This window comes from Microcaecilia unicolor, chromosome 6 (genome assembly GCF_901765095.1).
Source record: "Microcaecilia unicolor chromosome 6, aMicUni1.1, whole genome shotgun sequence".
Lineage (NCBI taxonomy): Eukaryota > Metazoa > Chordata > Amphibia > Gymnophiona > Siphonopidae > Microcaecilia > Microcaecilia unicolor.
The window spans coordinates 142,368,700-142,657,057 of NC_044036.1; the positions used below are offsets into that span (position 1 = coordinate 142,368,700).

Here is a 288,358-nt window from a genome sequence, read left to right on the forward strand (position 1 = left end):
AGTGATGACTTGCTGCCGCCATCTGTTGTTCTCAGAACCCCCCTCCCCCCACACACACTTGGTGCATTGGTATTTCAAAATGGTCCTCTTTAAAATCTTTATGGAATTTTTAAAAAGGGTACTATCTTCTCTCTCAGACCGAATTTCTGTTCCCCTAGACCCCATTCCAGCCACATGGCTAAAGTCACCAGAGTTAAATGCTCTTCCATCTTTTATTAAAGATTATTATCGCAGCTTAAATTCAGGCCAGGTGCCTTCTACATAGTAGATGGCGATTGTTCAGCCTATACTCAAAAAGAAGTCATTGGACCCAGCTGGTCCCTGCACACTATCGGCCTGTATTAAACCTTGGCTTTCTGTCCAAGATCTTTTGTTGAAAATCTGTGGCTTTACACCCAAGGCAGTCGGGTTTCCGGCAGAATTATAGTACTAAAACAGTCCTGGTAGCACTTCTTAGTGACATGCGCTCCCTTCTATACGGACCAACATAAGATGTTGCCGGCAGTCTCACTGGACTTAGTAGCCTTTGATTTGATTCGTCTGTCTTTGCTTCTTTCTCAGTGATCTTTATTGGAGCAACTTAAAAGACTCGACAGCTGCTGTGTTTCGGCGTAAAGACGCTGTGTCGAGTCTAAGTTGCTCCAATAAAATCATCTTTTTGAACCAACATCTCCCTTGGTCCTTTGGAAGAGCCTTTCTGTCCTACTCCTTGGACTCTCTCTTGCGGACTGACGAAGGGATCGCAAAACGTTAGCAGAATGGTCGAGGGTCTGGCAGTTAAAATTTAATGGCAAAAATTCACACAAGCTCAAAATTGTAAATCAGAAGATCAGTATCAAACAATTTTACTAAAGCCCGTGCATAGGGATTCTGTGATTAACAACACTCCAGCCAACAATAGTATAAGGCATGAGCCCGGCCAACCATCATATGAAAAACAACCTCCACTATATAATGTACAGGATGCCTTGTCCAAGTTATCAAACAGAGACACAACTGCAGGAGCACAAATCACAGGAAAAGCAATTTCAAACAGTCATCTGGTTAAGGCGTGATATATCCATAGATAATACCAGTCATCATCTTATAATTCTATCAAAAAGCGCACCGGCATGTCCATAAATCCAATACTGTAAGCAAGCATTAAAATATAAAACCTGCCCTGCACCGAACAATTTTCAGCTGGCAATAATTAAACTCAATAGTCTTACTCTCTTCACAATAAGGCCAACCCCTCCCCCCCATGCTAAAATAGAAACTTTGCAGTATGTGTGCGTGCAGTTCCAGCTGCAGGCGGTGATGATTTAACTGTTCATGTACCACCACTTGTAAATTCTCAGTGTTTACAATACACAAAGATGTCATAAAACATAAAGGCATTTAGAACAACACTAATCTAGTACAGCTGTTATTTGTGGGGAAAGTATACATAGCATAAGCCTCTTGGACACAAGAATTTTTAAGCATCTTTTGGAAAATTCTGTAGACTCACTTCCATTCTAAGTTCAACCAGAGCTAAAATCCTCAAATTCTCACAACGGCCATGGAAACAATGGCTCTGGTTTAGCTAAACAAAGTGGAGGAAGACTCAGGGGCCCTTTTGCTAAGCCACGTAAGGGTCTACGCGCGCCCAACATGCGCCAAAATGGAGTTACAACGTGTGCCAAAATGGAGTTACCGCCCAGCTACCGTGTGGCTCTTGCAATAATTTCATTTTGGTGCGCATTCGATATGCTAGTTCAAAAATAATTTTTATTTCTGATGTGTGTAATGACGCACGTAGGTCATTATCTCCTGGTTACCGCGTGAGACTTCACCGCTAGGTCAATGGCTGGCGGTAAGGTCTCAGACCCAAAATAGACGCGTGGCAATTTTCATTTTGCCGCACGTCCATTTTCGTCAAAAAATATTTTAAAAAGACATTTTTTTACAGGTGCGCTGAAAAATGGATCTTCGTGCACCCAAACGCGCGCCTACACTAGCGCAGCCCATTTTTCAACTGACCTTAGTAAAAGGACCCCTCAGTCCCTACGTCAGTCCGCAAGAAGAGTCCAAGGAGTAGGGTAGAAAGGCTCTTCCAAAGGGCCAAGGGAGACGTTAGTTCAAAAGATGATCTTATTGGAACAACTTAAAAGACTCGACACAGCATCCTTACGTCGAAACACAGCAGCTGTGTCGAGTCTTTAAGTTGTTCCAATAAAGATCATCTTTTTGAACTAACACCTACCTTGGCCCTTTGGAAGAGTCTTTCTACCCTACTCCTTGGACTCTCTCTGGTTTAGCTAATGCAGAACTGCAGTTCACTTTTCCAAGGGCAAGAATGTCTTTGCACTGCTTCCTCCACAGTTGCATATTTTGGTCTAACGAGTTCTTTCTTGTCTCATCTGTAACAGGAGTCCAGGAGTCTCTTGCAATACACTTGCTATGAAGCTGCCAAAGATTTTATACACACACATTTCTAGTGAAGTATAGGAAAGGAAATTCATAGGAAAGGTAAAATCAGAAAAGTCTAAATTCCATGTTTGTGCTGAAGGTGTGCTACCCATGCTAACAAAAAGGAATAAATAAATTAGAAATGTCTGAGAATGTTGGTATTCATAAATTTATTGTTAGTATCCAATAGGGCTGTATTAATATTCGTATTCGATTTGGCTCAGAATATATTATTTATATTTGGCCGAATAGTGAATTAAATTTGAATACGAATAATCCGGATCTCTGATTTCATGTTGCTTCTTTATTATGTTAAAGCTCAATGTCCATTATTTCCATTTGTATTTGGCTGAATATTAATTTTCATTATTCATAGCCAAATATTAAAGTATGCTATTTGATGCAGCTCTAGTTTCCGATGGACTCCATTCTGTAATAGAAATGATATGTAGAGGTTAGTTAATTTAGGGCTCTGTGCTGTAGGTGCGCTAATGAGACACCCATTATATTTCTAGCATTAGCGCGTGCTAAGTTTTAGTGCACGCTAAAAGGTTTGTGCACCTTCAGTGCGGCTTAGTAAATAGGGCCCCTAATTCCTTGGAATGTTATATCACCGCAGTATACTAGGAGGGAGGCAGAATGACATGAGGTAAAAAGAAGCTGTGTTCAAAAGGAAGTCAGTCTTGAGGGATCCCAGAACAGGTGAGCTGCTTGTCTGTAAAGCCAATTTCTTTTATTGCATAGCAATCTTGAGGGTTTTAAATTCCGACTAGTCTGGCACCACAAGGGGGAGTCCCTTTCTTGGAAATGGCAGCCTTGTTTGAGACCATGGGAGGTCCTTGTATTACATAGTAACATAGTTTATGACGGCAATAAAGACCTGTACGGTCCATCAGTTTCCCAACAAGGATAACATATACATGGTATTTTCAGGGTACAGACCGTTGAAGTCTGCCCAGCACTGTTCTTGTACTAAGGTTCTGAAGCTAAAGTCGAAGCCCCTTAAAATTTACACTCCAGCCCCATCCGTATCTATTCGGTCACGATCAGGGCACAGACCGTAGAAGTCTGCCCAACACTGGTTTTGCTTCCCAATTACAGTCTCCCCATCTCTCATGCCATCATTTATTTCTTAAATAGCAAGTAGAGGAAAATAGAGCTGTCTTTCAAAATAAATCATCAATCACAATAGGAAGGAGAAATAGAAAGGAAGGTATGTGCAAACAATACCTTAAAGTCAATAAAATACCCTAAAAGACTTCTTGTCAAAAATATATTAAATAAGGAGGAAATGACATCAGAATGATAGTTGACCAGTCATAGGATCTCTTCAGCCACAGCTGTTTCAAGTCTGAGACCTTACTTGAAAATTCAAACATTTGTCATGCCTCCACTTCCTAACAAAAAAATATATAACTTTTATTATAAACTATATAAAAACGTCATATAACCACAAAACATTTCTTTCAGAAGGGCCCCATCGTGTTGTCATGTGGATACAGGATTCCCGATGGAACTCTGCTGCAGGTTAATGGCCAAGGACTGTTGCTATGATTTGACTCAAGTAAAGCAGTTCAGTTTGAAAAGGAACTGCTTGTGGTCCTGGTTCTGACTGAACTGGAACCCAAAGGAGCAGCAAGAAACTGCAAGGTTAAAACAAGTGATCTAAGTGCAGTCTGATTATGGCTTCTATTCTTTGGTGTTTATAAATTGTATATTTGGCTGTTACTTTTCCCACTAATTAGGGGTTCTATGAGGGTATATAAAGTATCAGTGTGTTTTGTTCAACAAGTTCAATAGCTGGGTCCCTTTTCTGTTTGAATCTAATATGTACATGTGTGACATTAGGAGTCATCAGCACAGAAGAGGCAAGAACAAGACAAGCCAGGAAATGAGTGAGAGAGTACGAGGGGAAGTGGGGAATTTTCTGATGTTATCCAACAGGCAGCTGTTTACTTTTTGGCAGTTGAGATGTTTTATCTACGTTTTATTGGGTTAAATCAAAAATCAAGAACTCTTAAATATATGAAGAAAGCTTCAGTGTCTGCAAGCATTCACCTTTATTTTTTATGTGAAATCATAGCTGCCAAAATCATGTTTTTGGGGTGCAGAAATGTAAAGGAGCAATACATGATGGGGTGGGAGATATTGATGTTAAATGGTGCAATGCTTCCCAACCCAGTCACTTCAGTTTTCAAGATATCCACAATGAATATACATGAGACAGTTACATGCCTGTCATATCCCTTATATGCAAATCTATCTCATTAGGGACCCACTGAGCTGGTGGTCCCCCAGGACAGGTTTAAAAGTCACTGACCTTGTGTCCAGCTCTGCAGTCATGTCACCTCCTTGGGAGAATCTCTTCATAAAGGCGGTTAATAAAACCCAATAAAGTAAATAAAAATAAAAAAATGGTGGAATGGATTTAAATTTGAAGGGGGGTATAGAGAGAGGCTACCTAAATAGTGCAGTCCCTGTTAAATCATCGTTACAAAAAATGAGTTCTTTTTAATATAGTACATAGCTTAAACAAAACATCTCAGTGATCTTGGAAGCACCCAGAATGAATGCAGCTGGAGGCATCTTCAAAGTAACTCAGCAAGGACTTTGAATGTGTAATTTGTTTGTTGCTGCTGTTATGGAGGATATATGGAGGTTTTTTTTTTGTCTAATTGATGGGGATTCTTTTTTAACGAACTGATCTCTGTAAAGCGCTGTGTTTTTCAGTGAGGTCGTCTTTTCTCCGTATTGCTAGAGGAGACATCTTATTAATATTATTATAGTTTACAGACTGGGTATTCTTATGACCTGAATTTGACTTCCCCTTCTGTTTGTCATGATTCTTTTGTGTTAGTCTACTGCCATCTACCACGTTCACTGAGGGTCGGGTGTCTCTGGGGTCTTTTCCATTTTGGTTTGTTATGTTGGTTTCTTTTCAGGCTCATGGTATCTATTGCCCAGTTCTAGTTGCTTGTCTTCCTCTTTTTTTTTTTTTTTTAGCATTGTGTGTGATCATCTCTCCCCACTCCTAAAGGGCTCTTTTTATCAAGCTGCAGCAAAATGGGGTCTGCTCTGGCGTTGCTGCATATTTTTGATATGCTCAGAGGTCCCCTTTTACTGCAGCGGGTAAAAGTTGTCTTTTTTTTTTTTAAGAAATGACTGTGTGGCAAGTGAAGTACTTGGTACGTGGCCATTTGTTTTTTTTTTTTGGGGGGGGGGGGCTTACCGTCACCTATTGAGGTGGCGGTAAGGGCTCCAATTTTAACCCGGTGGTAACCAGGCAGCACACTGCCTGATTACTGCTGGGTACATACCAGCGCTATAAAAAATAATATATTTTTGTAGCACCGGATAAGTTGGTGTGCTGGGGGTGGGAAGTACCGTCGTGCTGCTGTGGTAGCCTGGTGGTACTTCCTTTTTAGTGAGGCTTACTGCTACTTTGTAAAGGGGCCCCATAGCGAAGGTCAAAGGGGGAATTCATTAAGCGGCACTATGGCCTTAGCATGCGCTAAATGCTAAAAAAGCCCAGTCTGTACCCGTGGGCTTTTAGCATTAGCTTGCGCTAATTCCCTTAACGTGTGTTAAGGTCATAATGTTGCTTGCTACTACTACTACTACTTAACATTTCTAGAGCGCTACTAGGGTTATGCAGCGCTGTACAAATTAATGACTAAGGGACAGTCCCTGCTCAGAAGAGCTTACAATCTATGTTTCAACAATTTTTTATTGATGAGGTCCCATGGTATACAATTCCATCTCAGTCAATATAAATCGTATAACAGCGAAGTCTAGTACATATTACTAAACCTGAAATGTCCATCATCAATGTTTTCCAAACTTTTCTCCCCTATCCCTTCCTTCTTGTCTACTCCTATATCTATAATGTGTACATGTATAATTACTGTGCAGTTGAGAAGAGCTTACAATCTAAAGGACGAAATGTCAAGTTGGGGTAATTGAGATTTCCTGAGAAGAGGTGTAGTGATTAGGTGCCGAAGGCGACATTGAAGAGGTGGGCTTTGAGCAATGATTTGAAGATGGGTAGGGAGGGGGCCCGGCGTATGGGCTCAGGGAGTTTGTTCCAAGCATGGGGTGAGGCGAGGCAGAAAGGGCGAAGCCTAGAGTTGGCGGTGGTGGAGAAGGGTACTGAAAGGAGGGATTTGTCTTGAGAGCGGAGGTTACGGGTAGGGACGTAAGGGGAGATGAGGGTAGAGAGGTAAGGAGGGGCTGCAGATTGAGTGCATTTGTAGGTGAGTAGGAGAAGCTTGAACTGTATGCGGTATCTGATCGGAAGCCAGTGAAGTGACTTGAGGAGAGGGGTGATATGAGTGTATCGGTTAAGGCGGAAGATAAGACGTGCGGCAGAGTTCTGAATGGACTGAAGGGGGGATAGATGGCTAAGTGGGAGGCCGGTGAGGAGTAGGTTGCAGTAGTCAAGGCGAGAGGTAATGAGAGAGTGGATGAGAGTTCGGGTGGTGTGCTCGGAGAGGAAGGGGCGAATTTTGCTAATGTTATAGAGGAAGAAGCGACAGGTCTTGGCTATCTGCTGGATATGTGCAGAGGAGTCGAAGATGACACCGAGGTTGCGGGCAGATGAGACGGAGACGATGAGGGTGTTATCAACTGAGATAGAGAGTGAAGGGAGAGGAGAAGTGGGTTTGGGTGGGAAAACAATAAGTTCAGTCTTGGCCATGTCAGTTTCAGGTGGCGGTTGGACATCCAGGCAGCAATGTCGGATAAGCAGGCCGATACCTTGGCCTGGGTTTCCGCAGTGATTTCTGGTGTGGAGAGATAAAGCTGGGTGTCGTCAGCATAAAGATGATAGTGGAAACCATGAGAAGAGATCAGGGAGTCTAAGGAAGAGGTGTAGATTGAAAAAAAGAAGGGGCCCAAGGACAGATCCCTGAGGAACTCCAACGGAGAGCGGGATAGGGGAGGAGGACGAACCATGAGAGTGTACTCTGAAGGTACGATGGGAGAGATAAGAGGAGAACCAGGAGAGGACAGAGCCCTGGAACCCAAAGGAGGACAGTGTGTCAAGAAGTAGGTTGTGATTGACAGTGTCAAAAGCGGCGGATAGGTCGAGGAGGATGAGGATGGAGTAGTGACCTTTGGATTTGGTGAGGAACAGGTCATTGCAGACCTTAGATAGTGCCGTTTCTGTCGAGTGTAGGGGGCGAAAGCCGGATTGAAGCGGATCGAGGATGGCATGAGTGGAGAGAAAATCAATGCAGCGGCTGTGGACTGCGCGTTCAAGTATCTTGGAGAGGAAGGGTAGGAGGGACAGGTAGGGTCAAGTGATGGTTTTTTGAGGAGTGGGGTGACCACAGCATGCTTGAAGGTGTCCGGGACAGTTGCAGTGGAGAGAGAGAGAGGTTGAGGATATGACAGATGGTGGGGGTGATAGTAGGAGTGATGGTGTGCTCTGGCCTGTTTTGTTTTTCTTTGTGTAGGTGTGTACAGTCAAAGTACATATCTGAACTTATGAAGGCTATTTTTTTTAATTGCATTACATTTCAACTGTTTTGGATCCAGTAATTTTTCCTATTCTTGTGGACTTCCAGCTCCATGTGAACCAGGGTCCCCCAGTAACTGCACCATAACGCTTTTGCTCACTTAATCTGGGCCTTTCCCCGGTCTATCCTTTGGAGTAGAGACAGCTCTCTTCAGACCCCAGTACAGGCAAAACTGGAGCCTGGCCAGTGTGATGTCTCTCCAGCGCATTCCCAGTTCCACGTGATGCTGGGGAACGGACGTCAGGCCTGGGAGTCTGTCGGACCCATATCATCTGCACAGCTGCTGAGCCACTGAACAGCCTCTGCTTAGTCTCTAAATGTGGCCTTTGTGGACATATTTCTAATTTGGAATTCTTTTTAGTAAATCTAGTGCTTGGGCTGGGGTTTTGTTTTCTCGACTTGCTCTCTGTGCTGCTCTGTACATCTGTCACTTTCGCTTTAGGTCGTTTCAGCCTCCCTCTGCTGCTAATTCTAAGGATTTCCCAGCCCCTGATGAGCTGCAGATGCGCTTGTGAATGAATCGCTGCTGTCCCGCCTCCTGCAGAAAGTTTAATTTTAGTTTCGTCCCGCCTCCCTGCCTCCCATTGGCTATTGGGCAGTGCAAAGTCCATCCCAGCGCTGATGTCACTACAGCTGGGGCAGTAGCAGTATGTGAGGTAGACATAGAGGCGCTGTCTACAGACCCTGGTGAGAGAAACAAAAGAGGCTGCCTTATGGGTTTCAGCAGATCCTGAGACGAGCTGGAGACTCTTCCACCCCCCGGAGAGAGGGGTAGCCAGAAAGGCAATCTTGCTTCAGGTAAGCCAACATTACATTTGTCAACTCTTCGTTAGTGGTGGTGGCCTCGGCTTTGGACTCACGTGCTTCAGCCCGATGGTGGCTTTTGCCAGGCTGTACGGGTGTCCCTTCTAGACCCACCCGAGAAGGCTGAAGACCCCCCCCCCCCCCCCCGTGCAGATGTGACACTTGCATCACTCACCTACCCTACTGGATCAACATCCTGGAGATGTTCCTGCTTCACGTGTGCAAGAGACCCCCCCCCCCCCTTGTCATGCAAGCCAAAGAGACCTGAGCTGGCCCGTACAGGTGAGGGAAGTGTCCTATACGGACAGATGTCCAGTGTAGGCTTCTCAGAGGATCCGGAGGAAGGAAAGGACATCGGTATCTGTAGGATCGGATCCTAACCAAGGTGCTCGTGAGCCCAGTGTGCGCTGCTTTCGCGCGTCATTTCTAATAATAGCAGAAACCGCTGACCTCCATACAGGTGTGATGCATGTGCTTCTGCAGAGCCAGAAAAGGCAGGTCGCTCGCCTCTAAGGCAGAGACAGCCTTGTGGGTACTGATTACTGTAATTGCTTTTGGAAGGATACTCTCCTAACCGTGCATGATTCATAGAAAGAGACATTCTGGAGTCTGCATGTTTAGAGAGCCCAGGAGAGATGCCCTTACTCCGCTCTTTGTACTTCAAATCATATCCCTGTGCTATTAGTAAACTTCCTGCTTTGTGGTTTGCTTGTTTCTTGGTTTGATACTGTACAGCTTGTATATATTAAAAGGCATGTTAGTTTAAAAAACTGCCCAGATGTGGGACCCTACCCTAAGGAATATGCAGTGGGGGGGGGGGGGGGGGGGGAGAGATAAGGATGGATACTGCCTGTACTATCAGTTTTTAGTAGCAACTGTAAAACGTGAAATCCTCTTTTTCAGCATTAATTTACCCTAAAGGGACTGTGGTCATTTACAGGGAGTCACTTTACCAGTCCTGTTAGTTTTTAGTACAGCTGCAGGGCAGCATCAAAGGAACAATGGCTTCTTGGGACAGAAAGTTTTATTATTACATGAGCTTGTATACTATTATTAGCATATGTACCTAGCATAGCACTACACAACACAAAATAAAGAAGGCAGAAAAACAAGAGGTGGGGAAAACCTGGGGGGTTGGAGGGAGGGCGGAAGGGGGAGAATGAGGAGGTGAGATTAGATATGGCAGCAAGCAAACAAGGGGAGCAGGGGAAAGTGAGCTACATTGATGCAGCTCCCCTATTCTTTGCAGTAGTACCCAAACCTTGTTTATCTGCATATCTATAAAGAGTCGGAGCTAGGCTTGCTGTTTGCGAAGATTTATACTTCAGTTTCATAGACTGACATAGAGAAGCTACAAATCTATGCTTTACAATGGGTCAGAAGGTTACTTTCACTTGTTGCTCATTGTCATTCATATCTCATAACAACTTCCTTTCATACTACGTGACTTAAGTTTTTCACTAAACATTTAATATCAACTTATCTGAAAAAGGCCTGGAATCACTTGCCACTGTGGGGCAGTTGGAAATGTCCAATAAAGTCCTTCAAACTTTTAGTAATCTTCAGACCTCAAACGGTTCATTTCAAGCATATTTTTATAGGAAATAGTCCTTGATTTCGGTCGGGAGCTGTTCTGAAACTGAAGCTATTGGATTTAGGGGTAGTGGTAATTCAAAGTAGCTTGCATAAACAGTGGTGAAACTATGGAGCGATCATGAGTAGAGGTTATTGAAACATAGTGTAAACCTGCAGACTAAGTTCCTCTTCTTGAGGGAGTAGCATGAAGGCACATCTAAAACTCATGGTTATGGGCTGTTTATGCAGCTGAGACAGCTGCTCAAATGCATAAGGATAATTATTAATAGTAAGAAAAGGAAAGATATCTGATAAAACTACCTTGAGATCTTTCTTCATTTCCACCTACTGCACTTAAATCTACTGGCAAGGTAAAAGCAGTTTAAAGGAAGGATGCCAAAAGGGTATACGAAGGAGCTTTTAAAAGCGGAAGCTGACATGATACAAAATGATGAGAACTAGGGATTAAAAAAAAATATTTTTTGTATTAAGCCTGCAACCTCAAAAGCTATTGAAGTGGTGTAAATTTTCAGGTAGAGGAGCTTTTTTTTTTTCTTCCCTGTCCCTGGAGGGCACGTAATCTGAGTTTGTACCTGATGCAACGGGAGGGTTAGTGGACTGCCCCAAGATCACAAGGAGCTGTGATGGGATTTGAACTGGGCTCCCCCTAGTTCTTAGCTCACTTCTCAAACCATTAGGCTAGTCTTCTGCTCCAGAAGGTAATATATTCTTACCTTGAGAAGCTGAAGGAAAAGGACTGATCACTTGAAGGGAGTAATGCACAAAAGGAATGTGAGAAGCTGTTCACTTGCAAAAGTGGTGGACATGTCAGTTGGACCTCCAGCAGAGGGGCAACGAAGCAAAGCAGTGGCAGAATTCAAACATGCCTGAGATAGACAGAAAGGGACTTCTGTAGCAGAGGGACAGAGAAGATAAGTAAGCCTATGAAAGCAAAGCAGGCAGACTACAGTGGGTTTTCTTTTTGTTTTGTTTTTTTGCAAACATTTTCTGTGTTACATTCCCAACGTTTCTTTTCTTACTGCGGGGTGAATCCATAGGGCCCATCTTGTGTTCTGTGTTAATTTGTGTTATGGAACAGAGGTTGTGTAGAAATGATGTAAACTTTGACAACATTAGAGGGGGTTTTAATGGTAGGTAGTGAGGTTTTTTTCTTTTTGTATGGCCTAGGATCAGTAGTGGGGAACCATTTATAATTGTTAGCATTACCCTGTCTGGAGCAGCAGTTCATTCTGGGAGGTGGAAAAGGGAAGTATATACAAAGGGCCTCTTCAGCTATGTTTGAGAGACAGACTGGCTGTTATCACAACTGTAATGGTATTGCATTGTTAAAAGCCTTCTCCCTCCAGCCACAGTAAATCCCATGATTACAGGGAACATTTCCAGCTATTAAATTTCTCTCCACTCACCTTACTGGAATTAGTCCTCTGCTATAAGCAGTGCTCGAAATACACTGTGGGTAGTTTTTGCTTCAAAGTAAGTGGTCACTGTCTGGTTCATCCTTTGCAATGGAAAAATATTGATTTTTTTTTTTTAATGCAAAGATTGTGATTCTTATAGTTGACCCAGAGTTGTAATGGGAATTTATTGCAGGACCTTCCTAATGAATTATTCCAATGAAGAGTTTATATAGGGATTGCTGACAGCACATTGTTTTATAGTTATTGGGTTTGTAGGTGGGGGAGGATTTACTTTCATTTGGAGCTTTTGTGTATTTTCATTAGCTTGTATTTTGCGTTATATCTTCAATAAAGTTGTTTTTACAGTTTGAAAAAAAAATCTCATTGGTGAATCCCATTGTCGCTGCAACTATCTGGTTTCAGTTCACCTTTCCTTAAACCATTATGGGTGTAATTCTCTGTAGATTGCTTAAATGTAGGTGCCAGAATGGTGTGCACTAAGCTTGAATTCTATGATGATAGTGGTATGCTAGAGGCCAACAGTGTAAGCTCCAATCTCAAAATGGCTTGCGAGACTCCCACTGAAGGCAGCCATTTTGATGGTGAAGATCGCTTCTGTTCCTGTTAAGCCACTAGACAGGTGATGCCTTTGGGAGGGAGACCATCAGGGTTCCCGGGGGGGGGGGGGGGGGGGGGGGGGGGGGAGAAGGCACATATCTCCAGCTCAATGACACCTAGGCGTGTAAATACTAGTATTTTATAACACATACATATAACTGAGTAATCCCGCGGGATCCGCCCAAGTCCCTCTGAAGTTGCACAGTCTAGAATTTTAGTGCACAATGTAAAGGCAGTTGTTCGTAATAGAGACCTGCAAGAGAACAGGGTTTGTGGGAATTCCCTTAAGGGCTGCAGGGTTCCCGTGAGGATGGAATCAGTTCATGTGGGGTTCCCATGGAAGTTTAAGCTGCACCAGCCTCTCACCTACCAAGTTCTAACCCTCTCTCTCTGCAAGAGAGACTTGGAGAGCGACCGTTTTTTTTAAAGGTACCATTAAACTGTTGGAATGGGTTACATTCCAGTGGGGATGGGCGGGGTGGGTTAGATTTCTGTCACCGTGCAACTCTGTAGTTTGTAACTAATTGCTGCTTATTAAGGCCAATTATAGCCTGTTGGTCTAACACTAATCACCTCATTATTAAATTAAGTTACATTATAGTTGATCTTATAACTTGTGCAAATTTGCATTCTAGTCCCATATTTGGGCTTGGGGCCTTGTGTCTGGTTCTAATCCATGAAGGGTTCCTACAGTAACACTTTGGACCTCCCACTGAACTTCTCTATTTGTCACTTGTCTTTCCTCATTTGCTGATCTAATTCTTTTTTTTAAACATGTTTTTTTTTTTCTCTCGTTTGTTGCATTCTTCCATATGCATACTCATGAATTCTTACTCATTCCTTCTAATCTTTGAAATGCTTATCCAACGGTTTTTATTCAGGATCAAGTAACCGTACTGCGAACAGCTGAACAATGTTTGTTTTTATTAAAATGTTTAATATACCGCCACTTCTGCAAAAAGATCGCAGCAGTTCACAATAAAAATGAAACAAAATAGAAACGGAAAAGAACTCCTTAATCTATAGGACAGAACATTTCATACGAGAACAAACTAGGCAAAGTCCAAAGCCTGTTATATGATAATAAGGAAACAATGAGAGAACAGTGAACAAAACACCAGAAGAAACTTAACGATCCCAATTTTGTGAATGCTTTTTAATGCTAGAGACACATTCTGCACATTTCCTCTGGATCTAATGATGCCGTTAAGTAGGCCTTTGAGAAAAGCTCTATAAGTATAATCTGTTTCTTTGGGACCATTTCTTCTTAAGCTCAGGAAATGAGTGTTATAAATTTACTTCATGGACAGGGAGAACTTTTCTTGAAAGTACATGCAGTTTTTCAAGATCTTTGAGGCATCTACGTTTCCAAAGCTGCATCTCAGTACAGGACATGCCAGCTGACTGGTTTGAATCTTATTTTATTTATTTATTACATTTATACCTCGCACTTTCCCACAAAAGCAGGTACAATGCGGCTTACATAGTAAACAGAATTACAATTGTTAGAGTCAGGAGAATATTACAACTGTAATGTAACATAGTAATAGAAGGCTTTGAGAATGTGTGAGTTGACATGGGAAGGAGTCATGGAGATGGGGATGAGTATGGCGTAGGAAGGATGGGGAAGGGAAGACTAGGAGAGTATGGAGTAGTTAGAGTGACGTGGTTAAGATATAGACATCGTCAGAACAAGAGTAATGTGTATGGGTTAGGTCGGGTAGTTTGGGTAAGCTTGCTTGATGAGATGGGTTTTCAACATTTTCCTAAAAGGTAGATAGTCATTAATTGCTCTGATGGATCTTAGTAATGCGTTCCAAAGCTGGATGCATAGATGGTACTGTATTTTGATTCCTTTGCAATTGGGAAGGTGTAAGTTAAGTACGTGAAGACACAGCTGTTTCTGATAGGGAGGTCAATAAGGTTATTCATGTAACTAGGGGATTCTCCGTGTATGATCCTATGAATCATAGTATGAAGGTTATTCTTTCCCTGATGGGAAGCCAGTGAAGCTTCTCTCGAAGAGGTGTTGCGCTATCGAATTTGGATTTGCCAAAGATAAGTCTGGCCGCAGTGTTCTGGGAAGTCTGAAGTTTCTTCAGGATTTGGGCCTTACATCCAGTGAAGTCACTGTTGCAATAGTCCACGTGGGTCAATATTGTGGACTGTACTAGGTTCCGGAAGGTATGACATTTAAAGCACTTTTCAGTATTTTAATTTTAAATGTCCTGACGTAGTAGTTGCTGATCTTTCTGTTAGTAATTTATGCATGATTGTCACTTCTATTCGTAGAAAATTGTATGCACCTTCCTGTTCATGTTCCATTATGTCCATCATCAGTCAGAGGTTTTCAGTTCTACTTAATTTACTTCTGAGGAAGGTGTTTTATCACAATGTCCAGGCAAAAGATTATCTTGATGTTATTGAAACTGTGGAGTTTCAAGCTATCTACAATCAGTAAGTGTGATGTTTCCTCTGGATTATTACCTTCTTTGGGATTGAGGCTAATTCCATAGCCTAGGGAGTCAAGAGTAGTTAGATTTAAGTGGTGTCATGGAGCCTCCATGGAATGGCCTAGTGGTTAAGGTAGTGGACTTTGGTCCTGGGGAACTGAGGAACTGAGTTCGATTCCCACTTTAGGCACAGGCAGCTCCTTGTGACTCTGGGCAAGTCACTTTAACCCTCCATTGCCCCATGTAAGTCACATTGAGCCTGCCATGAGTGGGAAAGAGCGGGGTACAAATGTAACAAAAATAAAAAATAATATTCCTCATTGGATCTTGATGTTGGGAATAACGATCTGCCCATTTTCCTACTTGGACTGTGGACGGTCACACTTTCATGGTCTTGATGTACTTGATCGGAGCAAAATTTTTGTACATTTTGTGGCATTTATTATCCGAATGTGGGATGCTTTCAAAGGTTTTCTTAGTTATTCTATGCTATACTGAGATTTCGGCTTTTCTTAATATTGGTCATGATGACTTTTTATTCAGCATTAACTGGTCTTTGATGCCATATTCTCCCCGCTATTGCTGTGTTGTTGTTGGAGTCAATATGATTATATACTCTATTGGCATTTATTGCTGTGAAGAGCTTATAGACTGTAGGAAGACAACTTAACACATCTATAATTCTTGGTAGCATTACTTCCTGTTAGCTACTGTAATGCTAAGCCTGGCTGCTTGACCAATTAATTTTTGCAATTGGCCAGGTCTTGGTGGAGTGATAGCATGACTTTTATTTTGGTTGAAACAGTTTTATCTGGGCCTGGGTCCTTCCAGTTTGTGGCTTAGCTCACTATCAAATTTCTCCAGTGAGCAAGGCATCCTCTTGTTTTTCGATTATAGCTCTTCAGGGTCCTTATATAAACTTTTCTCCAGAACCTGAGCAGCATTACTTTTTTTTTTTTTAGTCACAAATGTGGCGAGAGAAGGGTCCCAGTATTGAAGTGAGTGTATGGGTAGCAGAGAGAGCCAATGAACTGGGTACATAGTTGTGTAGAAGTTTGACCAGTAAACACCCGTAAAAATCTAATGGCATAATGGTTCTTGATAATATTGGAGTCTGTGCAGTTAGTGGATCTATAAGAAGTGTATTTATACTTGCCATTTGCTTTTCTCAACATTCAAGAGCCTGTTAACTTCTGATGAAGGCATTCTGTTGAAACTTGGCCAGCATTTGGCAAATTCATGGTTGTCTTCTCCTCTTCCTCTGCTCCACCCCACCTCTGCTGTTTGTTGCTGTCTGTGTCATTATTGTGGAGTGTCTTCTCCTGTTTTGTTCATTTGCAAATCTATCTGGTGCATATTCATGTGGATGGATACCTTGAAATCCTGACTGGGTTGAGAACCCCTGGTCTAAAACAATGCTTCTCAACCCCTTACTGGAAGTGTATCTAGCCAATCAGCTTTACAGGATCACAGTGAGTGTTTACATATATTGGAGACCCACTGTATGCAACTCTTTCTCTCATGCATATTCATCATGGCAGTCCTGAAAAATCTGATAGACTAAGGTTGAATTTCTGCTCTAGCGGCATTTTCGTTGATAGAAATGTTAATGGGCAGGACAAACGTGTTGTGTGGCAGGAAAGCTAATTGAGAAATGGAGTGAAGGAAAGAGGAATTTTTTTTTTGTTTGTTTCTAGCTCATAACTTTTCAGCAGTAGCTCAAGGTAAGTTGCATTCAGATACTGTAGGAATTTCTTGTCCTCCATTTTTGTACCTGGGGCAATGGAAGCCCTGAGCCCTGTCTTCCCTGGTTCAAAATCCACTGCTCTAATCACTAGACTACTAACAGGTCCCTAAAAGACTGACTTGTATATTGCAGGATAGTTACAGTGGTCTAGCGAACCAAAGGAAAATGCAGCAAACTGTGGAAGCTATAGGCTGAACCTCTGGCTCATGCTGCGGGGGTGTGGTGATGCTTCCCACCCCCCCCCCCTTTTTTTCTTGGTTCTTAAGAACACTAGCATTGAGACTTGTACAAAGCCCCTTACAGGATTCCAGGAGACAAAGGGTGCAGATATTTAGAAGGTGTGAAGTCACCAGCTAGAACTGGAGTCGGAGGGGATAAACAGGTTGCCAGATTAACATTAGTAGTTTGGTTGTCATGGCAACACAGAAAGATGGAGTTTAAATAAAAAGTAGTGATTAAATCTGTGTTGGGAAGACAGGAGTAGGCAGGCATGTGGAAATCCAAAGACCCAATTGAGCTGGGGAAGGCCACCCTGGGCCTGATTCATGGAGGCTTTTCTGCCCTTCTGTATTGATGGGATAATACTTAGTGAATCAGGTCCTATGTATTTTACCTCCCTCCGCTTCTCTTTTTTTTTCCTGCCCTCTGTACCTCTTCTCCCTCTCCCCCCCACCAAAAAAAAACTGGGGTGTGAGGTTAGAGGTGACTTATGTTCAGGGGTAGTAAAGACAAAGGCCTTTGTGTTCAGAAGTGGACACACTTCAATCTGGATAGGACATAAGACCCTTTACTGGGAGGAATCATGCGAGTGTATGTGGCAATGTAGAGGCAACATTATATGGAGTCTGTTAAAGATTGTTAAAATATGTTGGCAAAATAAGCCCCACTGAAATTAAGGGAATGGGATTTGATATACCGCCTTTTAGTGGTTTTTGCAACTACATTCAAAGCGGTGTACATGGTATATACAGGTCCTTATTTGTACCTGGAGCAATGGAGGGTTAAGTGACTTGGCCAGAGTTACAAGGAGCTGCAGTGGGAATTCTTCCCCAGGATCATAGTCTGCTGCACTAACCACTAGGCCAGTCCTCCACTAACAATATTCCATGTAGAATGTCAAATAGGGAAAGGGAAATGGGACTTGATATACAGCCTTTCTGTGGTTTTCGCAACTACATTCAAAGTAGGTTTACATGGTACTTATTTGTACCTGGGGCAATGGAGAGTTGACTGATTTGCACAGAATCACAAGGAGCTGCAGTAGGAATTGAACTCGGTGTCCCAGGATCAAAGTCCACTGCACTAACCATTAGGCTACTAAACACATTAAAATCAGCCTTGTGTGGATTTTACCATGGCTTAGCAAATTGGCTACAGAGTTTAAAATTTTGTGCACATCCTCAGCAAAACTGTCCTTTGCATAGGGAGACTTTCATTTATACTGCAAGAGTATCGTGTACAATTGGAGCAGGAATTCTGCTGTATTCTGGGATGTAACAGGAAGTAACATCTCAGAATAAGAGTACACCCACCCCACCACTGGCCAGTAATCAAATGCTGCTGCATGGCCCTGACTCTCTTCTAGGCAGGAAACTAATGTAGCATCCAGGAGGAGCCTTCTGGGCCTGCCAAAATTTGTGGTTTTGGAGGGGGGGGGGGACCACTTGCCCCACAGCTGGATGGCAATCACCAGCTGTCTTGATGCCTAGGGGGAGTGAATTTAAATCCATCACTAGATGTAATGTGTAGTGTCCCATTTTCTGTATTTGAACCAGTACATCAGTCCCTTGTGCTGGTTCTTGAGTAGCCCACGTCTTGGACTCTACCACTGGTTCTTTAGGCCAGTTTGTCGTATACTCTCTGTTATATCTCCACTGCCGTCTGAGAACTACATTGCCATGTAGGGTGGATTCAGAAACTTGGGGATGAGAGAGGTGGAAGTTTTTTTTAAATGTTTGAAAGCACCAGGACAGCAAAGCAGATACTTTAAGCAGGAGCTTTCTTGAGAGTTGAAAAATAGATCTCTTTTTTTTTTTTTTTTTTTTTATTATTAGGAAAGACCTAATAGTGATTAAGAGACAGAGACAAGCAAAAAAAAAAAAACAACAAAAAACAGGAAGGAAGTGTACAGGAACCAAGGCAGGATGTTTAGTTTACAGCCAGCATAGTATGAGAGAATAGCAGATTTGGGCTGAGTGAGAACTTTTATGCCAAAGAAAAATTGAGGTTGTTTCATCTTGGTTAGCATGAGAAATGTAAACCCATGAATCTGTCTTTCTGTCTTGTGGTGCCTTCTTACTAGTCTTCAGCTGTTTTAGTGCCGTTGGTAAATCCTACTTTCTGACGTCTCTTTCCTGAGGCAGAAGAAGTGATATTTTATGGATTTGAGCTACCACTGAAAGGACATGAACAGTTACATTTGGGTACAGTTGGCATTTCCTTGGCCCCAGAGGACTTAATCAGTCAGAGGTTTGAACCCTGGTTCCTAGCCTGCAGCTCAAACCATTAGGCAGCTACTACTACTACTTAACATTTCTAGAGCGCTACTAGGATTACGCAGCGCTGTACAATTTAACAAAGAGAGACAGCTACTCTGTTTGTCATATGGCACAAAGAAAACCTAGAAAAAACACTGTAGAGGTCTTTGCTGTAGAGTGTATTGGTTATATTTGTCCTGGTTTTTGGTCTTTTAAACCAGAAGAGCTACTACCGAGACCATGGTGGTTATGATGTAGTGACATCTCTGATCTAGTGAACTTTCTTTCTGTCACAAATGAAAAATAATGAAATATTTGTATATTTTATTCATGAGGCTTCTCAGGAGAATGACACTTCCAACTTGTATCACTGATGTAGCCTGGACAGATTTGCTGGGTGTGGGGGAATGGCTAAGAGGTTAACATGGGTAGGCACTAAGCAGTGTGGATTCTGACACCATCCCTCCAGTTCCTCTGGGGGGGGGGGGGGGGAGGAGAAGAGGGGGCCCAACTCTAAATTGGTGAGGCCTACACGGGGCTATGTCTGAGTTACATATAGTAATTGCAAAACTGATTCCCCTCTCACCCTCACTATGATGAGGTTGGTCAGGGGAAGGATTCAGAGTAGAACAGGAAGTTTCAGTGGATGTATGGCTTGGCCTTCCCAGTAGTAGAATTCCAGAAAACCTGGGATAAGCACAGATCGCTGAGGTATCAGCGCAAGATCAACTACAGTCTTCAGTATTACCCCCACACATGGCCTGTGGGCCTTGGGTCCTTCCTTAGCTCCCTGTGGTAGGTTGCCGAGCACAAATGGCTTAAGTGATGTCACTACGGTTGATGAACTCGCTAGCTTTTCACCAGTGCGAGTCTGGGTCCTGATCACAATGGAGTAACATAGATATGTCCTGGGGGGGGGGGGTTACCAGGTACTTCATTTTACCCATAGGGTGCTCCTCCTGTCCGGATTCTGTGTATGAACCTGCATTCCTGCTTTCTTTGTGGTATAACCAGGGAATGGATCAGCTTGTAACTTTAAGAGCTGGCTGGCAATCCTCTGTCTAAACTTCATGCTTAGTGGTATGATTGAAATTCTATATCCCTTGTGAGAGGCTTTTGCACCTCTCCCTGTGCTGGTGCTGACCTGCAGGGATGTCATGGATAGGGCGGAGAAGGAATTAAACTGCTTATCACACCAGCAAAGCAGCTACAAGCCAGTGCTGTGGGGGTTCACTGGCAGACTTGAATTTTTTTCCCCTTTGGACATTTTATATAAATACAAAATAATCAACAAAAGGAACACTTTTATTCAGAGACCCCGAATACACAGGATCCAACAAGACCCCACCTCCTATTTTTAATAAATAGGTCTTATGCGTATATAAGATCTTTACAGTTGCACACTTCTCCTGGTAACAGGATTCCATAGATCTGGAGAGCATCGCTTTTGAGTGTGTTAATATACCTCCCAACCCTTCCGTGGTGCTGTGGTTGGAGGGATGCGCCATCTCCCTGGCTTTATATTCCTTTATCACCTTTCACTAAATCCCCTCCCATCAATGCATTCCAATTATTGAAAATCGTCACAATATTTGTTCAATGGGTACCATGAAGGTCACACGTTGCTGGATGTGTATTAGGGATGGGCACCCCAAAACCTTTTTTTTTTTTAAATTTTGAAACGCATGTCATCAAGAGCGTTCACTGTGTGCAGGTCTCCATTGCCCATGCATGTGCTATCGGGGAAAGAGTATGAACTATGGGCTTGATTCAATAAATGGTTGCTCAAAATTCAGCGCCAGACAAAATTGGAGCTAAACGCAACAGCTTTTATAGAATTGCGTTTAGCACCGATTTCCTGTGCCAGATGTACGCTCTCTGAAACCTTGTATAAATGCTGGTAAACAACTAGGGGCTGAGGCCTTATTGTATAATTCCACATGTAACTTCTTGGAATGCCCCTGACGTGCCCATGACTACACCTCCCTCTTGAATTACGTGCTAGTAGAGTTGGATATCAATATGTTAGATTAGCGGGCAGCCAGATGTGTGGAAGCAAGTTTTAATGTGTGAATTAACAACAATAATTGGTTGTTAGCACCCAGTTATTGATAACGGGCCTGTTCAACTAATGTGCGTACAATTCTGGGTACCATATATAGAATCTAGGGATATATGTGTGCATATTGCACGCCCCTAACAGCAAAGAGTGTTCATTTTAAATGAATGCTCATCTAGAATGCATATGATTGCCTCATTTAGCACCAGTAATTATACTCGCTGACATATTCTCTGTAAAAGTTGGAGTTCTTCAGTTGATATTTAGTCAAACCCATATACAAGGTATTGAAATACATTTTGTCTGGAGAGGAATAATTGTTATCAGGCATGCTGGGATTTCTTCATCTGCGATCATCAGAAAAGTAAACTCTTTGAGGGTTTTTTTTTTTTCTCTCCCTTAGTAACAAGCTAAAAGACGGAAAGGCTTATGAGATCATTGTGTTTATTCCTCCCTCCACCCAGTAATTTTTCTGTTTGTCCAGTCCACACCAAATTTTCAGAACCTGTTTGGGGTGCAGGAGGGTCCCGATCTCGAGTGTTTTTTTTTGGGAGGGGGGGTGGGGGGTTAATGTATGTTTGTGGCTCCATGAGTTCTGTGTGGAACATCTTGTATAACTCTCCAATATAATTTCAGATTTTGATAAACTTCAAACCTCAAGAGACGAATCAGAAGGAGGAAGACTCCAAAATGCCTCTCGAAGAGGATGGACCAAGCTGGAAGAAACGAGCCGAGGATATTCGGGATATTTACGAGTTCCGTGAGGTTCTGGGAACGTAAGTACTGTTGTAACAAGATGCCTTGACAAAAGGGTTGGGAAAGGGTTTCTCAACAACTGAAGAGTTTCCTAATTTAATGTGATGTGACTTCTTTAACGTTTTTCTGTTTCGCCGTGGTACAGGCTTAGCCATATTTTTACCAACCTTATTTTATTAATTTTTTTGCATGTTTGCCACTGGTGAAGATTTCCTGCTTGGCTTAAAACTTTGTGGTGATTTTCTGCTTGATAATTTTACAAATTAGGAGCGTTGCCCTTTCCACTCCATTCCCAAAAAAAAACAAAAACACGCGGCTAGTTCTAGATTCTATAGGGGCATCATAGATTAGCTCAGCCTCTCCATTGTGCAATAAATAGAAATAAAACAAAAAATAATTTTTTATTGGACTAACTTTTAATACATTTTTGTTTGCCTTTTGACGGCAAGAACCACCTTCTTCTTAGTCCAAGGTATCGTGTTGTTTTCTTCTTGTTCTGTTTTATTTCTACTGGACTAACATGGCTACCACACCATTTTATCCAGTATGAAGTGCTCACGTCCACCGACTTCTGATTAACATGTGTGCTGAGCCCCCCACCTCTACTTCCTATACAGGCTAACTCTGGGAAGTTTGAGTGCACTCTAAACAGTCTCTACACATGGTAGCAAAAGGCCCATTTGTAACCGCTGAGAAAATCTATCTATAGGGACTAGACACAAGAAGAAGCACCTTCTTTTTACTTCATTTGTAAATAGTGATGCCTTATTTACCGTTGACCACACATATGCAAGGTGATCCGGCTGCTTCCAGGGAAGATGAAATACGTTCCTTTGCCCTTAGTCACGTGAAGAGTACATAGTTTGTTCAGGTCACAGTACAAGGCACTTTCTTGGTTATTTATGATCCGGTGGCATTCACGACTGTCTTGACAGGAGAAACTACCACTGCTAGATGTACGCAACGCTGTACACATTATACACAGGTGCACCTTTGCTGGCTCAAGAAAAGACCTGATGATCAGATGAGGGTTGCTTTGGAGCCATATGGAGGTTTGTGAAGTAGAAACAAAACAGTCACAACAAGGGCGACAGAAAAAAAAAGGGGGGGATGGGCCAGTAGAAGATGTAAAAAAAAAAATCCACTTTATTGAACATCCAGGACTCGATACGAGCCGTGTTTCGGCCCACAAGGGCCCTCCTCAGGAGTCAGTCAAATTGGATGTGTGCTGATACAACTAGAGAAATGTTCAATGTCTGAATAAGGGTTAATCCTTATGAACTGTCTGTAGAAGCACCTCCAAAATCGCTTGAACAAGGTTGAAGTGGAACAGGTGTATGTGAAGCGTCTGTTCACGCTTTCCAAAAATACTAGGACTAGGGGGCATGCAATGAAACTACAGTGTAGTAAATTTAAAATAAACCGGAGAAAATTTTTCTTCACCCAACGCGTAATTAAACTCTGGAATTCGTTGCCGGAGAACGTGGTGAAGGCAGTTAGCTTGGCAGAGTTTAAAAAGGGGTTAGACGGTTTCCTAAAGGACAAGTCCATAAACCACTACTAAATGGACTTGGGAAAAATCCACAATTCCAGAAATAACATGTATAGAATGTTTGTATGTTTGGGATGCCTGCCAGGTGCCCTTGGCCTGGATTGGCCGCTGTTGTGGACAGGATTCTGGGCTCGATGGACCCTTGGTCTTTTCCCAGTGTGACATTACTTACGTACTTATGAAGACGCACTGAGCTAGCAATTGGGGTCATGGTAAAAGGAATCAAAGAACCAGGGCCGATGGTAAGCTTGACTTCAGTGCCGGGCAAAATAGTGGAAACTATTATAAAGAATAAAATTATAGAACACATAGACAAACATGGTTTAATGGGACAGTCGGCACGGGTTCCGCCAAGGGAGGTCTTGCCTCACTAATTGCTTAATTTCTTTGAAGGTGTGAACGTGTCGATTAAAGGTGAGCTGGTGATGTAGTGTATCTAGATTTTCAGAAAGCTTTTGACAAAGTTCTTCATGAGAGACTCTTGAGAAAATTAAGGAGTCATGGGATAGGAAGCAATGTCCTTCTGTGGATCAAGAATTGGTTATTGGACAGAAAACAGAGGGTAGGGTTAAATGGCCATTTTTCTCAATGGTGGAGGGTGAATAGTGGAATGCCACAGGGGATCTGTACTGGGATCAGTGCTATTTAACATTTTATAAATGATCTGGAAATTGGAACGAGGAATGAGGTGACTTTAAATTTGCAGATGACATGAAACTATTCAAAGTTGTCAAAATGCATGCGGATTGTGAAAAATTTCAGGAAGACCTTGGGAAACTGGAAGACTGGGCATCCAAATGGCAGATGAAATTTTAATGTGGACAAATCTGAAGAGATGCACATTGAGAAGCATAATCCAAATTGTAGTTATCTGATGTTAGGGTCCACTTAAGGAGTCAGCACTCAAGAAAAAGACTTAGGTGTCATTGTGGACAGTACGCTGAAATCTTCTGCCCAGTGTGCGACGGCCAGAAAACTTGTGAATAATTTCTAAAGCTGCTTTTCCATTTGAGTTGGTAGGGTGGATTTCCTGGAAAATAGAATCTACATGCATCCTTTTCCAGCACTGTCCAAGCCAACTACAAATGTGCATTTTCTGAAAGCCCAGGGATACTTTGTCCCTGTTGCCATTTTTGGAAACTGCTGAACCCAATCTACTTGGATAAATCTCTTTAACCTGGCTAATGGTTCTGAAAACTTGCCCTCAGAACATATTTCCTTGGGGATTACCCTTTTGGGGAGGAATAAGGGGTTTGCTCCTTTTTCAAAAGCAATTGCAACTTGTATATTTTATCTTGCACTTTTGGAAGATGTTGATTCAAGAAGGTTTAAGCCGTTGGTATTGGGGTGGTTATGCCGAATGTCACTTTTGTGCATTTCTGTTGGACCACATGTTTGTTATTTATTTGGATTTTGCTCGCACCTTTTTTTTTCTGTAGTAGCTAGAAGAGTCTGGATATCAGTTGGGTCAATTAGCCCACAGGGGTCAGTGATCTTGAAGGTGGTGACTTCTACCGGTAGAATAGGCCAAGCTTTGAATATCTCATAATTTGTACCCTGATATTGAATCTTTGTATTTATTTTATTTTAGCACATTTATATCCCACATTTTTCCCCACATGTGAGCAGGCTCAAAGTGGCTTACAATGTACCGATTAGGCTATCACCAGACCAGTGGTGAAACAATTACAATTAAGTTAGATATGAAAGAATAGAAGAAACAGGGAAGAAGAAATAGGGAAAGGGTAAGAGAGTCCAAAATGGTCCCAGGAAATGTTGCTGGGAAGGGCTTCAGGTTGTAGATGGGATCCTTGAAGTAGGCTGAACCGTTTGGTTGGAAGAGATGAAAACCGTCTGAACAATCCAAGTTGACCATGCATGGTGAAAATGGAGTTGAAATCCGCTCCTTTAACCGACCACTCCAGCTCATGTGTACTACGTCGTCGACGAAAACAGCTGATTGAAAAATGGAGGCCGGCAAGCAGACAAAGCAAGCCGTTTACGCAGATGAGAGCAGCAAGACACCAGGAGACAAGGCACTTCACCAGAAGATATACTCTCCTTCACCTGCAGATCCTCAGACACCAAAATGCGTTGGCTGGCCACCATTACTTGTCTAGGTGCTGGCTAATATTTGGACTAGTGCCTGGATAAAGTTAAGATACCCTTTTTTGCTGACCCAAAATGTATCTGGGTACTTGCTCAGTTAGCAGTCTGAAAATTGCTGCCAACTCTGCCCCACATAATGCTGTATCAGTCTCCTGTATTTTCAGCAACACTGTTTTCATGCCACTGAAAATCCAACAATCACGTCACCAGTGCAATTTAGGGCCCTGTTTACTAAACTGCGCTGTAGGCGTGCTAGCTGTTTTAGCGTGTGCTAAAAATTAGCACGCACTAATCCTAGAGACACCCATATATTCCTGTGAATGTCTCTTGTATTAGCGCACGCTAAAAACGCTAGCACAGCTTAGTAAACAGGGCCCTCAGCCAGATCTGCCCAGTTAAATCATTTTAAAATATCAGTCCAAATCTTTTTTTTTTTTTTTCTTTTTCTTTGATACTGTACTGCAGTAAACTTCAGGACTAAAAATGGTGTCCTGGTTTCCATAGTGATACAATATCATTATGAATTGGATACAGTAGCACTATGAACATTGCCACAGATGTGAAAACTGGCGTTTTAGTTTGGTTTCCAGGCAACACCACTTCCAAGGTGCCTCCCAGTGGCTGGCCTGCAAATGTTCCCCCCCATGGGGATAATGGGGTCGCTGCTACAGCTCCCTTTGAGACCAGCTCTGATCTGTGCTGCTGCTTTGTTGATTTTAGTACATAAGTATTGCCGTACTGGGAAAGACCAAAGGTCCATCAAGCCCAGCATCCTGTTTCCAACAGTGGCCAATCCAGGTCACAAATACCTGGCAAGATCCCAAAAAAGTACAAAACATTTTATACTGCTTATTCCAGAAATAGTGGATTTTCCCCAAGTCCATTTAATAACGGTCTATGGACTTTTCCTTTAGAAAGCCGTCCAAACCTTTTAAAAACTCCGCTAAGCTAACCGCCTTTACCACATTCTCTGGCAACGAATTCCAGAGTTTAATTACACGTTGAGTAAATAAAAAGTTTCTCCGATTCGTTTTAAATTTACTACATTGTAGCTTTAGGGGTGGGTAGCGGGTAGATCTTTAATTTCATGTTATTTCTGAGGGGGGGGGGGGGGTTGTTTGTTTTGTCATTAAGGGAACAATTTCATAAAAGTGTTCACTATTTCCCACATTGTTGCAAATGACCAGCCTGTTTTTAGTTGATACCCATCATACATCATCTCGTAGCAGTGATCCAGTACTGAAGGTTCTTGGGTGGTGGAAATCGCTGCCACCTGATGCCAGGAGTTCCTACCTGAGCAGCTATATGGCATTTGTAACTGGAATAGGAAGAGAAATTGCTGTGAACTTAGCATTGTCTATCACTCTGCAGGTGAGGGGTCGAACGGCATCTCCGGGGCATCAATGTGTTGATTCTACTCCATGAAACTATGGCATTGCTTTGAATATTTATTTATAGCATTTACACTCCACATTATCCCAAACAAGATTTGGGTTCAATGTGGCTGACATCAAACTTTAAATCTAAGTACAATAAGGATACAAGTCAAAACCCTATTCATGTTGCACAGCTGTGAACATCTGCATTTCTGCTGTATGTCTCCAGAATATTTCTGTGTTTACACATAACCACATAGTTCAGAGTTAAGGTTAGTGACGACTTCTGGTCTTGACATTTTGGATGAAGGAATTTTTTTTCTTGATTTTCTTTGGTATAGAATTATTTGTATTTCTTGTTTTAATGTGGACTTGGTTTGTTGTGTACATTCTTTTTTTTTTTTTATCTTGGGTATTAATATGCAATTATTTTTTATAAGTTTTGCAGAAACTATTTTAAACGGGAATACAGAGAAAAACATACACCATATACATCATGCTGTGTAATATATTGAAATTTCAGGATCCTGAAGATTTAATCTGGGTTTTGTTTTGTTTGTGCATACACAGATGGTGTTGGGTTTTTAAACTTTTTTTACATTTATTTTTAAGCCTATTTTCCAAAGAAAGACAGGCTTATGAGATTGCTGTGTCTTTATTTTTGTATCACTCTTCCCCCCCCCCCCCCCCCCGTCCCCTCCCAATAAGAACAACTTGTTTATGTCCTGGCCACACCAGGTTTTCAGGATATGTCAGTTGGGTAGAGGATCTTTCTGGGGTAATTTATTTTTTCTTTGTGGGGGAACGAGATGCATGTACAGTATATGTGCATTCACTTGTGGTTATTCTGAAAAAGTAGGCTCCTTTTTAGTTTTGCATTGTTTGAAAGGCAGTATATATCAAGTTCTGAATAAAGAATCAACAATCAAAGTGGTTTTTTACATATAAAATCAAATTGCTGGAAAGAAACAGCAAAACTAAAAAACAAAAATAGGAAAGAAAAGCTGTGAACAAGAGTAAAGGAAATTGATCCCAATCTCTAAATTTATAGAGGTTCCAAAGAAAAGCAGGCACCTCCTTCAGCAGAGTCTTAATGCTTAATGTAATTTGGGCCAAAATGGTTATCTGAGTTGCTTTTGAAAAATGCCTCATAGTAAACTATGTAACTTTGTGCGGTAAGTCTATGTACTTTAAAAATGAGCCTCAGAATGTCTTAAGCATTGTGATTGGGTGGGCCACAGCATCAGCACTTGGATAAATTTGGGTTCCGCCAACAAAAAAATGTTGTACTGCCTTTAGCCCTGGATTTGGAATGCTACCTTACTGGTGGTCATGCGTTATGCCTGACAGCTGGAATGTATCATTGAGTGGACAGGAATAGCTGAGCTGGCTAACTCTGTGTCTGTGTCTATCTGCTGCTTTGTAGTGGCTGGATATCCTTCCCTGACAGGGCTATGTAACTGCTTTGGTAACATCCCCATTCCCAACTAACCTGAGGACCAGGAGAAGCCAGGGCTGAAAGTTAAACCCAGGATAATTTTGTTACAGCTGTGATCACCTGTCTTCAAGATACTGAAAACGGATAACTTGATTCTCTCTTTAATGTAGACTGCCTTCTGCTACCTGGTGACTTATGATGCTATAACATAGTAAGTTAAAGGCCCTAAACGGTCCATCCAGTCTGCCCAACAGTTGCATTCATTATCAATTCATGATTACATCGACAACACATATGATATTATATACTTGATCGTGGTCTGGCTTTGGTGTTTTGGGGACATAGACTATAGAAGTCCACCTGACTCTGTTCTTATATTCCAACTACTGGAAATGAGATTTGTCTCTAAGCTAAGTGGATTAAGGACATCGCTTTAATATGTCATTAGACTCCTGTAAGTTAAGAGCTAACTCGCTTGCCTCGTAACTTATTGTAGAGCCTCAAACATTTGCTGCGTGATAATCTGCGGAGTACAAGAAATTCACACAACTTTTAGGGCCCGATATATTCAGCTGGCTGCACTTGGCAGTTTTCTTACCGCTGCCAGCATTATGCCAGGCCATGTCCAGGCTCTGGCATTGAATTTCTGGGTTTTCGGAGCCGGCAAAAACCTAGCAGGTTAAAGTGCTGCTGACTATGACTGGCAAGCCCTGAGCAAGTGATTTAACCAGCCAGGAGTAGTTTTGGACCAGTTAAATCACTTTGACTGTCTCCACCATGAGCCAACAAAGCACGTAACAGCAATGTGTGGTGGTTGGGGGAGGGGCGGGGTTGTATTTCTCGCCTCTTATGGGGCCTTGCTCTTGGCTTATAAACTGGATCCTTATATTCATCATTGGAAACATGACCTAGGGGTCACGTATGAGGGGAAGAAAAAAATGAGTTTTAAATTTCTCCTTAAACCATCTGTTAGAAGTGCACTAATTGAGAATGGACACAAAATGTTGTACCTTTTTGGTATTATACATCACAATACCTGTTACAACTTCTTAAAATTCAGTATGGGACTTTGCTGGCAAAATTGTGGAATGGCAAGAGATATGTGCCATATTTGGTGGACTTGTCCCCTGGTCCAAACCATATTGGCACAATGCATTCTTTGGTGCAGCAGCTTTTACGGGACTCTTATCCCTTGAAGGTGGAACACTGTTTTTTTTTTTTTTTTTGCATCGTAGACCTTATGGCAGTGGTGGCACCCCAGCTAGTCAGGTTTTTAGGGTATCCATAATGAATATTCATGAGAGAAATTTGCATGCACTGCCTCTAAGCCCTACCCCCTAATTCTCTCTGTAGGAAGTTACATGTCAAAACAGGGGTGGTTGAGCACCTAAGTGTTTCAGAGCATAATATGCGAGAGGCATGGGCATTGCAACTATTTAAAACATTCACTGACTATCAGGTAGCTAAGTGTTGCATTTAGGGGCGTTTATTTAGCCCGCAAGTGGTTGCCGTTAAATTTTACACATCTAATTGCTAACTTTTATGCTAGTATTTTATAAGGGATTAGGCCCCCCCCCCCCATAAAAATGTAGGCACTAAGCTAGTATTCTATAATGATGAATTTGAGCTCCTAACTTAACACCACTGTGTAGCCAGATCTCAGATTTGGGGGGGGGGGGGGGGCGCTGAGCCAAAGTGGGGGCACAACATTTTTCCCCATCCCCGCAGCTCTCTGCTTTCCTTCCCCTACAACCCTCCCATATTTGAGCTGCAGGGGGGTCCCCAAGTCCTGTCAGCAGAAGTCTTCCTCGACCCGAACCCTGGCAGTTGGCAGTGCTTCTCTTGGACTGCTGCAAACAGCATGGGCGAGGGAGGTCTGCTCCCTTGTGCATGGTTGGAGGGGGGGGGGGACTTCAAGTATGCGCGGGGGCTGGAGGCCAGTGTGGCGGCACCCCCCCCCCCCCCCCCCAGGAACAATGCCGCCAACTGCCAGGCTTCACATGGAGGAGGGAATCCCTGCCAGCCAAAGTGGAGGACAGTGCCTCAATTTTGGAGGGGGTACTGTTATTTTATGATAGCAACCTGTGCATGCGGTAATAAGAACATCATTAAGAATAGCGATACTGGGTCAGACCAGTGGTCCATTTAGGCCCAGTAACCTGTTTCCAACAGTGGCCAATCCAGGTCACAAGTACCTGGCAGAAACCCAAATAGTTGCAACATTCCATGCTACCAATCCCAGAGCAAGCAGTGGCTTCCCCGTGTCTGCCTCAGTAGCAGACTATATTGGCTTTTCCTCCAGGAACTTGTCCAAACTTTTTTTTTTTTTTTTTAAACCCAGACAAGCTAACTGCTGTTACCATATCCTCAAGTAGGTGTATGTATGTATAGGAAGCACTTAAATTAGTAGAAATGAAGAGGACTGGGCTGGAGTTCCACCGTAATGTGGTAGAAAAAGACAACCAATCCATCTGCTTTGCTTAGTTTATTCCTGTCCATGCTGCTAAGGCTATATCCGGTGCCAGCCATAGTGTGTGACCACCTGTAAGAGGAATTTTTTTGTTGTTATATGTAGTGTAGTCTACCATCTTGAGCAAAGCATACAAGATTCTCCTTTCTCAGCCTGAACCATAAAGCTGTTGTAGTAATCTGGGTGCGACTGTTGTGGCTGTTGCACAGACCCCTGGCTCTCTAGGTCCCCCTGCCAGAGACTTGGTACCTGCATTTCCACTAGGACTGATAGCTATTACTAGAGTGTACCTAACTGATTTGGAAATGCAGTTCTGTTATCCATTTTAAGTGCATTTAGGAAGAATGGTTAGAGCAACTGGCCAAAAACCATAAAAATGGTATTCAAATCCCCCCCCCCCCCCGCTTGTGGCTTAAAGGGATGGAACTTGATATAACGCCTTTCTGTGGTTTTTGCAACTACATTCAAAGCGGTTTACATAGTATATAAGGGGTCCTTATTTGTACCTGGGACAGTGGAGGGTTAAGTGACTTGCCCACAGTCACAAGGAGCTGCAGTGGGAATCGAACCCAGTTCCCAAGGATCAACGTCCACTGCACTAACTACTAGGCTACTCCTCAACCAGCAACATTCCATGGAGAACCTCAAATAGGGAAATGGGACTTGATATACTGTTTTTCTGTGGTTTTTGCAACTACATTCAAATCAAAGTCCACTGCACTAACCACTAGGCTACTCTTCCACTTACAGGAGGAGAGGTACCCACTTACAACCTAAGCTCTTTTGGGCAGGGACATAATTGTGCTTGATTCACTATACAGCACTGCATACATCCACTGGTGCTATGACGTGAAAGGACTTGTAATCCCAGAATTAAAACTTGCAGCTGGGTTAGGTTGATAAGGCACCATAGGGTAATAACTCATGGAAATGCAGGTGCTGAAGGCTGGGTCTTTCTGGCAGGGGCCCTAGGTGGCCAGGTGTTTTTCAGCAGCCACAATAGCGCTGGGAGCTAGATTGAACCATAAAGCTTTTGTAATAGTCTGGGAAGGGAGGGCTCGGGTGAGCTAAGGTGAGCAACTTGTCTGCTTATCGGTTGGAGATGACGAACTATAAGAGCAGCCGTTCTCAAATCCCAGGTCAACTGGAGAAAAGAAAAAAAATCTTGCTGTTCTCTGAATTTCACCTCTCATCTGCTTCGAAGTATTATGTGGCATCTTCCTTCCCTTTAGCCCTGTGTTGGGGCAGATTTCTTTTGTTTTTTTGTTGCTGGTAACCAGGCGGCTTCAGCCTGTTATCACCAAGCAGTCGCTTTTCTCTGAGCAGTGGTGCATCTTGCTAGCTTGCAAAGGAGGTGCACTACGGCTGCCTCCACTGAGAAGCTTGCATGTACATCTTTGCAGCTTGAAAAAGATGCTAAACATTATTCATTTTCTCTTGTATGTGTGTTTTGAATCTGTACAGATTTGACACATATATCTGTTCTGAGAATTTTACAGAAAAGGGGTTTAAGTTCAGATTAGTGCATTAGAAATTGCTTAAACTAGGGCTGCATAGTGTCCCCCTCGCATTTCTTCCTGTACAGTGCAAGATGTAGATGACAGCCATAAAATCTCAAATAAACCTGAAAATCATTTTTCTTATGTTTGTTTTTTTATTTGTCTAATGGCCTCCTGTTCATTCACTCTTTTCCTCTCCTCTTTTCTTCTCTTCACTTCCTGCCCTATATCCATCTTTCATGTTCATCTTTCCAGTTTTCTGCCTTCTCAAATCTGTCTAGTTTCTATCTCTTCTGTACCTCATCCGTGGGCAGCATCTTCCTCCCTTTCTTTCCCCTCTCTTCCCTTCTCCTCCTGTTTATGTCCAGCATCTCCTTTCTGTTCTTCTTTCATCCCCTATTTCCATCCAGCATTCATTCTCACTCTCTCTTTCTTAGCCCTCAGCATGCGTGTGCAGCAGACCCAGCCATTTTCCTGCAATGATGCCTTCCCCCACTGCAGAACTATGACACCCAGGCAGCATTGCCCATCTGTACCCCTTTCCTCTCCTGCATTCAGTCCTGGCTCCTCATCTGGACTGCTGCTGCTTTGATTCTACATGCCAACCAGAGGGCATAGCAAGGGAAGCTGGCACTTGGCATTTCCCAACTGCACTCTTCCCCACCCCCCAATATCTCTTAAATGTTTCTATTCTTCACCAGCAGTGAGCAGGGTCTCCTACCCATTTGGTTACATCAGCTTGAGCCTTCCCTCTGATGTAACGTCCTGGTCCCGTGAACAGGAGGTTATGTTAGAGGGAGGACTTTGGGCTAGCCTGAGGAGCAAGTAGCAGTCCGTGTTCACTGCCGTGGAAGAATAGAAGCATTTAAGAGGGTGTATGTGTGTGGGGGAGGGGGCTGGAGAGGAGAGAGGCTGGCTACTGAGGCAGTGACAACAGGAAATAGATGGCAGGCCCGTGTGATACTGCTTTACATGTTCCACTGTAAGCTCTTCTGGTCCCACCCCCCTCTGATGTAACTTCCTGTTATAGAGGTGGAACTGTCAGAGCTAGCAGTGGCATGCATAGAGCAGTGCTCTCTAGCCTGCCTTCTATTTGTTGGTGTTGCTGCCTGCCTGAAGACCAGTAGCAGTGGAAGAGGAGGAAGAACCAGGATAAAGTAAACTCAGGAAAGGGAGAGAGACCTGCAGTACTGGATGGCTGTGGAAGGGGGGGGGGGGGGAAGACGGGCAATGCTGGATGGTTGGGAGGGGCAGGAAGGCTACACAGGAAAAAGAAATGATGCAAACCCGATGAGACAGTGGGCCTAGCAATTGCCTTAAATATTTTTAACCACAGCTAAACTTTTAACGTGTTAAATGTGCAACCTTAATCCCACAACACATAAACCAGCCATTCCCCACCCAATCCTCGGGGCACACCTAGTCCCATTGGATTTTCAGGCTATCCACAATGAATATGCATGAGATGGGATTTGCTTTCACTGCCTTAATTGCATACAAATCTAACTCGTGAATATTGAGAATTCCAAGGTTATCTTGTGAACCTTGTCATGGAAGTACCAGGCCATAGTCTGGGGAGAAAATGAGGGGGTGGGGGGTTGGAGGTTAAGGCACTTTGAGTATAGAACTCAGTGTGGTATAGAGACATTAAGGATTTGAACCAAGAGAGTTTGTTAAATGTAGTAGTCTTGTCTGGCAAGTGAAAGAGCAGACTGGAAGGAGGTCAGCAAGAATTTGAAAAGCATGAAGTCAGCATGGGATTTTAGCCAAAGGTGTTCAGCAGATTGAGCACAGGAATGTAGATGGTGGATTCTAGAGGTCAGCCAAGGCTGGGGTTTGGAAGGAGCGAGAGTACAGAGAGTAGAGGAGAGAATAGTATTATAGGCAGAGACAGCCTCATTGACAGATATGGGATATATAGCATAGTAGTTGAGAAGAGGGATGAAATACTGGTGGAGAGAGTTCAAGGGGCAATAGCCTGAAGATTCCTAAATGTATTGGTGGTGATTGGATGGGTCTGGGGAGGGGGGGGAGGATGACTTAAGTTTGGAAGTTTATCAGATGAGGGGCAGAGAGGGGAAGAACTGAGGTGCAGAAATTGGAGAGTGAGCGGTTAGAGAAGACAAGATAAAGACAACGGCCATTCTGGTGAGTAGGGGTAGTGGAAGGCATCTGAATGAGGATGTTAAAATGAGAGAGGTATATGAGTCTGAGGGGTCATTAGCATGAATGCTAAAATCTCCAAGAATGAAGGAAGATAAAGGTTTGAGAGAGAAGGAAAGCCAGGAGTCGGTGAGAAAGGAAGAAAGGGACACTTTAGGGGGTTGATAAATGACTGCTACTCAGGAGTCATGGGGTGGAGTTCAAAGGAAGAAAAGCAGTGAGAGTGAGGTGGAAGAAGAGGTTGAAATCTACAAGAAGGTGAGAGTAGCAGCCCAACACCACCTCCGTGGGCAATTGGGTGAGGTGTATAGGAGAAAAGGTAACTGCCGTGACACAGGGCAGCAGCTGAAGCAGAGTCTACAGGGCAAAGCCAAGTCTGTTAGTGCAAGCAGATAGTATGAGAAAGAAAGAGATTATATATGTAGGCAAGCTTGTTGGAGACAGAGCAGGCATTCTACAAGGCATATGAGAGAGGCAGAGAAGAGGAAAGGAGAGGAACAGAAATAAGATTGGAGACGTTGTGGTGTGACCTGTGCGAGTAGGGTGAGAGCTGATTAGGAGGACCGGTATTGAGATTGATAATTTGCAGGAAGAAAATGTTGAAGCTTGAGAAGACAAAAGGAATGATGAGGTGAGACAAGCAGAAGGTAGGCAATGTGGTCCTGAGAGATATGCAGTTGGTTCAGATGGAGAAAGAGATTAGGGAACAGTCAGTGTCAAGAAGATAAATTTGTATTGGAGCCATTGAGAATAGGAGAAATAAAAACCTTTAGAGAAAATGTTTTGCAAGCCTGACAGCACAAGGCACCTGGAGCAGAAGTCCTAAGTGGACCTGGGAGTCTCCCTACAGCATACTAGGAGGAATATGTAGATTGACTGCAAGACGTCCATAACACCAGGTATGCAGCCGATTGGAGTGCTGGGCACGTGGCCCTGAGTGGATCAGGGTGACCTGAGAGTCACCCTGGAGAATGCTGGGAGGAATATGCAGATATACTGCAAGTCCTCCACAGCACCTTCCTTTCTGAACACCCTACTATAGCCCTTTATGCATACTCTTCACTGCCCTGCTAGACTACTGCAATGTAGTCATGGTCTGCTGCTGAACCACCTGCCATCTGTTCAGAATTCAGCAGCACAACTCTTCTTTAGTGTCCTGTAAGATTATTTAACTCCTCAGGTTACTACATGACTCCCCATTCATTTCTTCATACGTTTGGGTTTTTTTTTTTTAAATTCTCTTTATTGGGGAGCAGAACCGAACACAGCAGAAATGGACAATACAAGTGGCTAGAACATTATTTATAAACTACAATCTGCATGTGTATTCTATTCATTTTCAAACTTTACTTCCCTTTGCAGCTCCTTGTGACTCTGGGCAAGTCACTTAACCCTCCATTGCCCCTGGTACAAAATAAGTACCTGAATATATGTAAACCGCTTTGAATGTAGTTGCAAAAACCTCAGAAAGACGGTATATCAAGTCCCAGTTCCCCCCACACACAAGTCTGATGAAGCCCTAGAGGACCATATCTTTAAATCTCTGCCAAAAGGTACAATGAACTTGCTACATGAACTTCACCACAACATCACTTTGTATTTGTTCAAACCGGAGTCTGCAAACGTCCCTCCGGTACTATGTAAGCCACACTGAGCCTGCAAATAGGAGGGAAAATGTGGGATACAAATGTGACAAAAATAAATAAATAAAATAAATCTTGTTCTTAACCCTCTATTGGTGGAGCCTAGTGTAGACAAGCATCACATCTATCCAATAAGAATGTATTCACCCACTTATAAAACTGTACTTGTTTCCACTAATGTTATAAACTGCACTGAACCCTAAACAGGGGATATTAGCGGTATATAAGACCTGAATTGAATTGAACATAAGCAAGTTTCAGTGTTGAAGCGAAGGAAGGTTCTCGCCCACCCAGTGCTGTAGTATCTGCATATGTTCAAAACTTCACCCTCCTACACATGCATCTGCTCTGTAGCTTCTCACTGCCTCGCTACCTCTATCTCCTCCCAAACTTCATTCATCAGGTGAGATGCATTGTGTGTTCTTTTCTCCTCCCTTGCCAGATCTTGACAATATATTTTCCACCTTGCTGCACCAAATGCCTGGAAAAAACCTTCCTGAGTAGCTGTCGTGCTCCCTGTCTTCTCACTTACAAACCCACCTTTTTGAGAAATTCCTCCGTATTTGAGCCTTTCCATAATGTTATTCTTATGTATCTTGTCTGTGTGTCTTAATTGTCTCTCTCATGCGCCTGTACTGCATTCTGTATGTCTTCTAGTGTTTAGGAATAACCATTAGTAGGGTAGCATAGGCAGCTCCTTACACCAATGATGGTAATTAATTTTTAAATCGGGGCCACTTTTGATCGGTTGGGAATACTAGATGTTGTTCATTCAAAGATGGCCTGGAGTCATAAGAGTCCGGATACCGGGTCATCATAGAGTATGTTTAAGTTCTGGGTACAGTAGGGTTGGAGGGGGAGACGAGTGATCTTGTAGGCAATTGTTACTTTAATAAGGTCTAGAGTAATGAGGGGAGAGGACTCTTCTCACAAAGCAAAATGGGATCATGTGTTATCCAGCTTTTTGCTGTTTGATGTCTTTGATTATTATTCTGTTACGTTTGATTGATGCTCTTGTCTAGAATTGATACTTAGATGTTGGATATGTTTGATCCTGAATAAAAAAAACCATTCAAACTTAAATTGGGGCCACTTTGGATTCTAATGAGCTAAAGGGGAGCCACCAATTAGCTTCCCAAACCTGATGATCAGTGTGCATCATTGACATCCATACCCAGCAGTCTACCTTCAAGCTTTTCATTGGGGGCATCATTGAGGAGGTGGGCATTTCTCTTGGCTATTGAGAAATATCGTTCAAGCTTGTGGCTTTCTTCCCCTCCCCCCAATCCACTTTAAAGCACAAAGATGATGGGGGCCACCACTGGTCCCTGTATCTTTATATTGAATACAGCCTTCCTGACCTACCACAGAACAAGTGCAGCACAGGCAGTCGTAGTGACAGCTGTTAAGGATGGCTTGCTGCACTGCTTAATCCTTAACGATAAGCAGGTTGAGCCTCCTTTTCAGGATTTCGAGTGTTGGGGGGTGTCTGGATGTGTGCCATAGGATTTGACCAGTGTCGTAGTGAAAGGGTTAGAGGACTGGGATGAACCTGGCCTTGGTTGATGGAGATGAAGGCAGTGTAGGGGGAGGAGATCCGTGCAATTATGGAACGGGCTTACCCCATGCCAACGAAAGTAATTCCCCTTTGTGTGGAGTCTTGACAAAGGCTCTTATGGGATTAATGTGTTAATTAACAAGCAAGAATCAGGGAGCAGGTTTAATGAAAAATGTATCTAGTTTTCAACTTGCGCTTCAGGATGTGGCTACAGCCTGTACTGGTGAGGGGAGCAGTAACCTAATAGCTGACAACCAGGGAGCCCAGTTCAAATCCCACTACAGCTCTCCGATCTTGGGCAAGTCACTTAACCCTCTATTGCCTCAGGTACAAACCTAGAGTTTGAGCTCACTAGGGACATTGAAAATACCTAGTATACCTAAACACCAAAATGAAATGAAGTATTAATCTGAATATTGTACACGTACAATAAATTAGTTACAGATATACTGTATTTGAGGTTAATAACTGTTGCATAAAAGCTTTGTCTGAGTACAGCCATTTAAATTATACACAGAACTGTAAGCACAGCTCTGGAGTGAGAGTAATGGTGACAGATCATGATACCTGATGTTTTCACAGTAACTTGACTTTTTTTTTTTTTTAAATTCAAATCTCATTCATATTTGAGATAACCCAGTGCATGTCAACTACTGGTCTGAGTTTTCTTTGGATTAAGTGATACCTATGCTTCTGAAGTTTACCAGGAATCGGTATTCTTCGAACAGAGGGAACAATAAGGTGTTCCCCCCCCCCCCCCCCCCCCCCCCCCCTCTTCCTTAGTTCTACCTCTGCCAGGCCCTTATGTTGGGGCTATTTTATTAGGAGCCAAATCATGGGCAGGTGTTTTTGTCGAGGCTATAATGCCAGGGCTATTTTAACCTAGTACCAAGTGTGTTATGATTGTGCTCTGGGTAGGTGTCGGTGGAGTATATTAAAAACAAACAAAAATAACAGATGAATTCTTGCTCTGACAATGGTCATAAACCAGGGCACGGAAATCCCAGGTACCAGATAGAAATTTCTAGTCACCATGGTGATCAGGGACATGTTGAGCCCTGTTTGTGTAGTTGCATTGGTCTTGGAGAAAAGTCACATTCTAGGTTGTGACTAGGTCAAGAGAATGATCTTGAAGCCTATACATTTTGGTTTAATCTACAGATATAGACATCCTGTTTCTTTCAGCAGTGCAGATATGTTAAATTTCATTCTAGGTTTAATTCCACCTGTCTTGAAGCACTGCAATGTCCGTTCCTAGGCGAGATGGTCATTCATCAGTTGGGAAATCAAATGTCTAGGGAGTTGGATAAAAATACATGTCTGAACCTCTAATGTTTTGGGATTCTGAGTGAAAGGCAGACAAGCGCCTAAACCAGAAACCACTCCTCCCTCCTTGCACACAGTGCAGCAGTGAGTGGGGCCGACCTGTATATTGCTAATACACATTAACTGAGAAAAGTAGGCAGAGAAAAAAAGCATAACCGGGCCTTCAAGACTGATACAACAGGAGTCCTTTATTAAAAAGAGACCCGACACGGGCTGTGTTTCGGCGTCGGCAATGCCTGCCTCAGGGGTCTAACAATAAAACACATAAAATATAGAATAACTTAAACATGAAAGTAAAAGAATAAAATTAAAATTGAATTATACATAAAGATAATAAAAAAACATCACCATAGGTAAATTATATAAAGAATCATTGTATCATGATAAAAAACTTAACAAAAACGAACATAAAACTTAATGGTAAATACTAGTGTTTAATAATTTGAAATAACCAATCAAAACAGTAATCAACATGGGCAAACTACATAAATAATAAAATAAACATCCATATTCTATTAAAATAAACGTCCGTATTCAATTAAAATAAATTATAATTCACATTAACAAATATAAGTATAGATTTACATGTATATTAACCTAAATGGACAATACTCAATTATGTGTCATTTTTGATCTTTGAAGAAATTTTTGCAGGTAATTGTTTAGAGACATCTGTATGTCATATTAAGGATGTTTTATGGAAGATCCTTAATGAATTTTATTTATTTATTTATTTATTGCATTTGTATCCCACATTTTCCCACCTTTTTGCGGGCTCAGTGTGGCTTACAATAAGATATGAATAATGGAAATACATTTGTTACAACTTGGTTATGGATTACATTGTACAGAGTTATGCGAGACATTCGAATACCATTAGGAATATAACAATGGGACATTAACATAGAAACATTGGAATTAACAAATTGTTTTTGCAACCATCCTTTTAAATTTGAACAAACCAGTGGTAATATGACTAAATGGAAGAAAAAAATCTCTTACCCAAGTCTAATTGCGATGTGTGCAAAGTGGGGAATTCAGTTCCTATAGAGAGAGGGAAAATATCAGCAGGATCTAAAAATGGAGAATGCACAGTGTGACATCCTTTAGCCCAGAGTGCCGAGCATAGATGTGAGGTGGTCCTATTGTTAGTGATGCCATATTCATCATATTTTCTATCGCAAGTCGCTATCTAAAATCTCCATTTTTTTAATTAATTAATTTAATAAAGGACTCCTGTTGTCTCAGTCTTGAAGTCCCAGTTGTTCTTTTTTCTCTGTAGACTCTCTGTGTATGCTGTATTACCCTCTCTGTTTGCTTTCTGAGAAAAGTAGGGAAATGCATTCTAGGTAAGAGCTACCAGTCACAGTCGGACAAATTATGGTGATGAGGAAAAGGTATAGGAGAGTGCCCTGGTGGGCATTTCTAGTGAAGGACACACAGTTGGTGGTACAAGTTACCCACTGCCTGAAATGGATGTTCCACTGCAGCGCCTCAGAAAATGAGACTCGTGGTTAAGGTCCACTTTTACTAAAGCATAACATGTGCACCAAGCTTTAAGAAAAGGGCCCCTGAATGTTGGTTTCTGGTATAAGGTAATGCAGCAAGGTGAGCTGTGTCGATTTGGAATGCCTGAGTGTTTAAGGGGTTTGAGTATATTGAACTGGCTATAGAGCAGAGCTCCATTTTCTGCTGTTGAAATACTTATTCTGGGTTTTTACTCGGACAAGGCATGCTGCAGCAAGACTAATAGAAGGTTGTAAGCAACGTGACTGCATCACACCATTTTTTTTTTCAAAATCTTCACTGGCTACCAGTACAATCCAGGGCCAAATTTAAAACTATGTTTAAACTTCAAGGCTCTTAAAGGAAGCAGCCCAGAGTACTTGAAGGACAGGATCTCCCTCTACACACCTCCAAGATCATTAAGGTCCTCCCAAGGAGTATCCCTAGCCACACCCTCTACAAAGGACAGCACAGGATGGGATACCCTCAAGAGGATAGACTGTTCCAAGTAGTATTGAGCAAGGGTAGCACCCAGCTTGTTGGATTTTCGGGATATCCACAATGATCCATCCTAAATACCAGACAACAAAACCCATACCAGCATTGGACAAAACCGAACTCTCTATACCTGACTGGTAAAATTACTCTGTCACTAATGAGCTTTAACGCAATTACCACTTTATCTCTCACTACGAAAATGAATTCTGTCACTTATGAACTTTAATGCAATACCACTTTGTATTTCTCATTCCAGAATTGGTGATCGCCATTACGAAACAATGTAAGCCACATTGAGCCTGCAAATAGGTGGGAAAATGTGGGATACAAATGCTACAAATAATAAATAAGATGCATGAGAGAGACTTTCATACAGTGCCTTCTTGGTATACAGACTTATCTTGTGCATCGTCATTGTAGAGTCGCCGTACAAATAAAAACCCATGTACCTTAAGCAAATTATCTGGCAGTGGAAGGAGCGTGTGCTGTTCCTGAGTTGATTGTCATAATTTGATTATTTTTTTTGTGTGGCCAGTTGTAAGGTGGTAGCTTCATTGCTGGGGAATGTGATATAGAACTGGAGCTTCAAGGTTTATATTGAGATTCTGACCAATCCTGTAGAGAATCCAAACTGCACGCCCATATCGAAGAATTTGTTTGAACGATGCTATCAGTTACATAATGATGTACCTGGTTAAACCCTCACCCCCCCATCATTATATAATTGATAGCATCATTCAAACAAATTCTTCGATATGGGCGTGAAGTTTAACTGGCTGTGGTGCACTGCATAATAGGACTGACTTTTATGTGGTGACCTTGACCGGTTAAGTGCTGAATATCGCATATAACCAGTCAAGTGCTGACTTTGACCCTGGAACGCCACCAAACTAGCTGGTTTTGCTTTAGGCACTAACGACTAACCGGATATTTTCAGTAGCACTAACCAGTTAATTGCTACGGAAAATGAGCAATTAGCCCCGAATAGGCGATTTAACTGGCCAGGCTTTGAATATCAACCTGTATCAGTGGCACAGCCAAAAGGGAGGGCGGTTGGGGGCCTGGCCCCCGCACCTTCGGCTCGGGCCCCCTCTGCTTTAATTGCTGGTGGGGATGCCAAACTCCAAGAGATCTGCTCTGCGAGTCCCACCTGTGTTGCCAAAGCAGCACTTAAGTCAGCAGGCACACCTCAGCCTCCAATGCCGGCTCGCTTATGCATGCTCAGTTCAATGACTGAACTGAGCATGTGCAGGAATGCCGATGTCAACTGAAGTGTGCTGCCGACTTGAGCGCTGCTCTGGCAGCACAGGCAGGACGCGTTGAGATCTCTTTGGCTGGCAGGGCTTGGCATCCCAACCAGCAAAGTTATGCCTCAATGTTTCGGTTGAGGTGGGGGGGGGGGGGAAGGGAGAGAATACCTGGCCCCCTTAGTCCACTTTTGGATCTCCGCAAACGCACTTCTATTCTGTAAGCTTCCTCCATCAGGTCAGTACAGAAGGAAGATTAAACCTTAGCTCATGCCACACTAAACCTGCTGAAGAGAACAGAGTCCTTGAAATCAATCACAAACAAGAAACATTCTGATCAATTTGTTGGTCAATGTTTACTAATGCATAATAGGACTGGTTCCAAAATCTGATTCTGGAGGCACCCCAGCCAGTCAGGTTTTCAGGATATTCACATTGAATATTCATGAGAGCGCTCTGCATGCACACTGCCTCCACTGCATGCAAATCTCTGTAATGAATATTCATTGTAGATATAAGTACATAAGTATTGCCATACTGGGACAGACCAAAGGTCCATCAAACCCAGCATCCTGTTTCCAACAGTGGCCAATCCAGGTCACAAATACCTGGCAAGATCCCCAAAAAGTACAAAACATTTTATACTGCTTATCCCAGAAATAGTGGATTTTCCCCAAGTTCAATTTAATAGTGGTCTATGGACTTTTCCTTTAGGAAACTGTCCAAACCTTTTTTTAAACTCCGCTAAGCTAACTGCTTTTACCACAATCTCTTGCAATGAATTTCAGAGTTTAATTACATGTTGAATGAAGAAATATTTTCTCTGATTCGTTTTAAATTTACTACTTTGTAACTTCATTGCATGCCCCCTAGTCCTAGTATTTTTGGAAAGCGTGTACAGACGCTTCACGTCTACCCGTTCAACTCCACTCATTATTTTATACAGGCTGGAGGAGGGAGGGTTTATTTTTATGTATAGAAGATTGCTTTTTTAAAAATGGAGGGGGAAATGGGGTTACGTATGGAAATGTCGCTTTGACCCCCCCCCCCACACACACACATATACCTAGTCACTGACCAAACCCCTAACCCCCAAAATTTTACATGTCATTTTTAATCAATGTGCTGTACCAATTTAAAAAGAATACAGCAAATGATTCCAAGAACAATTTAGCAGAGGAAGGATGAGGTGGGGGAGTAAAGAAAACAAAGAAACAAGTGGACTTTTAAGTGGTATTTTCCTGGATTCTGAATGAACTAAGTTCCAGCAAAAGCCAACTTTAATCTGCTTGGATCTTTGAGTGACAAAAACAGGGAAGGTAGGTTGCCGTGTCCTCAAGTTTTGGATGGATGAATGGATAGTCTCGTTTTTGAAAGCTGAATTATTTTATTTCAACATCGGTCACATGGTGTCTGTTTGGAGACGGGATCTTCTCTGCAGTCTCTGAATAATTAATGCACGATATGGTAATCGGGTGGGTTCAGGAGTCCTGTTTATAAAAGGATGTCACACTGTTCTGAGCTTAGAAACAGAAGCAGTAAGACATGCCCGAATCACTCTGTACTTCAGGCTGGCTGCATAAGGATGGAAAAAATTGAAAGCTGCTTATAACATTTCAGCATTTTAGTACTAAACGTGTAGATCTGCTCATTTCCCTGCATGTGTTGGATGCTGTTAAGCGGCTTGTGTGTAAACAAATTATATATGTCTGGATTTGGAGTAATGAAATGCAAATGTTTGATGCTTCCTGCTATTGTTCTGTCCTCCCTTCCCTCACTTCAGAGCCATCAAACCTAATCCTCCATTTCTGTCATCACCCTGTTGCTATGGGAATGTCGGGGATGTCGCAAAGCTAGGGTTATGACCTCATTTGTGGAGGTGGAAGGGGGTGAAGGAGTCGGGTTTAAAAAATAAATTAGAGATGTTACTACTTTCAGGGAATAAGGGGGGAAACTCCTGAAAAATAAGCCAGGGATAGTTTTTAGAAAATCCTCTTCATGGAGGGTTTGGGAGTATCTGAGGATACATTTTGAGGAGATTAATGTTACATAAAGAGACAGTGTGATCTTGTTTTTAATATCTTGATTCTATTTAAAATGAAAATAGGCTGCTGTCAGGGGGTGGGACTATTCCCTCATCTATGTGCGTACATTACATTTGCTGACCGAAGGGATGTTTGCTCAAAGAAGATTGCTCAGACCACTGCAGTGGCATTGGGTGTCTTCCTGGGACTGCAATTGTGTCCTCAGATGGGAGGCTTGAACCCACACCTGATGTGCTGTGACCTGAGTGTACAGGGGACCCATCATCTGAGGTCTGTTCAGAGCAAAGTTTCAAATTGATTGGGGGGGTGGTATTAGAACAACTGACTCCTCTCTTACAGTGAAGGCATTTGCTTGAACCCTTCCAGTGCAGGACAGCTGGTCCCTGTGTGTACGGCCTCGTTTCCTTGTGGAGGAGAAGAGGGGTTTGGAGCCTGAGTGCAGGCTTTTCCATTGTTGGGATTTCCTTCTGTATGAGTAGCAAGCGAAAAGGCTGTGATGTGGAGAGTGCTGGGGGATGTTTTGCTTTTTAGCAAAACTAAAAATATACATATTTCTGCTCTGACATCTGGTTGAGGCTGACCTTTTATTTAGGAGGCTACAACCTTTTTAGTAAGAAAATAAGTCTGGAAATCTGTTTATGGAAACATGGCAAAAGCCCCACTGCGCTGAAGAGAAGGGAGGGAAAGAGCAGGGCCTGGTTGCCATGGCAACTTCTGGTGACTGCTTCCATATACACACTTCTCCTGCTGAGGAAAGAATTTGCTTACCACTAGGCCAAGATGGCCGGCCTCCAGAAAAGACATCATTTTGGCTTCCTCTAGTTCTGCTGCTCCCTGGGCTGGACATTGGTATGTGTCCACTGTACACCCCAGTCTCTGCACTTCCCTCCTCCCTCACTCAGCGCCGCCTCCTCTACCTACTCAGTATGCTCAGACTCCCACACCCAAGCTTAAAAGGGCTTAAGCCGAGGACATCGCAGGCATCCAATTTTTGAAGGTTATTCCAAAGTTTTAGCTCTTGGGGCACTTGCCCCCCCCCCCCCCCCCCCCCCATCCTTGGAGCTTCATATTTAGCTCACTGGTTAAACACTTGAGCTGGCCTGCTGCCGATTTTATTTAGCAGCACTTAATCAGGTAGTGCCATTAAATATCTCCACTAACTGGCTGTTTCTTAGCCGGTTAGAATTTTTTTATGGAGGGGGGAGGGGGAAGAAGAGCCTGAACGGAGTCTAACTTTTATTCACTAAGTTAACTAGGCAGTGGCCTGAATATTGGCTGGTGCCTGTTAACTTCCAGGTCAGCAAACACACCCAGCTATTCAATGCCAGGAGCCAGAGCCTTGGCACTGAATGTCCAGGGTTAGTCCAGTTTGCAGCTGGGAGCAGCTTACCACCACAGGTTGAATATTACCCTCATTATTAATACCTTTTTGGTATTTAATGTCATGATTAGACTACTGTAATGCCTGTATACTGGTCAAATCAAAAAAGGAGCTTGCATCAACTCCCAACTAATTCAGTATGCAGCAGTTCGACTGATAGAAGGCTGCAAGTGGCGTGACCACATCACACCCTTCCTTCAAAAAGTACACTGGCTACCAGTACCTTACAGGGCTAAGTTTAAAACTCTGTTTGATTCTCAAGGTCCTCAGACAAAATGGACCAGAGTACCTAGTCCTCCATACATGTTTGAGACATCTAAGGTCCTCTCAAGTGGCATCACCATCAAAAGAAACTGTATGATGTGATACCCACCAGTGAATCTTCTCAGGAGTAGCCCCTACACTCTGGAACTTACTCATAGAGGGGCTACGTCTAACTTGAGACTACCTCTACTTCGGGAAGCAGGTGAAAGCCTGGCTCTTCTCACAAGCCTTTTACATGTGGTGACTGACTATAAACTTGGTCCACAGCTGGACTAGCTTGCTAAACGCCCTGTAACGTACACCAGTTCCTCATATCTTGTTTAATTGTACAAAGATTTTTGCCTTCAGTTTAGCCACCCATCTAGTTATCCCAATTGACTATCTATTACCCATCTTGACCCCTCAGCTACATTAAAAAGCATTGGCATCAGATTTATACTATCTGAATGCTCTATTGCGTTGCTTATTGGGTGTTTCATTGGTTTTGTGCTGACATCATATTATATCTGTTATTTGAATATTCTTCCATGCTGTCTATCTTGGTATTGTTTGTATTATAGTGACATCATTTTTCCAAGTTTACCTCATTTATTGTATTTGTTTATATGTGGTCATTTTACCATTGTTATGTTGAACATAATTGTAAATTTTTTTTTTTTTTTTTTTTTTTTAATGTAACTGAATGTGCTGTACACTACCTTGGGTGAATCTGTTCATAAAGGCAGTTAATAAATCCCAATAAATAATTTTAAATGTCTCTGACTTATCCCCCTCTCTCTCCTGTAGGGCTGAACTTCCTATCATAGGGACCCTGCAACCAGGGGCATGGGCCCCCGCCCCACTGACGCTTCAGGTACCTTGTTTGCCGGCGGGGGTCCCCAGTCCCCGCCAGCCAAAGAGTCTTCTTCAGCGCTGGTCGACTCCGGCGCCTTTGTGGTGTGATCTGTTTCTGACGCCTTATGTCCTGCACCGTGCCCTGTGCAGGACGTAAGGCGTCAGAAACAGATGATCACACCACAAAGGTGCTGAAGACGACTCTTCGGCTGGCGGGGATTGGGGACCCCCGCCAGCAAACAAGGTACCTGATGTGGCGGCGGGGCAGGGGGGAGGTGGCTAAACAGTGCCCCCCCCACCTCGGGCTCTGGCCCTCCCCTCGCGCCAAGGTCTGGCTACGCCCCTGCCTGCAACCAATTGGGTTTTCATTAAGCGCACAATGATCAGTTTGCACATATGGGGAGGGAGGAGGAGGAACCTAATTCCCACTGCAGCTCCTCGTGACTCTGGGCAAGTCACTTAACCCTCTGTTTCCCCAGCTACAAACTTAAACTGTGAGCCCACCAGGGACAGAAAGTACCTGTAAACCGCTTTGGCTGTAACCACGGAAAGGTAGTATATCAAGTCCATGCAAATTGATGTTATGCATGTGCTTATTTCAGTGTGCTCTGGTGCACAACAGAAGAATGAAAAACACGTACAGGAGAGTCTCGATTATCTGACATAAATGGGACCAGCAGGTGGTTGGATATTCTGTAAAGTTGGATAATACAAAAAAAGTGGATGAGGGATGAGAGGGGCATACTGAATGCATATTTCAAACGTGGAAGCAGCAACATGAGTTTACAGACTTACTGTGTCTAAGAATCTTACCTAGCACTGCTGCTTTTTAACTAAACACGGTGCCAGGAAAAAGAGAGAAACCCACGCACACTTTTTATTTATTATTTATTTATTTGTTACATTTGTATCCCACCTTTTCCCACTTATTAGTAGGCTCAAAGTGGCTTACATAGTTCCAGAGAGGTGGTTACAGACTCCGGTGTGAACAAATACAGTAAGGGGGACTATTACAGTGACAAGTACAGTAAAGAAGTATCGGTAAATAGGTTGAGGTGATTCAGACAAAATGTTAGGGTGTGATCATGCGACGGGGTTGAAAACTGTTTCCTGATTAAAATGCCATATTTCATTATTCGGTGTTTGTCAGATACTGTGGGTTTGCCTTCTTGAGCAGGTGCGTTTTTTTTAAGGTTTTTTTTCGGATTTCTAGATGATGATTTGTAGACTTCAGGCATTTTGGTAGAGAATTCCAGAGCTGTGTGCATATGTAAGAGAAACTTGACGTGTGTTGATTTATACATATCATTAATGACACTGTGATATCGCCTAGGTATGTTGCCTAAGGGAGACTCTACTGTACATCCCTAAAGGAAATACCTTCTACTTCTCATATTTTGTTTTTGATATGAGATGGCTATTATTTTAAACCTGGCTAATGAGACTATTGTGGGGGGGGGGGGGGGTAAGAGAGATTTGATCTATGGCCCAGAGGATGCTTTGCATCAAAAGGACAGTTCCATAACTGGGTGCTTTTATCTTTCTTTCAACAATTTTTATTGGTAATCTAGCATGTTCAACACAATCAACAAGTTCTGTATATAATGACTTAAATTTGACAACATACATAATAAAGTGAGAAATTCCATCCTCAAAGTTTTTTCCCCCCTCCCCTCTAAACCTTTTACCGCCCCTTCCTCCCAGGTTTTATACACACATCTATTTAAAGGGAAGCCTTTTTATTGCTGTCAAGGTGATCTTCACTGCCCTAGCTGCAAGGGACTCAAGTACAAATCAATTTACGGATCCAGCTTCTCCTATATAAGCACGCAACTATGGAACGCATTACCGAAAGCCATAAAGACAACGCAGGATCACCTCAATTTCCGGAAATCACTAAAGACCGATCTGTTCGAAAAGGCATACACTACTGATCCAACTTAAGTAACTGAACTCAGCAACACAACGAAGCCATAACCTTCAATGAACAATATATCACTCTTCTTCTCTGGATTCTCTAATGTTCTGTAACAACATCACTCTGTATTTGTTTCATCACCGGAGGTGGCTAACACCACACGGTACTATGTAAGCCACATTGAGCCTGCAAAGATGTGGGAAAACGTGGGGTACAAGTGCAACAAATAAATAAATAAGAAACGAGATTTACCCCCCAACTTATCAGTAAAAATAAAAAAAAAACACACACCCCCAGCTTGCTCATTAGCAAATATTTAGACCCAATAAATTGTCTCAGATACTATTATCCCCCCCCCCCCCCATGCCTATTAAACTGGTATTTCCCCCCAAAAAACCACTTCAACTTTTGCAATACAACCAAAAACTGTAAGGGAAGCCACTACTCTTGGGTCTTCCCCTACACATTACACTAACCATTATGCCCCCCCCCCCCCCCCCAAACAACCCTTCCTCCCCTCAGCGGTGCAGTTCCTCAATCCCACCCTCTTGGGTGCTTATATTTATGTACGTCTAGCTCCATCTCTACCTGTTTTCAAATCTATGCTGAAAACCCACCGTTTCACTGCTGCTTTTGGCTCCTAACCACTACTCATTTGCCTCCCCCCCCCCCTGTTCCTTCTCACCCAGTACTTCCCTCGCCCTTAATTGTCTTGTCTGTGTGTGTTATTTTAGATTGTAAGCTGTATTGAGCAGGGGCTGTCTCTCTGTGTCAGGTGTTCAGCGCTGCGTGCGTCTTGTAGCGCTATACAAATGCTAATGATAATAATAATAATGCACATGAGCTATGAAAGTGACTAAGTGCTATTTTGTAAGGGTGCATTTAATTGGCATAGCACCTAGTGCAAGGGAGTGTTCACGTGGGAGGGGGGTGAGCGTGTTGCCACTGACAGTTACATGCGTGTGGTAACTTCAATGAGGTTGGGCCTGGAATCCAGGTAAGACGGAGCCGCACAGCTGTTGCAGCTGAAAGAAAATACTTCAGTATCAGGTAGGGGAAAGAAAATGGACACACAACTGTTCCTTAGATGTGACGAGGTTCTCCAGTGACCTGCTCCTTTCAGGGCCACGGCATACATTACATGGCAGTACACGTGTCTCTAGCGGTTACTCGGCTCAGGATCCAAAGTTGCAAAGTCCCAAGTGGAACTCGCAGTTGCAGCTCACAGGTGTGTAACGGAGACAAATGCATTTGGGCATTGCTTCTTCCCCTCTGGGCCTCCTTAACCTTGTTGTGCCCCAGGCTTTCAAATTTCCTGGACTGTGCCCTCCTGGCTCCACTCCTCCCGTGTCACTTCCTCCTTGGGTGGAACTATGGATTTTAAGGTGGCTCTGACACTGAGTGTGGCAGCATCCTGTAGCCCTTGCTGCATTTAGCAGCCTGGAGATATACCATATCTAAGGGTGGTATAACCGTGGGCATGTAAATAGAAAGTGTTCTGACGCTGGGTTGTACTAGTATAGAATAGGATCTTACTGATTGGCATCGGGGCACTTAAAAGGACGCCCTCTTAAGGAAATGCCCCTGAAATGAAGATGAAAGGCTTTCCACCTCTTACAGTTGTACCTGCAGCACTTGACAGGTCGGTAAGAACCTCAGTAAGTAGCTGTGGACCTGTTTAATGTGGATAATATTGCCGATTGGTGGGTGTTTTCTTCCCCCCCCCCCCCCTTAAGCCTCTGTCTCTTTCGAAACAGCTGGAGCTGGTTATCAGGCACCTGGCACTGCTGCCTTACTGGGGGAATGTTTGGCTGAAAAGGAGACACATTTAATAAACTGCAGATTAATTTTTAGATTAGTGGTTGTGGGGAAAAGTCTGCATTTGAGTTTACTTTGACATTCGTATACTTTCATGCCCACTTCTTGTGTGGGTACATTTTACAAAGAAATAGTGAGGATGGGCAATTCTTATACTTGCAAATGTAATTTACTAAGATAAACAGTGGGGTGGGGGGGGGGGGAGCAGTTTTCAAAGCCATCCCCGCCTATTTTTACCACTGGCTGCTGTCTCTTTTGATCCCTTTCACTCTTTAGTACATAAGTATTGCCATACTGAGAAAGACCAAAGGTCCATCAAGCCCAGCATCCTGTTTCCAACAGTGGCCAATCCAGATCACAAATACCTGGCAAGATCCCAAAAAAGTACAAACATTCTATACTGCCTATCCCAGAAATAGTGGATTTTCCCCCAAGTCCATTTAATAGGTCCATTTTATAGGTACCAAGGGCCCAATATAATCCTGCTGTGATCTGCTGGTCATTGGCCATGCTTAAAACACTACTTATCTCCTATTGAGCTCAACGGAATAAATGCATAAAAGAAATACCGTCCACATACTTTCAGTATTTCTGTAATATCCTAAACCAGAGCACTGTCTCAGAAAAAAAATTATACCTGAACTGAATAATTAGGGGATGTTAAAGGAGAGAGAGATCAGTACAGGATCTTTGCCAGCTGGAAACCTGAAGCAGTGATCTGGGAGCACATATATAATACTTTAGCAGCCTATGCTGTGCATTTTATAAATGTTCTTGTGCTCATTGAGGAGTTTCCAATGTGCTCTAATGAAGGGATAGTCGAACGCTGGTATGAACTTGTAGGAAAATGTAGTATGTCTGATCTAAACGGGAGATTCTGAATTCAAGAAAGCTTGGGACAAGTACATAGGATTCTCTAAGGGAGAGGGATAGGGAGAGTAGATGGCATGGATGGGCCGACTGGATAGGCCATATGGTCTTTATCTGCCTTTGTTTTTCTGTGTGACTACTATTTACTAATACTATTTAGCATTTCTATACAGCTACAAGGCGTACAAATCAAGGATGCAACCTTTTATTGTGCATGATCTGCACATCCATCCAGTCGATGCAAGCAATTGATACAAAATAAATGTTCATCTGAAATAGAGAACAAGAACCCGAACCAATACCTAGTTCCTCTGCTTTTCTTTTGTCTCCCCTCCTCCACCTTTCCATCTCCTACCACAGTGGAGAGTAAACAGTTAAGTTTATGAAGAGCTTGAGAAAGGATGACTGATGCCACACTGGTCCATGGTTCTAACATTGGGTCCTATTACAGTCTGGGTCATACCTGTCTGTATCCCTGCTGCCTGCCCAGGGTCAGGCCTGTTTCTGTAGCTGAGACCAGGGAGAATGCTTTGGGGTGAAGACAAAAATAAAGTAGAACAGGATCCTTCATCTCACGCCCTCTGCTGCTAAAAACACACTGCTGAAGGAATTCGAAACTTGGGTATAATGACCAAACTGGCTTGACACAGTATTCAGGTTCTTCCCCCCCCACTGTTGACTCTGGCAGCAAGGGAACGTGCCGCCACTTCTGGCAGCGGTATAAGTTTTTGCGTTCAGTTATGCCTAATGATTTCATTTTTACACCAGATTTTTTGAGAGACAATCTGTTTTTTTTTCTCACTTGGCTGTTGTAGTTTTTTTTTTTTTTTTTTTTAATTATTATACAGTATTCAAGGTCTGGCATAGCAGCAGAATGGGAAAAAATTAGGCTTTGCTTTAATGGATTAGTTTGTACATAGTGTACAGGAAGCCTATGGTTTATTTTCCACAGTAAAAGACAAATGTATCCATTACAATGGACTTGCTTCTCTTCCTTCCTACCATTGCGGTGTTGTCTGAGGGACTGGGTTCTCAGTGAGTGCATTGAATGCTTAATGTTACCCAGGACCTGGACATCACCATTTGAGCACAAGAATTATTCTGGGATTAAGGTTATTTTTAAATGCAAAATTTCCCCTATAAACCATATTGTTCAATATGAGACTTGTTCCTTCCCCTTACGCTCAAGTTTTTCACTGGATTTATTGACCTACTTGTTCAGGTGTCCTGAAACCACCCTCTAGAGGGAACTTCTTGCTGATTTGCTTTTTCTTTGTCCTTCCTGCCTTTCAATGTGGAGGTATTCATAGCTCCTGGCTTGGGAGGAAGGGGGATTGAACCAGGGACCATGTTCCACCCTTCAGTAGCACTATAATATGTATACAGTTCATGAATGTACATGAAAGTACAGGGGATCTAAGACCCAGACTCCACAGCTCTGAGTGCCTTGGTTTCTATACTAGAATTATCGCCTACTTTACAGCTAGGCCATTGCATTGCCCTGGTGTTTGGCTAGGGTCAGAATCATAAATATTAAAAATGTATATACCCTGCCTAACAGCTAGGCAGTTTTCAAGTATACAATAAAAACAAATAAAATGTGCATCACACAAATACCTGTACATTTAACAATTGTGCTCTGCTATCTGCATCTCTTAACCCACAATATAATTTATTCAAAAGAATGCTGGAACAAAAAGTGCATATTCAATCATTTTTTTTATCTGCATCATTTGGCCAGGGAGTGCATTCCATATCAAAACTCCTGCTATGGCAAATGCAGAAGCCCTTATGATGGCATCGTGTGCTGTAGCCACTGTATCAGAGGATAACCGCATAGCATGTTCCGATTTCAAAGTTCTATTTGGACAATACACAACGTCCTTAAAGTACAATGGTGTAGATGAATTCACAGGCTGGTGTATCAATAACACTTTGGACTGCATCCTATAAACGCACCGGCAACCACTGAAGCTGCATTAGGACTGGAGAGATAAGAGCAGTTCCTGGAACTCCAGCAACCAGTCTGGCTGCAGCATCTGAATAATCTGCAGTGCCTTGCAACAAGTCATTGCAGTAATCCAATTTACAGTGGAAACTTTCAAGCTCCTGGGTCTTTTGAATCCACAGCAGAGCTGCATTTCACACTGTTGCTGTAGTCCATCTTTCAGAGCTCAGAACTCTTACAGCAACAAATGTCCATACCACACCCGGCCACTAGAGCGGTATCTGAGCAGTAGCTTGGTGGTGCTTAAGAGGTCAGTCGGTTGCTCTAAAGCTACTGCCTGGTATAACTCCACTGAAAACCAGCTGCTGGAGCTGTGAAAGAAGGAATCCTAGCTCCTCTTCCTTGGATTTAGGGGACATAGGTGCAGTCATCTCCTGGTCCTTCCCTAGTCAATAGGGAGAAGAGGACAGTTGGGTTTTATGTATCTACCAACCATTGCTGCCCTCCATACCCCCAAGGATCCTTCCATCTTGCAGGAGTGGATAGATTTTCTGTCCTTTCACTGATATGCTTAATGTGGAGGAGTGGTCTAGTGGTTAGGGTGGTGGACTTTGGTCCTGAGGAACTGAGTTTGATTCCTGGCACAGGCAGCTCCTTGTGACTCTGAGCAAGTCACTTAACCCTCCATTGCTTGCCGCATTGAGCCTGCCATGAGTGGGAAAGCGCGGGGTACAAATGTAACAAAAAATAAAATTATGTTTAGCTCAGGCTTTTTCAGTGGTAGCTCAAAGCGAGTTATATGGTGCAGTGGTCTTCAGAGAATTGAAAGTTAATCAAATGAAAGAGGAAGACTTGTATTTCAATTTAGAAAGCAAAACTGTATTAAAACTTCATGGGTTTATAAAGAATTCGTAGCAGATTATATACAGTATACACAATAAAAACTGATAGTAATTGTACGTTTGAGACAGGCAGCAAGTGTGGGTTTTTTTTAATGTTCCTGTCCTTTTTCAGCAAAACCCGAAGGGCATATACTTAATGGAAATGTGCCAGATTGCAATCATGCCAAAGTAAGGATGAGAAATCTCTGTATTACATTTACTGGGTGCTGTACCTGCCTTTCCAGTATGAAAATGCTGTCTGAAGTGGACTACAACAAGAAATAATACATACAAATTCAGTAAACAATTTACAAGTTCAAGTACATAAGTAAATAACATAAAAACAAGTAAGGGAAGTAGGCAGAATGCATGTTCATATCTTTTTTTTTTGTGTGTGTGTGTGTGTGTGTGTGTGTGTGTGTGTGTGTGTGTGCGTGCGTGCGTGTGCGTGTGTGTGTGTGTGTGCGCGCGCGCCTAGGAAGGGACAGGTGGTCTGAATGGAACTGTACTTGCACATTTCATTGGTTCAGAAAGAATAATAAAGTGAGCAAAACTGAAAATGCGTGGATGCCAGCAGCAGCAATACAGGGGCACACCATGTTTTAAGAGTCCATTCAGCAAGGAGGAGGTCTTTGATTGGCAGGGCTTGCAGATCATAAGTATTGCCATACTGGGAAAGACCAAAGGTCCATCAAACCCAGCATCCTGTTTCCAACAGTGGCCAATCCAGGTAACAAATACCTGGCAAGGTCCCAAAAAAGTACAAAACATTCTACACTGCTTATCCCAGAAATAGTGGATTTTCCCCAAGTCCATTTAATAATGATCTATGGACTTTTTTTCTTTAGGAAGCCATCCAAACCTTTTTTAAACTCCGCTAAGCTAACCGCCTTTACCACATTCTCTGGCAACGACTTCCAGAGTTTAATTACACGTTGACCCCGCCAGCTCAGGTATTTTTATGAGTTGGGAGGGGAGGGGTACCATGGAGGAGGTGGCAGTGAAGAAATTTTGGGCCCACCAAGTTTACTTTCAGGCCCACCCTAAATTGGTCATCTGGCTACGCCACTGAGCAGCAGAGAGAGGGAGAGATGCAAGATACCTCTGAATGACTTCCAACTCCCTTGTGTGTGTCTGTTTTATGAGTGTAGTATGTTTCCCTTTTATTTGCATCTATGTTAGCTTCCTGTGACTATAAAGGAGATGAGAGGCGAAGATAGTTTGAAAGGTGCAATTCCCTTACTACTCTGTTTCAGTAAAAGAAAGTATGCTGCAGGAATTTGAACTGGTTTCCTAATAGAAATGTATTGGGCCATCTTTAGGGATGAGGACTTTATTTCTCTGGAACCCCAAATCCAGAGTGTTCCATTTTTGAATGCGATGTGGTTTTTCACTGGGTTTTTTTTCTTCATCTAAAATTTGGTCCAATTCTGTGAAATTTTCAGAGAATTATTTGCTGTCAGATGGATTTCTTTTCTGAACCCCTTATGCATCATTTCTTTCCAACATTCATGGCCATCTCATCCCAAAACTAAAGTAGGAATATAAAAAAAAATGTAAAAATCCTATTGGATATCATTTGAAATCTGAGACCACAACTTATACTCAAAAAGAAAAAACTCACCAAAAAACTTTCTATCTGGATATATATAACTTCAAAATTTCATCCAAAAATCTATCTATCGTGATTTTTGCCCATGCATTCTCACGGAAGGGCAATGCGTATGATGTTTTGTTTATCTTGATGTTGGCTTATCTTTGAATTTCACAACGCTCTTTCTTCTTCATACTCAATGTTAAAACAATCCAAGTAAAATCCAGATTTCCAGTAATCTTTAGGGCTGGTGTGAACAGTGTGCGAGTCGCTTCTGGTGAAGAATTGAAGTGTTTAAAAGGTGCATGGGAGGAGTGGGGGGTTGAGATGTGCCGGGTTACCTGCAGGGGAGAGGAGGGAGTAGGGCAGAGTTCTTATACCCACCTCTTTTGGACTTAGGCCCACCCAAAATTGGGTGTCTGGGTACATCACTCTCCAATACTGTTTGAATTATAGTGCTGAAGAATACTACATCTACCATGGACTATCCGAACAAGAAATCAAAGGCCGTAAGATATTATTGAGAATACCATGCCATGGACAAAGTGAATCTTTGTATGCTTGAAGATCTGGTGTTGATTGCTTGTTGATTAAAATGAATTCTTACTGGACAGCTGCAAAATTGGTTCAGTTTGCTGCTGCCTGTGTGTGGGTGAATGTGTGTGTATATAAAATGTATATGAGTATGTGTTTCTAAGAGAAGCAGAGTCACAGAAGCGTGCTCTGCTGCTCAGCTATGATCAGATAATTCATCAGAATGTTCAAATAGTGATCTGGTGTGGTTTTGCTTCTGCTTTCTGTACTTGGGCGGAAGTTTGGGGTATCATAGTGCAGGCTTTCAATTTTAGGTTTTGGAAACTGGGGAAGTGGGTGGAGAACAGGATCCCTTTCTTGGAGTTTCCTCTCTTTTTAAGTTTTTAATGCCTTGAATACAGATTTGCTGTTGAGAGGTGATGCCAACTGAATCTTGGGGAGGGCAGTTCCAGATGCAGAGTGCAAGGGATAAGAGTTTCACAATTAGTAGGATTTTCCTAGATCTGTTAATAAAAGGCTACACACAGAGCATTGGCTAAACCCAAGATTCCACAGTGGTATCAACTTGTTTGTCGCTCATGCTCAGTTTTCTTGCTTCAAGTTGGCCGAGTCCTTGGCATTTATAAAAATGTATCAATATTTTTTTGCTCTTGTTCTACTACCTCATGTGTTTCAGTGAGACTTCAAGCCACATCCTTCTTCTCATTGTATCTGTCCTATGATAGCCCCCAAACTTACATTTAAATGCTGGCCACAATTCATTTCTTACAGTTCCTCTGGGTTTTTTTCCCTATTTTATATCTTATCAACATCATTCAATGTAATCATTGTAGTTAGCCCTCAGCCGGGGGCCGTGCACCAGCTCTTTCAGAACCCTGCAGTCAAGGCTTCTGAATCTGGCCATTAGGTGCCACTATTGTACAATGATTGTACCTCCCTCACCCCCAGAGGCTGTGAATGCTGCGGTATTGTTATGTGGTCCAGCTGATCTAACTTTGGGATTGACTGGTGGACCTCACAAATTTATAATGAAAAGCACCTGACTCATTGGGCTAGCCTCAATATGTTGCAGACCTCGAGGTTGCCGTATATCAAAAAAGATATATTGGAATTAGAAAAGGTACAAAGAAGGGCAACGAAAATGATAAAGGGGATGGGAAGATTTCCATATGTGGAAAGGCTGAAACGGCTAGGTCTCTTCAGCTTGTAGAAAAGACGGCTGAGGGGGAGATATGATAGAGGTCTATAAAATAATGAGTGGAGTGGAATGGGTAGATGTGAATTGCTTGTTTACTCTTAAAAAAAAAATACTAGGACTAGGGAGCACGTGATGAAGCTACAAGGTAGTAAATTTAAAACAAATGTAGTGAAAGCAGTTAGCGGGGTTTAAAAAAGGTTTGGATGGTTTCCTAAAGGAAAAGTCCATAGACCATTATTAAATTGGGGAAAATATTTCTGGGATAAGCAGCATAAAATGTTTTGTATTTTTGGGGAGATCATGCCAGGCATTTGTGACCTGGATTGGCCAGTTAGAAACAGTATTCTGGGCTTGATGGACCTTCAGTCTGTCCCAGTATGGCAATACTTATGTACTTGTGACTGAAATTGAGTACCCCTGTCTTAGGATAACACCTTCAAATCAGCTAAAGGCACCCCCAACCCTCATCGTCGCATCATCCTTATCTTGCATTTTCTTTTTCTTGTATCATGTCTTGCCTTGGGTTTCAGTGGTATCATCAATCATGCTCAGAATAAGCTAATTATTGCTATAAGTTTTTGGTATTTTTTAATTTCCTAACTGCTCTCTGGCACATTGGATGACCAGAAGGCATGCTTGGGACTGATGAGCTAACATGACCTGGTTCACGGTAGGTGCTGGTCTGATTCTGGCAGCTAAAGCTTCACATGATTGCAGAAATGTGTTAAAGCAGAGAGTGGTCTGGCCGTAGCCTTTGGTACTTACAGGAAGAGGCGGGTGAGCAGAACTGTGAAACTGCTTTGAGGTTGCGCCATCTCATCTGGCTGTTTGCTTTTGGAGCAGCCCTTATCTGGTTTCCTGCACTGCTGCCTGATAATTGATTTTGGCCCTGAAGTGTTTCAGAACCATGTGGGGCGTATTTATAGCTGCTTATCTGCCTCCCCATAGGATCTGAATGGGCTAAGTTTATCCACACAGGGCATTGCTTTTATACTTTTTCATCTTTTGGATTTTGTGAGAATGAGGCTCATTTTTTCAAAGCACATAGACTTACAAAGTTACATAGGTTACTATGTAACTTTGTAAGTGTGCTTTGAAAATGAGCATCTAAACATCTTGCATATTTGACTGTATTCTCCTTAATCCATGGTTTTGTTTTGTTGGGTGGCCATTGTTGCTTTTGAATGGTGTTCATATTAGATTAGTAGAGAAAGTTCTTTAACTATTTGTGATCCAGACCAGATGGGAGAGGACACAGGACTCAGCACAGTTATGTACAGTCCAGGAAGGAGGTCATTAAATTACTTGATCATTTACAGCAATGGTTACAAAAATCTGACCTTTAAGACATTTTGTGGTCAGTTATTCAAAGCAATTTAACTGGCCAGAAATAGTTCCTGGACCGTTAAATCATTTTTAGCAGCACTTAACTGGTTTGTTGGCTGAAAATGTATAGTTCATTGGCATAGCTACTGGGGGGCCATGGGGGCCCCCCCCAATTGGCTCTGGGGCCCCCGGTTTGACTGGCGGGGGTCTCCATCCCCCGCCAGCTGAAGCGTTTGTCCTGCGCTGGTCTCGCATTGCCTGTCCTGTTTTCAGTCGACTGAAAACAGGACAGGCAATGCGAGACCAGCGCAGGACAAATGCTTCAGCTGGCGGGGGATGGGGACCCTCGCCAGCTAAGGTACCTTTGCAGCGGCGCAGTGACAGGTGGGGGAGGTGGGCCAAAATGTGCCCCTCCCCCCTTTGGGCTGTGACCCCCCCTCCCATCGAGGTCTGGCTACGCCCCTGGTATAGTTAGTACCCAGTTCAAAACTGACGGTTTTGGGAGTGTTTCGGGGTGGTTTTAATACTTGACCAGTTAAGTGCTAGTATTCAACGCTTAACTAGCCGAGGTAACCACATGAATAGGACCGACTTATGCGGTTCTCTTGTTGTGGTTCACCAGGGCCGATTAAGTGCTGACTATTGCACTTAACCAGCTATGTTTTCTGCCAGCTTTGTAAACCTGGAAATTCAAGGCTGGAAACTGGACACGGCCCAACGTTTTATTTCTGAGTGTAATTCTGGCAGCTGTCAGCAAAATGCTGAGCATGAAACCCTCTTTTTGGTTTTAGCTCATCTATAATGAATATTTGTTGAACTGTTTCCATTCATTTCCTCTAATTATAGTGACTTATCCTGAATATTAAACCTCTTAGTGACTGTATCGAGGAACCACTGGTTTGGAGGGTAATTTTATTTATTTATTGAGATTTATTAACTGCCTTTATGAAGAGATTTCATCCAAAGCGGGATACAGCAGATGCAGTTAACATAAAACTTACGATTTTGTTAACGGTATAACAATAGTAAAATAACCATGAATAAACAAATGCAATAAATAAAGTAAACTTGAAAACAGTAAGTTGAAACCTAATAATAGAACTACCACGAAACAGTATCTAAAATCTACACATTTAACAGCACTGGAATTCAAATAACAGAGATATAATACATGATAGCATAATACTAATGATCCATCTAATAATGCATTAGAACATTCAACTAACATAGGTATGATGCTAAAGATTTTCTACAATACAGCTTACCATATAGCTGAGGGATCAAGGGCAGATATATGATGGGAACAAGATGTGTGGTACAGAGTCAGTTGGGATAATTTAATGGTTGGTAAACTAATCTAAGTTACAGTGTGTGTAGCAAGCTAGTCCAGGTGCAGAATGAGGGTATAGTCTGTCGCCCCATATATTAATTATTTGGGACAACAGCCAGGCTTTCACCTTCTTCCTGAAGTAGAGTTAGTCTTGAGTTATACGTAGCCCCTCTGGGAGTAAATTCCAGAGCGTGGGAGCTACTCTTGAGAAGGCTCGCTGGCGGATATCACATCATAAGCCTCTTTGCAGTATTTAATCTTTTGTTGACTTTTGATCCATAGTTTTAATCTTGTTTTAGGAAAAAGGAAGGAAGGATACAAGGACCTCCTACCGCCGCAGAAGTTACCCCTTCCAAGGGTGATATGGATGGATGCAGGACCATGAGTAGAGAGTCCGTGTCTCAAAAAACGCCCAAATCAATATTTTTGAAACCTATTTTTGAGGTGTTTTTCTATGCTGTTCATCTGCAGTGTGTCCAAATCTGAAGGGCGGGATTTGGGCATTTCTGAGACTTAAAACATTTTTCAGCTATAATGGAACCAGGGGCATAGCCAGACAGCAGATTTTGGGTGGGCCTAGACAAGAAGTGGGTAGGCATGTGTTCTCCCCCCTCCCCCACCAACTTAAAAAAATATCTCAGCTGGCAGGAAAACACTGCTCTCTACCTTGGCAGCCTGCAGCAGGCATGCGCTGAAAACTGAGCATGCGCAGTTGCCAGTATCGGCAGCTTAGGAAGCTCAGACTTCTGAAGTGGAGAGCAATGTTTTCAGCACCATCAGGAGGAGGTCTTCAGCTGGCAGAGCTTGGGATCCCCACCAGCTACCACTAAATGTGTGCTGCTGTTAGGTGGGCCTGAGCCCTAAGTGGGTGGGCCCCGGCCCACCCAAGCCCACCTGTGGCTACGCCACTGAATGGAACAAAACTAAAACTGACGTTTTGAACTAGACCTGTTTTTATAACGAATAAGGCAAAAAAGGTACCCTAAATGACCAGATGACCACTGGTGGGAATCGGGGATGACTCCTCCATACCCCCCCCCCCACCCCGTGGTCACTGACCCCTTCCCACTCCCCCAAAATCTGAATAAAGATATGACATATCAGCTTCTATGACTGCCTCAGATGTTATAGCCAGGTCTATTAGAGCAGCATGCAGGTCCCTGGAGTAGTGTTGTGGTCAGTGCAGTGTACTATGGAGTTTGGGACTCGGGTTCCTATGTTTCTCTACCTGTTAAACTTGTAGTGGAAACTGTGACCCCTCCAAAAGTCACCAAAACCCTACTGTACCCACATATAGGTGCCCCCCTTCATCCATAAGGGCTACTGTAGTGGTGTACACTAGGGGGCAGTAGGTTTTGGAGAATTTGGTCCAAGGTAAGGGAGCAGAGGTGAGATATGCACCTGGGAGCATTTACATAAAGTGCCCGATTGCTCTCCTGAGATATCTGGGGGACCAGTCTACTGAAAATTCTTTGGCTCCTGCATCCCAATGGCTTGATTTTCTACATTTTGTACTCATTCAGGTTTTTTTTTGTTTTCATTTTTTTCAAAAATGGACCAAAAAACAAAACGTCCAAAGCACAAAACCTTGTTTGAAACAATATTTTTGGAAAAAGGGAAATGGGACTTGATATACCGCCTTTCTGAGGTTTTTGCAACTACATTCAAAGCGGTTTACATATATTCAGGTACTTATTTTGTACCTGGGGCAATGGAGGGTTAAGTGACTTGCCCACAGTCACAAGGAGCTGCAGTGGGAATTGAACTCAGTTCCCCAGGATCAAAGTCCACTGCACTAACCACTAGGCTACTCGTCCCTTCAAAAAAAGTTTTTATTTTTCAAAATTGACCTTATTTCCTGTTTGGATTGTGGACATTTTGTGCAAAAACCTCTTGATTTTATTTATACTCTCATTCAGTTTTATTGAGTAACAAAGTCACCAAAGCCAATATAGTACGACCCAACAAGTTAGAGAACAGGACTGTCATCTACTAATTTTTTAGTTTAGCTTCTACTGGAGGCCCCTTCCAAATGTTATCATTAATGATACACTTACTGCCCCCTCGGCTTGACAGGAACGTAGGCTCGAGTCAGTGGTATTTATCTTCCATCTCTCACCCTTCCTCTGGTTTCTTCTGATCTCAGTGATAGGAGGTGTGTGGTTTCCACAGGAAGCTGAGCACAGGCTGAGGGTTTCTCTGAGCTTACCAACATCAGCAGGCAGGTGCTTCTAGGGAGGTCTAGTTGCTGCATTGACTAGGAAGCCCCATCCATTTTGACGAGGAGAGGGACAGGTATGGACTGACGGGGTCGATGTCTCACCCCAGATACCTGAACAAGCCGATCAAATCCTAGTTTTGTTTTTAGACTTCTGCAGCTGGTGTCGTGGTTCTTGCAGCTGTCTGGGTGGTGCAGTATCCAAATTAGCTTGACCAACATTTTAGCCATCTTCCATCACCCTGAAGACAGCACCATCAAGATGGCTGAAACGTTAGTTAAGCAAACTCAAGACGTGACCCCCATGCAAATGGCTGCAAGCACCACATGCTGATTTTTTGCCTCATTGAGTACATGAATTTGTAGTTTTGATTTCTCTAGAAACTGGTGTGAAGCAGAGGTTATAGCCCTAAACAGCAGTGATACAGTTGAAGGCAAGTCTAGATAACTTGAAGGTTTGGAGGTTAGATTTTTACACTAGCTTCAGTTAACATTGGTAGCAGTGAGAATTAATACTAAAATTAATAATAATACTAAAAACCCATCTGTTCAAGCAAGCCTACCCAAATGACCCAAACTAATCCTAGGAACCCATTTACCCAACACTTGCACAGCACATCTCTACCCACCTATATCTTTTATTATTCTGCTATACTTAACTTATATTTTCTCTATCAAGTTTCACTATCAATAATCTGTAATCCCTATTACTATGTAAGCTGCATTGAACCTGCTTTGAGTGGGAAAGCGCGGGGTACAAATGTAATAATAAATAAATACAAAACTCTTAAGACAGAGAAAGATGGCTGGGTGTTCGCATAATAATACACATTCAGGATACAACCATCAAATCTTGTAAGAAGAAATTAAAAAATACCAAGACCTGAAGTGGCCTGCTAGCAGAGGTTGAGGAACCAATAACTGAAACAGATTTTGGACATACATTGGACATAGACGCAAGGATGGGGCTCAGAGGTTAGATAAGAGATGGGAGAGGCGGAGTGGGTGTTGGGTTGTATATGGGAGTTCATATGTCCACCTACCTAAACTGGATGGGCCATTTTTGGCTTGATCATTTTATTTACGGGGTTTAACCATGTAATCAAAACTACAAATCAGGTCATGTAATGGACCAGGACCAGGGTTGAGGTGGCAGTCGTAAGTGACAAAGGATGTCTCATTGCATGCCAGCATGTTTTCTTTAATAAGTATCTTGAGAGGCACCAACACAATTGCAGTTTAAAGAGAAAAGACCTTCTGTTCAGGCTGTAATTATGGGTTGTAAAAGGTATAAGCAAACTAACTAAATATACTTCCTTTTTGTGTCATGTGGCTTTACATAGTAATACAGCTGACAAAAGTGAAACAAGCCATTTTGTTTACAAGGGCTGATGAGTTATTATAAGCCCAAGGAAACTGCTTCATTTGACTTTTGCCATCTGCTTATGTGAAGCATAGAGGCAGTAATACAAACGAGGATGAAGACTAAAGCCTTTGAGATATCGGTAATTATGCTAAAAAACCCAAAATGGCTCCCTCCAGGTCAGGTGAACTGAATAATGTTGTTACTACCGGAAAACCCATTAATCACACTGAGGCGAAGGCAGTTCTGCTCTAAGCACTGAGAAAGCATAAGGTAGACATCGGGACATATCTGAAAAGAAGAAGCACAGAAGAGTGTTGTAACCGTCTAGGTACCCCCTAAGCTACGGTGCAGACTGCATATTTATGTCCAGTTTAAAGATAACCGGCTCAGTCAGTATTTAGGCTTAACCAGTTATCTTTAAACCGGCCAAAGATATCCCACGTTTTCACGCGACGAAATATGGCCACTAATCCAGGTTTGCAAATAGCCGGTTACATCGGGTGATATAGCTGGCTAGCTGCTGACTGGGAATTTTCAGTGGGGGGGGTAGCCAGTTATCCACCACTGAATATCGCTGTATAGCCAGTTGAGCACTATGTAACCACAGAGTAGCTGTTCTGGCTGGTTAAATAATGCTGACTATCAAGGGGGATAGAATCTGGTCCTAACTGGAGAAGAGAACCACATAACTAGGACTACATAAAACAGTCCTATATCGTTGTGGTTCATCGTAGCTGGTTAAGTGCTGAGTATTGCACTTAACCGGCTCTATTTTAGCCAGCCACATATGCTTGGTTGTTCAGTGCTGGTACCCAGACATGGTCCACAATTGAATAACTGGGAATAAATCCGGAGGTGGTCAGCAAAATGCTGATCACCGCCGACTGAATATCGACTCTGAAGTTTTTAACACTGTATGTTTAGTGGTTTCTGCATCAGTGGATAGGGATATTGGCCGTAGAGATGAAAGGTAGATGACTTACCCTATCTTTGTGATAGCCAATGTTTTTGGATACTGACCTCGAGCATTTTATGATTTTCTGTAATTGTCATGTCAGACATCTAGAAGTTAAGAGGATGGTGCCACATCAGCCTAGGATTCTGCAGAATTTAAAGGAACAGAGCTCACATGTATTCTAGTCACAGGTGATAAAAGTGTGTCCTATCCGTAGCAGGCTTAACTCTGATGGGCCCAAGGCAAAGAAGCACAATAGATTGCCCATCATTATCGAGTTTGCTATCGTGCTTCTCATGAACCCAAGTCGAAACGGTTTACATTGCTATAAAAATAAAACAAAACTAAAATTGGAAAACGAACGCCATAAAATAAATAGGAAAGCTCAGAAAAACGATTAACAAACCATAATTCAAGCCAAAGTACAACTTGCAGGAAACAAGAATTGAGTTTCTTCCCTTCGCTGTAGGAACGCCAGCCAGAAAGAACATCAAAGTCCAAAGGCCATTTTATTTCAGTGAGGTTCAGAAGGAGGTATAGGAGTCATCAACTCGCACATATTGAGGGAGCGAGTTCTAGAGGATGGTTGCAAGAAAGAAGAAGGCAGATGACCGGGTGGATTCCCATTGTGCCTTTGACGTGGGAGGTAAAACAAGCCTATTATCAGTAAGTGAACGAAGGGTACAAGAGGGGTATATAAGGGTTGATCAGAGAGGCCAAATAGGAAGGAGTAGCAGTATTTTATTCGAAACTCGATAGGTAGCCAGTGACGACATCGTAGAGGCGGAGAAACATGATCATAACTTTTGCATGATTATACGGGCAGCAGTTTTTGGAGTGTTTGAATACTTCTTGAAGTTAGCTTTAGTAGTACCTGAATAGGAAGGCATTGTAATAATCATAATGAGAATTGATGTATGCAGTGCTTTTTTTGTGCCGGTACGCGACGGTACGGCGTACCGGCACCTTTTTTTCTGGGGCTCCCCTGCTCGCTCCCTGCTGTTTGCACCGATCCCTGCCTCGTAAAACTTATTTTTTCGCGTACCGGCAGACTGAAGAAATAAAACAAACAGCTGACAGGCTTGCCTCCTTCGATCGCGTCGGCCGCTTCCTTTCCCTGCATTCTCAGCGCATCCCGCCCTCGAGGAAAGGAAATGACATCAGAGGAGGGCGGGACGCGCTCAGAATGCAGGGAAAGGAAGCGGCCGACGTGATCGAAGGAGGCAAGCCTTTCAGCTGTTTGTTTTATTTCTTCAGTCTGCCGGTTTGCGAAAAAATAAGTTTTACGAGGCAGGGATCGGTGCAAACAGCAGGGAGCGAGCAGAGGTGTGTGAGCAAGTGGGGCTCGGGGGGGTGTGGGCAAGTGGGGCTGGGAGGGGGGTAGTGTGGCCAATTGGGGCTGGGGGGGGGTGTGTGTGTGTGGCCAGTTGGGGCTGGGGGGGGTTGTGTGGCCAATTGGGGCTGGGGGTGTGTGTGTGTGTGGGCAAGGGGGGCTGGGCAAATGGGGCTGGGGTTTGAATGATCTCAGGGGCAGGTGGAGGCTGGGGCGAGTCACTGGACATTGAAGGGAGGGAGAGGATAGGGGGCAAAAGAGAATCGCTGGACATGGAGGGGATGGGATAGTAGGGCAGGGGAGAGAGGAGAATGGAGAATTGCTGGACATGGATGGAAGGGGAAGGCAGGGAAGAGAGAATTGCTGGACTTGGATAGGAGAGGAGGGCAGGGGAGAGAGGAGAATCACTGGATATGGGAGGGGAGGGGAGAGGAGACATGCTGGACATGGATGGAGGGGAGGGAAGATAGGAAGGAGATGCACATGGATGGGATGGCAGGAGAGGAAGGAGAAATGCTGGAAATGGATGGAGAGGAGAGCAGAGCAGAAGATAGAGGAGAATTGCTGGACATGGATGGATGGAGGGGTTGACGGGGAGAGAGGAGAAATGCTGGACATGGAAGAAGAAAGGAGGAAAGTAAAGAAATAAATGGAAAGGAAGCCCTGGAAACGGAGTTAAGAGAACAGATAGAGAGCAGCAGAATCAGACACTTGGACCAGTATGAATAGAAAACAGTCACCAGACAACAAAGGTAGAAAAAATTATTTTATTTTCATTTTAGTGTTTGGAATTTGTCCAATTTGAGAATTTACATCTGTTGTCTTATTTTGCACTGGGTATACTGGAGCTGTAACATCTTACAGAAATGATTTATAATGAAAATAAAATCACAAGTTATTGTTTTTCTCCTATACTAGTATATTTTCAATGATGTCTGTTTATATGCGCCATGGCTGATATAAGGGGTGTGGCTAATGTGGGTGTGGCTATCATAGAGGTGGAGCCGTATGCGGTGACCCTGCTCATAATGAGTACCGGCACCTTTTTTTCTACAAAAAATGCACTGGATGTATGTATAAAACAGAGAACAAAGGTGAAGCTGAATCTCTACCAAGCTGCGAACAAATCTGAGATGACGAAGAGAGTAGAAACAGGTTTTCATGACCTGTGATATTTGAGGTGTAAAAGCTAAAGCCGAGTCGAGAATTATCCCAAGGTATCTGAGGGAAGTGACAGGGGTGATCTGTCTACGCATGGGCATCATAGAAGGAATAGAAGAGGAACCCATGATCCAGCTGGCTACTGTCTTCTCAGGATTAAGAACTAGGTGACGTTCCTCCAGCCCATTTTGTAAAACTCCCACAAATGGGTTCCATGTGTCTTTGACCCTAGACTAAAATAAGCAGAGGACGATTCCTACCAACTGAAGAACCATGCGCAGTGGGTAAGGAGAAAGAGACCTGACAGCTGTAACTCTGCCCCTCCTTTCTGCCAGGGCAAAAAATCTGCTTTGAGACCTACTGAAGTAGCACATCTGAGAGGGCCTCTCCACACCTGGCTATTAACGTGCTACATTGGGGAACTGGCTAGGATTTTACAGCTTCACAGGAGGTGCCAGCCCTGTATAGTTCAAATTGTAAGGTGGCTGGAGTGCACCCTGTGGTTGGCAGTTCCACACATCGCGGGAACATTTGCCTATTCCTTGGTTACTATCTCTATTTATATGTATTTAACTGGACTAACATGGCAACCACACTTCTTTAATCAAGCATATGAAGATGGATGTTTGATTGTCTTTTGAAGGAGAGATTCAGCTTACAGTGAGAGAGAGAATTATGAATTTGCCAGAGTCCAGCCGGACAGCTGTACTGACCCCTCAGCTTTCTCCCACAGTTGCAGAAGGTGGGGCTTGCTGCCCTCTGACTATACTTGATAATTTAGATAGAAATTTCCCATGAAAGTGAATTCTTCAGGATAGGAGACATCTCCAAACAAAGCACTAGACCTGGCTGACTTACAGAAAAATTATTTTATTTTGTCAGATTTATCCCAAATGTTACAAAACTCCTCAGTGATCCTATGTACATCTACCTTTCAACATTCAATACCAAAAAATGCAAGTTTTGTAAAAGTGACATGTTTTTCTCTAATAGCATACCACGGACAGATTTATTCTTAATGTTATACCACCACTTGCATAAATCATGCTCCAAGAGATTAAGGGTAAAATCGATTTCAAAACAGAGATGAAAATCAAAAGATAAAAAAAATCAAAACAGTCATGTGTTCAGGGATTACAAAACTGTCATCTGGCTGGTTATAGAGAGTACTGTTCCCTCTAAGCCAGGGGGGTTCTCAGCTCAGTCCTCAGGACTCACTTAGCCAGTCAGTTTTCAGGATACTCACAATGAATATGCATGAGATAAATTTGCATGCACTGCCTCCCTGGAATGCAAATCTACCTCATGCATATTCATTTTGGGTAGCTTGAAAACCTGACTGGCTAGATGTGTCCTGAGGACTGGGTTGAGAACATCTGCTCTAAGTTGGGTGGGAGTCCTCTGCCTACAGTCCTGCCAGTGGGTGGCGCTGTTTCACTTTCACATTTTCAATAGTGAAAGACAGGCAAACTCTGCAGGACTCCAGGGAACCCGCCTGCCCTTAGCGATTGAAAACACAATAGGGAAGCACTATCCCCCACTGACAGCAATGCAGTTGGAGGACTGCTGCTCACTTTAGAGAGAACAGTAGTAGAGAGCACTGTTAATCTACACAGATTGCTCCAGGATATAATCCTTACCAATCTCGGCATGAGCTACCTCAAATTCATCCATGGGTCTGGAAAACCTGCACAAACTTTCACCACTGACAACTGGGGCACATCCTTAGCTGTGTGCGTGGAATAACTGGGCAGACAGGGGGTGCTAATTAGTCTTTTCTGTAGCCCTCCACTGTGTTACTTACTCCTTTTGATTTTTCTTAAAAGGACCCTCATGCTCACATTGGCTAAAGTCAGATCTGGAGTGCCAGTCTTGCAGTCCAGGCAGGGGTGGCCGGTTCAGATCCCACTGCTGCTCCTTGTGATCTTGGGCAAGTCACTTAAACCTCTGTTGCCTCAGGTACAAACTTAGTTTGTGAGCCCTCCAAGGACAGAGAAATATCCAGTGTACCTGAATGTAACTCACCTTGAGCTACTACTGAAAAAGGTGTGAGCAAAATCTAAATAAAATAAGCTAAGATTGTTTTCCTATTGCTGGTAACTTCTATGGTATAGTTAACTGGTGACTTTCTCTGTTTAACCCATTAAACTCCACACAGAGTGGAGGTGACAGGGTTACATGAGGTGGGGTGGGGGTGGGGGTCCAGTATGTGGATAGTCATCTTGGGGTACAGTTTCTTGCTTAGAAAGTCTCTGGAATATGAGCGCTCTTTCTGTTCCTGTTGTCTGGTGCACAGCTGCCAATCCTCCCATTAACATGAGAAAACAGACAGCCTAAGTAGGGCATGAGAAAGATGGTTGTGTGGATGGACCCCTAGAAGTCTGCATTCAGCAGTGGTCTTCTGGGGAATTTCTGGGAGCTGTATGTTGGAAAACAAGAAGCAAAGTTCAGGAGGAAAGCAGGTGGTACTGCAGGGCATACCTGGCACCACCCCAGCTAGCTACTGCTTGATTAGAGAGCACGAGTTCTGTTATCAGACATCCAGTATCTGCTCCTGTTCTTCACAGATACTGTAGAATGAGAAGGGTTTCTAGAATATACCGACTGAAACACATTGTTCTCTTTCTTATAAATATTCACAGCTTTTAGTTCAAGACAGCCGTCTGTGCTGGATTTGACTGGTACCTTTCATGTGGCTGATTTCGATTCAATGAAGCACAAAATCATTTATTTATTATTACATTTATACCCCACATTTTCCCACCTGTTTGCAGGCTCAATGTGGCTTACAAAGTACCGTAACAGCGTTTGCCATTTTGGTTGATAATAAATACAAGATTATGTTGTGGTCAAAAGAGTTAGAAGTGAATCGGAGGTTAGGGGTCGAGAGGAAGGAGGATAGTAAATTGCCCAGTATGATCATCGATTATGTTGTGTTGCTGGGTGTGGGGGTTTATGTTGGATCGGTGGGATATGCTTTTAACTTGAATTGGCCTCTTGCTCAGGATAAACGAGCTTCTCTGTTAGACAGGGTCCCCAAATAACCATAGAATGTGATTAGGCATGTAGCATGTCCATGTATATAAATGCTTTCAACTTCACGCATGTGTCTGAAAACCTCTGCTTTAAATATGTGCACATGCTAAGGGAAAACGTGTACATGGCATGTGTTAATGTGTGCTGTAGGGCTTTGCATGTGTGCCTTTTGGTCGGCTAATGCTTCATGTAAGTACATGCTTCAGAAAGGTGAACATACAGAATTGTGGGATTGTTTTTTTTTTTCCCCTCTACATAAATGTTCAGAATCCTAGAGAGAGTTCCTTTGTTACACCTTCCCATAAGTCAGTTAATTTGCTTCCAGCTGCGCTACCTTTGCTGTTGTTATTAACCCCTCTGCATGACACTGGATTTGCCTCCCAACATTGGGGTCATAAAAGAGTGGATGTGATAAGGAGTTTATTGGCAATTCCGGTATCCTGGTTAAGAGAGATTGTCTAGGGCTAATTTAAAAGTGGGCAGGAGCATCAGAACCAAGAACTCCTGTTTACACTGTGGGAGGGAGCAGAAGAGGAGGTTCAGTTACCCATTAGGCAGCTGGCGACTGGGTCCCGGTGCAGCTGATGAGCAGAATGTTTCCAGGGTGGTGCCCCCAGCTGTGAAGGGTGGAAGGGTGGTGCTGTTTGAGTGGTTCCGGTACTTGCAGCAGGGTTTCAAGTCTAAAGAGATTTTCACTGACAAGCAGAGAGGTGGCTTCTTTTTTTTTAACTGATAACCTAACTTTTTTAGAACTGACAGCTAGGAAAATGTCACTGGAACGGGAGTGGGAAAATCCGCTGTGGATCTACACACAACACTTTCCATCGTTCCTTTTGGTTGCCACTGATCTTTTCCCTGGACTGTAGTCTAGGGTTGTACATAGAAGAATGTTTAATTTTCAATTTTGTTTCTCTAACATTTCAGTGGTTTTTGGCTAGCTTTCATGCATTCATTTTAAATAGACAATTTTTAATGTAACACACACTAGCCAGCGAATTAAGGCATGCTAAGTTGATTAGTGGACACTAAGAGGCCAATATTAAATGCATTTATCCAGTCAGTAGGTGCTGCATACGGGATAAGTTCTGAGGAGGGGGATATTCAGTGGCTCTAACTGAAAATTTCCAGCCTGCCACAGGATATGTCTTCCAGTTGCCTTGGCACTGTGACCCTGGGCAGGTCTTTAACCTTCTATTTCCCCTTGCACAAAAATTTAGATTGTTGAAGAAGTGACGTCGGCGAGGTGAACGGAGCTTGAACGAGAAGCTCTGTCACAGCGGAGAATAGAGCATATCTTCCCTCCTGATTAACCGTTGCTCCTGTGGTGAATGCGTGGCGACCCGAAAACGGCTGTAGAAATTCAAATATACATCAGAGCGCAAGCCTTTGGAGAAGTTCTTGGGTGCAGCGGAGCATGTAGTTAAGATGGCGGCGCACCCTGTTCATGTTCTGGAGCAGCCCTATGCCTTGCCTTTCCTTTCCATCTTGTGTAGATTTCTGACATGTGTGTCGCTCAAAATCTTGTAGCTGTAGTGCCTTACACCTGCTGACAGGAATTTGCAAGCTGTGCTTCTCTTGAGTCCATATTTCATCATGTGAAGAAGTTGCTGAAAAGGCCAAGCTCCTTAGGCCCCAGCCAGGATTATATGATCAGTAAAGCTCTCGGCCTTTAAATCCAAACCTCTTCCTTCCATTGCTCGGTGAGTTGTGTCATTACGGTAATTCTCTGTGTTCTCGCTCTTTTTATTTTTGTTTGAATGGCCTTTGTTTCTCTGCTGCTGCTCCTCCTCTGCAGGTCGACTTCTAGCCAATCAGGCTTTGGACTGATGGAAATGAGCTGGTTGCTAGGCAATCCTGTCTCCGCAGCTGCTACATTGAGTATAGGACATAAAATTCCTCTATACCGAGCAGAACGATCAATGGATTCTTCCCTCTGTTCTATTGCTATGTCCTTAACTCTTTCAGGCTTTCCCCTTAATTTATGCCATTTCTACCACGTCTTCTCCAAGCTCAGAGACTAAATATAGATAAATGTCAGCATCCTGGACTCATTCATGATGAAGACGACAATTCCTTTTAAAAATGGAAGCTTGCAAAGAAGGCCTGTATCCCCAATCCAACTTGGTATTAGCACAGTGACATTGACCCGGCTTTACTTAGTGGGATGGAAAGAGGAGAAGCTTGTGAGACATGGCTACCTCCTTCTCCATTTCATCCTTTTATCTTTCATTACAACTCATTCTTTTTGCCCAATTTTCCATTCCCTATTTTCATGCTCCTCGAACTTCTATGTCTCTTGTATCACTTCCCGATATAATTTCTAAATTGTCTGTCTTACTACAGCTTGAGATTAGTCTGCTTACTATATGAACTCCCCTCTGTCGCTTTCCTGCATTCTCTTTATCATTATGCCCAAGTTAGACTCTCTTGAACATTGTTGGACATCTTGTAGGTTAAGAAGAAGAGGTTCTTCTACCAAGCGACTCCTTTGTTTACTGGTTCATACTCGCTCTTTTTGTATGTCCATCCCCTTACCCTATCTTTGATCCAGTTTTTATTCTTTCTTTATCCCTCATTCTTATTCTCATTCACTTTGTCATCTCTTCTGATGCATTGCCTCTGTTTTCTCTTTCTTCTAACCTTCCATCACTTTCACATTGTTAGTCCAGAGTTTACTGCTGTCCTGTCTTTGTGATACATCTTCACCAAGGAAGATTTAGGAGAGATACCAGTGCCAGAAATAGTATTCAGAGCTGACAAGTCAGAGAAACTGAATGAAATTTCTATAAACCTGGAGGATGTAATGGCACAATTTGACAAATTAAAGAGCAGCAAATCTGGACCGGATGGTATTCATCCCAGAGTACTGATAGAATTGAAAAATGAACTTGCGGAACTATTGTTAGTAATATGTAATTTATCTTTAAAATCAAGCATGGTACCGGAAGATTGGAGGGTGGCCAATGCAACGCCAATATTTAAAAAAAAAGGTTCCAGAGGAGATCTGGGAAATTATAGACTGGTGAGCCTGACGTTTGTGCTGGGCAGAATGATAGAGACTATTATCAAGAACAAAATTAGAGCACATTCAATAGCATGGGTTAATGAGACAAAGCCAACATGGATTTAGTGAAGGGAAATCTTGCCTTACCAATCTATTACATTTCTTGGAAGGGGTGAACAAACATGTGGATAAAGGTGAGCCGGTCGATATTGTGTATCTGGATTTTCAAAAAGCGTTTGACAGAGTACCTCATGAAAGACTCTAGAGGAAATTGGAGAGTCATGGGATAGGAGGTAGTGTCCTATCGTGGATTAAAAACTGGTTAAAAGATAGAAAACAGAGAGTAGGGTTAAAATGGTCAGTATTCTCAATGGAGAAGGGTAGATAGTGGGGTTCTCCAGGGGTCTGTGCTGGGACTGCTGCTTTTTAACATATTTAAAATGATCTAGAGATGAGAGTAACTAGTGAGGTAATTAGATTTGCTAACAACACAAAAGTTATTCAAAGTTGTTAAATCGCAAGAGGATTGTGAAAAATTAGAAGAGGACCTTACGAGACTGGGAGACTGGGCATCTTAATGGCAGATGACGTTTAATGTGAGCAAGTGCAAAGTGATGCATGTGGGAAAGAGGAACCCGAATTATAGCTACGTCATGCAAGGTTCCACGCTAGGAGTCACGGACCAAGAAAGGGATCTAGATGTCGTCGTTGATGATACGTTGAAACCTTCTGCTCAGTGTGCTGCTGCGGCTAAGAAAGCAAATAGAATGTTAGGTATTATTAGGAAAGGAATGGAAAACAAAAATGAGGATGTTATAATGCCTTTGTATCGCTCCATGGTGCATCTGCACCTCGGATATTGTGTTCAATTCTGGTTGCCACATTTCAAAAAAGATATATTGGAATTAGAAAAGGTGCAGGGAAGGGCAACGAAAATGATAAAGGGGATGGGACGACTTCCCTTTAAGGAAAGACTAAAGTGGCTAGGGCTCTTCAGCTTGGAGAAAAGGCGGCTGAGGGGAGACTTGATAGAGGTCTATAAAATAATGAGTGGACTGGAACAGGTAGACTTGAATCGCGTATTTACTCTTTCCAAAAATACTAGGGCTAGGGGAGTAGTAAGTTTAAAATGAATCTGAGAAAATATTTCTTCACTCAATGTGTAATTAAACTCTGGAATTTGTTGCCAGAGAATGTAGTAAAAGCAGTTAGCTTAGCAGGGTTTAAAAAAGGTTTAGATGGCTTCCTAAAGGAAAAGTCCATAGACCATTATTAAAATGGACTTGGGGAAAATCCACTGCTTATTTCTAGAATAAGCAGCATAAAATATATTTGTATGTTTTGGGATCTTACCAGGTATGTGTGACCTGGATTGGCCACTGTTGGAAACAGGATGCTGGGCTTTGGACCTTCGGTCTGTCCCAGTATGGCAATACTTATGTATGTGATCAAGAGCTTCCATGGCACCTCCACTGGGGCTGGGCAAATGTGCACTCTGATCGCTCTGATTTTCTCCTAAAAATAGTTGAAAATTATGCCTTGTTGCCATAGTGACAGATGGCTTTGTCAGGCTCCTGGGGCTGATTGTGTCTACTGGATCTGGGAATGAGGCAGAGAAAGAAAGTGCAGAGGAGGAAGGTGGAGAGACGGAGAGAAAACGTGTTAGTGATATAGAAATCGAGAGAGACAACAGTGGAAGGGAGACTGTGAAAGAGAGAGTGATTCATGAGGGGATCCAAAGAGAACATCACAACAGTGTGACATGAGTATTTTGGAAACATCAGGTCCCCATCTTTGTCTCTCCAAGCTGTACACCATGGGACAGAGAGATCGAGGTTGAACTCGGGGCCCCCAGCCTCCCCTGACCTGGCACCAATCTTAATCGCATGGAGCAACAACTCTGCTTAGGAGCTGAAAGGCTATTTGTTTCCTGTAGCATGAGGATATGTACTTAAACCAGGATGGAAGGGGTATTTTTCACAGCATGGACAACATTTGTGGGTGAGGGGGCGAGTACAGAAGCCCTATCATAAGTGTTCAGTTGCACAGGAGATGTTTGTATATGGGATGGACAGTAAAGAATGGTGGGAAGAGATGGATGTTAGGGACATGAAGGAGAGAAGACTGTTGCAAGGATGGAGGGGGGGAGGTAGGTCCTAACCAGTCTGCATTGATTCCCCCGTAGCCTCTAGACATTGGGAGTAAAATGAGGTGGAGGACTTGTCTTTAAAGACACAATTATAAACTTTGCTCTTGCATCCAAGAACATCTGCATCCATGTCCCTGGTTGCATCGTCAGTGCTAGGCCTGTTGCTCCTCACAGAGCATCTTCAGGAACTGCTTCTCTCAGGGCAGAGACACTCAGCAGTGATCCAGAGAGACTTGGCTGGGCAAGAACTCGGAAAGGAGACAGAGCAAGAAACTGGTTCACCCTCTTCTGCCACTTAACTACTGGGCTTTGTGGCATATATGGCTTTCCATCTTTATATCTAACCCTGACTACCTCCAGATTTCCTCTTTATGCTGCTGTGTTTTTCCTGTTTATCAAAAACTTCCTGTAAAGGATTGTCCAGGGCTTCTCAAGTTGAAAGAATTCCGGGAGAGGAAAGGCTTTCATGCTTGTTTATACCCCTGCACATGCAGGACAGATTTAGAAGGAACTCGCTTCCCTTGGGAGTCATCCTGCTTGAAAGATAGTAACCTGTGGCATTCCACAGAACAGTGCCCGACTGCTGCTGCTTTGGACGAGGTTTGCTTTCTGGTGATGCACTTGTTACAGGTCAAATGGACCCAGAATGGTGGAGGTCATTTGCAGCACATTTTCAAATATGGCTTCTACTAATATTCAGGGAAATTTTACAAAGGAAGCTAGCACTAGAATGGGATGTTTCAGCATCAGGGGTATGGCCACTAGTCGCTGCTCCGTATGGCCCTCCCTGAAGCCAATTTTTAAAATATCTGGGGGAAAAGGCCTTCGTAACATTGCCCTAGTTCTGGCTCCAAGGGAGGCAGTTTGAGCATAAAATAACACCTTAAAACTGAAACCATCACTAGAGAGTTTAGTGCCCTCAGCATCCTACATCCTCTCATCCAGCTGGCTGTGCGGTTGTTGGTCCACTGTTGGGTATCTTGGAACGCATATGAGTGGGGGAAGAGTGTACCGAATGGCTCCAATAGAGCACAGTTCAGCCCACTTTCTTCCAACATCACCTCTCCTCAAGGCCACAGGCAGGTGTCTGTCTTGCTAACCCGTGGCAGTGGCCTTGGTTAGAACTATATTAGCATATATTTCCTGTTATTTGGGGTGATGTGTTTGCACTGGGGTCAAAGGGGGGGAGTCAATGGGAGTATATTTCACAACATTTGTTTATTTTCATTTTATTACATACACCATGCAAAGTACAGTAGTTGAGTTTGTACCTGAGGTAATGGAGAGTTAAGTGACTTACCCAAGATCACCAGGAGCTGCGGTGGGATTTGAACCTGTCTTCTCATGTTCTCAGCTTAGAGTTGCTGCTCCATTCCCATGTTGGTGGGTAAGGTCTGAGCCTGTAATAGACCTTTGAATATACGGGAGATGTTTGTGTATGGCACAGGTGGTTGACAGATGGAAAACATGACCTTCTAACCTGTGATCTCTATATCAGCTATTTTTCATGGAATTTGGAAGGGGGAGAGGGAGGTGTTAGATTTCCACTGTCCTCACCACAGTGCACATTATGTTTCAATGATAGGGGTTGCATTTCTCATTTTCATAGAGGGAATAGAAACTATAATTCCATGCATGAGGGAAGGGAGACAAGGCCAGCACTAGCTATCTCTGAGGCATCTGCTAACCCTACGCAAGTGTATTTCCGGATGGGCAAGATGTTTGCTTGCAGTGTTGGCTGTGAAGCTAGGGATGGGTATACTATTTATTTATTTGGCTTAACTCACATGTTATTCAGTAGTAACTCAAAGTGAGTTACATTCAGATATACTAGGTAGTTCCCTGTCCCTGGTGGGCTCACAATTTAACCTTGTACCTGAGACCCAAGATCCCAAGAAGCAGCAATGGGATTTGAACCTGGTGCTGTAACTATTAAGCTACTCGTCCGCCAAGGACACTTAAGGTCCTCTCAAGGACTATCACTAACCACACCCTCTCCAAAAGACATTGCACAATGTGATACCCGCAAGCGAGCCTTCTCTGGAGTAGCCCCACACTCTGGAATGCACTGCCTGAAAGGCTGCGCTTAACACAAGACTATCTCTACTTCAGGAAGCAGGTGAAACTATCTCTACTTCAGGAAGCAGGTGAAAGCTTGGCTCTTCAACCAAGCCTTTAGTGTAAGAAGTAACTAACTTGCTAGTCTCACACACACACACACAAGGAGTGACACAGGCTGCACATACTGCAGCAGGACATGTTTATCCACTTCTACCCTAGCTGAGATAATATTTAACCATCTCTCTGACCTCATGTGTACCTTTCGTTAAATTAGTCACCTTGCTTTCTAACTGTTCTTACTCTCTTACCTATCTGTATGTTCCATCTTTGCTTATACCCTATGCAGTCTATTCAAATGTTCTATTACCTATTGTGTTGATGTTGTAAGTAGTTTACTGTGCCATTCTTTTGTATTGTTATTTGAATATTTTTAGTGCTGTAATTGTCTATTGCTCATGTTTGATTTATTCTTACTGTACACTGCCTTGAGTGAATTCCTTCAAAAAGGCGGTAAATAAATCCTAATAAATAATAACATGAAAGTATTGCTGGTTTTAAACTAGCACTTTTGTTAGATAGGATGTCTGCATACTGAACGGGACAGGTGTGAGAGAGGATGTTTCATAGGCATAGGGCTAACAGCAGGATATATCAACCCGATGCGAGCCTAAGTAGCGTTGCGTCTCTTCTCCACCCATGAAGCGATGCAGATTCTGCAGCTTGCTAATCTGGTTTCTTCCTAGGAGACCATGATGTATCTTGGTGACGGCTCTGGTTTCCCGGCTTCCACAGATGCTATTCTTGGCAGCCTGGTGCCATATTTTTCTCAGGTGCATCCTGAACTGTATCCTGAGGGGGAGAGGAGGCTCTGCTCTTTTGGGTCAGTGGGAATTCAGCTGCTGAAGATTCTCCACATGAAGCTGTTAACTGCTATGTTCTGCCCAGTTCTCATCTGCTTCTGAGAAAGAAATGTAGCTTTGATCCCAGTGCCTTAACTCTTCTAAGCTTTGCAGATGTGGACAGTGGTAGACCCCAGTGCTTTTTCCTAGTCAAACAAAGATGGCGGCACTCACGAGGAGTAGGATTACCACTGAGGAATCCATCCCATAGTAGTCGCAGACTCGCACCTCCCTGCCATAGACCACAGAGTCTATGAAAAAGCAGCATTGCAAATATTACACTGTCCCTAACACACCATTCCTTGGGAAAAGAGAATAAACCCAGCTGCCAGAAATCTCCTCCACAAACACTCCAAACTCCCAAAAGAAATCACCTTGATCACATATGCATGTTTTTGTGTTTTTGTTTTTTGTAAGCCACCTAGAATCGTAGATAGTGTGGGGTATAAATGTTTTAAATATGCAAAATAAAGATAGATCCTCAGAAAATAAAGAATAAATTGCCATATGTTAGAAATAGAAACATGCAGACAAAAACTGAACTTGGAACCACAAGAAGCTGGACTCTGCCTGCAGTACAACAGTGGAGAAATAATAACAGAAATTAATTTCCTCTTGTACTGAGCAAAATACAAAGATATCAGGTGCTGTGCATTCAGATTCCCAAAGCGTGCTTTAGTGATGACAAACTTACCTGAATTGTGTGGACAGCTCAGCCTTTCTCTCCCACACTTTGCAGGGGCTGAGCTGTTTATGTACTGAGTGCGCTGCACCTCTGCATTCTCCCATGGGGCTGCAGGGACTGAATGAAGATGCTGTTTCTCCGGAGGGAACACACACACACACACTCTCTTTCTCACTCTCTCTCCATTTATGAGTTAAATAAGTTAACTCAGCATTATTGGGCTCATTTTCAAAAGTGGCATAAGTCTGCATTTGGACGTTTTTCTCACAAAAAAAAGTCCAAATTGGTATTTTCAAAACAAATTTTTACACATTTTTCTATCGGGTCCGTCAGAATTGCATTCAGATCACAAGGGGGCATGTCGGGGGTGTTCCTAACACTTGGACATTTTTCAGCCATAATGGAACGGAACAAAACCGTCCAAGACTAACACTAAGACGTTTTGAGCTAGACCTGTTTTTATAACGAATAAGGCACAAAAAAAGGTGCCTAAATGACCAGATGACCACTGGAGGGAATCGGGGTGACTTCCCCTTTCTCCCCCAGTGGTCACTAACTCCCGCCCACCCCCAAAAAATGTGATTAAAAACATTGCTTGCCAACCTCAGATGTTATACTCAGGTCTATTAGAACAGCATGCAGGTCTCTGGAGTAGTTCAGTGGTGGGTGCAGTGCACTGCAGACAGGTGGACACAGGCCCATACCTCCCCCTATCTGTTACACTTGTGGAGGAAACTGTGAGCCTTCCAAAACTCACCAGAAACCCACTGTACCAATATATAGGTGCCCCCTTCACCTGTAAGGTTTATGGTAGTGCTGTAAAGTTGAGGGTAGTGGGTTTTGGGTCAGTTTGTCTTTTTTTGTGCATGGTGTACAGCGCTGCGTATGCCTTGTAGCACTATAGAAATGATAAGTAGTAGTAGTAGCTTAGCAGTCAAGATGGAGAAATGGTGAGATGTGTACCTGGATGCATTTTATGAAGTCCGCTTTCAGGGCCCCCTAGGGTGCCCTATTGCTTTCCTGGGATGTCAGGGGGACAAGTGTACTAAAAATGCTGGCTTCTCCTACATCCTAGTGGCTTGATTTTGTGCGTTTTGCACGTGAACATTTTTTGTTTGAAAATGGACCAAAAAAACAAAACGTTCAAATCACAAAACCTATTTTTGAAAACAAAAGAGAGACGTTTTTCTTTTTTGAAAATGACCTTCTTTCCTATTCAGATTCTGAACATTTTTTTGCAAAACGTCCAAAGTCGAACTTAGACGTCATATCGAAATTGCCCCTCCATTATTGTCAGTTGGGCATGTTTACTAAGCAAGTGCGTAGCCCATATTGACAACACTAAGCATTTTACCTTTTCTTTTTACGATGCAGAGCAAAAACATATATATTTTCTATAGTTGATTAACTTATTTTATAATTCACTCTATCATTCAGGAACTTCAGTGCAATACCACTTTGTGTTCTACTTTACCATTTATGCGCCTTAATGCAACACCACTTGTAATTCTCTATCCGGAAATGGCGATCGCCATTACGGCATAATGTAAGCCACATTGAGCCTGCAAATTGGTGGGAAAATGTGGGATACAAATGCAACAAACAAATAAATAAATAAGCATCCAGCTTTATTCACAATATAATGGACTCGACACAAAATCGTGTTTCGGCCACAGTGCTCCTGCGTTTGTTTCACGTTTTATAGGCTTTTTAGCTTTGATACTGAAGAGAGTGCTGTTTAGCTACATAATCACAACATACAGGGATTCCTGAAGCAGGCCTTTGTGGTCAAAACACAATTTCGTGTCAAGTTCATTTTATTGTGAATAAAGCTTCTGATGTGAACTTTCTGAGTCCATTGGATGTTTTTGCTCTGCATTATCCTGCATGTCAGCCCCGCCTCGCTGGTTTGCCTGTGGGGAGGATTCTTCTTGTTCTGTGTTTGTTGTTTTGTTTTTATGACCCATGATCTAATTTTTTTTTTAGAGGGGGGGGGCGTGTCATGGGCAGAGAATGAGCATGGAAATATTTTGAATCAACCTCCATTGGATCTCAAATCTGAGCCAAATTGTCTTCTATTTAGAAAGAAATGAAAGTGCTTTGAGGAGTTATTGATGAGAGACTAATGTCCCCAGGAAGGAGTGGTGTGAATTGTGATGTTAGAACATAAGAGTAGCCATACTGGGTCAGACCAGTGGTCCATCTAGCCCAGTATCCTGTTTTCCAAACAGTGGCCAAGCCAGGTCACAAGTACCTGGCAGAAACCCAAATTGTGGCAACGCTCCATACTACAAATCCCAGGGCAAGCAGTTGCTTCCCATGTCTGCCTCAGTAGCAGACTATGGACTTTTCCTCCAGAAATTTGTCCAAACTAGTTTTTTTTAAACCCAGATACGCTAACCGCTATTACCACCTCTTCCGGCAAAGAGTTCCAGAGCTTAACTATTCATTGAGTGGAAAAAATATTTTCTCCTATTTGTTGTTGGGTAGCTGAGAGTGATGTTTATTGAGATTGCTTTGTAGTTTGATTTTGGCTGTTTTTCTCTGTTTTAAAATGAGAGTTTGTAATCTTATTGTATTTTATTTATTTAATTATTGTGACTTGACTAGATCTTGATTAAGGTATAGAGAGGAATATAAGTCTCCATATTTAAATTGCTGTAATTTTTTAAATAAATAACTTGAAAACTCATAACAGATTGCTTACTATCCTATATAATAAAGCGCACTGCCAACATTCTGAAGCTGACTGCATGGCTGAGGCATTCCTGCTCTCTGTATCCATCTCCTGAATTGACATCACGTACTTCCGGGTTCTTCACAAGCAGAAGTGACCAACCACACAAGGTTTCTCGGCTTCAGAATGTTGGAGGTGCATTCTATTAAATATGATTGGTCAGTTCCTTGAAGCACAGCCAGAGCTCAGCGTCCTGCACAGTAACGCTCAGACACCAGAGAGAGAGAGGGGGGGGTGGGCTGACACCAGAGAGAGGGGGGGGAGGTATCTCTGTCACACTCTCTCTCTCTCTCTCTCTCTCTCTCTCAATATCTTTCTCTCTCACTCTCTCACTCTCTCTCTCACAGTCAATGTCTTTCTCTCACAGTCAATGTCTCACACTGTATCACATTCACTCTCTATGTGTCACACAGTCACTCACACACTCTCTTGGTCTCATACACTCAGTCTCACAGAGAGTCTGTGTCTCACACACACACTCTCTCTCTCGCACACACTGTATCTGTGTGAAACACACACTCTCTCTCTCTCTCTCTCTCTCTCTCTCTCTGACTGTCTCACATACGCACTTGCACACACTCGCACATTCACTCTCTCTCTCACACAAAGTCACTCTCACGTACACTCTCTCAAACATACACACTCGGAGGAAAACCTTGCTAGTGCCCGTTTCATTTGTGTCAGAAACGGGCCTTTTTTACTAGTATAAAATTAATGAATGGAGTGGAATGGGTAGACATGAGTCGCTTGTTTACTCTTACCAAAAATACTAGGACTAGGGGGCATGCGATGGAGCTACAAAGTAATAAATTTAAAACGAATTGGAGAAAATATTTCTTCACTCTACTCAACTTGTAATTAAGTCTGGAATCTATTGGCAGAGAATGTTGTAAAAGCAGTTAGCTTAGCAAGGTTATAAAAAGGTTTGGATGGTTTCCTAAAAGAAAAGTCCATAAGCCATTATTAAGATGGACTTGGGGAAAATCCACTGCTCATTTCTGGGATAAGCAGCATAAAAAGTATTGTACTGTTTTGGGATCTTGCCAGGTACTTATGACCTGGATTGGCCACTGTTGGAAACAGGATACTGGGCTTGATGGACCTTCGGTCTGTCCCAATATGGCAACACTTGTGTACTTATGTATACTGAGACTAGACCCCTTTACACTTTAGTCTCTTCCCCCCTACTTGGTTTCTTGTCCTTTCCCTCCTGGACGCCCCCCTTCTCTCCACTGCTATTCCATAGCCTCTTCCCTTTCTCATCCTCCCCTGCCTCCTACCTCCAATTTTGCCAACTTGCCTGGTCACCTTCCCTTCTGTGAACTGTGTAACACTCCTCCATCCCTTTCGCTGTTCCCCTTAACTCTCCAGCACACCTGCTTCACCTTACTGCCTTCCTCCTTACCTGCATCTCTAGAAGACCAGGACTTGGCCTACCTGGTTTCTAGAATACAGATCAGCGCTGTTCACAGTTAACCCACCTCCAGAGGTGCAGGGGAGGGGCTGAGCTAATTTGCCTTATTTATTGAGCTGTGGATTCTTAAAACATGTGGGCCTTTCAATGTAAGTAGTGGTTGGTGAGTGACCTTACTCTTTTTCCTTTCATAGAGGAGCTTTTTCCGAAGTGGTCCTTGCCGAGGAAAAGAAGACGCAAAAGCTTGTGGCCATCAAATGCATTCCAAAGAAGGCACTGGAGGGAAAGGAGACCAGCATTGAGAATGAGATTGCGGTTCTGAGGAAGTAAGTTTCTGGGTGCTTCTGTTTCTCTGTGCTATTTCATACTCCTTTCTTCTTTTCCCAGTGGAAGTTGCATTTTATTTTCTGTTTGGCAAGTAGGGCATGTGACGTAATGGGATCAGGATATGTATATACAGACAGTTGTGAATATTTACTTAGAGGGAGGATGTCCCATTTCACACATAACACAACTGTGAACTGATGAATAAACTCATATTCATGCAAAGAAACAGCCACACTTTTTTTACAAATTGAAATCCCTGGGCTTGGATTTTAATGGCTGCCGGTGGTGTGGGGGCTCTGAGTTTTCTAATGATGCACATTTTGGGGACAGTATAATGTGCAAAAATGCCTAAATACCAAGGGTCACTAGTTCAGTGCCAGAATCAGGTCCTCTGCATCTTGTGGTGTTCATGGCTGGGGATTCTGCAACGACAGTGTTAAAAGGTCCTGGGAGGGTGACCTGGTGATCATTAAGGACAGCTCCTAGTGGCTGGATGTAGCGTCTGGAAGGAGCTCTGGTGCATGGTTTACAGGCTACAAACAGAGGGGAGGTTTATTAAAATAGGGGAACAAACAGTCCCCAAGTAATTGTGCATGAAATGTCAAGAAGCCGAAATAAGGACCGGTTATGATTATTTCAAGGGACACACCTCCCACCTCTTGAGGACACACCAGTGTGTCCCGAAAACCACTGCTATAAGGAATGTAGGTGCTGGCTTTCCTTGATAGAATAGGCTCAGACATTTTCCTCTCTACACAATTTGCTTTCCATGTGCCCAGAAAGAAAGGCGGGAGAGGGGATATAAATACATCCATTGCATAAATGCACAGGAGTCGAGTTGAAAGGAAGCTCTGGAACAAGGGTTCGTAGGATGAAGGTGGAAGGGGATAGACTCTGAACAGCGGCGTAGCCAGACTTCAGTGGGAGGGGGAGTCCAGAGCCCGAGGTGAGGGGGCACATTTTAGCCCCCCCCAGCGGCACACTGCAGACCCCCCCCCCCCCCCCCCCGCTGCTGCAGCCACCCCCCCCCCCCACCGCCACCACCAACAACAACTTTGGCGACCCCTGCTGACGACCATCTCAACCCCCCCTCCCGCCGCCAACCCTCCCCCGCCGCCGCCTACCTTTGCTGGCGGGGGACCCCAATCCCCGCCAGCTGAGGTCCTCTTCTTCCTGCGAAGGCTTCGTTCTGTTTCTGACGTCCTGCACGTTGTAAGTGCAGGATGTCAGAAACAGAACGAAGCCTTCGCGGGAAAAAGAGAACCTTGGCTGGCGGGGATTGGGGTCCCCTGCCAGCAAAGGTAGCCCGCGGCGGTGGGGAAAGGTTGGTAGCGGGAGGGGGGGGTCGAGAGGGTCGTCGGCAGGGGGGTCCAGGGCCAAATCTATGGGGGCCCAGTCCCCTGTGGCCCCACGTAGCTACGCCACTGACTCAGAAGTAGCCTGAGGAAATATTTCTTCAAGGAAAGGGTGGTGAATTTGTGAAACGGCCTCCTGGTGGAAGTGGTGGAGACGAAAACAGTATCTGAATTCAAGAGAGCTTGGGACAAGTATATTGGATCTCTAAGGGAGTGATAGGGAGAGTAGATAGCACGGATGGGCAGACTGGATAGGGCAGGGTAAGGCAATCTTTGTACGCACAGGGCTGCATGAATGTCGGCGCTACCCGTAATGGGCCGCAGCGTTACATAATGTTGTAACCGGAAATGCACAGAACTCCATAGACCTTTGACAAATTTTTACTTATTTATTTAACTAAAAATGAAGGAAACAAACTGCTACAGTGACTATTCTGAAAATATTTGCAAAATACAGTATTTAAAGTCACCAAAACTCTGGTTTTCTGTGGTATACTTCCCATGGTCTCGGGAGTGGGGTGTGGGGGTGGGGCTGCATAAAATTCAGTGGTGCATAAGTACATAAGTACATAAGTAGTGCCATACTGGGAAAGACCAAAGGTCCATCTAGCCCAGCATCCTGTCACCGACAGTGGCCAATCCAGGTCAAGGGCACCTGGCACGCTCCACAAACGTAAAAACATTCCAGACAAGTTATACCTAAAAATGCGGAATTTTTCCAAGTCCATTTAATAGCGGTCTATGGACTTGTCCTTTAGGAATCTATCTAACCCCTTTTTAAACTCCGTCAAGCTAACCGCCCGTACCACGTTCTCCGGCAACGAATTCCAGAGTCTAATTACACGTTGGGTGAAGAAAAATTTTCTCCGATTCGTTTTAAATTTACCACACTGTAGCTTCAACTCATGCCCTCTAGTCCTATTATTTTTGGATAGCGTGAACAGTCGCTTCACATCCACCCGATCCATTCCACTCATTATTTTATACACTTCTATCATATCTCCCCTCAGCCGTCTCTTCTCCAAGCTGAAAAGCCCTAGCCTTCTCAGCCTCTCTTCATAGGAAAGTCGTCCCATCCCCACTATCATTTTCGTCGCCCTTCGCTGTACCTTTTCCAATTCTACTATATCTTTTTTGAGATACGGAGACCAGTACTGAACACAATACTCCAGGTGCGGTCGCACCATCGAGCGATACAACGGCATTATAACATCCGCACACCTGGACTCCATACCCTTCCTAATAACACCCAACATTCTATTCGCTTTCCTAGCCGCAGCAGCACACTGAGCAGAAGGTTTCAGCGTATCATCGACGACGACACCCAGATCCCTTTCTTGATCCGTAACTCCTAACGCGGAACCTTGCAAGACGTAGCTATAATTCGGGTTCCTCTTACCCACATGCATCACTTTGCACTTGTCAACATTGAACTTCATCTGCCACTTGCACGCCCATTCTCCCAGTCTCGCAAGGTCCTCCTGTAATCGTTCACATTCCTCCTGCGACTTGACGACCCTGAATAATTTTGTGTCATCGGCGAATTTAATTACCTCACTAGTTATTCCCATCTCTAGGTCATTTATAAATACATTAAAAAGCAACGGACCCAGCACAGACCCCTGCGGGACCCCACTAACTACCCTCCTCCACTGAGAATACTGGCCACGCAATCCTACTCTCTGCTTCCTATCTTTCAACCAGTTCTTAATCCATAATAATACCCTACCTCCGATTCCATGACTCTGCAATTTCTTCAGGAGTCTTTCGTGCGGCACTTTGTCAAACGCCTTCTGAAAATCCAGATATACAATATCAACCGGCTCCCCATTGTCCACATGTTTGCTTACCCCCTCAAAAAAATGCATTAGATTGGTGAGGCAAGACTTCCCTTCACTAAATCCGTGCTGACTTTGTCTCATCAGTCCATGTTTTTGTATATGCTCTGCAATTTATTCTTAATAATAGCCTCCACCATCTTGCCCGGCACCGACGTCAGACTCACCGGTCTATAATTTCCAGGATCTCCTCTGGAACCCTTCTTAAAAATCGGAGTAACATTGGCTACCCTCCAGTCTTCCGGTACTACACTCGATTTTAGGGACAGATTGCATATTTCTAACAGTAGCTCCGCAAGTTCATTTTTTAGTTCTATTAATACTCTGGGATGAATACCATCAGGTCCCGGTGATTTACTACTCTTCAGCTTGCTGAACTGACCCATTACATCCTCCAAGGTTACAGAGAATTTGTTTAGTTTCTCCGACTCCCCCGCTTCAAATATTCTTTCCGGCACCGGTGTCCCCCCCAAATCCTCCTCGGTGAAGACCGAAGCAAAGAATTCATTTAATTTCTCCGCTACGGCTTTGTCCTCCTTGATCGCCCCTTTAACACCATTTTCGTCCAGCGGCCCAACTGACTCTTTGGCCGGTTTCCTGCTTTTAATGTATCTAAAAAAATTTTTACTATGTATTTTTGCTTCCAACGCTAATTTCTTCTCAAAGTCCTTTTTTGCCCTCCTTATCTCCGCTTTGCATTTGGCTTGGCAGTTTGCCCACCCCTGCCATATAATCTTTATCTGCCTTCATTTTTCTATGTTGCAGAACCCAGGTACTGATCTCTGTCTGAGTATCAGCGGTGGTGATGTTTTTCATGGGACATGTGATCAGATTTGAGGACATACTGGTATGGGCTTATTGTCTCCTGAGGCAAACATCCCCGCTGTGCCAGTCCTGGGCATTCTTCTCTACCTACGGTCATGCTGGGAGAGGAGAGTTATGTCAGATAAAGAAGGGGTAGGGAGAGGATTGGAAATAGAAAAAAGGCTGGTCTGGGTGTATGTCTCAAAAAGGCTGGTCTGGGTGCATGTCTCAAAAATCCTTTTCTCTGCTCTTGCCTTCCTCCTGCGGATCTGTCTTTTTTTTTTTCTTTTTTCTATTTTTATGAATTGGTTTCATTTCTGCATTTGTGCGAGATGTACTGAGAGCACCACGAGGTGATGCTTCTAGAGTTCATTTGCGTTTGACAATTGCCTATTTAAAAACAAAGGAACCCAAGTCTCCCCACAATTTTTCCTTCATTCACTCACAGTGAAGAATGGATTGTCACCACCCACGTGAAGCCAGCGACTCTCGGTGCTGCCTCATCCTTTCTTCGTTTCTTCCTGCAGCAGTGCAACTGCGGTTGCCTACATGTGCTCATTCCTCCCCTCCTGTCTTGCCCCTCACCTCCGAAAGAGGAATATGACCAGTGGGGAGGGCATGCATTGTACTGGAGGTTTCCCAATGCCTTCCCACCCTCTACCTTTTTAGATTCTGGAAAACCAGCTGGTAATGTCATTAGGAAGTGAGACCCTGCCAATCTGATCCTTCCACCCAGAACTTTTTACCCAATTCCCCCCCCCCCCCCCCAATGGCAATCTTTTTTAATCCCCTTGCTTTATCCACCTCTGCCCCTGTCTCTTGTCATTTTCTTCACTTTGTTTTCTTTTTCCATGCCCTCCTCCTCAAGTCTTCATCTTCTTTCCACGCTTTCAAAATATTTGAAATTTGTAGGAACTTATTATTCCCCCGGTTTATTTATTCATTGCACTTTCCAGTTCATCATCCAAAATGCCCAAGGTCTCTTACATCCCTTATAAAATATAAATGCAGTATGATCATCCTTAAATCCTTTGGTCCTGGGGAACTGGGTTTGATTCCCACTGCAGGCACAGGCAGCTCCTTGTGACCCTAGGCAAGTCACTTAACCCTCCATTGCCCCAGGTACAAATGAGTACCTGTATATAATATGTAAGCTGCATTGAACCTGCTATGAGTGGGAAAGCGCGGGGTACAAATGTAAGAAAAATACAAAAAAAAATTAAATATGTGTGGACATAACTAAGAAACAATTGCGTGACACAACTCATTTAAAACGGAGGCCGAATTTGGGTGTGGTGAGTAAACCCTTCACCATCTCTCCACACTTGCAAAACTGGAAACACCTGTTGCAGTTTCTACCTCTTCTTTTCATTCTTGCTTTTTGCTTTTCTCCCACATTTGTATCATTTGTTTTACTCTCTTCGGTTCCCCCTTCTCTGGCTTTGTTTATTCTCTTTGTCTTTAGTTTCTCACATGTCGGTAAAGCATTAGAAATCGCTGCTACAAATGCAGGTATAAAACAAAACAAAGTGCACAGACGCATGAAGGAGAAATCCACTCAGATCTGCAGTGACTCAGAAATGCAGTGAATTCTACTTCCCAGCTCTCTTTAATAAACATCAGGTAATGGAACCTGAAACGTCTCTTGAAGAAGAAAAGAACCTTTATTTTTATCCTCATCTGGGATGAAAGAGACTGCAGAGAACATTTTACTCTGAAAGAGCAGTTTCCCTCCCCCAAGCAAGGAAATGCCCAGTATGTTTTGACACTGGGGGAAGAGTCAGGCAAACATGAGGACAGCAAGTAGTGGTGTATTGAATTCAATAAACATAAACAAAGTACTAAGTAGTAAATTTAATACGAATCAGAGAAACTTTTTCTTTCCTTCAACATGTAATTAAACTCTGGAATTCGTTGCTAGAGAATTTGGTAAAGACAGTTAGCTTAGCGGGGTTTTAAAAGAAGTCCATAGACTGCTATTAAATTGATTTGGGGAAAATCCACTGCTTATTTCTGGGATGAGCAGCATAAAATGTATTCAACTTTTTTGGGATCTTGCCAGGTATTTGTGACCTGGATTGGCCACTGTTGGAAACAGGATGCTGGGCTTGATGGACCTTTGGACTGTTCCACTATGGCAATACCTATGTACTTATAGGAACTTTTTTTAATGGAGTACTGTGGAAGGGAAGAGCCTTAAAACCACATGACTTGGGAAAGTAAAAGTCTCCTTTTATCCAGCAGGAGGTGGTACTGGGACTGGATGTAGTGGGGAAGCAGTGCTTATGAGTTCCCCTATTCCCCCTCCGTTCTACTCTTCCCCGTCATGTAGCTGAAGAAATGCACCATCTGTCCGTGTCCATAGCCCAGCTGTATTGAGAATTTCTCTTTTATATATTTATACTTTTAATTTAATTGATAACTTTGTCACCGAACATTCATAGAGAGGTACAACACTTAAATATAATACCTTCCCCTTTCCCTTTTCTATAGGGACAATGGGCATCTCAGCTGTACTGCAGTCAGGGTGGCCAGAGCACATTGTGACATCACAGAGCATTTTTAAAGCTGTTCTATGATTGGTCACCAACTGACTCGATTTCTTAACTAGTTTAATGCCAAGAAGTGCAGAGTGATGCTCTTGGGGTGCAGAAACCCAAAAGAGAGATACTGGATAGGAGGGGAGAGATTAGCTGGTGTCTGAGGATCTAAAGGTGAAGAAACAATGTGACAAGGCAATAACCGTGGCCAGAAGGATGCAAGGATGCATAAAGAGGGGTATAATCAGCAGAAGAAAGGAGGTGTTGATGCCCCTCTACAAATCGTTGGGGAGGTCCCACTTGGAGTATTGTGTTCAGTTTTGGATGCCGTATCTTGCTAAAGATATAAAAAGACTGGAAGCGGTGCAAAGAAAAGCTAAAAAAAATGGTATGGGATTTGCATTGCAAACCATACGAGGAGAGACTTGCTGACCTGAACGGAAAATAATACCCCAGTAGGAGTATCACTATTAAATTTTAACTGCCAGACCCTCGACCATTCGACCATCCTTCTCATTGTTTCTACTCCCTCCAGAGTACCCACTCTATTGGCTATTTTCGTGTCATCCGCAAAAAGGCACATCTTTCCTTCCAACCCTTCAGCAATATCTCCCACAAATATATTAAACAGAATAGGCCCCAGCACCGACTCCTGAGGAGCTCCACTGGAACCCTGCAAATTGGGGCCTTGAATCCAGCCAGTAGGTATCGCGCTTGCATGATGCCTGTTTGAGCCCTTCTGAATTCTGGGACAGTTTTTCCCATCCCCTGAGGATATGAGTGTTGTCTCTTCTGCACCTCGAGACCTGGAGAATGGAAAGAGCAGAAGATCTAAGTCAAGAATTGAATCTGGCTCATCTTCATGAGAGTCCAGTGAGCCTCTGGCCCACCCCTCCGTGTGGAAATTTTCAGTACCAAGGAAGTAAATGAGGGATTGTGAAGCATTCACCTGTCTCCCTGTTCTGTTTCTTTGTTTTATAGACGTATGGTTCTTACTGGTGCAAATGGCAGATGTGTCCTGTATTTCTGGAACACTGTATCAGATGAGTTCTCAGCGTGCTGTAGTGAGCAGTGAAAACATGGAGCAACACTCCAAAAACAAGCAGATATCTGTACGTTTTTAATATAGCTTGACAAGGAAAAACATTAAAAGTAATAAGCCAGGTTTTTCTTCCATTTTTCTTTGAAAGTTTGGTCCAGCTATGCATGTTAAAACTACCTCTGTAATATGCAGTTACATGTGCTGTTAGAAAAATTGCACCTAGAAATGTCATTCCCCTTAACCGTCCTCTATGTGTTTATTTCACAGATGTGTATTTAATAAGCCCACATAGAGTGGGACACACAAAAGGCTAACAGCACCCACAACTGTGATGTGCCTAGAGGTGGTGAGGGGAAGGTATGCAAAGTAGGATACCTACATACTGTTTTCCCTCCCAAGCTTATTGTTATCGGGTCAGGGTTATGGATTTGATATACCCCCTTTCTGCGGTACAGTCAGAGCGGTTTACATGTTACATAGTGGTATTTTCTCTGTCCCTAGTGGGCTCATGGTCTTGTACCTGGGGCAATGGAGGGCTAAGTGACTTGCCCCGGGTCACAAGGAGCCACAGTGGGAATCGAACCTGGTTGACCTGGTTCTCGGCCCACTGCACTAACCATTAGGCTACTCCTCCACCAAGCATGTGCATACCATAATTCCTGAGTGGACGTTTATCTGCATTTCAGGAGGGCAGTTTTCTGTCAGGACATTTTTGCCTCGGTAAATTCCTTTTGAATGTTGCACATTTTATTCCTGGAATGGAATATTCCTTTAAGATTTTCTTTAACCTGGACTTGATGCCTTTTCTGTGTGTGGCGAGTCCCTAAGGCCAAAGCAGAGGCTCAACTGCCCTAGGAAATCCATCTAGAGAGGAAGAGAAGCATTGATTCTAGGTTAATTCTGTTTCTGACCCAGCTTGCTTCTCTTCTCTCCCTCTTTCACTTGCTCGGAGATGCTCACCGGAGAGAAGCATTTACCAGCTGTCGAAAACCCACAATGGCGCCTGGCAGCAAAAGCCGCATACTTCTTACCCACAGTCTCTCTTTTCTGACATTTCTCATACCTTGTTATCCATCCTGTGCCAGTGCAGATAATTAGAGATAAAAGTAAAGCAGAACTGGATATTGGAAAAGAAAGATACAAACATTGAATTTCCTGCCTGGTCTAGAGCTCTTCTGCCTGCCCAGATGATTCAAGGATGATTTATCTCCTGTGTGTACATCTGTGCACCCCGTCTCAATCTTATCTTCCATTCTCCTGCCTCTGACCCTCTCGGCTTAAGCACAGCAACGCAGCGCTGCATGGATTTCACGGTTTAGCATGCTCTTGTCTGGCGACCGATTTGAGATTTTGGATCATTTGATAGTAGCAGCATATTAAGGAATACACGGCCAATCAAACTTGGATGTCTAAAGGAGGAGGAGAAAGTGGCTGGGGCCAGTAAAAAAAAAATGTTCTGGCCCCTGCTTTGCCTGTGGTCCCATGGCTTTAATTTGCAGCTACTTGGAATTTTTCTTCATTTTTATTTCTGTTTCCAGTAGCCCAGCCAATGAAGCTACTGAGGTTCCCTTTATTTTCAAAGCAGTTTATCTAGCTAGGTTGTCCTGGATGAAAATTAACCCACTCATGGTAGCTTGCTACTCAAAATAACTTATCCGTTGGCAGCTTGCCAGTGAAGGACAAAAACGAGAAAGAACAGACCGCTGCACTTACAAGGTGATGGAACAAAAATTAGGGCAAGATCAAGGTGTAGCACAGATTTTATTAGCTGGCAAAGAACAAGACTCGACGCGAATTGTGTTTTGGCCGCAAGGTCTTCATCAGGAGTCTGGGTGAAACCAACTGGCTGATAGCGCCTCTCCAGCCAATGACACTTCCGGACTAAATATGAACATGCAGTAGTCAGCTTTACGTAAAATATGCGTTAGTGTCGAGTTAACAGCACTCTGTGAAATGCTGCGCTACACCTCGATTTTGTCTTAGTTTTTGTTCAGCACCTTGCCGGTGCCACTCATTGGATTTTCAGCAGTATTTTCCAGATAAATCTGATGACAATCATTGCAGATCACCCCGGAGCTATCGAGATAGTGCCAGAGTGATTATGGGTTGAGTGAGAAATATGCAGTTAGAGACAGTATTCCTTCCACTAACTTAGATAACTGTACCAATTTAATTTAAGAGAACAAAAGGCTTTTCTGATTTATCTGGATAGCATCAGCTCTGACTGCACTATCTAGACATTCGATGCTTGGGTATCAGCCATAGCTCTCCACTTGATCTGTATCTATATAGCTGGATTAAAAGGAGGTTGTTCCTGGGGGCTGGGAGTGGGTGGGGTTTTTGTGTTGGTTTTCCTATCTCTCTCATCACACGTTTAGGGTATGCTCTGGTGGATCCTCTTTTACTGCTATCCCAATGTCAGTTGGTGTACCTCAGGGCCATGTCTTGGGATCTCTTCTTTTCTCCATCTATACTTCTTGCTCTGATCTCCTTCCATGGTTTTCAGTATCATCTCAATGCTGATGACTCCTAGATCCACCTCTCCACTCCATAAATTAGGCCCAGGTCTCCGCCTGCCTGAATGTCTCGCCATTATATGGACCAGAACAAGGCCAAGGCCGAACTTCTTATCTTTCCTCTCAAATCCACCACCTTCTTCCCTCATTCTCTTTCTGTGGATAATACTGTCATTCTCCCCGTTTCCTTAGCTTGTAACCATGGGTTCATCTTTGACATCTCTCTCTTTCTTTGCACATATCCTGTCATGTCTTTCTGGGCATGAGTATGAGTCATGCATTTGATATACCCAAAGCAGCTTAAATATACAGGCACTTTCTCTGTCCCTAGCGGGCTCACAATCTAAGTACTGTTTTAAATACATTTTACAGCAATTTTCTCCTATTTGCTTCGGAAGGGATTTTTAAAAATGTCTTTCAGTTCTTATGGGAAGCAATAACCAGTCCTATAAACCAGCAATGCAGTAATATCTTTCTGTATAATATCACCAAACACTATGAAAATCCTTATCCACACTTTTATCACCTCCCACCTAGATTACTGCAACCTGCTACTCTCGGGTCTCTCACTGAACCATCTCTGTCCTTCATTCGCTTCCACCAGTGTCATTACACTCGCACATACGCTTCTCAAGTCACTTTATTGGCTCCTTGTCCTCTTCCTTATATTGTTCAAACTTCATTTACTGACCACCAAGGTCCATTCATTCTGCAGCTCCTGGGCATTTCTCCCTACAACCCTCCCCAGGAATCCTGTTCATCAGGTAAGTTACTCTTAGCTGTATTCAGAGGCAACAGAACATCCTTTTGTTGGAGGGGCTAAACAGACCAGTCTCCAGCTCCCCCCCCCCCCAAGGATCTTTAGCTGCTGAATGCTGATACTGTATTGGTGGGGCAATGGCCCCTGTGCCCCTTCTCTTTCCGCTGCCTGTGTCCCCCTTATCTACGACCACCTCCAGACTCCGTTCCTTCTATCTTGCTATGCTGTATCCTTAGAATAGTCTTCCTGAGTTGGTATGTCATGCTCGTCTGTGGTAAAGAGTTGCAACGGGGACAGAAGTCTAACCCATCCCCACAAGAATTTAATGGTATCTAAAATTTCCAGGCAGCTCTCTGTCTCTCTTTGGGTTTGAGCCGCAGCACTGCAGCCAAGGAAGGAACAGAAGCTGCAGCTTGGAACACTGTGGTGCACACACGTAAGACTTGTCTCTGGTTCGCTCACACTGTGTGCTGAGAGGTAGCCACATGCATGCGCCAGTAAGTCAGGTGACCTCTGATGCTCGTGCCTGTGTCGGAGCTGAGGCCTGCGCATCAGCCCGGGAGCAGAGAGGATTAATGGAAGACTTTACGCATCTGCACTGTTAAAGCAAGGAGGAGAAAGAGGTGGCACTCAAAGAACTTGGTAGGTGAGAGGCTGGCACATGTGCAGCTTACATTTCCGGGGGAACACTGCGGGAACTGCTTCCATCCCATGGGAACTCTGCAGAACTATTTCCGTCCCTGCAGGGATACCGCAGCCCCGGAGGAGTTTCCCCGCAAACCCTGTGTTCCCGTGCAGGTCTCTAGTCTGTGGCCCCATTTGAATTCAGGATAAAAGCCCTTCTTTGTCAGGCTGGTTTGAAATCTTAACCCCTTATTCACCTGTTCAGTACCCATGTTGTTTTCATCATTCCTGTTTGTCTTGAATGGATTGTAAGCTCTGTAAAGCAGGGTCTTTCTTATGTGGTGCTGTGTACTTTTAGTAGCGCTGTAGAAATAATTAGCAGTAGTATTAGTAATGGGGAAAGGGTATTTTATTTAAGTTGAGGCAGGAAAAGAGGACATGTAGGTTTGATTTTCAAAACTACACATAGTGTTTCCTCTGATTAGCCACCTGTGGTGGTAGATGAAAAATACACAGGTACTTTTATATATGAATTATCTTTGTATCAATTTTCAAAGTACCCAAATGGTCCCTTTTCAAAATAGGTTACAAGGTAAGTGTGTACCTCACAGTCCTGCAGATTGAAAGCGCCCCCCTCCCCCCTTGTGAGATTATGAACGTACTTCATTTAAGCTGGTCTCTAGTTGTATCGAGATTGTCTGTCCGTACTGTATCTGTAGTGCTGAAGCCTGACTCTGTGTCATGTGCTCTAACTTGGCATATCTAAAGGCAGAAACCATGTCAGTGACTGACCAGGCGCCTTTTTCTCTCCCATTTTAGGATCAAGCATGCAAACATCGTGTCCCTGGAGGATATTTACGAGAGCCGAAGCCATCTCTACCTCATTATGCAGCTGTAAGAGACTGAGGGAGCCTGCCTTTTAACACAGAAACCTGTGTAACCCGCTTCCAGGAGGGTAGTTTAAGGCCAGTCCTGGATTTCTAACAACCCTATCCTGATGCAGAAATTTCAGGGGGCAGAATTTGGGTCTACAGTGCCACACTGCTTTAGGGTGTACGTTCAAAAGCAGGACTGGCCAAAACAAATCTTCCCCCCCCCCCTCCCCCGGAAACGGGAACCTTAACAGCTCAGTCATACGCCGTGATGGCTTTGGGGATCCTTCATTTTGGTGTTACTCCCTTTAGTTTTCCTGCTTAGTTCATCTGATTAAAAAAAAAAAAAACCAAAACTCAGCTTATTGATTCACTGTGACCAGGAATAAATATATGGGGAATTTCCACTCGATGAAATAAAACAGTAAGTTGCATAAATGACCAGATTTTGCCGAGAGACTGCATCTTGGTAAGCCTTTGTAAGGGAGGGGGCCTCACGGAAACTCAACCTGGACAGGGGTCCTTTACTTTTATAATGAAATCTCTGCTTTTTTACTAAGCCAGGCTGTAGGCGTGCTAACTTCCATAGACCGTTATTAAATGGAGTTAGGGAAAATCCACTATTTCTGGGATAAGCAGTATAAAATGTTTTGTACATTTTTGGGATCTTGCCGGGTATTTGTGACCTGGATTGGCTACTGTTGGAAACAGGATGCTGGGCTTGATGGACCTTTGGTCTTTCCCAGTATGGCAATACTTATGTACCCCCTCCCGCTTTCTTCCCTTCAGCAGCACTTCCTATCTGCTGTGTCCATCTACTATATAGGTCTGTCCCAAGCCAGAAGTTTGCTGTATTGATTTTGAGTGTATTTATGCAGGGCGTTGGGTCATTTTGCATAGTGTCTAACATCTGAAAGCAGACCCTTGTGTACTAGGTTGCACGTTTGGTCATGCTATTCTTATAAAAAAAAAAACTCTAGTTAGAAAAAGAAAAGGAATCTTTGTTTCTCATTAGCAACAGCACAAGAAATATTATTGGCTCTAGGCATTAATAGTTTTACAGTACAGAGTCTAACAATAGGAAGGAAAGTTTATTCCTCACTGTCATACAAAGGTCACAGAACAGAGAGAAAGAAAGGAAAGAAATATTCTTAGCTATAGAGAATTAGTTTGTACAAGCCTGAAATAGGCTGTGGCAAGGATATGAAACTCTCCTGCCATCCGGACCAGGCTAACCAGAAACAAACGAGGAGACTTCCATCGACGGTAGAAAGTTTATTGGTGAAGACGCGACACAGTACCATGTTTCGGCTTCTGGCCTGCTTCAGGAACCTTTATATAAAATACTTGAAAACATCAAATGGTCAATAAACGTTGATACAAGAAGATGGAGAAAATATTTTATATAAAGACTCCTGAAGCAGGCCAGCAGCCGAAACATGGTAGGGTGTCGAGTCTTCACCAGTAAAATTTCTACCGTCGATCGAAGTCTCCTCGTTTGTTTCTGGTTAGCCTGGTCTATTCCCCACTCCTTGTGTACTTCACTTGGATAAAAATATAGTCAGTTTCCCATTTTAAATTTCAACACCTACACCTCATCCTTCACTGCCCTCCCTGACTCCCAGGCCAGTAAGATGAAGGCTTTTTATTTTGTTCTAGTTTCGATTTTCAGCCGAACCTACGTGCCTGGTTTCGGTTATGGCCGAAACAAACAACAACAACAAAACCAACAGATTTGGTCGGCCTCTAGTCCTCCCCACTTGCCACATAGTTTGTTACTGCTCTGCTCCTTTGTTAGCTACAGTCTGAAGTTTGAGTTTGCATTACCTACAGGACTTCACAACACTATGGAACCCCTTGTAGTTCAGATTGAAGCCAACTGAAAAGGGGCTAGACACAACTAAAAAACACCTGCTCTCCTGCCCATGGGAGGGAAGAAGGAAGGAGATGATTGTACAGGTGGCACTGAGTTGCGTGCTAGCGTGTAGGGCCTGCGATAGTCATCTGTGGCCCACATTGCAACCCAGGCTTATCTGCTCCAAAGCAGGGAAAAGATGGTTGGCCAAGACAGGACAGCATACGTTGGGAAACCAAAGATCCCAGCCCAAACAGTGGGATTTTTTTCTGTGGTTGAAATGGATGTAACTGACTGTTTTGAACTGCCTGGCTTTCTGTTTTCTGCTGTCAAGGAGGTTCTCTTGCTTACCCTGACTGCTGTCAACAAACATTGGAAGGTTTCTGTAAAGTTACTTATTTGCCTCAGAATTTGATCTCTTTTAAAACTACACAGGATAATCCCAACATTGGGTTAACGACTGATAGACTTTTTTTTTTTTTTTGCTGCTGTATGCTGCATTGAATTTTAATGGGTCTTCAAGACATGTTCACCCCATTCACCAGATTTGACCCTAGATTTGGGAAGTGAGCCAAGCCTGCAGCTGCCAAGAACTTTCCTTCGGTCTTGAAAATAAGTCGTCCCTTCAGTCAGTCACTAGTGGATGAGGGATGCTGGATGCAGAAAGTTACAGCCATAGGCTCTCTGAATTCTTTTTATTGTAATGACATTGACATGCAAAGAGATCTTTTCTTTACTATATGTCCTTTCCCTAACAAATGTGCCAAGGAACATTTTGGTGTTTGAATCTGGGACTTTGACCTGCACTGCCATCTATTGGCGGTAGGCTATCATGGTGGTTTAACTGCATGTTTCCTTGGACCCATGGAAAAGTGTTTTCCAATCCAATGGTGTGTCATTTGACACTTTCTTTTCTAAGCCCTGTCTCCAGACCTGAATTTAGTCAGATAGGCAACTGCCTAGAAAACTAGTTTTCAACTCTGTCCTTAGAGTATACCCAGCTCATCTTCAGGATATCCACAATGAATATACATGAAAGAGACTTATATACAAAGGAGTCAATGCATTCAAGTCTTAAGTCTATCATCCTGAAACCTCATGCACTGGATGTGCTCCAAGGACGGGGGTGAGAACCACTGGCCCAGGCTGCCAACTATTAAAAGCGTCAACTACCCATGCCATAAAGGACCCTTCTCCCACTTACTTCAGGACCATTCATCTCCATGGCACTCTGGCTCAACGCCTCCACCCCTGCTTTCTAGTCTTCAGGCAGCCCCTCTTGGCTTTCTGTATGCCAAGAGAGATCACTGCCTTCACCTTCTGGTCCCGTGAATGGATGCTGAAATCTTAAATCCAGCCCTGCCTTTCTCAGGGATTCTCCATAATAATTAGCACCAAATGGCACACACAATGGTAGGAGTTAGAGAAGTCAGTATGTAGGATGGGATTAGCAGCCTCTGATAACACAAAGCTAGGTTGGCAGCAGTCATTCTCCTTTTTTAAATGATTTTCACATCTTTTCGTTTGAATTTTTTTTTATTTGCATGAAGTCTTTATGAATCATGAAAACATACAAGAAAGCTCACTGAGCTCAACTAACAGCGCATTATATCATGAGCTAAACAAGCAAACAAAGGCGCCATAAGCACCGCTAACAAACGTTTTCAACATCTATTAAATTGCCACAAAAAACTTCAACTTTTTTTTTTTTGTAAAAGTTTTTTCTTAGAACATGTCCCCCCCCCCCCCCCCCCCGTTTGAATTTTTATTTAATATTAGTATATTTAGACTGGACCTTAATGTAGGGTCTGAGAACAACAGGGAAAATACATGAGTACCTAAGGGAAATCTCTCGTTACCTCAAGCGGGGTTTATGGGTTTTTGGCTGTTGCTCGGTTGAGGTAATGTAGTGGTCTCTCAGAGGTGGGGGTTTTGGCTGCAGTCTCCCAGTGTTCTGGGGTGGGGTTTCTGGGTTTTTGGCTGTTGCTCGGTTGAGGTAATGCAGTGGTTTCTCAATGTTCTGAGGTGGGGTTTTTGGCTGTGGTCTCTCTTCTGGAATGGTACTTCTAGATTACTTCTACAGAGTAACAGCAGAGAAATGTCATGGTCTCACTGAGTTACTTCTTTGTGCTGTACTGTAATGGGATGGTTGGTTATAGAGCAGACACTGCAGCCGTATCTAAATACTGGAAGTAAGCATTGGGCCATTTTATAGCGAAGAGCTTTCACTAACCCTTGCTTTTTCTTTTCTTGTGCTCCGGCAGGGTCTCGGGAGGGGAACTCTTTGACCGCATTGTGGAGAAGGGATTTTATACAGAGAAAGATGCCAGCCAACTCATCAAACAGATTCTGGATGCAGTGAAATACCTTCATGATATGGGCATTGTCCATCGAGACCTAAAGGTGAGGTTCTAACTGCATCTCCTGTTAAATGTTTACCTTCCCCTAGTCACACGTGTGGTACAAGATCAAATGACGTCCCTCTCCTGGTGATGCATGTAGCACTTGTGGATAAGGAGGTAGACTTGCTGGCCAGAATGTTGAAATGAAAATTGTTCTGGAATCACTCAGGCAGGTTACATAAAAATATGCATCAAATACAGAAAAGAGTATCATTTATAAATGGAACGTGTTGAAAGGAAGAGAGACTTTGTTCTGTCATGCCATACGTATTTATTTTACTTACTTAGAGCGGCATCTTAGAAATGGTATACAGATTGGAATTGGGATATTCAGCTCAAAACACATCAAGTTCCGCTAGTATTTCTGTTCCCTCTAAGCTGAGTGGCAGTCCTTCAACTTCATTTCTGCCAGTAGGGGGCGATGCTTCAATATTTTGATTTCAGTTGCTAAGGACGTACAGGTTCCCTGGAGTCCTGCAGAGCTTGCCTGCCTGCTTTCATAAAATTTAAAAACCTCACATTCCAAAAATAATAAAATAGTCATATGTAAAAATCACTTGAAAACCTGTTGGAAAAAAATAGGCTTTAAACAACTTACAGTATTTAGGTAACTGGACTTGCATCTAATTTTCTGAGGCTATAGATTCCATAAATTAGCTCATATTAATTAAAAGCCAATTTCCTTGTATGAACCTGCAATAACATCCACTGTGAGGAGCATAAGACTCTAACCAGCTCGTACAACCTCAACGACTTCACCAAATACCCAGTCTGGCCAAACACAATGATCAGCATCTTAAATTGAATTCTGGCCACAATAGGCAACCACTGTAAAGATTCCAGTAATGGGGTTACATGATTCATACTTCGCCTTTCCCACATGTCAATATAGCGGCAGTATTTTGCACTAATTGCAAATAAACTCAAATCCTGGAGGACCATGGTAAAAACCACATTAACAGTAATTTGTTCTACTTATCGCCATAGAATGAGCCGAGGTTGCCACATCTTTACCTTACAGAAAAGATCTACCCTTTCCTATCATACATTATATAGATTCAAAAATGCTGCCTTCACCACTGCAGATATGAAATTTTTAATCATTCTTAACTATGGTTGCCAGCTGGCTGGTTCTGAGCTGGCCTGGCCTGTTTTCCAGTGAGAAAAGTCCAGTGAGAATCCACGTGTGTGGAGAACTCAAAAGGTCCCACGGAGTAACTCAAAAAGAGAAGAAAAATGGAAACAAAGAACCATGGATTCCAGAGACTGGAGCACACAATATCTTGGTTAAAACAAAGTTTATTAAGAAATCAAAAATGACTCATACATAGTAACATAGTAGATGACGGCAGAAAAAGACCTGCATGGTCCATCCAGTCTGCCCAAGACAAACTCATATGTGTATACCTTACCTTGAATTTGTACCTGTCCTTTTCAGGGCACAGACCATATAAGTCTGCCCAGCAGTATTTCCCGCCTCCCAACCACCAGTCCCGCCTCCCATCACCGGCTCTGGTACAGACCGTATAAGTCTGCCCTCCCCTATCCTCGCCTCCCAACCACCACCCCCTCTTCCCCCCAACTGCTCCGCCACCCAATTTCAGCTAAGCTTCTGAGGATCCATTCCTTCTGCACAGGATTCCTCTATGCATATCCCACGCATGTTTGAACTCGGTTACCGTTTTCATCTCCACCACCTCCCGCGGGAGGGCATTCCAAGCGTCCACCTCCCTCTCTACGTGAAAAAATACTTCCTGACGTCTTTCCTGAGTCTGCCCCCCTTCAATCTCATTTCATGTCCTCTCGTTCTACCGCCTTCCCATCTCCGGAAAAGATTTGTTTGCGGATTAATACCTTTCAAATATTTGAACGTCTGTATCATATCACCCCTGTTCCTCCTTTCCTCCAGGGTGTACATGTTCAGGTCAGCAAGCCTCTCTTCATACGTCTTGGAACGTAAATCCTATACCATCCTCGTAGCTTTTCTTTGCACCGCTTCCATTTTTTTAACATCCTTCGCAAGATACGGCCTCCAAAACTGAACACAATACTCCAGGTGGGGCCTCACCAACGTCTTATACAGGGGCATTAAAACCTCCTTTCTTCTGCTGGTCACTCCTCTCTCTATACAGCCTAGCAATCTTCTAGCTACTGCCACCGCCTTGTCGCACTGTTTCGTCGCCTTCAGGTCCTCAGATACTATCACCCCAAGATCCCTCTCCCCGTCCATGCCTATCAGACTCTCCCCACCTAACACACACGTCTCCCTTGGATTTCTACTCCCTAAGTGCATCACTTTGCATTTCTTCGCATTGAATTTTAATTGCCAAATGTTAGACCATTCTTCTAGCTTCTTCAGATCTTTTTTCATGTTTTCTACACCCTCCGGGGTGTCCACTCTGTTGGAAATCTTGGTGTCATCTGCAAAAAGGCAAACTTTACCGTGTAACCCTTCGGCAATGTCACTCACAAATATATTGAACAGAATCAGCCCCAGCACCGATCCCTGAGGCACTCCACTACTCACCTTTCCCTCCTCCGAGCGAACTCCATTCACCAGCACCCTCTTACGTCTGTCCGTCAACCAGTTCCTAATCCAGTTCACCACTTCGGGTCCTATCTTCAGGCCGTCTAGTTTATTTAAGAGTCTCCTGTGGGGAACCGTGTCGAAAGCCTTGCTGAAATCTAAGTAGATGACGTCCATAGCACGTCCTTGATTTAATTCTCCTGTCACCCAGTCAAAGAATTCAATGAGATTCGTTTGGCACGATTTCCCTTTGGTGAAACCATGTTTTCTCGGATCTTGCAACTTATTGGCTTCCAGGAAATTCACTATCCTTTCCTTCAGCATGGCTTCCATTACTTTTCCAATAACCGAAGTGAGGCTTACCAGCCTGTAGTTTCCAGCTTCTTCCCTATCACCACTTTTGTGAAGAGGGACCACCTCCGCCGTTCTCCAATCCCTCGGAACCTCTCCCGTCTCCAAGGATTTATTAAACAAGTCTTTAAGAGGACCCGCCAGAACCTCTCTGAGCTCCCTCAGTATTCTGGGGTGGATCCCGTCCGGCCCCATGGCTTTGTCCACCTTTAGCTTTCCAAGTTGTTGATACACACTCTCTTCTGTGAACGGCGCTCTATCCACCTCATTTTCAGGTGTACTTTTGCCAGTCCCTCTCGGTCCTTCCCCAGGGTTTTCTTCAGTGAAAACAGAACAAAAGTATCTATTTAGCAAATTGGCTTTTTCTTCATCATTTTCTACATAGCGTTTTGTTGTATCTTTTAGTCTCACAATTCCCTTTATAGTCTTTCTCCTTTCACTAATATACCTGAAGAAGTTTTTGTCTCCTCTCCTTACATTTCTAGCCATTTGTTCTTCCGCTTGCGCCTTCGCCAGACGTACCTCTCTCTTGGCTTCTTTCAGTTTCATCCGGTATTCCTCCCCGTGTTCCTCCTCTTGAGATTTTCTATATTTCTGGAACGCTAACTCTTTAATCTTTATTTTCTCAACCACTTGCTTTGAGAACCATATCGGTTTCCTTTTTCTCTTGCTTTTATTTACTCTCCTTACATAAAGGTCCGTGGCCCTGTTTATTACTTCTTTTAGCCTGGACCACTGTCCTTCCACTTCTCGTATGTTCTCCCAGCCCATCAGCTCCTTCCTCAGGTATTCTCCCATTTTGTTAGTCAGCTCGCTTGAAATCCAGGACTTTGAGTTTAGAGTGGCCGCCATCCACATGATCCGTTACATCAAAACAAACCGTTTAATGGTCACTGTTTCCCAGGTGTGCAGCCACTCGGACATTTGACACACTATCCCCATTCGTGAGCACCAGATCCAACGTGGCTCCCTCCCTCGTGGGTTCGTTCACCATTTGTCTGAGCAGAGCACTTTGGAAAGCATCCACAATCTCTCTACTTCTTTCCGATTTTGCAGACGGAACCTTCCAATCTACATCTGGCAGATTAAAATCTCCCAACAACAGCACCTCTCTTTTCTTCCCCAACTTTTGAATATCAGCGATCAGATCTTTATCTAGTTCTTCCAATTGTGTCGGGGGTCTATAGACAACACCCACGTGGACCAAGGTTCTATTCTCTCTTTTTAAGGTGATCCATATCGCTTCTTCCTTTTCCCAGTTCCCTGTCATTTCAGTCTCAACATAACGCTGTGTTTCGGCTGGAGGAGGGCCTGTATCAGGAGTCTGAAACAATATATATATATATATATATATATATATATATATATATATATATATGAAAAATATGCATTAAAACTTTTATGACTTATGAGCATGATGAGAAATGATAGTTAAAACTATTGAAAAGATGATAAAATGATTTCCAGTGGACAGACCAGCTGCTGGCAGACCCCAAAAACTGGCACTACAAAAGCCGTATTTTTTCAAATCATTGACCTCTCTCTCCCTCCCCATGCATCAGTAGCAGGGCAGCGATTAAAGCACCCTGCCTCCAGCCGGGTCAGGCCCATTCCTGTTCCTCTCCAATGTCCCGCCCCCTGGAAACAGGAAATTGCATCAGAGGAGGCGGGACATTGTAGAGGAACAGGAATTAGCCTGACCCAGCCAGAGGCAAAGCGCTTTAAGCGCTGCCGCTGATGCACTCAATTTGGATAACCGAGGGGGGGGGGAGGTAGAGTGCGAGAGAAATGCTGGATCCGGAGGGGGAGGGAAAGGGAGCTGGATATATGCTGACTCGGGTGGGGGGAGAGAAGGAGAAGTAGCTACGCTGTATGGAGGGGTAGAGAGGTTGGAAGATGACATGCTGGACCCGGGTTTGGGGTGGGGAGAAATGGATATATGCTGGTCCTGGGATGAGGGGTGGCATGAAGATATGCTGGACCCAGTTTTGGGTGGAAAGAGATGGAGGTATGCTGGACCTAGGATTTTTATTTTTTTTTTTTTGGGGGGGGGGGGGGGAGAGATGGATATATGCAGGACCTGGGATGGGGGAGGGTGGAATGAAGATATGCTGGAACTGGAATTGGGGGGATGAAGATATGCTGGACTCAGTTTTGGGTGGGGAGAGATGGAGATGGGCAGGACCTAGGATTGGGGGGGGGGAGAGGTGGAGATATGCTTGACCTGGGATGGGGGACGATGGATATATGTTAGACCTGGGATGGGGGACGATGGATATATGTTAGACCTGGGATTGGAGGGTGGTGGAATAAAGATATGCTGGAACTGGGATTGGGGGGGAAGGGATGGAGATATGCTGGATCCAGTTTTGGGTGAAGAGAGATGGAGATATGCTGGACCTGGCATTGTTGGGAGGGGGATTAGAGATGTGCTGGGCCCACTGGGAAGAGGGGGGAAAGAGAGACCATATTATACTAGCATAGAAAGAGGGACACAGAGGAGACACCTGAATATAAGAGGAGGATAGGGACATTAAGAAGAAAGATGCTAAACATGTAGGAAGGATAGGAACAGGGGCACAGAGGAGATATGCTGGATAGGACAAAGAAGGACATAGAAAGAAGATGGATGGTGGACAGGAGACAGAAGAAATGTCAAGTGGACAGGTCACCCTGGAAAGTCAGGAAAAACAGAAATCACAAGAGATGCTTGGACCAAATCAAATGAAAAAATAAAATACTCGGACTATAAAGGTAGAAAAAAGTATTTGATTTTATATTTATTAATTGGAATGCATCACCTTTTGGAAATTTGCATCTCTGATATCTTCCACTTCAGTTTCTCCGTCTCTAGTATTGCTGTATATGAAAGTCTGATTTCTTGAGGTTTACAGTTGTTTTGCCTTTGTATCTCTATTATTAATGTGTAGTCCCTTGTTTCATAATTGTTGTGGGTCTGTCTGTGTTTTGCATGTGTGATTCAGGGTGTGGTATTCTGCTAGCATGTACTTTCTATGCAGAGATCTACAACAGTCCTGTTCTGTTTTTTTCACTAGAGGCTGTATTGGTGTTTTAGGGCCTGTTGTAATATTTATAGTGCTGCCTTTTCACTGATAAAGTAATTGGTTTCTGAGTCCTGGAGGATAGTACTATTATGGTATATTAAGGTGTTTCTCCATAGTGTTTTTCAGCGGAGGATTTGTGAGTTGGCTTTACTTAGGGAACATCAAAACTGTAACATAATTTTAGTTTGTCATAATGTCAGAGTTTGCAAAATCAGAGAATATTGTATGTGTCACCTTTTTCTTCTGAGAAGTCAACCCTGATGCGGACGGTTGGATATAGAAGAGGGGAGGGCGGGATAAGGTGCAACAGTAGGTGAGGCAAGAGACGGGGGCCGGAGGAGGGAGGGGCATGGAGCATGGCTTGTGTCGGGTTTTTCTCTGTTGAAAAGTTTGCAGCCCTATTCATAACTCCCCAAATTATGACCATAACTGCCGGTTTAATTTCTTGATTCATAACCGACGGCCATACAGTCAATTCCCTTCCTCTGAGTCCTCAACTAAACCAGATAATCTCACTTTTACGGAAATGTGGTGGTATTAAATAGTGACTCCAGTGCCGTGAGGATCTGGGTAGACAGAGCAGCTGGATTTGTAATATAAGTAGATATTTCCAGACACTCAAAATCTTGGGGGAGGGGGGCATAGAGTAGGAACTTGTCCATTCTCTTTCCCCTCTTTTAAGTTTCAACAATTTTTATTGATGTCTTCATATATACAACATATGTCTTCATCGCCTTACAGATTACATCTCAAATTGCATATCACAATTAACAGTCTTTAATACATCAATTTTTTATATCATTAATCAATTAACCTCCCCTCTGCCCCCCTTATCCCCTCCAATGCTCCAATCAAGATCTCTTCCCCCATCCCACGCCATTCCTTATGTCTCCCAACCGCCCTTCCCGCTTCCTCTATACCCCCCCTTCCACCCCATCTCCTCTCCCTCCCCCCTACCCCCATTCCAGGCTACTTCTAATCACTCTGCTAATTAAGTTGGAAACTACCTCTCTTGTGTACCCAACCCCTCCAGATTACATCCCCAAGTCCATCCCCAGCTGATTGATATCTCTTTCCCCTCTTTAATATGTTTGGATGACAGTGGCTTTTCACGAGGAGGATTCTGGGATCTGCTATTTACACTTTCATTTTTGTCTCTGTCACGGCGTGGGGTGTCAGCCAGAGAACCTGCTCTATTACAGCCTAGATGAAGACTCCACCATTATGATCAGTGATTTTGGATTGTCGAAAATCGAAGGCTCTGGAAGTGTGATGTCAACTGCATGTGGAACCCCAGGATATGTTGGTAATTATCAAAATGTGAAGTACTATGCTTTCTACCGGTCTACACAATGGACTGCTTACCTCCAGGATATTTGGGGGGGGGGAGGGGATGGAGGAATTGCAGCTATGGACTCTAACAACAGCTGGTAACTTCCCTCCCATCAGACTACTGGTTCATGAGTTCTGTTCTGGCAGGGAAGTGATCATCCAGCTGTGACTCATAGGTGGCTGCAGAGTTGGAAGGAGAAGGGGTCAAAAAGGTAGCTACATCATGCAGTGGTTTCTAGCCTGCAGCCGGGAAGGTGACTGCACAGTGTGAAGGAGAGGTTTTTATTTTTGCATGACACTGGAGAGCTATACGCAAATCGCTTTTTACACTAGCATTAGTTTTGAGCATCAGCCTCCTTGGAGAGATTGATACCTCGGGCTGGCTTCAACGTCCTTGAATCCCTGTGTTGGGATTGGAGGGAAGGGTGCAGGACCCGGTCCTTGACAATCTCTTAAGGAGAGAGCTCCTGTCCCTTTCCAAGCTGCTTGCATGTGTCCCGTAAAGGGTGTCTCCAAGACTCCAAGACTCCTGTATTCCATTCGTTTATACGTGCACAGTACACTCCCACAGTCACTGCCGTGGAATATGTAAATGACCTGTTGGTATTTTGAAAAAGGATTTTCCCTTTTAACCACTTTGAATATAATTTCTTAAAGCATATTCTCTGTGTCATGTTCTACAGGTGCAAATGGAAGAGTGTGTGAATGTATCTGCATGTGTAAATACATATCAATGTTCCTCTAAGCTGTTTGTTACCGTAATGGATTAAGACTGCAACCACACTCTTTTGTCTAGGACTGTTAAGAAAATTACTTCTGCTATGGGATGTGCATGAGACTGAGGATCAGTACACTTTTAAGTTTGTACAAATGAATATTTGTACAAATGAATGCCTATGTTCTATTATTACATCCCTTAACGACACCTCAATTGTTTCGCTTAACCCTGCATAATATAATCCCTAACTATCTGTAACAAATTGTATTTCCAACATTCAACTCATATTGTAAGCCACACTGAACCCGCAAAAAGGTGGGAAAATGTGGGATACAAATGCAATAAATAAATAAATATGCTTATTCCCTCCGTCTCGCAGCTCCTGAAGTTTTAGCGCAGAAGCCTTACAGTAAAGCTGTGGACTGCTGGTCCATTGGAGTCATTGCCTATATCTTGTAAGTATGACGGTACTTACAAGACCACACGATGGAGCCAGCATGCTGTAGTTTTCATAATATCAGGCAGATGTGCTGGGATCATCTGAAAGTACAGCTTCGGTGTCTCGCTAAAAGTCTTTGAACTGCTGTTCAAGGTCACAGCACCTGGTTTGACTGCTGTAATGGAAGAGGGAGTGTGGTATGTGCCAAGTACTGGGGCATCTCTCCAGAGTTCTGCACCTCCTGCCAAGGCCTCTGGCATTTTGCCAGCACATTGCCTTTCGCAGCAGATCTTCAGTGTGGCTGTATTTTGGGTGGTGCCATGAAGTTGTTGGGTACTGAGAGGAGGGTGAGACAGAGACGATGAACTCACTGATGTACACTGGTGTGCTTTGTTTGAAAAAAGAAATGTTAATAAAGGGGTTGCTATTCAGAAGAATTTTCTGAGTAATTCAGGTGATACCAGGACAGATCTGGGGTTTTTGGTGGCGTCTGTCCCCCCCCCTCCCCCCCCCCCCCCCCCCCCCCGGGGTGCATTCTTACCTGCTGGGAGCAGCCGCACGGCTGTCGGATCCGCTGATTCCCTGCTCCCTGGAACAGGAAGTAACCAGAGGGCGCAGGGAACCAGCGGAGCCGACAGCCGCATGGATGCTTTCTGCACCCCTCCAGCGGCGTGCACCGGAGGCAGACCGCCCCCACCGCCCTGCCTTCGGTACGCCACTGGCACTGACTATCAATACTATTTAATTAACCTTAACCTGATAACTTTTCCAGCTAGGGCTGTCCTAGTGTTTACTGGATAAGTGTCATTGAGAGGCTGATGCACAGCTTCTGCTGCAAAATTAATGAGAAAATATACTGCAGCTATGCAGTAATCGGTGAGCATGCGAGTTACTGCTGTGGTAAAAATATCAGCAGTAATCCACAGCGCATTGCAAAATGACACTCTTCCTGTCAGTTCATGAGCAATGATTGGCTCACATACTGCCAGGTAGGGTTACATTTAAAAACCTGGTGGTGTAGCACCCTCCCCCCTTCCCAAACTGATGCACTTGATGGCATCTACCGCACCCTGACCCAACCATCCCTCCTTCCCCCACCTATAAAAAAGCCCTAGTGTCCAGTGACACCTCCAACACCAATCTTTAGCAAAAACATGTGTAGTACTGTAAACATGGTGGTTTTGCTCTGGTGCTGCCCTATCTCCTGACCTGGGATGTTAAAATTCGGTGAGGAAGGCTCCTCCCAAGCCACTCTGTCACATCTGTACTTTTGCACACCATCTTCTGAATGTGCGTCTCCTGTCCACGCACCTGTCTTCCACTTCTGCTGCTGCTCTTTCCCATCGCCACGTTTTGCGTCTTAAACTCTTTCTCTTCTCTCCAGGTTGTGTGGCTATCCTCCCTTCTACGATGAAAATGACGCCAAATTGTTTGAGCAGATCCTGAAGGCAGAGTATGAGTTTGACTCCCCGTACTGGGACGACATCTCAGAGTCAGGTAATTGACCAGGAAAGCTCCCCGGAGAGATTGAGGCTGCCGCAAGAAACCTTTACGAATACTCACCTGTGGGCCAAGCATGATTGGGAAGTGTGGTGTGATTATCGGGGTGTTTGCTCAAGAATAATCGCCCATAAACTTTATAAGCAGACTCGGTGGGAACAGAGTTTCCATAGGGGTAATGCAGAATTTCTGTGTTTAATTGGGTAGCTGTCCTGGGTGTACTTTGTCGCTCATCTGCTACTGATGTTTAAGACTTCTGAGTAACAGAAATAGATGATTTTCTACACAAGAACTTCAGATTTCTTTTTCTACACGTCTAATGTACTAAGAGGCGTATTTTCAAAGCACTTAGACTTATAAAGTTTCATGGTAACCTGTGGAATTTTGTAAGTCTAGGTGCTTTGAAAATGAGCCCCTAAGTATTCTATCCAATTTTCTGCTAACGGAGAAAATGCTTAGTAAATGAAGCCCTTTATTTTTAATTCCTCTTTGCCTTCATTGCCCTTCCAGCACTTTCCTCACTTCACCGAAAAGGACTAAAGGTGATATGTAGGCGATAACCTTATCGCAGACTGATCTGCACAAATAAATTATATCAGAAGACGCGACTTAATGCTGCTCTGGGAGTGTTCAATTGTTGTGGAAAAGGAGGATGAATCTTGTGTGATACAGCTCCTCGCTCGTGATGTGCAGGTTTTGATTTAATTCATGTATTTATAACCCATTTTCAAAGAGAATCATCCATACTCTGTGAAGAACAGCAAAATAATACAGTACAAACTGAATAAACCAAGCGAGCAAAATAAATTAGCAAACAATATCATGCAAAATAAACACAGGCCTAACATTTATGCAGACCTCTGAGGCCGTTGGGAGTCTTCGGGGCATCCCAGAGCCTGTGAGAGCAAGCTCTGTTTTGCTGGAGGTCCATGGCTGTGGTTCACCTGTCCGTCTGTCCACCCACACCAACCAGCCTTGTTTTCCTTCAGCTAAGGGCCTTGTTGCCCAGGACCTGCCACACGCCCTCCATTCTCAAGTACTTGCTGCAAATGCCGAATGATTCTGGGACCTGAACAGGGCCAGCCCAGCCATTGGGCAGGACTAGGCAGTCAGCTATGGCAGCAGCTTTGGGGGGAGGGAGGGGGATGGCAAATAGCAGTTCCAGGCAAGGCAAAACAATAGTCAGCCCCACAAAGAAGCATCAAGAGTTCTTGCTAGCAGCAGGGAGGGTGGACAGTTCTCCAGTAGCTCATTTATTCTAGGAGGGATGGTGTTGGGATGATTGCGCTTGTTGAGGTGTCCAAGGAGCCTAAAAGTTAATTTGAGTGTGGGGGTGTGAGTGCAGGACTGGAGATTTGCCCAGGGTGCCTTGTACTGGCCCTGAACTGAAATTTGTAGTGGGAAAAGTAAAAGGAATCCACAGCCTGTTCTAGTATCTCTGCCATCAAGCTCTAGAAAGAAGAGGTTCTTGAGGTCAGGACCAGGCACCACAGACCTGATTTGGAAAGGGTCTTCTCTAGTCGACGTCTATGAGAAAACTGTTTGATAACTTGTCTTGTGCTGAAGCTGCATTGTCCCTAATACTATATTTGATCATTGCAATAAAATTTTTAATTTTCTTCATCTGGAGTGATGGAGTAGAGTTATTCAGGAGAACGAGAGGCAGACGGGGCAATGAAGAGGAATTGAGAGGTCACTGGTACTTGGGAACTGGAGCTGTTGAGGTGCAACAACCATGTGGGAGGGTCAGGATGAGCTGCTGAGAAGAAATGGGTTTGGTTTTGAAAAGTTTCTCTTGTTGACGACTTCATCACTCTTTCATCCCCAGCCAAGGACTTTATCCAACACTTAATGGAGAAAGATCCCAATAAACGGTACACGTGTGACCAGGCCCTTCAGCATCCATGGTAAGAGGAAAAGATCGGACATCAAAATGACAACTGTGGGAAGAACACTTAGGATTCTAGCATGCGTTAACCAATTAACATGCATTAATGCACAGCATTGAGCTTTATTTTGAGTTAAGTGTGCTGCGCAGTTATTTAACAGGACAAATTGAGAATAATGGGGCTTGCATTATTTAACATGCATTAAATGGCCTTTATGCACATTAAATATTTATTTGTTGGGATTTATTATCTGCCTTTATAAAGAGATTCACCCAAGGCGGTGTACAGCAGGTACAGTTTAATATAAAACTTACAGTTTTGTTAATAGCATAACAATAGCAAAATGACCAACTGTAAACATAAAAGTAAGGTTGGAAAAGATTCAATCCTAGTAATAGGAGTAACATGAAACAGTGTGAGAAATCTAAACGTTTAACAGCACTGTAGAACAATCACATAACATAAAGCCGCTTAGTTTTTAGGCAGGGTATATGTTTTAAAAAAATGATGATAAATAAATAATAAATGTCAGCATAATACAAGCTGAGGAAGGATTATTACCATCAGTATATAAGCTGAAGAAGGATTATTGGTCCCCTCTTTCACAGCAATGGTTTACAGCGGGGCAGCCTCGGAACTTTCCATCTCTATCAGCTAAGTGCTTACTAGCTTTGTAGATGGTTTGGGGGTTTATAGCAAGGGCTATATTTTTTGCAATAGGGGTTATCCGTTCAGTCAGCTACCTATAACCGGGCTGGGTTTAGTCTGGTTTAGTTTGGTGGTTGGTGTCTCTCACCAGGTGATAGTCAAGGAGGAAAAGTTTTTTTCAATTCACTCGTTTTTCTCATGTACTATGAGTTTTTACGTTTCATGTTTTTTTTTCTCTTTTACTCCTTGTCGGAACCAGTGATAGTAATGGACTCCTGAGTTGATAGGGATTGTTTCAATCCATCTGTATTTTCCCTACGAGGAGCTTTGAGGTTCTAATTTAAATAATTGATAACTTTAGATTTCCAAGTTGGAATCTACACCACATTATTGGGAGACACCCGCAAACTAACTCTTTATGTTCAAACTTCCCAGTAGGTTGGAATGTTTATCTATTCGGTTTGATTTTCCCTGTTTTGAGATGGAGTTTTTCCATAAATAGAATGAAAGAAGATTCAAATAACATAGATACGATACGATACGATGTTAGCGTAATACCAATGAAACACCTAATAAGAAGGCATCGCAACATTCGGATACCAGATGTGATACTAATGCTGTTCCTACAATACAATGAAACATCTTAAACTATGCGTCAGTGTGTATTGATCAGTTAGTGTGTGTTAGCAAAAATTGAGACCCTTTTGCAAAAGAGTTGCCGCGTGGCAACCCGGAACTACTGCTGGCCGAAATGCGACCACCGGCGGTGGTTCCAGCTCGGTGACGCCATTTCTGGTGCACTGGAAAATATTTTTGGAATTTTTTTTACTACGGTGCTAACCTAGCAGGCTTACCACGGGAGCCCTTACCACCACCTCAGTGGGGTGCTGGTAAGCGCCCCCCGCCGCATGATTATTTTTGGGGGGAGGCTTATTAGCTGCTGCAGTGAAAAGGCCCTGGCGCACCAGGAAAAATGTCCCCTGCTGCTACTGCAGGGCCGTTTTTTACCGCAGCTTGGTAAAAGGACCCCAAAGCTTTTTTTAAGTTGGTGCCTAACAGCAGATTTTAGTGTCCCCCAGTAGAGCAGGTAGGGGATTATTGTGTAAGTTGTTTCTCTGTGTGAAACAGCATGTGGAGGGTAATTTATTTATTATATTTATTTAATACATTCATACCCCACATTTTCCCACTAGTTGTAGGCTCAATATGGCTTACATAGAACCGTAGGGAAGACTACAGTACAGAAAAGTACAATTAAACAATGTAAGAGTAAGGTAATAGACAACTAGGTATCATTTAAACAAGTAAGGTAGCAAAAGATAATACAAAGTTACATGTTAATAAGGTCGATGAATCTTGCTGAAAACCAGAAATGGGTGGGTTAGGTTGTTTCAGGAAAGTAAGCCTTCTTGAACAGGATGGTCTTCAATAATTTTCTAAAATTTAGATAGTTCTGGGTTGATTTTACGGATTTGGGTAAGGCATTCCATAGTTGTGTGCCTATGTAGGAGAAGTTGGAGGCGTAGGTAGATTTATATTTAAGGCCATTACAATCAGGGTAATGTAAATTTAGGTAGGATCGGGTAAAACTGGAACTGTGTCTGGGTGTCACCAGACGCCTGGTAGGGGCCTAAATCTATAAAGAAAAGTTGGTGCCCACTTTCTTGTACAGAATAATAGTTTGACAGGTAATACATGTGTGTGTGAAAATTTAGGCTGAACCACTTACGCCAGCCATAGAGATAATGTAACCGTGGGCGCTTAAATACGCGCACATTCTTACAGCATAGCATTTAGGCAGAAATTTACTGTATGTACACATGCACATACATACGAAGGGAACCCTCCCCCCCACCTCAACAAAAAAAGGGGGTCCACGCACCTTCCACAGGGAAAGAGCAAGAACCACACAGCAAGGTGGAAGTGGGACTTTACCAAGTAACCGAGGCAGACCACGGGTAAAAAAAAAAAAAAGGTTCACGCTAGCAGGAGCGCTCATCCTAAAGTGATTTCATCACTACAGGAGTATGTTGTTCTAAGTGTTTATTCAACTCTGTGGAGTTATTGATTTGAAGGATTTGACCCCTGAAGAAGGCTCTCCAGCCAAAACACGGGCCAGTTTTGGGCCCTTTTTATTGGGTCAGATTTACCACTGGCAAATAAACTTTTGAATACCTTTTTTTTTTTTTTTTTTACCCGTGGTCTGCCTTGGTTATTTGGTACAGTCCCCACTTCCACCTTGCTGTGTGGTTCTCCCATGCACATACATGCCAGAGTCCCAGAGGCTCCTGGCCATTTGAAATCGCCTGTCTGGGGCTAACCACATAGTACCACTGAAATGCCCAGTTAGCACCCAAGCTGAAACCCGCTACTTTGGGGGGAGTTCCAGGGGCGGAGTCAGCTCTTAACCAGTTAAGTTTAACTGCATAAATAGGACCGTATAAAATGCAGTCCTAACTTTATAACTGGCTAATTCTATATTTTGGCTGGATCCATTAAATCTAGAAATTCAATTTTGGAACTCAGACAGCCTGGCATTAAATTTCTGGGTATAATGCCAGCAGGGGTCAGCAAAACGCTAACCGCTGCCAGATTCTATATATGGCGCTTCAGAAATACACGTGGAACACAGTTTCAACTAAGCGTATTCTATAAGATTTAGGCGTGGGTTATAGAATACGCTTAGTTGATATCATAGCGCCTAACTCTACACACACCCGTTTATACCAACGAAAACCTGGGGTAAATCCTGGCGCGTAGATTTGAGGGCACTGGCCCATATTCTATAACAACGCACGTAAATTTTGGAATGCCCATTTTCCCCGCCTATAACTGCGCTCCTTTTGAACTGTGCGCATTCATTTTGAACTGCGCGCTTTGGAATTTAGGCGCAGTTCATTACAGAGTGCGCTTAGTGAGTTGTGCACATAAATTGTAATTATTGTCAATTAGTGCTCATTGCTTAAGTGCTGTTAAGCCAATTAAGTTACGCGCCTAGTTATAGAATGCACCTGGATTTCGGCATGGATCTCTAGGCATGCTATATAGAATCCCCCCTTATGTGATAAATGTTGCCTTCCGGTTCCAGGAATTGGCCCCATGTGCCTGGGGGGAAGGTTATACACAATAAAGATTTAGCATTTGTAATTTACATATTGACTTCTCCAGTACACAGACTGCTTTAGCAATTCTGTGACTATTGCAGTGAATCCCAGGTATATATGTTGCTGTACAGTTAATGCTAGTGTGCGTTGCATTGTATGTACCTATTCGCTACGGTTTGTGATGTATTTGTCTTGACTTTTGCCTCGTTACATTTTGTCTCAGGATTGCTGGAGACACAGCCCTAGACAAGAACATCCATGAATCTGTCAGTGAGCAGATGAAGAAAAATTTCGCTAAAAGCAAATGGAAAGTGAGTCTGCCAAGGGATCCAGTTGTACCTCTTCATGAATATAATTCCTTCCCTCATTCCCCCCCCAGGCCTTTTGAATCTCCTGCCCCTGCACACCAGCGTGGCAGCTAGGCAGACCTAGTCCATGTTTAGGAAATAGGGGCAGATATTTAACCTGAGACCACCTACAAGTTTCCAAGTCAGCCTCCTCCTTTTTAGCTTCACTGCCTAGAAGGAAGCTGGCATTGTAAAATCATCACGTCTGTCTCTGTGTATCCCTCCCTAATAGCTTTTGAACTATTTGTTCATCCACTTTTCCTAGTTCATATGCCCTTGATGTCCTGTCAGCACTTACAAGTCCCTTCCTCTCTTTATTTCCTGGGGGGAAACAGGCCACTTCAGCTTATTTGAATTCTCAGGGGAGATCAGAGCACATTGTGATGTCATCAAGCATTTTGAAAGCTACCCTACCATTGGTTGGTAAAGGTTGAAAGCTATCCTTTCATTGGTTGGAAAAGGTAACTACATACACATTTATGTACCAGAAAAGGAAATGAGATGGCATTAAGGAGCCCTTTTTACTAAGCCGCGTAGGCGTCTACGTGGGTCAGTTTTGAGTTACTGCCCAGCTACCGCATGGCCCTTATGGTAATTTTATTTTTGACATGCGTCCGCTATGTGTGCTGGAAATTGGCGTTTTACACGCTTAAACCATTACTGCCTGGTTACTGCGTTTGACCTTACCGCTAGGTCAATGGCTGGTGGTAAGGTCTCGGACCCAAAATAGACACACGGCAATTTTCATTTTGCCGTATGTCCATTTTCGGCAAAAATTTTAAAAAGGCATTTTTTTTTTTTTTACAGGTGCGCTGAAAAATGATTCTGCGAGCGGCCAAACCACACGTCTACACTACCGCAGGCCATTTTTTCAGCGTGCCTTTGTAAAAGAGCCTCTAAGTGTTCACATATCTCCTTTGGGATTTTTAGCATTGGTCTCAGCATTCTGGGGTTTGTAGTCTCACTATCTCTATGTAAAAAGAATATAAAAGCTATAAAATATAGACTGGCCCAAAATTACCCCAGCAATCTAGGGTCTAGTTGCCATGTATGAAGGACATTGGACTAGTGGAAGAATTCCATGTAATGGCAGTTTATTTGTAAAATATATAAGGAACCCAAAGAAAATGTCATTGGGGGTGGGGGGAGGGTTTGCATTACTTTACAGGAGAGGAGCTGGGAATATAGTCCCTTGCCATGGGGACACTTAGAACGAGGGATCATCCTGTTACTTATTTATATAGTGGTGGTAAAGAAGCTTACAATTTAGTAAGGAGAGAATATCAAGGAGTAATGCAGGCACAGTTTTAGGGTCTTGAAAGGGGGTGGAGATGTATAAAACATTTAAAAGCTAGGGTGAATCCCCGGTTGTTTGTCCACCTCTTCCCTCCCCCACCCCCCTTCCAATCTCTGTCTTTTTGTCACCTGTGTGTTTTATTATTATTATTTTTTTTTTTTTTTTAATGTTGAATTTGGTATCCATATATTGTACTTTAATTTTTAAGTAGTTCAGATTGTACCTGCTCCTGACCTTGTAGGGCATTAGGTTTATAAGTCACTTTAATTGGAAGCGTTCTAGGCTTGCATTAATGAAAACTGTAGGATTTGAAATACCAGTGCTGACTGCTCTTCTCTTTGCTTATGGCTGGGACTTCTGATGTCCTCTCTCAACAGTTTATGTTGTTCTTATCATAACGCATCCTTCCTCTCCTGCAGCAAGCTTTCAATGCCACAGCTGTGGTACGACATATGAGGAAACTGCAACTTGGGACAAGCCAAGAAGGCCCTGGGCAGACAACCCCCACTAGCCCATGTCATGGTCCCCTTCTGGTGCCTGGGGACAATCATGGTGAGAGAAAATCCCCAGCATTGCCCTTTCTTTCTCAATAGGTTTTTTGGTGCTATTTAATGCCATGCATATTGCACTCATTCCATATTATTCACTCTCAGAAAATTGTTTCACTACCTTCCTGTGTGTGACTCTCTCTCCATTACTTATTAGAAATCAGAACATTCTGTTGATTAGTGAACATGTATGTTCAGGAAACCTAAGTGATTATAAACAGGTTGAACCTGAGTATAAAGAAATTTAATCCGGGTTATCCCTGACATACTCGGCTCCACAGTAAGTCCAGCCTGCTGGTGATAATCTCTGGGACTGATTTCAGGAATGAAGCTTCTCTCTGTGCAGCCCTCTGTGCTTTGTCTGCCAGGGACTGACCCCAAAATCCCAGCTAAAACGGAGCTGAAATGCATCCTGAACAGTCCAGGGTGTTATTGGATAATGATTGAACTCCATTGCCCTGGGTGATGTTCTATCGTTGATTCATAACTGTAGTCATACGTCAAATACTGCTAGATTATGTAGATAGCATCCCTCCCCCCCCCAAAAAAAAAAAAAAAAAATTAAGGTCTGGCTACATGACTGGTGTAAGCTGTCAGAAACCCTGCTTTGGGGGTGGGGGGTGGAGGGGATGTTTCGTAGTCTGGACAGCACCATCTGACTTCCCTCAGCTTGCTCCAGGAAGTAAGAGATGTTCCAATGATGTCTTGTAGTATAAAAGGATGGATCCAATTCAGTGAGCAAATTCAGATGCCTAAAAAAGACCTAGGTTTCTTGACCAAAATTCAGCTATAGAGGGAAAAGTTAAGGAAAAGGAGCCAAAGATTTTCCAGACTGCTACACATAAAACAGGGTCAGGCATCATTTTGCCACAGTTTCAGTCTGGGCTCAGACTGTATTCCCTCAGCTGCAAATCTTTTCATAGGCTTAGACCCGGCCTTCTATTTTCTCACACACCAAAAAATATCTCTGAGATGCTGTTAAAAGCATAATATTCAATTAATCTTTTTGGTTGTTTTATTATTTATTATTATTTTTAACATTTATTTTGTTCTCCTCAGGTTCTCACAAAGACAGCTGTCAGGACTGTTGCTCCCGGAAATCTCCGGAAAAGACAAACAACTCATTGGCTGCTTATTGCTGCCATCACTCAAACCGGGTCTGAGGCCTGCCAAAGTGCTCATAACCATCAATGACACAGGAAGGACCAGGCCATCGCGTTGGGTATGGATACTACCGTGCTCTTTAAGGCGAGCAAACCTTCAAGGAAGGGCAGGCCAAATCTAAAGACTGCTGGGGGGAGGGAAGGAAAGATCGGGGTGGGAGGGAACTCTGGGAAATCTGATGGTGGAAGCGATGAGCTGGACAATGAGGCCTACATCTGGAAACCAGGCCTGTTTCTACACCTGTGCTAGAAACAGACCCTTGGGATAGAAGCAAGACAAGTTGAAAGCAGTTTAAAGATGGAGAATGGGCCATTGTTTGTGTTTCCTTGTGATACTGTTGCCTGATGATTGTCTAATGTGTAGGGAAAGGTGTTTTTATTATAACTGTACTAGTGAAGATTCAGGGGTTTCAGGGATCTTGCTGCTGTTTTATTCTGACTACCTAATAGAGAAGGAACTATGAAAGTTGGTCGATGCTTGCAGTGAGCAAAGAGTTTTACAGAAAACACACATACATGCACACACCCCTAAGTGCAAGTTTCTTGTTAATTTTGAGGCCTAGTAGCACTTGCAGGGCATCAGAGCTTAGGGTCCTTCTGAGAAGTTAAGCACCCACCTAAGTGTCATGCCACTGTCTAAATCAGGTCTCTTCAGTGCTCTTGAAAATTTCCATCTGACATGTTTGCGTGAGGATTCCAGGTTCTAGGATGGTATAAGGGTCCTACCTGAGTTTGGAACTAAATAACTTACTTGAAATGTGGCTTCCTACAGAGACGAGGAAGTGAACAAATTCAAAACATTCCTTGGGAGAAGCTGAAGTCTCAGCTCAGCAGTGCGCTTGCTGTCAAGTGTTTTGTTTCAGGAGCTGGGAAACTACAGTGGAGACGCAAGGCCTCCCTGACTATTGCTTCCCTTTTAATTCAGCTTTCCATGATGCAATCTCAGGAAATGAAAGTCCTTGCAGCATGGAAAAACTTTATTTTGCACAACATTAAAACAGAATTAACATTGTGAATGCTGGAGGCCAGTGATGCATTGTTTGACCACTAGGGGGTGGTGGTTTCAGGGGAAGGTGGAAAGGGTAAGGAGGATGTGGTCAGTCATCTTGATACCCAGCACAGAAACAACTATGTAGATCTGGAAAAATACAGCACCCACGCCCCCCGCACCACACACGCACACGCGCACGCCATGGTGAAAGGAGGTTAGCAGAGTGAAAGAATACAGGGAAAGAGATTGGAATTTAAAACGGAACAAGGTAATGACATGAGAAACCAAAGAAGAATGACAGAAAGATGGTATTGAAGAACAGAGAGAGTAAACTAAACAGTTTTCAAAGTCCTATTTACTAAGCATAAAATGAGAAAATTCCTTTTAGTAAATAGGCCCCTTAATTTGTAACGTACTTCTGTATCATTGTCCAATATCCAAGGGTTCTATCAAAAGGAGTATACAGAGAGATCAGAAAAGGGCTAAGCTGTTTGATATGCACCTGAAACAAATCTCTGGGATTAATATATATGTTTTATCCTTCTCTAGCCCGTAGGATAAGTAGATACTGATTTTTCTATTCCTCTATCCAACAAAGTCTATTATCTGTAGTTCCAGGTTCTGCATTCTCAAGCAGTTCTAGATGTCTCATCTAAACATTAACTTTCAGAAGATAACAGGCTCTGGATTCAGAGTTTAAAAATAAACATGGGCTCCAGAGTGATATGGCCAGTAGAAGTAATCTGCAGAACCTACTGCAAAGACACTTGGATGTTGTGTAGAAAATCTAGGATCCTTCATGCCAGTGGCATTCACTCCCAGTCCTTGTGGGCCTCCTACAGGTCAGGTTTTCAGGCTATCCCTAATGAAATGTGCATGAGAGAGATCTTTGTACAATTGAGGTAGTAGGTATGCAACTTCTCTGTTGCATATTCGTTAACAAACATCAAGTAACTACTTCACTATGTATAAAAAAAATGAATATAGTTCTTTATTGAAAACTTTCCACTTTAAAATAATCAAATTATTTTAGTTCTCACATATATTACCTGACTAATATTAACCTATCACACCAACCCATTCACATCATTAATACTCTAAAACGTGTGGGTACATGCATCTTTACTTATAAAACCTACATTTCTTTCAATATCTTTTTCTGAGAAAAGTGTTCATTTATCTAGTTCATATGTTGTTGCTTTACTCAGTTCTTAACAATAACACCAGAACACTTCCATCAATAAGTGTCCATCTCATTTCAAGGTGTATATATCCATGTCCACTTATCTCCAAGATTCTTATTGTGATATTTGTACTTCCCATATGTATTTCCAAACGTTGGTATTCAAATCTTATAAACTGCATATTAAAAATTATATATATATATATATATATATATATTTTAAACATTTTTTTGCATACTTGTTAGGGATAACCTGAAAATCTGACCCATTGGCAGCTCTCAAAGACTAGGAACAAATACCAAAGGCTTTATGTTGATGAGCCAAATGGGTTCTACGTGGACTGCCTGGAACCTATATTTCCAGAGAGCAGAATGTCTGCTGACCTTTGATTAGATAGCTGTTTTTCCATTCTTCCTTCTTCTCTTCTATCCACTGGGAGGCCGGCTGGATGTGAGCTATCCTGTATACATAGCTTCTTAGCCTGATGATTCCTACTCTTAACAGCTTTTTCAGGTAATAACATTTGAGTCTAACATGGAGGCTTCTAAAGTCAGTGTTTTCCATACTGAAATGTTGTATACAGAGTGCGCTAGGTTTGTCTGGTTAAACTCGGAAAGCAAACCCAGGTTTTAGTGGTGTATATGGGAACTTATATCCCATCTACATTTCAGCTGACCTTCAAAACAACACCCATTTTGCTTCCCTTTTCTGCAAAGTACAGTGAGTATTGACTAAACAGCATTAGTGGTTTAACTTGGGATTTAAAGTATGTTAAAGCAAAAGCCCAGGCTTTATGAGGTTTTCATGTTGTTAAACATGGTTGAGGGTACGACTCCTGAGGAAGCAAATAGAGAAACGGAGGCTCTCTGTTGAGCATTCCCGTCTGCATATGCCACAACTCAGATAAGTGTAAAAGTGTAAAAAAAAACGTGATGATTAAATGAAAAACAATTTATACAGTATATCTTTAAAATTACAAGGAGGTTTTTTAGACTGATGACGACTCTGCACCTTATCCTAAGTAGAGTGGTCAATCACTGGCAAAGGAAAGGAAGCAGTCTGCAAATAGAAATAGTGCGAGAGCACTGTGCAGAATTTCTGAAGTCTTTCCCTCCGTTAGAAAGTGAAAGTTTCCAAAGAGAGTATAACTTGCATTCCAGAGTACTATTTGTTAAAATACACATGAAATTTCAAATGTGGAATTTAATTTAAATGGGGGAGGGAAGGGCTTGGAAAAGGGACAGGTATGAAAGCTGAGGCACACCTAACACATTGACGTGTTACTGATTTGTTTTCCACAGTAAAAACCTGCATTAATCATATCTCTGTGATAGAAATCATGATGGTGGCAGTTTGCCACTGCCTGCCAGGTACACCCCTCCCCCGTTTACTTCAAACCATTATGGCATGTTTCTCCATTACTGCGTGCTAAAGGTGAAGCATTAGCACGGTTTAGTAAATATAAATATAAAACCAGGAGGCAGATCATATAAAAAGGTAGTCTTTAATGAAGTGAAAATGTTCCCAGGTCAATACACATCTGTGCCCAACATGGCCGTGTTTCGCCAACAAATACTGGCTGCACCAGGGGCAGCATGAACTAATAATATTAAGTACAAACATAAATATAAAATCATGGATGTCAGTATTTTTACATGTCTTGTTTTTTATTCATGTGTTTGAGAAAACAGCTTTTAATGATTTGTATATTTATGCATATATTTATGTTTTTAGTTAATACTGGCTGTTTGCGCTGGCTCTGAGCCTTCCCTCTGCACATTCTTGGTTCTGCGAACAGGAAGTTGTGCCAGAGGGGAAGGCTCGAGGTCGACACGAGTATCTGGTATGAGTTGCCGCTCTCTGCTGTTGGGAGAGGAAGTTAAGACACTGGGTTGGCAGGAGTCTTCAGCTGGCGGGGCTTGGGGATCCCTGTAAGCCACAAACCAGTTGTGCTTCTCGTGGGTGGGCCTAATCTCAAAGTGAGTGGGCCTAGGTCCACCTGTGGCTGTGTCACTGCCATGTAGAATAGGATCTTTCAACATCAGACACCAAAATGTTGTTTGATTTTCTTGCACATGGCACCTTCTCTCTAGGATACTACAATCCAGTTGAGTTTTGAGAGGGATAATGCTAAAGCAATTTGAATTAGTGCAGGGTGTGCAAATCTGTGCCTCTAGTGGGCCAAATATACATTCAACATCAGAATAAAAGGAATATTCAGCCAGCTATGTTTGTAGTATCTTGGAACGGTAATAAGAGTATGAAAAGCAAGGTAGCGATCGTTCCCTGCTCCTTTCCTTTGTGAGTCCATGTCATGTCTTGGAAGGAAATAAATCACCATTAGACCGCTTGAATAGTGAGGTAATTATGTGTTTATACCAATTTCAGTCTTACTCGGACCTCAGTATGGGTGCTACGGCGGTTAGTTCAAATGCCGCCTGCAGCCTTCCCAATATCGTCACTGGCTCTTTTGAAGATTTTATAGTTTTTATAGTTTTTAAATGGATCAACTCCTAATTACTGAAATTTTAAATAGAATATTTATTTATTTAGAACATTTATATCCCACAGATTCCCACCATGGCAGGCTCTATGTGGCTAACAACATTAGGAAATGAACATCAAACTAATTTGACAGAGAATAAGGTACATCTTAGGTGGGGGCAAACAACAGGGGGGTACAAAAAAAAAACAAATATGAAAGTGCGAAACCTTTTAAGAGAGAAACTTCACTGGCTCCCACTCAAGGAACGCATTGAGTTCAAGATCTGCACGACCATACACAAAATTATTCATGCAGATGCCCCGCTATACATGCTAAACCTAGTGGACCTACCTCCTAGAAACGCCAAAAGATCAGTCCGCACATTCCTCAACTTGCACTTCCCCAGCTGTAAAGGAATTAAATACAAGCAGGCATACGCCACGTGCTTCTCGTACAGGAGCACACAGCTATGGAACGCACTACCCACAGCCCTGAAAACCATGGATGATCTAAGTAACTTTTGCAAATCTTTGAAGACTCATCTCTTCAACAAAGCCTACAAAGAGAACCCTTAACGACACAAAATCACCACACCAACCCTCCCAGATACCAAAATACACCTTTGACACTACCCTATCTATCACCTTCTTCTCTAATTCCTCATCCAATCTCTGCTTATCACTGATTGTATCTAAGATCCTGTCATGACTATGTCATAACAACACTCTGTAAGCCACATTGAGCCTGCAAATAGGTGGGATAATGTGGGTTACAAATGCAATAAATAATAATAATAAGTAACAGAGGAGTATGTTCTACCACATAGATAAGTCTTAAGGGACTTCTTGAACAGAATAATAGTTATAATATAATAATAGTTATGTATCCTTAAAGCTATTGTTATTCTATTTAAATTTCCGTGATTAGGAGTTGAGCCATTGAAAAACTATAAAAAATATATAAAATGTTCAAAAGGGCCAGTGACGATATTGGGAAGGCTGCAGGCGGCATTTGAACTGACTGACTGCCGTAGCACTCATACTGAGGTCCGATTATACCAATTTCAGTCTTAAAACACATAACTACCTCACTATTCAAGTAGGCTAATGGTGATTTATTTAGTGGCACATACACTGCTTGTAAAATACACACTTAATCCATTTTAACTGTTGGACTATGTCTTGGAAGGAGACATTTATCAATAAAATTGAAATCCTTGGCTGGGATATCACCTATCCTGCCTCTCTATGTAATGCAGTACGGGTTGTTGCCAGATAGCTGTGTTCCATTCTGTTTCTTTTGTGTTATTTTTCTCAAATCAAGGCTGCTAAGGGTAGGAAGTAGACTAGACAAATCATCTTTTGGTGCCTGAATATTTCATAGAGATGGTATTTTGCAACATCGTCTTGCTCTTGTGATGTGTGGTGTATGTCACGCTCTTTGATCAGAGAGAAGCCATCCCATAGTATAACGTGATCATCAAAGATGTAATTCACATTCAAAATAAAATATAAAATAATGATATGAATCATTTAAAATCATATTTCATGACTATTAGAAATCTAACTGAATATCTTTAACTGAGTCAGATATTATGATACAGACTAAATGGATGACCTAGTGTATCTGGCCCCCCTGTCCTTGAACAGTGCTTTCCAAGCCTGTCCTGATGACCCCACAACCAATTGGATTTTCACGATAAATTTGCATACATTGGAGACCCAGTATATGCGAATTTTTAGTTTTCATATCTCTAAGGTACCCTTTTTCAAAAGTGACCCAGAACAGTGTGCAACATCAAAACAAAAAATACAAACACAATTGCAATGAATAAATAATAATTAAAAAAAAACAATAAAAACATAATAGTATAACAAAAAATATATATTTAATTCTAGTGTTTCAACATTTTTTATTGATGACAGTGCAACTTAAACACAATTACAAAGATGAGAATTTATATAATTCTAAATTACAGTAAAACATTAACATTTTAAAAAATCTTCACAAATCTTAATCACTACATAGAAAAAAATAATAAACTTACAGGCTCTTTTTACTAAGCTGTTAAGCACTAATGTATGCTTAATGCAGCAAAAATGACCCAATGTAGGATGCACTAAAGTGTTCTACATTAGTTTTGCTATCTGCATACGCTGAGCGTGCTATATTTATTTATTTTTGTATTTTTTTTTTAGAAGGGGTGTGTAGGGGTAGAGAAATGGGCCTGGATGTGCTTACAGTGCATTCGTAACATGGGAGCCCTTAGTGCCTCCTAAGCAGGAGGCGGGAAGTGCTCCTGCAGTAGTAATTTAAGATGACCACGCACCAGTGGCGTAGCTACGGGGGCCTGGGCCCTCCAAAATGTCCTCTGGGCCCCTTGTTTTGCTGGCGAGGGTTCCCAACCCCCACCAGCTGAAGTCTTGTCCAGCGCTGCTCTCCTACGCTGCTGCGTTGCCTGCCCTGCTCTATCTTCCCCCCCTCACGTCCTGCACGCTCCTTTTAGTGAAATTGAGCATGCTTAGTTTCACTAAAAGGAGCATGGAGGACGTGAGGGGGACGAGAGAGCAGGGCAGGCAACGTGGCGGCGCTGAAGACCAGTGCTGGAGAAAACTTTAGCTGGTGGGGGTTGGGGACCTCCGCCAGCCAAGGTATTTGCTGCAGCAGTAGGTGGGGAGGGGCAGGGCAGCAGGGGCAGGGGAAGAGGCGGCGGTGGGGCAGCAGACCAAAATGTGCCCCCCCACCTCGGGCTCTGGCCCCCTCCCACCGCGAGATCTGGCTACACCCCTGCCCTGCACTAATGCAACAAATAGAAAAAGCCCTTTTTGATGGAAGGAATCATAAGCCTATTTACTAGCGCAATCTATTAAAAGGGCCCCTTAAGCAGTGCTTACCATATCTCCATACACAATAAACAAGGCCCCTAGATTTCTCTCAGGCATATTCATTGTGGATATCCTGAAAACACAACTGGCTGTGGAGATCCCAGGACAGGTTTGGCAAGCCTCGTTCTAGAATGAGGCTGAGTGATGCCTCACTGAAGTTCTGCTGTTAACTTTTAGTGAATCATGAAGTTGACTCAAAGGTATAGTAGAATTAGAAAAGGTACAGAGAAGGGCAACTAAAATGATAAAGGGGATGGGACTATTTCCCAATGAGGAAAGGCTAAAGTGGCTACAGCTCTTCAGCTTGGAGAAGAGACAGCTGAGGGTAGATATGATGGAGGTTATATAAAATGAGTAGAGTGGAACGAGTAGACGTGAATTGCTTGTTTACTCTTTCCAAAAATACTAGGCCTAGGGGGCACACAAGAAGATACAAAGTAGTAAATTTAAAACGAATCGGAGAAAATATTTCTTCACTCAATGTGTAATTAAACTTTGGAATTCATTACTGAAGAATGTAGTAAAAGCAATTAGCTTAGTGGTGTTTTAAAAAATGTTTGGATAGCTTTCTAAAAGAAAAGTCCATAAACCAATATTAAAATGTCTTGGGGAAAATCCACTGCTTTTTTCTAGGATAAGCAGCATAAAATGTATTGTATTGTTTTGGTATCTTGCCAGGTACTTGTGACCTGGATTGGCCACTGTTGGAAACAGGCTGCTGGGCTTGATGGACTGGTCTGTCCCAGTACACTTCCTGGGGGAGTGTAGTCAAAAATCTCTGGTGACACCAGAGTAAGGCTTGGAACACACTGAGAAAGGCAATTAGAGCACCAAAATGAGGCCTGGAATGCCCAAAACAGCCAGCCTGAGGTTTTGAACACTCATTGGTTGAATTGTGAATACCCCTCAATAAAACCTTGGACGTTGTTTCCAAGAAGAAGACAGGAGGATGTTGGGGTTGGGAGGAAACGGGGTACAGGAATTTGGATGGGCTATTGAAGGAAGTACCTGTTCAGATGGAATGGATCTTAGCAGGAACCAGGTGGGGATGGGTTAGATTTCAGTGGCGAGGTGCGGGGATGGGTGGACTTTCTGACCCTTCTGCAACTCCCTATCTTGAGGTGGTTGATAGAGTTCAAAAGTTATGTTAACTGTTTCTGCTCTAATAACACCACTTGTATGTTCTTCATGTCTTTCGATTTACTTAGTGCTGTTGCAAGCTGTGAGAGCGGATAGAAACGTGCGGATCTGTCCTCCATCTGGGAGCACCATCATTGCTTTTGCAATGAGGGTGGCTCCAGCCAATGCCGAGCGAGTGAGCGTTTTCTCCAAGGTCAAGCGAGTTGTTGAGAAACTTTGACTTGTTCTTTCCTTTATCTCACTTGATATATGGGTTCTGAGGAAGTCAACTGTTCAGGCCTATTCTCTCTGTGACAGTAGCTAGACTCCAGGAGGCTGGAAGGGAGGGACAGTGCTGCAAAAATATTGTATCTCTGTTCAACACCAAGTGCTTTCCATGTAAAATAATCTTTGCCAAAATAGAGCTTACGATGGATGTAGTTAAATTTGAATTCACTAGCACTGTTTTGGTACCAGCAAACCTCTCATCGGTGCAGGTCTCGCATGTCCACTGTTCATACTTGGTGGGCCCAGTGTTCTGCACTGTGTGACGTGTCAAATTAAGATCTACAAATGTTGGGGGTGCCTGGTTCTGTATCCTAGTTTATTTTGGCATGTTTAATGAGAATTTTTCAGAAAACAAAAGTTTCTATTTTATTGCTTGTTATTGTATTAAAGGAAAGAGGCAATTGCTGATCATTAGGTTCCGCATTTCTTTCTTTGTACATGTACATATATATAAATATATATAAAAGTTTTGATGGTTTTACTGGAAATTCTGTCCTCTTTGCTTCCTTACTATGACATTAGGGTGATTATTTTAGAAGTTCTATTTGTGATCTGGATGCACAAACCAGCATTTAGATGTGTATAAACATCTAAATCATGACTATGCACATGTTGAAAGGCAGTGTGGTCTGGGCAGGACAGAAACATGCATGTGTATTCCCTGTTTCAGAATGGAAATGTACATTTATGTCCATCAAAATCAACATTGGGATTTACATTTGTTCCCAGGGACTTCTAGGCCAGTGCTTCTCAATCCAGTCTTCGGGTCCCACCCAGCCAGTTGGGTTTTCAAGATATCCACAATGAATATGTACGAGAGAGATTTGCGTACAACACCTCCATGGTATGGAAATCTATCTCATGCATATTCATCATGGATATCCTGAAAACCAGACTGTCTGGGTGTGCCCCGAGGACTGGGTTGAGAAGCACTGGTCTAAGCTAATGCTCCACTGGAAGGATTAGGGATGGTTGCTCCCTTACTCCCCTACAGGCTTATTTTCAAAAGAGAAGGGCGGCCATATTCCGACCCAAATCGGGAGATGGCCGCCCTTCTCCCGTAGGTGCCCAAATCAGTATAATCGAAAGCCAATTTTGGGCGCCCCCAACTGCAGTCCGCCGCGGAGACAAAGTTCCCGGGGGTGTGTCGGAAGAGTAGCGAAGGCGGGACAGGGGCGTGCTTAAGAGATGGTCGCCCTCGGCCGATAATTTGAAAAAAGAAGGGCGGCCGTAGTGAAAATTTGGTCCGCTTTTTTTGGACCCTTTTTTTTTCACGACCAAGTCCCAAAAAATTGCCCTAACTGCCCAGATGACCACTGGAGGGAATCGGGGATGACCTCCCCTGACTCCCCCAGTGGTCACCAACCCCCTCCCACCAAAAAAAAAACAACTTTAAAAACGTTTTTGCCAGCCTGTATGCCAGCCTGAAATATCATACCCAGCTCCATCACAGCAGTATGCAGGTCCCTGGAGCAGTTTTTAGTGGGTGCAGTGCACTTCAGGCAGGTGGACCCAGGCCCAACCCCCCCCCCCCCCACCTGTTACACTTGTGGTGGTAAATGGGAGCCCTCCAACCCCCCCCCCCAAACACACTGTACCCACATGTAGGTGCCCCCCTTCATCCATAAGTGCTATGGTAATGGTGTAGACTTGTGGGGAGTGGGTTTTGGGGAGGATTTGGGGGGCTTAGCACCCAAGGTAAGGGAGCTATGCACCTGGGAGGTATTTTAATGTTTTTTATTTTTAAAAGTGCCCCCTAGGGTGCCCGGTTGGTGTCCTGGTATGTGAGGGGGACCAGTGCATTACAAATCCTGGCACCTCCCACAACCAAATGCCTTGGATGTGTTTGTTTTTGAGATGGCCGCCTTCAGTTTTCATTATTGCCAAAAACCGAGGCCGGCCATCTCAAATCCGCCCAAATCCTAGGCATTTGGCCTTCCCCAACCATATTATCGAAAGAAAAGATGGCCGCCCATCTTTTTCGATAATATGGTTGGGACCGGCCTTTCTCGTAGCCATTCCCGGAGATGGGTGCCCTTAGCGATGGGCGGCCCCTTTCGATTATGCCCCTCCTAGTGGTTTGGTTTTTTTAAATCCCTTCCCACTTGTCTGTTATTTCATGTAGGCCTTATCCCAGACTCATGCCTGTATTTTAGTTGGCTAGGTGCCAACAAGTCTAAAATTGCACCAATCTAATTGCAGAAATTTCTGGTGTTCTTTGCTTTGTCCTAGAGGCAGGTCTGTTTTTCAAAAGTTCAGTTTCTTCAGAAAGTATTTGTTTAGCATACATTTAAAAAAACCCATCAATGCGCAGGCAGTTATTATTCAGCGTCAAACATCAATGCCCAACACAAGTCAATACCAGCACTCTGTTTTATTTCTAATGCATGCAAAACCTTTTAAAGGAAAGTCAAGTAAAACTAAAAATGAGCATTCACTTTCTAAGCATATGTGGGTCAAAAATAATATCGGATAACTTGTTGGGTTTCTCCCTTAAGCTAATCTCCCTTCGAAAGCTAATCAAGAAATGTATTAAGTTATGTCCAATAAAAAAGGTATCATCTTATTTGCTTTTCCATGTTTTATTTTGTTTGATTTCTATTGATAACCTTAAGAGTGGACTAACACGGCTACCATACCTCTCCCTTAAGCTAGAAATCATTGGTGAGCTATGACTACTGCCCTTCATAAACTTTTGGTCTGGAACCAGATCTCCACAGCCTCCTTGCCCATGTCCTGCAGCAGCTGCTAGAGGTACTTCCACTTCCTGTCAACTGATCCCATCAAGTATTCTTTCATTTTTGGGATACAACTGGAAGGGGTAAGTGTTCAAAAGCAGAGAAAATCTGCAGTTCAGAAGAATTAAGACATCTTTCAATTTCTGTCAGTGGAATGACACTTTCAAATCCTGCAAGAAATGCTCACCCACTTGTCTGCCATCCTGTACATGGCTGCTATGGGCTACTTCAAATATATAGCATCCATAGCAAATGTTCTCTCATTTTTGCTGGCCCATGTTTGCATGAAAAACATGTTATGTGCAAGTTTTCAGCCTCGACTTGAGTGCGGTATAGTCTATGTTCACAATTATAGAATATGCTTAGTGTTGCTTTTGTAAGCCCCTTATATAGAATCACTCCCTATGTGACAGAACAAGTATGGAAGATTTTTTTTGTAGCAAATTAAAATGAAAACAAACCTCAGCACGTTTAGGAATGCACTTGCCTGTTTTCCAACGTTTCCTATAATTTACTAAATGGTTGGGCTTTTGACCAGTATTCACATCTGCCAGTGTGAAGCTCAGCATTGCTATGTTTTATTCTTTCCCTAACGGGAACAGCTTCTGAAACACCTAAGAAGTTTAAATTTTGTGTGTGTGATTTTATGTAGAAAGTATATTAGCCATGAAACCATTTCAACCATATAATCCATGTAGGCTTACTTGCATTGCAACAAAGCAAAATCTGCAAGGACTTTTATTGTAGTAGTCATATAAAGGGACCTGACACAGCCGTGTTTCGGCACATGGGCCTGCCTAGGGGTCAAACAAGCCTGTTAGATTGAAGTAAAAAAAAGGAACCTTGAGTCCAAGACATGTCAAAGTCCTTAGTTATGTAAATTTTGCAATCCTGGTATTTACCTCACTTTTTTGCTTTGCTGCTCAGGATTGCATGAGGTTTTTGTTTTCCTCCTTTTTTTTGTCGGCTTGCTTGCATTATTCATGAATAAAGGTTCAGTTAACACTGTAGCTTTGCGTTGGGAGCCACATCTCCTCCTGTTAAATTTTCCTTTTGTGTTCACTTAGCTTTCATTTGTCATCTCATGTTTACCAAACAATAAGATTTAATCTAGATTTTCATGTGATTGGAATTTGAGGGCCATCTCATGCATCATAAATCAGGACTGGGGCTTTTGAACTTGCATTAAATGTTTATGGCTTTTATTGTTGGTAATTACTTGGCTGGAAATGCTTCAGTTTTGGGGCCAAACTATCTTGGAAGAGCTGAATAACTTGTTCCACATCTGATGTTTCTTCTGCTCCAAGCCATGAAGGTATTTTGCCAGCAGAAGAAAATTTGCAGCGTTCCAAAAACACAAAAAACAAAAACTGCTTGTGATGCACGATTTTCATTATTGGATGCTGAAATTTCTGAGAAGGGATTTGGAAAAGAAACAGAGATGGTTTGTGCTTCTGCTAGGAATCGGGATCCTTGTTCATGGTTTGGGCTAAATCAGTTCTTCACAGTGTCCTAGATTTAAAGTAGTTAAGTCGGTGTGCTTTTTCTAGCAAAAAAAAGTGTTGGTACTCAAATGCCAGGCCACCCTTCAGGGGTGGGGTGATCACTGAGGGACCCACCCCACAATAGCCAGGCCCCCTGCAACCAGTCACAGAATCTATGACAAGGCAGAATTGGTGTGTAGAGCCTGAGCTCTTTCATTAAAACTTGGGGTCCATGGGTCAATTTTAGCAGATAATGGTAAAGGTGCTGATACTCAGTACCCCCTGAAAAAAAGCCCTGAGTTAAGTATTTATAATTCTGCCCAACTCTAAAGCTATCCATTTAAATCTTGAGCTGGGATAATGAATCCTTACTTCCAAGGAGGTTAGATTGAGACAGGAGACGGCATGAGACCTAGCTAACCCATTATGTGGGCTGAATCCAATAGGCAAAGCTTGCTGGCATTTTAGCTCACCCAAAACAATAGCAAATGCTATTGATAACACTAGCTAAAGATTATTAGAAATAACAGACTGCCTCTGTGTGGGTCATCTGTAAAAAGGCTAAAGCTGTTCCAGTTAGATAGGCAGTGCCTTAAAAAGGAAGGATGAGGGATTTTATTATTTATGTATGTATTTGGCAGCTTTGTGTTTGAAAACGTCCCATATTTAGATATATATTTCATATGAAATAAAATTGGATATCACAAAAACAGCTTAAAAATTATTGTAGCTGGTGGAAACAGCAGTAATAAAATCTGGTTGCTATGAGCACAGCCTGCAGACAGCTAAAGACAAGACCTGGCATGGAAGTAGTTAATGACAGGGGAACGGGGCGGGGACAGAACCTGAGGGGTTGGGGCAGGGATGGAGAAAGATCCCACAGCAACAGGGCAGGGATGGGGACTGAGCCTGTGGAGACAGGGGCAAACTTTGTCCCTGGGTCATTTTCTACTTTAAAGCCTGTTAATGAACTGGACTGTTATGTTTGAGTGATGCAGAAAATTATACTTTGATTTTTTGGAAAAACAAGCAAACATGCTGGCCACAACTAGCAAAATTTGCATGGGGGATCCTGTACATTCCTGCTACCTGCACATCTTCCAAGAAGACATCTTCTATTGCAGGAAGGACTGTGGAAGACAGGAGAGCTAGACTGAATCCTGAGATTGTTGATTACTTATTATTCATGCACAGATTAAAAAATCATAACAGTGCTTCATAGGGCATATTTAAGTACATAAGCATCTATCAAAAACTGGTGGATGCACTCTTGCTATACACTCTGTGGGAAATTGCACAATCCTGATATTATCATATATTTTATAAACTAGCCTCAATAGCCCAGGGAACCATTAATTAGGACTCCACTGAATTGGCCTGTATCATGGGCTCCTCCTCCTTCCGAAAAAACATCCACAAGTACCAAAAAAACTCCCTACATAGGGGAGAAAAAGATCTTGTGAATAAAAACGGATGAAGGGGTGTTTTAATGATCTAGTTCAAATATCAATATGGCTATAAATGCATTATACCACAGAGAGTATTAAATGGAAGTAAAGAAAATGTATGTATAGTCACTTCATAATCCTCTTAAAGCTATATACTGAAACGATATTCAAAGAAGAACCATTGTTTGGTTTAGAATCTTTTTTCAATGTTGGAATAAACCACTTATCTTAAAGCCTGGGAATGTTGTCACTTCCAAAACTCAAATTCGAGTCACCAAATTCACCAGAAACAATCCACCAGAAGCAATTGTAAACGGTTCTCAACTCTGGTTCATGTCCTTCAGTCACATATAGTTCCGGTTGTGAAGTGAAATATTTTAACATGGGTGCTGCTAGAGCGGTAAATCTGCTCAGCCGTGATGTCTTCTTAATTTTCTCGACAGCAAGGGTCCCCACTGTTTCGCGTTCTTCATCAGGAGAAATATCCAAAAACAATTAAATATGTTTCTTTTCTATCCATCGCGAACCCTGGTTCAGAACATGGCGACTATTAATATAGAACGCCAACATTAGTAGCTCCACCCAGTGGGAGTTCCGTAGTTATTTCAGGTAGCCAATCAATGAACTAACCTGCTTGTATCCTATTATCCAATCACTTCTATTGAAAGATTTAAAGCGATACGATCCTCTTTGAGGAAGGTTAATACAAATTTTATAATAAAAGGATGTTATGCTGTACAGTTTGAAATTACTTTAGAATAAGTCTTGAATTTCCTAGAGAAGTTACCACTCACTATGATTACTTCTATTGATAATCTTGAATGTTAACATGTTGATATAAAGAATTTATATACACACGTATAAAAGAAATCCTCTCTTCAGATGATAATTAATCCTGAGTGTGTACTCTTTTGAAATTAAAAAAATGCTTCCCATTCCATCGGTCCGTTTAAACCTTCTGGATAAACAGTTTGCAAATAATAAATCCATTTCTGCTCCTTTTGATGTAAAACACGAGAAACATCACCTCTTCTGTTGTTGTTATTAGTTGTTCAATAATTATACAACGTAGTTGTTCAAATTTATGATTGCTTTCTATACAGTGTTTAGCCAGAGGCATGTGTACTTTGCCCGATTGAATCGCATGTTTATGTTCCGAAAGTCTGATTTTAAACATGCGTTTAGTCTGACCTATATACCGTAAGCCACATGGGCATGTAATCATGTAAATTACTGCTTTTGATGTACATGAAGTCACTCCTTTTAGATATATCCAATTCTGTTTAGTTCTATCCCAGAATTTATTTGTTTCCTCCATAACTGTACACATAATACATTCTCCACATTTCTTATGGCCACATGTGTCATTGTCCTTGTGCCAAACATTTGTTCTAACATCTGAATGACATAAAACTTCTGCTAGATTTGCACGTCTGGAATATGATATCATGCATTTTTGTTTAGCAAACATTTGATGGGTAGATAGTATTTTCCAGTTCTTATATATAATATTAGCGACCCTAGGTGCCATTGATGTGTACTGCATAATGCAAACCGCTTTTTGATCTTTTGCAGTTTGATGTTCCTGAGATTTGGGTTCTAATAAATGTTCACGGTGATTGTAAAGAGCTCTTTTATAAGCTTGTTTCACAATTTTACTGGGATATCCTCTTTCCATGAGTTTATCTTTCAATTGGACAGCTGAATCTTTGTATTTCCGTGAATTATCACAGATGCGTCTATAACGTAAAAATTGTGCGAATGGAAGATTATTCCTAATATGAATTGGATGCATACTATCATAGGATAGTAATGAGTTACGATCAGTTGGTTTAGTAAAAACATCGGTTTCTAACTTATCTCTATTTTTATTGATCTTTACATCTAGAAAACTAATTTCATAATTATGAACCGTGTGTTGAAATTTGATCGTAGGATGGCATGCATTTAGATCAATCAGAAATAAATCTAACATTTCCAATGAAGAATCCCATAGAATAAAAACATCATCAATAAATCTCCACCAACATTTAGCATATTTGTACCTAGGGAGCTTATAAATGACATTTTCTTCCAGATGTGCCATAAATAAATTAGCAACTGCAGGAGCAAAAGCTGCTCCCATAGCAATTCCAGATAATTGCAAAAACAGTTCTCCATTGAACAAAAAATAGTTATTGAATAAGGACAACTTCAACAACCTCAACAAAAAGTCAGTGGGAACTGTCACAGGTTTGGGACGTTGTTCCAAAATCAATTCAATGACACTTAGTGCCTCTTGTTGGGGTATCGCGGTATAAAGAGATTGAACATCCAACGTGACTAAAAATACTGTGCTAGATTTGACTGGCAAAGTTTCTAATTTTGTCAGAAAGTGAGTCGTGTCTTTAATGTAAGATTTAGTATTAACCACTAAAGGAGCTAAGAATCCATCTATATATTTGCATGATCTTTCCAATAGGGAGTCTCGAGCTGACACTATAGGTCTACCTGGGGGTTCAACAAGAGTCTTGTGAATTTTGGGGAGAAGGTAGAAAATCGGGATTTTGGCTTTCTTATGATTTAAATATTTCATTTCATTTCTAGTCAGAAATCCAGTTTGGAATGCCTCGATGGTAATGGCTGACATTTCTTCTAGTAGGCTATCGGTAGGGTCTTTATCAATCCTTCGATACGTCTTAATGTCATTCAATTGTCTATACGCTTCTTTCAAATAATCATTAATATGAAGAATAACTATAGCGCCGCCCTTATCGGCACGGCGAATGACAATTTCTGTATCTTGAGCCAAAGATTGAATTGCTTCCCTTTCATCTTTAGAGACATTATGATTGAAATGAATATGTTGATGTTCCATTTGTTCTAAATCTTTCATAATGTGTCTATGAAAAGTGTCTATCACTGGATCTAACGTACCGGTAGGAATCCATGTACTTTTTTGATAGACTGTAGAATATCCCTTACGTTGTGTATCGTCTTGTCCGAAAAACATTTTCAAACGTAAGGTTCTAATAAATTTAGCAATGTCCACCCTAGTTTGAAAGGGATCATATATCGTAGTTGGAACAAACGATAAACCTTTACTGAGTATTTGTATTTGTATAGGAGAAAAATTTTTTGTAGTTAAATTAACTACAGGGAGTCTTCCCTTTTGCGTGATCTCACTCGTGGTCTGGATTGCTCGAATGGAAGGGCCACAGTAACATTCGAGCAATCCAGACCACGAGTGAGATCACGCAAAAGGGAAGACTCCCTGTAGTTAATTTAACTACAAAAAATTTTTCTCCTATACAAATACAAATACTCAGTAAAGGTTTATCGTTTGTTCCAACTACGATATATGATCCCTTTCAAACTAGGGTGGACATTGCTAAATTTATTAGAACCTTACGTTTGAAATGTTTTTCGGACAAGACGATACACAACGTAAGGGATATTCTACAGTCTATCAAAAAAGTACATGGATTCCTACCGGTACGTTAGATCCAGTGATAGACACTTTTCATAGACACATTATGAAAGATTTAGAACAAATGGAACATCAACATATTCATTTCAATCATAATGTCTCTAAAGATGAAAGGGAAGCAATTCAATCTTTGGCTCAAGATACAGAAATTGTCATTCGCCGTGCCGATAAGGGCGGCGCTATAGTTATTCTTCATATTAATGATTATTTGAAAGAAGCGTATAGACAATTGAATGACATTAAGACGTATCGAAGGATTGATAAAGACCCTACCGATAGCCTACTAGAAGAAATGTCAGCCATTACCATCGAGGCATTCCAAACTGGATTTCTGACTAGAAATGAAATGAAATATTTAAATCATAAGAAAGCCAAAATCCCGATTTTCTACCTTCTCCCCAAAATTCACAAGACTCTTGTTGAACCCCCAGGTAGACCTATAGTGTCAGCTCGAGACTCCCTATTGGAAAGATCATGCAAATATATAGATGGATTCTTAGCTCCTTTAGTGGTTAATACTAAATCTTACATTAAAGACACGACTCACTTTCTGACAAAATTAGAAACTTTGCCAGTCAAATCTAGCACAGTATTTTAGTCACGTTGGATGTTCAATCTCTTTATACCGCGATACCCCAACAAGAGGCACTAAGTGTCATTGAATTGATTTTGGAACAACGTCCCAAACCTGTGACAGTTCCCACTGACTTTTTGTTGAGGTTGTTGAAGTTGTCCTTATTCAATAACTATTTTTGTTCAATGGAGAACTGTTTTTGCAATTATCTGGAATTGCTATGGGAGCAGCTTTTGCTCCTGCAGTTGCTAATTTATTTATGGCACATCTGGAAGAAAATGTCATTTATAAGCTCCCTAGGTACAAATATGCTAAATGTTGGTGGAGATTTATTGATGATGTTTTTATTCTATGGGATTCTTCATTGGAAATGTTAGATTTATTTCTGATTGATCTAAATGCATGCCATCCTACGATCAAATTTCAACACACGGTTCATAATTATGAAATTAGTTTTCTAGATGTAAAGATCAATAAAAATAGAGATAAGTTAGAAACCGATGTTTTTACTAAACCAACTGATCGTAACTCATTACTATCCTATGATAGTATGCATCCAATTCATATTAGGAATAATCTTCCATTCGCACAATTTTTACGTTATAGACGCATCTGTGATAATTCACGGAAATACAAAGATTCAGCTGTCCAATTGAAAGATAAACTCATGGAAAGAGGATATCCCAGTAAAATTGTGAAACAAGCTTATAAAAGAGCTCTTTACAATCACCGTGAACATTTATTAGAACCCAAATCTCAGGAACATCAAACTGCAAAAGATCAAAAAGCGGTTTGCATTATGCAGTACACATCAATGGCACCTAGGGTCGCTAATATTATATATAAGAACTGGAAAATACTATCTACCCATCAAATGTTTGCTAAACAAAAATGCATGATATCATATTCCAGACGTGCAAATCTAGCAGAAGTTTTATGTCATTCAGATGTTAGAACAAATGTTTGGCACAAGGACAATGACACATGTGGCCATAAGAAATGTGGAGAATGTATTATGTGTACAGTTATGGAGGAAACAAATAAATTCTGGGATAGAACTAAACAGAATTGGATATATCTAAAAGGAGTGACTTCATGTACATCAAAAGCAGTAATTTACATGATTACATGCCCATGTGGCTTACGGTATATAGGTCAGACTAAACGCATGTTTAAAATCAGACTTTCGGAACATAAACATGCGATTCAATCGGGCAAAGTACACATGCCTCTGGCTAAACACTGTATAGAAAGCAATCATAAATTTGAACAACTACGTTGTATAATTATTGAACAACTAATAAACAACAACAGAAGAGGTGATGTTTCTCGTGTTTTACATCAAAAGGAGCAGAAATGGATTTATTATTTGCAAACTGTTTATCCAGAAGGTTTAAACGGACCGATGGAATGGGAAGCATTTTTTTAATTTCAAAAGAGTACACACTCAGGATTAATTATCATCTGAAGAGAGGATTTCTTTTATACGTGTGTATATAAATTCTTTATATCAACATGTTAACATTCAAGATTATCAATAGAAGTAATCATAGTGAGTGGTAACTTCTCTAGGAAATTCAAGACTTATTCTAAAGTAATTTCAAACTGTACAGCATAACATCCTTTTATTATAAAATTTGTATTAACCTTCCTCAAAGAGGATCGTATCGCTTTAAATCTTTCAATAGAAGTGATTGGATAATAGGATACAAGCAGGTTAGTTCATTGATTGGCTACCTGAAATAACTACGGAACTCCCACTGGGTGGAGCTACTAATGTTGGCGTTCTATATTAATAGTCGCCATGTTCTGAACCAGGGTTCGCGATGGATAGAAAAGAAACATATTTAATTGTTTTTGGATATTTCTCCTGATGAAGAACGCGAAACAGTGGGGACCCTTGCTGTCGAGAAAATTAAGAAGACATCACGGCTGAGCAGATTTACCGCTCTAGCAGCACCCACGTTAAAATATTTCACTTCACAACCGGAACTATATGTGACTGAAGGACATGAACCAGAGTTGAGAACCGTTTACAATTGCTTCTGGTGGATTGTTTCTGGTGAATTTGGTGACTCGAATTTGAGTTTTGGAAGTGACAACATTCCCAGGCTTTAAGATAAGTGGTTTATTCCAACATTGAAAAAAGATTCTAAACCAAACAATGGTTCTTCTTTGAATATCGTTTCAGTATATAGCTTTAAGAGGATTATGAAGTGACTATACATACATTTTCTTTACTTCCATTTAATACTCTCTGTGGTATAATGCATTTATAGCCATATTGATATTTGAACTAGATCATTAAAACACCCCTTCATCCATTTTTTATTCACAAGATCTTTTTCTCCCCTATGTAGGGAGTTTTTTTGGTACTTGTGGATGTTTTTTCGGAAGGAGGAGGAGCCCATGATACAGGCCAATTCAGTGGAGTCCTAATTAATGGTTCCCTGGGCTATTGAGGCTAGTTTATAAAATATATGATAAATATCAGGATTGTGCAATTTCCCACAGAGTGTATAGCAAGAGTGCATCCACCAGTTTTTGATATATGTTAGTGCACTCTAGACAATTCAAGATATTTCTATTTTAGTACATAAGCATCGCCATGCTGGGACAGACCAAGGGTCCATCGAGCCCAGCACCCTGTCGCTGATTTTTATAGGTGTGATATATAGAATCTAGCCCATTATCTTTACAACATAAGCATCGCAATGCTGGGACAGACCAAGGGTCCATCAAGCCCAGTACCCTGTCACCGACAGCAGCCAAAAGAACAAGCAATTTGTCCCGCCCATCCTAGAAATACTGTATTCCCTCGTCCATTCAATAACATTCTATGGCTTTTTCCTCCAGGAAGCCGTCCAACCCTTTTTTGAAGTCCGCTAAGTTAACCGCCTTAACCACCTTTTCTGGCAGTGAATTCGAGTTTAACTACGCGTTGAATGAAGAAAAATTTCCTCAATTCATTTTAAATTTACCACATTGCAGCTTCATCGCAATCCCCCTTGTCCTAGTATTTTTGGAAAGCGTAAACAGACGCACCACATCGACCCGTTCCATTCCACTCATTATCTTATAGACCTCTATCATATCTCCCCTCAGCCACCTTTTCTCCAAGCTGAAGAGCCCCAGCCTCTTCAACCTATCCTGATAGGGAAACCGACCCACCCCCTGTATCAACTTTGTCGCCCTTCTCTGCATCTTTTCCAATTCCACTATCCAGCTTATTTTCGAAAGAGAAAGACGCCCATATTTTGACCCAAATCGGGAGATGGGCGTTCCGTTTCCCGTGGGCGCCCAAACCGGTATAATCGAAACCCAATTTTTGGCATCCTCAACTGCAGTCCGTCACGGAGACGAACAAAGATCACGGGGGCGTGTCGGAGGCGTGGCGAAGGCGGGACTTGGGCTTGGTTATCGGCCGAGGAGAGATGGGCGTCTTTAGCTGATAATCGAAACAAGAAGGGAGATTTTGACGAGAATTTGGTCCGCTTTATTTGGACCCTTTTTTTCAGGTCCAAGTTCCAAAAAAGTGCCCCAACTGACCAGATGACCACCGGAGGGAATCGGGGATGACCTCCCCTGACTCCCCCAGTGGTCACTAACCCCCTCCCACCAAAACAAAACCCACTTTACAAACTTTTTTCCCAGCCTGTATGCCAGCCTCAAATGCCTTACCCACCTCCATGACAGCAGAATGTGTTCTATCCTCTGACAGGCTTTCCCTGGTTCTGATGTGGGTCTCGGGTGAATGTGACATCTTTTCTGTTAAGGGCACTGCAGAGTCACATCACCAGTGCATCGTGGTGGGTATAGGGTATTGGGCTCCGTGATTCCACTAGCTTGTGTTAAATGCTCACGATGTTGGTAGTTGGTAGGCTCTACTCCCATGGTGCTTTTCCCTCTGCTTACTGGGTCAGAGTGTGCCCTGTTGTGTTTCCGGTAGTCCATGAGGTAGTGGCCATTTGTGTAAGACACTTTTAGATCCCTTTCATGTGTTACCCACGATAGAGAACGTTAGTTATTACCTTGAATGTTGCTGAAAGAGGGCATTGTACACCATTCTGCCAGCTCGGACCTATTGCTAATCTCAGTACCACCGAGACTCTTTGCCAGTGGGGCACAACCTCTGATCTGCAGTTAACTGTAAGTAAAGGTGCTTATTCAAATAAAGGACGTTTTCAGCGAGATTAGTCTGCATGTGTGAACTGCTGTGCCAAGGTTATACACCAGCAACAAGTCCTGTCCCTGGAGCACTTTTAGTGGGTACTGCAGTGCACTTCAGGCAGGCAGACCCAGGCCCATCCTCCCCACCCGTAACACTTGTGGTGGTAAATGGGAGGCCTCTAAAACCCACTGTACCCACATGTAGTTGCCCCCTTCACCCCTAAGAGCTATGGTAGTGTTGTACATTTGTCCCTCCCACGACCAAATGGCTTGGATTGGGATGTTTCTGAGCGGGGCGTTTTTAGTTTCCATTATTGCTAAAAAAAACCCCGCCCATCTCAGAAGGGACCAAATCCATGGCATCTGGTCCGTCCAAACCGTATTTTCGAAACGAAAGATGGATGCCCATCTTTTTCGATAATATGGTCTGTCCCACCTCTTCACATACCCGTTTTCGGACATAGACGCCCATGGAGATGGGCATTCCCGTTCGATTATGCCCCTCTGTCTTTTTTGAGGTACGGCGACCAGAATGGAACACAATACTCGAGGTGTGGTCGCACCATGGAGCGATACAACGGCAGAATAATAGCCTTATTTTTGTTTTCCATCGCTTTCCTAATGATACCCAACATTCTATTTCTCCCCTCTAAGGGTTGTATTTTGTACCCATGGACATTTTAACAGGGTGGATTAGGATTCCTTGGGGTAGTAGAAGTCAGTTATTGTTAGGGTTGGAAGGGTAGAAGGTGGTGATGGCAGAAGGGTTATTATAGCTGGTTATTGTTATTATTGTTTTCTATTTGTAATTTATACACAACAATTGCACAGCATATTGTGCCTTTTTATACTGTAAAGCGAATGCTACATACCTGTAGAAGGTATTCTCCGAGGACAGCAGGCTGATTGTTCTCACTGATGGGTGACGTCCACGGCAGCCCCTCCAATCGGAAACTTCACTAGCAAAGTCCTTTGCTAGCCCTCGCGCGCCCGCGCGCACCGCGCATGCGCGGCCGTCTTCCCGCCCGAAACCGGCTCGAGCCGGCCAGTCCAGTATGTAGCAAGACAATACACTTCAAGGGAAGACACAACTCCAAAGGGGAGGCGGGCGGGTTTGTGAGAACAATCAGCCTGCTGTCCTCGGAGAATACCTTCTACAGGTATGTAGCATTCGCTTTCTCCGAGGACAAGCAGGCTGCTTGTTCTCACTGATGGGGTATCCCTAGCCCCCAGGCTCACTCAAAACAACAACCATGGTCAATTGGGCCTCGCAACGGCGAGGACATAACTGAGATTGACCTAAAAAATTTACCAACTAACTGAGAGTGTAGCCTGGAACAGAACAAACAGGGCCCTCGGGGGGTGGAGTTGGATCCTAAAGCCCAAACAGGTTCTGAAGAACTGACTGCCCGAACCGACTGTCGCGTCGGGTATCCTGCTGCAGGCAGTAATGAGATGTGAATGTGTGGACAGATGACCACGTCGCAGCTTTGCAAATTTCCTCCATGGTGGCTGACTTCAAGTGGGCTACCGACGCTGCCATGGCTCTAACATTATGAGCCGTGACATGACCCTCAAGAGCCAGCCCAGCCTGGGCGTAAGTGAAGGAAATGCAATCTGCTAGCCAATTGGATATGGTGCGTTTCCCTACAGCCACTCCCCTCTTGTTGGGATCAAAAGAAACAAACAATTGGGCGGACTGTCTGTGGGGCTGTGTCCGCTCCAGATAGAAGGCCAATGCTCTCTTGCAGTCCAATGTGTGCAGCTGACGTTCAGCAGGGCAGGAATGAGGACGGGGAAAGAATGTTGGCAAGACAATTGACTGGTTCAGATGGAACTCCGACACAACCTTTGGCAGAAACTTAGGGTGAGTGCGGAGGACTACTCTGTTGTGATGAAATTTGGTGTAAGGGGCCTGGGCTACCAGGGCCTGAAGCTCACTGACTCTACGAGCCGAGGTAACTGCCACCAAGAAAATGACCTTCCAGGTCAAGTACTTCGGATGGCAGGAATTCAGTGGCTCGAAAGGAGGTTTCATCAGCTGGGTGAGAACGACATTGAGATCCCATGACACTGTAGGAGGCTTGACAGGGGGCTTTGACAAAAGCAAACCTCTCATGAAGCGAACAACTAAAGGCTGTCCTGAGATCGGCTTACCTTCCACTTGGTAATGGTATGCACTGATTGCACTAAGGTGAACCCTTACGGAGTTGGTCTTCAGACCAGACTCCGACAAGTGGAGAAGGTATTCAAGCAGGGTCTGTGTAGGACAAGAGCGAGGATCTAGGGCCTTGCTGTCACACCAGACGGCAAACCTCCTCCAATGAAAGAAGTAACTTCTCTTAGTGGAGTCTTTCCTGGAAGCAAGCAAGATGCGGGAGACACCCTCTGGCAGACCCAAAGAGGCAAAGTCTACGCCCTCAACATCCAGGCCGTGAGAGCCAGGGACTGGAGGTTGGGATGCAGCAGAGCCCCTTCGTCCTGCGTGATGAGGGTCGGAAAACACTCCAATCTCCACGGTTCTTCGGAGGATAACTCCAGAAGAAGAGGGAACCAGATCTGACGCGGCCAAAAGGGAGCAATCAGAATCATGGTGCCTCGGTCTTGCTTGAGTTTCAACAAAGTCTTCCCCACCAGAGGAATGGGAGGATAAGCATACAGCAGACCTTCCCCCCAATCCAGGAGGAAGGCATCCGACGCCAGTCTGCCGTGGGCCTGGAGCCTGGAACAGAACTGAGGGACCTTGTGGTTCACTTGAGATGCGAAGAGATCTACCAGGGGGGTGCCCCACGCCCGGAAGATCTGTCGCACCACACGGGAATTGAGCGACCACTCGTGAGGTTGCATAATCCTGCTCAACCTGTCGGCCAGACTGTTGTTTACGCCTGCCAGATATGTGGCTTGGAGCACCATGCCTTGACGGCGAGCCCAGAGCCACATGCTGACGGCTTCCTGACACAGGGGGCGAGATCCGGTGCCCCCCTGCTTGTTGACATAGTACATGGCAACCTGATTGTCTGTCTGAATTTGGATAATTTGGTGGGACAGCCGATCTCTGAAAGCCTTCAGAGCGTTCCAGATCGCTCGCAACTCCAGAAGATTGATCTGTAGATCGCTTTCTTGGAGGGACCACCTTCCTTGGGTGTGAAGCCCATCGACATGAGCTCCCCATCCCAGGAGAGACGCATCCGTGGTCAGCACTTTTTGAGGCTGAGGAATTTGGAAGGGACGTCCCAGAGTCAAATTGGAGCAAATCGTCCACCAATACAGGGATTCGAGAAAAATCGTGGACAGGTGGATCACGTCCTCTAGACCCCCGGCGGCCTGATACCACTGGGAGGCTAGGGTCCATTGAGCAGATCTCATGTGAAGGCGGGCCATGGGAGTCACATGAACTGTGGAGGCCATGTGGCCCAGCAATCTCAACATCTGCCGAGCTGTGATCTGCTGGGACGCTCGCACCCGCGAGACGAGGGACAACAAGTTGTTGGCCCTCGCCTCTGGGAGATAGGCGCGAGCCGTCCGAGAATCCAGCAGGGCTCCGATGAATTCGAGTTTCTGCACTGGGAGAAGATGGGACTTTGGGTAATTTATCACAAACCCCAGTAGCTCCAGGAGGCGAATAGTCATCTGCATGGACTGCAGGGCTCCTGCCTCGGATGTGTTCTTCACCAGCCAATCGTCGAGATATGGGAACACGTGCACCCCCAGCCTGCGAAGCGCCGCTGCTACCACAGCTAGGCACTTTGTGAACACCCTGGGCGCAGAGGCGAGCCCAAAGGGTAGCACACAGTACTGGAAGTGGCGTGCGCCCAGCTGAAATCGCAGATACTGTCTGTGAGCTGGCAGTATCGGGATGTGTGTGTAGGCATCCTTCAAGTCCAGAGAGCATAGCCAATCGTTTTGCTGAATCATGGGGAGAAGGGTGCCCAGGGAAAGCATCCTGAACTTTTCTTTTACGAGATATTTGTTCAGGGCCCTTAGGTCTAGGATGGGACGCATCCCCCCTGTTTTCTTTTCCACAAGGAAGTACCTGGAATAGAACCCCAGCCCTTCTTGCCCGGATGGCACGGGCTCGACCGCATTGGCGCTGAGAAGGGCGGAGAGTTCCTCTGCAAGTACCTGCTTGTGCTGGAAGCTGTAGGACTGAGCTCCCGGTGGACAATTTGGAGGTTGAGAGGCCAAATTGAGGGTGTATCCTTGCCGGACTATTTGGAGAACCCACTGATCGGAGGTTATAAGAGGCCACCTTTGGTGAAAAGCTTTCAACCTCCCTCCGACAGGCAGGTCGCCCGGCACTGACACTTGGATGTCGGCTATGCTCTGCTGGAGCCAGTCAAAAGCTCGCCCCTTGCTTTTGCTGGGGAGCCGCGGGGCCTTGCTGATTCGCACGCTGCTGACGAGAGCGAGCGCGCTGGGGCTTAGCCTGGGCCGCAGGCTGTCGGGAAGGAGGATTGTACCTACGCTTGCCAGAAGTATAGGGAACAGTCTTCCTTCCCCCGAAAAATCGTCTACCTGTAGAGGTAGAAGCTGAAGGCTGCCGGCGGGCGAACTTGTCGAATGCGGTGTCCCGCTGGTGGAGAGACTCTACCACCTGCTCGACTTTTTCGCCAAAAATGTTATCCGCACGGCAAGGCAAGTCCGTAATCCGCTGCTGGACTCTATTCTCCAGGTCGGCGGCACGCAGCCATGAGAGCCTGCGCATCACCACACCTTGAGCAGCGGCCCTGGACGCAACATCAAAAGTGTCATAAACTCCTCTGGCCAGGAATTTTCTGCACGCCTTCAGCTGCCTGACCACCTCCTGAAAAGGCTTGGCTTGCTCAGGGGGAAGAGCATCAACCAAGCCCGCCAACTGCCGCACATTATTCCGCATGTGTATGCTCGTGTAGAGCTGGTAAGACTGGATCTTGGACACGAGCATAGAGGAATGGTAGGCCTTCCTCCCAAAGGAGTCTAAGGTTCTAGCGTCCTTGCCCGGGGGCGCCGAAGCATGTTCCCTAGAACTCTTAGCCTTCTTTAGGGCCAAATCCACAACTCCAGAGTCATGAGGCAACTGAGTGCGCATCAGCTCTGGGTCCCCATGGATCCGGTACTGGGACTCGATCTTCTTGGGAATGTGGGGATTAGTTAATGGTTTGGTCCAGTTCGCAAGCAATGTCTTCTTCAGGACATGGTGCAAGGGAACAGTGGACGCTTCCTTAGGTGGAGAAGGATAGTCCAGGAGCTCAAACATTTCAGCCCTGGGCTCGTCCTCCACAACCACCGGGAAGGGGATGGCCGTAGACATCTCCCGGACAAAGGAGGCAAAAGACAGACTCTCGGGAGGAGAAAGCTGTCTCTCAGGAGAGGGAGTGGGATCAGACGGAAGACCCCCAGACTCCTCGTCAGAGAAATATCTGGGATCTTCCTCTTCCTCCCACGAGGCCTCACCCTCGGTGTCAGACACAAGTTCACGGACCTGTGTCTGCAACCTCGCCCTGCTCGACTCCGTGGAACCCTGTCCACGATGGGGGCGTCGAGAGGTAGACTCCCTCGCCCGCATCGGCGAAGCTCCCTCCGCCGACGTAGTCGGGGAGCCTTCCTGGGAGGTGGCCGCGGTCGGTACCGCACGCGGGTACCGACGTCGGGGACCTCAACCTGGGCGATGGGCCAGCCGGCGCCACGCTCGACGGTACCGGTGGCGCAAGCACCGCCGGTACCGGAGGGGTAGGGCGCAACAGCTCTCCCAGAATCTCTGGGAGAACGGCCCGGAGGCTCTCGTTTAGAGCGGCTGCAGAGAAAGGCTGAGAGGTCGATGCAGGCGTCGACGTCAGTACCTGTTCCGGGCGTGGAGGCTGTTCCGGGCTGTCCAGAGCGGAGCGCATCGACACCTCCTGAACAGAGGGTGAGCGGTCCTCTCGGTGCCGATGCCTGCTGGGTGCCGAATCCCTCGGCGACCCAGAGCTCTCGGTGCCGACACGGGGAGGAGACCGGTGTCGATGCTTCTTCGATTTCTTCCGAAGCATGTCACCGGAGCTCCCCGGCACCGACGAGGAGGACGTCGAATCCACCCGTCGCTTCCTCGGGGCCGAGACTGAAGAAGGTCGATCTCGGGGGGGCTGTACCGCAGGAGCCCTCAGGGTAGGCGGAGACCCACCCGAGGGCTCACCGCCACCAGCAGGGGAATGGACAGCCCTCACCTGCACTCCACCCGATGCACCACCGTCCGACGACATCAGCAGACGAGGTCCTGGTACCACCGACGTCGATGCAGCTATCCGATGTCTCGGCGCCGATGCAGAGGCCCGATGCCTCGATGCACTCGATGCAGGGGCGGCCGAGGAAGATGGTCTGGACGCTGACGACGTCGATGCACTCGAAGATCCCGGTGCCGATGCCGACGAAGAGCCCGAGAACAACACGTTCCACTGGGCTAGTCTCGCTACCTGAGTCCGCCTTTGAAGCAGGGAACACAGACTGCAGTTCTGAGGGCGGTGCTCGGCCCCCAGACACTGAAGACACGACGAGTGTCGATCAGTGAGCGAGATAACCCGGGCGCACTGGGTGCACTTCTTGAAGCCGCTGGAAGGCTTCGATGTCATGGGCGGAAAAATCACGCCGGCGAAATCAAAAGCCGAAATGGCGAAATTCGAAGCACCAAATTTAGAGGGAGAAAAAATCTCGACCGAGGCCGAAAAAAGGCCTACCCCGACGACGAAAGAAAACTTACCGGGGCAAAAAAGCTGGAAGTACGGGGAGGATTTACACGAAACCCGGCGGGGGGTTTCCGGAGCACTTCCCGACTAGGACAAAGCTTTCCCGAAGGAAAAAAACACGTTCAAACAAATTGGACGCGCGAGGTCGACTTTCCGGGGCTCGACACGGCGAAAACACGACCGTACCGAGTGCGGACAAAAGAAGACTGGCCGGCTCGAGCCGGTTTCGGGCGGGAAGACGGCCGCGCATGCGCGGTGCGCGCGGGCGCGCGAGGGCTAGCAAAGGACTTTGCTAGTGAAGTTTCCGATTGGAGGGGCTGCCGTGGACGTCACCCATCAGTGAGAACAAGCAGCCTGCTTGTCCTCGGAGAATAAGATTTAAATATAAAATCATAAGTGTTCAAGGCTTCTGCAGATGAGAACAGAACCTACGGGGATGGAGTCGGAGCCCGCGGGGACAGGATGGGGATGGAGACAGAACCTGCAGCGATGGGATTAGGACGGAGACAGAACACCCACGGCACTGTCTAGTAAAAGATTCCACATTTGAGTTTTAACCTACTGTAAGAGGAAACTATTCTTGTATTTCTTGTATTGATGGAACCAGTTCTTTTACCCTATTGCTTCAAGAGATGCAATATTCCTTTCTTCTGTAAGGACTGGAGTTGGTGTAGGGAATCCAAATCCCTGACCCTACAAAAACGGCATGGCCCAAGTTTGCACTTCAGTTAGATTGGCCACTTGACTTTCCTCAGCGTTGATGATTTTAAGAACATTATCTGCACTGCACTGCTCTGATCGGCTGTTGCCCCACTTGCTACAGCCTGAATATGAAAACGCCATGAAGCTGGGCAGTGATTCAATCTTAGATGCCTTCAACCCAAACAGTATTGTAACTAGATCAAAGATTTGGATGGCGTTAAGATTGGGTTTTGTCCATATTGTTGAGATAGATCTTCCCTGTGAGCATTCTGGGTAAGAAACGAAAAAAGTCTCCTAGTATTTTGCCTTCCTGGTAACCTAGCCCAGTGTGTAGAAATTTAAAAATTTTTTTTTTGCCATACCAAATGATACATTACCTCACTGACTGATCAATAGATTTTCCTATCACTAGTTGACGAACATGAACAAATAAGAAAAGAATGTTTCCTTGTCTCTCTTGACAACTATCAGTACAAAGCAATTCACAATGGAGGATTTATAATCCGTCAATAGGCAAAATTATTTATAACAATAACAAATATGGAATAGCAAACATATCATATACAAATGCCATAACCTGATAATCACATTAGCTAGACACAGCAATTACAATAATCTCCTCATCCTCACATACTAACCAACAGTGCACACCAAGCAACATGTCCTCTGATCCACGGCCACAGTTCATACAGTTTTTTCCTAGAGAAAGTGGGAAAACTTAAACACTGCCTTAATTGTTACAAGTTTGCTTGAAATAAATTTCCTGATTTAGGAGGTGCTAAAGTTCAAATCTAATATTATACTAACAGGAAGCCTAAAAATAGATCAGAACAAGACAAGTCATCAAAATTAACATCTTCACATGTTCTTCTGAGTCTGAGATACATACGCACAGGCTTACACAAGTCATTCAAATCTTTTGTTTAAGATGCAACTCATTTGTCTTGTGCTGATGACAAAACGAAGATTTTTTAGTGCAACTTCTCTTGGAAACATGAAGCATTTGCACGTAGACCTACCTAATGGAGTGGTAGGAGTAGCCTAACAATTAGTAGAGCAGGCTTTGACCCTGGCAACTTTGGTTCAATTCCCTCTGCAGCTCCTTGGGCAAGTCACTTCAACCTCCATTGCCCTAGGTACAACAGCTTAGATTGTCAGCCTTCTAGAGACAGAGAAAGTATCTGCATATAATATGTACAGTACCACATGCATCCCCTAGTAGCACTTTAGATATGATTAATAGTAGTAGTAGACCTCACAGTTTTTACCGATGATGTTCAAACATTGACCTTTGTTAATCATTTCAGCCATCTTCTTATCCAGTTAATTGGAATTTAAACTTTAAATTATTAAAATTAATACATTATCTCTTTTTTTTCTATATTTTTTGCTTTTTCCACTCCATGATTGAGACTCTCTCTATCAGGAAAAGGATAATAAGGATTGCTAACATGCTGCATGATTATCAGTGTGGTTCTGGCCTAAAAACATGGATACTAAAAGATACATAGGTCTTTTGAGTTTATCTATCTATCTATCTGTCCCCTTTCCTTGGATTATCGTCAAGATGGTGTACAAATGATCAAAATCCTAAAAAGTACAAGACAGATAGAAAAAACAAGTCTCCAGTTTCTCGAATCCTTACTGCCAGCAGTAGGTTACGTTATTTTCTTCTTTCATCAAACTCCCTTTCTTTGTTTTGGGAGAATTCACATGTTGGCATGCAAAGTCATGCAGAGAGTGATGGTGGGATGTTAGATCTCAGCCATTTCAGATTAAGCAGAAAAGTTAGAATCCCTGATATTAAATGAGCACAGAAGACACGAGCAGTTGTTTTGCATGGGAGAGGTAGTGGGATTAATGCCCACATTCTCCCAGAAGACATGAAGAAAGGCGATGTTTCCTGTAACATATTAGTAATTACTTCAGGTATTGCTGGTGTTAGCCATCCATCCATTTTTCTCATGTAACAAAAACTAACACATTTGTCGACTATTTCAATAGTGAGTAAACTTAGTAGGTTCATGATTCTCAAAGAGAGTTTTGTAAACTTATAAACTGGTATAAAGTTCTAGCAGTTGGTCCACAGGTGTGACATTGGTATTTTCTCTTTGAGGGTCATACAACATTAAGTCTACTTTACATCAACTCTACTTCAGATGAACAGCTGTAGAAACTGCTTCTTGGTTGTACATCTGTTCTCTCACTGCAGTTTGTTTCCCGTGGCTTTCTTGGTGGGCTTTCCAAAGATCTGTTTGTTACTGTCCAGTTTTGGGTCCCCTCTTGGCAGGATCCTTTGCTTGTTCAACAGTTGCTTAGCCAGCATGACTTCCCTTTTACCCTCCATCTTTGCCTGACGCACTGAGCGTTTGAGCTTTTTCACTTTCTCTCGGAGGTGGCCATTGGCTTTCTCTAAGATTCGGACCTTCTGAGATAGTGTCTTGACAAGTTCTTCCTCATCCAATAAAGCCTTTTGCACTGTGGCACACAGGAGCTGTAAACAAACACACAAACACAAGACAACTCAAATCTAAAAACAGAGAAAATGACAGCAGATAAGATTCCTCCAGTCTGCCCAGTTTCATCCCTGGTACAATTATGGATAACAGAAAGCAATAGACACCCTTCTGATCTCTAGCTTCCCTCTCACTTCTTCACCACTGTGTTTGTCCCAGCTTTTTAAAATTCTGTTACCCTTTATCTCTGATACCTCCATTGAGAGGCCATTCCATGTATCAGCTAACCAATCTGTGAAGATCTCCTGATGTTACTCTCTACACCCTAATACCTTGACTTCTTGTCTAGAGCAGTTATTATTATTTATTTGGATTTAGTCAACACCTTTTCAGTTGTAGCTCAATGGTGAGTTATTTTCCTGTCCCTGGAGGGCTCACAATCCAATTAGCTCCAGGATTTGACTCTGACTTTCCTGGATATTAGCCTCCTTTTCTAACCACTAGCCTATTTGCTGCCTGAAGTCAACCAGATAGTTATATAGGCATCACCGCTAAATATCAGCAGTGCCCAGGTAACCACCCCTGGACCACTCCAACATGGTTCTGCCCAGATTTTCAGTGGCACTATATCTGGGTTTGATCTGGTCAATGTTACTTAATATATCAGCCATCAGCAGGGTCTTTTACCATAGCAGTGGTTCCCAAACCTGGTCCTGGAGGCACCCCAGTCAGTCAGGTTTTCAGGATATCCACAATGAATATTCATGAAAGAGATTTACATGCACTGCCTCCACTGCATACAGATCTCTCTCATGAATATTCATTGTGGGTACAAGAAAGCACAAAGGCAGACACTCTGCAAACTCCAAGATGGAAAATGAACAGAGCAGATCGTTAAAAGACAAACGTAATTTATTGTTAAGAACCAATTTATATATATATATATATATATATATATATATATATATATATATATATATATATATATATATATATATATACACACATAAACAGCCCGACACAGGCTGTGTTTCGCCCAACAGGGCTGCTTCAGGGGCTACAAAAGAGATAATAAAGTAATGTAAATAAAATAGACATATATATTGTTTATCATATACATATGCAGCTGATTTAAAATAATATTATCAAACAATCACATATAAACATGTATGTGTACATATCCTGCAGAGATTTCAACATAAAATATAAAATAACATTAATATAAAATCCGTGAGAGATAAAATATATTGTAATATAACACCAATATCCCAAACAAAAAGCTATGATATTAAAATAAAATATTAGACATCTGTACTGGACTGAAAACATATAGAAAGCATATCTCTCTATATAAAACACACCTCCAACGTTCTTTTGAAGCCTCAAGTTTCCCAACGTTCTAAAAATGAAGTGGTGTAGATCGATGCTCCTCCATGAGTGTATACCCCGCCCTCACGTCACAACATGATGACATGGAGGGCGGAGCACAATCACATCGCCCACCCAATCCGTGACGTCAAACACTTCGTGAACGCGAACGACCTGTAACAAAGGGAGGACTACCATCGCCCCACCCTCGCGTCACAACGGAGCACTGACACTTGGGAGGAAGCGAGGGAGCGAGCCAGCCTGAACGTGGGAGGGAGGGAGCCAACCAGCCAGCCAGAACGTGGGAGGGAGCGAGCCAGCCAGCCAGCCAGCCAGAACGTGGGAGGGAGCGAGCCAGCCAGCCAGCCAGCCAGAATGTGGGAGGGAGGGAGGCAGGCAGGCAGCCTGAACGTTCGAGGGAGGGAGGGAGCCAGCCAGCCAGCCTGCCTGCCTGAACGTGGGAAGGAGGGAGGGAGGGAGGGAGCCAGCTTGAACGTGACAGTGGGAGGGAGGGCCACGACCCTGAAAGGTGGAGGGAGGGGGGCCTACGACCCTGAAGCTGGGAGAGGAGAGGGGAGGGAAGACAGGGAGCAGGGGGAAAAAGGGCAGGAGACGGAGGGGGGCCCCTGCCGCACAATCTCATTCTCTCTCACACACATACTCTCATTCTCACACACATACACTCTCACACAGACAGCCTCACTCTATGTCACACACACACACACTCGCACATTCACTCTGTCTCTCGCTCTCTCACAGTCACTCTCACACACACTCTCTCAAACATACACACTAAGATGAAAACCTTGCTAGCGCCCATTTCATTGGTCTCAGAAACGGGCCTTTTTTAACTAGTAAAATATAATATAATGCAAAAGAGAAACCATAGCTAATATATCATTATTTAAAAACATTAGCATAGTAGAAGTTTAAGGCAAAAGACACCCACCTACACAACAATCCTTTTACTGTCAAGTTATGTATGTTTTTTCTTTTTTTAGTTTACTTCAGTGTAATGAATATATATTGAGTGCGCTGAAGTAAACTAAAAAAGAAAAAACATACATAAAATATGTATATATTGTCATATATGACTGAAAAATAAGCCATAACAACTAAAATAAAGTGAAAAAGATGACTTACATATAAAAAAGATCACCTTGATTTGAAAAAACAGCGCAGTCAGAGATGCCAAAAACAAATACTGACCTAAATATAAATATTTAAAAAATAGAAAAATATGAATTAAAACAAGTGTATTAGGCTAGTAGCATCATATGTATCTCTGTACATTTTTTAATGCTGTACATATACTGTAAAAGATAAACAGTCAAAGGCATGAATTGAATTAAGATAAAATAAAATAACAGCCTTCAGGTATTAAAACAACAGCCTTCACTAGGCTAGAATGAAAAAACAGCCTTCACTAAGCTAGAAAGAAAAATACTTACATGAAGTCAAACTGACAATCTCATATCTCTGAAAGTACTGAAAAAGTATAATGACTACCACAGGAAACTATATAGAGGAACTACGGATCAAGGGTCAAAGTGCATCAGTCAAAGGCATGAATTGAATTAAGATAAAATAAAATAACAGCCTTCAGGTATTAAAACAATGGCCTTCACTAAGCTAGAAAGAAGAAGAAGAAAAAAACAGCATAGAAATAAAAATACTTACATGAAGTCACTGACAATCTCATATCTCTGAAAGTGCTGAACCCTGAAACAGACCTCTCTGTTTTTCTTTGACCATTATGTTACAATATGCTATAATATGTCACACAATATTTGTCATTAATGATTTTATATAGGTATCTAAGACATCCGCCACACCAATCTTATTATTTTCAATTATTTTACCTTTGACTGTTTATCTTTTACAGTATATGTACAGCATAAAAAAATGTACAGAGATACATATGATGCTACTAGCCTAATACACTTGTTTCAATTCATATTTTTCTATTTTTAATAATATTTATATTTAGGTCAGTATTTGTTTTTGGCATCTCTGACTGTGCTGTTTTTTCAAATCAAGGTGATCTTTTTTACATGTAAGTCATCTTTTTCACTTTATTTCTAGTTGTTATGGCTTATTTTTCCGTCATATATGACAATATATACATATTTTATGTATGTTTTTTCTTTTTTAGTTTACTTCAGCACACTCAATATATATTCATTACACTTGACAGTAAAAGGATTGTTGTGTAGGTGGGTGTCTTTTGCCTTAAACTTCTATTATGCTAATGTTTTTTAATAATGATATATTAGCTATGGTTTCTCTTTTGCATTATATTATATTTTATATGCTTTCTATATGTTTTCAGTCCAGTACAGATGTCTTTTATTTTATTTTAATATCATAGCTTTTTGTTTGGGATATTGGTGTTATATTATAATATATTTTATCTCATGGATTTTATATTAATGTTATTTTATATTTTATGTTGAAATCTCTGCATGATACGTACACATACATGTTTATATGTGATTGATAATATTATTTTAAATCAGATGCATATGTATATGACAATATATATGTCTATTTTATTTACATTATGTTATTATCTCTTTTGTAGCCCCTGAAGCAGCCCTGTTGGGCGAAACACGGCCTGTGTCGGGCTGTTTATGTGTATATATATTTTAAATTGGTTCTTAACAATAAATTACGTTTGTCTTTTAACGATCTGCTCTGTTCATTTTCCAAATTCATTATGGGTATTCTGAAAACCTGACTGACTGGGGCACCTCCAGGACCAGGTTTGGGAACCACTGAAACATGGTACTATGCTATTTCTTCTAGCCACAAGCACCTTTAGGACGACACTGGGGATATAACTGATCTTCATTGAACAATGCTTTAACAGTTCATTGTATATACTGTGCCACAAAATTCTCATCTTAGCATGCCATATACCAAGCAATTGTAACAGTATGAGTAAAAAGATTTCTTTACAGAGTGGTAGGGAGGGTTCTTAGAACTTTGGACTTTGTCACAATGAGTATGTATATGAGCTCTGAGTCAATCAACATGCAGTTGTATGTATCAAGCCATGAGTGATGCTCTGCAGTCTAACGTGAGCTTTAGACTATATCTCACTTTAAACCTTGTTCATATTAGGTCTCTCCCCGATCTGTGCTCCTATTTTAGGGCTCAGAGATATACTTAAATACCCTGCTCTATTAATTGTTATTCTCAAGGTTCTATTTGAGCCTCTCCGTGAGGTATATAGGGACTTCCCCTACTTGGTTTCTGATTTGTGACCCTTCTATTTTGAAATATTCAGGCTGGTCTGGTTGGGTACATCCTATTTTCATTTTTCTCACGTAGTCATACGGTTTGGACTGTAAATGGGTGCCCAAAGGCCTCGCCATGAAAGCTTATTCTATGGATGCGCAGATTCCATTATAGAATACTGGCATAGCCTGGTATTAGTGTGTCTAACATTTACACACCTACAGTTATAGCTATAGACCTGGTATAACTACAGTCATGTAAATATGATTGGAACACACGTAACTGACAGTATTCTGCATAAGTGGGAGCCCTACCCACATCTCATCGTGCTCCGCTCATGTAATTACACACTACGCTGCTTATGTTCACTATTACAGAATACCCTGCTGACTCTTTCATGGGTTATTGTACATTATGCTCATAAGTGCTAGTATTTTATAGATTTATATGTGCAAGGGGTGTGCTAATAATTGCCTTATAAATCACCAAGCAATCAATATCACGACCATCGAGTTTTCTTTCAGTTATTCATTCTTACCCGATAATCTTCTTGGACGTCCCAGTCTGGAGTGTAAAGTTGTGGATCGGTACCAGAAGTGCAGTTTGAGAACTGAAAAAAACTCACAAACATCCGGTGGTTTTCAGGTGACTCGGGGAAGATGGCATCTTGAAAGTTCACCCCATGGGGAAGAAGATTGTAATTTTCGTCCATCCTGCAGATTAAAAAAAAAAAAAGAAGCTATTAGACGTCCTTACATAAAACAATGACACTAAAATAACAGAAGTGCAGGCAGGCACCTCATTGACTAACCAATTTATTCAATTCTTGTATACCACTGATATCTCCTTTTCAGGGTTTGCATTCTATTGAGACATCCTAGGTCTAGAATTCGCTTAGTCAGACACATCTCATATTATTGTTACAGGATACATCTCTGACAAAGTGGACTCTTGCCTAAGAAAGCTCATTCTTTGATTAAAGGTGCTACCAACCTCTGTTATTTTTGCTACTCCAGTCTAACATGGCTTCTCTTCTGAAAGTTTTCAGTCAAACACTAGTAACTACAAAACCATATTTTATGCCACTAATTTTTGTATTTAGCCCCTAAATGAAACAAAAAAAAAAAAGCATTAACCCCTTTACAGCGGGAGACTATTACATAAAGTTGGTGCTCATTTTCAAAGCACATCCATAGACTTAACAAAGTTGCATAGAGTAAGTCTATGTGATCAGTTTTTGAGGCCATACCTTGCTAAGGATGTAAAAAGAATTGAAGCGGTGCAAAGAAAAGCTACGAGAATGGTATGGGATTTGCGTTACAAGACATATGAGGAGAGACTTGCTGACCTGAACATGTATACCGTGGAGGAGAGGAGAAACGGGTGATATGATATAGTTCAAATATTTGAAAGGTATTAATCCGCAAACGAACATTTTCCGTAGATGGGAAGGTGATAGAACTAGAGGACATGAAATGAGATTGAAGGGGGGCAGACTCAAGAAAAATATCAGGAAGTATTTTTTCATGGAGAGAGTGGTAGATACTTGGAATGCCCTCCCGCGGGAGGTGGTGGAGATGAAAACGGTAGCGGAATTCAAGCATGCGTGGGATAAACATAAAGGAATCCTGTTCAGAAGGAATGGATCCTCAAAAGCTTAGCGGAGATTGGGTGGCAGAGCCGGTGGTGGGAGGCGGGGCAAGACTTCTACGGTCTGCGCCCTGAAAATGGCAGATACAAATCAAGGTAAGGTATACACAAAAAGTAGCACATATGAGTTTATCTTGTTGGGCAGACTGGATGGACCATGCAGGTCATTTTCTGCCGTCATCTACTATGTTACTAGCAGGCTTATTTTCGAAAGTGATCGCCGGCCATCTTCCGACATAATCGGGAGATGGCTGGTGATTTCGCAAAAGCGGCGAAATCGGTATAATCGAAAGCCACGGTTTTTTACACCATCGCCGCTTTCCCGTCGCCACACCAGCGAAAGTGCAAGGGGGTGTGTCAGCGGCGAAGCGAAGGCGGGACATGGGCAGGCATGGGCGTGGCTACCAGATGGCCGGCTTTCGCGGATAATAGAAAAAAAAGCGGCATTAGCAGTATTTCGCCGGGTTTACTTGGTCCTTTAATTTTCACGACCAAGCCTCAAAAAGGTGCCCCAATTGACCAGATGACCGCCGGAGGGAATGGGGGATGACCTCCCTATACTCCCCCAGTGGTCACCAACCTCCTCCCACACTAAAAAAATAAAAATAAAACAGTTTTTTGCCAGCCTCAAATGTCATACCCAGCTCCCTGGAGCAGTTTTTAATGGGTGCAGTGCACTTCAGGCAGGCAGACCCAGGTCCATCCCCCCCACTACCTGTTACACTTGTGGTGCTAAGTGTTGAGCCCTACAACCTCCCCCCCAAAACCCAATATACCCACATGTAGGTACCCCCCTTCGCCCATAAGGGCTATGGTAATGGTGTAGAGTTGTGGGGAGTGGGTTTGGGGGGGATTTGGGGGGCTCAGCACCCAAGGTAAGGGAGCTATGGACCTGGGAGCTATTTGTATATATATATTTTTTAATTTTTAGAAGTGCCCCCTAGGGTGCCCGGTTGGTGTCCTGACATGTCAGGGGGACCACTGCACTACAAATGCTGGCTCCTCCCATGAGCAAATGCCTTGGATTTCGCTGGGTTTGAGATGGCTGGCATTTTTTTCCATTATCGCTGAAAAACAAAACCGGCCATCTCAAACACGGCGAACTCTGCCACTTGACCGGGCTAAACCGTATTATCGAAAAAAAGATGGCCGGCCATCTTTTTCGAAAATACGGTTCTGGCCAGCTGTTGCGCCGCTGCCAAAATAGATCGCCGGCGACGTTCGATTATGCCCCTCCATGTTACTATTTGCTTTGAAAATGAGCTTCAAAATTTGTTCTCTTAGTTTTATTTTTGGACTTGCCTTTTGTTGTTTCTGTCATTGTTAATGTTTTATGTTCAACTGTAATCCACTTAGAAGTTGTAGATATAAATAGTTTACAATAATGTTATGGCTATCTGAAGTTTTCTGCTGGGAAAGTCTAGACTTTGCTAACCAAGAACTTACAGGGGCTTTTTTTTACTAAAGTCAGTTGGATTTGCTCTTCCCACACATTAACAGCAAGAATTCACAAACAATAAGTGGAAAACCTGTGTGGTAAATACAGGGGGGGGGGGTCCTGCATCTGCCTTGCATTTACCAAATAGAGAAGACAGTTAACGCATGGGGACCGCATTACATACCTGTGCTGATATGATGGACCCTCGGCACTATCAGGCCGGGCACGTAACACAATGCCCATGCATTAACTTTCATCAGTACAGATACCTGTGGAGGCACCAATCATCCCAGCACCTCCCTCTAATCACCACCTGATCAGCTCTTCCTCCCAATCCATCCACCCCCTGATCACGTCCCAATCCCCCCATTTTTCTCAAACATAAGCGATTTCCCCCATCTCTCCAATCACAAGTTGCAGTCCCCCTGCCTCTAAGTATTGTCCCTCCCATCGGCCCCCAACCCAATACTTCCCCATCCCCAGGCCCCCCATGGAACCCTCAACCACCTCCAGAACTTACCCTGTGGCAAGGCCTGGTGGTCCAATGACAAGGAACAAGAACAGTCCCCCTCTGCTCTTGCTCTATCTGGTTCTTGGTTCAAATTGGTTTTGCTGTCCCCTAGCAGTAGCAGCCAAGCACATTATCTAACCTTCTGGAAGAATCTTAAAACCTACTTATTTATAAGACATTTTTAATATATTGATGTAAGACTATGTTATTGTAATTGAAGGATAAGTGTTCCTGTTGTTTCTTTTGATTGATTATGTGATCTGCATAGATCTATTATTGGTTGTTGAGGAATAGAACTACATAACATAACATAACATACCTGAAGAGCACAGGTACAAATCAAAGTAGGGTATACAAAAAAAGTAGCACACATGAGTTGTCTTGTTGGGCAGACTGGATGGACCGTGCAGGTCTTTTTTCTGCCGTCATCTACTATGTTACTATGTATATGGAAGACTGGCCCTTGGTGGTGGTAGTGCGGTGAGGCTACCACTAGGGATCATTGCTGCCATTTTTGATTTTTGTGCTAAGGGGGCAGGAATGGAGAGGGACCACTTATTCCATCCCCTTTTACTACCAGGGAAGGCCTCTGGGTAAATCTCAGGTGTGGCAGAGGGGTCAATGGATGGGGGGAGGGAGAAGTGGTATTGGAAACCTAGTGGTAGCTGAAGTGGAGGGGGGGATTCGAATCTACTCTCGAGGGTAGATTGGTGGGACCAGAACCATTGGGGGGGGGGGGGGCATGGGTGAGGGTTTGTAGTAGGAGTGGGATTGGAAGTGGCAGCAACCTAGACATGCGGGTGCCAGCCGAGATTCAGTGCTGGCATCCAAAAAGTCAAGTGGTCGAAGTTAGGGCTGCCTTTTTTGTGATTGTATCTAGCCCCTCAGCTGTGCAGGCCCGGACACTGAATATGTCCTGTGCCTGCTTGATTGCCAGCTCCTCTCTGCCTCCACCCTCAGATGGATCTAGAGTGGCCTGCCCAGTTAGTGCCACTGAATGCCTCTCCTGCCCGCTTAAGCCAGGCTGAATATCAACCCTTTGAATTTCTTAGAGGCCATAACCCCAAGAATAGAGTTGAAGGAAGCTCTTCTTCCTTCCCTTGCAGCTTCAGGAACTCTGTTTCAGATCAACAGCTCTTGACTGCCGCAAGACTTGAATCTTCCATAAAATCATCAAGGAACATTCTGGCCTCAGTGACTTGACAGGCACCCCAGACAAAGGAAGTTTGAAATGTGTTTCCAATTGGCATCCAACTCAAAAGAAATCAACTTTCTGTCTCAATGGCTTTAGCTATAATAACAATCCAGAGCCCAAGGAAAACAGAAAGCAACTCATTCACTTCCCACTCAAGATAACACTTGGACCAAGGAGAGAGAAGAGGAAGGGGGGAGGGAGTAAGGAATGGAAAGGAAGCATGGTAGGGGTGTGCACAGCCTAAAAAGTTTGGTTTGTGCTTGTTCTAATCACATTTGTGTGCAATTTTCTGACAGTTTTTCCACGTTCCTTTCATCTATTTGTTCTTTGCATGCAGAAATGCATGCTAAAAGATTTTTAAGTGTGCAAATTGATTGTATGCAAGTTAATTCATAGGGGCACACCAGGGCCAGATTAAGTCCAACTGACATCCTAAGCACAGCCCAACACAGATGCCCCTCAGCCCTTCCATTGCTTAACTCAAAATTCATTAAGACTCAATAAGTGCTGAGAAATATCACTATTGCATGAAACAAAACATCATATATATCTATAACAATTAGAAAACTACTGAAATTCATATTGGATAATGAGTGTGGCTAATGGCAGTGAGTGAGGAGTGGCCTAGTGGTTAGAGTGGTGGACTTTGGTCCTGAGGAACTGAGTTCAATTCCCGGTACAGGCAGCTCCCTGTGACTCTGGGCAAGTCACTTAACCCTCCATTGCCTGCTGCATAGAGCCTGCCATGAGTGGGAAAGCACGGGGTACAAATGTAACAAAAAAAAAAAAGAGCATGATATCTAGGGAAAAAAACTCTCTGGCGCCCCCTTCCCTTGGTGATGTTTATTTTGCTTAATGCTTAATCCACTGTTGGTGTACACTTATACATGTGATTTGTGAATACTTTTAATTTTTAGATGCTCAAACCAACCGAATGCACATGCCTAAAACAAAGCTAATGTGCCAAAATACAGGAGAGGGACAAGTATTTCAAGGGTCTGCTGTAGCATGTGATCGGGATCTTTCATTACTGCTTGTGTGGCATCCTTTGGTGTGGTGCTTCCTGTCCACATCTTTCGCGTGGATAACAGTTCTATTTCTGGATTCCTGTGTTTCTTTTTGAGGTGTTCATACTCACTGGACTGACCACCCTTGGGCATTTCAGCAGGCTTTTGCCAGCTCAGTTGGAGCCAATTGGATTAGACATAGTTCAGTGGGATCTGCCATTGGTTGACATTGTTCAGTTGCTTTAGCCTTTGATCACAAATTTTGATTTGGAAAGCTGAAGCATTGTTCAGCTCTGTCTGGAATAGTTTTGGTGCTTGTCTTACCCCTCTCACTGTCCTTTCTGATATGCCTCTGGCTCTCTTGTTTGCCTTAATTTCTCCCTCTTTTTGTGTCTTTTCAAATAGAAAAACTAAAAACAGCAGCTCCAGAGAATTTTAGTAACAAACATAAAATGAAACACAAGTTAGGTCCTAAAATTAGTCCTAATTATAGATGACTCATTCTGTCACTGCTGGCAAACCACGTCTCCAGATGTGAGCGCTGACTGCAGAGCGCAGACAGCAGCCTGTGTCTAAGGCAGTACTGGAAGAACTTGGACTGAACTTCAGCTACAAAACTTTAAGTTTGGGAAATAATTTTCACAATTGTAAATTGTAAAAAAAAAAAAAACACTCAACAACTACAACATAAAAAAACCCAAACCTATAATCTCTCTATATAAAAGGCAACCCCAACGTTCTGAAGCCTCCACGGAAGTTGAGGCGCCCGAGATATCCGGTATGCCCTGGAGTGTCTGCACCGCCCTCGCGTCAAAACGTCATGACGTCGAGGGCGGAGCTATGACACTCGAGGGCCGAAACGGAAACACCAGCGAACAAGGCAAGTAGCTTGGAGGGGCGGAGGGAGGGGGCCCCTTGCTAGTGCCCGTTTCATTCCGCTCAGAAACGGGCATTTTTTCCTAGTATAGATATAAAAGAGACATGTTTTGTGTCAAATAACCTCACATTAGTCACCTTAAGAATCACCCAAAACACTGAAATGTTGGAATGGAGACCTTTCAACAAGAGACATTGAGAGTTCAAGATGCAGATTATATTGTTGTCTTTGTAACTTCTGGCCCTCTTATCCCAATTCTTCAGATTATATGAGGTTCAAAATACTTTTACCTGCCTTTGGTCAGAAAGCCACTTCTTTTGTATTGTTCCCATGAATCTTTATTCATAGAACAGCCTCCAGGTCCTTTCTGTGTACATTCCTTACCCCTCGCTGCGGTCCTACCCATGCTCTTTCCGCATTCGAAAACTTGCTAAAGGCTGTCCATTCATTCTCACAAGCAAACCAATTATTGAGGTTAATTAGCACCCATTAGAATTCGTGCGCACATATCTGGCTGTGCACTATTCTATAAGGCAGGGTGCTTAAGTCCCAGAGCGTGTATCTGAAAAGGGGGGGGGGGGGTGGCCAAGGGAGGGGCACGGGCTTGTCAGGAGTGTTCCAAACAATTGCATGCACTCTTATAGACACACGCTCAAGGACGGGCACCAGAAAAGATCAGCATTGAGCGCAATTCCATATAAAGCACGCACCCTTTATAGAATCAGGCTTTGTGCCAAATTCATGAATCCAAACTTAGGGTACCAGACTTACGTCTGCTGAAACCTGGTATAAGTGCTGGCACCCGAGTTTCCCCCTAAATGTAGATGTAAGTAATTGTCTGCCTTTCCAAATCCGAGCTCAAGGCAAGATACATACACAGGTACAGTTGGTGCTGAAGATGAGCTTTTAATCTTTAGAGTAAGTGAATGATACATACCTGTAGCAGGTGTTCTCCGAGGACAGCAGGCTGATTGTTCTCACGACTGGGTGACGTCCGCGGCAGCCCCCACCAAACGGAAAAAAGCTTTGCGGGACGGTCGGCACGCAGGGCACGCCCACCGCGCATGCGCGGCCGTCTTCCCGCCCGTGCGCGACCGCTCCCGCCAGTTGAATGACTAGCAAAAAGATGAAACACACAACTCCAAAGGGGAGGAGGGAGGGTAGGTGAGAACAATCAGCCTGCTGTCCTCGGAGAACACCTGCTACAGGTATGTATCATTCACTTTCTCCGAGGACAAGCAGGCTGCTTGTTCTCACGACTGGGGTATCCCTAGCTCTCAGGCTCACTCGAAACAAGAACCCAGGTCAATTGAACCTCGCAACGGCGAGGGTATAACAGAAATTGACCTACGAAGAACAACTAACAGAGTGCAGCCTGACCAGAATAAATTCGGGTCCTGGAGGGTGGAGTTGGATTTACACCCCAAACAGATTCTGCAGCACCGACTGCCCAAACCGACTGTCGCGTCGGGTATCCTGCTGGAGGCAGTAATGAGATGTGAATGTGTGGACAGATGACCACGTCGCAGCCTTGCAGATCTCTTCAATAGTGGCTGACTTCAAGTGGGCCACCGACGCTGCCATGGCTCTGACACTATGAGCCGTGACATGACCCTCAAGAGTCAGCCCAGCCTGGGCGTAAGTGAAGGAAATGCAATCTGCTAGCCAATTGGAGATGGTGCGTTTCCCGACAGCGACCCCTAGCCTGTTAGGGTCGAAAGAAATAAACAATTGGGCGGACTGTCTGTTGGGCTGTGTCCGCTCCAAGTAGAAGGCCAATGCTCTCTTGCAGTCCAATGTGTGCAACTGACGTTCAGCAGGGCGGGTATGCGGCCTGGGGAAGAATGTTGGCAAGACAATTGACTGGTTAAGATGGAACTCCGACACCACCTTCGGCAGGAACTTTGGGTGGGTGCGGAGCACTACTCTGTTGTGATGAAATTTGGTATATGGAGCATGAGCTACTAGGGCTTGAAGCTCACTGACCCTACGAGCTGAAGTAACTGCCACCAAGAAAATGACCTTCCAGGTCAAGTACTTCAGATGGCAGGTATTCAGTGGCTCAAAAGGAGGTTTCATCAGCTGGGTGAGAACGACGTTGAGATCCCATGACACAGTAGGAGGCTTGACAGGGGGCTTTGACAAAAGCAAGCCTCTCATGAATCGAACGACTAAAGGCTCTCCAGAGATGGCTTTACCTTCCACACGATAATGGTAAGCACTAATCGCACTAAGGTGATTCCTTACTGAGTTGGTCTTGAGGCCAGACTCTGATAAGTGCAGAAGGTATTCAAGCAGGTTCTGTGCAGGGCAAGAACGAGGTTCTAGGGCCTTGCTCTCACACCACACGACAAACCTCCTCCACTTGAAAAAGTAACTCTTTTTAGTGGAATCCTTCCTAGAGGCAAGCAAGACCCGGGAGACACCCTCAGACAGACCCAACGCAGCGAAGTCTACGCCCTCAACATCCAGGCCGTGAGAGCCAGGGATTGAAGGTTGGGGTGCAGCAACGCTCCGTCGTTCTGCGAAATGAGAGTCGGAAAACACTCCAATCTCCACGGTTCTTCGGAGGACAACTCCAGAAGAAGAGGGAACCAGATCTGACGGGGCCAAAAGGGCGCAATCAGAATCATGGTGCCGCGGTCTTGCTTGAGCTTCAGTAAGGTCTTCCCCACCAAAGGTATGGGAGGATAAGCATACAGGAGGCCGGTCCCCCAATGAAGGAGAAAGGCATCTGACGCTAGCCTGCCGTGTGTCTGAAGTCTGGAACAGAACAGAGGCAGCTTGTGGTTGGTCTGAGAGGCGAAAAGATCCACCGAGGGGGTGCCCCACTCTCGGAAGATCTTGCGTACCACTCTGGCATGGAGCGACCACTCGTGCGGTTGCATGACTCTGCTCAGTCTGTCGGCCAGACTGTTGTTTACGCCTGCCAGGTATGTGGCTTGGAGAAGCATGCTGTGTTGGCATGCCCAGCGCCACATCCCGACGGCTTCCTGACACAGGGGGCGAGATCCGGTGCCCCCCTGCTTGTTGACGTAATACATTGCAACCTGATTGTCTGTCCGAATTTGGATAATTTGGCAGGACAGCCGATCTCTGAAAGCCTTCAGTGCGTTCCAGATCGCTCGGAGCTCCAGGAGGTTGATCTGCAGATCCTTTTCCTGGAGGGACCACAGACCCTGGGTGTGCAGCCCATCGACATGAGCTCCCCACCCCAGGCGAGAGGCATCCGTCGTCAGCACTTTCGTGGGCTGTGGAATTTGAAATGGACGTCCCAGTGTCAAATTGGTCCGGATGGTCCACCAGAGCAGTGAAGTGCGGCAACTGGTGGAGAGGCGGATGACATCTTCTAGATTCCCGGTGGCTTGGAACCACTGGGAAGCTAGGGTCCATTGAGCAGATCTCATGTGAAGACGAGCCATGGGAGTCACATGAACTGTGGAGGCCATATGACCCAGAAGTCTCAACATCTGCCGAGCTGTGATCTGCTGGGACGCTCTGGTCTGCGAAGCCAGGGCCAGGAGATTGATGGCCCTCGCTTCGGGAAGGTAGGCCTGAGCCGTCTGGGTATTCAGCAGCGCTCCTATGAATTCCAGAGACTGGGATGGCTGGAGATGGGACTTTGGGTAATTTATCACAAACCCCAGCAGCTCCAGAAGTTGAATAGTGCACTGCATGGACCGGAGGGCTCCTGCCACCGAGGTGTTCTTGACCAGCCAATCGTCGAGATATGGGAACACGTGCACTCCCAGCTTGCGTAGGTAGGCCGCTACCACCACGAGGCACTTGGTAAATACTCGTGGGGCAGAGGCGAGCCCAAAGGGCAGCACACAATACTGAAAGTGGCGTGCGCCCAGGCGGAATCTGAGATACTGTCTGTGAGCTGGCAGTATCGGTATGTGAGTATATGCGTCCTTTAAATCCAGGGAACATAGCCAATCGTTTTTCTGAATCATTGGCAGAAGGGTGCCCAAGGAAAGCATCCTGAACTTTTCTTTGACCAGGAATTTGTTCAGGCCTCTCAGGTCTAGGATGGGACGCATCCCCCCTGTTTTCTTTTCCACAAGGAAGTACCTGGAATAGAATCCCTGCCCTTCCTGCCCGGGTGGTACGGGCTCGACCGCATTGGCGCTGAGAAGGGCGGAGAGTTCCTCTGCAAGTACCTGCTTGTGATGGGAGCTGAAAGACTGAGCTCCCGGAGGACAATTTGGAGGCAGGGAGGCCAAATTCAGGGCGTATCCGCACCGCACTATTTGGAGAACCCACTGGTCGGAGGTTATGAGAGGCCACCTTTGGTGAAAAAATTTTAACCTCCCTCCGACCGGCAGATCGTCCGGTACGGACACTTGTAGGGCGGCTATGTTCCCGTGGATCCAGTCAAAAGCCCGTCCCCGGCTTTTGCTGTGGAGGCGCAGGGGGCTGCTTAGGCGCACGCTGTTGACGAGAACGAGCGCGCTGGGGCTGTCCCTGTGCCTGACGAGGCCTTCGGGCCGGCTGGTTGTACCTACGCTTCGCAAAAGAATAGGGTGCAGCCTGCCGGGCCCGGGAAAAACGTCCACCTGTGGAGGTGGATGCTGAAGGCGCCCGGTGGGAGAGCTTGTCGAGAGCGGTTTCCCGCTGATGCAGTTGGTCCACCATCTGCTCGACCTTCTCACCAAAAATATTATCCCCCCGGCAAGGGACGTCGGCCAGTCTCTGCTGGGTGCGGTTGTCCAGGTCAGAGGCGCGCAGCCATGAGAGCCTGCGCATCACTATACCTTGGGCCGCAGCACGAGATGCCACGTCACAGGTGTCATAAATACCCCTGGACAGGAACTTTCTGCACGCCTTCAGCTGCCTGACCACCTCCTGATAAGGCCTGGACTGCTCCGGCGGGAGCTTCTCGACCAGGTCCGCCAGTTGTTGCACATAGGTCCGCATGTGGATGCTCATATAGAGCAGGTATGATTGGATGCGGGTCACGAGCATGGAGGATTGGTAGGCCTTCCTCCCAAACGAGTCCAGAGTGCGAGACTCCCGCCCCGGGGGCGCCGAGGCGGTATCCCTCGAACTCCGTGCCCTCTTGAGAGCAGAATCCACGACCGCAGAGTCATGGGGCAATTGGGGCCGCATTAACTCTGGGTCAGAGTGGATCCTGTACTGGGACTCTGCTTTCTTGGGAATGGTGGGGTTAGTTAATGGTCGCACCCAGTTCCGAAGCAGTGTCTCCTTGAGGACATTGTGCAGCGGTACCGTGGAGGACTCTCTAGGTGGTGATGGATAGTCGAGGACCTCGAGCATCTCGGCCCTCGGCTCTTCCACAGAGACCACGGGAAAGGGAATGCTGATAGACATATCCCGCACAAAGGAGGCAAAGGAGAGACTCTCAGGAGGTGAGAGCTTCCTCTCCGGTGAAGGCGTGGGGTCCGAGGGAAGGCCCGTAGACTCCTCTGAGGAGAAATATCTAGGGTCCTCCTCTTCCCCCCACGAGTCCTCATCCTCGGTATCGGACATGAGCTCATGTAGCTGAGTCCTGAACCGGGCCCGGCTCGACGTCGAGGCACCAGGGTCTCGGTGTCGTCGAGCGGTGGGCTCCCGCGTCGGCGGGGACGGAGCTCCCTCCATCGACGTCGACGGGGACTCCACCTGCGTGGCGGTCGAGACCGGCACCGCAAGCGGCGGCGGTGTCGACTGCCCCGGCGCCGGGCTAGAGCTCGCCGGCGCCACAGTCATCGGCGCCGAGGGCGCAAGCACCCCCGGCGCCGGCACAGCCTGGCGCATCAGCCCTTCCAGGATCCCCGGAAGGATGGCTCTGAGGCACTCGTCCAGGCCCGCTGCCGGGAAAGGCGGTGGGGCCGGTAGGGGTGTCGGTGCCAGAATCTGGTGGGAGCCAGGAGACGACACCAAGGTGCCGGAACCCTGTTGCGTCGGCACCTCTATCACCGACGGGGATCTCTCTTCTCGATGGAGACGCTTCGGCGTCGACTCCTCTCCGATGTGCATCGAGGGCGACCAGTGACGGCGCTTCTTATCCTTCTTCCGATGCCCGTCACCGGCGCCGGGAGGCATGGAGGAGGAGGATGACGATCCCCCTCGGTCTCGAGGAACCGGGTCAGACAGGGTTCGGTCCCGTGGGCCATGGGCTGAGGGAGTGACCGGGGCCGACTGCCCACGCGGCCTCTCACCTCTACCCTCACCGGCGGACCGGCGGGCCGACGGGACCTGTTCTCCTGGGGTCGATGCCATCGGTGCCGATATCTCGGGCATCGATACCGGTACCGAAGGGCCGGGCGTCGATACCGATGCCGTCGAGGTCGACGTCGAGGGGCCGGCGCAAGTTCCAAAAATACGGTCCCGTTGAACTTGCCTCGCAACCTGAGTCCGTTTCCGGAGACCGAGACACAGGGGACACGACTTGAAATTGTGCTCCGGCCCGAGGCACTGGAGGCACCAAGCGTGGGTGTCGGTCTGCGAGATGTGGCCGCACCGACCACACTTTTTAAATCCACTCGGGACCTTCGAGGACATCGACGGAAAAATCGCGTCGGCGAAATTAAAGTCGTCGATGGTGGCGGAAATCACACCTCGAAAAAGAAAACGACCGTGCGGCCACTAGGCCGCAACGCAACGTCCCCGCTGGAAGCGAGGGAAAATGGGAGCGCGTGCTCCTTTTTTTTTTTTTTTTTTTTGAAAAGAAAAAGTGGAGCGCGCGTCAATTAAATACAAAAATAAAGAAATAAAAGAAGTTCGCGTAAACGCGACGGTTTTACGGGGCTGAAACAGAGAGAGCGGCACAGGCACGACTCTCTCCAGGCGCGGAAAAAAAGGAACTGGCGGGAGCGGTCGCGCACGGGCGGGAAGACGGCCGCGCATGCACGGTGGGCGTGCCCTGCGTGCCGACCGTCCCGCGAAGCTTTTTTCCGGTTGGTGGGGGCTGCCGCGGACGTCACCCAGTCGTGAGAACAAGCAGCCTGCTTGTCCTCGGAGAATCACCATGCTTCACTCCAAGCAGCGGGTTAGCAGCAGAGCTTAAATTAAGCCTGACTTCCACCCTCACACCCTTTAGAGTTATTTCATACTGTATCTAAGATCATCAAAACCAAGAAGATTGTATTCACCCAATGTCTTACCAATAATATTGTACCAACCCTAATCCACCTATGATGTAAACCGCACTGAACCCTAAATAGGGGATATTAGCGGTATATAAGACCTGAATTGACTTATGTAGAACCATCTGTCTTTCATTGCTTTCCTTACATTAACTTTGGAAATACCTAAGGTATAATTTCATGACCTGGATTGACAACAGATGCAGCAAACAAAATATTCTCCTTTGAGAGAATTCTAATTGTATGGACTAAACAGGTCCCTCGTGGAGCTCAGAAAGCCAGCTGCGCAGGACCCTGGCCCAGAATGCCTAAGGCAAGGAATCAACCTGTTGTGGCAGTCGCTTTCTGACTTCTTCCTGTCCTCTCAGCTAGAGCTGCCTTCTACTGTCATCCTCAATTTTCTGCAGCCCTCACGTGAGGGTCTAATGAGAAACAGACAGAGGCTTAAACCATCCTGAGAGACATGTGCCGCAGCCAGGTAGAAATGAGTGGATCATGCAGAAGACAGGTTCTGATGACCAGACAGAATCTGTAATTTTTGGTTTGAAAAGGAGGAGGAGGCAGCGGCAGTGGCGTAGCCACAGGTGGGCCTGGGTGGGCCGGGGCCCACCCACTTAGAGCTCAGGCCCACCCAACAGTAGCACAGCTGAAGACTTCCCCCTGATGTTAACAAAAATGCTGCTCTCCATGATACCGGCACCTCAGTTTTCAGGGCATGCCTGCTGCAGACTGCCAAGGTGGAAAGAAGCACCTTCCTGCCAGCTGAGATATATTTTTGGTGGTGGTTGTGTGTGTGTGTGGGGGGGGGGGGGGGGGGGAGAACACTTGGTGCCCACCCACTTCTTGCTTAGGCCCACCCAAAATCTGTTGTCTGGCTACGCCCCTGGGCAGCGGAACATGGAACAAGAATGCAAGGTTTCCATTTTTGGACACCTACAACAGCAGTGAAAAACCAACATGCAGTTTGTTTTCAACCAAAAATGTTGCTCAGCATTTGTTTTTAAGGGCTTGATTTTCTGACAGTATCTCTCTGTGAGAAGTTTTAAAAGGTGCCTATTTTAAGCTTTTTTATAAAGACAATATAGGTGTCCATGTGTTAGTAATGACCAAGATATTTTAATGCCTCTGTATCACTCCATGGTTCAACCTCACCTTGAGTATTGTGTTCAGTTCTAGTCATCGTATCTCAAAAAGATAAAGCAGAATAAAAAAAGGTTCAAAGAAGAGCGACTAAAATGATAAATGGGATGGAACTCCTCTCATATGAGGAGAGGCTAAAGAGGTTGAGGCTCTTCGGCATTGGGAAAGAGATGGCTGAGGGGAATATGACTGAGGTCTACAAAATCCGGAGTGGAGTAAAACAGGTAAAAGTGAATTGATTTTTCACTCTTTCAAAAAAAGTACAAAGACTAGGGGACACTCAATGAAGTTATGTGGAAATACTTTTAAAACGAATAGGAGGAAATATTTTTTCAATCAACTAATAGTTAAGCTCTGGAACTCGTTGCTGGAGGATGTGATTAAAGCAGTTACTGTATCTGGGTTTGACAAAGGTTTGGACAAAATTCTTAAAGTCCATAGTCTGCTATTGAGACAGACACGGGGAAGTCACTGTTTGCTTAACTATTAGTTGATTGAAAAAATACTACCAATTCCAGGAAAAACAGTGGCTTCCCCATAAATATCTCAATAGCAGACTATAGACTTTTCCTCCAGGAATTTGTCTAAGGTTTGGACAAATTCCTGGAGAAAAAGTCCATAGTCTGCTATTGAGATAGTTATGGAGAAGCCACTGTTTTTCCTGGAATCGGTAGCATGGAATGTTGCTACTCTTTGGGATTCTGCCTGGTACTTGTGACCTAGATTGGCCACTGTTGGAAGCAGGATACTAGGTTAGATGGACCATTGGTCTGACTCAGTATGCCTATTCTTATGTTCTTTGTAAAATATACATCCAACCCCTACAGTGCACAAATGCCAATGCACACGTAAACACATCCACCAAAGGTGATGTAAATGTATGAGTGCTCCCTGTGGGTGTACACATGCATTTTATAAAATGCGCTCCTGCATCACAACTGTGTCACTGCTTTGCCCCAGCAATGCCTATGCACAGATCGTGTAAACGTAAGTGCACTTTTTCATGTCTACAATTTCCCCCAGATTGTGTGTATGCTCAAGATGTGCGTGCAAGTTAATTAACAAACCCTTAACTATCCATAGTTGTGTGCTATCAATTGTTAATTGAACTTAATTGACGTTCATTAAAATTTGCGTGTGCATCTGGCTGTATGCTATTCTATAAGGCATGGTACCTAACTATTAGCACATAGCTCAAAAGTGGGCATGACCATGGATGTGTCATGAGTGTTCTGAAAAGTTGCATGTGTAGTTATAGAATACGGTCTCAGTGTGCCTAACTCGGATGCCAGCATTTAACACCAGGTTTCAGCAAGTGTAAATCTGGCACCTAAAGTTAGGTTATCAATCAGTACTAAGCGTGAGTATAAAGGACATGCACCCTTTACAGAATTGCATTTAGCACTGATTTTTTTGCTGGGACTGAATTTTGAGCACAATAATACAATTCCCTCCTTCATAAGCTACGTGTTAGCAGAAATCATGCCTTGAATGAACATTTACAGCTGCTAGAGAGCAGCCGTAAATGTTCACAGGGAAGTTCACAAGTGCATGTGTAGAGTAAATGTTCACATGGAAAGTTCACAAGTGCATGTTTACAGTAAATGTTCACATGGAAAGTTCACAAGTACATGAGTTGAGTAAAAGTTCACAAGTGCATGTGTCAAGTAAATGTTCACAGGAAAGTTTACATGTATGTGTTGAAATTGTGAACTCTGCCCAGACCCTGCCCTGAGTAAGCCTACTGGCAAAATACATGACTTTTTGACAAGGTGTGTGTACAGCTCTGCTAGTTGGTATTTTATAAAAGACTCTTTTCAAGTGAATGTGGCTACATACAAGTGAAAAAGACAATAAGATTACCTCAGGGCGGAATTCAGTAAATGAGGCACTGGGATGATCTGCGCTAAGCTAGCAGTTTACAAGGGGCACTTAAGGCTGAAGCTCCCTTTAAAGAACACTAGCTTAGTGCAGATATTGTGCCTAACTTTGGGTGCCAACATTTATGCCAGGGGCTTCTGTTTCTGTGAGTCTGACATCCTGCACATACGTGCAGGACATCAGACTCACAGAAGCCTGCGCAGCCGCGTTGCTGATCTGCAAGGGCAGGACGTCAGACTCACAGAAACAGAAGCCTGCCCTTGCAGATCAGCAATGCGGCCGCACCGGAGAAGAGGACTTCGGCTGGTGGGGGTTGGGGACCACCGCCAGCAAAGGTACCCAACGGCGGGGGAGGGTTGGCGCTGGGGGGGGGGCAAAGGTGGTGGTGGCAGCGGGGAGGTCAAAAATGGTGGGGGGGGGGGGGGGGGGCGGCGGCACCTGGGTGGCTAAAATGTGCCCCCTCACCTCAGGCTCTGGACCCCCCTCCCGCCGAAGTCTGGCTATGCCCCTGATTTATGCCCGCCAAAACCTGGTGTAAATACCGATGTCCAATTTATGGTAGTGGGGCGCACACAATTGATAGTATTCTATAACATTGCGCCTAACTTCTGGGAACATCCCCTGATCTGCCCATGCCCCTCCCATGGAACAGCCCTTTGAAAGTTTGCCATGGATTTTACACAATAGTGTCAAGGGTCGATGCGCATATAACACCAATTAACATCGATTATTGACATCTCATTAGTTAATTAATTTTTGCACAGATCTTTGATCAGTGCCCAACTTTGGGTTCCCATCGTTGGATGACCTATATAGAATCTGAAGCTTAGTGCTATATTGACAACAAATCCAAGATTCCCCTTTTACCTTAAGAAGAAATAGTAGGAATTGTTCTCCAGGACGGTGTAGGAGTGACAGGGAAAGTAGCCCAGACCTGTGACATTAATTTTGGAACCAGCTGGAACTTCAAGCATACTGCCCCATGCCTGGTCACACAGTAGCTCAATCTCAGCCGAATAGAAAAGGTCCGATTCATATTGCCAGGGTAGGTAATTATAGACACTGTAGGTGTCTTTGTGGAGTGCCAGAACCTTGGCAAAGACAATGGTCTCCACAAGTTCAGCTCTGCAAGCTTCAGTCTGGGGTCTCCAGTCATGGGGCAGCTGACATCCCCAAAGCTGCCCAGCCAAAGAACCCAGCAAACAGAGGACAACCAGCTGCATCTTTCTGTGTCTTAGAAATGCAACCAAAAGGAAGGAAAAAATATACTCAGATATCTTTCAGAAAGAAACTTCCTGGAGATGTTTGGTCAGGTCCAGAGATCCTCACATTCTTGCTTTGGGAAAGTCTTAACAGGGTCTCTGTTGAAGACAATGGTGTCCTCTTCTAGATCTTTTACAGGTGATGGAAGAGGAGAGCTTCAGGCTTCAAAAATCCAGGGGATGCTAGCAATGAAGAGAACCTGCCCAGAACTTGATCCTCACTCTTTAAATCCTTAAAATATTTTCTTTAAAGTGTTTTCAAGGCTTGATCTGGTTTCAGCTTAAGTAGCCTTCTTCAGCTGTCACAGATGTGCTTCAGGGGTAGCAAAACTCCAACAACATTAAAAAAAAAAAGGTACCAACAGAAGAATATTTTATGATCTTGTTTGACAGGAGTGTTGACTGCAAGGGGCAAGAGAGCACTTTCTCTCCTTGGGGTCAGTATCCCTGCTCTCTTTTCCCATTACTTCTCTCCATCTTTCTGAGCTCAGGTGCTGTAGCGTTTTCCTTTGCGTCTCTACTGAGGAAACTGATGTGACTGATGATTGAGTCCTCCCCACTGGATGAGGTTTTGAGAGGGGGTTGTGGCTCTCAGCTGAGGCTGCTCCTTATTAAAAGCTTTCCAAACCACTGCAAATTCCTGACAAAACAACAAGGATCAGTTTTCAGAGTCTGGTCTGTGTATATAGGGAAAGAAGGGGGAAGGTTCTCCCTCTCTCAATTGCTTTTCTTCCTTCTGTTTTCCAGCTGTACCAAACCAGTATTAATGCAGAGTCAGTAGTTTATCCTGGAGTTGCCTAGAGTAGAAAGTGGTCTTCTCTTTATTTACCTGAAGGATGGGATGCAACAAAAAATCCCCCCCCCCTCCCAAAAAAAGGCCAACAATTGCCACATTGGTAAAACGTAAACAAAAAGGGGAGGGGGATTTTTGAAAGAACATCTCTCTTTTTCAGAAACTGCATGCCTAATAAGTTATTTTAGGTTTACACTTTTCTCCTGTCTCCCTTCTTTCCCTTGAAACTTGGACATGTTTTGGAGATACTCTGGCTAGAGCCTTTGTTAGAGACCTCAAGCTTTAAACGGTTTTCTGATGAGAGACAGAACATTTAGTAGGAAGCTTCCTAATAGAAACCATAATGCTGAGTGTCAGGGGGACCACGGGAAGGTTGGGGAGCTCCTACTTGATGGGCTTCAGGTGGTGGTCTCACAGAAGGTGGGTGAGCGGAAGAGGAGCATTGGGGAGGAACAGGACTCACATTTCCATCGTTTTTGTAGCAGATTTTTTTTTTCCATTTCAGAAGCTTTTCAATATTTTGTCTTCCCCTGATTCCAATACCTGCAGCCAGTGAAGGTCTCCTCGAGGTTTTAGAGACAGCAGGATACAGAGATGCGTATTGGTTAGCACACATTCAGTTCCTTAACACATCTTTAAAATGTTAGTGTGCGCAAAGTCAACCTAATTTGGGTTAACCTAGAAATATGAGGGGACACATAGAGCACCAAGATTCCAGAAACCCAAAGAACAGCAAGATTCCAGAATCCCAAAGAATAGCAAGATTCCATGCCACTTACCCCAGGAACAAGTAGTGGCTTCCCCATGCCTATCTCAATAGCAGGTTATGGTCTATTCCTCCAAGAACTTGTCCAAACCTTTTTGTAGACCTCTATCATATCCCCTCTCAGCCCTTTCTTCTCCAACTTCAGGAACATTCATTACTCAAGAAGAAGAGTAGCAAAACAAATGCTTGAAGTAGTTAAGTAGCTGCATATATAAAAGCTGTGCAAGTGTGAACCTCCATCTTAAGAGGGGCTTTTGCAGGACGATTTCTTTCTTTCTCTGCTTTCCTCTTGGGAAGCTGTCATGTGGGTTGCAAGCCTGAGTGTTTAGATTTTGTTGAATGAAAAGTGGCATAAATGTACAAATTATCCTTATCAGTTTTTATTTTATTTTTTAAATCTTTATTTTGCATTACAATTAGAACATTTTACTTTTTTGGCCTTAAGTTTTGTTTTCCTACTCTTCCCCCTTCCAGCCATCACAGTAGGGCGCATAAATGACACCCATAGGTGGCACTATTGTGCCACAGCTGGGACTCTGCCTGTGTCTGAGAACTGAACTGAGGTGCAGGACTGCTACAGGGCCATCAGGCCAGTACAATTCCAAAGCACTTCCATCTAACTTGCATGAGCAGAAAGGGATTTTGGGGCATCTATATGGATAGCTCATGCTAAAAACACGTATGTGCCATTGTAAACAGGGCCCTTAGCTATTTATAGAGTGACAGTTTTATACAAAATTGAAAAAAATCATAAATATATATTTTTGAAGAAATAAAGATGGAAATGATATAGAAGAAAGAAAATTGGTGATGGAGGGTTTTTGGCCAATGATGAAGTGAGGTTCTGCTGGTTACTGTATTCATTGAAGTAAGACAAAGTACCACAGACTGCAGAGGCATTTTTCCTCTATTTTTCATTTTCTGATATTAAGTAGCTGCAACACAGTGTGTTTAAACCACAATGTATGTTTTTTGAAAAGATTTTTCAATAAGTGTTGTGGAGTGTTCTTTGGCTTAGAAGCAAACCTTTTTTAAACCCAGCAATGAGTTCCAGAGCTTAACTATTCTTTGAGTGAAAAAATATTTCCTCCTATTTCCATGTAACTTCATTGTGTGTTGAATGAGGGGTGAATAAAAAACATGACAATAATCTTAAGTGACTCAAAATGCAAGATTTAACCTAAAATTGTAAAGTGTGTTCTATCAAAACAATGACAAATATGATGCAACTGACATAGCTTGAAAAAATTATTTGAGTTAGATTATTTACTTGTGATTCCAAAGAAAGAGTAATGTCTAATATATTCCAAGGTCGCCGCATCTCAAGAAAGATATAGTAGAATTGGAAAAGGTGCAGCAAAGGGCGACTAAAATGATAGCGGGGATGGGATGACTTCCCTATGAAGAAAGACTAAGGAGGCTAGCTAGGGCTTTTCAGCTTGGAGAAGAGACGGCTGAGGGGAGACACGATAGAGGTATATAAAATAATGAGTGGAGTGGAACAGGTGGATGTGAAGCGTCTGTTCACGCTTTCCAAAAATACTAGGACTAGGGGGCATGCGATGAAACTACAGTGTAGTAAATTTAAAACAAATTGGAGAAAATGTTTCTTCTCCCGACGCATAATTAAACTCTGGAATTCGTTGCCGGAGAACGTGGTGAAGGCGGTTAGCTTGGCGGAGTTTAAAAAGGGGTTAGACAGTTTCCTAAAGGACAAGTCCATAAACCACTACTCAATGGACTTGGGAAAAATCCACAATTCCAGGAATAACATGTATAGAATGTTTGTATGTTTGGGAAGCTTGCCAGGTGTTCTTGGCCTGGATTGGCCGCTGTCGTGGACAGGATGCTGGGCTCGATGGACCCTTGTTCTTTTCCCAGTGTGACATTACTTATATAAGGATCTTAGAAGATTGATCAATTTTAAGAGATAAATCACTAGACCCTGGGAATAAGGAATGGAAGTATCTTTTTGATCTAGCCAAAGCAATTTAGTTTTGTCATCATTTTTTAAATCCATGAATCGAGCTATATATAATGTTAACACATGTTTAGTGCGCAAAAACAGGGAAATTGTACACAACACTTTAATATGTTTTGCAGTAAACCGTATCTCATGCGCTATATATTAGGGCTTAATGCTGTTTGGTAAAAGGAGCCCCTAAGTTGCCCAGAAGGGGCTGAAGATTAATGAGCCATTCAGGTATGATTAGTGGGAAGAGGAAAGCTCCGAGCATACCTGAAATGAACGGGAGATGTTTTAATTAGCTCTTTTGAGTTTGAGGAAACTGGATCAGTGAGAGTTTGGATCCTCTCTCCACTTATTTATTTATTTTTTGGTGGTGGGAGGGGGGGGGGGGGATTTCGCTCACAACTTATGTAGTTGTATCTCAAGGCAAGTTAAATTGAAGTTCTGTCGTTCCTTGTCCCAGAGGGTTTGCTAAACCATATTAAGGGTTAGCAACTATATATAGCACCTAAAAAATTCTATAAGCCACGCCTAAAGTTCAGCTCAGTTTATAGAATAACCACTTAAGTGGAGAGGTCTGCATAAATTTTCCATTTGTACCAACGAAAATGTGGTGCAAATATCCATACCTAAATTTGCATGCAAAGCACCATTATTCTGCAATTACTCATGTAACTGAAAACCACACCCTTGATTCACCCTGAAACACCCATGACCCTCCCATTTCCACACCCCCTTTTTTAGACTGCATGCAAATTTTAGACACAGATCCCACGCAGGGGCGTAGGCAGGTCTGCCATTTTGGGTGGGCCCAGAGTTAATCTGGGTGGGCCCTTCCCACCCCCTAACCTTAACCATGTACATACATACAATATAGTGTTTTGTTTTGTTTTTTAAAGACTCAGCATCTGCCCATTTCTCTTTGAACCTCCTCCCCCGGTTCTGCCTCAGAGCTATTGCCCATCGCAATTCCTATAGGCAACCTACACCAGCTCTGCAGGCTTCTTCTACCATGTCCCCAGCAAAGAAACAAGAAGTGACATCATTGAGGGGAAGGACATGACAGAGATGCCTGCAGGGCTGGCACGGGATGCCTATAGGAATTGCTGCCGGCAGTAGCTCTGAGGTAGACCTGGGGGGGGGGGGGTTCTAGAGAGAGACAGGCAGATGCTAGGCCACGAGTGGGGAAGAGGGAAAGAGAGTAGTGAGGCCTCATGGGCTGCTGACTGGGTGGGCCTGAGGCAAGAATGGGTGGGCCTATGCCCACCCAGGCCCACCCTTAGCTACGCCACTGATCCCACGCCTAAATTTATATGCATTAGTCCCAATTTAATCTAATTAGTGCCAATAATTGCTTGTTAAAACCAATTATTGGCACTAATTGGCTCATTATTCTAATTGGGAATGCACCTAAATTTGTGTGCACACGTTTTGGCGACCTTTACAGAATCAGGGGGTAAGTGCTAAAACACGCTTAATGCAGGAAAGAAGGCTTAGTGCAAAGAGCATTAAAGTGTTTTGCAGTAGTTTGTCTGTCAGCACACCCTAACTCATGCATTAGCAATTTTTAAAAAATATTTTTTTGCTAGGGGTGTGAAATGGGCAAAGAATGGGCATGTAAGCGTTATCCAGCATTAGTGCATGTTAATTGGTGAACGTAGAGTTAATGCGGGAACACTTAGCACCTCCTAAATAGGAGGTTTAAATGCTCCTGTGTTAACTTTTTTTCAGGTCGCACACAACCTAAAGAAATTAATTGAAAAATGCTTACAATATTGCCAACTTAGCAATGCACTTAGTGTGCAGGAAAGGTAAAATTATGTATAATCATACCTGATAATTTTCTTTCCATTAATCATAGCTGATCAATCCATAGACTGGTGGGTTGTGTCCATCTACCAGCAGGTGGAGATAGAGAGCAAACTTTTGCCTCCCTATATGTGGTCATGTGCTGCCGGAAACTCCTCAGTATGTCGATATCAAAGCTCCATCCGCAGGACTCAGCACTTAGAGAATTACACCCACGAAGGGACACTCTGCCCAGCTCACCACCGCCGAAACGGGGGAGGGGAATTAACCCAGCTCATCCCCACACAAGTGGGGGAGGGGAATCCGTCCAGCTCATCCCCGCGGAGCGGGGGAGGGACACCACACCCGCCGATGCGGGGGGATCTGGCTTATCCTGCAACCGCAACCGCGGGAGGAGCTGACTGACCCTAACACCGCCGAAGCGGGAGGGGTACAAAGCTGCCCTACAGCCGCACGAAGCGGGAGGGAGTGCCGGCAGAATTTATGTCTCAATCCAGCCCCGTAAAACGGAGGGGAGAGGAATGCAGCAGCTCACTGTAACACAAACTCGTCTCAACTCTTGAAGAATCCAAGTGAAAGAACTTGAACACGAAGTCTTTCTGAAATAACTGAAGACTAAACTTGAACCTGAAATGCAACCAGAATAAAAACAGAACAGATATCTGGGAGGGGCTATGGATTGATCAGCTATGATTAATGGAAAGAAAATTATCAGGTATGATTATACATAATTTTACCTTCCATATCATCAAGCTGATCAATCCATAGACTGATGGGATGTACCGAAGCAGTACTCACCCAGGGCGGGACATTGAAATCCCTGACCTCAACACTGAAGCTCCAAACCGGGCCTCCGCCCGTGCAGCCACAGTCAAACGGTAATGCTTGGAGAATGTATGAGCCGAAGCCCAAGTTGCCGCCTTGCATATCTCTTCCAAGGAGACGGATCCGGCCTCTGCCATCGAGGCCGCCTGAGCTCTCGTGGAGTGAGCCTTCAGCTGGATAGGCGGCACCTTCCCCGCGGCCACATAAGCCGCTGCAATGGCTTCCTTGACCCATCTTGCCACTGTAGGCTTAGCAGCCTGCAGACCCTTACGAGGACCTGCAAACAGGACAAACAGATGATCCGATTTCCGGAAATCATTGGTCACTTCCAAGTATCTGAAGATGACTCGTCTCACATCCAGATATTTAAGAGCAGAGTACTCCTCTGGGTAGTCCTCCCTACGAAAGGAAGGGAGACAGAGCTGCTGATTCACATGGAAGCGAGAAACAATCTTGGGCAGGAAGGAAGGCACTGTGCGAATAGTCACTCCTGCCTCAGTGAACTGCAGAAAAGGCTCTCGACATGAGAGCGCCTGGAGCTCGGAAACTCTTCTGGCTGAAGTGATAGCCACCAAAAAGACTGCTTTCAACGTCAGGTCTTTCAGAGATGCCCTCGACAAGGGTTCAAAAGGCGGCTTCTGCAATGCTCTTAGCACCAGGTTGAGATTCCACGCAGGCACCACTGAGTGCAGAGGAGGGCGCAGGTGATTAACTCCCTTGAGAAAGCGCACCACATCTGGCTGCGAAGCCAGGGAAGCACCCTTCAGGCGGCCCCTGAAGCAAGCCAGAGCCGCTACCTGGACTTTAAGGGAACTGAGCGACAGGCCTTTCTCCAGACCTTCTTGCAGGAACGCCAACACTGAAGAAATTGGAGCAGTGAAGGGAGAAAGTGAGCCTGCTTCACACCATGCTGCAAAGATACGCCAAACCCTGGCGTAAGCAGTAGAAGTAGAGCGTTTCCTCGCTCTCAGCATAGTGGCGATGACCTTGTCTGAGAAGCCCTTCTTCCTCAGACGCTGCCGCTCAATAGCCAGGCCGTAAGACCAAAGGGAGAGGGATCCTCCATCACCACGGGACCCTGATGTAACCGGCCCTGCTCCACTGACAGCCGTAGAGGATCGTCGACTGAGAGCCTGATCAAGTCCGCATACCAGGGACGTCTGGGCCAATCCGGACCCACCAGGATTACCCTGCCGGGATGCTTTGCCACCCGGTCTAGCACCCTGCCCAACATGGGCCAGGGCGGGAACACATAGAGGAGCTCTTGTGTCGGCCACTGTTGGAGAAGAGCATCTACACCCAGGGATCGAGGGTCCCGTCCTCTGCTGAAAAAGCGCGGCACTTGGCAATTGGCCGATGACGCCATCAGATCTAGGCTCGGCTGGCCCCAGCGCTTCGTGATGTCCAAGAACGCCTGAGCAGATAGTTGCCACTCTCCGGGCTCCAAGGTATGGCGACTGAGAAAGTCCGCCTTGACATTCATGACTCCGGCAATGTGGGCCGCTGAAAGCTGCTCCAGGTTCGCTTCCGCCCACTGGCAAAGACTCATAGCCTCCTTGGCTAGAGGGGCGCTCTTGGTACCTCCCTGGCGGTTGATATAGGCCACAGCCGTGGCATTGTCTGACAGGACCCGTACAGGCTACAACACCAGTACCGGGATGAACTCCAATAACACCAACCGAATGGCTCTGAGTTCCAGGAGGTTGATAGACCACTTGCCTCTGCAGGAGACTAGAGCCCCTGCGCTGTCCTTCCCAAGCAGTGGGCTCCCCAGCCCATCAAAGAGGCGTCTGTCGTGACGACAATCCACTCCGGGGTCACCAGAGGCAATCCTGCAGACAACTTGTCTGTCTGCGTCCACCAGCTCAGCGCCTTGCGCACTGCTGGGTCCACGGGAAGGCGCACAGCATAATCCTCCGACATCGGAGTCCAGCGCAGCAGCAGAGATAGCTGTAGTGGTCTCATATGAGCCCTGGCCCAGGGCACTACTTCCATCGTGGCCGTCATAGAGCCCAACAGCTGCACGTAGTCCCAAGCCCGAATAGGAGAGGCTACTAGGAACTAGTCCACCTGAGCCTGAAGCTTGACAATCCGATTGTCTGGCAGGAACACTCTGCCCACTTGGGTGTCGAATCGAACTCCCAGATACTCCAGGGACTGAGTCGGGCGCAGCTGGCTCTTCTTCCAGTTGATGATCCATCCCAGGGAGCTCACAAGAGCAACTACCCGGTCCATAGCTTTGCCGCACTCTGCATAAGAGGGGGCTCGGATCAACCAGTCGTCCAGATAAGGATGGACTTGTACTCCTTCCTTTAGCAGGAAGGCCGCTATGACCCCCATTACTTTGGAAAAGGTCCGCGGAGCAGTAGCCAACCCGAAAGGGAGGGCTCTGAACTGGAAGTGTCGTCTCAGGACTGTAAAACGCAGAAAGCGTTGGAGAGGAGGCCAGATGGGAATATGCAGGTACGCTTCCTTGATGTCCAAGGAAGCCAAGAACTCTCCTGCCTTCACTGCCGCTATAACAGAGCGGAGAGTCTCCATGCGAAAGTGCCTCACTTTCCAGGCCCGATTGACCCCTTTGAGGTCGAGGATAGGCCGGACAGAACCTCCTTTCTTTGGAACCACAAAGTAAATGGAGTAACGTCCCTTGCCAATCTGATTTTTTGGCACCGGAACGACCGCACCCAGGCGGATCAGGTTGTCCAAGGTCTGCTGCACTGCCACAGCTTGACCGGAGACTTGCAGGGAGAGAGTACAAACCCGTCTCTTAAGGGTTGGCAGAACTCTAGCTTGTAGCCGTCTCTGATGACTTCCAGCACCCACGCGTCTGAAGTTATAGTGGTCCACTCGCCCAGAAACGAGGACAGCCGTCCTCCAATCTGCACTGGGGCGTGGACCAAGGCCCCGTCATTGGGTACGAGACCCTGGGGAGGACCGGAGGGAGCACCTCCGGGACGGCGGTCTCTGCGAAAGGAATGCTGCTTGGGGGAGAAATTCCTCTTGAAGGAAGAGGGGGCAGAGGAACCCGACTTGCCCGGGCGGTACCGACGGGCTTCCAGCAACCGTCCTCTGGAGGTACCGGGACGAGTACTAGCCCGAGCCCTGACCTCTGGTAATTTCTTGCCCTTAGACGTGCCGAGATCGGTCACGATTTTGTCCAGCTCGACCCCAAAGAGCAGCTTGCCTTTAAAAGGCAATCTAGCCAGGCGGGATTTAGAGGCGTGGTCAGCAGACCAATGTTTCAGCCAAAGCCACCGCCGCGCAGAGACTGTCTGAGCCATGCCTTTAGCTGAGGCTCTCAAGACATCATACAGCAAGTCTGCCAAATAGGCTAAGCCCGATTCCAGGGCCGGCCAATCAGCCCTCAAGGAAAGATCCGAGAGGGAAGCCCGCTGCACCATAGTCAGGCACGCCCTGGCCACATAGGAGCCGCAAACTGAGGCCTGCAAACTTAAAGCAGCTGCCTCAAAGGACGACCTTAAGGCCGCCTCCAATCTTCTGTCTTGGGCGTCCTTTAGGGCCGTGCCACCTTCCACCGGCAACGCCGTTTTCTTAGTCACCGCAGTGATTAAGAATCCACGGTAGGCCACAGATAGGCCTCACGTTCACTCACAGCCAAAGGATAGAGGCGGGACATAGCCCTAGCCACTTTAAGGCTCGTTTCCGGGACATCCCATTGAGCCGCAATTAAGGTGTGCATGGCATCATGCACGTGGAAGGATCTAGGCGGGCGCTTCGTCCCCAGCATAATGGCAGAGCCAACAGGGGCTGAGGGAGAGACGTCCTCCGGAGAGGAAATCTTCAAAGTGTCCATGGTCTGTAAAAACAGGTTGGGCAAATCCTCTGGGCTAAAAAGCCGCGCTGCAGAGGGGTCATCCGCTCCATCCGAGCGGGGATCTATCTCCTCCAAGGAATCCGCAAAGGACCGTTGGGAGACCTCAGACACGCTGCCCTCATCTACATCGGAGGAGACAAAGTCCTCCAAGGCCTGGAAATCAACCCGAGGGCGTTTACCTCTGGGAACCTCAACCTCTTTATCAGAAGAGGGAGCAGGGGCAGCGTTTTGCATGAGGAAAGCCTGATGCAGCAGCAAAACAAACTCGGGGGAGAAACCCCCCAGACTGTGCACTTCCGCAGCCTGGGCAACAGCCCTAGACGCACTCTCAACCGGCGCTCGCAATAGCGGGGGAGAGACATGCTGCGCATCCAAAATGGCGTCCGGCGCGAAACTCCGCGAAGGAGCCGCGCGGGAAGAATGGCGCTTAACTTTAGCCGCTTGTGCCGTCGCCCAAATTAAGGGCGTTCATGGCATTAATGTCTCCAACCTCAAGGGCGGCCCACGAAGAAGCCGTCCGAGCCGCGTGGCCGGCCAAGATGGCGGAGGCGAGGAGCGGGGGATGGGCGTTTATGGCGGGAAAAAAACCGCCACGCCGGAGGAACGACCGGGACATTCATCGGTCACTAAACTGTCACCCATCAAGGGCGAATCAGGTTGTAAAACCCCCGCATCCCCTCTAGAAGCGCTCCAGCGATCCGGGGAGCGACCCTTTGCGCCCTCGCCCTCCGACGCCATATGCCACGAGGAGAAGAATCGGGGAACCCCCTGCCCGCTATAAAAAGGTAAAATTACCTGCTTGCCGCTCCGAGCTGTAACGAACTGGTGTCCCAGTGAGTAGCTGCAATGAATGTTTAAAGAAACGTCGAATTAAACGCCTTTAAAGACGTTTAAAATTTTTTTTTTTTTTAAACGGAGCCAGCGGGAGGGGGGAGAAAAGGAGGGACCTGGCACCACCAGGTTTGCACTTGCTCAAAAGAGCCCTCAACCCCAGGCCTCAACAAAACCTAAGGATTAGGCTTGGAGGCCTAGCCAGAGCTGCTGCTGTGTGTGACCACCACCTGCTGAGATAGAGAACATACTGAGGAGTTTCCGGCAGCACATGACCACATATAGGGAGGCAAAAGTTTGCTCTCTATCTCCACCTGCTGGTAGATGGACACAACCCACCAGTCTATGGATTGATCAGCTTGATGATATGGAAGTTTTGCATTAAAATGCACTAAACCCCAGGTACTTGTGACCTGGATTGGCCACTGTTGGAAACAGGATACTGTGCTCGATGGCCCTTTGGTCTGTCCCAGTATGGCAACGCTTATGTTCTTATGGCCCCTACATTTGTACCTGAGGAAGGGTTGTAGATGCCCTCGGCGAATCTTCAGCCTTACCCCTCCCTTCAGTTAACTTTCCAATCTCTAGCTTACACCCCCTGCCCCAAGATTTTGATGATGAAACTCAACAATCACAATCAACGTGCAAAAAAAAAAATGCAGGTTAAAGTATTTGCTGATAGTTTTTTGAGTTTGAGTTTGGCTGTCAGGACGAACTGTTTTGTAGTTTATCTCTGCGGCCCCCAATAAGCTGCCACGCTAGGCAACTGCCTACTGTTGCCTAATGGTTGGGTCAGCCCTGGACAATGGGACAGAGTGTGTTAGGTAGCCAGTCTGAGAGCTTAGCATACAAATATGTTCCATCTTTGCTTATACCCTACATTGTCTATTAAAATGTTCTACATATTGTGTTGACGTTGTAAGTAGTATACTATACCATACTTTGTATTGCTATTTGAATACTTTTGCTTTAATTGTCTATTGCTTATGTTTGATTTATTCTTACTGGACACCACCTTGAGTGAATTCCTTCAAAAAGGCAGTAAATAAATCCTAATAAATAAATAAATAATAAAATAAAATAGGTTGGAGGTTAAAGAAAGTGTGACATTCTCCCCTTTGTGACATGGATGTTAAGTTTATTTGCATGGAATAATTTTGGAACTGTGCTTTATTTTTTTGTCATGGCCAGGTATGACGTTTGGATATACAGCAAACCCTATGGGAGCCCCCTTGTCACTCAGCCAAAGAAATGTGCCTAGTAGCAAAGAAATGAGGAAAATTCAAGGCAGATGCTCTCCCTTTCTCACAGCATATGTACCTAGTGGATTCTTCCAATGGTAACAGCACCGCACTAACGGCTGTGTGAGCAATACATCTGCACATGGCAGTGATATGGAAGGTTGCACAACTTGTTCGCAGCCCCCCTCCCTGTTTCCTCTCATTGGTGATGGTGACATAGGTGGGGCATGGGTACCCAGTGGGACAGTCACACAGGTTGCAGTCATAGCTCAGAACAGTCCTGAAAGTTAGCTCAGAGGTTCCCAAACTTTTTCGGTTCACGGCACCCTTAGTGTTCGAGCAATGTTTCGTGGCACACCCCCGGCCAGCCACATAGGTCTCCACCCCCCACAGTTCTCTGCTGCTGCTCCCCCCCCCCCCCCCCCCCCCCCCCCCCCCCCCCGCATTTTTCCACTGCCCACCTGGAGCAGCCCTGGGGGGCCTCCTCTGCCCCCCTGTGCCTCCATCTTCCCATTTTCCTGTACCAACGTTCCTCCCTGCCCAGCCTAGCCTCTTTTCTTTGTCCTTGTCTCTCCCCATATTCAGCTTCTTTCTTTTTTTCCTTCTTCCCATTCTATCCTGCCCTGCCCACCCTACCCCATGAGTGCCAAATCTCTTCCTCTCTCTTCCAGGCCTGGCCACCCCCTGAAGTCTGATTTCTCTCCCCTTCAACCTTCCTCCTCCAATCAAGTCTCTCTTCCCCACTCCCAGTGAGCCTTGCATCTCTCCCTCTCGCCAACTCTCCTCCATAGCCCCAGTCCCCTGTACCTCTCCAGCAGCAGCGATGATTAACAAAGTTTTCCGTCAGCATCGGGGCCTCTTCTCGGGCGCTTCCTGCCTATGCGGATAACAGGAAGTTGCATCAAAATAGGCGGGACGCTCCAGAGAAGAGAGCAGCTCCGACGTTGGTGGAAAGCTAGCTCAGTCGCCGCTACCAGAGAGGGTACAGGGGCCTTGGGCTACAGAGGAGAGCTGGCAGAAAGGAGAAGGAGAGATGCAGGACTCACAGGACACGGGGAAAGGGAAGAGAAAAAGAGACATAATGAGGGAGCAACAGCGGTTTGGATGGCAGTGGGAGTTCAAGATTTACCGTTGCACCCCTGCGAGTTCGCTGCGACACACTGGGGTGCACAGTTTGGGAACCACTGTGTTACCTCATTTATGTGGCTCTGCAGCTTGGAGAAATGAAGGCCATTGTGATTCTCCTGCCTCCTTCCCTTATGGGCAATTTGAATGTCCATTCTTATACTTGTGTTGTACTGTTTCCCTAGTAAGGCTGCAGTCCAAAAGTGAAAAGGCCAAACACTGCATTGGAGTTATAAATCAGACTGGATTTTAATGTTGTCCAGAGAATTTGAAGATTAGAAACTTAAGAAAACACTACAACAGTCGTGCAGATAATCACTGATTTCTAATTTATTTACAGTGATAATGTTATATTAAAAAAATCATCATATTTTACCTTCTGTAAATCAAAATCAATAGCACAGAGAAGCATCAGATACAGTAATAAATATGCATATATATCAATTTTAATTTAGTATCTATTTATAGGGTCCTTTTACTAAAGGTGTGCTAACAGATCGTGCACCTTAGTAAAAGATTCCAGCTAGTGAATGTAGAACCAAATCTAACAGACAGTTCAGGGTTTGCTTGTTCCATTCAGAACAGCCAGCATTGTTCATTTAATAAGTGAAATCAGGAAGTTAAAGACATTTTTCACCAGCGGTGAAACCGGTAGTTTTTGCTCAGCATGGATTTTTGTTTTTGTGATACTTAATTTATGGTGCCAATTTATAGAAAAGCCACCCTAGTGTGTAAGATGCCACCTACCTCTTGGCATTTCTGTTACCTCTCTTGGGTTGAAAGTTTGCTTTCTCTACTGCATCTAAATAGGAGAAATAGTCCTTGTCCTGTGATCAGATTTTCTCTCCAGGGGATGTTATACTTCTGTTTTATAAGAAGGATAGATACAATTTTAATGTGCTGCTTGTAACTCAGATGCCCAGTTCCCACTATCAGAATGCAGTGTCAAAATACAAATGAGATGACTTCTTTTAAGGTAGGTGTCATTTCTAAAATCAGACTCTGATTTCTTCCATTTTTTTTTTGCCTGTTACGTTTTCTCACTAATCTCCATTTTCCGAAATCAAGAAGCATCCAGCATTTTCTCTGTATGTTCAATAACCGTTAAAAATGACCTTACATTTACTGGATCAAGTTTGTTTTGAATATAAACGCCAGGCACTCACTCTGTCTCCTCCCCTCCCATGTTCTGACACGATCGGTGAATTTTCAGGAAAGTTATTCTGCATGCATACTGACGGAGGGATGGACGGAGTGAACTAGCCTCTGACTGCTTTTATTTACAACATTTCAAAAATGTTACAAAAGCTACATATGGTATAAAAGTCCCCTAGAAGGATTCAAATTCAAGGCATGTTTGATGTGCACAGTAACCCCGAAATTCTATAAATGGTGCTTAAAATTGCACATGCAAATTTGGGTGTGCACCCTATTTGCATGCACAATTTAATTGACTAACAAGCCAATTAGCGCTGATAATTGGCTGTTAATCAATTATTGGCACTAATTGGAATTAGTTAAAATTTACACATGCATTTTTAGTCATGGGGATCAGTGTATAAATGTTATGTCTGGCTCCAAAAAAGATGCATGGCCACAGGAGGATCATGAGTGGATCAGGGGTGTTCCTACAATTTACGCACGCTGTTGCAAAATAAGAGGGATCCGTGCTTAATTTACATGCAAGGATTTATTTATTTAAAAGATTTATATCCTGCTTTAAAATCAAAATTCACAATATCAAAATGGACTCAACAAACACTAACAACTACAAAAAATCATAATTCTAAATCATCATTAACATAATAGGAAAAACTGCCTAATAGACCCATTTTATCCATCAGTACAGGCTTTTTTACAAAATAAAATGTTTTCAACAATTTCTTAAATTGTTCATAATCAGTACAGAGCTTTAAATAACCCAGAAGATGGTTCACAAATTCCGTCCAGCTATTGAAAAAGTACAATTCCGTGTTTCCACTAAATAACATACAGACACCTTTAACTGTTTCATCGATATGAAACATAAATCCCGTTGTGGTTCAAACATATTCATAGAATCCATGAAATATTGAGGAATTTTACCATTAATACATTGATGGATCAATGCCAAAACTTTATATTGTATATGAACTTTTACTGGCACCCAATGTAAATATTTCAACTTAGGAGAAACATGCTCAAATCTCTTCATTCCCGCAAGCACACGACCTGCCGTGTTCTGAGCAATCTGTATTTACCTCAGGGCTTACTTGGTGTAAATCCTCATGTTTAAAGTTAAGCGCCAATCCGGGTCCTAAGCGTATTCTATAATGGCACCTAATTAGAATAGCGCTTAGCGTGGGGCTTTTTGGTGCTGACTTTTCAGTACTATTTATTGAATTTGGTCCTAGGTGCCCTCATGCCTCCACCTCCTTTTGAGAATTCATCGCTAGGATCATTATAGTGCTGGAAATATTGATTAGCACATCAAGTGACTGATTTAACTGGATGTGGCAAGCCAAGAATGGGCTTTATTACAGCTGTGCACGTGCTTTTCTTAATCAGCTTAAAATATACCTTACAAACATTTAGATTTGCATAATGTGTTGCTAAAACTGCTAAATGTTTCCAGCTATTGACTTTTTGAGTTATTTTTTACTCTAGGAAAAAAAGGCTTAATTTCCTGCATTGCCCTCTGTCCAAACGGCTTGCAATGCATGGTAAGAGAGAGTGGCACCACTTTAACACACCAAGCAGGGTGGGGGAATTCTATAAGAAGCCATCTGGACTTAAGTAGCAAGAATGCACTTAAAATGTGGGTATTGTAGTCATTTACACTTGTATGTGAACACACATGCATGCAATTGAACAGTTTCCAGCTAACAGCTATTCTCAATTGCTTTTCTTCCTTCTGTTAGCCAATTCTCGATGCAGGTGGGCATTCAATGGGCAGAGTATGGGTGAAGCACACAGTTCTAAAATGCTATAATCTACAGTCCAGTGGTGTAGGCACAGGTGGGTCCAGGCCCACCCACTTTGGACTCAGGACCACCCAACAGTGGCACCACAGCAATGTGGCTGGCAGGGGACCTCAAGCTCTGCCAGCTGAGGACTCTTGGTGTCTCTCCCTCCGGGAGATCAGGGGCTCATTAACTCGACCTGCCGGTACCTTTAAATCCTTTACTTCTTGGTGTGAGCAAGGGGAATGGGAGGGGAGGAGAAATGCCAGGTTGGGTTGTCATGCTCACCCACTTTGGACTCAGGCCTGCCCAGAATTGGGTGTCTGGCTACGCCCCAGCTACAGACCTTCTTTAGCAATATCTGTGCTTTGTATTTTTACCAGCTCCAGGGCTTGTGTCTAAACTATAAGTCATGCATTTCACCTGTTATTCTACAGAGACAAGTAGGTGTGTGTATATGTATATATATATATGTATATATATATATATATATATATATATATATATAATTTAATAGGCTTCATAGAATGTTTCTTGCTAGAATGTTTTTAGTACCTATAAATAGATGAATCATTATAGAATTACCCTCCATGTGCCTGATATACTAAAGTGTATTTTTCTATTTTCTGTTTATAGGAAAAAATGTCTGGTACATTAGAGTCTATGCTTGTTCTCCTTCCCTATACAGAAACATAAGCACATTTCCCTTCTCTGGCCACCCCACCCCACTGTTTCCTGGGCTACAGCAGTAGAAGGATTCTGAGTCTCCAGCAGAAAAGGGCTCCTCACCATGATGACCATCAAACACAGGAGCAGAAGCAGTTGTCCTGTAACTTTGGAAATCTCCAGTGGGAGGAACTTGCTGCCCAAAACTACAAATACTTTCTCAAAGAACTCATAGAAGTGAAACTTTAAAAACCCCAAACAAATGAAAAAAAAAACTATCCTTAGAGCACTGTAGGACAAAAGTTTGTAAGATTATTGACTGAAGCGTCTGATAGCAGATCCCAACTGTACAAGATCAGGTAAGGTTTCATCGAGTGTTCTTGTAGAAGGATGTTGAGAAGTCTGAAGCTCTGGGGTCTTCCCATGGTTTGTAGTATCAGAGAAAGGTGCATCTTGTGTCGAGGGCTGATTTTTCAGGTCTTGGAGAACCTGTGTGAACTCCTGGCTGTAACAGTAATTGGCTTGTAGGCTATGTCTCCTTACTGGAGGCAACTCAGTGACTTCGTCATGGAAAAGCAAAAGCCCTTTGGATGCAATAGGTGGGAAGCTACCCTCCCTCTCCCATGGGATGTCCCAAATGATTGAGAAGGGCTGTAAGGTGCTATGCATCCTATGGAGGCCAGAGTCAGTGCAGATGGAGTTCCTTTTCTTCAGAATGGACTTGAGAGGACTAGGACAAGATGCATCAGGAGCAGACAATCGTCTCCTTGACCAACTGTCCTCCACTGGAGCCTGAAAGGCTACTTTGCTTTGTTTGGGCTCAGCCAAGCACTTGGGTGTCACCAGAGGTAGAAGTGTTACTTTTTTCTTACTTTCTTCCCCTACGTGCAGCACTTTGGGCAGACTGTGAGCTGGCTGGGAAGGACCCGAATCTGGCATAGTTTGAGGCTGACTCTTTTTGCTGGGTACATTTTTCTCCGGACCGGGAAGGGTGAGTCTCAATTTTATGCCCTCATTCTTGGAAGCTGCAGACGGCTTGCCTGATTTCTTCATGCTGGCCACGGTGGCCACTGATCCACATTGCCTGGAAACAGCACAAGCTGGGGTCTTTGTTTTCCTTTAGAGATTTGCAAGGTAACTGCTTTGTTCTTTCTCTCAAGCCCTTGCTTACCATCTCCGTTTTTCTTTTTTGCTGCTTTTCCTTTATATATTCAATTGATGATAATACACATAAGGAATCAGTGATTGTAGATCAACTTCATCTGCAGGGCTGGCAGGAGAAACAAGTACTGTTCTCTCTGAAGTAAACAGCCCGGACTCCTCTCATCTGCGGTTACCTCCTCACTTGTTCACTCCTTTTATACCCTCCCACAGCCCACTCAAGATATTTTGGTTAATAGATACCCAGCGAAGTTGTTAAATGCTAATCAGCACCTGTCAGGCAGAGAAAAAGAAAGGCTGCCCAGTAGAGGTGCAAGTGCCATCAATCATGGACTGGGGGTGGGAGGGGAATATTTACTCCATATGTTTCATTCTGTACCTCTTTGTCCTCCTCCAGATTGTCTCATGATGAAATTCACTCCAGTAAAGATCAGACATTCCAAACTACTCACGTGCCATGCTGTATTCATAATTCTCTTGGCAGTTTGAATCCAATCGCTACCCACCCCTTTCAGTCAATAAAATTGTTTTCACTCTGCAGTGAGGCCTGTGTTTGAAGGGATCGAGAGCTGCTTTTCCTTAGTCACTCGTTAAGAATAAGGCAGGTGCTGCTGCATCAGAACCTTGTATGGACATGGGCTGGGCAGAACTCAGCAGAGGGTATGGAAAAAAAAAGTGCACAAATTACATTTTTATCCAAACTTCCTACAGAAAAACTGTCCTTATAAGGCCACTGTACTTACTAGTCCATCCCCTACTCCAATAACTTTTGCAGTTAATTTCATTTCATTTAAATTTCTGCTGCAGATAATTAATCACCCGATGAATTCAGACTCACAGTTTTCATGTATCCCTTATATGCTTTGAGGTCTGTCTATGAAGCTGTATCAAGGTGAGTGTGTATTAAAATGTGTAACACGTGTGTTCTGTAAGGTGCACTCATTAAACAAAACTAATGTGATTTTACTAGCCCTAAGCATCTACATTAAAAATAACATGATTCTTACATTTTAAGGCAGCCACCAATTTAAATATGAAAATACTGTGGGAATAAAGTCACTACTGGAGAATTTTCAAAAGTGCATTTAATTTACCTTGGCTTCCTTGAGGTAAATTGAACTACATCTTCAGAAGGGCAGTTACCTGCTAGTGTCCTGTGCCTCCACCTTCATACCTCTAACCCTGACACACAAGGTCCCCTCTCGCTATCCAGTCCAGCATCTTCCCCCCCCCCCCCCCCCCCCCCCCCCCATTCCTCCTCTCCCATCCACCCACCACTGTCTCAGGATTACAAAAGTGATAGTTTGGGAATAAGACCAGTGCCAGGCAGACTTGTATAGTCTGTACCCCAAAAATGGCAAGGACAGATCAAGGTCAAGTATGCTTATGTTATATCACATCATATTATATGCTAAGAGTTTATCTCGTTGGGCAGACCGGATGGACTGGCCAGGTCTTTATCTGCTGTCATTTACTATCTATCTATATATATAAAGGCACCACTGAAGCCTCCAGCCGGAAGTGTGAAGCGCCAGAGATATCCGGTTTCCTCATGAGTGAAGGAAAACAGCACAGCAGGAAATCCCAGGAAACAGTGAAGGACTCAGAGGGGGGAGGGGAGAGAGATGCCCTCACTCTCTCTGTAACAAAAACACAGAACAGCAGGAGGAAACATTGAAGGACTGGACTCGGAGGGGGGAGGGGGAGGGAGAGAGGGCAGAGGGCAGGGACACACACTCCCACATGCACACTCTGAAGAAAACCTTGCTAGCCCCCGTTTCATTTGCATCAGATACGGGGTTTTTTTTACTACTGTTACTATAATATACTCAGGAGGTCTTTTACTAAGCGATGGTAAATTCTAGAGACGCGCATAGAAATATTTATTTATTTATTTATTTAAGGCTTGATTTACTGCCTTTAACTGTCAAGCACAGCAAAGCGGTTTACATTAATTAAAATAATCAAAATTAAAAGAAAAGAACTACAATAATTTGACAGGAAAGATAATGCAAACATTTGTAAGAGAAATTATATCAAATCATACCAACACGCAACATCAGCAAGGAATCAAGGTACTACCTAATACTCCATTTCCCCAACTGCAAGGGTATACGCTACCTATCAGTTCACAAGTTGAACTTCACGTATCTATGCACGCAGAGCTGGAACTTACTACCAAAGACCCTAAGAAACAAACAATTATCTGACGTTCCGTAATCGGATCAAAGCCTTCTTCTTCAAATTCTTCTAAGAAAGTTCAGGGGATCACCAAAATAGGCATATCAACCTGAATGTACCCTGTTAACTTGGTTTCTCGTCACTAATTAGAACTCTATCATCTCCTCTAATTATTTTCCCTTCTAACTATCATCCTTGCTAGTCATCTTCCCCTCCAACTACTGATCTTGCAAATAATCAGTTCGCATCCCTACCTCATTGACAGGTAACGTCATCAAGTGTAACAACGCTTTATAAGCCACATTGAAACAATGCAAGTTGGAAAATGTGGGATATAAATGTCTATATAATAAAAAAAATTAAATATGATTGAGGTCTATAAAATTCTGAGTGGTGTAGAATGAGTAGAAGTGAATCTATTTTTTACTCTTTCAAAAAGTACAGAGAACAGGGGACACTCAATGAAGTACGTCTAGTAGCGCTATAGAAATGATAAGTAGTAGTAGTAATAGTAGAAGTTACACTGAAAATACTTTTAAAACAAATAAAAGAACTATTTTTTTCTTTCAATGAATAGTTAAGCTCTGGAACTCATTGCCAGGGAATGTAATAATAACGGTTAGCGTATCCGGGTTTAACAAAGGTTTGGACAAGTTCCTGGAGGCCAAGTCCATAGTCTGCTATTGAGAGCGACACGGGAAAGCAACTGCTTGCCCTGGGATTGGTAGCATGGAATGTTGCTACTGTTTTGGATTCTAGAATCTTGTTACTATTTGGGATTCCGGAATGTTGCTACTATTTGGGATCCTGTCAGGTACTTGTGACCTGAATTGGCTACTGTTTGAAACAGGATACTGGGCTAGATGGACCATTGGTCTGACCCAGTATGGCTATTTTTATGTTCATTTTACAGCCATGCTAAAAGTGGCCTCAGCACACAGGGAAACCCATGCATTAATCATAACGCATAGGCCTTTTTAGCGCAGCTTGGTAAAAAGGTCCCTACATTTGTTAAAAGGTGCTACCACGTTACCACATGCTAACATGCATTAACATATGTTATGTACTGAAGGCCACATTTCATGCTGTATTGCTTATAATCTGGATCTAGGGTTAATGTTTACAGAGGTTCATAGGTTGGGGTTAGCCTACGTGAACAATTATATGGAAGCCTGCTATGCTCTTTCTGGATTTACCATCAGTCATGTTGGAAGACACAAGCTTTCTTCAAGTTTGGACTGAAGTAGTGACCCATAAAAAAGATAATATAAATCAGCATTTCTCCCGTGACTCCCAGCTTCATGGAAAATTTTCAGAGAAGAAGTTCTGGAACAGTTTTAGTGAGAATCATCATAAACTTTTTTTCTGAACGAGGTTGAACTGTCTCAGCTGTTGCAGTCAGCCATATTCACTGGGGCACCTGGTCAAAAGAAACCAGACAAAAAAGTTCCAAACAAAAAGGTTCCCGACATAAAAGTCCCTGACAAAATAAATAGACTCCCGACAAAAGAGCCCAATGAAATAGATTTATTTTTGAATGGTACAAATTTGAAGGGTGCAAAGAAGTGGAGGAGCCATAAATTACTGAGAAAGTCCACGGCTTGTCACTTGAAAGTCCTGGCAGCTGCCTATGGCTTGACTTCACTATCCACACTTGGTATCTAGTGAGAATCATAAATCTGCTTGAAAACATAATCCAGCTTGATTAAGAGTTTATTTTGTCTTGGGTTGTTTTGTTGTGGGGGGTTTTTGGGAGGTTTTTTTTTTTCTCATGGTCTGTTTTGGTTTTAGTCTGTTTTGTTGGGTTGTTTTGGTATGGTCTATTATGTCGGGGTGCCATTCACTGGATTCTCTCAGCATCAGGGTTAGCACTGCTTCTCATTCTCAGAGAAGTAGGTGGCAGCTGCTGATTTTGGACCAGGACTGGTTCTGCTCCCCATTTTCAGAGAGGTGCAAGGCAGCATGTAAACGTTTTCTTTCAGAAAGTTGAGTCAGCTGCCTTCTCAGCAGTGGCGTAGCCACAGGTGGGCCTGGGTGGGCCAGGGCCCACCCACTTAGGGCTCAGGCCCACCCAACAGTAGCACATGTTTAGCGGTAGCTGGTGGAGATCCCAAGCTCTGCCAGCTGAAGACTTTCCCCTGATAGTAACAAAATTCTACTCTGGCACCTGCGCATGCTCAGTTTTCAGTGCATGCCTGCTGCAGACTGCCAAGGTGGAAAGAAGCATTTTCCTGCCAGCTGAGATAACTTTTTGGTGGTGGTGGTGGGGAGAACATTTGGTGCCCACTCACTTCTTACCTAGGCCCACCCAAAATCTGTTGCCTGGCTACGCCCCTGCTTCTCAGGTATTTTTATAACTTTGCAGGGGGCCACAGAAGTAGGGATTCCACTCTTCCCTAGCTTCCACCTAATTTAATCACTTTTGATAAGTGGTTATTGGCCCATGATCACTATCAGTCCACCCCCTGTTTGTGGGCCAGCTCTACCGATTTCATGATGCATGAGATTATGAGAGATTGTATTTAATACAGTATCACTAAGGAGGCTAGGGCTTTTCAGCTTGGAGAAGAGACGGCTGAGGGGAGACATGATAGAGGTATATAAAATAATGACTGGAGTGGAACAGGTGGATGTGAAGCGTCTGTTCACACTTTCCAAAAATACTAGGACTAGGGGGCATGCGATGGAACTACAGTGTAGTAAATTTAAAACAAACAGGAGAAAAGTTTTCTTCACTCAACGCATAATTAAACTCTGGAATTTGTTGCCAGCGAATGTAGTGAAGGCAGTTAGCTTGGCAGAGTTTAAAAAGGGGTTGGGCGGTTTCCTAAAGGACAAGTCCATAGACCGCTACTAAATGGACTTGGGAAAAATCCACAATTCTAGGAATAACATGTATAGAATGTTTGTATGTTTGGGAAGCTTGCCAGGTGCCCTTGGCCTGGATTGGCCGCTGTTGGGGACAGGTTGCTGGGCTCGATGGACCTTTGGTCTTTTCCCAGTATGGCATTACTTATGTACAGTGATTCCCTGAGGCAGTTAAGTGAATCGCTGGTCCCTATCGGATATGGGCTCCTGCACAAATGGTGCTAAGAGTACCGGATCAATTCAAAACTTCTATAAATATAAGTTTGCACATTTACCTCCCTGTTTACTAAACACTAATGCCAACACAGTCCATTCACTTTGCTGTATGGCTTAGTAAATAGGGGGTTTAATGAAATATTTTTGAGGACCTGGAATTATTTATTTAACACATTTATATCCCACTTAGTTGCAGGCTCAATGTGGCTTACACAATACCGTAGGGGTAGACTCTGGTTCAATAATACAAATACATTGTACAGTAGAAAGCATTTTTTTTTTTGTTACATTTGTACCCCGCGCTTTCCCACTCATGGCAGGCTCAATGCGGCTTACATGGGGCAATGGAGGGTTAAGTGACTTGCCCAGAGTCACAAGGAGCTGCCTGTGCCTGAAGTGGAAATTGAACTCAGTTCCTCAGGACCAAAGTCCACCACCCTAACCACTAGGCCACTCCTCCACTCCGTATATAACGAACATCAGTATAAAACAACAAGGAAATAAAGAGATGGTAGTTATGGAAATCTAGTACAGTTCATATTTTGTTGTGTCGCATGAAGTAGGAAGTTAATTTGGGTCAGCGGGGTAGGCCGTCTTAAACAAGTTGGTTTTCAGTAGTTTCCTGAAGTTAAGATGGTTATGGATAGATCTCATGGTTTTGGAGGGTTTTCATGCCCATGATAAGACCACAGTAACTACTAAATAGTACTCTTAAGCTTGTTGAGGCTTTTTTCCTCCTATTTATTTATTTATTTATTTTTACATAAGGTCCATGTTGAATTAATATTATTCAGATAAAGGTGACTTATAGACATGACACTGTGTCTTTTCTCTCTCACCTTTCCTTTCTTCACATCCTTTTCTAAATTTTGCATTCTCTGCTGGGGAAGGGGATTTAAACTCCTATCTAACATTAATTGGACAACTCAGTTCTGTTTACTGCAGACTGAATATTCAGCCTGCAAGATTTGGGTTGAATATCTGGATAAGATTAACAATACAAATTGTCTAGCTAACTCTATCTGGACGTGACCAACTGAATATCAGTCTCTTCAGAACCTCACGCCTCCCAGCCCCATTCTCTCACAAAAGGGTGGGGGCTACTACATTTTGCAGCCCCTCCCCAATAAAATACATAGTAAGATAAATGATAAAAATCAGCAGGGTCCATCAGGGTTCATCCAGTCTAACCAGAAAGATGGCCAGGGTTACACTTGCCATCCTGTGCAGGTTACCTCCTACCCCCTCTCCCTCGTTGTTATGGTTTTACTGACAAATTACAAAATTATAATAGCAATTAAACATTTAAACAAAGGAGTCAACTAGCATTGCACTAGGATTTCACTAGAGGAAGGACATTGAAAGCTTATGATGTCATAGATCTGTAGGGTTAAAGGTTACCATGAGAAATGGCAGGACATTTTAGTGTACAGATACCTGCAGGGTTATATTAGGCATTCCTTTCTTTCCTACATAAGTAATGCCACACTGGGAAAAGACCAAGGGTCCATCAAGCCCAGCATCCTGTCCACGACAGCGGCCAATCCAGGCCAAGGGCACCTGGCAAGCTTCCCAAACGTACAAACATTCTATACATGTTATTCCTGGAATTGTGGATTTTTCCCATGTCCATTTAGTAGTGGTCTATGGACTTGTCCTTTAGGAAACCGTCTAACCCCTTTTTAAACTCCGCCAAGCTAACCGCCTTCACCACGTTCTCCGGCAACGAATTCCAGAGTTTAATTATGCGTCGGGAGAAGAAACATTTTCTCCAATTTGTTTTAAATTTACTACACTGTAGTTTCATCGCAATACCCTAGTCCTAGTATTTTTGGAAAGCGTGAACAGACGCTTCACATCCACCTGTTCCACTCCATTCATTATTTTATTTACCTCTATCTAAAATAATAAGTGGAGTGGAACTCCTGAACAAATGTGACAGAGTTTTGCAATTGTGAAATAGAATGTAAGAGGGACTTGAAGTTGTTGATTGTGAAACACTTTCAAGTGGACAGTAGAACCAGTTTCACTGATGCCCAGGGCATTCCTAAGAAAAACACCAAAGGTGTTATGAAAACAAGACTCCAAGTGTTGCTATTTCTAGAGTAGGAAGGAAAATGAAGCAATACTTGTAAGAAAAGGTACAATTACAGATCCAGTAATTGTTAATTATTGTACCTGTAAAGAGCACACCATAGCTGAATGGCATTGTTGTTGGTGTTGGCTAATAAAGTTTAATGATAGGTTGGCGTGTGAAAATAAACTGTCACTAAGACACCACGAGAGCCCAGTCTTACCCCCACGGTGGAGGTTGTTTTCATTTCCTCTACATTTACGCCAGAGATGGCATTAGGCAGTGGCAATCAACAAGAAACAGAACAAAATCCCTAGCAAGGCACAGAAGTAAAAAAAAAAACACAGCGAAGGTGACACCAAAAAACAAACTGACTAGATGAAGCAGATAAATAATTATAACTTTAATAAAAACATCCAAGAACTTGACACGAATCGTGTTTTGGCCACATGGCCTGCCTCAGGAGTCTTAGAAAAGAATGAGAACGAATTCAACTGCTCTACTTCACAAGTCTCATGTGGTTATCTAATACACCTTGAAACCGTTGAAATAACGCACCGGTAATCGGCTCACTGTTGACTCGACATTTGTATTGCTACTGGGTTCACTTCCTGTCCTCCCCTACCTCCTCCAACATGGGCCCGACCCTTGCTTTATTCCTATTCCCTCCGCCATCCCACCTTAGCCCCTACCAATCTCCAGTCAATTGCTCCTTGTAACATACCATAACAATATAAAACATAACTACCCTCTTGGCCATTAGCTAAAATGAAAATACAACAATCTAACACAATAAAAAATAAACACAATAGCAATCAATGTGAGATAATTTAAGAAGACCTATTTCAATATTTAGTAAATAGGCATGCTTTTAAAAATTTATAAAATGCTCAATAGTCTTGCTCTTGTCTAAGAGTTGATAATAAAGAATTTCAGAGTTGATGTCGTTGTTCCTTGTAACAACCTTGCCACTTTATACAAAGGCAAATTGGATTTCAGTTTAATATAAGAGGCAAGGTAAGTTGAAGCCTGGGCATTTAACATTTTATAAGATACACATAAGGCCTTAAATTAAATTCTAGGAGCCAATATGGTTGCTTCAAAAAGTGGGTAACTCGATCAAATTTTGATTGAAATAAAATAAGCCTGTGTCCTCCCTAGCTCCTGATCTCTGGCCTTTGATCCTTGGCCTGCTGGTCATGCTACTGCTTCTCACTAATGGGCAGTTCCTGTGAGGACGTATGATATCTAATTCGAGTATACGTATGATATCTAATTCGAGTATGTCAGCTTCATGGAAACCCGAATGCGGTGTTCCCCAGGGATCTCCACTCTCCCCAACCCTCTTCAACCTAATGATGATACCACTGGCCAAATCTTTAGATAATCAAGGCCTTAACCCATACATATACGCAGATGACGTTATGATTTACATCCCGTTTAAACACGATTTAAAAGAAATCACCAAAAACATCAAACACAGTTTCCAAATTATGCACTCATGGGCGGATGCATTTCAATTGAAACTTAATGAAGAGAAAACACAATTCTTTTGTACTTACATCACAATATAATACCAATAACTTCACCACTATATCCTCACCAAAATTTACCCTTCCCGTTTCAAATACCTTGAAAATTCTCAGAGTAACCATAGATCGGAATCTCACACTGGAAAACCATATTAAGAATATAACAAGGAAGATGTTTCACTGGAAAACCATGTTAAGAATATAACAAGGAAGATGTTTCACTCAATGTGGAAACTCAAAAGAGTTAAACCTTTCTTCCCTAGAGGAATCTTTTGTAATTTGGTACAATCAAGGGTGCTGAGTCACTTAGACTATTGCAATGGTCTTCTTGCTGGCTGTAAAAAAACAAAATCATTAAAAAACTTCAAACTGCCCAAAACACTGCACTCAGACTTATATTGGAAAAACAAAATACGAAAGTGCTAAGCCCCTAAGAGAAAACTTGCACTGGCTTCCTCTTAAAGAACGTATAACTTTCAAAATATGCATTTTGGTGCATAAGATAATTCACGGTGATGCCCCGACCTACATGTTAGACCTCATTGACCTACCACCCAGGAATGCTAAAAGATCAGCACGCACATTCCTAAATCTTCATTTCCCCTGCTGTAAAGATCTAAAATATAGAGTAATACATGCGTCCAACTTTTCATACTTGAGTTCGCAAATGTGGAATGCTCTACCACTTGACCTGAAAATAATTCACAACCTAACAAACTTCCGTAAAGCACTGAGGACACATCTCTTTGACATGCCGTACCATAATGACTCTTAATTAGAACCATAATTCTCCATTATCTGTTTAACAGACTATTTTTTCCCTATATCGTATTGCCTAATTTACTATGTAATCCATGTTCAATATAAGATTCCAATTGTATGTTCTCCCTTTTTTTACCTGATTGTTCATTATATCATCCATGTTTTTATATATATTACCAATTGTATCTATACTCTGAAATGGCATAAGTCATGACGGAAATTGTAAGCCACATTGAGCCTGCAAATAGGTGGGAAAATGTGGGGATACAAATGCAACAAATAAATACCCGCATTTCTGATTAATCAGGTGCCATTTTCGGTTGGAACTCCATCTGAGCAATGCCAAAATGATGTTAAAGTTTTTAAAGTCATCGCCCCTGAAGACTTGACTCTGTGAAACACAAATTTGTGTTGGGCGCCGACGACTTGTGTGTTTGAGGATGTTGAAGTCCTGTAACAGCTAACGTGAGGAAGAGGGCTGATTTACAAGTTTGGCAGCCCGTTGCATTATGGGCTGCAAGAAGGAACTGTCTTTTATCCACTGGCAGTTTGTCAAGCCGAGCACAGCTCCGGACATTGAATGAACTTTGTGTTATAAGAATCATCGTTATGCAGCAATATGTGAACAACATCAGTTCAAGCGCTGAAGATTAGGCGATTGATACGCAGTAGAGTTTTCTCTACAACTTTTTGAGTTAAGATTCTAAGTTGAGCTTATGGTTATGGTTCTGCAGCTAAATATCCATATGTTGGAGTACTAATTCTCCTGAGCTGTGTGTTGGGTGATAGTGCGTGAATGTGTTGCGAATGATATGTGAGAATAGCGGGGAGGGTATTGGGTTCTATAAAGGGATTTGTATTTTGTATTGGAGGACTTTAGTAGTGTAATAAAGCTTTTTTTTATTAGTATTTTAGAGTGGATAGTGGTTACCTTAAGTGTAGCAAAAGTTACCTTTGGGATTTTTCAGGAATTTGCAGAAGTGTAAATTATAAATAATGAGCCCAAGTCACTCCTTCCTCACCCCCTTCTCCACCTGTGAGGCTGAAAGTGAAATTCTGTCTGCCTTGTAGGATTGTAAACCTCTAAAAATCACAAAGAATGTGCTTAAGGATGGCCTGTTAAGCAATTAAATCTATAGGGGAGAAGGTGAAACTTAAGACTGATTCAGAAAAGCTCTTCTTCTTATGTTGTTTACTTCCTAGCTCCTATTTATTTATTTGGATTTAGCTCACATCTTTTTCGGTTGACGCTCAAGGCGAGTTATATTGGCACTGACATTCAGGTACACTGAATATTTCCCTGTCTCCGGAGGCCTTACAATCTAAGTTTGTACCTGAGGCAATGAAGGGTTAAATGATTGTGTTACTTGCCTTTCCTGTGGCTGTCCCCCCTCCCCCCTTTTAGTTATTGTTCCTGAAATTTATCACTGGGTTCTGACAGAGGGGAGGTGGTGGTGACTGGTATTTAATTGTTTGATAATTAAGGGGTTCCAGTTGCTTAATCAGGAGGCCTCTGCCAAGCCTCCCCGGTCAGACCAGCTCCTCACTCAGCACATTTCAGTTTCTTTGGCAGCAGAATGAGACGCTCAGTGAGGCTTTGAGCACTAAGAAAAGTCCACAGAAATGTATTCAGGCACTGAGGACAGGCAAGGTACAGCACAATGTCTCACACATGCTCATCGTGGATACCCTGAAAAACCAACTGGCTGCGGACCCGGGACCACGAGGATAGGTTTGGGAACCGTTAATCTAAGAGTGCTCTCAACAGTGGTTCCCAAATCTATTCCTCAGAACTGCTGGTTCGGTTTGAGGAGTGTAGGAGAGGCCACAGGCTGAAAACCAGGGACGCTGGGGTTTCAATCCCACTTTTCTCAAGATGTTCCTTGAGACTAATGTTTTCTGTAAACTGCCCAAGATTATACTGCTGAATGTACTGCAGCAATTGTGTGGTTTCTGTGACGTGGAGCAGACAGGTTCCCTGGGGCACAACAATACAAATTGCCCTTGTCTAGATTAGAGTTGCCAACTAGATCCAGATTCGCCCGAGAGGGTTGATCCAGTCTTGGGCTTACCCCAATGCATGCAGGGACTAGTGGCGTAGCCAGAAAGCAATTTTTGGGTGGGCCAACAGGTTGCATGGGTGGGCACTAAAGTTGCCAACTTTTTTGAAAGAGAAAAAACAGCAACCTGATGCACCCATGCTCTGTCCCTACCCCACTCTCCATAACTTAATTAGGGTTGCAGTGCAGGCTTTAGTGGCTGCCGGCCAATTGAGAGACTGCACTATTCAGCCCCATTGAGCCATGGTCCACCAACACATATATGGTATTGAAGCCAAACACATTCTGCATCCAGAGAACCTCCTGGCCCTCCACCAACAATGGATACAGAGCACAGCAAGGACAATTCTCCATAAAACTCATCATACAAAGAAATTTTAGTTTCTAGTGTAATCTCAATTACAGACATATTAAAAAATTAATTTAAAAAAATCTATAAAACAAAAGTCACTCAGAACCTAGAGCAAATCTACCATGCCAACACTAACTTCCAAAAACAAAGATCCTACCTATGAAAAAGAAGTGCCTTAAATATTATAGTAGGGCCCTAAAATACAAATACATTTATCAGGAAAGCTGAACAAGCCAAATTACTACAGAATGCTACATGGAAACTTCATGCTAATAGAATACCTCAGTCGCACACACAAGACACAAATGCCAAATACAGAATAAGTGACCACAAACTCTAGAAATAGAAATTAAACGGAAACCCCAAGAAACTAGACCTTGCATGTACTACAACACCAGAGAAACAAGAAAGAAAGGCATTTGCTCCTGTGCAAAATATAAAGATGGCACATGCCAGGGATGGTGTTAGGGGTTGCAACTAGGGCAATTGTGCTTGGTTTCTTGGCCAGAGAAAGCCTGCATGCTGGAAGCTGAAGGCGCAGCCTGGTAATGGACTTTGGGGTCCTTTCCTAGATTTCTGTCCTGGACCCCAGCCATGTTTATCATCAACTTTGGCAAGATGTACATTCCAAATCCAACATATTATATTCACAACACTGAAAATAAAATAATTTTTTATACCTTTTTGTTGTCTGGTCATTTTATTTCTCAAATCATATTGGTCCCAGTCTCTGGTTTCTGCTTCCCTCTGTCTTCTCTTAACTCACTTGCCAGGGTCTCCAGTCTTCTTTCACCATGTCCATCATCCATCTCTGTTTTCCTATATATCCTTGTCCAGTATCTCCCCTGTGTTCATATCCCCTCATCCATCATCATTCTTCTGTGCACCTATGCACCCCATGCCCAGCATATCCCTTTTGTGTTCCTATTCTCCCCCTTGTCTGGTATCCTCCCCCCCCTCTGTGTCCATATACTCCCCTCTCCAGTGTCCAGCATTTTATCTCTATTCCATATACCCGTTCCCCCCCCTTGTCAGGCATTACCCCTCTGTGCCCATGTGCCATCCCCATACAGCATCTCACATTTGTGTCCCTGTCCCCATGCTCCCACCTAATGCTGATCATCTCCCTTCTGTATCTGTATACTTCTCTATGTCCCCTTTCTCCCTCCTCCACACCAATGTGTCCCTCTCCTCTCTGATCCCACCCCCCAACCAGCTTCTCTTCCTCTCTTTCCTTCCCCTTATGCATCTGGCTCTTTCTCCCGGCATCTCTCTCCCTTCCCTCTAACCCTTCCCATAGGTCCAGCACCTTTCTCCCTTTGCTCCAGCCCTCCTTGCAGGTCCACATCTGTCTCCTTTCCCTTCAGCCATCATATGCATATCCAGCACCTCTCCTTCAGCCCCCCCAACATGTCCAGCATCTCTCTCCCTTTCATCCAGCCCCCCCTACATGTCCAGCACCTCTCCCCTTCACCCTCTGCATATCCAGCACCTCTCCCCTTTTCCTCCACCCCCCTGCATATCCAGCACCTCTCCCCTTCCCTCTACCTCCCCCTGCAAATCCAAAACCTCTCCCCTTCCCTCCAATCTCCCCTCTGCAAATCCAAAACCTCTCCCTTTCCCTCCAACCTCCCCTCTGCAAGTCCTGTACCCTCTCTCCGTTCCCTCCAACCCTCTGCCCCTGGCAAGTCCAGCACCTTTCTGTTTCCTTCAGGCCCCTCCCCTCCCAGGGCCAGCACCTTCAAATCTTCCTAACCCCCCCCCCCCCCCAAGTCCAGCACCTCTCCCTTCAGCCCACTCCCCTTGAAGGGCCAGCATCCCACTGCCTTCCTCACCCTCCCTGTCCAGCACCTCTCCCTTCCCTTCAGCCCCCTCCCCTGAATCCCCTTGCACGGCCAGCACCCCACTAACTTCCTCGCCCTCTCCCACCCCTGCAGCGCTTGCATTTAATGCTGTCGGCTGCTGTTGCTCCTCACAGTCTCCCACCCCTACGGCAGGCCAACAGTGCTTACACTTTGCTATGGCGCTGCCTGACAGCAACTCTATAGATGCGGCGCCGACATCCTGCTCCAGGGCCTTCCCTCTGCTGTGCTCGGCGCGCTGATGTAACTTCCTGTTTACGGAGCGGGACGCGGAAGGCCTCGGAGCAGGACGTCGACGCCGCATCTGTAGAGTTGCTGTCAGGTAGCGCCATAACAAAGTGTAAGTGCTGCCGTGGGGGTGGGAGACTGAGGTGCAATGCCGACAGCATTAAATGCAAGCGCTGCGGCAGGGCAGGGTGGGAGAGGGAGAGGATTGGAAGACACGCCACACCACGGACTCTGCTTCTGGGTGGGCAGGCCTGAAGCTAAACTGGGTGGGCCTGGAAATCACATATATTATCACCCTCCACCAAGTGATTTTGCTTATGTCTAGCTTAGGTAACTTCCTCCTGTTCACTTTGAATCTATAGCACAAGCTGCTTTCTTCTTTCCTGTGGCTCCACAGCTTTGAAACTTGCTGCACATCACTTTATGTGCTGAATCCAGCTAGACTCAATTGTAAAAACATTCTATTTCTCTTTAGCCTATAGTACTGTCACCATCTAACATAGCTACCAGTATCTATGCAAAGGATCTCAACGCAGTCAGTCAGGTTTTTTATATCCTCTTTCCCCCCTCCCATCCAATGTATTTATTTATTATATTTGTACCCTGCGCTTTCCCACACAAGGCAGGCTCAATATAAAGAATTACGAAGTCATAAGGAGAATAAACAGTTTGTAGTAAACGCAGAATAATGGGGTTAACGGATAAGTAAATAGATGGAATTAGGTGCAGAAGGAAATGAGCATTGGGAGGTAGGCATAGGAAGATGGAAAGGAATGGATATGGGGTAGCAAAAAAGGATAATGGGAAACATGGTCAATGACAAAAACAATTGTCAATAAGAATCATGTGGGCAAGTTTTGGTTAGGTTGAATCGTTAGGGTAGGCTATCTTGAAAAGATGGGTCTTCAGTGCTTTCCTGAAGGGCAAAAGGCCGTTAATGGTACGGATAGGTCTGTATGAAGTCTGATCACTGCAATAATGTTCCTGGGCCAGATGGCAGACATCAGGGCTTCCTCCTGAATCCTGCGCTCTCTGAAGCCACCCTCAAGACATACTTCCTCTGTCCCCCAGGTCTGTGAATGATGCCTCCACATCTACAGCTGAAAGATGGGTATCCTAAAATTATGGCTAAACTGACCTGTCAGGGAAGTAACCATATTCTAGGACTCAAAATGCCCTGTTCTCCTCTTTCTTTTCAGTATGGATATACTTAAATTTAGCTCCCTCCTTTTCAAATTGGTAGTTCAAGTTGAGTTACATTCAGGTACTTCCTTGTCCTTAGAGGGTTACAATTTAAGTACCTGAAGCAACAGAGGGTGACAATAACACATATACCAGAAAATGTCCCTTCCCCAAAGAGCTTAGAATCCAAGTGGGCACGAGGTGATGGGAGACAAAATGAGTTGCCCGAGCATGTCAGTGACAGGAACCTGGTCCAAATCTCTAACCACTAGGCCACTCTCTCTCATCTTACAGTAATACTAGAAAATGATTTATTACAAACATGTAAGTGTATTTACAGAAGATATCTATAAGATCAGAATGCCACCCTGTTCAATTTCTATATCAAAGCCAGACTGGGTTCAATCATAAGTGCTTCTACGATGATGCTCTTACTTGTATATTCAACCTCCCACAAAGACCAGTGGTACTGCCGACTCTCTCCTCTACTGTTTGCTAGAAAACGTAGACAGTGACTCAATTGCTGACGCTGAGATTTATACAGGACCCAAAGAAGGGAAGTGTTTTCTCCAGGGGGTGCACAACTTTGCTGTGAGTGGTACAAGGGCCTTGGAAGCTATGAAATTAGTTCCTTTCCTGGGAGCACATGGCTGCACCAGTTACACTGTCAAGTGGAGAAAAATAGTTCATAATTCACTCTGCTAGAAATCTTCTAATAATGAGAGAGAGGGTAACAGTACTACTTTTCTGTGGTACAACCAAAGCAATTTACGTATTATATACAGGTACCTTTTCTATCCTTAATGGGCTCACAATAAGTTTTTGTACCTGGGCAATGGAGGGTTAAGGGGACCTTTTATAAAGCGTCGAATTCAGGGGCGTAGCCAGACTTTGGTGGGAGGGGGGTCCAGAGCCCGAGGTGAGGGGCCACATTTTAGCCCCACCTGGCACCGCTGACCCCCCCTGCCATTGCAGACACCCACACACACCCCCGCCCACCATTGCCGACTTTGCCCCCCCTGCTGCCGACCCTCTCAACCCCCCCTGCCACCGTCGCCTGCCTTTGCTGGCGGGGGACCCCAACCCCCACCAGCCGAGGTCCTCTTCTTCTCGCAAAAGGCATCCTTCTGTTTCTGACGTCCAGCAAAGGCAGGCGATGGCGGGTTGGCGGTGGGAGGGGGCTCCAGGGCCAAATTTACGGGGGCCCAGGCCCCCTCTGGCCCCACGTAGCTACGCCACTGGCGTTGATAAGCTCAACACAGGCTTACCGCAAGCTATCCCAGAACTATTGCTGGCCCAACATGGATGCCGGCAGTTGTTCTGGCTCAAGCGCGTGCCATGTCTGGCATGCCGGAAAATATATTTTTAATTTAATAGCATGGCGCTAACCCAGTGGAAATCATGTATCACCGCGTGCTGCCCGGTTAGCACCAGGTTATTACAGAAGCCCTTACCACTACCTGAATGGGGGGGGGGGGGGGTCCTTTTACTAAGGTGAGCTGAAAAATGGCTTGCAGCAGTGTAGACAGGTGTTTTGGACGTGCGTAGATCCATTTTTCAGTGCGCATGTAAAAAAAGGGCTTTCTTTTTTTTTTTTTGCCAAAAATGGACGTGCGGGAAAATAAAAATTGGTGCGCGTCCATTTTGGGTCTGAGACCTTACTGCCACCCATTGACTGAGCGGTAAGGTCTCACGCGTTAATCAGGCGGTAATTGTCAGCGGGTTTACGCTGCTGGTTACTGCCAGGTTAGTGCTGTGGGTTGGAAAATAAAAAATAGTTCCCGGCGTGCGTATTGAACGTGCATAAAAAAACGGAATTATCACTCGGGCCATGCGGTAGCTGGGCGATAGATGCAAATTGGCATGCGTAGGTGCCAACGCGGCTTAGTAAGAGGGCCCCTGGGTGGAAGTGCTCCCCCCTGCATGGCCATGCAGTAAGAGTACAGCTTGGTACAAGGACCCCCCTAAGTGAATTGCCCAGGGTCACAAGCTGCCACAGCAGGAATCAAACCCAGTTCCCCTGGATCTCAGCCCACTGCACTAACCATTAGGCTACTCCTCTACTCCATAAACAACAGAAAAGGAGGGGTAACATCAATGCACTCAACCTCAGGCTCTGGCCCCCTCCCCACCATGAGGTCTAGCTACGCCCCTGGTCTATGCACCACAGATCATGTCTAAGGGGTCCTTTTACTAAGGTGTGCTGAAAAGTGGCTTGTGGTAGTGTAGGCGCGGGTTTTGGGCGCTCGCCAATCCATTTTTCACTGTCTTTTTTAAAATTTTTGCCAAAAATGGGCAAATTGCCACGCATTCATTTTGGGTCTGAGACCTTACTGCCAGCCATTGACCTAGCGGTAAAGTCTCACGCGGTAACCAGGCGGTGATGACCAATGCACGCCAAATGCCACGAGTAGCTGATGCGCGCCACATTTTGCCCTCAAATAGGCTGCGTCAGAGGCTTCTGTTGTTTGATTCTCCTGCAGTTTGCAACAATAAAAGTATTTTGCACTTCTATATACAGTATAGTCTCAATTATCCGATGTTCGCTAATCCAAACATCCGGCATAGTCAACAGACATCCCTCCCCCCCCCCCCCCCCCCCGGGTGATGTCATTGCATTAATTTCTATTAAAAATCTTTGTTTCAGAACCATTTTTCAAAATCAGGAACTCTATGCCTAACGGAATTAACACATGCTAAATGCTAAGAGGTCTATTTTATACCTATGGGCTTTAGCAATTAGCACATCTAAGAAAGGGTCCCATAGTAGATGATGACAGATAAAGACCAACATGGTCCATCCAGTCTGCCCAGAAATGTGGCCAGGGTTGTATCTGCCACTTTGAGCAGGTTATCATATTTCCTTTATACTTTTTTTTGTTTTTATTTATGTTTTGGTTTGAGTGGAAATATTATATACTATCACTTCCCTTCATATACTCAGAGCAATGGACTATATTGGGGGGAGGGCAGGAAGCAGCGTCTGTTACTCTGAAAATCTGTTCTTCTCAATGTTTGTTTTAATGCTTATGTTTTATTTATTTTTTTTTTAGGATTTCAATCTTTTTTTTTTTTTTTTTTACTTTTCTTTCATTTATTTTTATTCCTAGAAAAAAAAAATCCCGGCGTTCGTTTCTCGTCGGATAGTAACATACAGTAACTTAGACTGTATAAAGCATTTGCTTTCCATTGTCCGTCCTCTGCGGAGGTGCCTTTGGCTTCTGATTCTTGAGCTCTTCGGCACAGTGGTTTCCTGGTGTGGCTGAGCCCTTCTCTAGTTCTTCAACAAGGCTAATAACACACTTTACCCCTATCATCGCTCCCCTCTGGGATTTGTTTTGTTCGGGTGAATTACAGCTGGCACAGTATCTGCTCTCTGCGGTACGGCATGCAACGTACTTGTGCAAGTCATGGACAGGTGAGGAACTGGACAGAAAGACAAGTCCAGACATGATCCTTGTAAGACAAAGAAGTTTGCCTCTGAAGGTCTGATGAATTGATCCAGCACGGCACATGGTTTTTTCTTTTGTTTGAACAAATAGAAAGGCGCCTAACTAGAAATGTAGGGAGTCCTTTTACAAAGCTATGGTAACAGTGGACATTATGTGTCCATACTTGGATATTTCCTGTATGCTAAGAGGCCATTTTTACCGCAGCAGTAAAATGGTCAATTTTCCTTTTTTTTTTTTTTTGTATTAATGGCCATGCGCTGCTGCCATTAAGTTGCCAGATGGCAAAAAACAAATTCCCAGCCCAATCCGAGCCCCAAAATAGCATAACCTTGTAACCAGGTACCTCTAGGTGCAGCCAAGGATAGAACAATCTCCTCCAGCCACAGGCTCCTGGTACAGTCAAGAAATAAATGTCCACCCGCAACTTCAATCTTAAAGACTTTATTCCATGCAGGTTTCTAGTAGATCTGATACACAGTTCCAACAGCAGCATTCACCTTCAATCTTAAGCACATATAAGCCACCTAAGTGTGGCAAATAGTCCCCTTTAAGCAGTAGGCTATCAGCACATATCAAGATTCAATACAGGCACACAGTCAGCTCCAGTCTAGGCTCTTTATCCAGTGCACAATAAACAGTAGTTCAATTCCAAATAAAAGCAATTCATTCAGTTCATCATCACAGTTAAATCACAAAGCGAGGTTTCTACCTTCTACTCTCTTTACCTTCATAATAGGTTCCATACTTTAGGGACTTCTCATACCCAAGGGATTTCACCCTGCATCAGCTTCACTGGTAAATTCAATACTTTAGGGACCTCCCTTACCCAAGGACTTTCAGCCTGCAAATACTTTTGGGACTTCCTCACACCCAAGGGATTTCAGCTTGCTTCAGTACTTTAGGGACCTCTCTTACCCAAGGGATTTCAGCCTGCAACTGCTTCTCTCCTCTGGGACTCCTTCCCACCTGCCTAATCAATCCCTGGCTTCTGCTCTCACAACCAATTATTCTCCTTCCATTAGCTTCCCCCACACCCATACCAGCTGAGTTAAGCATTAGACTAATGATGAGCTCCTGCACACAGGGTTTCCTATCTCTCTTTCCCCCTAGTGGCAGCCAATCTACACATCCTGCCAGCTTACACCCATGTCTTCCCCTATTGCAGCTAGGAGTCCAGTCCGGGTTCTTCATCTCACCCCCTGGTCTCCTTGCCTGCAATGCCTTCTGGGACTAGTATTTCAGGCTGAAACTGCCTTAAACCAACTATTCTGGATGTGACTCTATCACAACCTATGTGAGGAGCAGGAGTGGGTGTAAGGGGGTCCCCCGTGGTCACTGCCTCACCTGTGTGCTGCTGTACGGCGCTTGCTCTGCCTCCTCCTCCAACATCTACGTGGTCAGACTGGTCATGTTGTCCAAGAAGGGCCACGGATACACATTTAATGCGGGACATACCATGTATTTTCCTAAAGACTCAAGCTGAGGAAATCTATTTAGTACATTAGTAAATCAGTAACATAGTAAATGATGGCAGCTAAAGACCATCATGATCCATCTGTTCTGTCCAGTAAGGTGGCTAGGTTGTACCTGCATCTGCATAGAAGATATCCGTCTATGCCCTTGTCCAGTGGAACCCTTCCACTACATCTCTCCATGTCCTCGCTTACAGATGTATCTGCTGCTCTATGGAAATTATACCCCTCTTTGCCTTTTTTGAAGTGTGAAAGTCATTGCATTGATTCCATCCACTGGCTATATAGGGATCCTCTGTGTTTGTCTGAAGCCTTTTTGAATGTCACTGTTTTGTCCCCACCACCTCCACTGGGAAGGCAGTTGAGGCATCTACTATCCTTTATGTGAAAATGTATTTCCTGATGTTGTTTTGAAGTTTACCTCTTTGCATGTCCTCTAGTTCTACAGCTTCCCAGTCTTTGAAATGATGCATTTGTTCATTAATTACCTTTCAAGTACCTAAACATGTGTATTAAATTGCCCCTGGTCTTCCCTTCCTTTAGGGTTAAGTGATTTGCTCAAGTTACAAGGAGCTGCAGTGGAAACCGAACCCACTGTTGCACTAACCACTAGGCTACTCATCCACTCCAAGCACACACTTCACTCCTAGCTAAGTCACTGCTCTTAACAGTGGCCAATTCAGGTTATGTGGAAGTACCCAGTGGATTCCAATGGGAAGATCTGCTTCATGATACTCACTCCCGGCAGGGGCGTAGCCAGATGGTCAAATTTGGGTGGGCCTGAGCCCAAGGGGGGTGGGCATGGAATTCACATCTTCCCAATCCCCCTCTGGTTTGCTCCTCTCTCCACCCTTCCCTGCCCACAGACCCCAAATATTAAATACTTGAGATGGCAGGGATCCCCAAACCCTGCTTCCTGAAGATTTCCTCCTCGAGCAGCCAGCACTCTTTCAAACGGCAGCACTTGCCTCAAACTGATGCTGCTACCGGCTTGTCGTGCATGCTCAGTGCTTATGCATATGCGAAAACTGAGCATGTGCAGAAGGGCTGGTCTCCAGGCAAGTGCCGCTGGCTGACGTTTGGAAGAGCGCTGGGGCCCAAGGACAGAAAATCTTCAGCTGGCAAGGTTTGGGGATCCCCACCAGCCACAGAAAGAGTGTCACAATTTTGGGTGGGCCTGAGTCCAAAGTGGGTGGGCCCTGGCCCACCTGTGGCTACGCCACTGACTCCCAGAATTAAGAGGTGGCAATGCCAGGTCTACCCAGATAGTAAGTGGAAATGCGCTGGTTCTCCAGAAAACTAGTTCAAACCTCTTTTTAAAATCCAGTTATACTGCTAGCCTTGACCACATCCTTCTGCAACAAACTCCACGCTGACTGAAAAAATACTTTCTGAACTTACTAAGCCAAAATGGAGTTACCACCTGGCTCTTGTGGTAGTCTCATTTTTGGTGCGTGTCCGATATGTGCATCTGAAAAATAATTTTTATTTTCGGCCGCACGCCAAGTGGCATTTGGCGCGTGAAGGTCATTAATGCCTGGTTACCGCGCAAGCCTTTACTGCTAGGTCAATGGCTGGCGGTAAGGTCTCAGACCCAAAATTGACGCGCGGCAATTTTCATTTTGCCGCACGTCCATTTCCGGCAAAAATTTTAAAAAGGCATTTTTTTGTAAGTGAGCTGAAAAATGATTCTGCGCGTGCCCAAAACCCGCGTCTACACTACCGCAGGCCATTTTTCAGCACGCCTTTGTAAAAGGACGCCTTGGTTTGAAATCTGCTAGCAGTTAGTTTCAGGTCTCCTCGTGCTAGTGCTATATGAAAGAGTAAATAACTGTTTCCTATTAACTAGTTCCACTCATGATCTTAGAAATCTCTATCCTATCCCTCTCATTAATCACAGCCCTCACCTATTTTCAGGTACAGCTAAAATTGTGCATGGTTTACTCGGGACATGATATCTCTATTTTGTTAGAAAGCAGGATGTTATTAAAAAGGAGCAATGCTTTTTTGGGAGGAGGGGGGCTAAAGGGGTTCATGGGACTTTATATTACAGTTGCATGAAAGTAGCATCAGCGATTTTTCCTGGTCACTGTGCTGAAATGTGGTTATGGTGAAGGTCTCTTGACTGCTCTGATTTAAGATGCCAATATTTACTAAGGGCTTTGGTGGTTGAAATACGGCAAAACGACATCATATGGAATGGGAGCTGGAGGCTTAGAGTGTGCGCTTGTCACGAAATGGTTTGGGATCAACCAGAAAAATGTGATGAAAAAACCTTGCAGCACACTGGGGTTTCAACTATCTTGTACCTATAGGAACACAGATAGCTGGCTCCACCTTGTGGTCAAAATTCCAAATAAGGTAAAAACAAAGAAACAAGAAAAAATGTATATAAAAGGAAATAATTACATTGAACTAACTCAGTATACTTGTCACTATCAGGAGCTAACACTTCCTTCTTCAAATGAAACCCAAAACATTTCCATTGTGCTGACACCTGAACTGATATGATCCTAAAAGACAGTGCTTCTTGACATTCAAAATTTTGCCATCCTTTCATAGATTTCACCCTTCGTCCAGTGAAACTCTTCCACTGCATTTCTCCTTCTCCCTTTGTCCAGCAAAACTCTTCAGCGGTTTCTCCTTCTCCCTTTTTCCAGCACAGCCTCTACAAGTCGTTGGTGAGGCCCCACTCGGAGTATTGTGTTCAGTTTTGGAGGCCGTATCTTGCAAAAGATGTAAAAAGACTGAAAGCGGTGCAAAGAAAAGCTACAAAATGGTATGGGATTTATGTTGCAAACCATACGAGAGACTTGCCGACCTGAACATGTATACCTTGGAGGAAAGGAGAAACAGGGGTGACATGATATTTGAAAGGTATTAATCCACAAACCTTTTCCAGAGACGGGAAGGCGGTAGAACTAGAGGACGTGAATTGAGGTTGAAGGGGGTGGGCAGACTCAGGAGTAATGTCAGGAAGTATTTTTTCACAGAGAGGGTGGTGGATACGAAACTGGTAATGGAATTCAAACATGAGTGGGATAAACACAAAGGAATCCTGTTTAGAAGGAATGGATCTACGGAATCTTAGCGGAGAATGGGTGGTGACGCCGGTAATTGGAAAGCAAAACCGGTGCTAGGCAGACTTCTACGGTCTGTGCCCTGAGAAAGGCAGGGACAAATCAAACTGAGGTATACATATAAAGTATCACATACCATGTAAAATGAGTTTATCTTGTTGGGCAGACTGGATGGACCGTACAGGTCATATACTATGTTACTATGTTACTGCATTTCTCCTCCCTTTCTCCAGGGGAACTCCTCCGCTACATCTCCCTTTCTCACTCTGTCCAATGGAATTCCATTGTTCATCTTTTTTCTCTTTTCTAGTGCATTAGGAACGCTTTTTTTTTTTTAATTAGTTTGTGCTTGTTTTCTCCAGGGTGAGCCTCACTGTGGTCTCTTTCCCCTCCCTGTAATTCTTTCATTATTTAAGTTTCTCTTCTTCTTATTTCTTTGGGATCCTCTCTTTCCAGTCTCTCTCTTCTCATTGTGCCTGACTAGTACAGAGGTGGTTTTCACTGACCAACAAGTGCTGTACTGCTATTAGTCACCTTTTTTGGCTATCGGGGTATTGTAGCACCTCTAGTGCTTGTCAGCTTACAAACCCAACTTCTTACTCAGCAGGAAACAGAAAACATTTTCTGCTTCCAAACTTCAATAAAACTGCAAGACTCATAATAAGTAAAGCAATAAATCCTGAAATTGGTGATACAAGGACAGCTACTTTCTGCTGGACGTCTCTGCAGAGAAAGCTGGGTCTGGGTCCCTCAGTCATGCATGTTCTATGTTTCACTAACAAGAAGAATCCATCTTAGTCTAAATGTCAGCTGTGCCTTCCAGGTGAGCAAAAAGAGGGAAAGTGCAGTTTATATTCTACAGCATCAAAAACGTGATGCTTGCTTTTAAGAGAAAGATAAGTCCTGGTAATCAGAGCACTGAACTGCAATTCAGAGGTATCCCTGGTACGCAGTATAGTACATAAGTACATAAGCACCGCCATACTGGGAAAAGACCAAGGGTCCATCAAGCCCAGCATCCTGTCTCCAACAGCGGCCAATCCAGGCTTCAAGAACCTGGCAACAACCCCCCCCCCCTCCACACACACACACAAAAATGTAATAATGTTCAATGGACTTTTCCCTCAGAAATCTGTCCAAACCCCCTTTAAATTCCGTAAGGCCAGCTGCTGTCACTACATTCTCCGGCAACGAGTTCCAGAGTCTAACTACACGCTGACTAAAGAAAAACTATTTGTTTTAAATCTACCATATTCTAGCTTCATCTTGTATCCCCTGGTTTTGTTGTTGTTTGAAAGTGTAAACAAACGCTTCACATCTGTCCGCTCTACTCCGCTCATTATCTTGTAGACTTCTATCATATCACCCCTCAGCCGCCTTTTCTCCAAGCTGAAGAGCCCTAACCTTCTTAGCCTTTCCTCATAGGGAAGTCGTTCCATTCCCTTTATCATTTTCGTCGCCCTTCTCTGCACCTTTTCTAATTCCTTTATATCATTTTTGAAATGCGGCGACCATAATTGGACACAATACTCGAGGTGCGGTCACACCATGGAGCGATACAACGGCATTATAACATCCTCGTGTTTGTTTTCCATCCCTTTCCTAATAACACTCAACATTCTGTGCGCTTTCTTAGCCGCCGCAGCAGCACATTGTTAACGTCTTATCAAACGATGACTCCCAGATCCCTTTCTAGGTCTATGACTCCTAATGTGGAACCTTGCATGACATAGCTGTAATTCGGGTTCCTCTTACCCACATGCATCACTTTGCACTTCATCTGCTACTACTACTACTACTACTACTTAACATTTCTAGAGCGCTACTAGGGTTACACAGCGCTGTACAAATTAACAAGGAAGGACGGTCCCTGCTCAAAGGAGCTTACAATCTAAAGGACGAAATGTCAAGTTGGGGCAGTCTAGATTTCCTGAGTAGAGGTGTAGTGGTTAGGTGCCAAAAGCGACATTGAAGAGGTGGGCTTTGAGCAAGGACTTGAAGATGGGCAGGGAGGGGGCCTGGCAAATGGGCTCAGGGAGTTTGTTCCACGCATGGGGTGAGGCGAGGCAGAAAGGGCGGAGCCTGGAGTTGGCGGTGGTGGAGAAGGGTACTGAAAGGAGGGATTTGTCTTGAGAGCGGAGGTTACGGGTAGGAACGTAAGGGGAGATGAGGGTTGAGAGGTAAGGAGGGGCTGCAGATCGAGTGCATTTGTAGGTTAGTAGCAGAAGCTTGAACTGTATGCGGTACCTGATTGGAAGCCAGTGAAGTGACTTGAGGAGAGGGGTGATATGAGTATATCGGTTCAGGCGGAAGATAAGACGTGCAGCAGAGTTCTGAACGGACTGAAGGGGGGACAGATGGCTAAGTGGGAGACAAGTGAGGAGTAGGTTGCAGTAGTCAAGGCGAGAGGTAATGAGAGAGTGGATGAGAGTTCGGGTGGTGTGCTCAGAGAGGAAAGGGCGAATTTTGCTAATGTTATAGAGGAAGAAGCGACAGGTCTTGGCTATCTGCTGGATATGTGCAGAGAAGGAGAGGGAGGAGTCGAAGATGACACCGAGGTTGCGGGCAGATGAGACGGGGACGATGAGGGTGTTATCAACTGAGATAGAGAGTGGAGGGAGAGGAAAAGTGGGTTTGGGTAGGAAGACAAGAAGTTCGTCTTGGCCATGTTCATTTTCAGGTGGCGGTTGGACATCCAGGCAGCAATGTCAGATAAGCAGGCCGATACTTTGGCCTGGGTTTCTGCAGTGATGTCTGGTGTGGAGAGATAAAGCTGGGTGTCGTCAGCATACAGATGATAGTGGAAGCCATGAGATGAGATCAGGGAGCCCAGGGAAGAGGTGTAGATTGAAAAAAGAAGGGGTCCAAAGACAGATCCCTGAGGGACTCCAACAGAGAGCGGGATAGGGGTGGAGGATGAACCATGAGAGTGAACTCTGAAGGTACAATGGGAGAGATAAGAGGAGAACCAGGAGAGGACGGAGCCCTAGAACCCAAAAGAGGACAGTGTGTCGAGAAGTAGGTTGTGATTGACAGTGTCAAAAGCGGCGGATAGTTCAAGGAGGATGAGGACGGAGTAATGACCTTGCACGCCCAATCCCCCAGTATCAGCTCCACTCTCTAAAGAAGCCATGAGCTAAATCACATTCTCATCTCTTGCCTCAATTATCCAACCCTTTCTCCTGTTCCCTCAACTCACTGTAACATCTCAGTTACCAAAAATATGCTGACAGGCCATCTGCTCTAGCACTGCTTAATGCAGGCTTCTAAGATATAAAGCACAGTGGGACCTTTTTGAATAATAGATGCTACAGAGAACTGAAGTCGCTTTATTTAGAAAAAGGAATTTTATATGTGACAAATTTCAAAGGACCAGCCTCAAGGTAAAACAAAAAACAACTTACTGCCAAGGTAAAACAGGGGAGAAGTTAAAGATGTATCACATTTTCCTCTAGGTCCGCTCATTGACACAGTATTCACGAGGTGCAGGGCACCGACCAGTTCAATGTCCTCTTCGTGAATGAGATGGTAAAATTCTGCCTGTCTAGTGCAACGGATTTCTCTCGCTACAACAGGAGGAAAACTGTGACTGCCATGCAGGACACCATCCCAGGGTCCACGGCACGATGTTAATCTCACCGTCAGGTCTTCTCCATTTTCCTCTTTCCTGGTCTCTGCCTCGTTCCTTGATCCTGCGTCTTCTTTAAGTCAGCACAGAATAAGACCTAAAAAAAAAAGCCCAAAGGGTTTCTTTATGGAACAGCATCTCCAAAAGGGTTCATATTGTGCAAGATCGTAATACCACACTATTATGCCTGAATGTGTTGGGCGTGATCTCAGTCTCAAACTTACTGCTAACACTCTCCACAGTACTTACGGTGTGTCAAAGGGAGTTTCCTTCTGGAGTTCATAGGATGTAAAGTGTACAAGTAGCTTTCTTTAGCACGAAGAGCGGTGTAATCCTTGAATGTTGTATACACCTGAAAATGCTGCGGGGGGAGGGGGGGAGGAATCTTGATCTGGGCAGCTCTTAGCTAATGAAACTGATCCCACTAAAATAATTGTCATGCTGATGAGCAGAAAACATAGAATGTTATAAAGAAAGTGTAGCCTAATCAATTAAAAATCAAACCTTTGGGTCCTCAAGGACAAGATGCCTGCTGAGGACATATTTACATCCTAACACATTATTTTAAAATATACAGCTAAAAGGTATCAAAATCTTGCAGAAGCTTTCATGCTTTGAACCTTCATTGCATTCAAATCCTGATTCTGGGAGTGCATGAAGAACTACCCGGTGTGCTGTGTTCCCCCCCCCCCCAAGAAGGAAACCAGAAAAGTGACTGGTATCCCAAATAAGGATGAATCCAAGCGAGCAGAGGGTGTGAATACCTGATTGCGATACTTACAGAATGAGCCCACCCCGCATATGGTCCCCAGAGTGTCCTGAAGAAATCTCCTGAAGGAAGAGAAAGAAACCAAAAAATGCAAATTAAAGAATCAGAAAAAAGACAAACCTCGCATCTGCCATCCTCACCCCCTCAGGGGCGCAAGCAAAGGCAGGGCTGGCTTAACTGTTAAGCACACTGTGTAGCTTCTGGGGTTCGGCAGAGCAGCTGCAGTTTAAGCAAACTATAGATCCCGACTGTCACACAAACTCAAAGAACAACAGCAGGGAGTGTGAGTGGGAGATTTTCAAAATGCACAATTTCGCGGATAAATGCCCCAACAATTTGTACACTGCCTTTCGCCTAATGTGCACTGATTTTTGCTGTTAGGGTGCGATAAGTACAAAAACATAATGCACTTTAGGAAAAGGCCCTCTCGGTTCCTTCCATACTGGCCTCATACTCATTTTTAACACCTCCATCTGGCCTTACCAATCTCCTTGTACACTCGTTCTGTCAGGCTCTTGTTCCCTGAGCCCAAGTGGGGAAGGTAATCCCGCTTTGCAATCTGCCACACGTGTGTGTCCACTGGAACTGCCCCAGGTTTATCCAGCGCCATCAAGCAAACACAGTCTGCTACCTAAAACAAGACATGCCATGATTGGCTGAAAACAAACCTATCAATTCCCTCTAATGCTTGAAAACAGAGCTCTCCTGCCAATCATTTGCAAGTGAGAAACATGCAAACGAATGAAGGCGCCTGATTGGCCCAAGCCCTCATTATCGTCCCTGTTTATGAATAATGTACAGCTCTGTTAGGGACAGCTGAATATTGAAAGCAGATGTACAGAGAGCCGCAAGAATGACAGTACTACCCCTAGTACGCCACAACATTACTTAATGTCAGAACCAGAAATGCACAGAGCTCCATAGACCTATTGTGTTCAATAAATAAATAACAGTGGAAACAAACTGCTAGAGTGGCTATTCTGAACATATTTGCAAAATACAGTATTTAAAATCACCAAAACTCTGGTAAATGGCATTTTCTGTACATACTTCCCATGGTCTCATAAAGTTGAATGGCTGCCGCATTCGGATGTCCACCCTTGTACCAGAGATAAGGAAGTCTTACTTTGGCTCCAACACCTGGCAAGGCACAAAGTGCTGCTTTTGCCTCTTCATACGTGCTGGACCGCAGAGTTTCCAGCCAATCTGAGCCATGCTCTTTCACGATTGCCCGTGCACTCTGATTCACAAATCTTGCTCTGTATCCAAAGCCCAGGTCACGCAACCTGTCCTCAGCATCATCCACTGCAATGCATAAGCAGAAAAGAGCATATGGCTGTCAATTTCTGGAGTGCTGGTGACAGGAGAGGTCCATGACCTGTAGCTGAAACAGGAGACTGCAGCTGACATAAGTATCACAGGCAGAAAGCACAGAATAATTCAGAGGGAATAATGCAGGAAGGGAACAGCCTGGTGGATGGAGGAAAGGACCAGTCTGGAAAACCTGATTCCTGGATAAGCTGAGACTGTGGATGCAGCTGAGGCATCACAGCACTTGGAAGGGAAAGGTGCCCCAGGCAGTGTGACATGGTGACACCTAGTGGCCAACTTAAGATCCTTCTGGAACCATGCTATTGTGGACCTTAAGTTGGCCACTAGTTGTCAGGATTTCACACTGACTGGAGCACCTTCCCCTTCCAAATGTTGTGATGCCTCTGCTGCATCCATAGTCTCAGCCAAGAATTCTCCCTGCAATGACTGCGGTAAATGAGGGGACAGAGGGATATATATTCTTTAAAAAGGCATAAACCCTTGAATAGCTGTGAATGTAGGCACAAGTTGCCATACCTCAGAGGAGGCCAGTTCCTACTGAGCTGAAAACTCATAGGACAGGAGAAAATGAATGGCCCAGTAGCTCTCACCAGCCAAGGCTTGCACAGATGGGAAGGTGTAATATTCCACAGAGTCCAGCTGGCACAGCCTTTGGCCAAAAGCTTGGCACAGTCTTTGGATCATGCCTGTGATGCGGGAGATGTGATTGTTGGAGGTACAAATGAAGGAGAAGAGACATTCAGTTGGGTCCTGCCGCAGAATTCGCACTCCTGGAATGAAAAACACATTGTTTGTTGCTCTGGACGGTCAGGTGTATTTTTAAAAAATTCTGCTTCCAGCTGGGCAGGATGAAGGTCTTCTCATCATCGAAGGTCACCTATTGAGTTGACGCTGGAAACAAATTTGATGATATTTAGAAGAAAGATAAAAGCCTTTTTGTTACCTCATTAATTTGATTCTATTTTTTTGACAGAAGCAATTATGAAGGAAAGTATAAGTTTTATTTTATTAAATTGCTAATTTGTGTTCTTTTATTCTTTTTTTTCCTCAGTTTCCAACTTTTATTGTTTTGGGCCCTGTTTACCAAGCCACGCTAGAGGCTTGTAAGCATTTTTAGCACGCGCTAACCGTGTAGATGCTCACAATATTCCTAGAGACGTCTACATGGTTAGTGCACGCTAATTTGCAGCACTCGCTAAAAACGCAAGAGCACATTACTAAACAGGGCCCTTTATGTGATGTGTAAACCAATTTGAATGATATTTTGACCAGGAAAATGGTATATAAATGTAAATAAATAAAAAATAAAAGAGATACCTCTCCCAGAGCGCTAAAAGTGGCCAGCACTATCCCCAGCATGGTTCTTTCCCACGTGCAGAGGCCACTTTTAGCGTGGAAGTAAAATGGCCCAATTTCTCATTATTCCTATTAATGGCCAGGCACTAATTTTCCCATTAGCACTTTCCGACACCTAATCGGTTAGAGCAGAAAACGCCTACGATCTTTTAAGCGCAAGGGAATCGTGCACTGATTCCATAACTACCGTGGGGACAACCGAGCGTGCTCTGTGGTCCTGGTTTTTAACCTGCAGTAAGGCACATATTAGCAGATTAGTAAAAGGACCCCCTGGTTTGTTAATCCCTGCAGTAGCAGCAAAAGCATCACAACACTCACCCTTCATAATGACTACACTAGTAACAGCAGAGAGATGACCCTACATGCCACTCCTAGTCGCCCTATGATCCCCCACAGGTTTAGTTCACTGGTGCGATACCTGGGAACCTTTGAGACACTCTGTGGAAATGAGAGTCTGACATGCCCCAGTGCTGGTAAAGCTCCACCAAGCCGATGTTTAACTGGAAATAATCTTGTAGGATCTCCTGAGCTTCCTTATTGGCTATTTCCCCTTCAAGCAGCTCTGTGCCTGCCTCCAGTCTGAGATGATCTGGTATTTCTTCCTCTGTCTCGTCCTTTACTAGTGCCCCATAGAAACTGTCAGTTTTTATTGGGGTCTTGATTGCACTGGGCCCCTTCCTGCCCCTTTTATGTATTCTAACTTCAGTTGCACCTCTGTTCTCATTGTGGTCCCCTTCTGTTTTATATACAGTGTACCAAATTCGGTCATCCGTTTGAGTCAAGGTCCACACGCGACCAGCTAAGACTCCTGTCCAGTGGCCTGGGCTGCTTTCACTCCACCTGACAAAACAGAAAGTAACAACTTAGTTTGAATTGCGCCTGCATTCAGGCGTGGTTTTGATCTGTACAGTCAGCAGAAGAGAGGATTATCCAATGTCTACCCCAAGGACATTTGATTACCGGAGACTGCACGATGTCACAAGATTGAAGCCAGTCTCCACCCAAGGAAGTTTTAATTCTCCCAAATGCAGCTGCTGCCATCTTGGTACACCTAAAACAATGAAATTGATAAGGCGACAAGCTCCACCTACTGGCTTCAGCCCTCATAACGGGCCAGATAGGCTCATGCCATCTCCTGTTATCAAACCTCCTTGGTCTACCCACACACAAGCACTCTGCTTCTCATCTTCAAAATTCTAATTAGTTCGAAATGATGATATCCACAGCTCTCAGATTGACACCCTCCAACACTGAAGAAAACTTTCTTCACGTTCACCAATGCTAAGCACAAAATTTACACTCCTGAACAATGCTGCACTGAACGCTGTGGCAGACATCATTACTACAAACTTTTTATAACATTTTTGTTAACCTTTACTTTTCTACTGATTTTCAAACACTGACTTGTCTGCACATTCCACGAACGAAACACTGCTCCAAAACAATCTTTACTAACCGGAAGGACTGGCCACAGGATAGCACAAAATCTAATCGGAGCTCAGAGCGTGGGCATGGGATGCTGTGCCAGAGTGCAGGGCAGGCTGAGAGAAGGGCACGATGCTTCATGTTGTTCGCTGTTGAATAGCACTGAATGAAAAAGAAAAAAGTAATTAAGGGGATCTCCTCAGCTCTATCACACTATATACTTAAATGCAGGACCCTTTCTCTGCTGGTACCTGAGGTACCTAGTACCTGTACATTTTTATTTCCGCTGAATCATCTCCTGGGAAATGACAAGAGGGGAGAGAAGCAATGGGACTGAATACAAGAACAGAGTAATTCTTAATTCTGTCTGCTTCAGTCTCATCTCCCACTCCTCCTGACAGTTGCAGGAAGCAGTTTTCAACAGAGCACTGAGAAGAATCAGAAAACATGAAAAAGGATGTGAAAAAATTAGAACAATGGTCTAATGTTTGGCAATTAAAATTCAATGCAAAGAAGTACAGTGATGCACTTAGGGAGTAGAAATCCAAGGGAGATATATGTGTTAGGTGGTGAGAGGCTGATATGTACAGACAGGGAAACCTTGGGGTGATAGTATCTGAGGATCTGAAGGCAATAAAACAGTGTGACAAGGCGGTGGCCATAGGCAGAAGAATGCTAGGCTGTATAAGTAGAGGTGTAACAGCAGAAGAAAGGAGGTGTTGATGCTCCTGTATAAGTCTTTGGTGAGGCCCCACCTGGAGGATTGTGTTCAGTTTTGAAGGCCATATCTTGCTAAAGATGTAAGAAGACTTGAAGAGGTACCACGTATTACATATTATGGACATTTGCTTTAAACTTTGATTGTTTTAATTTGTTTATCCAAACCTTACATGCATATGATTTTCCTTTTTAAATCTAAAGGTGAATCCTAAGGGTGGTTGAACAATTAGGTATAAACTTGTGTTCTTTCTGAGTTTACTTGTTTCGGAGTGCTTTGGGTCCTGCTGATCTGTAAATCTGCTGTCTGGAATTTTGGAAGATGGAAATAAGGAAATAAAAATTAAATTTTGGATGTATTCTGTAGAAGTTGTTGTTTACTTTTGCAATATGATGGATGCCTGTTCTCATGTGTGTATGTGATAATCTTTGAATAACTGCCTATACTTATGGCTATGATTTCTGAACATGTAGCATCATTAAAGGACAGACTTTTAAATGCCCAGTTGTGTGCATATGCTAATTTCAACTTTGTTAAATGTTTCAGACATATCCATCTATTTGCTCCCATGATATAACTGAATTCTATTATTTTGTCTCACTGTATTTTCAAATATAAGCCACACTGAACCCAGCTTTGCTTGGGATGTGTGATATAAATGTAAAAAAATAAAAATCTGTATCCGCCACCTTTTAAGCACACTGCCTACCCACTGGATAGTGATGGCACAAGGAAAGCAAGTTTGGTCCAATGAAGACTAACTCAAAATAACCTGTTCCTTAGCTGGGCCCTAGTATTACCATATTGAAAATGTGACCATACCATGCCTCTGTGGTTAGGTTCCACTAATAAGTTAAACAATTAACTGGCTTTCTTGAAAGGATTATATAAACTTTGGATGAATGACTAGGGACACAAACATAAGAAGTAACTAACTTGTTAGTCTCACTCTCACACACACAAGGATTGACTTGGGCTGCACATACTGCAGCGGGACATGTTTATCCACTCCTACCCTAGCTGAGATAATATTTAACCATCTCTCTGACCTCATGTGCAACTTTCTTCAAATCAATCACCTTACTTTCTAATTCTTCCTACTTTCTTACTCATCTATATGTTACAACTTTGCCTTACTCCTCACTACCAATTATAATGTTCTAGTACATCTTGAGGCATATTTTCAAAGCACTTTGGGAGGCTAAGTTCCATAGGTTTCTATGGAACTTTGGGAGGCTAAGTGCTTTGAAAATGAGCCTCATTGTGTTGTCATTGCAAGTAGTATACCATGCCATACTTTGTATTGTTGTTCAAATATTTTTACTGCTCTAATTGCCTACTGCTCATGTTTGATCTATTCTTACTGTACACCGCCTTGAGTGAATTCCTTCAAAAAGGCAGTAAATAAATCCTAATAAATATCAGCCCTCTTCTGAAGTCACTTCACTGGCTCCCTATCCGTTTCCGTATACAGTTCAAGCTCCTCTTATTGACCTATGTGCATTCACTCTGCTGCTCCTCTCTACCTCTCCATCCTCATCTCTCCCTACACCCCTTCCCAGGATCTTCGTTCACTAGGCAAATTTCTCCTAATTGTACTCTTCTCCCCCATCGCTAACTCTAGACTCTGTTCCTTTTATCTTGCCGCACCTTATGCCTGGAATAGACTCCCTGAGCCATTACGTCAAGCTCCATCCCTGGCCTCCTTCAAATCCGGGCTAAAGGCCTACCTGTTTGATGCTGCTTTTAATTCCTAACTTGTCACCTGCTTGTACCTTTATCTTGGAAGACAATAGTCTTCAATAGTCCCTTCCCCATATGTCCTATCTGTCTGTCCCACCCTTATCCCTTATTTGTCCTGTCTGTCCTATTAGATTGTAAGCTCTCTTGAGCAGGGACTGTCCTTTCTACATGTTAAATTGTGAAGCGCTGCGTATGACATATTTATAGTAGTAATAATTAAATAAATAAATAATACACTTATTTATTCAACATCACAATTCTTCATGTGCAGCCACAAAACAACCTTTTAGGGTGGATAGCGTTCACAATGCGCTCATTTTATTATCGACCAGATAACAAACTATAACACAACCAATGAAGTGCATTAGGGGCTTAAAGCCCATTTAGTTATGTTTAAACAGAAGAAATCTGCATGAAACAAAATATTTTTATTTGGACATATCAATAGAAATCAAAATAAAACATGGAAAAGAAAATAAGATGATACCTTTTTTATTGGACATAACTTAATACATTTCTTGATTAGCTTTCCTTAAGAGTGGACTAACACGGCTACCACACTCCTCTATTTGGACATAGAAACCCACTTGCCCCTGAAACATGTTCAAAAACAGAATAATCCATTTGTGTATCTAAAAGGTAAACAACTACAAACCAGTTGAAGATGTGATTCCACGTATTGACGTCACTTGGTCTCTTGCCGGCAGCACCCCACAGTCGGACGTATACGTACACAAACCTTTTGCCACGTCACGTCACGTCTTCCGCGCCTGCGCGTTGAGGATTCAGGAGGACCATGAAGGAGGCGGTTTGTGAATGTGCCCCAAATGCGCGTCTGTGTCGACCCTCATCGAAGGATAGGGGACGGCAGGCTACCTATGCAGTAAGCAAATGGGGGTTGTTTATGATTGCGGGTCGGGGAGAGGTGGGCTGAGTACACTTACCGAACACTGCCCCGGTAGAGGATTTGGGGTCCCCTCGTGAAAACCCAACGCATAAAAAGGGGCTGGCAAGGCGTCGCCCCGCCCCCTTCCCCTGTATAGTTCCGGTGTTGCAGGCCCGCCTAGCTATGCAAATTGTTTTGTACTGAGTAGTAGTGCTTGCAAATGCAAACCCGTGTAGCAGACAGTGGACAGTGTTCCTTCCCAGTTGGTTTTGCAGGTTTGGGGCAAGGAGGTTTAATAGACAGGAGTGGAAGTCCACTGTAAGCAAGGAAGCCAATTAGGTTAATCTCTGTTTCCACTCCCTCGCGCAGACGTCATCTCTAGTACACTTAAAACAAAAGCAAGCAAACTTGTGAGCCGCTGCATCCACGTTGTAGTTCTTTATTGTTGGTTCATCTGTAACAAGTCTAAAGCTGTTTCAATTGGATACTACTACTACTACTACTTAACATTTCTAGAGCGCTACTAGGGTTACGGTTACGCAGCGCTGTACAAAATAAACAAGGAAGGATGGTCCCTGCTCAAAGGAGCTTACAATCTAAAGAACAAAATGTCAAGTTGGGGCAGTCTAGATTTCCTGGGTAGAGGTTAGGTGTCGAAGGCGACATTGAAAAGGTGGGCTTTAAGCAGAGATTTGAAGATTGGCAGGGAGGGGGCCTGGCGTATGGGCTCGGGGAGTTTGTTCCATGCGTGGGGTGAGGCGAGGCAGAAAGGGCGGAGCCTGGAGTTGGTGGTGGTGGAGAAGGGTACTGAAAGGAGGGATTTGTCTTGAGAGCGGAGGTTACGGGTAGGAACGTAAGGGGAGATGAGGGTTGAGAGGTATGGAGGGGCTGCAGATCGAGTACATTTGTAGGTTAGTAGCAGAAGCTTGAATTGAATGCGGTACCTGATCGGAAGCCAATGAAGTGACTTGAGGAGAGGGGTGATATGAGTGTATCGGTTCAGGTGGAAGATAAGACGTGCAGCAGAGTTCTGAATGGACTGAAGGGGGGATAGGTGGCTAAGTGGGAGACCAGTGAGGAGTAGGTTGCAGTAGTCAAGGCGAGAGGTAACGAGAGAGTGGATGAGAGTTCGGGTGGTGTGCTCAGAGAAGAAAGGGCGGATTTTGCTAATGTTATAGAGGAAGAAGCGACAGGTCTTGGCTATCTGCTGGATATGCGCAGAGGAGAGGGAGGAGTCGAAGATGACACTGAGGTTGCGGGCAGATGAGACGGGGACGATGAGGGCGTTATCAACCGAAATAGAGAGTGGAGGTAGAGGAGAAGTGGGTTTGGGTGGGAAGACAAGAAGTTCGGTCTTGGCCATGTTCAGTTTCAGGTGGCGGTTGGACATCCAGGCAGCAATGTCGGATAAGCAGGCCGATACTTTGGCCTGGGTTTCCGCAGTGATGTCAGGTGCGGAGAGATAAAGCTGGGTGTCGTCAGCATAAAGATGATACTGGAAGCCATGAGACGAGATCAGGGAGCCCAGGGAAGAGGTGTAGATAGAGAAAAGATAGGCAGTGCCTTAAAATTTGGAGGACAAAATAATGTTTTTTAACTTATTGGACAGCTTTTTAATTTATTTGAAAGCTTCCCATATGTAGATATAAGTGTCATGAAATAACAATTGAAAAATCACGAAAACAGCTTTAACAAATTATTATAGCTGGTAGAAACAGCAATTTTAAACTCTGTATTTTGTGTTCATTTTTCTACACTAAAATCTAAATAAATAAATACACTGTATACAATACAGATGGCCATATTTCAGTGAGGATATCCTGTTTGCTGATGGATTCATTTTAACTGTTGTAATCTGCCTTGGGAAGCCTGGTGTTATAAGGATTGGAAGTAAAATAAAACTCTGTTTTCATTGGAGCACATAGAATCACATCTTCGTCTGTTTTGTAGAAGTTTACTTTAGATAAACAAATAGAGTGGAGGAGTAGCCTAGTGGTTAGTGCAGTGGACTTTGATCCTGGGGAACTGAGTTCAATTCCCACTGCAGCTCCTTGTGACTCTGGGCAAATCACTTAACCCTCCATTGCCCCTGGTACAAAATAAGTACCTGAATATAGGTAAACCGCATTGAATGTAGTTGCAAAAAAACTCAGAAAGGTGGTATATCAAGTCCCATTTCCATTTTTCTATTTTGAACATGTTTCAGGGTCCCACACTAGTGTTTTTGAGCCTGAAAAGAGAGAGACTCAGCTGGGGAGGGGAAGCGTGTACCTTTTTGCCTTTCTAGTAGCTGGGACTTGTGTTTTTGACTCTTTTCGGGCTTTCAGGAGAGTGCATCCAATGCCTGCCTAGGGTTCCCTGCTCCACCTGCCAAATCTTGCCTCTTGGGCAGACTGAAGCATTAGGCAAGTCTAGGCAGTAACCTAGGGCAGCAGCAGCTTTGGGAGGGATGGGGGGCTAGTAAACAGTAGCAGTAGTCAAAGTAAAACGATAGATCCTGACAACTGCACAAAGTGAAAGAACCATCAATGTGCACTTTTACGTGCAGGAAGAGTGGTTAGTTTTAAAATAGCCCATTTATGTGGGTAAATGGCTTTCAGAAGTTGGCCTCATTATAGGTGATATACACACACAACAAAATGTAACATTTAAAAGCAATTGTCTTGAGGGAAGGCAGATTATTTATTTATTTGTTGCATTTGTACCCCACATTTTCCCACCTCTTTGCAGGCTCAATGTGGCTTACATAGTACTGTGAGGTGTTAGCCACCTCCGGTGATGAAACAAATACAGAGTGATGTTGTTACAGAACATTAGAGAATCCAGAGAAGAAGAGTGATATATTGTTCGTTGCAGGTTAGGGGCCTGAAAGTTAATTGGGAGGGAGGGGGACATAAGTCTGGAGGTTCACCTGGGGCATCCAGTACTCTTGCACCGACTCTGCCTGTGCGTGTAGGTGGGGGCTGCAGAACAGCTGTGCTGGTGTAGGTTTTTGTCACTTTCCTGATATCATCTTAAGTAGAAAATGCTACTTTTTCACTGTGGGCAGGGAGGTATGTTCTTATCTGCAGCATGGGGGGAGGGGAGCAGATTGCTACAGAAATTGCACAACATCCCTGCGTCCCAATGTCCCTGAGACAGCAAGAGAACTTACTGAGACCTCATAAGCCGTAGGAGGTGGTAAACTCAGTAGAATTGAACATCCCCCACCACAGTAGTCTCGATTATCCATGGTCGGATAATTGAAAAGTCTTTTAACACAGGAAAAGTGGATGAGGGATAAAAGAGAGAGACATACAGAGTGTGAGTTTCAAAAGAGGAAGCAGTAATGAGACGGAAATGAAGCAAGCACAACAACTTCCAAATAGACTGTTTTATTTTCTAAGAACAATATATTTCTCCTTTCAAAATAAATATAAACAAAAGTTTAATAGACATAGAAAGAAAATAAACAAATAAGGTGTAATCCCAAATGCTTAAAAAGGAAATTCTATTTGCAATGTGCAGTGTCACCTAATTTCAAAGGTATCAAAGGACTTGAGAAACGAGCTGTATTAAAGATTCCCGTTAATTCTATTGTAAAAAGGGTCATGATATCAACTTACACTGTAGTACCAAAATTGTTCACCTCCAAAAAAATGAAAAATGGTTTACAAATGAGAATAATTTAAATTCTCCCTACTATACATTATTTACAGTGAGAGGGTAAAGAGGGAATAAGGAGTCTGAACAGATCCTGCTGTGATTGAGAACTCCACAATTGATACATCTAACACAGCTGAATCGCAGTGTGTCCATACTTGTGAGGTCTAACAAAATTGTGACATTTAGAGAAATCTGTGCAAAGCCATAAAAGGTGTCCTGTTGGGTCTTTAATCATACCCACATTAGTACTAAATAGGCTGGGGATTCACTTGTGTGCACAAGACCATAAAGTGGCACAGTAGTAAGTGTAACCAGTTAATTGCTGAATAGGATCTAATCTGTACTGCAAACCATGTAAGCTTGATAGTTAAATTGTACAACTGTAATTATCTCCAAAAGAAAATAACCGCATTATCTTCTATGATGACCCAGGATGTCTGTTACACTTGGAGAAAGACTTGGGCTGAGAATGCTAACACTTTTCCCTTTGAACATTTGCCTTTAAACTTCTTGCATGGTGAGTACTCTGTCCTACAGATTCTGCCAAAAAAAACAAACAAAAAAACAACAACAGACAAACCATGCTGTGCTAAGCTGAGACAGCTACGGCAGGTGGAGCTCTTCCAGTTGCTCCTTTAGGCATGCTGCCACAGTGGGATGTCACACGGCTTTCTCTTGAGGCATGAGTTAGGATTTCAATGAAGAAAAGTTAGGTATGATGCCATCCATACATATTTCTTTTCAAAGTCCAGAGTGCACCTGGTCACTGAAGCCCTTTCTTGTTCAAAATTCTCTTGACTATGTCAATTACAACCTACAAGTCTACCCCTTCCCCTGCTCCACCTTTCCTTAAAATGTAAACACCCTTCTGCTCCTCCCAGAATCCCATGCTGCACATCAAGCCCCAACCTACACTTTTTTTTTAAACTTTCCAGGCCTGAGCTATACTTTCCCCTTTCTTTAAAAACAAGACATTTCAAGTGGTACATTATTGAACAACACATACAAAACAAAAGTCTACAGTTAGGAATCCCTTGTTCACAGTGTGCTCAGACAGAAAGGCTGTGCTGCTTGCATTAGTCACTCTCGCTAGAGTCACTGCTCTGTTCACCCTGCACTTTGTTGCGGTGTTGCATGGCTCGGTGATAGGCAATCTGCACAGATTTGCGGATATTTGATTTTCTGCCTTCCATCATCTTCTCCTTATCTAGATCTTGATTGACACCCAGTGGAACCAGTTTTGTCCGAGGCAGCCACTGCCTATGGTAATGAAGAAATCAAATTAGATTTAGTATGTTAACTGTATTAAGAGGGTGGCAAGGCCCCAAGCATCAGCCTTGGCTTACTTGACTTCAGCCAGTGGCCTAGAAGTGACAAGTTCTAATGCTTCCTTGGTACCTTCCCTCCCTTCCTTTATCTTCACCCAGAAGCCCTACATTTACCAGAGTATATAGGGATGTTTCCATGCCACCTCTAAAAAGATATAGGTTATCATGTTCTTCACATCCTTACATTTTACCAACCCAAGAGTGAAGCAGATAAGTCTCAAACCTGGGTTCCCACAGTTCTTAGGAACTCAAGATCAAACCAGGGAGGAAGAAAGGAAAGTGGAGAAATGTGATATCGGACTTCTTGCAGTGAAGCCATCGATGATTAATAAGCAAAAGGAATGCTTGGTAGTGGATCAGAAAATTCCCACCTTGATCTATGGCTTCTAAGTGAAGTCTAAAGATATTCTTCTTGCACAGTCACCCTCGCCCAGCCTTACCAGGTCCGCTTATTGTCGAAGAAGAGTACGAGGTAGAGATGTTCTCGTGCTTCCTGAGTCATCTGCTCTCCCAGCTTCAGGACTTCAAGAGGGGGTACCGGAATCGGAACACCATGGTGGAACATTCCTTCCCGTGGCATCTTCGGGTCAATGATCTGTCAAAATTTCAGGAAATCGATACTTGGGGATTAGTTCCCTAGGGTTAAGCTCCAGTAATCTGAAACCCAGTGCCCCACTTTCTCTGCTGCACCTGCCTACAGGACAGCTGACTGCCAGTACAATATGCACATAATTTTTCAGCCAGATCCTACTGCTATCCTGGGATGGCCTCTGCCTTCAGCTGCTGCCACTACTGCACTTCCCCACTTTTTTTTTAGCTAAACAGCTGATTTGATCCATACTCAACAGATGGAAGGGGACGGCTCATCTCTCCTAGAGCTCAGCATGGCCTCTTACAGAGCAGCACCTCCAAAAAGATAAGGACAAACCTATTTACATTTCACAGGCCGCACCAGCAGAGGAACTAGTTGTACCACTAGTGGTGGGGCAAGCAGAGCTGGTGGGTTTTCCTAGATAATCTCCAGATGTGGAACTTGTCCGGGTAAGGAAGAAGAAAGAATGTGGAATTGAAGCAGGGGATAAAAGGGGAGAAGGATGGCATGGGAGTTAGACAGTGTCACCCTCCACATCCCCAGAAGCAAAAGACACAAAAACCTCCCCCATACCCTCCTGTTGAAGCAACTGTAACACACACGTACACGAGAGTGTAAAAGGTGCCTCCTCCCAAGCAATCCTGAGTTGGAGACAGAGGGCTTGTACTGCCTTCCCCCTCCCACCCCATTAACATGACTTCCTTATTCCTCCTCCCCCCTTAAGCCTGTAGCAGGATCCCGCATCTAACTACTGCAAAGAAACACCAGAGCAGTGAATGTTAGGTGGAGGCCAACATGATTGCTAAACCACAGAATGAGAGAATGTGGGAACGGCTACCAGCGCTGGATAGGATGGGTATCCACGGCACTTTGCCCAAACCAAGTCCAAGGAATCCAGAGGGGAGTCTTCATCTTCCGACAGCCATCCAACTCCACGGCCAATTCCTTTCCGCACCACTGTACAAAAGACAAGGAAACAGGAATGGAAAACATGATCACGCTCTGTGTGTTGGACATACAAACCATTCACAAGCCGACTGGTGTGAAGGTGGCTTCCATGTCTATCCTATTCCAAGAAGTATTTAACAGTCATACAAACGCAGAATAGACTATTGTAATAGTGTGTTTTTGGTCTGCTCTAATGCTTCTATGTGAAGTTTACAAATAATTCAGAGTACTGCTGCCAGGTTAATTTATTTTCTGACTCTTGTTTCAATAACACCATATTTGTTGGATTTATACTGGCTGCTGGTGGTTTAAATTAGGGATTTTAGTTGTTAGGACCTTGCACGGTGAGCCTCCGTATCATCTAGTGAAGCTGGTAAACATCTCTACTAGTTATAAATTTGGTTTTTATTATATTACCCACCAGTGCACAATGTCAGCTATCAGAAACAGTTGTCTACTTCTATCTCTTATAAAGCAGTAACATTCTGGAATTCATTACCAGTAGAACTTTGAAGGATACATAATTATTTACTTTTCAGGAAATTGTAAAAAACTGTCTTATTTGGAAATATTTTAATAATTAATGGGGTTTTAAAAAACTTTTTTATGTTTATTGTATTTGTAAATGCGACTGATTTGTACTATCTGAACATATGGTTCACTCTTGACTTTTGTGGACTTCTTAGAATAATGGTGTTAGTGGGATGTAAGTCCAGTGCAAAGTAAAATGATTCATTCTTCATAAAAATGACTCAGTGAGAGCAGTTGTATACTCTGATATGCACAACAGCTGAAAAGCAAGAGGAGAAGGAATGGCTGGTTATGCTGTTTGTCACATTTTTCCCTATCAGATGTATAATTCATTTTCTGAACTCTTCTCTTCCAGCTGATACAGTAAAGCCTCCTTTTTTGTGCACCACAGTCGCATATAACCATGGGAGATGGGCATAGCATCCTCCAAACTCTAGAAGTTTATATTTGAATGTAACTCACCTTGTGCTACCACTGAAAAAGGTGAGAGGCTAAGCAAAATCCAAAGAAATTAAAATTGTGGCCCAGGATTCAATGTTTGCATCCCAGAGGGCCCTGTAAGGGGTAAAGCTCTTTGTTTCACATTTGTCACGGCCATCCAATCTAGCTGGGAGTACTCACTGCCATGGCCAATGCCTCGTCCACCCCCTGCAGAGTACGACTCGTTCTCAGTGCCAGACGTGTCTTCGCTGCTGTCTTCTGGAAAGTTCACACGGGAGAACGATGGTTTCCCTCTGCCTTGTTTGGAAGGGGTAGTGCTGAAAAGAGAGATGATGAATAGAATGTCCAAGGATTAATTTGAGTTTAATATTCCCTTTAAAACTTGTGTGATCAAGTGCCTGCAACAAACAATTTTTTTATAATAAAAAAAGGAGGAAAAGACCTCAGCTGGCTTCGGCTGTGCAATGTGAAGCGAGTACTTTCTTTACTTCACTTCCTCAACATAGTGGGACATGTCATATTTTCAAAAGCATCTATTAGCGTTGAAGCAAATGGTGATATATGAAGAAGCCATGGGAGGTGAAATCGTTTATTTACTATACCGTTATTTATTGCATTTGCAAAAACAAAACGGTTTACACTTTATAAATTATATATATCCACACTAACACATATATTGGAAATCCATTAATCAATAGTAAAGCACAGCAAACAATCATTCATGCTAGAAAGGTGAGTAACAGTTGCAATGCTCATGCATACTGCTATTAATCTATGCTACGTATCAAATGTATATTTAATTCATCTAAAAATTCCTTATCATATATTATTTCCAAATGTATCGTTAAAAAAATATGTTTTTAAACGTTTTCAAAAGTTGATAAATGATTCTTCTAATCCAATGTTTTATGGAAGACAGTTCCAAAGTGTTGGAGCCAAATAAAAGAAAGTGGATACTTGCGTAGATTCCCATCTTGCCCTCCTTAACGGTGGAATAGTTAGTCTATTGACTGTGAGTGATCGTAGCGTACGTGGCAGTGTGTATGGTATGGTTAAATTAGCTAGATATGATGGTGTTCATGACTGTAATGCTTTATGTGCCAGGGCAAGAATCTTGAATTTTATTCTCAATTCGATGGGGAGCCAGTGAAGCTGATATAGAAGAGGTGTAATCCTATCGTATTTGGATGCTCTGCAGATAACCCGAGCTGCCGTGTTTTGTATCATTTGTAAGCGTTTTAAGTTGGCCTTTGTAAGCCCTGCATAGATAGTATTACAATAGTCCAAGTGGGTGATGATGTAGGCATATGTGAGGGTCCATAGCGAATCTTTGTCGATTTGAGTTTCTAAGAGATCGTATCTTCCGTTAGTGATAAAAGGATTGTTTTACAACATCCGATATTTGTTCAGTGAATGTTAACGTCGAATCAATAATGACACCAAGATACTTAAAAGATTTTACCGTAGGTATCTTTTTATTAAACAAGGTAGGTATTAATGATGGTATTGGTCCATGCCCCGTTATCCAAGATGTTATTGTCTAGTCTTGATTTAGCATTAAATGGTGTTTTGTGAGCCATTTGGCAACTTCGTCAAGGCAATTTTGAATCGGCATCAGATCAATATTTAACGGTTGTACATAAGGAATAAGAAGAAAGTCATCAGCATATGAATATGAAATGGGTCCCGGTAGGGGTTGTCTGCAGCTAAAGTTAAGTGCTTCCAATTTTTCTGCTCTGATTATGAATAGGTTGAGGAAGTGAAGAAAGTTCTTGCTTCCTGAAGAGAGCAAGCTTTCGTTTCAATTTAAAAACTTAAGTACAATTTAAAAATTGCAAAGAACAATATATAGAGGAGGTTTGTGGCCAGTGATAGAGATGAACAGCTGAGAACAGAGCTGAGCTGGTTATTTGCTAACATACTGGCAATTATACAGCCTAAGCTAGCTGAGGTCTTTTCTTCCTGTTTTTAATAATTATAAAAAAGTGTTTGTTGTAGGCACTTTATCACACAAGTGTTAAGGGAATATTAAGCTCCACTTAGATGTTGTTGGTATTAGTATTAGGACTTGTAAATGTCTTTCTCCATTTTTTTTTAAATTTACAAGTATTAATTCAAGCCATTCACAAATACAGTACTCAATAAAATGCTGTTTATTTAATTCTGTGTCTACTGAAATGCCACTGCCCACCTGCAGGACTGGTTTATGAATCTGACATTTGTTTTTCCACCAGTGAATGCTAACAAAGAGCCTCTTTTACAAAGCCGCGCCAGCGATTCCTATGCGGTAAATGAGAGGAAAACCATTCAATTCCTATGGGCTTCCTCTCATTTTCCACACAGGAATTGGTAGCACAGCTTTGTGAAAGAAGCTCAAAGTTTGGTTGGAGGTCATTATAGGTTGTAGCTTTAACAATTCACAAACTCCTGTCTCTCCAGACATCAGGAGTTTTATTTATTTTGGTACATTTATACCCCACATTTTCCCACTATAGCGAGCACAAAGTGGCTTACAAAATTACAAAGGATTACAATGCATAGAGGGTAGTGACACTAATGTGAAAAGTAGTAGTAGATTGAGAACCAGGAGGCCAGGGTTCATATTCCACTGATGCTCCTTGTGACCTTGGGCAGGTCACTTCACCCTCAGGCAAAAACCTAGGCGTGCTCGCAGATTTAGTAAAAGGACCCTTTAGATTGTAAACCCTCTGGTGACAGGCAAATACATACTGTACCTGAGTGTAACTCACTTTCTGCAACGACTGAAAACAAGTGAGCTTAAATCCAAATAAAAGAAAGAAAGGAATCCTGAGCAGGCATGTGGCAAGTGGTCATGGAAGCAGTTACCTGGTTCTGTCCGAAGCAGCGCTGCTGCTGCTGCTGGTGCTGGATTCAGATTCAGAGCTACTCCGTGGCAGATTGCAGTCATTCCGGTAAACCAGGAAACTTTTCTTCACTGGTTGATTACTGCTACTGAAACCGTTTGCTGGTAAGTCTGCAGCCCAGGAAACATGAAGGGGGGAAAAAACCCATTCAACATCAATAATCTGCACTGGGAGCTGCCAGTAAATTATATTCCAAATGCTGCTAGCGGAATGCTCAAAGTTTTGTGATTGCTTTGGCACTGTGCTCATTTGAAAAAGTAATTCCACAGTCCAACCTACCTCATACCTTTCAGGCCTTAACTTGCTCTCCCAACCCTCTCCTTTACTTCCCCTTTCACAACTGTGAACTAATTTTCTAAAGTCTCTAATGAGTTAGACAATTTAGTTGAAAGAATGCATCAATTAACCACATTCAGTCTTTTTCAAAACTATCCCTCTTAAGGCAATTTTTTTGGTGGGGGGGGAGGTGGGAGGAAACAAAAACCCTACAGATGTTCAGATATTTGTGTTCCCCAGAAAAAAAAGACAATTGTTTTTTTTGACCCCCATATTCAGAGAGGTCCTCTCACTTCAGGCAGGTAGCTGCATAGTAGCTAGTGAGCAGAGCTGACATGGGAATGAACTGGTTTAGTTTAACTCTGTAGGTAAGATGGAAGAAACTTATTGGTCTTCTCTAAGCACCAATGCTGAAAATGTGTGTGTGTGTTAGTGGGGTGGGGTGGGGGCTATGCTTAACAGGCTGAGGGGAGATATGATACAGGTCTATAAAATAATGAGTGGAGTGGAACAGGTAGATGTGAATCAATTGTTTACTCTTTCCAAAAATACTAGGACTAGGGGGCACGCAATGAAGCTACAAAGTAGTAAATTTTTAATACGAATCGGAGAAAAGTTTTCTTCACGCAACGTGTAATTAAACTCTGGAATTTGTTGCCAGAGAATGTGGTAAAGGCAGTTAGCTTAGCCGGGTTTAAAAAATGTCTGGACGAATTTACTAAAGGAAAAGTCCACAGAACATTATTAAATTGACTTGGGGAAAAATCCACTGCTATTTCTGGGATAAGCAGCATAAAATGTATTGAACTTTTTCAGGATCTTGCTGGGTATTTGTGGCCTGGATTAGCCACTGTTGGAAACAGGATGCTGGGCTTGATGGACCTTTCGTCTGTCCCAGTGTGGCAATACTTATATGTGTGAAAGACTGGTCACTTCCCTTTCCGAAACCCTACAGTCTCCTTGTTTTAACCTGTTGAGTTAAAAATGTCACATGATCCTAACTTGTGGGAGATCACTGCACTTACCAAGAGAGGCTTCCTCTGTGGACTTGTCACTATCACTGTCTGAGCTAGAGCTGGGGCGGGGGCTCCTCCCTCTTTTGCGCTGTCTTTGTGATCCCCCCATCACTGGGAGCTGTGGAGGTCCCACTGAACTCCCACCTTGCCCTGGAGCTATCTGGTTGTCCCGGTTCTTTGGGGGGCGTCCTGGCCGTTTTGGAGGACCTGCAGTTTTGGGGTTCTTCTTGGAGAAAAGGACAGAGGTCCTTCTGCCAACTTCATGTGCTGGGGTGGAGGAAGAATTTGAGCCAAGTCCTGCAAGAAAAAAATGGAGAACAGAAACTGAGTACAAGAAAATGGAAGAACAGAGGCACAAGAAAAGAAAGGGAAAGGCATGAGAGGGCTACAGAGTGTACTTTATATCAAATAAGCAGAGCAGCACCTGGAACCCACACTTACAAAGAACAAAAACTCTCGCTTGCTTTTCAGTAGTCCCTTTCCTTATAAAGGACAACGCTTCTGCATGGTCTCAACTACCTTTTAAAATAAGCTCCCTGACCATCAAGAACATAAATGGCGCCACATGTTTAATGAATTTGCTTTATTAAATAGAAAATTAGAAGGTTTCCCAAATAATTTATCAAACTATACAGTACTTAATTACAATTGTACAAAATAACTTAATATTCAAATTATAATGAATCTGCCTCAGAGAGATACCAATTGGGACAGGCCTGCTTTGAGAATCAAATACCAGTGCATGAAACTATCAAATTCCTGAGGGTATAGCAAAACCCCAAATATGGGAGTCTAATAGAAAAATGCATCAAGAATACTAAATGCAGACATGATTTGTGCACTCATCTGAAGAAACCCTCTTTTTTTCTGAAAGAGGTATCTGTGAAACTAAGGCCAAAGACGAGGAAGCCTCTTGATGCCCAACTTGTTTCAAATGTATGGTGCTTTCCATCAAAGCCCTGTACAAATCAAATAAACTACACCGATAAAATGAAAGTTTAACACCTCTCTTCTAAAAAAAATCTTGAAAAAAAGGAACCATTTTCAGTGGTTGCTGTAGCCAGGGCCAAGGGCCTCTGATTGTAATGGGGTTTTAGTAGACCTTTATTTCTTAGTGTGGGGGGTCACGAGAACATGCTAAAGAGTTATTCAGACCGATATCTGCTTTCACAAGGCTGGGAAGAAGCAACTACTCTGCAGTAAAATTTGCTATTATTTATCTTGAGATTTTCCCTCTGGACACTGTAAAGCTGTCATGGGCACAGGATTTAACACATAGCTAGCCAGCTACTGAAGCCCAGAAAGGCAAACCACACACTGGAAACCCCAAAGTAAGGGGGCATTTCTATATAAAAAAAAAAGGGGGGGGGATTTTATCACCAATATTTAACTATACTTAAGCTCCCTTGCTGCACTACAATCCTGAAAGGAGACAACAGCCCTGATCGCCTCCAAAGTCAATTTAAATAATGTTCTTGTTGTACTTAATAAATTGCCCAGGGAATTATCAAAGGGTAAATTCACTATGGATAAGAGAATGGAGGAGTAGCCCAGTGGTTAATGCAGTGGACTTTGATCCTGGGGAACTGGGTTCGATTCCCACGGCAGCTCCTTGTGACTCTGGGCAAGTCACTTAACCTTCCATTACCCCAGGTACAAATAAGTACCTGTATATACTGTGTAAATCGCTTTGAATATAGTTGCAAAAACCTCAGAAAGGCGGTATATCAAGTTCCATTCCCTTATATTACTGAGAGCACTATGAGGTGTGAGAAGTAAACAGCCTTCTTTCATCAGAAATGAAAGGTTTGTATCAATCAGATGGGTTCTATCTCTTAATCTAGTGCTTATCAACCCTCTCCTGGAGGCGTATCTAGCCAGTCAGGTTTACAGGATTACTATGAAAACTGTCTCTGAATTCAAATAAACTAGGGACAAGTACATAGGATTTCTAAGGGAGAACAGATGACATGGGTGGGCAGACTGGATAGGCCATATGCTCTTTATCCGCCTTCATTTTTCTTGGTGTGCCTCTAGGAGAGGGTTTAGAAGCACTGACCTAAAATACGTTTGGGTAAATCTCGCAGATGAAAAGATTACAAGATAGCTACTGCACCTTATTTTTGAAAGTCTGAGATCACTGGAACAGAAGCCCTAAAACCTTCTCTGCTCTTAAAATTAATTGCCTCCAGAGTTGTTGCTTAGAAAGGGCTTCACCAAAACACACACATCATCGTAACAGAAATGCAGAAGCGGGTCCAAGTGTCAGAGGAGAACGCTGAACTAGCCCTGGTTAGTACCTTTCCCAATCTCCTGACTGCTGCTCTCTTCTGCAGCACTGTCTGTCTGTCCATCCTTTTCAGAAGGGCCACGTGATGGCAGGACACCCCTCCCAGGCATGTTGTGCCTATCCAGTCCATCCCGCCCAGACTCCCGCTGGTGGGCAATTTTACGTCGGATGACTGTGATCTCCTTTTTAATCATCTTGGCACGGCGTGAGCGCCCAATGCTGTGCTTTCCGGCGTTCACCTCATCCAGTTGCTCCAGAAGGATCTTCAGTTGCTCTTCTAAGGGGAGACGCTTCCTGTTCTCGGACAGCGGCATCCGATCATCCTCTGAACAGCACAGAAAGGGAGAGAGATGTTAAGAAGCTAGTGGCTCACTCTTCTCTCAAACTTAGCCCATCTTCCTGCATGTGAGCCTCGGCAGTACCAAGCAAGTGATGTACAGAGCAGAGATATCAATGGTAAACCCAAGTAGTACAGGTGACAGAATAACGCGTGTACAAGGTTAAAAATAGAATTATGTTTCTTGTTTGAAGTTGTCTGTTGATTCATTCAGTAAAGCTTCCTGCCCTTTAGAGAAAAAAGGGACTACGATCCTGCCAAGAAAGGCAGAAGACAACATTTTTTTCTGGGGTAGGAACAAAATTTAGGGGTAGATATTCAGCCAGAGGCAGTGAGTGTTTTTTTTGTAGCCGCCGCAGGTGTTATTCCCGGTATATTCAATGCTGGGCCCCACACTGAATATCTGGGTTTACACGTCCAGCTATCTCTTATACGGTTAAATGCGATTATGTGGTACTTAACCACATAAATGCTGATTCCACCCCTGTTTTCAGTTTAGCATTCTGTGGTGATATTCAGTGGTACCAACTTAAGTGCCGCTGAAGTCTTGCACACAACTAAATTGGCCAGGAGTTGTTTCTGGCCAGGTTAAATCACTTTTGAGTATCGACCCCTTAGATTTTATATTATATATAAAATTTATCCAAATGGAATGGCGGTGCCTTTTTCTTTTCACTTAATAGCCCATCTTTTCAGGGATACTTCTGCAAGACAGAATCATTGGTATGGCGCCAAGGAACAAGAGGAGCATGAAAATTAATGTGAACAAGTGCAAAGTGATGCACTGGGTGAAAATAATCCTATCGTGTAGACAATTCGTATTTGGAGCTGTTATAGACAATATACTGAAATCCTCGATTCTTTGTGCAGCAGTGGTCAAGAAAAGCAAGTACAGTATTAGGAATTATTTGAAAAACAAAAAATGAGAATATCATAGCCTCTATATGAATCCAGATTGGGACAGTACCTTAAATATAAAGGGGTCGATATTCAAAGCGATTTAACCCGCCAAAAACACCTCCTGGCCAGTTACTGTTGAGGGCTAATCGCTAATTTTCAGCACCACTTAACCGGTTAGTGCCAAACTGAAAACCGGCTATTTTGGGGGCATTTCAGGGGTGGAGTTGGCACTTGGCCGGTTAAGGAGAAATTAGATCTCGGCTGATCATTTTCTTTCCATCAGTCCTTACCACTGTTCAAGAACCTGTGGGATAGTAGGTGAATATAGAGAACTGGAAAACTGAGTTGAGACATCTCTCTTGGCATTCAGTCCAGCTCCTCAGTATTTACATAGATAAGCAGTAAGGATAAACTCAGAATAAACACAACAACCTTCTGAAAGAGGGCATCTGCGATACTAAGGCCACAGGTGAGGAAGCCTCTCGATAGAATGCTTCGTGGCCCTAGTTTCAAACGCATGGTGCGTACAAATCAAATAAACTACACAGATAAGGCTAACACCTCTCTTCTAAAAAAAATCTTGAAAAAAAGGAATCATTTTTAGTGGCTGCTGTAGCCAGGACCAAGGGCTTCTGGTTGTAATGAGGTTTTAAGCAACTCACTAACCGAACACTAATCAGATGAGCAAAACGTGTGGACCTCTCTCATCTCTGGGCAACTTGTAGAGCACAAGAGATATGCAGGGAAGAACAATGCAAGGTGACCAGTCATTATTTGACCCATTGCTTTGTATCAACTAAACATCTCAGAAACCTCGGGCAGGTCTCTGGAATAGTGGGAAGGACTAATGGAAAGAAAATTATCAGGTAAGACCTAATTCCTCCTTCCATTATGCAGCTTCCTACTATTCTAGAACCTGTGGGTGGGATCCTGGCATCGCTGCCCTGAGGACTGAAGCCCCATAACTGGCTTCCGAGTGCACCACAACGCCCACCATGTAGTGCATAGCAAAGGTATGCAATGTCGACCACTTCGCCACCCTGCAAATATCCACCGGAGACAGTAAGGCAGTCTCCACCTAGGATTCCACTGTACACATCATAGAACAAGCCCGTAGTGCCTGAGGAGCCTGCTTCCTCACAAGCAAATAAGCTGATGTGATAGTCTGCTTCTGCTATCTTAACAACTGTGGGCTTAGAAGCCATGAGGCCAAGCCTCTGTTTACCAAAAAGCATAAACAGTCTGTTTGATTTGTGAAACTCATTCATGACTTCCAGATATCTAATAAGGCCTCTATGCACATTGAGAAGCTTCAAGGAAGAATACTAAGCCTCCTCGCCCTCTCTGCAAAAGGATGGAAGCTCCACAGATTGGTTGAGAAGACATGTTGATATCACTTTGGGAAGAAAGGAACTGTGTGCAAGGAGACCCCTGCCTCTGAAAAGCAGAGAAAGGGATCCCAAGAAAGAGCCTGAAGCTTCAAAACCCTGTGTGCCAACGCAACAGCCACCTAGAACGCTGTCTTTAGCCTAAGATCTCTCAAAAGGAGGCTTCTGAAGAGCCAGAAGGACTAAATTAAGGTTCCACTCTGGACACGGCATAAGAAAAGAAGGCTGGAAGTGGCCTGCTCCCCACAAGAATCAAATTATTATTATTTATCACATTTGATATACCGCTCAATAATAAATACTAATAATTTGATTCTTGTGGGGAGTCTGACCCTGAAACCGGCCAAAGCCGCTACCTGAACTTTTAGAGAACCCAACGCCAATCCTTTCTGAAGCCCTGCCTGGAGAAACGCTAGGATAAGCGCAATCCAAGTGGAGAAGGGAGAAAGTCCATGCTCAGAACACCAGCCCTCGAACGTTCTCTACACCCTCGTGTATGCCACGGATGTAGAGCATTCCAAGCCTGAAGCAAGGTAGAAATGACTGAATCTGAACAATGTTTTTCATCTCAAATGACCAAAGGGGCATGGATTCTCCATGAGCATCGGACCTTGCTTCAGTAGGCCGTGTACCTGCGGAAGACAGACAGGATCCCCATCCAGTAGTCAAATCAGGTCTGCATACCACAGCCTCAGTGGCTAATTCAAGGTCACGAGAATTATCCAACCCCGATGCAATGCAATCCTTTTCAACATGCGGCCTACCATGGGACAAGGATGGAAGACATACAGTAGATGTGTCTCTGGCTAGGCCTGCAGTAGGGCGATTGATCCCCATCGAGCCCAGTTCTTTCCCATGGCTGAAGAACTTGGGCACTTTGGCATTTCTTTTGCTTGCAATTCTGCCATCCAGAAGTAGAGAACCCCATCAGTTCACTATCAGCTGAAAACACTGGCTGAACAGTTCAAATTCTCCCATTTCCAAGGAGTGCCTGCTGACAAAGTCCGTCTCCACATTCCAAGACCCAGTGATGTGAACTGCCGATAAGCCTACATCACCATCGGATGGCTGTGGGTCTCACCTTGCTTATTGATATATGCCACTGCTGTCACATTGTCTGAGCCCTTTCCAGAAAGGGAACGAAGACACAAGTCATTCTGCACTGGCCTGAGCTCCAAGCGACTCCTGTTCCTTCCCATTCTCTCCAGTAAACCTCTTTCCTTCTCCTTTTTTTTTTGTTAAGGTTGTTGTGCTGGAAAAGGAGAGCTCCACAGGAAACAGGGGAGAGGTGATGGGAGAGAAGAAATAAATTTGTGGGATACCAGAGACAGGGATCTGAAGATCTTCAGGTATGACTATGTAGACTCAAGCCACCTGCAAAGCTCAACTGGGGACCAACTGAACCAGGAGCAAATCACTCAGAACCATAGGATGAAAAAGCGTGTCTTACCCCAGATGAGAAAGGATCAGGACCGATACCATCCACCTGCTGGAGATATAAAACACTGAGGAGCCAGACAGGATGCCAAGAGAGATAGGTCTCAGCTCAGTTTTCTGTCTCCACCTGCTTGTTGGTGGACACAGTTATCCTACAGGTTCTGGACTAGTGGAAAGCTATATAATGGAAGTGCTGATATTTAGCACTTAACCAGCCAAATAGGACTGCATAAAAGTCAATCCTATTTTTATGCAGTAACCCATAGCCGGGTAAGTGCCGAATATCAAATTTAACTATGTGTTAGCCTGCTCCATAAACCTGGAATTCCAATGCCGGTGCTTGGGCGTAGCCCAGTACTGAATTTACAGGTTTAATGTTGCTTGCTACTGGCTGAATATTGGGCTCAAAATATTTATAGTACAACTAGAAAAGGTACAGAGAAGGGTAACAAAAATGACAAAGAGGATGGAATGGCTTCCTTATGGCTACACTAAATAACGCCAGGAAGAACTTTTTCACAGAGAGAGGGTGGTAGGTGCCTGGAATGCCCTCCTGCGAGAGATGGTGGAGATGAAAATGGTAACGAAATTCAGAAATGCGTGGGATAAACACAAAGGAATCTTGTATGGAAGGCATGGAGCCAAACAAGCTTAGCGGTGATTAGATGGCAACACCAGTAATTGAGAAGCAAAGCCAGTGCTGGGTTGACTTCTATGGTCTGAGGACAAATCGAGATCAACTATATATTTATTTAGAACATTTGTATCCCACATATTCCCAACATAGCAGGCTCTAAGCGGCTAACAACATGAATGGAAGGAACAACATATTAATACAATGGCAGAATAGACAGTAAGGAACATCTTGGGGGGGGGGGGGGGGAAGACAACAGGGAGGACAAATGAGGGACAGCAGGGAATTAAGTAGCAGAGGAGTAGGTTTTAGGAGTAGATACATCTAGCTCCTTCTCTACCTGTTTTCAAATCTATGCTGAAAACCCACCTTTTCACCACTGCTTTTGGCTCCTAGCCACTACTCAATTGCCCTCCCCTTGTTCCTTTCTCACCCAGTACTTCCCTCGCCCTTAATTGTCTTGTCTGTATCTTTTAGATTGTAAGCTCTATGAGCAGGGACTGTCTCTCTGCGTCAGGTGTTCAGCGCTGCATGCGTCTGGTAGCGCTATACAAATGCTAATAATAATAATAGATATATATGTAGTATCACATCGTACTTTATGCTATGAGCTTATGTTGTTGGGCAGACTGGATGGACTGTACTATGATTAATACTTTTCCACTTAAAGACATGACTGAGAAGGGATATGCCATAGGTTTATAAAATATTTTTGTAGCGCCGGAAATGGTGTGTGCTAGGGGTGCAAACTGCTGCTTTAGCCCGGCGGTACTTCTGGTTTAGCCAGTGGTAAGCCCGCTTAGTAAAAGACCCCCCCCCCCCATGTGCCCGCTGGTCTTGATTCTTTGCCCAGTTAGAGGGCCTGGATATTATTTATTTTTTAAAATCTTTTTAGTTTTCTTTTGGGTGTGTGATTGTTTTTATGTATTTTTGTTCACCGCCCTGTATAAGGGTGGCTTATAAGTAATAAATCCAATCCAATATTCATTTAAGGAGATCTGCTCTCAAGCTTAAAAAGTTGCTTAAGCCAGTGGTTCCCAAACCTGTCCTGGGGACTCCGCAGCCCGTCGGGTTTTCAGGATGTCCATAATATTCAAGAGAGAGATTTACATGCAGTGGAGGCAATGCGTGCAAATTTCTCTCGCAAATATTCATTGTGGATATCCTGAAAGCCCCCAGGACAGGTTTGGGAACCACTGGCTTAAGAGGTTTAGAATGAGCACTGCCCTGGAACCAGTAACTTGAAAATAAATACCATGTTGGATCAGAACAGGATCCTGTCACTTGGAAGTCTCTAGCAGACTAGGGACATCCATTCCATGTTGCTTATTCCAGAAGTGAGAAATGCTAATATCCTACGTTTGCCAAGCCAATGAACCCAGAAGATGTCCCTATAGGGGATCATATTAAAGAAATTCTCCAAGGTAAACAAATGTTCCTCTCTGGAGAAGTCCCCTTTTAGAAACTGCCAAGGATTATCCACAGGAAAGCATGTAACGTATGAAGTAAACACACTTTGTGTATTTCAAAGGAAAACGCCATAGGGACTTTCCCTTTAAAATACAAATTTGCAGGCATATGAGTAGACTCAAAAATTGACCTTCCCAAGACCCTATTACATATGCTTGAACTGCATAAAAATGCATGTATTTTAAAAATATTTTCTCTTTTTTTCTGAAGATGAAGCTTTGGAACCAGTTGCCAAAAAGATACTAGACAGGTCAATTGAGTTTTTATGTACAGTACTGAAAAAGCAAATGGATGTTTTCTTGGCAAGTTAAAACAAATGTTTGATATTTGTTGTTTGCACACAGTGCATGAATTTCCTGAAAAAAAAAAACCCCTGAATTTGAGGGATGTGTTTTCTGTTCTAGTGAATCTATGCGTTCTATATTTCACTGAAGAGTAACTGCCCCCTTCCTATCCTCTAAGCCCCCCGTAAATATACTCATCCCCCACCATTCTCAGCACTGCGACGGCCAATCTCATCTGCCAAGGTGGAACGGGGAACGTGCATTCCTGTCTCAAAGTCAATGCCGATCTTCTCAGCTTGTCTGCGAGCCTGACGCAGGACTGCCCCTCCCTGTTCCTGTAGCCGTATAGCAGCACGGTAGAAGATGGTGTCCTTAGCATTATACTTCAGGCAGTTGCTAACAATAAGCTTGAAATCTTCCTCAAATTGGTCAAAGTTCAGGTAGCGATAGGCCTCCAAGTTCTGCTTCATGGTTTGGAAATCCATGGGTTTCTTGATGTGCTCCAGATAGTCTGGTACCTGTGTGGATAGAGCATAAAAGGCTAAAAGAATGGAAGTCACTTACACAAATAACCTATTCTATGAAATATAACTTATTCATCACTTTATTGTTTATTGAACATTTCTATGATGGTAATAGCACATTCTCTGGTGCAATATTCCATCAGAACGTCAATCTGCACGTGGAAAATATTCACACTAGGTAAGCTGTAGATGGTGAACCTCATTCCCATCACTACTAGAAACAAAGAAAAATGAAGGCAGACAAAGACCATCTCTGGGAAAAGGTGACTAAAAATAGCAGAAACAAACAAAACAAATTAGGTTTTAATGAATGTTGTTGTTAGAGCAAACAATTTGTAATTGAACAGTCCAAACTCCCCCAACCCTTTTATGTGAAAAAAAAAAAAAGTTCAAACTACTTATGGACCCATGACATGAAAAATTTAGATCCACTACTTTAGTCACCTTTTTCCCCAGAGACGGCGATATATGACTTATCTAGTCTGCCCATCCATAGCATCTACTATCCCTTCCTCTCCCTTAGAGATCCTATGTACTTGTCCCTGAGGCACTGTCCAGCTGTTTGGCCACAATCAAAGAGGGGCATTTTCGATATGACGTCAAAGTCCGACTTTAGATATTTTGCAAAAAACATCCAAAATCTGAATACGAAAGAAGGTCATTTTCCAAAAAGAAAAACGTCCATCTTTTCTTTTCAAAAATATTGTTTTTAACAAGGTTTTATGCTTTGGATGTTTTGTGTTTTTGGTCCATTTAAAAAAGAAAAAAAAAAAGGCGAAGTGAAAAAGGTAGAAAATTGGGATGTAGGAGGGGATCACTTTTTGGATGTTTTTCTTCTTTTGAAAATGAGCTCCAAAGTCTTTTTATATGGCAAAGTCATCAGATTTTCAAGTAATAAGTAGTTTTGATATCAACTATATATTTAGAGAGCCAAGGACATGTGTCAGTTGGTGAAACAGCTGAGATGCTGTTACCTCTTATCTTTTGACCACAAGATTTCAAATAGTTTGATGTGATTACAGCAAACAATGGGATATATAATGGTTCACAGTTTTTCTGAAATCCAAAGTTGAATATCCCACCTGCTAGCAATGAGGCATCTTTCCACATGTACCGTGAAAGCTGAATGTTCACAACTGCAATTTCTTTTTAAGTGGCAATTCACTAGGATTATTGCTAAGGGTATGCAGGGCAAAAACATTCATTAAAAATTTTTTTTTTCAATTTTTATATTTTTTCCATTAGGTTTCACTTTTCATTTCAGTCAATTTCATTCCATTTTACTACATGGTAATATGAAATAACATGCGTTAAATGCACTATCACACACTTACAAAATAGTGCCAGCTAAAATGGAACCAAATTTTGAAAATGCATATTCGCAGATGAAATGCTCCTCACTCAGAAGTGCCAGTGCCAATATATTCAGTCTGGCTCACATTTTAACTTGTCATGGAGCCAGAACAAAAAAACAAATACACTGCTATGCTTGCTGAATGACTTTGGTGCCAAAGGACAGGAAACAGGAACACCTCTCCACGGAATGTCAAAGAAGACAACGCAAGAGCAGAGGGTGACAAACTGACTCCAAGCCTGGAAGATGATATGCAAAAATCCTTTATTCAGTTGCACCAGATGAAATGACCTGACATGGGTCTGTGTTTCGGCAGGCGCAACCGTCTGCTTCAGGGATCAAATGAGTAACTGTATATGAAAGTAGCATGACAATAAGAACAAATGTATTATAAATATATTACACTAGTAAAAAAGGCCCGTTTCTGGAATGAATGAAACGGGTGCTAGCAAGGTTTTCCTGGGAGTGTGTATGTTTGAGAGAGAGAGAGAGAGCCAGAGTGAATGTGCGGGTGTGTGACAGAGTGAGATTGTCTGTGTGACAGTGTGTGTGTGAGAATGAGAGTGTATGACAGGGCCCCCTCCCCTGTTCCTAATGCCCCTCACCCCGTTCCCTCCCCTCCTTTTCCTCCTCCTTCCCACACTTTGGGTTCCTTAAGGCTTTCAAAAGTCTATGTACCCCCGTGGCCCTAACGCCCAGTATCCGGATACCCCACCGCTTTCCTCCTCACCCCTCCCCCAAGATGTAATACTTTCACGTCCTTCATTTTTTTTTAAAGTGTCCTATCTACCCTGTGTACAAATGCCCGGCATTCAGATTGTGTTCCTCTCGTAAATTTTCATTTCTTTCATTCATTCAGAACTTGCCCCCCCCCCCCCCCAAACACTTTTGGTTCCTTCAGTCTTTTAAAACTCTCCTATGTACCCTGTGTGCTAATGGCCAGCATTCAGATTGTTTTCCTGTCCCAAATTTGCATGTCTTTCAGTCATTCACAACTCCCCCCCCCCTTCTCCAGTTTAACACTTTCGTTTCCTTCAGTCTTTTAAAACTCTCCTATCTACCCTGTGTCCTAATGGCCAGCATTCAGATTGTTTTCCTTTCCCAAATGTTCATGTCTTTCAGTCGTTCAGAACTTCCCCCCCCCCCCCCCCCCCCCCATTTAACACTTTGGGTTCCTTCAGTCTTTTAAAACTCTTCTATCAACCCTGTGTCCTAATGGCCAGCACTCAGATTGTTTTGCTTTGCCAAATTGTCTGTCATTGATGTCACTGAGGTTAGTGCCTGCCTGCCTAGCAGGCACGGTCCCAAGCACATCCTGTTGGAGGTGAGAATTATTATATAGGATTAATAAACAATTTCAAAAAGTGATTACAATAAAAAACACTTTGATTCAAAAACATATAATTGTTAAAAGGTGGACTCGTCGAGTTATTCATCTGGTGCTACTGCATAAAGGATTTTTGCACATCATCTCCTAGGCTTGGAGTTAGTTTTTCACCCTCTGTTCTTGTGTTGCCTTCTTTGCTGAATGACTTTGCCATTTATAACTATATGTGTGGTTTTTGTATCATTCTGCATAGACAGGTGTACATTCCAAAGAGGATTCTTTTAGCCCATAATTCCCAAAACTGCCTTTTCTGTTTTATGAGGTGGAAAAGATGGACTGTGTCAGGAATAGGTGCCCTGGAATCACTGCAGAGCCTGAGTGCTAAGCATACGCAACATCAGCTTAGAACTGGTCAGCAGAAAAAAAAAACCAAGGGAAACCCAGGCTAAAACACTTTTTGCACTGCTTTGAGGCACTCCGTTAGGATATGCAAAGGTAAAAAGCAGGATAATGAAATCTATGGTGCTATAAAGATTGCAATTTTAAGCTTCAGGTTGGTATGAGCAGCTTTCATTTTTCTGGAAGTATTTTGATATTACATACAGGAAGAGACCAGTGCTTTTATAAGACGTCATTCTGCACTGGAGGTCATGGCGCACCAGAGCTTAAGATCATAGTTTCTGTATCTGTAATATCCATTTCAAATAATAACCTGAGGGAATTCTGCACAACTGTACACTGCAGAATTCTTTCCAGGCAGTAGCAGCTCACATGCTTCTGCACCACCCCCACCCTTCACAGCATGTCAATCGTATGGCAAGATGAGGGGGAGAGCAGCTGCATTGGGTTACGTCCTCCTCTGCCATCTGGAGTAATAATGCCGATTTGAACTGCACATTTGTATGGTATCCTGCATGGTTCAAACCAGCATTCTGACTCTGGCTGCTTGATCTGTACTGGACAAACAGTAATACAGTATTGTGAGGGGGGGTGGGGGAGCAGGGAAGCAAACCTACTGCCTACCATGAGCAGTACAGAAGCAAAGAACATGGTGTTGGGGGGAGAGAAAAACAGAACTTAAGGAAGAGCAGAGGAGGGAATGAAAGAGAGCACTGGGAGTCTGGCTAGGGATTTAGGAGAGAGAACTGGAGAAGGCAGCGAGGCTTTGGAGTCTTGCTGGGGTGGGGATGGGTGACTGGATAAAGTCCTATGTAGGGCAAGGGAGCTGAATGCATGTGAAGAAAGAGGTTGGGGGAGGGGGGGAGGGCACAGAGAAAGCTGAGATTTGTCCGCCCTGGAGAGGTGTCAAGCGAAATCTGTTGGGAGAGAGAGAGAGGGAGGGAACTGGGGAGGGTATAACCTGAAAAAAATGAGATTGCTGGGAAGGGTCACGCCTGAGGAAAGAGAAAGTGTTGTGGTGGGGGGTGGAGAACCCAAGCCTTACAATGGAGGGCATTCTGCAGAAATATAAGAGCATAGAATTTTAAAATATTGTGTGCAGAATTCCCCCAGTTGCAAAATAACTTTTCACAACCTGTGTTTGTATTCAGTCTAGACACCTGATCAATTTCAGATGCGTCTCAGCTGCCTGGGTCAGCAACAACTGCTAATCCCCCTTGTGGCACTGGAGGATATCTGTTCTGAAATAAAGAGTCAGTTTGATTTGAAGTGCGATATGTGCTATGTAAATTGGGGAGGGGGGATTCTTACTTCGTAGGGTTCTGTTACCTCAGACAGAGGGACCGGCTCACTGAAGATATTGCCTGTGTCCTTCTCCTGAAGTTGTTCCAAAGTCTTGCGGAGGAGAATGAGGAAAGGTGTCAACTGCACTTCCAGTGCCACTTGCTGGATTTTAATCTGCAATAAAGAACACAGTAGATACAAATACTCAATTATTTCCTCCCCTAGCAAAGAAGAACTATTTGCCTTCATGTAATTCCTGATATTCAGGGGGGAAAGTTATCAATGTGGGCTACTGTTATAAGTACATGCCATACTGGGACAGACCAAAGATCCATCAAGCCCAGCATCCTGTTTCCAACTGTGGCCAATCCAGGTCACAAATACTTGGCAAGATCCCAAAAAAGTACAAAACATTTTATGCTGCTTATCCCAGAAATAAGCAGTGGATTTTCCCCAAGTCCATTTTAATAATGGTCTATGGATTTTTCCTTTAGGAAGCCGGCCAAAGCTTTTTTAAAATCGCTAAGCTAACCGCCTTTACCACATTCTCTGGCAACAAATTCCAGAGTTTAATTACACGCTGAGTGAAGAAGCATTTCCTCTGATTCGTTTTAAATTAGCTACTTTGTAGCTTCATTGAATGCCCCCTAGTCCCTCCTAGTTATTAGTAACTAGGTCTCATGGCATAAAATAGCACGAGTTAGTGGTAAAATAACACATCTTAATGATAATCCACATTGATAACTATACCCCTCAGAGAGAAGCTGTAACAAAAACCAACAAAAAAAGGTGGGTAGAACACAAGACTGGCATTTTCAAAGTGAAACCTAGAATAAAGTGATCCAAAGGGACAGGACTGCCAGCTTAAGTACAAGGCTGGCTCTAATTCTTACCAAGACACTGGCAGACATGGAAATGTGCACATCATTATGTAGGTTTCTCAGCCAAGAATACACAAGGAAATGCATATGGGCTAATTACCGTTTCTCTCTTAAGCTTCTCTCGTTTGCGGATTAATTCCACCAAAAGACGTGCTCGTTCCAGGTCATGGCGAAGGCGCTGCCAAGATTTTAGCTGTTCCTTTAGGGCCCAGTTCTTCTCCTCAGAATCCTTTTGTGGAGATGAGAGAAGTGGTTTTAAAGGAGCAATTCCCTTATTGCTGTGTGTCAGTATATCTGCGTTTCTATGATGCAGAAGTTGGGACTGCGTTTTGGGTAATTTTTTTTTTAAAGCTTACTTCTGTTGAAGCTCTGGACTGATCTGGCCCATATTCAGACCTCACGTTTCTTTCACTAGTTCCAAACAACAAATTTCATCTTATTCTATTAATTTTTTGGAGAGTTATTTTGCTCTCAGATAGATGGATAGACATTCTCAACCCTTTCTATATGATTTATTTCCAATACGCCATTGGGTTGGAAAGAATAAAAATGAAATATTTGAGAATTTCCTACCCTGTGCTGTTGGTGTTCAGCATGTGTACTTTTACCTGCACAGCATGGAGAAGTTTCTGGGGCAGAGTTAGAATGAGGATTGCAATAATACATAGATTTTGGTATTTCCAAAATTAAGCAGAAAATGTTATCTGGTAAAAATGGGTGCAAATTTCTAGGGGTGCTTTTTCTTTAGACAGTTTTCAGTGCATATACTTTCATTTTGAAAAACGATGCAAAATCTAGGGGTGACATTACTCTGTATGCAGTGTGTGTGTGGGGGGGGGGTGTTCATAAATACGACGACAATTGCCCTGGGTGCCCACAATATAGAGGGCCTCCAAGCCTACCTGAACTCAAAGGAAAGTAGTCTTTGTGCCTCCTCCCAAATTTATGCCCTGGATCCCAGCAACTTGGGGGGGGGGGGGGGATTTTGAAAAGTGATTTAACTGGGTCAATTGGCTGTTTGCAAACCGCCCCACATCCTCCGGTGCTAGTAACACTATATGCGTTGTTCTTGTGCAGAGATGTCCCTGGGGTAGAAACAGCTATGGATGCACGCAGCTATGCATTTTCAATGTTACGTACACTGTTTTCCTTGGAGAATAATTGACAGAAAAAGCAGGTGCAAATCTCTGTGGGATCTTTTCTTCAAGGCAATTGGTACAAAGCCTGTAAATAAAAATAACTGCAGGCTTTGCAATGGTGCAGGCAGCTTTGAAAGTTGCTCCCATAGCGATCAAGAGAAAGACAACACATCTTTGTATTTATTTTATTGGGATTTATTAACCGCCTGCATGAGTGATTCACCCAAGGCAGTATACAACAAAAGCCATGCTTGGAAATCACATACATTATCACACTCCACCAAATGAGTCTGCTCTTGTCTAGCTTAGGTATCCAGAGTGGTAACTTCCTCCCATTTCTTCTGTTACTTTGAATCTATAGCACAAGCTGCTTTCTTTTTTCTGTGACTCCACAGCTTCGAAACTTGCTGCACATCACTTTATGTGCTGAATCCAGTTAGACTCAATTGTAAAAACATTCTACTTCTCTTTCGCCTATAGTACTGTCACCATCTAGCATAGGTACCAGTATCTACGCAGGGGTTCTCAGTCAGGTTTTCAGGATACCCAAAATGAATATGCACGAGATAGATTTGCATACAGTGGAGGCAGTGCATGCAAATCTATCTCATCCATATTCATTGTGGATATTCTGAAAACCAGACTGGCTTGGTGTCCAAGGACTGGGCCAAGATTGCTAACCAGAATCTCCTACTCTCTCTCTCTATTCATTTAATGTAATTCATATAAATAACTATTTAATTTGATGTAATTTTTAATCCCATTTTCTTTTCCTACTGTTCATTTCCTGTTTCTCCCCCCCCCCCCCTTTAATTTTATACTGTAAACCGCCTTGCTAACTTACCTTGGAAGGCAGTAGAAAGAATATAAATAAACCTTAAAACTTACCTTGTTAGCTGGATCCACAGTGCCATCATCCGATTTACCAATTGCTGCCCAGTGAAGATCTCTGTCATCAGGGATTCGCCATTTCATGTCCTTTTAAGCACAGATATGTACAAGAGAATATCAGTGTTGCGTCATTTCTTATATTTTCTGCTCTATTCAAGTAGAAAGTGATGCAAAATTCAATTCCTACATTACTAATTAAGAGAATGGCCTTGCTATATGATCTCATATAAGATGAAAGCAGCAAAATCTTTTAAGTACATCGCAACAACAACAAAAAAATCTGTGCACTAATTTGTTAGGGAGATTTACTAAATAAATAGCCCATGGCAAAAGGGCAGGACAGATTAGAAAGAAAAGGAATGTCACACTTCAACCCTGAGCAAATCCTAATGACAGAATTTTAGAAATTTGGTGATCGGGAAAACAAGGTTATCTTAAATATCTTGTTTTCATTGGAGGAACATGGCGAAACCGTGACCTGCTTAAGGTCACACAGGGAGTCAGCAGCAGAAAGGAATCTTGAACTTCTGTCCTTAGCATGTCTATGGAATTACAGATCAATGCTCTTATCACTAGATCTCCTTCCATGTACACAAGTCAAGGGGAATACTATAGCTAGATTGCGCAAAATCCTCAAATCGTTCCTATTCAAACAAACCCTCACAAAGAACAACTATATCTCAAACAATTGATTATTACTTGAATTGGTCATTACTCTATTTAGCATTAACTTTCTCTTTGCTTCATGTACAATTTCTCATTCATAATAGATTTTCTAAATGTTAACCACCCATAGCTATCCCAGTATGTTTATGATACTGTATTGCAAAATTGGATTCTTACAAATTATTTTCTTACTCATTATTCTTTGCTATGTATCCTATACTGTTCATTTTAAGCCACATTGAACTCAAACTTGTTTGGGATAATGTGGGATATAAATGTCACAAATAAATAATAGGGCGTTTATAAAGTGGATGTTCATTGAACCCTCTGTGGTGTCAGTGACCTGGGGGTAGAGAAGGCAGCCCACAACGCAGAACAGTGGCGCGATGCTGCCAAACCACCACCCTGAACTTTCTCTTGCGTTTGACTAAGACTGTAGTGTCCGCTTACCTGATCGCAGTTCCTCTGAGATTGCAGGTGGGTTTGTAGACGGCGCAGTAATGGAACACCATTACGAGACTGTCTCTTTAGTGTCCAGTAACTGTGCAACCTCTGCATGAACTGGCTTTTCCTTTGGATGTTTAAACGGTTTGTGATTTTACTGAGCCTGGGAGGGAAAAGAATGACAAAGAGCTAACCATCGACTCTACAGTAAACTGCAGCTGAAGAACTGCTATTTCCATGCACAGCAGGAAGCTGGTAGACTCATGTCAATGTCAGCGCACCACACCTCTTTCACCCCCACCCCCCAAACACATTGGGTCTTATTCAAAAAGGACTTTGTCCTATTTTGTGCCTATGGATAAAACAGTGTTCAATATGACTATTGGAGAAGTTACCCTTAAGATAAAAATGCCTCAGATTAGAAAAGCCTTCCAAAGAATTATTCAACCACTCAGATCTATGACTCACCTTATCTAGGGTGCCTTTTACTAAGCGGAGCTCGCTATACTGGAAGTACCGCCGGGCTACCGCAGCAGCCTGGCAATACTTCCCACCCTTAGCGTGCCGTCGTTTCCGGTGCTACAAAAATTTTTGTAGCGCCAGATTGTACCCGGCGGTAATCAGGCAGCTGCCCGGTTACCACTGAGTTAATGCGGGAGCCCTTACCGCCACCTCAATGGTAGGAAAAGTGCAAATAATCCCACAGAGCTAAGACATAAATTACATGTTGAGTGAGGAAATCTTTTCTCTGATTTGTTTTAACTTTACTACGTAGCAACTTCATTCCATGTCCCTCTAGTCTCTCTCATGAATATTCACTCATGAAAACCTACTGTCTGGGTAGCTTCTAAGAACCACTGCTGCGAAGAAAAGTTGGCACCTACGTTTCTTTACATGACAGGCTCCCATCAAGTGTCCAGTTATAAAACAGCCCTTTTAGAACATGAGAAACCCAGATACTCCCCATTTATACAGAGGGCAGTCAGGTTATGCCAAAAACATAACTATATGTCTGGACACAATTTCCATGTGTAAAAAAATCCATCTAAAACCTCGTTAACTGTGAATCTATTTCTCAAAAAGACAACCTGGTTATAAATGATAGGGTCACCTTTAATTCTAAAGGCTTTTGGGTTACTGCTTTGGACTGATGAAATCAAAACCAAACTGTTCAGCCACAACCATACCAGATACATCTGGAGAGAAAAAAAGGGTGAAACATTTGAAGAAATGCCAAGCATTAATCCCAGGGGTGGATCCGTTATGATTGGGGTTGTGTAGCAGCCAATGGCACTCAAAGTATAGTGTGGGTGGAAGGAAGAATGGATTCAATTAAATATTCTAGAAACTAATGTTCTACAGCCAGTGAAGAAACTGAAGCTGAAAAAAGGATGGATATTTCAAGAAGACAACGATTCAAAACATACCTGACAAATCAACCATGAAGAACTTACAGGAAAGAAAGACAGCAGTCCCCAGACTTGATTATTATTGAAATCTGTGGGAAGATCTCAAACACACAGTTCATGCAAAGGGGACCTAACAATATTTCTCAGCTAGAAGAATTCTGCAAGGAAGAAGGGACAAAATACCCAGAGTAAAAACAGGCAGACTATCAGGGGCTCCTTTTACAAAGTGGTGTTCAATTCCCATGGGCTTCTTCACATTCAGCGCAGCATGTTCATCGGTAGCGCTGCTTTCTAAACGGAGCCCTCAGCCAGCTACAGGAAATCTTTGAAAATGGTTATTTCTGCCAAAGTTACAAAACACGGCATTTTCGAAAGGGACATCCACGTTGCGATTTGGATGTCCTCGCAAAATGTCCTGATCCGGGGGCGGGGAAACCTGTATTTTTGAAACAAGATGGACGTCCATCTTTTGTTTCAATAATACGGTCAGGGACATCCAAATCCTGAAATATGGTCGTCCTTAGACATGGACGTTTCTGATTTTCAGCGATTTTTGAAACCAAGGACGTCCATCTCAGAAATGACCAAATGCAAGCCATTTGGTCGTGGGAGGAGCCAGCATTACTAGTGCACTAGTCCCCCTGACATACCAGGACACCAACCGGGCACCCTAGGGGGCACTGCAGTGGACTTCATAAATTGATCCCAAGTACATAGCTCCCTTATCTTGTGTGCTGAGCCCCCCCCCCCCCCCCCCCCCCCCCCCACACACACACACACCACTACCATAGCCTTTACGGGTGAAGGGGGGCACCTAGATATGGGTACAGTGGGTTTTGGAGGGCTTGCTGCTTCCTCCACAAATGTAGCAGGTAGGGGGGGTATGGGCCTGGGTCCACCTGCCTGAAGTGCACTGCACCCACTAAAACTGCTCCAGGGACCTGCATACTGCTGTCATAGACCTGAGTATGACATCTGAGGCTGGCAAAAAATATTTTGTAAGATATTTTTTGAGGGTGGGAGGGGGGTTAGTGACCACTGGGGGAGTATGGGGAGGTCATCATCGATTCTCTCCAGTGGTCATCTGGTCATTTCGGGCACCTTTTTGTGCCTCGGTCGTAAGAAAAACACGACCAGGTAAAGTCGTCCAAGTGTTCATCAGGGACGTCCTTGTTTCTTTCGATTATGGGTCACGGACGTCCAAGTGTTAGGCACGCCCAAGTCCCACCTTCGTTACGCCGACACGCCCCCTTGAACTTTGGCCATCCCTGCGACGGAAAGCAGTTGGGGACGTCCATCTTTCGATTTATGTTGAAAGATGGGCGTCTTTCTCTTTCAAAAATGAGCCCAAAAGTATGATTGAAAGGGTGTTCACAAGTTTGCTCCTGTTTTCTTAATTCGAATCTGTTAAAAATACTGTACAAATAAATAGTAATTATGCATTAAAATTCACAGAGAGCTGCGTTTACTTTTACCAACTTGCCCAGGGGTGTCTAAATTTTGCAAAATCTGTTAACTCTCACGTTCTTGTTGGTACCATAAAACAATTGCAACGTTTACAGCCTTAGTGCTGTTGCCTTCATTAAAATATTTACCACTACTTCTATAGCGCTACATGACATATACAATGGTGTACAATGGTGAAATGTTTCTGGTCTAAATAGCTGAAAGGCACATGATCGAAAGCAAACACAGGCGCCAGAGGCCAATAGCGCAGTACTAGCGCCCGTGTTTGCTCCCACCCGATGCGTGTAACAATGAGCTTGCCGGCTCTGAACGCAATGAGCATGCAAATGCATGCTAAACAGGGCATTAATAGAGTTACCAGAGAGAAACAACAAAAGTTCATCACGCACTTGCTCAAACCTTCACTATCCCAGCTGTAGAGGACTTAAATACAAATCTATACATACATCTAGTTTCTCATACATCTGCACACAATTATGGAATGAATTACCGATCAACATAAAAACAACACATGACTCGACAACCTTCCGAAAATTACTGAAGACCTACTTATTCATAAAGACATACAAAAAAGATCCCCCATAACGATCTGACTCCCAAATTACTCCAATACATCTATTATGGAACTCTCCAATTTGTTTATTTGAATTACATCCTCATTACTGAATATTATTATTGAATACTATATCTTGTCTTGATATCATTATGTTATGTTTTATCTATTTATCCACTTCCATTCCTACATGATATACTTATGCACCTTTATTTGTAATAATTCTGAAATTATTACTCCGTTAATATGATTGCTATGATATTTTTATGCACCTTTTCTGTATCTATATTCTGAAATTCTTATTCTATTAATGTGAATGTTGTAACATTTTGTAAGCCACATTGAGCCTGCAAATGGGTGGGAAAATGTGGGATACAAGTGCAGCAAATAAATAAATAAATAAATAACCCTATTCCTCCCCAATGCTCAGACCAAGGGTCCATCTAGCCCGTTATCCTGTTTCCAACAATCCAGGTCACAAGTGCCTGGTAGAGAGACCTAAAATGTAACAAGACTCCACATTTTACCAACCCCAGGGATAAGCAGTGGCTTTTCCCAAGTCTATCTTAATGGTTTATGGACGTTTCTTACAGAAATTAGTCCAAACCTTTTTTTTTAAACCCAGCTCTATTACCTGCTTTTACCACTTGCTCAAGTAATGAATTCCAGAGTTTAACTATATGCCGAGTGAAAAAAATATATTTTCAATGTGCAGCTATGTAACTTCACGGCATGTCTCCTAGTCTTTGCAAAATCCTGCCCAGCTGACCACTCTCACCACTCAGCCATTTTTTCCCTCATTGTAGAAAGATACCCTGGGAGTTACTTTTCATTACGAGGACTGTCTTACAGACAAGCATTCATGAAGTGAAAGAACTTGCAGCAGAACTAGCACTTTACAGTGGAAGAGACAGAGGAAGAATCAGAAAAAGAAGTGAAGGAGGAATAGGATATGCACATATGATTCTTAGCTGCAAGAAGTGAAGGGAAACTCGGGGATCAACAGAGATGAGCAGCACCGAATGGCGAAGTAAAACCAAACTACTTATAGGGGTCTTACAGTCCTTATCTATTTCCAAGGCTGATGAAATAATACAGTACATAAATCGTATATGCCCAAACTAGCACGCCAGTCAACATGGGAATGTATATTCTGGTATGAAGGGTACGATGTCAATTTTTGCAGTTGAGTGCATTGACCATCATTTCACGGCTGCGATCTCTCTCCCTTTGCCACCTCAGTTCCTCATCTCCCTGGGTTGTTTTGTGACCCATCTCTTTCAATAAAAGAAAAAAAAAAGTTGTGGGCACTTCACGCTCACACAAAAGAAGAAACAGGAATGAAAGTCTAACACTAACAGAAGATTAGACCAACTTTTTACTCAGTCCACGTGTTAAAGCCTCAGCAGTAGAAAACCGTGCTCTTGACCTCAGGATTTTCTGCACAATTCTTTGCAATCATGTTTAATTGCTAATGCCTTTATTACTGATGAATTTATATGGGCAGTGCACCGATGTCTACATGGGTCTTTGTGCACATCCTTTCTGCACAGGCCAGCAATATCGGTGCAGAAATTTGTACACAGAACCCATGATAACCCTCCTGCACTTTATTACAGCGGCTTCTCTGTGATCATTACTGAATCACCTCCACACAGCCCCGGCAGTGCATTGCAAAACACAGACAGGAAGAGCTACCAGGAAAAGACATTTAAGTGCTAAAACACCAAATTTCACAGATCTCTTTTCACCTCAGACTATAATGCTAAATGGCAAATGAGCAAGTGCAAAGTGATGCATGTGGGAAAGAAGAACCAGAATTATAGCATCGTCATGCAAGGTTCCACGTTAGGAGTCACAGACCAAGAAAGGGATCTATGTGTCGTCGTTGATGATACGCTGAAACCTTCTGCTCAGTGTGCTGCTGCGGCTAAGAAAACAAATTATTAGGAAAGGAATGGAAAACAAAAATGAGGATGTTATAATGCCTTTGTATCGCTCCATGGTGCGACCGCACCTCAAATATTGTGTTCAATTCTGGTCGCTGCACCTCAAAAAAGATATAGTGGAATTAGAAAAGGTGCAGAGAAGGGCGACGAAAATGATAAAGGGGATGGGACGACTTCCATATGAGGAAAGGCTAAAGCGGCTAGCGCTCTTCAGCTTGGAGAAAAGACGACTGAGGGGAGATATGATAGAGGTCTATAAAATAATGAGACAAGTTGAATGGGAAGACGTGAAGCATCTGTTTATGCTTTCCAAAAATACTAGGGCTAGGGGGCATGCGATGAAGCTACAATGTAGTAAATTTAAAACGAATCGGAGAAACATTTTCTTCACTCAATGTGTAATTAAACTCTGGAATTTGTTGCCAGAGAATGTGGTAAAGGCGGTTAGCTTAGCGGAGTTTAAAAAAGGTTTGGATGGCTTCCTAAAGAAAAAGGCCATAGACCATTATTAAATGGACTTGGGGAAAATTCACTATTTCTGGTATAAGCAGTAAAAAATGTTTTCTATGTTTTGGGGATCTTGCCGGGGATTTGTGACCTGGCTGGATTGGCCACTGTTGGAAACAGGATGCTGGGCTTGGTGGACCTTTGGTCTTTCCCGGTATGGCAATACTTATGTACTTATGTTACTTTTTGTATCTGTATTTTAAATTTCTTAGCTGGCATGAGGGCATTGTGCACCAGGAAATAGCACCATCTAATTAAACTAATGACTTTTTCAGATTTATAATCATGAGATGTGTTACATGTGACATAGGGCAGACATTTAATTGGCTCTACTTCAATAATACTCAAACAAACTGAGAATACTTTCATTTTGCCATAATCACCATGCTTTTTATTGAACAAAGGCAGCAGAAGAGAGGGTCCAAAAGTACACAGTACCAATAGGCAAAACACAAAGAACAAAAGTGCCTCCAAGGTTGGAACAAAGCACAAACTTGAAAGAGACCCGACATGGGCTGTGTTTCAGTGCTCCAGGCACCTGCCTCAGGGGTTTAAAAACACAAACATAAATACAAATAAATATAAAAATAATTACAAAAATAAATATTCATGCAACTTGATAAAAATCTTTAAAACAATATTGGAATAGCAAACATATGCGTGTATATCTCTCTGTGTGTAAATAGTGTAAAGACAGAGATAAAATAAAACAAGTAGTGAATAAAACATAGCAAAATAACACAAAATACAAAAAAGAAACAAAGATTCAGTTACCATACAAAAACCTACAATATACTAGGTGCCTAGTGTATTGCAGGTTTTTGTATGGTAACCGTATCTTCATATGACATGCATGAACAAATGTTCCTTTTTTGTATATATAATATTTTATAATTCATTTATATAATTACTGCTTGGAGGCATTTTATTTTCTCTTACTGGATATGTGTGTTATTTTGATGTGTTTTATTTACTACTTGTTTCATTTTATCTCTATCTTTACACTATTTACACACAAAGAGACATATATATCTATGCATGAATTTGTTTGCTGTTCCAATATTGTTTTAAAGTTTTTTTTTTATCATGTTGCATGAATATTTATTTTTGTAATTATTTTTATATTTATATTTGTGCTTTTAGACCCCTGAGGAAGGTGCCTGGAGCGCTGAAACACGGCCTGTGTCGGGTCTCTTTCATTAAAGTTTGTGCTTTGTTCCCACCTCGGAGGCCCTTTTGTGCGTTATATTGGACAAAAGCAGAAAAATGAAAGAATGCCTTTGACTTTGAAAAATCCTTGTTGGTACATAATTTCCTCTTTATTTGCATGGGGCAAGGTAAGAAACAGTTTGTCCCTGGTACTACAGCACAAGTTATCCTAACATCTTTCGAACATGAGAATCAGAATACCAGCGATAAAGAACAGGGCACTGTACCTGTGTGGAGGGATACAAGGAACAGAGACCACAGGGGCAGCAGCTCGCTTCTCTGCCAGGATCTTTCTTGCCTTCTTCATTTTCATTCTAGATTTGGCTTTTGCCCTTTTCACTTTCTCCGAACTCCAGACTTTCCCATCTTCCTCTTCTTCATCATCCTCTTCTTCCCCTTCACTGTGGGAGAGGGCTGGAAGCTTGCGTGCGGAGCCTGGAGGCGTGTGAATATCGCAGTAGGCGGTCTTACGCACGCTGAAAGAAGTGCCGTTGGCTCCTGTCTCCCGAACAGGTTCCATTTTCATGTACAAACCAGCCTGCTGTGCACATGTGACATGGAAGGCAGTGTAACAGTTTGCTTTGTGACACTGTATACAGGCCCCTGAGCCCCGTTGTTTGCAAATGTAGCAGGTCAGCTTCCACCGTGCTGGTGGGATATGTTCAATGCTATCTATGGGTTCCAGAAAAACTGTGTTGGCAAAACATACTTCAGGAATCCACAGGGCACACACCACATGTGCCCAGCGCCCGTCATCTGTCTGCTTAAAAGCACCCCCTTTATTTGGGCACAAAGCACAATCCACTGCCCGGGAGGGCGACTGCAGACACCTCCTGCAAAGCCACTGGCCCTCAGGGATATAGGGTACACCATAGCACTCCTGGTGCACAGCAAGGTTGCACATGTCACAAAAGAGAATCACATTGCTGTTTTGACATTCACCGTCATTGCAGATACAACATACAGCGTCCTCATCGATTAGAGCGTTCGGGTCCCCTTTGTTATGGCTTTCGAAGTAAGATTCCTTTTCCAGTCGGTCCATCAAGTACTCAAATACGTCTTGGGGAATGGGGCTCACCCCTTCCGTCTTCCGTCGTTCATTCATAATATCCAGCCAAATGTAATCCTCTTCATCCATGTCATACTCCACTTCCTCATCTAGCTGTTCTGCCGACTTCTCAATATACCTGCAAGGCAGAAAAAGGGAAAATGGTCTATGGGACTGAATAACTCACTTAGGGTTTTTTTACTAAGGTGCACTAATGGATTTAGTATGCACTAAATGCTGTATAGCCCACTGTATATCTATGGGCTGCAAAGCAATTAACACACGCTAATTCGTTAGTGCACCTTAGTAAAACAACCCCTTAGCCGTTCTCCCACATAAGAAGAGAAACAGACCCAAACAAAAGAAAACTAAAGAAAGAAGAAATAGAATTATTTTAAAATGAGTTAGTTGATAAATAACATAAAAATTCTGACTGAAAGGTTGCAAATTATTAAAGGAGGAAGATGTTTGAATTTAAGGAAAACACTACCAAACAGAACAAAATACACTAACCCATCGGTTCCATCCAGTTTCCTTCTTAGTCGCAAACAACACATTTCATGAAACATACATAATCTCTCCACCCCTTTGGGATAAATCTCAAGTTGCACAATATGTACCGCAGAGACTATGAAGGCAGTCATTACACAACTAATGCTTTCGCTTCCCAAACAAAAGTCTATTATATATCACAGGCTCCTCATACCTTCCAAATATACCTGCACAGTGTCAGGGGTCTTTCAGTAAAAATGACACCGGTCACAAAGTTTGGTGCCTAGCAAAAACTTCTCGATTTGTTATACAGTATGCTTCAGAATAAGGACTCATATTAAAGAAGGCTGGCTAATCCTATTGAACATTGGCTGAAAACCATAGGCGTAGTTTGACTGTTTCATTTGGGGGGGCAAAGAATGGGCGGAGCATATTAGCATATCATTTGCATATATAAATATGCAAATGAATATGCTAATATGGAGGAAGGAAATGAAATTTACAGGCAAAATATCACAGATGCATATTTCAAAAAGCTGACACATTTCAATTAATAAATTATGAATAAAATACTTTTATTTACCTTTGTTGTCTGATCATTTAGTTTTTCTATTCGCTTTGATCCCAGTGTCTTCTGTTTTATGCAGTGTCTTCTTTCCGGTAGGCTTACCTCTGCTCCCCACCCTCCCAGTTCCATCCATCTCTTGCTCCTTCCCTCTGCTCCCCAACCCTCCCAGTTCCATTCATCTCCTGCTCCTTCCCTCTGCTTCCCACCCCTCCCAGTCCCATCCATCTCTTGCTCCTTCCCTCTGCTCCCCAACCCTCCCAGTTCCATCCATCTTTTGTTCCTTCCCTCTGCTCACCATCCCTCCGTCCCATCCATCGTCTGCTCCTTCCCTCTGCTGTGCCTGACCTCTCCCAATCCCATCCATCTCCTGGTCCATCCCTCTGCTTCCCACCCCTCCCAGTCCCATCCATCTTTTGCTCCTTCCCTCTGCTTCCCACCCCTCCCAGTCCCATTCATCTCCTGCTCCTTCCCTCTGCTTCCCACCCCTCCCAGTCCCATCCATCTTCTACTGCCCCCCCCCGCGAGGTCCAAGATCGTGACTCCGTTTACCCCCTCTCTTCCTCCATCCCTCCCTCCCTCCCTCCGGCGCAGGCAACAGTCTTCAGCTTTTTCAGCGTTCCTGGCAGCGGTAGCGATGTACACGCTGCCTTCGGTCTGCCCCGGAAGCCTTCTCTTCAAGTTCCTGTTCCCACCTATGCGGGAACAGGAACTTGAAGAGAAGGCTTCGGGGCAGAGCCAAAGGCAGCGTGTACAACGCTACCGCTGCCAGGAACGCTGGAAGACTGCTGCCTGCGCCGGAGGAAGAGAGAGGGGTAGACGGACACGCTCCTCTCGGTCCGCTTGGCTTCCCTGCCCTCTCTGTCTGCGTCCCGCCCGAAAGGAAATGACGTCAGAGGAAGGCGGGACGCAGATAGAGAGGGCAGGGAAGCCAAGCGGACCGAGAGGAGCGCGTGCCTGCCTGCATGTGGTTTTTATTTTTTTTTTTTAAACTAATGGCGCGGCGGCGCCTCGCGTCGTTTGGGGGGGCATTGCCCCCCCTCGCCCCCCCCCAGTCTACGCCTATGCTGAAAACTCTACCTGATGGGAAGCACAAATGATATTCCACTGATTTACTTTAGTTCCTCAGCAGATCTCAACCACATCAACTTTTTACAATATCAGTGATCATTTCTAACTTGGTGATTTAGTGTTAGGAAGTGCTAACTGCAGGGGCACTGCCTGGGAAAGGTCTCATTTGGGACTGCAGCCCATCTAAAGTCAGTAAAATAATTTCAGTGTGTAAATCTGCAAAAGGGAGTTACTTAATCCCACCATCCCCGGCACCAGATGCATAACACAATGGGAAAATAAAACCCCACAAAACAAAATTTACCTATAGTAAGAGGTGGGGCGGGGAGGAGCATTAGGTGTCTCTTGGTCCAATTCACGATACACCACCTCAGGGAGTTTGGGTGCGGTGCCAGCAGAGGCATTGTGGTGATGATGGTGATTTGAATCCTTCCGCTTCTCCTTGTTTTTGTGCTTGCCAGCTTTGGGAGTGGTGGCTGGAGTTTCATTATTCTCCTTGTTACTACCATTTTCAGGGACTTCCTCAGGAGCCTCCTCATCTTCTGACACCACATCAAGGTTATCAAAAATACTGATGCGATGAACCCGGCCGTGCAGGTCCACTTCCACTAGCCGCTGTGCCTGGGCATAAGTCATCACCTCACGGGTAGGGGACTGCGAGACCTCCGAGTGAGTGGGTGACTGTTTGTTAGCAGAACGAGGCTGGCGCCCCTTCTTCTTTGGTTTACGGATGGGGGTCTGCTGCAGCGATGGGGGGTTGTCATGATCATAATGGTACAAGTGGTACTCAATGCCACTGTAGCTTTTGTAGATTTTACGGCAGCTCTCCACTGGGCACTCATAAGGTGGCTTTGTAGCCCGAAGGTTGTGGCAAAAAGTTTTCACATCAAAGTCCACACCCATAATGTTAATTCTGAAAAAAGAAGCAATAAAACGTGTTACAGTCAAACCTGGATGGGCATAACAGAGAAAGGTCAGGAGTTGTAAAAATCTGCATGCTATGGTTTGCAACATCAGATCCTATTTATTGACTTAGAACCGGTACCGACAGAAAGAAGGTCTGGACCACTAAACAATGATGAGTAAGAGAAGGGGAAGGAAATTCAGATCTGTCCTTATAGCTCTTGAACCCAGCCTGCAATCCATCATCACTCAACACAATGCATTTTTAGTATCTGCCTTTGGAACTGAAACAAGGTCAGGCCCGGACCCCCCCTCCCCCTCCCGTACTCACCGGCTTTGCTCTGAGGTTCATTGCGGTCCAGTCCCGTCTCCTCTCCGGACGGACCCAGATTCGGCGGGAGGATCCCCGCCGAGAAGCCCTTAGAGAGTCCCGGTCCGCCCGCCCGGGCTTCCGAACCGGGCCACGCACGAGCTGCCAGGACCCTCCCGGGCTGGGGCTCCGTCTCCCTCCTCCGGGCCCGAGCGGGGCTCTCTCGGTTCCCTCCGCAGGTTCCGGTTCGGGCTGCGGGAACAATAGAGTCTTCCTCCGGGAACAGAGCGGCGGCGGCCTCCGCGCCTGAGTAAAGCCAGCCCGCACCCCCTTAGCAACCGCACTTTCGCCACGGCCTTCCCGCCCTCCCGGGGCCCGAAGCGGGCGGGGAAAAAATCCGAGGACGCCGCAAGAGGCGGTCCAGAGACCGAGGGGCAAGAGCGGAGGAGCGGCGCCGATCTGAGAGGGTCTTTGACGGCCAAAAGCGCTGTGGCGAATCTGCAGACGCTGGATGCAGACCTGGTTGGAACCTCTGGACATGCGGCGGGAGGAGGAGGAGGAGGAGGGAGGGGCGGCTTGTCATACCCGGAGGCTGGGGATGATTTTTCAATGGGGGGGGGGGGGGGATTTATTGAACGTTCTAATATTGGAAGGGGTGGGGGACCTAGCATTGAGGAGGGTCCTGGGTGGGAGGAAAAAGATCTTGATTCATCGGGGGAGCTTTCAGCAGATGAGTGGGAGAGGGTATAAATAAGGGAGATACAGCTTGGAGGGGCGGGCGTTATTGAAAGGGGTTTGAATGGGAAGGGGTATTCATTGAACTGCTATTATTGGAAGGGAATAGGGATCGGGGTCCGACTCCTAGCAATGAGGAGGGTCCTAACAGGTTTCAGTGAGGGTATTAATGAGGGGGTTTCAGCTTGGAAGAGTGTTTTTAAGGGGATTTAGGGGGTTACAGATGGAAGAGAGGGGGTATTATTAATGAGTGGGTTACAGACGGGAAAGGGGTTAGGAGGAGGCTAATCAGGGGGTGACGGGAGTTATTATTGAGAGAGGTAACAGATAGGAGGAATAGGAGTTTATGGGGTTAAAGGTGAAATGGGAAGAATATTATTAACTAGTAAAAAAAAAAGGCCCATTTCTGACAGAAATGAAATGGGCGCTAGCAAGGTTTTCCTTGGAGTGTGTATGTTTGAGAGAGTGTATGTGAGAGTGACTGTGTGTGTGATAGAGAATGAATGTGCGAGTGTGTGAGAGAGAGAGAGTGAGTCTGGGTGCGAGTATGTCTGTGAGAGAGAGAGAGTGTGTGTAAGTGCTTTTGTGAGACACAGTGTGAGAGAGAGTGTGTGTTTCACACAGATACAGTATGTGCGAGAGAGTGTGTGTGAGACACAGAGACTCTCTGTGAGACTGAGTGTATGAGACCAAGAGAGTGTGTGAGTGACTGTGTGACACATAGAAGGTGAATGTGATACAGTGTGAGACTGACTGTGAGAGAGAGAGTATGTGTGTGACAGAGATACCTCCCTCCCTCTCTCTGGTGTCAGCCCCCCCTCCCTCTCTCTCTCTCTCTGGTGTCTGAGCGTTACTGTGCAGCAGGGTTGCCAGGTGGAAAATTTTTTTCCCACCCAATCCCGCACAAGAAACAGCCCAAAACCCGCCCAAACACAAACCCCGCCCCTGACACCCCCCGCCGTCATCACCCCCGCCCCCGCCGTCACCGGCCCCGCCTCCTCCGTCACCGGCCCCGCCTCCCACGTCATCGGCCCCCGCCTCCCACGTCATCGGCCCCGCCCAAAACGTCACTAACCCCGCCCCCCGCGGCCGGAAAAAAACCCGCCCTGAAGCCCAAAAACCAGCCCAAAAAACCGCAACCCGCCGCGGGCAAAAATTTCCCGCGGCGGGTCGCGGAAAACCGCCCAATTGGGCGGTAAAACCGCCCACCTGGCAACACTGCTGTGCAGGACGCTGAGCTCTGGCTGTGCTTCAAGGAACTGACCAATCCTATTTAATAGAATACACCTCCAACATTCTGAAGCCGAGAAACCTCGTGTGGTTGGTCACTTCTGCTTGTGACGAACCCGGAAGTACGTGATGTCAATTCAGGAGATGGATACAGAGAGCAGGAATGCCTCAGCCATGCAGTCAGCTTCAGAATGTTGGAGGTGCGTTTTATTGTATAGGATGAGGAGGTTACAGATGGGAAGAGGTTTAGGGGGTTACAGGGGAGAGGGAGAGTGTATTATTATTGAAAGGGGGTTTGAATGGGAGGGAGTATTATTACTGAGAGTTAAAATGGAAAGAAAAATTTACTGTTAGTATAGGAAAGGTAGAATATTATGATAGTGCAGACAAGAAATTTGTCCTGTTTGGATATTCTTATATTCTCTGTTTTAATTTTGTGCAGAGAGTATTTACAACTGAGTGGGAGAGGTGTTATTATTGGAAGGGGTTAGAATGGGAAGAAGGAATTTGGGGGTTGTTATTAGTGAAGGAATGAGAAGGAAAGGGCAATAGATAAAGAGGAAGACAGTGCTATGTAAAGATAATAGGAAAAGACCAGACTTCTTCAACAAGGTTAGGAATGAGAAGGAAAAGACTGGATAGAGCAGGGATATTGTAACTTAACAAATTATCTGGATATGTTAATACATTGGTCTCATTTATTTCTTTCTGTCAGTGCTCTGCAGAATTGCAGTAAGTGTTGAGAAACATCTTTAATATTTACCTCTTAATAGCAAAGTGGGCATATTTTAATTTGTAACACTTTTCTTAAAAAAGAATGAAAAGAAGAATAAAACAGAGTATGGTTTTATACAAAGCTCATAATTAGGGTTCAAAATTAGTGAAGGCTAAAAAAAACCCCAAAACCTAATTAAAAGACTGAAATGAGATGCAGTGCTCACAATTCCACACAGAATCAGCAACCCTAATGCTGCAGGTCTTTTTCTAGACTCCTTTCGGTTTTATTCTGAACACAAAATCCACTTGCTCTTGTTTTCATCTCTGGACTTTGTCAATTGATACCAATTAAAAACAAGGGGCGGGGGGGGGGGGGGGGGGGGGGGGGGAAGAGTGCACCAAATAGTTTGTTTTTTTTAAAAATCACCTTTTCTGTTGTTATTGTGGCTTTTTAAACAGAATCACCAATGCTTTGCAATGAAAAAACAACAAATAAACTAAAACAATACTGAACTGAAGCAGTAATTAAAACCCTTCTTGAGTCTGGCACTTCATTTCCTACCATTTTCAGTAAAAGACTTTAAAAGTGGTGCCTACTACTACTACTACTACTACTTGACATTTCTAAAGCGCTACTAGGGTTACGCAGCGCTGTACAATTTAACATAGAAGGACAGTCCCTGCTCAAAGGAGCTTACAATCTAATGGACAAAATGTGCAGTCAAATAAATTGGGGCAGTCTAGATTTCCTGAAAGGTATAAAGGTTAGGTGCCAAAAGCAACATTGAAGAGGTGGGCTTTGAGCAAGGATTTGAAGATGGGTAGGGAGGGGGCTTGGCGTAAGGGCTCAGGAAGTTGATTCCAAGCATAGGGTGAGGCGAGGCAGAATGAGCGGAGCCTGGAGTTGGCGGTGGTGGAGAAGGGTACTGAGAGGAGGGATTTGTCCTGTGAGCGGAGGTTACGGGCAGGAACATAAGGGGAAATGAGGGTAGAGAGGTAATGAGGGGCTGCAGACTGAGTGCATTTGTAGGTAAGAAGGAGAAGCTTGAACTGTATGCGGTATCTGATTGGAAGCCAGTGAAGTGACCTGAGAAGAGGGGTGATATGAGTATATCGGTTCAGGCGGAATATAAGACGTGAAGCAGAGTGGTGCCTAAAGGTAGACATGACAAAGAAGCTTGTACCAATTCTATAACAGTGTTAAGGCGTTCCTAACCCATTATAGAATAGTAAGGCATGATGAAACTTAAGAGTAAAGGGTCATAGATTTGATACTCTGCCTTTCTGTAGTACAATCAAAGCAGCTTACATATATTATATGTAGGTACTTTCTGTGTCCCTAGTGGACTTACAAGCTAAGGGGGTCTTTTGCAGAGGCCTGCTAATGATTAGCGCACGCTAAACGCTAGAGACACCCATAGAAATATGTGGGCATCTCTAATGATTAGCGTGTGCTTATTTTTAGCATGCGCTAAAAATGCTAGCGCGCCTTTGTAAAAGGACTGCTAAGTTTTTTACCTGGGTAATAGAGGAATAAGTGACTTAACCTAATTCCCCAGGTTCTCAGCCCACCACTGTACTAACCATTAAGTACGTCTCCATTCCTTAGGTGTGAAACTTAGGTGTTCCAGCTTACATCCGGTCAATGGCAAGTTTAAGCTGGTATGCCTAAGTGGATCTTGTAATGTGCACCTCCGATAGTCTGTAAGTTGCCCGCATTGCTAGGCAGAACGTCCATGACACGTCTATGCTTTTCCCAGTGGTATAGCCTATTTACTGTTATGTGCCATCCACCGGATTCTGTGTAGGTCACTCAAGGTTAGGCATGCAGTTTTGGGCACAGATCCCAGATCTGCATGTAAACTAATTAGCTAATTAGGTGATAATTATTAGCATTAAGTACTTAAATGGCAGTAATTAGGAGTTACATGTGGATCTGGCCTATGCCCTATTCTATAATATGCTTGCCTAAATTTCATAGTTCTCAGTTCCAATGGGGGCGTGGCCATGGGGGCACGAGTGAGTCAGGGGCAGTCAGAAATTAGGTGTGATGTTATAGAATACCTGCATTTGTGCACTTAACTGCCATCAGTTGGGTATGAGCATCTTCACTAGTCTTTAGCAGGCATATGCTCATACCCAAAATTAGGCGCAAACCCCCGGATTTTGTATAGTGCGACTTAAGTTGCACGTTCAAATTGAGTCATATTCTGGATTTGCTCACGCAACTTAAACAGTTAAGCCAATCAGCATAGGTAATTGCCACTTAAGCAATTATTGACACTAATTGACGTTAATTGGAATTTACGCTCAGAACTGTCCATGTATATTCTATAACATGTTGCACATAAGTCACACAGTTGAAAAGGGCGTGGCCATGGGGCATGGAATGGGCGGGTTGTGGGTGTTTCTAAAATCTATGTGCATTGTTATAGAGTGCACCTGGTCCGTGTTGGCTTTTACACCAAGTTTTACTTGGCGTAAGTGCCCACTACTAAATTTAGTCACACGGGCAGGTGCTCAGCGTATTCTATAAACCACACGGAATTTAGGTGTACTTTATAGAATATGCCTAGGTGTATTTTGTTTTGGCGCCAATTTTTTAGGCGTGATATCTAGATGGAGGAGTGGCCTAGTGGTTAGGGTGGTGGACGTTGGTCCTGGGGAACTGAGGAACTGAGTTCGATTCCCACTTCAGGCACAGGTAGCTCCTTGTGACTCTGGGCAAGTCACTTAACCCTCCATTGCCCCATGTAAGCCACATTGAGCCTGCCATGAGTGGGAAAGCGCAGGGTACAAATGTAACAAAAAAAATGTTCACTAAGCTTGTTCCATGCAGAGCGCTTTGCATGGATCTTCCTGGGTGCCATTTATTCAATCTGCCCCCACGTGACTAGCATGCTGGTTTTATAGAATAGTGTCTAAATATCCGCTTGGGACTCCATTCGCACACACCTAAGTGTGCCTACTCTATAAACTAATGCGTGCAATTGCCCCTGGATTTTATATATGGTGCTGAGATTTTAGCACCAAAATTTGTGCATGGATTAATTAGCTTACAAGCCAACTGATTGCAATTAATTGATTCCGACCTCTCCACAACCTATTTTATAACCCTGCGTGCCTAAATCCCTAGTGCGCAACTCAAGAAGAGACATAGCCAAGGGAGTGGCAGAGGCTGGCCTAAATGCTGCATACAGGGTTATAGAATAACTCTGTTTCTGCGCCAAAATGCCAGGAAGCGTGCACCTGCATTTACACCAGGTTTGAGCTGGCCCACATGCAAGCGCCCAGTTTTGGTGTGGAAATGGGCACGAAGCGCTATACTGTAAACTCAGAGCACCATTTTTAGAATGTTCCCCTTGTTGGCCTAGATTTAGGGGCCCTTTTACTAAAGGGTTGCCGCGCGGCAACTCAGAACTACCGCTGGCCCCCAGCACACGCTATTTCTGCAGGGGGTTATCTGGCAGTAATCAGTCAGTGCCGTGGACTGCCCGGTTAATGTGGGAGCCCTTACTGCTACCCAGTGGCGTAGCTACGTGGGGCCATGGGGGCCTGGGCCCCTATATATTTGGCCCTGGACCCCCCTGCCGACGACCCTCTCGATCGCCTCTCCCGCCGCCAACCCTCCCCCGCTGCCGCCGCCATGGGCTACCTTTGCTGGCAGGGGACCCCAATCCCCGCCAGCCGAAGTCCTCTTCTTCCCGCGCAATGCTTCGTTCTGTTTCTGACGTCCTGCACATTGTACGTGCATGACGTCAGACTCACAGAAACAGAACGAAGCCTTCGCGGGAAGAAGAGGACCTCGGCTAGCGGGGATTGGGGTTCCCTGTCAGCAAAGGTAACCTACGGCGATGGTGGCGGCAGGGAGGGGGGTCGAGAGGGTCGTCGGCAGGAGTCGTCAAAGTTGGTGGCGGTGGCAGCGGGTCAGAATGGCAGGGGAGGGGTCAGCGGCGCCGGGGGGGGGGGCTAAAATGTGCCCCCTCACCTCAGGCTCCGGACCCCCCTCCCACCGAAATCTGCCCTGCTGCTACCTCATTGGGTGTTGCTAAGTGCTTCCCCTGAAATGGCTGTGTGACAAATGTGAACTTACCACATGGCCATATCTTTTTTTGGCCTTTTTACCTGCTGCAGTAAAAAGGGCCCTGACACACAGCAAAAATGGTTAGTAAAAGGGTCCCTTAGACACCTTTTTTGGAATGCCATTTTGACTTAATCTTCCTTATGAAAATCTGTAGCAGTCCAGTGTTTAAAATTGTGAACAAAGCTCTGGCAGCTGACTAGAAATCTTATTGGATGAGGCTTTTAAATAAAAGTTTCTTAAAATGGGAACCACAAATGTTAAGGATGGGGGGGGGGGGGGGGGGGGGGGCAACAAAAAAAAAAAAATCCAGGCGAAAGACAAGCCCAGTATTATGAAATAAAAGTAAAAATAATGTCATGTCTCTCTCTCACACCTGAGATTTGCTGCCATTTTTTCCCAAGGAAAGAAAGACATAAAAGCAGAAGTACATAAGATAAACGTTTACTGCCTACTTACATTTGGGGGATATGTCACTTTAAAATTTCACTGGTATGTGTGTGATATATTACTTTAATGTATCACTTTAATGTTGTTTACAGATTCTACAACTGTTGTTACATTATTCTTTGTGTCAACAACTGGTGTCTCTTGGATTGCAAAGAAATACAATTTAACACTTAGGTTCAAAGAACCCAAGAGACTTGATAAGAACAAAAGAAACAGTTTATGAAAGAGGAAAGCTATTAACAGAACTATGAAAACCATCTAAATGTAGGAGTCTAAAAAGTGGGTGGCAGCAGGGTTTAGCACTAATTTTCAGTACTAGGCATCTAAATTAGGCTCTTAAGTCTAGGCAAATGAATGGCAGGCCTATGTTTAGGGGCAAAGATTAAAACGAACAACCCTAATTGCAGATATTTCACTTATATTGCACAATAGACTGACTGCAATTATATATATTGACACGTGTTGAGAGATTCACTTAATTATGGAGGAAAAAGGTCTTAAAATGCCAGCTTGCCCATACGCATGAATAAATCATAAGGCATATCTCAGGCTAAAATCATCATCGACCTAAGAAAAACCTCCTTCAAATTTTATTCAGGTAACTTTTCACAAAGAGAAAACTTCCTTTGACTTAGCTTTAAATGCTGGATGGTCTCACGTCTTTACTCTTGTCTCCCGACGGGGACCTGTTTCGCTCCACCGCTTTCTTGAGGGTGGGATATAGACGTGCTAGTGTGTCTCTCTCTCTACAGCAGGACCAACCAGGTCATCATTTTTAAACTCCTAAATATAGATGAATTTTCAACTAAAAACAGGTTCCCAAGTTAGCTGAAATAGGGGGGCAAATTTAGGGGCCCTTTGACTAAGCTGTGGTAAAAAGGGCCCTGCGCTAGCACTGGGGGATGTTTTTGCCACGTGCTGAGGCCATACAGTAAGACAGGGCCATACACGGCCCTGGGGGTGTATGCTCTTACCGTATGGCCACGCAGGGGTGGGCAGCACTTACCAGGGGTGTAGCTGCTATGGGGCCATGGGGGCCAGGGCCCCCATAGATTTGGCCCTGGACCCCCCTGCCAATGACCCTCTCAACCCCCCTCCCGCCGCCAACCCGCTGTCAACCTGCCGTCGCCGTCTGCTACCTTTGCTGGCTGGGGACCCCAACCCCGCCAGCCGAAGTCTTCTTGCTTCGTTTGGTTTCTGAATCTGTCTGACGTCCTGCACGTACACAACGTGCAGGACGTCAGACTCACAGAAACAGAACGAAGCCTTGCGATCTGCAGGACGTCAGACAGACTCAGAAACCAAACGAAGCAAGAAGACTTCGGCTGGTGGGGGTTGGGGTTCCCTGCCAGCAAAGGTAGGCGACGTCACAGCGACGGCGGGCGGGGGGTCATCGGCGGGTGGGTCACAGTTGGAGGTGGTTCTGGCAGCGTCGGGGGGGGGGGGGGGGTGTCGGCAATGGCGGGCGGGCGCAAATGGCGGCGGGGGGGCTAAAATGTGCCCCTCACCTCAGCTCTGGACGCCCTAACGGCGAAGTCCAGCTACGCCCCTGGCACTTACCACCACTCATTGCAATAATTGGGCACTAACAATCAGCTAATGACGTTAATTGGCTCCAATTAGGATTTTTCTGCGCATCTTGCTAAGCGCTATTCTATGAAGATCTATGCGCAAATCTTTCACGGGCCCTTTTACAAAGCAGTAAGCCCAATGGCCAGTGGTAGTTCCAGCCCTAGAGCGCGCCATTCCCCGTGCTAGGGAAGATAGGATACTATATTCTTGCGCGGCAGTTAGTGGTAATTGGACAGTGCCAAGTGCTACCTGGTTACCGCTGGGTTAGCGTGGGAGCCCTTACCACATGGCCATGGGTATTTTCAGCCTTTTTTTTATCCGCTGTGGTGAAAAGGTCCACAGCGCACAGCAAAAATGGCCCCTACCGCTAGCGCAGGGCCCTCTTTACTGCAGCACAGTAAAAGGGCCCCTTAGGAGCAGGGGCATAGCCAGACTTTGGCGGGAGGGGGGTCCAGAGCCCGAGGTGAGGGGGCACATTTTAGCCCCCCCCCCTGCGCCGCCGACACCCCCCGCCATTGCCGACCACCGCCGAAGCCACCACCAACTTTGACCCCCCCTGCCAAAGACCCTCTTGACCCATCCTCCCGCTGCCAACCCTCCCCTGCCGCCGCCATCGCCTACCTTTGTTGGCGGGCGACCCCAACCCCCGCCAGCTGAGGTCCTCTTCTGAGTCCGACGTCCTGCACGTTGTACGTGCAGGACGTCAGACTCACAGAAACAGAACAAAGGAAGAAGAGGACCTCAGCTGACGGGGGTTGGGGTCCCCCGCCAGCAAAGGTAGGCGACGGTGGGTTGGTGGCAGGAGGGGGGGTTGAGAGGGTCGTTGGCAGGGGGATTCAGGGCCAAATCTACGGGGGCCCAGGATCCCGTGGTCCACGTAGCTACGCCACTGCTTAGGAGGAGATTCTATATAAGGTGCCTAAAAAATTGGCATTGAACTCAGTTCCGACTAAGCGTATTCTATAATCGGTGCCTAGATTTAGGCGCCAATTATAGAGTAAGCTTAGTTCATATTTCAACGCCTAATTCTATGTGCATCCATTTACGCCATCGAAAACGTGGTGTAAATCCCTACACTGGGCCATATTCTATAATACTACTACTATTTAACATTTCTAAAGCGCTACCAGGGTTACGCAGTGCTGTACAATTTAACAAAGAAGGACAGTCCCTGCTCAAAGGAGCTTACAATCTAAAGGACAAAAATGCAGTCAATCAAATTGGGGGCAGTCTAGATTTCTTGGATAGAGGTACAATGGTTAGGTGTAAATTTTGGAACGCCCACCAAACACCCATAAACCATGCCCCTTTTTGGCTGCATGTGTTAGAAGTTCAGCGCAGATCATTACAGAATACGCTTAGTGAGTTGTGCGCCTAAATTCTAATCAGTGCCAATTAATGCTCATTATTTATTTGTTACATTTGTATCCCACATTTTCCCACCTATTTGCAGCCTCAATTTTGCTTCTTAAGTGCTGTTATCAGTGCTCATTAGCTTGTTAAGTTACTCACATTGTTATAGAACCTGCACCGATTTTGTCACAGATCTCTAGGCGCACTGTATAGAATCTAGGAGTTAGTGTGCAACTGAAAAGGGGGTGTGGCCACAGGTGGGTCAGGAGAGTTCACCAAAGATGTGTGCAGTACTTCAGAACACCGGGGTTCTTCGCCTATCTTACGTGCTGGGGTTTACCTCTGGTTTCAGTTAGTGCACATCCTCGCTTTTAACTCCTAACCCTTACTCACTTATTCAGTACCCATGTTTTATCATTCCCACCTTAGTTCCCTTATCTGTTATTTGTCCTGTTTGTCTGTCCTAAATAGATCGTAAGCTCTGTCTAGCAGGGACTGTCTCTTTATGTCCAGTGTACAGTGCTGCGTATGTCTAGTAGTGCTATAGAAATTAAGAGCAGTGGTAGTCTGGGATTCCGGAATCTTGCTACTCTTTGGAATTCTGCATGGAATCTTGTTACTCTTTGGTAAAAAAAAAAAATTCCAGAATCTTGCTACTCTTTGGGATTCCAGAATCTTGCTACTCTTTGTCCTTATCCCTTATTTGTCCTGTTTGTCTGTCCTAATTAGATTGTAAGCTCTGTCGGGCAGGGACTGACTTTATGTCCAGTGTACAGTGCTGTGTACATCTAGTAGTGCTACAGAAATGATAAGTAGTAGTAGTAAGTTGAGCTCAGATCCCAGTGCAAATGCACTATTCTTTAAAAGGCATCCATCATGGAGAACCCTTTATAGAATACTGTTCAGTGCCAAATTTTGAGTGCCATTTACTGAATCTAGCCTTTAGTGCATGAAATTTAGGTGCCTAACTTTAGACGATTTCTCTTAAATTGACCCCAGACCTAATTCCATAATTTTGTGCCTAAATGTAAGTTTTGTGTGCTGATGATGGAGTACTCGCACTTAGCACTTGAATGTCACATGCGTGTAAATGCACAATGCCCCTAATTCTATAAAAGTTGCCAAAATTTGCATGTGTATATTTGGGCATGCACCCAATTAGTGCATGCAATTTAATTAATGAGCTAATTAATGCCAAATAGTTGGCATTTTAACAAGCAATTATTGGCACTAATTAAAATTAATTGGAACTCACATGTGTAAATTTTACATGTGAGTAAAAAGAAGAGGTGTGGAAATGGGAGGATCATTCTAGGAATTTATACACATTGTTTTAGATTATTTGTGTAGTGCTGCTCGACATATGCAACACTGTACACATTAGGGGTGGATTCTATACATGGCACCTAAAAAATCCACGTGGAAAACATTTTTGCCTAAGTGTATTTTATAAGTGGCGCCTAGATTTAGGTAAGATATATAGAATACGCTTACTTGATATTCCAACACCTAAAACTACGTGTGTCCATTTACACTGATGAAAACATGGCGTAAATCCTAGTGCATAGGTTTAGGCCACAGAGGGCCATATTTTATAACTACACGTGAACATTTTGGAACGCCCATTTCCACACCCCTTTTTGTCTGAATGTGTTAGAAATTAGGCGCAGTGCATTACAGAATACACTTGAGCGAGTTGTGTGTGTAAATTAGTGCTCATTATTGCTTGTGAAGTAACGTTTATCGATGCTAATTAGCTTGTTAAGCCAATTGAATTGTGTGCATTGTTGTAGAAGCCGCCTCGATTTCGGCTCTGATCTCTAGACGTGCTACATAGAACCTGGGGGTATATGCAGGTACTTTCTCTGCCCCTAGAGTGTTCACAATCTAAGTTTTGTACTTGGGGGGCAATGGAGGGTTAAGGCAAGGAATGGACATATCAAACAATTATGTGTTTAGAGTTATAGAATACTGTTGTTTATGTGGAGGAGTGGCCCAGTGGTTAGATCACCGGTCTTGCAATCCAGAGGTGGCCAGTTCAAGTCCCACTGCTGCTCCTTATGATCTTGGGCAAGTCACTTAACCCTCCATTGCCTCAGGTACAAACTTAGATTGTGAGCCCTCCTGGGACAGAGAAATATCCAGAGTACCTGAATGTAACTCACCTTGAGCTACTACTGAAAAAGGTGTGAGCAAAAGCCAAATAAATTATTTGAGATTCTGTTGCTACTATCTGAGATTCTACATGGAATGTTGCTATTCCACTAGCAACATTCCGTGTAGATGCCTGCCCTTGCAGATTAGCAACGCAGCCGCGCAGGCACATTTGTGCAGGACATCAGACTCACAGAAACAGAAGCCTGCACAGCCGTGTTGCTGATCTCAAGGGCAGGTTTCTACATGAAATGTTGCTAGTGCAGGAGTAGCCTAGTGGTTAGTGCAGTGGAACATCAAACGTTGCTACCATTTGAGATTCCGTTGCTACTATTTGAGATTCTATATGGAATGTTGATATTATCTGAGATTCTACTTGGAATGTTGGTCTACATGGAATGTTGCTACTATTTGAGATTCTACATGGAATGTTGCTATTATTGATGATTCTACATGGAATGTTGCTGAGTGGAGGCGTGGCCTAGTGGTTAGAGCACTGGTCTTGCAATCCAGAGGTGGCTGGTTCAAATCCTGCCACTGCTCCTCGTGATCTTGGGCAAGTCACTTAACCCTCCATTGCCTCAAGTACAAACTTAGATTGTGAGCTCTCCTGGGACAGAGAAATATCCAGTGTTCCTGAATGTAATTCACCTTGAGCTACTACAGAAAAAGGTGTGAGCAAAATTTAAATAAATAAATGTGCTAAAGCGCTGCGTTTAGGAGCCATGCATGGCTTAAATGGTTGCATCTAAATGCTGGAGCATAAAAGCCAACTCACACTCATATTCAATAATGGAATCTGGATATCAAGATGCCAAGATAGAATTTGTGCTCAGTACACTGCATTTTGGTGCCTAACCTTTGGTGTCCTGTATAGACTTGCCCCCAAAGTATTTCATCTTCTGCCTCTTTTCTGAGTCCTTTTTACCTCACTGGCTGCAGGTGGTGCTGTTGCATAAGTTGATCTCATCATTTCTCACTGGAGAAAGTAGGGAGCTCTCCTCCAAGGGGGTTAGGAGCAGGGAATCCAGGCAGTTAATTGAGATTTCTACATATGAATTCATCAGGTCATTCACCAGCTGGTTCAGCTCTATTAGTTTCCAGTTATCTAAAGATTGGTTACTATCATTTCCCATAACATAAAGGCTTCTATTATAAAAAGCTGAATACTAGAATGAGCTCTTGTTTCTTATTTTGCTTAAGAACAGCCATGACAAGATGAATATGTCCTGGTGTTGAGAGGAGCAGTCACAGGGCACCCAGTCCACTTCTCCCACTCAGTTGCATAAAGGAGCCTTTGGAGGGATTTAGAGTTTGGGAGAGAAAGAAAACCTGTAGCGGAATCCCAAGGATTGACAGGGGTTTTAGTGTTCCCTAGGTTATCAATAGAAATCAAACAAAATAAAACATGGAAAAGAAAATAAGATGATACCTTTTTTATTGGACATAACAATACATTTCTTGATTAGCTTTCGAAGGTTGCTCTTCTTCCTTAGATCGGAAGAAGGGCAACCTTCGAAAGCTAATCAAGAAATGTATTAAGTTATGTCCAATAAAAAAGGTATCATCTTATTTTCTTTTCCATGTTTTATTTTGTTTGATTTCTATTGATAACCTTTAAGAGTGGACTAACACGGCTACCACACCTCTCTACTTAAGTGTTCCCTAGGAAACAGGGCAGGCACCTAGAAGGAGATGCTTCTAGTTTCCCTGAAGTCCTGTCTGCCAATCAAGGGAAGGGGAACCCCAAAGGGAGGAGTTTGAGAAAGCCTGAGCAGAAAGGAAGGCGCTAAAGGGGCAGAGGGAGGAGAACCCCGGGAGAGAGAAGGAACCGGAGGAAAGAGCCCCAGCCCAGGGAGAGGAGCTAACTCAGGAGTAAATGGGCTACCTAACCCAGGGCAAAGAGGACCTTAAAGGGAACACTAGACCAAGAAGCTGTGGATACTGATAGCCTGCAGGAGTGTACTGGCTACCCAAGGGTTAAGAAGACTGGACTAAGGATTTGTGGGTGCTGGTAGCCAGCAGGCGTAAGCGGGTTTCCTAACCCGGGGCACGGAGGACCCCCAACAGAATGCTGGACCAGGAAGCTGAAGAAGGCCTAAGACCCTGGAAGGAGACCAACCCTGGCTGCACAGCCCACGTGCCTAAGCTCTGAAAGTTAGGGCTCTGTTTGCTTTGTGTTTGAACTGTGCTGAGAGGAAGAACCTGGGCATCTCAGTGTATGAGGCCAGCTGGTTTCTAGCACGAGTTAAAAATGCTACTGCGGCTCAGTAGAAGACTCCCTTGGTCACAGGCAGTTGCGCTAAGTAAAACTTGGTGTAAATGCTGATGTCTAACGCGTGCATCGGGTGTATTCTATAATCATGCACAGAGATTTTAGAAATACCCCTCAGCCGCCCATGGCTATGCCCCCTTTTCAACTGTGTGACTATGCTTAGACAGTCCTGCATATAAATTCTAATGCCAATTAGTGTCAGTAATTGCTAAGTGAAACTACATAAATGATAACTACCTATCTTAGATTACTATTATAACTATAATTATATAATTCCTTGGCACACTATAATCCATTATATATCTCCATAATGCATCTTTATTTCTTTTGGTTAATGTTATGTACTATTTACATTGTACTAAAATCAATAAAAAAAATCTTGAAAAAAAAAAATAATAATTAAGTTGCATTCGCAAATCCAGAACATGACTGGATTTGTGCGCACAACTTGTCACAGTATATAGAATCCAGGGGATAACATGGAATATTGTGTAGCAATTATTCTTCCCTATGTGAATTGCTTTGCCCTTGCCCACATTAAATTTAATCTGCAAATTGGATGCCCAGTCTTCCAGTCTCGCAAGGTCCACCTGCAATTTCCTCAATTTGCATGCGATTTAGCAACTTAGAACAATTTAGAGTCATCTGCAAATTTTATCACTTTACTCATTGTTTCTATTTCTGGATCATTTGTAAATATGTTAAAAGCTCCGGTCCCAGTCTAGATCTCTGTGGCATTCCACTGTTCACCCTCCGCCATTGAAAGAATAGGCTATTTAACCTTATTCTCTGTTTTCTGTTGTTTAACCAGTTCCCAGTCCATGTCAGGACATTTGCCTTCTATCCCATGGCTTTAAAATTCTTCTGGAGCCTCTCAAGAAGGCCTTTGTCAAACACTTCCTGAAAATCCAGATACGCTATATTAACTGGTTAACTTTTATCCATGTGTTTGTTCACACCTTCACAAAAAAAAATGTAGCAAATTATTGAGGGGAGCCTGTCCTGATTTGTCATTCCACGATTATTTGTGAGGCCCCACTTGGAGTACTGTGTTCAGTTTTGCAGGCTATAGGGAATATAAAAATACTTGTAGCTGTTCAGAGGAAGGTGACAAAAATGGTGTAGAAATTGCACCAGAAGACTTCTGAGAAGAGACTTGAAGACTTGAATATGGGAAGGACAGGGGAGTTACACATAGTAACATAGTAAGTGACGGCAGATAAAGACCATACACCTAAATTTAGGCATACTTTATAGAATACTAGTAAAAAAAAGGCCCGTTTGTGACACAAATGAAACGGGCGCTAGCAAGGTTTTCCTCGGAGTGTGTATGTTTGAGAGAGTGTATGTGAGAGTGACTGTGTGTGAGAGAGTGAATGTGCGAGTGTGTGTGTGTGTGTGTGAGAGAGAGTGAGTCTGGGTGTGAGTGTGTCTGTGAGAGAGAGAGAGAGAGTGTGTATGTGAGAATGAGAGTGTGTATGTGAGAATGAGAGTGTGTGCAAGTGCATATGTGACAGTGTGAGAGAGAGTGTGTTTCACACAGATACAGTGTGTGCGAGAGAGAGAGAGAGTGTGTGTGAGACACAGACTCTCTGTGAGACTGAGTGTATGAGACCAAGAGAGTGTGTAAGTGACTGTGTGACATATAGAGAGTGAATGTGATACAGTGTGAGACATAGAGTGTGTGAGAGACAGTGTGTGAGAGAAAGAAAGAAAGACATTGACAGAGAGAGAGAGAGTGTGTGTGAGAGAGATACCTACCCCCCTCTCTGGTGTCAGGCCCCCCTCCCTCCCTCTCTCTGGTGTCAGCCCCCCCCCCCCCCCCCTCTCTCTCTGGTGTCTGAGCGTACTGTGCAGGATGCTGAGCTCTGGCTGTGCTTCAAGGAACTGACCAATCCTATTTAATAGAATGCACCACCAACATTCTGAAGCTGAGAAACCTCGTGTGGTTGGTCACTTCTGCTTGTGACGAACCCAGAAGTATGTGATGTCAATTCAGGAGATGGATACAGAGAGCAGGAATGCCTCAGCCATGCAGTCAGCTTCAGAATGTTGGAGGTAAGTTTTATTATATAGGATGCCTAGGCATATTTCATTTCAGTGCTGATTTTTTAGGCATGATATATAGAATCTAATCCATAATATCTATCACCACATGTCAATAACCCCTTTCTAAAGCAGCAATTAAATGTGAATGACAGTCTTCTAAAATAAGGACCTATGTTCAGCATTTCGTGGAGCCATCATGGAAAAGATTCAAGGACCGTGATTTGACAGAGGGTTTCTTACATTCTGTCTGTGGGAAAATTCATCAATAAATCATGCCTATAGTATAGTCTCATGTCAGGTCATTGTTTAACTGCTTTGAGACACATGCATGAACCCTTTGCTCATGTCCTCTCTGGCACCTCTAATCTCATATTCATATGATTGTTTCATATACTGGAATGTAATCCATAACATATCTACAGTACGTCAGTTGCCGTAATCTGAGTTTACTAATATCCACTCACCAACTTGTACTCGTGCACAGAAATGGGCGACTCCTGTACATCAGCAAACACTAGCTGACTGTATTGTTCAGAGAAATTGTATTGTGTGCAATGCCTAAGGCTTTTGGACAATCCAGGGAGCAAAAGGATTTCAGTTAATGTGCTGGAATTACCAGAGGTTTCATCATTCACTATAACAGGCTTGGAGGTGCATAATCGAATGGGGTGCCCAAGTTTTCCTGAGGATGTCCTCGCAGGACGGCCCCGCAAAGGGGCGGGGAAACCCGTATTATCGAAACAAGATGGGCGGCCATCTTTCATTTCGATAATACTGTCGGGGACGCCCAAATCTCAACATTTAGGTCGACCTTAGAGATGGTCATCCCTGGTTTTCGGCAATAATGGAAACCGAGGGCGCCCATCTCAGAAACAACCAAATTTGGTCATGGGAGGAGCCAGCATTCGTAGTGCACTGGTCCCCCTCACCTGCCAGGACACCAACCGGGCACTCTAGGAGGCACTGCAGAGGACTTCACAAAATGATCCCAGGTGCATAGCTCCCTTACTTTCTTGTTCCTTTAATTAAATCACAGAATGTTCCACTTGCTTCAAACTTGCCACCTGGGAGGCTAATTCTGATTGTAAACCATCCATTTTTATTGTGTTTGCATTAGAAGTCTTAACAAAACTCAGGCATACCTTGTGTAAAGATTCCATTGCCCCCCAGAGGGAATCTAGCGTCACTGTCGCTGGTTTCTCCAGGGGCAGCAGTTGGAGCTCTGGAACTGGCTGTGTTTCAACCATTTGCCGCACAGCAGAAGTTTGCTCAGAGAAAAAACTTCCAACGTTGCTCTTGGGAGTGGAAGTTAGGCTTAGTTCTTCCAGAGTTTTCTTGAGGCAAGGCACTTCCAAACTGCCGAAGGAGTTCTCCCCTCCACGCTGCACAGCTCTGCACTCTGGCTGCTGGGCGGGACCTCCTTCGACGCTGCCTCCAACCTCATGCGCCAAACAAGGACTTTTGGGGCTGAGTGACACCTCACTCTCCAGGCCCGGCCTCCTCTCTGCGTCGGGCGGCGGAACGCCCCGCGATGTCGCTGGAACCGTGAAATCCGTTATCAGAGGCTGCCGTCGGGTAAGGTCCGTTGAGGGTTGGGAGAAACTACCTCTAATTTCCCCCTTCCGTTTAGGCATATTTGTTAAGGAAAATAGTTTTAGGAATAGACAAGTTCTCCAGATACGTTTCTCACGTCCTATCGTGACGTCATCTTGGATCAGTCTCCCTGGCAAGAAATATTTTTAAAGTTTTTTTTTAAGGTGGGAGGGGGTTAGTGACCACTGGGGGAGTAAGGGGAGATTATCCCCGATTCCCTCCGGTGGTCATCTGGTCAGTTCGGGCACCTTTTTGAGGTTTGGTTTTAAGAAAAAATGGATAAAGTTGGCCAAGTGCTCATCAGGGACGCCTTTCTTTTCTCCATTATCGGTTGAGGATGCCCATGTGTTAGGCATGCCCCAGTCCCACCTTCGCTATGTTTCCGACACGCCCCCGTGAACTTTGGTTGTCCCTGCGATGGAAAGCAGTTGAGGACGCCCAAAATCGGCTTTTGATTATGCCAATTTGGGCGACCCTGTGAGAAGGATGCCCATCTTCCGATTTGTGTCGAAAGATGGACGCCCTTCTCTTTCGAAAATAAACCTGATAGTATCCTCCCTGCATGGGCCTTTCTTGGCTTCTGTTTGGAGACTGTTGCAGGAGAGCTGAGCCTCTACTCATATCACTAACTTCCAAACTGTTTCTCACTAGCTTTCGGAAGCCAGAGCCTCCTTTCTTGAATCAGGGCAGGCTCTGGCTTTTGGAAACTTGTCAAAAAAATGAATGAAATTAGTCCAATAAAAAGGTATTTCCAGTTTTTATTTTTATTTGCATTCATTGAACTTTAAAGTGGTCTAACATGGCTTTCACACCAATTTACCCTCCATATTATCCACTGCTCCAGTCACAAATGCTCAGGGATATTCCCAACCTGTCCTTGGGACTCTGTAGTTAGACATTTTTTTTTTAATTTGTACCCCGTGCTTTCCCACTCATGGCAGGCTCAATGCGGCTTAGGTACTTATTTGTACCTGGGGCAATGGAGGGTTAAGTGACTTGCCCAGAGTCACAAGGAGCTGCCTGTGCCTGCAGTGGGAATCGAACCCAGTTCCCCAGGACCAAAGTCCACCACTCTAACCACTAGGCCACTTTTAGACTATACCTAATGAATATGCATGAAATAACTTTGCATGTATATCATCTCTGATTATGCAAATATATATCATGGTTATGGATGTTCTGAGGATGGGTTTGGTACCTTCAGTTTAGAACAGGGGTTCTCTCAACCCAGTCCTCAGGACACACCTAGCCAGGCAGGTTTTCAGGATGCCCGTAATGAATATACTTCAGCTACATTTGCATGCATTGCCTTAACTGTATGCAAATCTATCTCATTTGATTTGATGTGATTTACTTAATATATCACTGCATGCAAAAAAAATGTCCAATAAAAATACTCAATTAACAATGACACCAAACATACGTTATTGCAAAAATAATATTCTCAATTATAACATCATTAAAATACCCATATATTCATATTCACATTCACTGGGGATATTGTGAAAACCTAACTGGCTAGGTGTGTCCTGAGTAAAGGGTTGAGAACCTGTGCTTTAGAAGGAAGTCCTTCAGAAACAGCAACATCCTCTCTTCTGTCTAAACCTACATGTAATCACTACCTCAGTATAATGTTAGAGGACCCTGAAAGACTACTGTTCCTTTGCAGATGACATGTTAAACTGAGATGCTCTCTACCTGATTCACACTTAGATTTAAGCATAAGCAACATAGAAACTATATACCTGTGCTAAAGAGGAGCCAGACTGCTGGCTTTTGGGCTCTGCTGTGTAA

At 43.9% G+C, this 288,358-nt stretch overlaps 4 protein-coding genes across 11 annotated transcripts; 1 reads left to right on the forward strand and 3 right to left on the reverse strand.

The window, feature by feature from the left end:
- The first annotated feature begins 8,603 nt into the window (after positions 1-8,603).
- CAMK1 (calcium/calmodulin dependent protein kinase I) lies at positions 8,604-191,272 on the forward strand. 2 transcript variants are annotated; one of them, XR_003942642.1, is made up of 13 exons: positions 8,604-8,750; positions 21,740-21,879; positions 83,398-83,529; positions 95,829-95,903; positions 100,001-100,139; positions 107,261-107,387; positions 108,511-108,586; positions 109,955-110,067; positions 111,899-111,977; positions 115,935-116,022; positions 117,775-117,907; positions 118,963-119,125; positions 191,193-191,272. XR_003942642.1 is itself a non-coding variant. In XM_030208175.1 (12 exons), exons 2-12 carry the CDS (start codon positions 21,794-21,796, stop codon positions 119,064-119,066), a joined length of 1,152 nt encoding a protein of 383 aa, XP_030064035.1. In that variant the 5' UTR covers positions 8,604-8,750; positions 21,740-21,793; the 3' UTR covers positions 119,067-123,974. The 2 variants fall into 2 exon arrangements, 1 of the variants encoding a protein (XP_030064035.1); XM_030208175.1 differs by lacking the exon at positions 191,193-191,272 and having other exon boundaries at positions 118,963-123,974.
- On the reverse strand, positions 150,487-175,020 carry LOC115473320 (coiled-coil domain-containing protein 3-like). The gene is made up of 3 exons (XM_030208176.1): positions 174,026-175,020; positions 156,907-157,081; positions 150,487-151,795 (listed from the first exon to the last, which is right to left on the reverse strand). Exons 1-3 carry the CDS (start codon positions 174,379-174,381, stop codon positions 151,505-151,507), a joined length of 822 nt encoding a protein of 273 aa, XP_030064036.1. The 5' UTR covers positions 174,382-175,020; the 3' UTR covers positions 150,487-151,504.
- A 27,741-nt stretch (positions 191,273-219,013) lies between the features above and the next one.
- OGG1 (8-oxoguanine DNA glycosylase) lies at positions 219,014-227,734 on the reverse strand. 5 transcript variants are annotated; one of them, XM_030208174.1, is made up of 8 exons: positions 227,620-227,734; positions 224,246-224,376; positions 223,208-223,629; positions 222,024-222,203; positions 221,228-221,406; positions 220,585-220,732; positions 220,114-220,163; positions 219,014-219,429 (listed from the first exon to the last, which is right to left on the reverse strand). In XM_030208174.1, exons 2-8 carry the CDS (start codon positions 224,353-224,355, stop codon positions 219,346-219,348), a joined length of 1,173 nt encoding a protein of 390 aa, XP_030064034.1. In that variant the 5' UTR covers positions 224,356-224,376; positions 227,620-227,734; the 3' UTR covers positions 219,014-219,345. The 5 variants fall into 5 exon arrangements, with proteins under 5 accessions (XP_030064034.1, XP_030064033.1, XP_030064029.1 ...); XM_030208173.1 differs by having other exon boundaries at positions 223,502-223,629; positions 227,620-227,698; XM_030208169.1 differs by lacking the exon at positions 227,620-227,734 and adding an exon at positions 227,331-227,416.
- Positions 227,735-232,125: 4,391 nt separating this feature from the next.
- BRPF1 (bromodomain and PHD finger containing 1) lies at positions 232,126-268,642 on the reverse strand. 3 transcript variants are annotated; one of them, XM_030208167.1, is made up of 15 exons: positions 268,377-268,642; positions 267,447-268,055; positions 264,194-265,153; positions 256,879-257,035; positions 255,760-255,849; positions 253,833-253,961; positions 252,897-253,025; positions 248,169-248,481; positions 241,524-241,838; positions 239,233-239,520; positions 237,894-238,041; positions 235,227-235,363; positions 233,965-234,083; positions 232,975-233,129; positions 232,126-232,466 (listed from the first exon to the last, which is right to left on the reverse strand). In XM_030208167.1, the coding sequence occupies exons 2-15, from the start codon at positions 268,043-268,045 to the stop codon at positions 232,283-232,285; spliced, it is 3,723 nt and encodes a 1,240-aa protein (XP_030064027.1). In that variant the 5' UTR covers positions 268,046-268,055; positions 268,377-268,642; the 3' UTR covers positions 232,126-232,282. The 3 variants fall into 3 exon arrangements, with proteins under 3 accessions (XP_030064027.1, XP_030064026.1, XP_030064028.1); XM_030208166.1 differs by having other exon boundaries at positions 252,879-253,025; XM_030208168.1 differs by lacking the exon at positions 241,524-241,838 and having other exon boundaries at positions 252,879-253,025.
- Between the last annotated feature and the right edge of the window lie 19,716 nt (positions 268,643-288,358).

Excerpts from the sequence above, each read along its gene's own strand:
- CAMK1 (XM_030208175.1), top strand. The coding sequence starts at position 21,794 with ATGCCTCTCGAAGAGGATGGACCAAGCTGGAAGAAACGAGCCGAGGAT. Across the intron at positions 95,904-100,000 it reads CTCTACCTCATTATGCAGCT|GGTCTCGGGAGGGGAACTCT; the intron begins GTAAGAGACTGA and ends GTGCTCCGGCAG. Across the intron at positions 111,978-115,934 it reads CAGGCCCTTCAGCATCCATG|GATTGCTGGAGACACAGCCC; the intron begins GTAAGAGGAAAA and ends ATTTTGTCTCAG.
- LOC115473320 (XM_030208176.1), bottom strand. The coding sequence starts at position 174,381 with ATGCAGCTGGTTGTCCTCTGTTTGCTGGGTTCTTTGGCTGGGCAGCTT. Across the intron at positions 157,082-174,025 it reads TCCTACTATTTCTTCTTAAG|GATGGACGAAAATTACAATC; the intron begins GTAAAAGGGGAA and ends TTTAATCTGCAG. Across the intron at positions 151,796-156,906 it reads ACGTCCAAGAAGATTATCGG|CTCCTGTGTGCCACAGTGCA; the intron begins GTAAGAATGAAT and ends GTTTGTTTACAG.
- OGG1 (XM_030208174.1), bottom strand. The coding sequence starts at position 224,355 with ATGAAGCATCGTGCCCTTCTCTCAGCCTGCCCTGCACTCTGGCACAGC. Across the intron at positions 223,630-224,245 it reads TCCTGTGGCCAGTCCTTCCG|GTGGAGTGAAAGCAGCCCAG; the intron begins GTTAGTAAAGAT and ends CTGTTTTGTCAG. Across the intron at positions 220,164-220,584 it reads ACGAGTGTACAAGGAGATTG|GAGATTTCTTCAGGACACTC; the intron begins GTAAGGCCAGAT and ends CTCTTCCTTCAG.
- BRPF1 (XM_030208166.1), bottom strand. The coding sequence starts at position 268,045 with ATGGGTGTGGACTTTGATGTGAAAACTTTTTGCCACAACCTTCGGGCT. Across the intron at positions 255,850-256,878 it reads CTCAGAGGAACTGCGATCAG|GACATGAAATGGCGAATCCC; the intron begins GTAAGCGGACAC and ends TGTGCTTAAAAG. Across the intron at positions 241,839-248,168 it reads CCGTCGCAGTGCTGAGAATG|AGGATGATCGGATGCCGCTG; the intron begins GTGGGGGATGAG and ends TGTGCTGTTCAG.